Source organism: Cydia pomonella, chromosome 8 (genome assembly GCF_033807575.1).
Source record: "Cydia pomonella isolate Wapato2018A chromosome 8, ilCydPomo1, whole genome shotgun sequence".
NCBI classification, from domain to species: domain Eukaryota; kingdom Metazoa; phylum Arthropoda; class Insecta; order Lepidoptera; family Tortricidae; genus Cydia; species Cydia pomonella.
The window spans coordinates 8,911,555-9,199,912 of NC_084710.1; the positions used below are offsets into that span (position 1 = coordinate 8,911,555).

General features: G+C 36.2%; 7 protein-coding genes, 2 long non-coding RNA genes and 1 other non-coding gene across 13 annotated transcripts in view; 2 read left to right on the forward strand and 8 right to left on the reverse strand.

Moving 5' to 3' along the window:
- Positions 1-5,038, reverse strand: part of LOC133520491 (keratin-associated protein 6-2-like) — a 6,062-nt gene extending 1,024 nt beyond the window's left edge. Inside the window, exon 1 of the mRNA XM_061854931.1 lies at positions 3,426-5,038. Coding sequence (XP_061710915.1) covers positions 3,426-3,437 — 12 coding nt within the window. The 5' untranslated portion in view covers positions 3,438-5,038. The remainder of the gene's footprint in view (positions 1-3,425) is intronic.
- Positions 5,039-59,890: 54,852 nt separating this feature from the next.
- On the forward strand, positions 59,891-80,926 carry LOC133520495 (uncharacterized). 3 transcript variants are annotated; one of them, XM_061854938.1, is made up of 5 exons: positions 59,891-60,171; positions 64,940-65,801; positions 65,982-66,140; positions 71,431-71,497; positions 71,773-71,831. In XM_061854938.1, exons 1-4 carry the CDS (start codon positions 60,083-60,085, stop codon positions 71,446-71,448), a joined length of 1,128 nt encoding a protein of 375 aa, XP_061710922.1. In that variant the 5' UTR covers positions 59,891-60,082; the 3' UTR covers positions 71,449-71,497; positions 71,773-71,831. The 3 variants fall into 3 exon arrangements, with proteins under 3 accessions (XP_061710922.1, XP_061710920.1, XP_061710921.1); XM_061854936.1 differs by lacking the exon at positions 71,431-71,497 and adding an exon at positions 80,304-80,926 and having other exon boundaries at positions 59,897-60,171; positions 71,773-71,928; XM_061854937.1 differs by lacking the exon at positions 71,431-71,497 and adding an exon at positions 80,304-80,926 and having other exon boundaries at positions 60,017-60,152; positions 71,773-71,928.
- LOC133520498 (uncharacterized) lies at positions 80,916-82,617 on the reverse strand. The gene is made up of 2 exons (XR_009799764.1): positions 82,585-82,617; positions 80,916-82,521 (listed from the first exon to the last, which is right to left on the reverse strand). It is a non-coding gene; the product is annotated as an uncharacterized LOC133520498 (long non-coding RNA).
- Positions 82,618-82,717: 100 nt separating this feature from the next.
- LOC133520497 (peptidoglycan recognition protein-like) lies at positions 82,718-108,554 on the reverse strand. The gene is made up of 4 exons (XM_061854941.1): positions 108,411-108,554; positions 102,896-103,094; positions 96,188-96,306; positions 82,718-85,213 (listed from the first exon to the last, which is right to left on the reverse strand). Exons 1-4 carry the CDS (start codon positions 108,469-108,471, stop codon positions 85,011-85,013), a joined length of 582 nt encoding a protein of 193 aa, XP_061710925.1. The 5' UTR covers positions 108,472-108,554; the 3' UTR covers positions 82,718-85,010.
- Positions 108,555-113,836: 5,282 nt separating this feature from the next.
- On the reverse strand, positions 113,837-124,698 carry LOC133520496 (uncharacterized). Of its 2 annotated transcripts, XM_061854939.1 has the most exons (7): positions 123,684-124,698; positions 123,164-123,205; positions 119,786-119,896; positions 117,449-117,538; positions 116,760-117,008; positions 115,356-115,625; positions 113,837-114,932 (listed from the first exon to the last, which is right to left on the reverse strand). In XM_061854939.1, exons 1-7 carry the CDS (start codon positions 123,760-123,762, stop codon positions 114,853-114,855), a joined length of 921 nt encoding a protein of 306 aa, XP_061710923.1. In that variant the 5' UTR covers positions 123,763-124,698; the 3' UTR covers positions 113,837-114,852. The 2 variants fall into 2 exon arrangements, with proteins under 2 accessions (XP_061710923.1, XP_061710924.1); XM_061854940.1 differs by lacking the exon at positions 119,786-119,896 and having other exon boundaries at positions 123,684-124,695.
- Positions 124,699-126,100: 1,402 nt separating this feature from the next.
- LOC133520494 (uncharacterized) lies at positions 126,101-150,802 on the reverse strand. The gene is made up of 17 exons (XM_061854935.1): positions 149,815-150,802; positions 146,572-146,711; positions 144,354-144,621; positions 144,189-144,227; positions 143,406-143,542; positions 141,339-141,606; positions 140,854-140,883; positions 139,946-140,082; positions 139,375-139,642; positions 139,022-139,060; positions 138,217-138,383; positions 137,592-137,728; positions 136,713-136,879; positions 135,280-135,404; positions 134,626-134,743; positions 126,888-127,021; positions 126,101-126,505 (listed from the first exon to the last, which is right to left on the reverse strand). Exons 1-17 carry the CDS (start codon positions 149,873-149,875, stop codon positions 126,305-126,307), a joined length of 2,436 nt encoding a protein of 811 aa, XP_061710919.1. The 5' UTR covers positions 149,876-150,802; the 3' UTR covers positions 126,101-126,304.
- Positions 150,803-153,038: 2,236 nt separating this feature from the next.
- On the reverse strand, positions 153,039-176,276 carry LOC133520493 (uncharacterized). Its single transcript, XM_061854934.1, has 22 exons — positions 175,668-176,276; positions 170,912-171,048; positions 170,239-170,506; positions 169,936-169,992; positions 169,257-169,390; positions 168,627-168,894; positions 168,266-168,298; positions 167,889-168,025; positions 167,185-167,449; positions 164,155-164,184; positions 163,885-164,024; positions 162,960-163,230; positions 162,722-162,748; positions 162,003-162,139; positions 160,947-161,244; positions 160,479-160,660; positions 159,959-160,095; positions 159,510-159,676; positions 157,701-157,825; positions 156,717-156,834; positions 155,486-155,616; positions 153,039-153,486 (listed from the first exon to the last, which is right to left on the reverse strand). The coding sequence occupies exons 1-22, from the start codon at positions 175,729-175,731 to the stop codon at positions 153,289-153,291; spliced, it is 3,324 nt and encodes a 1,107-aa protein (XP_061710918.1). The 5' UTR covers positions 175,732-176,276; the 3' UTR covers positions 153,039-153,288.
- Trnas-cga (transfer RNA serine (anticodon CGA)) lies at positions 161,681-161,753 on the reverse strand. Its single transcript has one exon. It is a non-coding gene; the product is annotated as a tRNA-Ser (tRNA).
- Positions 176,277-219,722: 43,446 nt separating the features above from the next.
- Positions 219,723-227,697, reverse strand: LOC133520492 (peptidoglycan recognition protein-like). The gene is made up of 4 exons (XM_061854932.1): positions 227,321-227,697; positions 222,775-222,973; positions 222,340-222,458; positions 219,723-219,943 (listed from the first exon to the last, which is right to left on the reverse strand). The coding sequence occupies exons 1-4, from the start codon at positions 227,538-227,540 to the stop codon at positions 219,759-219,761; spliced, it is 723 nt and encodes a 240-aa protein (XP_061710916.1). The 5' UTR covers positions 227,541-227,697; the 3' UTR covers positions 219,723-219,758.
- A 27,649-nt stretch (positions 227,698-255,346) lies between these two features.
- LOC133520499 (uncharacterized) lies at positions 255,347-259,037 on the forward strand. The gene is made up of 2 exons (XR_009799765.1): positions 255,347-258,513; positions 258,926-259,037. It is a non-coding gene; the product is annotated as an uncharacterized LOC133520499 (long non-coding RNA).
- The last annotated feature ends 29,321 nt before the right edge of the window (positions 259,038-288,358 follow it).

The following is a 288,358-nucleotide window of genomic DNA, read 5'->3' on the forward strand; positions in this document are numbered from 1 at the left end:
ATGAGAAACTAAAAATAAATTGTTAGTGCTTTATGCAAGAGAAGGAGGTATTTTCAGCAAAACAATTTAGACCAAACAGATGGAATTGCATTCGGAGAGACGGCTTACCGGCTAAGGCCTTAAAGGAAGTTAGGTACGTCATAAATCCCATATCATCTCATCGATTCCGATCGCGTCGATCGCCTCGGGCGTACCAGCTGACATACTTTGCAATCTGGGGGCACGGTAGTGCCCCCGCCAACACGAGCAAAGCGAAGCGCAAGGGCACTACCTACCCTTTCTCGAAGCACTTTGTAAATTTTTTGTCATCCTCATAACTTGCGTTTGGATTATACCAGATAAACAAAATTCTCTGGATATAATGTCAATAATAGACTTACTTATTAATCATAAACTATTTCAATTGCATTGCTCTTATACTTTAGAATTTATTCATATCTAAAAAAACCCCGACTTCGTCACTGACTCACTCACTACTGATGATCATCAAAACCCTGAAGTCGTAGGAAGCTGAAATTTGGTATGTATTTGTTAATTGAAAATACCCCCCAAGGAATCCTTTAAAATTAAAGTAATTAGAGTATTAGTACACAAATAACAAAAATCTTGTTTTTTCTTGCCCCTATGGGGGTGAAAGGGGGGTGGAATTTTGTATGGGGAATAAATAACTGCTGAACCGATTTAGTTGAAATTTGGTACATTGATAGTTTTTGTTATAGGGAATGATATATAATAGTTTTTAACCCTAAAATCACCCCATAAGGGTGAAAATGGGGGGGGGGGGGGAACGTTACTTACTACAAGAAGTATTGTATAATAAAAAATAATTAATAGTGAATAAATTTTTCACCTTACGCCCATGTAACGGTAGCGAACGGCCAAGCTATATATTTTTACTAAGGTGTAGAGTTTTTAAAGTTAGGGCTTGAAGAGTTAGAAGCTTGGCTCTACAAGAGATCTGATAACTTCATGACAGTGCGACCCTTATTGTTTTGTATGTGCAACCTTTTACATGAAAATGTTTTTGATGGGACTAATATATTAGTTTGATGAGTATGGACGGATATTAATATCAAATAAATATAATATTTTATCTACTTCCATATCAAAAGTTCCCTACAATATGTTCAGAAGCGATAAGGTAATGGCCTATATTACTAACCTTCATCTGGTGGTGAAATCGTAATGTTTACTTTATCGATAGCCGATATTTTAATTACATTCAAATTTAAAACATCTCTGAGAAACAAAGGAATTTCATTTGCCCCTTATTCTAATATCAGTCGAGATGACGTTTTATTCGAAATGAAATGTCAGTTGCAAACAGTTTAGACGAATCTTGCATGTTACTTGATATCGTAAAAAAAGTTTCATTTACCGCCATTTGACGTTTTGTTTATCTTTGAATTAGTTTGTAAGTATAAAATTAGTTTGTTTGGGTGAAGCTTATGATATCGATTTAGATAAAGCAGTGTATGTTACGTACTGTATATAATTAGGCATTGAAATACGAGTGTGGGTTTATGAATCGAATGAAATGAGTTTCATAAAAGGATCACACGAGATTTCATTATGTAGCAGTCACATAAACTACTATTTCGAATGTGAGTACGTCTACGTTTAACTTTACGAAATCGAAGTTCAAGATACGAGTAACCTGAAGCAATGCGCATATTTAAGTTTGAAATTATGGTTCTCTAAGTCAACATTTTCTCGATTTGTAGTTCAAACAAACCTGAAGGTCTGGACGCACGCTGGCCTGAGTCCGTGATGATATTTTATTTCTGCTAATTCTATTTACAAAGCTAATTTATGATAAAACAAAGGATTTTATATTGTAGGTCATTTGTCTGTTTTCTTCTTTAGTGTAGACATTCTATACAAAGGCAAATTTCTTGGTTTTATGCCAAGTATTTTGTTGTTTACCAGCTATTTAAGATATTGGGCGTGGTCTGGGAAATCGGAATCGGGACCATCGGATATAACCAGTTTATCATAAAACATTAATACGTAAGTCGAGGTCCCGAACATACTTGTAAACATAAAATGATTGATAGATATATGAATAACATTTTTTTATAAATCACACAATATAAATATATGTAGAATGATGCCCTATGGCCTCTGTCTTATTTCTTCTTTTTTTTAAAGTTTAAATCATATACAACATTCTACATTAATATATTACAGTGAGACACCTCATTCGGTTCTCGTATGTTTCTTTTGTCTAAGTTATATAGGATTTTGACTTTTGGAGTCATCTCTAAGGATAATTTTATAATAGATATAATCTTTTAGTTCTGACACTCAGAGACATTTACACCTCTAAATAATTTTAGATTATTATTTTTGTATCAGATTTTTTTAAATATTACTATTTAAGTTTCTTTTGTAAATCGACATTAAGAGACTTTATACATCTCTAAGTAATAATAATTCTTTATAATTGTTGATGTACCCTTCTTTGCTTGTACAAATCCCATATTGACGTACAAAAGTGCCCTTGTGGCCTATTTGCTGAATAAATGTTTAAAGTTAAATGGACGCATGTATAACTATATGCAATAAAAAAAATTTTAATCAAAGAATATAATTAATACAAATAATTTAAAAAAAACTTAGAACTTCGTAGGTCAGTGAGCTTTAAATGCAAAGTCACTAGAAACGTGCCATTAAATGTGTATTCACAAATCGGTGAACTTTTAGGAGCTCCCAAAGTAATTAGTATAATGGTACAAAATGTGGTATACCATTGTATTTTAACACCTAAATTGTAAAATGACAAAACTAAAAAAAAATTACATAAATATTTTTAGCATAATAATTATTTAGACTTTCACGATTTTCACACATAATTATTACACTTATACATATCAACCCGATTTATTTTTAGCACCAACTTAACACTGGGCTTTATGTGCTAAAAACAATAACAATGTTATTTGTATATCTTTCCCATCACGGAAATATGGTGTTCCAGGCCTTTGGGGGGTGTGCGCGAAGCCGAAGCAAAGACATATAAACACTTTAGTGAAATGTAAGGGGTACACCGAGCGGGTGTTGCCCTTGCCCGTATTATGGAACGCACACGGAGGCAGCAGCCGCTAGCCAGGGTGTAAGGACTATTGAGAGTTGATGGAATCTAAAATGAATTAACAGAATACCCCAGGAGCACTCGGGTACGTACCCTGGTCACTCAGCTCGCCACAAGCTGCCCTAAGTTTAATATTATTGTAATTAGCACATAAAGTTCAGTAGTAAGTTGGTGCTAAAAATAAATCGGGTTGATAAGGCCGTCGTACCCGACATACATATTAAGAAGGAATATAAAATTGAACTGAAAGATTTGTTTTTAAGCTCGCTTTATACTTTTTACATACCTAATTATATATTAAATATATTATATATTAAAATTAAAACAATACCTTAGCGAACATTTTGATGTTGTTATTCCTTCAAATGAGGTGATTTGAATGATATCAAACCTGACTAACCAACTCTTATATACCTTGAAATAGGAATTATTCAACAAGGTTTCAAAGTTAACGGTCCGTGAAGTATTTTTCTAGGCTTGGAACTATTAGAATGTCGAATCATATCATTGCTTATGACTTTAGTTAATGTTTTAAATTATGTAACGTAACCTTGAATTCGCTAATTAAGTAAAAACATTTGCAGTAAACAGCGTGTTTGAAAATATATATTGCTGTAATGGACTAGCTCAAATTTTGACTAATCAGCGGAGAAAAAACGACTATTTTTGTACGTGAAACGAAGTTTTAGATGTTGATCCGGTGTGTGAAAAAGGACAAATACGAGTCTAATGGGAGGTTTCAGAAAAAAAGTGTACCCAGTTGACGTAAGTTGTTAAGAAAAGTTAACTGCTATCCGTTTTGTAACGACAATAAAGCATGAAATCTTAAAGGGAATTAACTATTTGCCTTTTTTTACCTTGGAATATCAATTTTCCAAGGCAAAAACACCAAAACCAATTTTTTATTGAAACATAATGCATAATTATCGTTACAAAACTGACAGTGATTAACCTTTCTTAACAACTCATGCTAATTGGGTACACTATGTTCTAGTTTTCAGAAAATAGTGTACTCAATTAGCATACCCTAACCTTGATAGGCATATCGAGGATTCCGTAGAAATATGTTAAACTAGTATGTTCGTGAACGTAGGCACTAATAAGTTTTTAGCAAAAAAAAACATTTTTGGTAGAAGTTTTATCGCTGACTGTACTTTTCTTACCTATCTCTTCCTCTTCCTCCTGGCCTTATCCCACGTTATGTGGGGTCGGCACGACATGTTCTTCTCTTCGATTCTCCTCTATCTTTCGTCACCTCAGCACTCACTCCTTTCTTTCTCATATCCTCTTTCACACAATCCATCCATCGTTTTTTGGATCTACCATCCGCTCTCCGTCCATCAACATTCATTCCTAATATTCTTTTGCTTATATGGCATTCATCCCTCCTCATTAAATGCCCATACCACGCTAACCTATCACTCCTTATCTTCTCCGCTACCGGTGCTACTTTCAAACTTACCCTTATATACTCATTCTTAATCCGATCCTTTCTGGTCACTCCATACATCCATCCCAACATTCTCATTTCCGCTGCGTGCACTCTTCTTTCATCCGTCACTTTCGTCGCCCAGCATTCTGATCCATACATTACAACGGGTCTCACGATCGTCCTGTAGATTTTCCCCTTAAGTTTAAGGGGAATTCGTGGATCGCGAGTTGTTCCAGAGACCTGTCGCCATTTCATCCACTACTTACCACACTTTTCTTATCACAGGCAACATATACTCATCGAGACAATGGTATAATCCCAAACACCATTAGGTTGCGCTGTTTCATCACAGAGTTCCTATGGCCACCTCCTGTCTCCATCAATGGATCAGCTCGATGGTACCATAACATTACATTGCCACCCGACTTACATATGTATGCAAAATTTCAGTTCAATAGGAAATGGGGAAGTGGGTCAAATTTTGACTTCCAAGATTTGACCCACCCTAACATGTCAACATACATACTAAGGTTGTAAATTAAATAAACATACTAAACTGTTATCAGATATTTCCTTTAATTCCATATATACTTACTTCTTGCCTAATTTGCTTTTTCTAGGTAGTAAGCTAAGAGATTATTTTCTTTTAATTTCTGTTGGGATAACCAGCTTGATAAATTACCTGCTATTTATTTATATTCAGTCACTATCAGATTTATCGGAGCGGAAAGCTAAGGCCTTCTGCTCAAAAATATCTGATCACGCACTCGCACGCACGCTTTTACAATAGTTTACGTTTTCATAAATTTGTAAGCACTTTGGCCGCTTCAATATATCTGATGGTGACTGTTCAAGAATAACTTCTAATGCTTGGCCAGGACTATACTTGCAAATAAATTCCCAGAAAGGAATGTTAAAAGGAAGAAGGATATGTGCGAGTACATAAGAAAACTTAAAGGTTTACTCAAAGGAAACATTGCTCCTTTGAATTTTGCAATCAAGTCGTTTTAGTTCGCCGTTTTTCTTTGATGGATCGTTTACCAAGTTATTTCAGAAATAATGAATCAAACTATGCTCATTCCTCAGATAAACAAAAAGAAAAGGTAAAGGTACCTACCCATAACCTACCTACTCATAGCGTGATTTATATGAATTTACCCATGTAATTACAATAAACGTAAACCCGCGCCAATACACTTTAATGGTTTATTTAGTGTAGTTTATCTCTACTACCTTACACCGTGCACCGCTTGCCTGCTCAGAATTACAAAATATTAGATCTCATAACCGTTTACATGACACTTAAAACAATGGCCCCAGCGGGAGTCGTTAGAGATAACTGACTAGTCTCATTTGCGGAAATAACTAAGTAGGTACGATTATTACAAGGATCAAAGTAAACCAAAAATTAAAAATCACATTTACTTGTAGGTGCTAAGTAAAATAACTGAATAAGCAAACTACAGCTCTCTAGATTAACAGTTTACTTGTCAACTTACTTACTGCCTTATTTTACACCTATGGCAACAAGCCGAATTCATTCTTGTCTTTTTATTATTTGGATTTCAAAATAAAAACAATCATGATTGCCCAGAGCAGGGAGCCGATTTTTGTATTTCGATCACTCACTTTCGTGTTCTTCCTTTAATACTATAACTATTTTACTAATAGGATTGAAATGAAAACGAGTAGTCAATATCACTAGATTCCCTATTTCTATCGCTCGTGCACTCACAAATTTTCGTCTGAAAATCGAGCGCTTGCAATTAAAAAATCGGCCCCTGCTACGGAAGCTATAGAAGAAGCTTAGATATAGTTTCTTATTTAAACATCATTTATTACAAACTAAGCTACCCGAGTAATTTAATATTAAATTGCTCATAAAAAACTTAGGTAGAGTTTTCTAGTGTCTCAATTTTTCATGTATTCCAAATGTCGCATTTTCGAGATAAAATCACACGTTACGTGTACTAAAAACTTATTACATTTTCATGCACTTAAAAAGATTTCGGAAGCTTTTAGATTATCCAGTGTAGCATAAAATATTTTTATAGACCTAACTTTAACGACATTTTCCAGTATAAAGGTGACACTCAATTTTAATTTTTACGGATCGTAAAGAAGTTCATTACAGACGTTCCATAAAGTGATATTGCGCCTATTTCAAAGACAGGTGATTCAATTGTGTTATTGAATTGTTCAGGAAATTTTAAAACCTTGTAATGTTGATTTACAAAATAATTAGAATGAATAATATAAAATATTATTATTATATTTGCATTTAGTTCACATAACAATAGTAAGCCGATTTCCAATTCTGAACATAATTGGTGAATGAATAAACACAACCTTCTTCTTTAGAAGCTGAAATAGAAACAATCTAGATTACGGCGGCTAAGTCGATTTAAACCTCACACGTGAGTTATACACGAATATATAAATGGAAACAAAAGCCGAGACGATACCGAAAAAGGGAATTTCTTTAGGTATACCGGATTTTAAGGATACGCCTCTAGCGTGTTTTGGACTAGGGCCCGGATTCAAAATAAAATCAGTGGATTCGTACAAATGCTTTAAGGGTCGGGTATCTGTAGTCATTCATATACTTTTTTTTTACTTCTAAACTAACGACCCGATACGTCAAACGATCGAACTTTAAGATACGTCAAATATTAGTTCTAGGTACAATATGGATCGGATATATCAGTGTCAAACGTGACGTTTCTTCAAACAAAAACGTCACTTTACGGCTGTAAGTTGCGGTTCATAAAATATACCTATTACTCGTAATTAAAATTTCATTAAAATACATAGCTTACAGTTTTCGAGTAATACTGCTGTGACACACGAACAGACAGACGGAAGTACGGACGAACCGACACACGGACATGTAGGCCTAGCACATGATTGGTGCGACAGTATCTCGCGGCGAGAAAGACTACCCGCCTTTTTCTAACTATGTTAATTAATGAGGGACGGGTAGTCTATCTCGCCGCGAGATACTGTCGCGCCAATCATGTGCTAGCCCGGCTGACGTAGTTATAAGGGCCATTTTGGCTACGGAACCCTAAAAATGCTTTTCTTCTTCTTCCTCGCGTTGTCCCGGCATTTTACCACGGCTCATGGGAGCCTGGGGTCCGTTTGACAACTAATCCCAAGATTTGGCGTAGGCACTAGTATTTACGAAAGCGACTGCCAACTGACTTTCCAACCCAGAGGGTAAACTAGGCCTGTTGGGATTAATCCGGTTTCCTCACGATGTTTTTCTTCACCGAAAAGCGACTGGTAAATATCAAATCATATTTCGTACATAAGTTCCGAAAAACTCGTTGGTACGAGCTGGGGTTCGAACCTGCGACCTCTAGTTTGCAAGTCGCACGCTCTTACCGCTAGGCCACCAGCGCTCTTACCCCTAACCCTAAAAATACTGTTTATCTGAAAAAGTTTTCTCCTTTCTAAACAAAGTCGTAAGTTCAAGGGTAATTGTAAATCCATCAAGCTGAATTACACCGAAAGCGTAAACAAAATACAAACTATGAGACAATAACAATAACATTCTACTATAAACAATCGCAATACGGCGACAACATTATTTTGCATCCACGCCAAAATTGAAAAAAAAAAAAAAACATTTTCAAAACCGTATCTTCTAGAAAGTTTATTTTTTATAAGTTTTCATGCCTCAAGCGCGGTTTAAGAGCTTAATTTAGACTGAAAGCACAGAATAACTAATAGTACTGAAAGTTTATATCTGGATATTTTTATTTCATTGGTTTATAGAGATAATATTCCCAGCAACTAAGTATACTTTGAAAGTCTTACCCATTGAAAATAAGCCTGTAGACCAACCGAATAACAGCGCCTAAAAGTTCGCCTAGACCTAGCAAATGTGAGACTCTTAAAAGGTCACGTTTGGAATAATATATATTTTGCTGCTGTCTTATTTTAAATATAAAAATCACTTTCTAAGACGGAAACAGTACAGAGTAGAATACTCGCCTCATTCGACTGCAACCGCTAAGTAATGTGCATTCAGTTTATCTATGCTGTAGGTATAATTAGATTGTCGTTTGGGTAATTAATAGGTATTGGGATAGTTAATGGGATATTTTTTTTTTTATAGGTACGTAATTTATGACAATACCAAGTGACACATGCTAAATTCATTCTTTGAACGATAATGAAGAACAGATGTTGTAGGTTATCCCGTAATATTATAAAAGATGAGTCATTAAAATTAATCTCCGTGACGTCACTGTAATGAAAATCTCCATTTGTTCGCGGAAAATTGCGCATACCTTTCATCTAATATGAAAGCTGTGCGGGTCTTCATATTACTGCCACTGTATAAGATACGAGTACAAAGTGGCTTGGAATTGAAATTATCTTACTGTACCTACATTAATTACCGAACATAAAGAACATGAAATGATAAAAAAATTTACGATAAAATGTTTATCATTGATCTGCACCGAAGTTTAAAAAGTTTAAGCGCCCATTGTAACACAAGTTTACCATAAATTTGTTTAAAGTCGTAAATCATTATCATAATTAATTACGGTTTGTTGTAAACACACACGAGAACATTAATTAGGATTTCCGCTGTATAAACAATGACAACACTTATTTTACATTTATGCTACAGTCAGCAGGAGTTCCTAAGCGAGCGAGCTGTTCATAATAAACTGAGCTCAACTTTATTTTTAGAAGAAAAATACCGTGTGCAGGTCAGTCTGAACTGAACGCTACCCAGTTTAGCCATATATAATAAATACTACTGACTCTGCCTGTCCTGTAAATGAGTATGATGAACATACATGCCGGGGGCTTTACCTATTAAGCCCATTGATTTTTTATTTCGCGTAATACAAAATCGAAAGAACTTCTTCATACTATGTGACAGCTTTCAACTGTCAAATAACGAATGTGTTCCAATAGAGAATATTACGAGAAACTGCTTAACTTAGGGGGCGCCACTACCAAAATCCATCACAATCTGAGGGTCTACCGCGAAACAAGAAAATCGAAATTTCGTTATCTATTCCCTCTTTCGCCTTTACAGGTAGGCCCTTTGTAAACAAACCGTCTTAATGCATCAATGGCATATTTTATTATCTGTGAAAACTTGTCAAAAACAGTATAAGGTACAGTATGAGATCGCTTTTTAGCGAAAAGTCCGCCTGTTGTAACCTACTCACTTATGTCCTTTTTTTGTTTGTAACTTGTATTTTTCTTTGTAGTGCACAATAAAGTATTTTTATTATTATTATTATGTCTGTCTTTTACAAATTCTCGGGACCATGGGGTCCCGGACATTTGGAAGGCGTGCGTGGAGCCGAAGCCAACACGTAGAGGCCCCTTGTAATAAGACAATTTACTCTAAATGTAACGTGACACCAACCGACGATTATCCCTGTTCACACTATAGCAGTGCACCCAAGGACAAGCCCCGGTTAGTGTAGGACTATTGTAAAAAAAAAAAGGGTACCAAAATAAACCGGGCTATTTAATTGGGTTGAGTTGCAAGTGGACTGGTAACCGCGACTATGGAGAATACTATGGCACCTGCCCTGATCATATGTTTTTAAAAACATGACAAAATGGGCAGGTGGTGACTTGCCAACTCACAATATGGGTCCCCGAAAACGGCCGCTCGCACGGAGCGACAAGGGGACAACATTGCGTGAGCGGCTCAGGGTGTGGAGAGGTGTTACGCCGCTTTCTACCCAGTGGTTGTAAGCAGCCACTGTGCCAACTCGCGTCTTATGCAAATTTCACTTCCACCCTGCGAGCATATAGCTCTGACACCCCACTCCGGACGGCCGGTAAAGGCAAGCCAGAGGTAAGAGTCCTACGGCCCCTGCTCAGTGTTCACTCCAGCCGGCTAATCAAGGCAAGCCGGAGAGAGTGGCCTGACCGACTCTCGGGGGTATGGGACCCAAGGGACGTCACTTCCCATTCAGCTCGCCACAAGCTGCCCTGGGGGCTATTATTATTATTTGTATGTCTTTCCCATCACGGAACAATGGTGATCCGGACCTCTGGGAGGCGTGCGCGGAGCCGAAGCCAACACGTAGAGGCCCTTTTGACACTTTAATGAAATGTAAGGGGTACACCTTATTATTATTATTATTATGTAAAAGTTACTTTGTGGTTTACGAAAAGTGCTAGTGCTGCTCTCTAGCGGCAGAACATTGCAGTAATACTCCCTATTAGAGTTTGCAATCTGGATCCCTAATATATAAAAGTTACTATCCGGATCTGGATCCGAATCCCCGGATCTTCCCATACTTTTCAGAGACGTCGAGCAAACCCTAGTCACAATCTCAAAGCAGCCAGGGCGGTGCCAGACCCAAAGGCGATCACCTTACATACCAAGATAACTATACCCCTCGCGTCAATAATGGTCCCTATGATAGCTCATTAATATTTCATTATATAATGTAATTGTATTTAGCACATTAAGTTATATAGAATTTAACATTTACTATGTAATAAAAAACTGTAATAACATAATTCAATTAAGCCCAACTCAAAGACATTTTGAAGAAACCTGTCATAGTGATCATCATTCAACGAGTAAATTAGTTAGTCATTCAGCGATGAAAGCTTTCAAGCAATGAAACGGTTACACGAGTTAACGTAATTAAACTAGGTTTTCATTCTTAAAAGCAAAAATCAATGGAGTTTGAAAATATGGTTGGTTACTTGTTTATATTTAATCTTTATTATACAAACACACAAATCTTAAGGCGGATTTAATGCCTTATAGCACTATCTACCAGTCAACCATTGGGACACACACATGTAATGGCTCCTCTACACGATGGACCATCATAGTGGCCCACTAAGCTGGGCCAGCGTGTAGAGAGGGTAGTGGTGTCGGATGGCTTATGGCGCGCGGGATGGCGATGGGATGGCCGCGGTGTCGGTTTTTCGTCCGCACATCAAAGGCAGTGGACCAGCGATGGCTGTCCGCATCTACACGTGGCCCATCCCTCAGTGCGTGCTCGAACGCGGTCGAATGAGGACGTTCGTGCTGTGTATTATTTTGATTCAAAATGACGAGTATGTGGCCGCATCACGAAAGAATAAAGTTTTTAGAGTTATATCGGGGAGAAAGCGTAACATGGAACCCCAAACATAAAGACCAAAACTATAGAAATAAGGTAGCAGGATATTTAAAAAAAAAGTTTTTATAACAAATAGTGTACGAATTAATTAGAGGATTAGGAAAATTACTTATACATTACGCAGACATCTGTATATACAGTACATTCACAATTTAAATAAATAAATATACCAATAATAAAAGAAATTAATATTAGATACCTACATATCTAAATATACATACATAAATTATACCTACATATCTAAATATACATAAATAATATATACCTACACAGTTGCACATTAAGGAAGAGACAAGTAATGATTTTTAGTAGGGTTTCAAAGCTTTGAAGAGTTTATTGCACAAATTTAAATTGACTTAGGTGACAACCTGTGTGGCCTAGTGGGTAGTGACTCTGCCTATGAAGCCGATGGTCCCGGGTTCAAATCCTGGTAAGGACATTTATTCGTGTGATGAGCACGGATATTCGTTCTGGAGTCATGGATGTCTTCTATGTATTTAAGTATTTATACATATGTATATAATATGTATATCGTTGTCTAAGTACCCACAACACAAGCCTTATTGAGCTTTCCGTGGGACTTAGTCAATTTGTGTAATACTGTCCCATAATAAGTAGTTTATTTATTTATTTATTGCGATGGATAGATATCATCCACCATAATCTTCTACGTCATTTCTTTTTAATTACTTTATTATTGTGCAGATTAGGAAAAGGTTGGTGCGTGGCGTATAAATAAATTGCTGCAGCGGCTAATGCTCCCACGTCCATCTTGGAAAACGAATAGATCGCAACTGAATGTCGCCATCGTGTAGTGGCGTGTCAGCCATCGCATGGCCATCTCGCTGGGCCAGCGCTGGGCCATCGTGAAGAGGAGCCATAAAAGTGCAAGAAGAAAAGTAAAAAGGTATTTTTTTTATGCTACGTCGGTGGCAAACAAGCATACGGCCCGCCTGATGGTAAGCAATCTCCGTAGCCTATGTACGCCTGCAACTCCAGAGGAGTTACATGCGCGTTGCCGACCCTAACTTGATAAATTACGTATATAATTAGTTTTCATTTATGTACAAATACGTCTTAAGGTATGCTTAAGACGTATTTGTTGTTTACAAAGCGAATAGTAAAACTTTGCAGTATCTTACCTATTTAAGCAGCTCACTTGAAAAACTGTTTATAGCTCAACCGTTTTACCGAAGGTGTTGGTAAGAAGTTATTATGGTAAGTTACGGACTGGAAAACTTGGTTGCTTAAAACTGATTTCTATTATGTTAGTAAAATGTAATATGCAAATATTTTTTTGGCAAATACATATAATAAATGAACTTATTTCGTAATCAGTAACATTAGTTTTTTATTTTTATTGATTTGGCAAATTGAAGTGGTTTTTTGTCGAAAATTAGATTTTTGGTACAAACTTTTATAGCTACCTTTCTTTCCACAGGCAACTAATACTCATCGAGACAATTCTAACAACCCAAAACACAATTACTTTGCGCGTTGTTTTATCATAGAGTTCCCATGACCACCTCCTGTCTCCATCATCAGATCAGCTCCATGTCATCATAATATTGCATTGTCGTCCGATATATGCAAAATTTCAGTTCTATCGCAAATCGGGATGTGGGTCATCATCAAATTTAGCTTCCAAGATTTTGACCCAGTGATTTGACCCACACTAACATACTACAAACATACTAGAGACATACAAGATGCGGAGGTTCTTTTGCTCATCTAACTTACTTGTAATTAACCTCTAGCTTTCTTTATGTTTGATCTATGTTTCAATAGTTATAGCATAAGAATAGTAGATTATTCACCAAGGGATGAAAGGCACACATTTCTGTCGAGGTAGTCGCCAATAGTCCAAAACTAAACCAGTCCTTTCAGACGAATTAACCCCTCGTATGTATAAGCACTGATCAGTGCGAACGAATTTAAATTTTATTTTATTAAACAATGATATGTAATATAAGACATACGAAGGGTTAAACACACTACTTTTCGAATACGAGGTAAGTAGAATACAAGTGTATCTAAAAACATGACTAAACTTACATAGTACTTCGTAACGTACTTTCAATTAACAATTTAGGTAAAATTATGGTTAATTATGGACGGGGAGTTGCAAGTTAATAACTGAATCGAAACTGTTCAACAAATCCATTTAAAACCAAATTTTAATTGCTTGTGGTAAAAAAACCATTATCATTTTTCTGCACACTTATTAGAACAACATAAGACTCACTTTCACAGCATGAGTAATAAAAATATTTTTTATGCATCAGCAGTCTAGTTATTACACAACAACGTACTTACCTCAAATGGAAAACTGAAATAGTGGCCAACCTATTTGTGTCCAAGGTTGTATACACATAATATAATGGACACGAGACTGTCCTTTACTGTTTAGAACAGGACTATCAAATAATAAGGACACATGTGGAAGTGTGTACCTATGTGAGAACAACCATTGAGTATTTAATCTTGCCAAGGCATTCCCTAGGAACAAACCAAAAGAGACACAAATTATATTCTTAGTTACGTACGCCTATCGGCCATGGACTATTTTGTCCACTAGAAATGTTGCGATAATTTGAGAATAGTGATATAAGCGAATGACAAAGAAAGGGTATGGGTCGAAATTCGTGTGGGAAAAAATGCGTATGGAAAATTTGCTACGCGAAATTAACGATTTTGGTGAAAAGATCTATACACTCCCATCCAAGCGGGTAACATAGTAAGTATAAATAAAACCGGCCAAGAGCATGTCGGGCCACGCTCAGTGTAGGGTTCCGTAGTTACTCTTCCGTCACAATAAGCTAAACTGGAGCTTAAAGTATAGTAAATTGTTAACCAAGGGATGAAACGGTACCTTTCACCTGTGTTAAACAAATAGGCAAATTTGCATAATCAGTACCTAATTAAAATAAGTCTTTTTACTATGAAGGGGAAACTTTTTTCGATAACTCAAAAACAGCTAAACGTCTTTCTTAAGCTCTACTTCCACGATATTTTTCATATTTTTTGGACCTATGGTTCAAAAGTTAGAGGGGGGGGACACATTTTTTTTTTCTTTCGGAGCGATTATCTCCGAATATATTCACTTTATCAAAAAATGTTTCTTGAAAACCCCTATTCGTTTTGAAAGACCTTTCCAACGATACCCCACACTAGGGTTGAAGCGAAAAAAAAATTTCACCCCCACTTTACGTGTAGGGGAGGTACCCTAAAAAAATATATTTTTTTAGATTTTATTGTACGACTTTGTCGGCTTTATTGATTTATATATCCATGCCAAATTTCAGCTTTCTAGCACTAACGACCACGGAGCAAAGCCTCGGACAGACAGACAGACGGACATGGCGAAACTATAAGGGTTCCGTTTTATGCCATTTGGCTACGGAACCCTAAAAAAGGTACATACCTCAACCTCTTGCATTTTCGTGAGATTCTTCATTGATCCCGCAAATTCTGTTCCTGCATCCACAGTCATGTTAAAACCCATTATTTCACACAAAACAATTCGATTGTTCACTGGTATTCACTATGGTTCTCATCGTGTCACAAAGTTCAGAAAATCAATGCTATTTTCGACGCAACACTGTGAGCAATGGCGTGAGAAACGGCATCTGCAAGAAAAAAAGTAGATTTTAACAGTTAGATCGAGAGAAGAATATAATTGGAATATGAATGCGTAGTCATCAATTTGAATCTTCTTCCTTGCTTTATCTCGGCATTTCGCCACAGCTCATTGGAACCTGGGGTCCGCTTGGCAACTAATCCCTAGAATTTACCATTTAATATTTAAACAGAATTACAGTTTAAAATTAATACACTGTGAAATGACAATTCCATACTATAAGTATGTACAACTCTTGAATCGAATTGGCGTAGGCACTAGTTTTTACGAAAGCGAATGCCATCTGACCTTCCAACCCAGAGGGTAAACTAGGCCTTATTGGGATTAGTCCGGTTTCCTCACGATGTTTTCCTTCACCGAAAAGCGACTGGTGAATATCAAATGATATTTTGTACGAGTACATAAAGCTTGAACACAGTAAAACATGGGCACATAAAGTAACAAAAATAAAAATGTTATAGAACATATTTTAAGGAAATTTTTATTGCATTTATTTACTAGACTAATAACCATTTTTACAAATATACACAATTATTAAATTTGCTTTCTATATGCCATACTAATTCTTGCCCCGGTATCTGCTTGAAGTCTGCCGTGATGTATGTTTCATCATCCAATACAACGCATCCAAATTTTGTCAAGGAATTGTCGTACAACTTTCGTGATCTCTGTTTTGGAGACAGATTTTGCTTAGCGTCGCGATTGGGTGCAGCTTGTGCTTTGAACGACTTTAATCCAGCTCTAGACTTAGTTTTCTATACATATGACTGCGACATTTTGACCTTTTTGCGACATCACGGGACGATAACTTCGGATTCGCTGTAAAAAGCCGCAAGACATGGGCTTCTTTTTAGGGTTCCGTAGCCAAATGGCAAAAAACGGAACCCTTATAGATTCGTCATGTCCGTCTGTCTGTCCGATTATGTCACCGCCACTTTTTTCCGAAACTATAAGGGCTATACTGTTCAAACTTGGTAAGTGATGTATTCTATGAACCGCATTAGGATTTTTACACAAAAATAGAAAAAAAGCAATAAATTTTGGGGGTTCCCCATACTTAGAACTGAAACTCAAAAAATCTTTTTTCATCAAACCCATACGTGTGGGGTATCTATGGATAGGTCTTTAAAAATGATATTGAGGTTTCTAATATCATTTTTTTCTAAACTGAATAGTTTGCGCGAGAGACACTTCCAATTTCATAAAATTAAAAAAAAAAAATTTCATCAAACCCATACGTGTGGGGTATCTATGGATAGGTCTTCAAAAATGATATTTAGGTTTCTAATATCATTTTTTTCTAAACTGAATAGTTTGCGCGAGAGACACTTCCAAAGTGAAAAAAATTGTGTCCCCCCCCCCTGTAACTTCTAAAATAACAGAATGAAAAATCTAAAAAAATATATGATATACATTAACATGCAAACTTCCACCGAAAATTGGTTTGAACGAGATCTAGTAAGTAGTTTTTTTAATAAGTCATAAAATAAAAAAAAATTTTTTTTTTCATCAAACCCATACGTGTGGGGTATCTACGGATAGGTCTTCAAAAATGATATTGAGGTTTCTTATATCATTTTTTTCTAAACTGAATAGTTTGCGCGAGAAACACTTCCAAAGTGGTAAAATGTATGTCCAAAGTGGTAAAATGTTGAACGAGATCTAGTAAGTAGATTTTTTTTTAATAGCTAACTTCCCGGCTTGCAATCTACTGTCAATCGTTCTCGGAACCTTTTTAAAACTAAACATACAGAAGATTGCGGTAATTTTAAAAGTTTTGCTAATGCCCTATAACTTAAATGGGGATTTTCAGTATGTTTGCGCAAAATAATTTCACGTTTCTTGTGTTTAGAGGTCGCCATCGTGAAAACAAATGATCAAAGTGGAACGCTGTCATAATAGTTTTTATTCATGATATCAAATAGTTTTTATTTATAATACTAAGAAGTTTCCATATTGTATAAATAAAAATATATAAGCATTTACTTGTGCCCACATTTTACTGTGTTCAAGCTTTAAGTCCCGAAAAACTCATTGGCACGAGCCGGGGTTTGAACCCGCGTCCTCCGGATTGCAAATCGTACGCTCTTACCGCTAGGCCACCAGCGCTGCTATAGTCACCAATGTGAATAATATTACAATAAAAAGTCTTTCACCACATCAGCTGGTAAAGGGTTTCTCGATTCTCCAAAAATTGACGAGAAAGTAATCCAATAAGTCCAAAAGTAATCAGATGCAAGTTTTGGATTGTTTTCTAATGTTAGCTGCTGGAATTAACTATTAAATGATGATTTTGAATGATACATTTTTAAATGACGTTCATTTGGATTTGATCTTGTTTGATATCTTACAGTAAATATGTAAATTAATCACAACCGTAGTAGATATTTAGTGAAATAAATCGGCAAGTTTTCAAGAGAAAGCGGATTTCATTACTTTTCGAGTTGACAAATGAACAATACGCTTATAATCGCTTATGATGGGACGTAAGCACTTACGGCGGTCCAAATAAATCATTTTAAGTAAATTTTGCGATCGTATGTCGTGCAGCTATTAATTTACAGGTAACGGCCTAAGAAAGTGACATCCTAAGATGTGACCTAACTCGAAAGTGACCTTCTAAGAAGGTGACCTATTCCACCTAAAGGAATCTTCCTTTACTAGGCATTTATTACGCAGTTGCAACCTTCACATTGTCGCTATCTGTAATAAAACACCAACATAATAATATCTGTATAATAGCCTATTGGAACTGAAATTACCTACTAGATCAACACAATACAATACAATATCCAAGCCATAATTTCTAATATTAAGTTAGCTTTTAATTGACAAGCTATGAAAAAATTTTTAACACAGCGCGTTTAACATTTCACGAGACTTTAAGGCAAAAATAAATATTTAATAAAATTTGTACTTATCACATTTTTCATTTGGTAACCTGGATGAAGATTATCGAGACTAGCAAAATAAGTAATAATATGCCAGTGAAGTTATTTATACGGTGAAAAAGCAATGTATCGCACTTTTGAGGAACAAAAATTATCTACTCAGTATTAATTTACATGTAACTACTACTTATTAATATTTTATACAATCTTGATATAGTAGAGAGCTTTTCAATCGAATTTAAGCAACGAAGCTTGCTGAGTTGCCTTAGTAATGTACGAGATTGAAAAGCTTGATCATATCACTAGTGTATACAAAACTTTTTCTACGAGTCACCTAAAATAATACTTTTTTATTTGACGACCGGTTTGGCCTAGTGGGTAGTGATTATGAATATTCACGAGTAAAGTGAAAATCTTTATGATAATCCTGCTCAGTTTAGTGTCCATAGCGACGGTATCATAGTCGCATTTTTATCACTTGTCTCGTCGTGCGTCACTTTCGCACTTACATACTTGTTAGAACGTGACAGGCATGATGACAAATGAAAAAAAATCGACCATCTTAGCCCTACTATCACATAATACTTGAACAGATATCGCACAGAATAATAAAACACTAAACATTCACTAAGTTTACACGACATAAGAAAATGTATGCAACAGAGGCAGATGGTATGATTTATGTCAATACGTTTTCGGGATTGAAAAAATAATGAGTCTTCTGTGCGTAAGGGAAGTATCATGTATGCTTTATTTATTTTTTATTTTTTTCCTTTATTGCAAACCGTGGTACATATATGTTGTTACAAAAGATTAAAGTATCACATGGACCCGGACAGGGTATAGCAAGTATATTCTTAAAAAATAATCTTAAAGCTAGTTCTTAAAACAAATGTAATGGGGTGATAACAATTCTTCCATTATAGGTACTTATCCTCCAGGAACTCTGCAACAGAATAGTAGGCTTTCTGAATTAATAGCCTTTTAAATTTTGTAGTAAATAAGTTATTAGTTGTGATATTTCGTACATTTATTGGTATTTGGTTATATGTTAATATTGAGCTGTAATATGGGCCTTTTTTGTAGATATTTAGTATCGGTTCTGGAGGGATGAGTTTATCATTCCGACGTACGCTATTATAAAATTTCAATAAATGAAGGTTGTTCCTGACAAAAGTGGCTATTTCCAGAATATATAAAGAAGGTAAAGTAAGAATTTTTAAGTTAATAAAGTGTGGCTTGCAGCTTACGAGTTGAGGAATATTTGCAAGTATGCGAATTCATTTTTTCTGCGTTAAAAATATGTCGTGTGCGTCGGTGCTATTTCCCCATAGCATGACACCGTAGCGTAAGCAAGCTTGAGCGTATGCATGATAAGCGGAGAGTGCACATTCTGTATGAGTGCTAGCCCTTAGTATACTTAATGCATAGAGGAAAGAGGATAGTTTTGCTTTGACCTTGGCTGCATGTTTTTTCCAGTCGAGGTGTGAATCGATTGTCAATCCAAGTAGGGTGGCGTCCATCGTTCCGATGATTTTAAGTGCCTCTAACAGTGGTTTTAAGTCGATAGAATTTTTCTGGTATGGCCTAAATTTTATTATGTGTGTTTTATTTGTATTTAGTACTAGGTTATGATCTTGCAGCCATTCGGAAATTTTACTAAAGGTTTCTTTAATGATGGTGAAATCGCTAGAGTTATTGGGATGGCAAAACAGCAGCGAGATGTCATCAGCGAATAAAACACACTTTTGGTTGGTAATCTTAGGGGGGTCATTAATGTACACTAAAAATAGCACGCATCCCAAGACGCTTCCCTGTGGGATGGAGCTGTTGACTGTCACCATTCTTGATTGCGACGTTTTCAGTAGTTGCCCGGAGTCTTCCTGTAGGTATTTAATTTCCACGCACTGTTTCCTATCTTTCAGGTAATGTAATTCTGTGGCAAAGAGATTCCCGATGGATTTGCCGGAAACTTAGAATTCTGAGGTAAACGTTTCTGCCAATCACAAGTTTGTTCAAATTCCCATTACAGCTTTTGTATCGAGTGCACTTATTTTTTCCCTTTACGAAGCTAAGTGAACCAATATAAGTACCTATGTATGAGATTCTTTTACTGTTTAAAAAATGTATTCAATATGAATGGATGATACAGTCATGAAGCGCTAGCCTGGTCTAGCGCTAAGAGCGTGCGACTTGCAATCCGGAGGACGCGGGTTCAAAATGAGTTTTTCGGAACTTAATATAGGTACGAAATATCATTTGATATTTACCACTCGAGGAAACCGGATTAATCCCAACAAGGCCTAGTTTACCCTCTGGGTTGGAAGGTCAGATGGCAGTCGCTTTCGTAAAAACGAGTGCCTAGGCCAAATCTTGGGATTAGTTGTCAAACGGACCCCAGGCTCTCATAACCCGTGGCAAAATGCTGGGACAACGCGAGGAAGAAGAAGAATGATACAGTCATAGCAAGAGACCATTCACCTACCATCAAGTTCGGTATTATTGATTTTATAGTTTATTAAAGTTTTGATAATTTGATACGACCTTGGCTACTAATACTAGTGCTTTTTGCACGCACCGGGTGTGGGTGAGCGATCAAATATCAATTTCAAAAGCCGAAAAGATTCTAAAGCCAGAATACTGCTCTAATTCGTAGTAAGTTAGCCATGAATCGAAGCTCATATTTTGAAAAATGAGATTTTAGAATTTGCTTGATTGGCTAACTTTCTTTCACTCCTTATGAACACTCAATTGTGCCATATGTAGTCAAATCTTGCAAACAATACCTAAAAGCCTATACAAGAAAATAGAACGAATATTAGGTACGTTCCGTCAGCTGAAGTTATTCCACTGCTAGTATTCAGATAGTTTCCCAACGCAATGTGATGGCGCTCAGCAAGAAGTAATTTAACTCGGAGAGTTTTGTTTTTACTGAGTATTTCTGTGATTACAGGAGTGACTGCCAGAAGTTAAGGCTAGGAAAGTTGACATTTTATTAGATATGATTTAAATACCAAAAAATTACGTCTTAGCAGCTGGCTCATTTGACAAATTTACGACATAATATTCCGAAAATAACCGGATATAATAAAATTCAAAAATGTCAGGACTTTATTATGCTACAGTACATTTATCCTCCATAAACACGGACGCAAAATTACAAAAGAGTTTTTTAATCATTAACATAGCAAGCCTCTTCGTCCAAAAGGATGATTATTCTGAAAAAGGCTCAACAAAAAATGCTTAAATTTTATTCCAGAGATTCTTATAATATTATTAACCTTCTTCACATTTGATGTACCATCAGGTTCAATTAAGGAATGATTTCATTCATAACTTGTCCATGCACTTTTGAACCTACTGTACAATTAAGACGATAGTGAACGACCGCCTCTCCATACAAAAATAGTCCCCATTTTTCACCCCGGATATTGACATTATAGTAAATATTTTGACACATTGTAATGTATATGGACCATAGCTATGCCCCTTCGTTTGATTTTTCTCATTGTTGTAATTATTATAAGTTAGGGGCTTTTCAATATTTGCTTGGAATTTGTTTTACGCTCGTAACTCTTAGGCAGTGTCTTACCTGAGCGAATAACTCGCAAACGCGAAGCGACGCGGCGGCGCGGCGCGGGTGAATTCAATCCTTTGATACCTATGGAAGTGTCCTACAGGGGCGATCTCCGAATGCCGTTGCACCGCTGATCCCTAAACTGATCTTTACGGATAAATACATACTCGGGCAAGCAAATCAGCTTCGATAAAGAGAGCAACGATGAGGGAATAGAAAGGCGTATTCAACATACTTGGAACAAATATTGGAGTCTGAAGGAGATTTTCAAAAGCAATATGCCGATTAAAATTGCAGCGCAAGTAATGTCGTCCTGTCTTTTACCATGCTTAACATATGCTTGCCAGACCTGGAAGTACACAGCAAAAATAAAGAAAAAGATTGTCACGTGTCAACGAGGCCTTGAGAGAAGCATGCTAAATATTTAAAAAATCCAAAAAATACAGCACTCTGAAATAAGAAACATATGAAAAGCTATTGATGCTCTAAAATATGCCCAAAAGCTAAAATGGAAATGGGCCGGGCATGTAGCACGACTGACAGACGGCCGATGGACCCTAAGAGTGACATCGTGGAAAGGCCCAAGTAGGAAACGCGGTAACGGAAGACCGCGAAGAAGATGGGCGGACGAAATAAATATAATAGCTGGTCCAAACTGGATCCAAATAGCCCAGATCAGAACAAACTGGGCATCTTTGGAGGAGGCCTTCACCTGTGGAGGGGTTCTTGCACTTTAAGTACTATTAAAGTCTCAAAAAAGAAGTGTTAATCATAATTTAGATTTAGTGTTTTAGCTATGTGAAAATGTAGTCTTAGTTTGCAGGAAATAAAACTCTTATGATACTTAATCAAAAAACAGGACAAGTGCGAGTCGGACTCGCCCGCTGAAGGGTTTCGTACAACTTATTTTTTAATTTTTTTTTGACATGTATATAGTTTTTAGATTTTTCCCTATACTTGTACTGTAGTGTTCCCTATACATGCCAAATTTCATTGTTCTAGGTCGACGGGAAGTATCCTATAAATTTTGATTTGCCCTTGAAAGTGTCGAAATATACGTGTTTTGCGGCATAAACGGACGGATGGATGGAAAAACAAAGTGATCTTATAAGGGTTCCGTTTTTTCCTTTTGAGGTACGGAACCCTATAAATTCAAAGAATCTAATTATTGATTACAATAAATATTTTACATAATGGTAATATCCACAGAGGAAAATGAGGACTGCGTTTGTATGGAGAACCGGTCGTACCCTTTCCTCTTGAATGCCATATATGTTGTTACTCATTAACACTTGTCAAATCTAACAAGCCCTTAATAATCGCGTGTCCTTATTCTCCATTTTGATATGTTTGATAGATAGGGACAAAATTTGACAGAGGTTTGCTGTGTTGTATAAATAATATTTTTTATGTCTAATTATTTTCCAGATACAGGTTATAAATAACTGTCAGAGAATATAAAGTATAATATTAACTGGAGACCGAAGAGCTGGCGGCTTCCTCGCACAACGTATCAGTATTGCGATACAACGAGGAAATGCCGCCAGCATCCTTGGTACAATGCCTCAAGGGCCTATTTTAGATATAAGCTAGTTATAGTATTCATCTGTATATGTGACGATCCACGGTAAAAGGTACCTTATGGCGGTTGGCGCTTACGCTGTTATTTACGACGCTCCAATACTAATGCCATGCTATGCAACGTAAGCGCCAACCGCCATAAGGTACCTTTTACCGTAGATCGTCACATATATCCATTATGTATATTGTTATTGTCAATAAATAGAATTAACACAATAATAAATAAAAAAAGTATAATAAATAACCAATAATAAATCCATTGTTTTTTATAATAAATGAAAATAAAAATAAATAATACCTATACACGGTGTTTTTATCGAGTTCCGTTAACTTCGGGGTATGCATAAGTACTTATTCATAGTACGTTGAAGGGAACTAAATGGCATAGTTAATTTAAATGAAATGTTTTTTTTTTATATAAAACCTCCTCAGATGTTGCATATAGCGTTGTTGTTACACCGTTATTACATTGAAATACAACCAAACAATTGAAAACTGTGACATATCAATGTCATTTCGAATTCGAACATCGATCGTCCGAGATAGTACCTACGTTTAGTAGCAAATGTATTAACTCGTACTTAACACTTATAAATACGTAAACAGGCCCTAAGGCAAGTGTTAACGCTCGTAGGGGCCTTATCAGATAAAAATAAAATATTGATTATCTCCGAAATGGAGCTAATTAGAATATCGGTGTCTTTTGGAAAGTTGCTTAATTTAAGGTCAGGAATGCACTCTTAAAATTACCGAAAAAAAAACACGGTGTATATTAAATCAAAGTAGCCAACAAGCAACTATTCTTACAGGTTCCTACCTAATACTATGACGGACCTGTCGTAAACTTTTTTGTTGAGCAACTTAAACCGGGATAGTTGTAAAAAGGGTTTACGTATCAGTGATTGATGAGGTTGTCATCTCGAACTATGATTCATGCAGGGACCTTGAGTCGGAATCAAACTTACAAATTGTTGTCAATTTGATCCCATTTTGACATCATTCGCCCGTTTATATTGGTGTGAGCGAGATAATTATCGAGTAACATTTCAATAAGTAACAGTTTTTTAAAGTTTCAATGCCGGTCCAGAGGCCCTATTGCTAACATCGAAGAATTGAAAATCGTTATGTACGTTATATTTATGTAATATATAAAGTACCATTTGGCGTTGAAACTCTAGGGCCATGGGGTCCCAGCGCGCACAAGTTTTTTGGAGAAATCGCGAAACGTCTGGTTGACGTAACTGGTGACCGAAGAGCTGGCGGCTTCCTCGCACAACGTATCAGTATTGCGATACAACGAGGAAATGCCGCCAGCATCCTTGGTACAATGCCTCAATCGCCTCGGGCCTATTTTAGATATAAGCTAGTTATAGTAATCATCTGTATATATCCATTAAGTATATTGTTATTGTAAATAAATATAGCGTTAACCTCTTGTATATAAGAGCGAGTTTTAAAATATTTAGCTGGAGAAGATTCACTGTCGGAACAAAGTTTTGACAGGAAAAATCCAACTACGAGCGTAAAACTCTGGATATGTAAATAGGTATTTACTAAAATTTGGGGAAACGAACGCGAAAACGGAAAATTAAAAAGTTACACATAGTTAGTACATTAAAAAGTTGTGTTATTTGCGTATTTTTATCTTATCTAGATTACAAGTTATGGTATTACAAAAAGTTATATACCGTCACATAACATGATTACAATATATAACTTTTGTGACAATTTTTTTTTAATAAAAAATATTTATTTACAATAACAATATACATAATGGATATATACAGATGATTACTTTAACTAGCTTATATCTAAAATAGGCCCTTGAGGCATTGTTACAAATTGTGATAAAATTTTATGAAACAAATGTAGTTCAGACAAAGCTAAGTTAGATTTTGATAGCTCAGCCTGTGCAAATGTTAAGTAAACGTCATAATTTCATTGAAATTTCACGTTTAAAACAACACCTGCATTGTCTGGGCTGTCAAAATCGCTGCAAACTTATCTTGGTTTGACTCTATGCTTGATTTGATTCTATCATTTTATGATGATACAAAATTGCCGATATAATGAATAACAAATTTGCAAATGCAGCTGAAAAAAAGTCAAGGCAATTTTCCTTACAAGCGGTAAAGTATCCTATTTCTTTGGATATTATATTTATGATTTATGCGCACATCGGGCCTCGGGCAAGCATAGTATGAAATAAAGTAGTACATCTTATGCAGTTTAGGAGTTAGATTAGTTATAATTATACTATTAGGGTAGAGTCGGTTATATTGTACCTGTTTTTACTTAAGCATGGATATTTTGTTTTCGGAGGTATGTAGTTACAAATGTCTTTGTTGTAAAAGTTCAGCATCTTGGCTGCATTCATTATGAAGGTGAGCATACTGGGAATTAACTTAATCAAAGTAGCAGTATGCTATAGTACGATTTAAACGACTAGCAAATAACCAATAAAAAAGCGGCCAAGTGCGAGTCGGACTCGCGCATGAAGGGTTCCGTACCATTTATGACGTGTTAAAAGAATCTACTTACTAGATCTTGTTCAACATTTTACCACTTTGGACACACATTTTAGCACCTTGGAAGTGTCTCTCGCGCAAACTATTCAGTTTAGAAAAAAAAGATATTAGAAACCTCAATATCATTTTTGAAGACCTATCCATAGATACCCCACACGTATGGGTTTGATGATAAAAGATTTTTTGTTTTCAGTTCTAAGTATGGAGAACCCCCAAAATTTATTGTTTTTTTTTTCTATTTTTGTGTCAACATCTTAATGCGGTTCATAGAATACATCCACTTACTAAGTTTAAACAGTATAGCTCTTATAGTTTCGGAAAAAAGTGGCTGTGACATAATCGGACAGACAGACGGACATGACGAATCTATAAGGGTTCCGTTTTTTGCCATATGGCTACGGAACCCTAAAAACAAGAGCATTCAAAATTGACAAATTTTAATACCTACGCTATAAACCCATTTATATTTTAGTCGTTTTCCAGCAAAAGGTATCACATTGTCGCTTTGCCATAAGGACGCTCTGACAGGTTGTTTGTATAAAGATACACACAAATTTCGTCCTTATGGTAAGCGACACCACTTATACCTTTTGCGCTTGAAAACGTCACATTTGTAGTTAAATACTGTTAGTTGCGCATTTTTAACGTATCTAGATCACAAGTTATGGTATTACAAACACACATTAAAAGGTAGATCAAGTCAGACGAAAAAAATATTTTCTCACGTCAGCAGCTCGAACAACGGAAATTTTCTGCTTAAAAACAGTGAGCAAAATCGCATTTTTCTCACTGAATGAGACAAAATAACATTCAAGTGACCTTTATATTCGAATGTCATTTCAATGCGGGGCCTAATACAAGTTCGAAGTATTTGGATTCTATTGTGTTTGTCCCTTTCACGTCATTAGCAAAAAGAAAGAGACAAAAAAGTGCATAGGTAATTCAACGGTATATTGACGGTTTATAATAGACCCCCGAAATTTGTTCTACCCCGACCCCGTCAGAACGCATCGTGCCAAAACACCCTACGAGTCTTCATTCGTAATAATTAATTAATTAAATAAAAGTTTCAAATTTAATAAAAACTCCATAATTTACGTATTTTATTATACAATCAAAACAATGAACTTATAAAAATTTACGCAATTGTTACGCAGTAAATAACTCTACTTAACTACTTTTAACGATCTCTAATATAGTTGACAAATAGTAGTATCCGTAATTCGGACCGTATCTTACAAATTTTTTTTTTACACAAAAAAGGTTGTCGATTGAACTGTCAATTGATGTTCGTTATTTTCGTATTATTTTATTGAAATTTCTTTCGTTTTGTTTTATTGCGGTAATTAAAGTTAATTGTTAGAATACCTTCAGAAAACATGAGTGAAATAGTGATGAAGACGGATTACAATTTTTTCAGGTTGTATTTTTTGATGGCTGACGACTGACGTGAAAAATTTTGTGTACTACACGAGATCAAAGTTATTTACATCTCGTGCGCTTTTGAGTCCCTTACTACGCTCACGATTCTAAATTAGATTCACTCGCCACGCTCGTGAATCTTTCGCTTGCACGGGACTCAAAACAAGCACTAGAAGAAATATCAAATTTTGCTCTCTTGTTGTACAAATAACTATTGTCTCTTTCATTCGTTTGTAGTCGCATGTCATGTCTGATTAGATTATTGAGGTTATTTCCATTAGAACACTGGTTGTTGCTTCTCGTGTAAATAAACAAGGTTGTTATAATAAACGTAAGGGTGTGGGGAGGGCGCTGTTCCGCCGAGTCACCCTTACTAGAATATGGAGTTTTGAACTGCGAGATACCCCCTTTCCGTAAGCCTTTTTCTATATAATCTGCGCAAAACTACCTAAAACCGGGTTAAGGTTTTGAATGGTATGTTGTGATATTTTTCATTTTCTTGAGTGTTCTAAGCTACTGGATGCCTTTTTTTAGTTATTGAACGGTTCAAGCATTTTTTATAACAGTGTAGAAAATTGGGGATCCTGCTATATAATTTTTTCGATGAGGTTTAAATTTTAATAGAACAATTATTTGAAAACCTGTCTCCTTCCTTTTAAACAAATTGGTTTAAGATATAGATAGATTATTATTCAAATAGGCATATTACAATGCGCTTATGAGCATCAAATAAAGCTACACCTGCCCTAACCCTACACCTCTGATCCGAAAAGATTTAAATCCCCCCTCAATTGGACGAGGGTATCCCAATATGGACCGGCAAGAAACTCGGCGGGACACATCTTTTCAAAACCTTACATCTTATAATTGTGCATGTGCATTAAATAAGAAAAAATACAATATAGATTAGTAGGTATAGAAATCATGCAATTACATACAGTAGCTACTTTTCAAATCAAATCATACAAATACCCACTCACATGATTCCGATTTTAACGAAAGGTGCTGAATTGCTCTGCCATTTCGCAGATACGACGGCACAGTGTCGTTATATCTTCAAAAATCGATAACTTTGCTTCTGCTTAAGCATTTGGAATGATTCTTTCGGTTTTATAATGGTGAAGAAACAAATTTTTTTCTTACTTTAGCTATTTGCTGTTATAATAAAAATAATTATTAAAAATTCACGAAGTTTACCCAAAGGAATAATTTCCGAGTTATAGTAGAAAACTATTTTTAATAAAAAATCCGAATCGATAACATATCTTTTTTTTTTATTCAATTTAAAGAAGGCTTAATAAGCTTTTAATTGATACTAAACACCTTGATAGCTCACCTATAAAATTGCAGAGTAAAACCGATTCTAATTCTGATAAGGAACTTTCGAATTGCTCCACCTGGCGTGTATCTATGTGCCATGTTCGTGATTTTTTTGTAGCTAATTTAGACACTGAAGTACAAAAAACAAAAATATAGTAAAAAACCGTTTAAGATACTAATTACCTTGAAATAAAATACATAATTTATGTAATTATCACAATGATAGTGGCTTTATAACTTAAAATAACAAAAGAGTATTTACATACCTAACTTTAGTGTTTTTAAAACGGCCGATCACCAACAACCGAACAAACTTATAACTACACTAACACGTATAATATATGCACCATAACATACACTTCACAACAAATTAAGCACAATAAGCAAATAGTAACTATTAACACATGAAATTATACTGATTACAAACGTAAATAAACAACACGTGATAACAGCGGCGGCCGGCAAACTGACCTGCGCCATGTCAAAAACAAAGATGGCTACCTATTTAGGGCGGAGACACAACAGTCGCGCGGTGCAGATGTTCAACAGAAATAGGAACTTTTAACACATTCACTGCCAGACGAAAAACGGCAAGCTACCCCAGGATCCGGGCAATATATATAAGAAATATTAGTAAATAGAAATTATAAGTATGTAGTAACAAACACCCCAAAACGCGTATGCAACGTCTAGTGTACCACATGCCTTACGATGTGCAGAAATGCTTTAAGCAACCACAGTTGCTGTGTTTGTACTTACAATTTTCCGTCACATAGTTTGTTCGCTAATCCTGGATAATACACAGTGATTTAATGCATTTTATTGTTTATTAATGTCATTTAATAATCGAACTATTTAATGACTTAATGACTATAGGTTGCTCAAGATATATTTGGTAGTCATAGAAATCTAGGGCATTAAAATAGGAAACACGCCAAAAATCTACAGAGTTATTGGTTTGAAGTGAGATTTTATGGTCATCAATAATAAGTATATATATAAATATAGTTTTAATCTAATAGACCGATAAACGCGGAGTAATTTAATATATAATACTAACAGAAATATGTAAATTTGAATACTTATGGCATTTTAAAACACGCAGCAACTTTTAACACACGCACTTTCCCGAACAACTTGCAAAGTAACATAGACAAAAAATACTGTGGTTATGTATATGTGGTTGAAACATTTTTTAAATATTGTCACGTTGGTATTCTGTGTTTTAATAAATGTTTACACCATATCTGTGCAGCCCTTCACAGATAAGAAATAAAAAACCGCATACACTCCGTTCGCAACTCGAGTTGCGACGATCATTTTAGAGGTGCGAAATGTTGAAACCTTAGTTGCTGGAATCATGTGAGTGGTTATGTAGCTCTTCCAGAAAACATCGAATTCTTACAAAAGGAAAGGAAAATAAAATTAATAAGGAAATGAGAATATACATTACATAAATCTGACTGATTGCTAGGATATACCTTCATAAAATATTTGACGTGCTTTCCTGAGCTGTGTCACCTATAACTCTACACATAATATACAATGATTTTAATTGCTACTTATTTGCACCATGTTTGTTTGTCTGTCAAGTAGTCCTCGACTCTGTTTGATGTTTATAAAGGCTAAGCTACTTCAATCCCTTTTTACTGTGGACACAAGCGTGGGAGTATGTGGGAACACGTTATTGAATAAATTCAATGAACTAATTCAATTTACCTAAAGCTACCCGAAAAACCACCACAGAAGAAGTCTCCAACAAATTTAATTTAATACCGACAGTTCTATTTCAGAAAGGGTGCAGAACTGTCTCCGGAAATATTTATCTTTCTGGGGTTTCTTTGAAACAGAATAATATTAAAGAGAAAGGGATTGACCTTTTTGGTGAACTTTGCGAACTTTTAGTTTACATTGGGTACGTAATTACCTGCGTCATGGTGAAATGCAAACGTCTGTACCTATACCATGGTTGCAATACTTGCAATTGAGAATTTCAAAAAATAATATAAATTTATTGAACTACTTCAGAATGTCGGCTAATTCCTAAAATCGCCCATAAATTCATTATAATTTTGCGTCGACATTGTGAACTTTTCAGCATTACCCGAATACACCTTTTTTTAAATTCTTTATGAAGTTTTATCTTAAGTTTACTTATTTTTATTCTAAAAAAGTGTGTTAGTAGAAAAAAACGGCAAATTAAAAAAAATAGCATGAAGGGTAATCGTCCCATAGAAAATTTGAAATTCGCGCCTTTTTCTACTGACAAACTTGGTTAACCGACTATATTTATAATGTACTGTTATCAAAAATAGTAGCGAATGAAACAACGCGCCAAAAGTATCTGCCACCCTGGAATACTTTCCCAAATAGAGAGAAATCTTTACAGTAAAGTGGCCCACTGATTAACAGTCTGCCAGACGGTTTCGGTCGGTCAGCTAATCTGTACCCCTAGTATAAATTTATTCGATAGCGTGACGTGACGTACGCGTTTGCGTTCGTTTGCGGGGTTCGTTTGCGTCAAATCCGGTAGTTCTGATTTTTTGCAGACTTATTTATGATGTTGGCTTAAGAGGAAAGGGGACGGCCGTTTCTTCATACAAACGTAGTCCCCATTTTCCTCTCTAGATATTGACATTATGGAAATTATTTTTACAAAATTTGATGACCTTAGATACCCCTACGTTTGATTTTTTTATACTACGTCGGTGGCAAACAAGCATACGGCCTGCCTGATGTTAAGCAGTCTCCATAGCCTATATACACGCCTGCAACTCCAGAGCAACATTACTCACCGGCAGGAACACAACACTATGAGTAGGGAAAAACAGATTTCATTCAAAAATGATAAATGCTCCTAACTAGGTATTAAATATAAATTAAAAAATCTAAATAAAATCAAACGTAGCCGTAGTGCAGATTGTGTCAATATTATTTCAATAATGTTAATATCCAGAGAGGAAAATGACAACTACGATTGTATGAAAAGGCTATTTCTCCACTTTTGTCTTAAGAGGGAAGTATACCACGTACTCCTCCATACAAAAAGAGAAATAGTTTTTCTACTACTTAATATTTTCCATTCTCCATAATTTTTCTGTATGTTATTGACACATTGAAAAACTGAGGTATACGTATATAGGCATATATCGTATAGGCATAAAATATTGCAAATTATGGAAAGTGACTCCTACAAACTTTATTATTAGGTATAATGGAAAATTAATATAATTTAAATTTCTAGTTTTAGTTTAGTCTCAATTGTTAGCTTAAAAATGTTTCGTTGTTAAAGTCTTAATTTAATTTTTCTTTAATTGTGTATTTAGTAATTATTATAATATCGTCCTGTAATCTAGTATTAAGTTTCTTATGTTTTTTTGTGTAATTTGGATAAATAAAGTGGTTCAATTTAAATATTATATAGTTTATTGTTATTGTATATTATAATGTATATAGTTTAATTTAAATCAATATTTGCATGCTGTCATTGGCTAAACATGTGATACTTACTGCTTATAATGATTATGTCAACTTCAATTTAGCATGTTTAAGCAAATAAATCATTATCATATCTTATCTTATCTTATCTTAAATATATTATGTATCGACATCGAAAATAACGTTATTTGTTAAGAGTAAGTAAGTTGGTAAGTAAATATTATTTATTGCACCAACAATACTACAAATAAATATGTAGTTTTTGCAAACCGTTTTCTTTCGAATTGGAAATTTCATAGAAAAAATACCGTTATTTCATTAGGATCGCAAAGCTATTCTCTCTTAATGGATCATCCAATTTTGTGCCCTCGAGCGCGAACACCGAATGCAACTTTGTCAAAAATCGAAAAAGCCGCGGAAACTTCTGTTTTTATTAGATTCGAACAATTATAACCCCAAAGGACTAGTTTCTCATAGTACCTTCTCAGGCCCTGTTTAAAATAGACAAAAAAAAATACAGCACGAGACTAGAATTCTCTCTGTAGACCTAATAGTTTCGATATTACATTAGATTAGGTAAAACCTTCAAAGTTTATAATTTTTTCGAACTTGACAAAGTTGCGGTCGGCGCTCGAGGTCACAAACTTGGATTATTTATTGGGCCAACATCATAAACAAGTCTGCAAAAAATCAGAAGTACCTGATTTGACGCACACGCTGTTGCTGTATTATTTGTGCCAAATAAAAAAAAGCGAAGCCCAATAGATCACAGTTGGCTATATAAGCTCATGTCATTTACAACATATCATTCATGTCAACACTTATTTAGAAATCTAACAACAAATATTCGCACGTACGTGGGAATGTCATTGTACTGAAATCGCGTAAGGGAAAAGGATTTTTTATTACTTACGAATAACTTGTCAATTCTAATATTACAAAGTACTTTTACCAATACAGTTTGGCATAAAAATACCTTGATATTTTTGTTTAATGTGCATTTTATTGATAATTTTAAAAAAGCGTTGTGTTTATGTATCAAAGCCAAATGAGAATATTCTGAAGATAATATTATGTTCTGTATCAGTTATATAATTGCAGTGTAAACATTTTGTAAAAGACGTGTTAGTCAGAAAATAATTTAAATTAATTATTAGCTAACGTATTTTTCGCCCACCCTGTAAAACTTATTAAAGATGCAGGTCGCAGACCAAAGCGAAAAGTAACGTCAGGTAAATAAACGAGCTTTCACTATTCAAACCGTTATTCATTTTTTAGTCTGACGTTATTTGAGTGAAAATAATTCGAATGCAAAAGCGTGTAGAAAACGCGTCCTTTTTCTCCTTCCTTCGATTCCATTTCAGAATTTTATAGCAGATTCCCTTAATCAATATGGTATTATACTATCAGCAGATCGTACGTTTTACACACTAGTTTATTTTCTGTGATAGGTATTATTTGTGATTTTAAATATGCAGTATGTCTAACAAGGAACAAAAATAGCCGTCCTTCAATTAATAAAAACTTTGTTTAATCGAGGTACTAGTTATCCGTGTTAGAATCAGTTATAAGACTTTTATTAGCATTTTGAAGTTGCTGGGCGTCTAAAACTTATTTACTTATTAATAAGTTTTTCTACTCGTCGACTGTAATGGTTAATGGTTACTGGTAGATTTCATATCCCAAACTATATTTATCTCCCACTCAACTATAAGATTCATTTCAATACGCTGTAGTCAACTATAAAAAAAATTACCAATGACGTGTCACCTCACTCCCATAGAAAAGACTAACAACCACAAACACAAACAGGTTGCATAGTTTTATCATATGTAGAGTTCCAATGGCCACATCCTATCTCCATCATCAGATCAGGTCGATGGTACCACAATATAGCATTGTCATCTACTTCATAGCTTCATTGAAAACCGGGAAGTGGGTCAAATTTAACTTGCAATATTTGATTACAGACAGGTGACAATAACATAATAATTAATAATTAATTGTAAAATGTCAAAGACTGACAGACAAACTGACAGCAATAATTATAGAAATTATATTATCTTAGAGCAAAGTGCAGTCTCTCACGTCTCCCCGTTATGAGTTTTGAGTGAAGGAACAAGCATGTTATTTTGTTTTCCTACTCCTCTACTGTTATCTGTCATTTATGCATTCATTAACACGAATATAAGAACATACATAAAAGATTTCAAGAAAAGTCTATATTGTCTATTCCTCATAACAGCTCTTGTGCTTTTATAAGCTATAATGTTACTGCGATTAATGGCTACCAACCTAACAAAACCAAAACGAATACAGTTTTAAACTAAGTGCATTGCTGCCAACTTACAAAATATTCATTTGGTTGCATAGTAAAAATAATTACTTCATAAGTCAGAAACACGCATGTGACACCCGTAATATAGCAACACCCATAGACTACGAAGACCGCTTAGCGTTGCTTGTTAGTCTCCGTAGGCTACGGTGGCCAAAATTGAGAAAAAACTGTCCAAAAAATTAATTTAGCAAGTAGCAAGTACCAGGGCCTCATGAGTTACGAGGAGGTGTCGCCGACCGGCCGGCCGCGGCCCGGGGCGGGCCGGGCGCGTAACAAGGTATGCTCGCGCATCTTGGCTATATACTTTTGCTGTAATTTGTTTACCTAAATTAAGATTTATTTTTGTTGACTCGTAGGAAAAATATTGTATGCAACGTTGTATAAGTAGGTCAAAAAATTCTCGTGGCGTATTCCTTTACAATGTTCGCCTACGCCTTCGGCTCCGGCTCACATTGTAACTCACGCCACTCGCCTTTTTTGACCCTTCTTATACAACTGATGCATAAAATACTATTTTAGTGCTACCAGTAAGTGCTTTCTTGGGGGCGTCACTTAGTTTTTTTTTAATGATTAAAGCCGCTTTAGCCACCAGGTAATTTTGAAATTGATTTTTCCTTGGAAACGAATTTGTTTAATGGCATGGTCGCATGCTGTAACTGCTAATGTGGAATAATTTGTTCTGTAAGTAAACAAACATTTGGGCAAGTTGGAATCTAACTCGCGCACGATGGTTTCCTTGTATCACTTTTTTTGTAATGTTTAATTTTTTTTTATTGTACTCAGTACTCAGCACTTTTTAGTTCTGCGGATGCTTATTAATCAAACCGTTTGACATTTACGTTTTACCGTTCCAGAAATTTACTAGCAATAGCTCAAAATACACACATTTTGGTTGTTATTTATTATTTAACAAGGCTTTTGTCAGAACGATGCATACTCGTATTATATCGTCAATGTTGTAAGCTGACCATACATACCGGGACCAGGGTATGCCTGCGCAGTTTTGCCTGTACAGTTCAACTGCACGAGACAGGTAAAGCTGTATAAGAAACTGCACAGTTGAATGTCACACAGCCTCCATTTTACCTGTGCAGTTGACAAAAATTGCTTATTGCGAATATAGGCATATTAATTATGTGCGGAATCCTAAACGGCAACCTTTACAGCTAAGTCAATATTAATAAAATCGCTTTTCAGAAAATTCCTTTGTATGTAAGTTCTTAAAACTTATCTCATCGCGTATTTGGACTTTGAAAGCTTTTGATGTTACTGAGTTGCGGAGTTTCACAAATTTTTGTGGTGCCCAATTGTTCATTTAGTTTACCTTTCAATTTATGTTTCTAAATCGAACTTTTATCTTGTTTTTATATCCTTCAATTAAGTGCCACATAACCTTCATATCATGTCCGTTGAAAGCGAGGCTAGTTAAATGTATATAACGGCGGCTGATTGTAAGATCAGGCAAATCGTGAAATTCCTACGAATATCGTGAAACGTAGAAGTCTTTGTCTCGTTCAGGCATCTGAAGCAATCTATGTTCGTGTTAGGTAGGATAGGTACTTTATCCTACTACATACACATACCTATTGGTTTAACGTGACTACCGTCAAAACATAACGATCTCCATCTAACGATAAGCGACCGAAATATACAGCATAGGCCATATAACACTCGCATGAATTAAAAGGTAAGTTTTAACAAAATTAGTGGTTTATGTGACTGCTACATAATGAAAGGCATTCAATACGAGTGTGGGTACCTAAAATCATGGACTATTTAGTTTGTTTTATGGTAATAAAAAAATCGAAAATTTTGCCGGAAGTGTTTGGCAGACGCTCTCAAAGGTGGTCATGGGGACCCCAAAATATGCCCATTTAATACCAACGTGAAACCATGGAATTCAAGTCGGTAGGTTCGAACCCTCATTTCAGGAATATACTCGTATATCTCGCCTGCCAAGGCTTTTCCTGCCGAAACACCTTGACAGACGAGATTACAATTCTGAATTGCGGGTCCCACGGATGTTGCTTATATAATCTCGTCTGTCAAGGAGTTTTGAGTTGTCAAGGTGTTCGTCGAATATATCAGTTTGACACTGATAAGGCAGTCGTGGTAAAGCTACTGGAAAGAGGGTGGTGTCATTTTAACGACTTAAAAAAATAATTATAAATGTAATATAATACTTGAAATGAAAGACGCAAATATTCCTAAATCCCTTGACATTCAGAAGGTTCGTTTGATGTTTTCTTTTTTAAATTTGTCTGGGTAGACCTAACCTTGTCTAAACTTTCCTGATTAAGCGGAGCTTTAGTAAGCAGTTTTTATTGGTTTCGATGTAGTACCTAATCCTAACGTATTCTAGTACCTTAAGAGGGAAGTATACCACGTGAACCATACAAAAAGAGAAAACGTTTTTCTACTTCCAAATGTTTCCCATTCTCCATGATTTTTTATTATGTTATCGACACAATGAAAAACTAGGTTTATAGGTAATCCGAATTTTTTTTAATTAGCAAAACAAAAAAAAATATAGGGGAATCTAGAATATACTATGCTGGAGGGATCGACATCAAAATCAAAGTGATTTGTTATGATTCAGTGAGTGGAAAACGTTTTCTCCCGAAGTGAAATTTTATAGAAAAAATACCGTTTTCACGTCAGCAGTTCGAACAAGGGTAATTTGTTGCTTAAAAACACAAAACAACATTCAAGTGACCTTTTTATTCGAATGACATTTCAACGTGCGGGGCCTGACATGTACAAGTTCGAAATATTTGGATTATATTGTCTTTGTCCCTTTCACTTGATTAGCAAAAAGAAAGAGACAAAAAAAGTGCATACGTAATTCAGCTGTATATTGAAGGTTTATAAAAGACCCCGAAATAAGTCAAACCGCATCGTTCTAAAACAGCCTTCGAGTCATGATTCGTAATAATAAAAACACCATATTTTACGTAATTTATTATACCTACACAATCAAAACAATGAACTTAAAAAACATTACGCAAAGTAACAAATTCTACTTTTAACGATCTCTACTTTAGTTGACAAATAGTTGTATCCGCAATTCGGACCGTATCTTACAATGTTTTGTTTTTTACAAAAAAAGTTGTTGAGAGTTCAATGTCAATTGATGCTCGTTATTTCATTATTTCCGTATTATTTTATTGAAATTTCTTTCGTTTTGTTTATTACGGTAATTAAACTTAATTGTTAGAATACCTTAAAAACATGAGTGAAATAGTACTGAAGACGGAGTACATTTTTTCAGGTTCTATTTTTAGCTTTTAAATATGTTCTCATTGCTGTCGTGAAAAGTTTTGTGTAACTACACAAGATCAAAGTTATTTACATTACATCTCGTGCGCTTTTGAATCCCTTACTATGCTCAAGATTCTTAATGAGATTCACGAGCGTAGCGAGTATACTACGCTGGAAGAGGAGTATATAATAGTAATATTATAAAATCATTCGCTTGTACGGAACTCAAAATAAGCACTCGAAGAAATATCAAACTTTGCTCTCTTGTTGTATAAATAACTATATTTCGCTAGGATCGCATAGCTATTCTTCCCTCTTAACGCTGCTTGGATAAAAAACTATCCAAATACCCGATAACATTCGTGTCAACTAATTCACGAAACATCAAAAAGAAGATAGGGTTATGATTAATGATATCATTATTCACCCTCATGTAATATTTATCGTAAAGTACCATCGCCCACACTCTTAACTGCCCATAAGTGGACCTTATTACAAAAGGCGTAAGGTCCAATTGACAGTAAGCGAGTTGCTGTTTGTACAGAAAATTCCTAAACTAACTACATACCGAGTATTCCACTAATTACCTAAATAAATGTAAAGTTTTTGTTTTTTTTGGATACTTTGATGTTCCAATTCAAAAGTTTTGCAGAAGTACCTACCTAAAAGTAGATTTTAGTGTAAATACAGGTGTAGTTTTTAGACTTTACAAGATGTACGCGGGGAGCACTACGCTTTTCATAATTAGTTTTCATATATTATAGTTTGACATATCGTTATTTGTAATAACGTAATAAAGAGCATACTACTATATTATCTAACGACATACCTGTTATTCTTGGTATAATGGTTAGAGGGTATAAGTATTTACACTTCGTCTAATATACAGTTGCATAATTATTATATACTTCAAAACATGTTTGTTATATAATATTATGTAAGTCTCGATTGAAATAAAACATATGTTGGGTCTTGGGTGTGTTAGATTAGGTTAAGACTGACCGAAAACTAACAAATATCTAGCAAAAAGCAGGTTCGGTTAAGTTAGAATGCGACATCGTTTAAAAAATAATGTTTTTGATTGTATAAAGTATACTGTTATATTAAAATATATAACATATAATATAACAAAAGCCATTATACAATATGTATTTATACTAGTTAAAATTAATATACAAAAACAAAATAGACATTATATCAATTAAGTTTAGATTAAATCATAACATTCATTTCATAATTAAGAAAATCAACGTATAAAAATAATTACATTATTACAAGTAATAATAATTATATGAAATGGCATTATGGCCAGTGTATGATAGTTTTATTTTTATAATAATATTAAATATTACGCACCCATGTACGCGACTGTACTCATTACTGTTACCAACTATTGTTGAAAAATTTACTTACCCTGAAATCGAAAAATAAACTGGCGATCCATACATTATGACGACCGGTTTGGCTTAGTGGGTAGTGACCCTGCCTACGAAGCTGATGGTCCCGGGGTCAAATCCTGGTAAGGGCATTTATTCGTGTGATGAGCATGGATATTTGTTCCTGAGTCATGGGTGTTTTCTATGTATTTAAGTATTTATAATTATTTATATATTATATATATCGTTGTCTAAGTACCCTCAACACAAGCCTTATTGAGCTTACTGTGGGACTTAGTCAATTTGTGTAATAATGTCCTATAATATTTATTTATTTATTTATACAAAAGTTTAATGAGACAATTTTATGGACACCAGGCCCCTGTTTCACGACGGTGACAAATTGTCATCTGATATTGTCAATTTGCTGTACATTCCTGTAGGGCTAAGATGGTTCCATTTTTATCGCTTGTCGCTATGCCCGTCACTTTCGCACTTACATACTTGTTAGAACGTGACAGGCATGGTGACAAATGATAAAGAGCCGACCATCTTAGCCCTACTGGTCTAACAAGTTAAAATTGACGCAAGCACGTACCGTGGATTGGGTTACTTTGATCAATTTCAAAATTAATATGTAATTATCTCCCCGAATATGGAATCAAAAAAAAATTAAAAAATGACAATATCGGTTTTTGCTCCTCTGTCGATTTCACTAATAATATTATTTTTATTTTTTATGTATCGCTTGAAATAAAATAAAAAAGTGGTGATCAACTTTAAACGGAACTTGGGGCTATTTTGATACCCCCCTTTTTTTCGACGGAATTCGATAGTAACCCCTATAGAGAGTAAAACTACAAAAAAATCCGTTCGCAGGTTTAGGATTTATAAAGATTTTTGTGCATTTGGGGTTACTTTGACAAAGAAAAACAAGGATAATTTAAGAAAAATCAACTTTATTTCAAAACAGTATTTTACTTATTTATGTTTAGAAGCATAATTATTGAACAATAAAAAGTTATCAAACTTTACCAACAATATGTAATCGACAACATGTTTGGATGCTTGGCGTATCGACAGCCTGGCTTCAACCTCTTCTGTCACAGCTTTAAAACTTTTTCATAGTAGTTCCGATATGCTCGGGAAACTAACCGTTTTTTAAATGATCGAGGCGTTATTCTAAAACAGTGAAACAAAAATCAGTTAAGAAACCATTCATTAAAAAAAAACTATATTTCGCGGGGTGTCGTTGATCAGTGATCAAAGTAAACCCTTATAAGCGATCAATGACACCCCATGCCACAAAATCCGAAAAAATATAAATAACCGCCATGATTATGATTTGCAACAAACATCGATGTTATAGGCCGATACATGCCTGATTCAATGATTTACATTAATTTTTTTGTATTTACTATATACAAAATAGTAAATTAAAAGTTTTACAGGCTATTAAAAGTACACAAAACTAATACTTAAATATTTTAATTTTTTTCTCATCGATCGACGTGGTTTATCCCTCGAACATAAATCACAAACTGGCAGTGACGTTCAATCTTGCCAACCGTAAAAAAAAATATCCAAAGGATGCGTTCAGAAAGCGTAATATTTGAGTTTGAACCCGAGGTAAACATTTTATCAAAGTAAACCCAGGAATCAAAGTAACCCCAATCCACGGTACCGTCGTTACTTATCGACTCAGAAATGGACTGACATGTCAGCGTCATTATTACCTACACAGGAATAAGGTGCAGCACAGAGCCCCTGGTGTACATTTATTCGTTTGAAACGTGACGTATGCGTTTGCGTTAAGTCTCATTTAGTATGGGATTTAGACACAGCGCGCCAAGCGGAACGTTTTGGAAACTCAAAATCCCATACAAAATGAGTTAACGCAAACGCGTACGTTACGTTACGCCATCGAATAAGTTTACACTAGGGGTACAGATATCTTTTTACCGCAACTGTGGGGAGTATGATGTTCAGTATGGATCAAACGAAGGCAAGTTTATTGATAGAGGATCTTATAAGCTACCGATATGACCCTCATGTATGTTTAGCGCAAGTAAATATAGATCGTGTCATTTGCAAGACACGTGCTTTGAATCGTAATGTCATGTTATTAAAGGTTAGATGTCACAAATCTGCGCGTCATCGTGGATGACACGAACTAAAGTATCGGATATTCTTATTCATCTTTTCATCTCCTTCGTATCTTAGTTTTTCTTATTAAAATATGTTACTGTAATGATATGTTATTTCGTCACTTTTCTGTCGCAAAGTGCAAATTAATTAATTCAGTGAACATAATTTTCTGCTATGTATTTTAATATTTGTTAAATTTTATTTATTAATAGCTTAATTCTAAATGTCCTACTGTACCTATATTGTTTGTTCTAATATACTGGAATAAGGCTGTGGTTACCTATAATTGGACAAACATCTACCCTTCATGTTATTTAAGCTACAGATTATTTTTTCATGATGTATTTTGTCTGTTGGTGATGCTGAATAAATTAAAAAAAAATCTTCCACAGAACGCTTTTTAGCCCAGACGTCGTTTTCTCAGGGGATGGAGCGTGAATTAGAACTAAGGCGGGAATACGCTTAATGCATGTTTAATTAAGTACTTTTACGATTGTTGATCACGTACTTATCTAGTTAGTGTTTTAATTTTAAGTAGTTAATAATCTTACGTTTAGTTACACGGAATAACAGTTGGTTTAGAACCACGTTCTATGTAAACAAGGTTGATACATCAAAATATTTACGTCATGCTCTCTTGTAACTCCATCTTGTTTTGGCATTTTTTTATACCGGGTGTTTCCTGTAACAGGAGCAATAAACTAAACTGTAGGCTGTACCTACTCCTCCAACTTACCAACAATTGTTCAGCACCTTTTAAAAATAACTTACGTTTTAATTTTTATTACACAAATTATTAAATAATATTAAATTTGTATGAAATGGATAAAATCTAAAGATTTCATATTTTTTTTAAAGTTGTTAATCAAAAGCTATATCGTTTTAGAAGTACAATATATGGTTCAATTATTTGCTCGTATTACAGGAAACACTCGTATATCGATACCCTAGTTAAAACTCGTACTAATTACGTGGAAAATTATATATTACAAAAAAAAAATCTCCGTAATTAGTATGAGCGTGAAAGGGTATACATGAGGATTTAGTACACAATTGGTACTTAATTTATTTTATTAACTAGAAAAAGTTCTTTAGTTTGGAAGTACAAGCTAAATGAAGTTGGGGTTGCTCTAGAGCATCCCTCTACCAACCCCTACCGAATTCCAGCATGGGTATTAACTTTTTCTGCAAATTAAAGGCTGGAAAAATTTGTACTCACAATATCATTTTAATGTTTAATGCCTATTGGTTGCCAGGAAAATCGTAAATTACGCCAACTCTTAGCTCTGAATTAAGTAGATTGGTTGTATCGTGGACCAAGCCGTTAAATAATAATAATAGTAAATCGAGAGCAGAGTAAAAAACAACCGGTCAAGTGCGAGTTCGTTTTACTCGCGTAGCGAGGGTTCCGCACAAACTTTGAATTATCTCGTGTAACTATAAAGGCGAAAGACTTTTGAACAGAAGTACCTATACTAAGTATATTTGTATACAACGCCATCTATCGGCAAATTGTCTAATTTGCGCAATGTTGGTTTTTCAAGGATTTCAAAAATTGAACTTATATTTGAAAAAAGGTGTATTATTGAAATCTCATAGAAATATCAAGTGTAATAAACACACGTAAAGTCGGTCAAATTGCAAACTGAATTCGGAAAGGCTTTTGTTAATTCAAGAAAAAGTTAGTTGAAAATTGTTTCATTGATTTAGGCTATCCACCTATATACTACTTCGGTGGCAAACAAGCATACGGCGGCTGTTGGTGGCTAGTTACTGTGGCATATCAACGCGTGTAAAAATAAGAGTGTCACATGCGCGTTGCTGGCCCTACAACGACCTGAACAATTTTAATCATACCAACTTCCAGTTAAAATGGATTACTTGTTTATTCTGGTCATCCGAATATTCGGCATTATTTGGGCTCACCTGTGTATAAATGAAATAATTTATACACAATTTTCATCAAATTTACATTTATACAGACAAGGGTCGGCTGTTCCAATCCAATAATTGTACTTTCCGAATATTGTGGATAACAGACAGAATTATTTATCATAAATTAATATTGTTTCCTGTTTTCCTAACAAAATCTTTGAAGACTCATTTACCTTTCGCTGCCTTAACTTGCCTTTATTTATGATTGTATAATATAAAATCCATGTATGTATATATGTATTTATTTTATTAGTATGTAGATATGTATTACATTGTTTGCGTCTTCATTTTATTGAATTATATGTATATGATGTTATGTTTTTTCATTTCCTGTCTAATTTTAACTGTATGGTGCACAATAAAGAATATTTACTCACTTACTTACTTACATTCATTAATACTCATTAACGAGAATTTGTGACGTCGTATCATCGCTTGGATGCTCCGCGAGATGATTATGTAGGACATACTACTATCTACTATCCTCCATAAAAAAACATACGGCCCGATTCGAACTTTAAGATACGTCAAACATTTGCTAAAGATACGATATGGATTAGATATGTCAGTGTCAAAAGTGACGTTTCTACAAACAAAAATTTCATTAAACTACAGCCTACGCCAATTCTAGGGATTATTAGTGGCCAAGCGGACCTCAGGCTCCCATGAGCTGTAGCAAAAATGCTGGGACAACGCGGGGAAGAAGAATAAGATCGTGTGTTTAGGAAAATGTTTGACGTATCTTAAAGTTGGAATCGGGCCGGTATTTTAAAGTAGGTTTTAGAACAATCCTGACATCGTTGAAAATAAATATAAAATAATTGTTCCGTGATGGGTAAAGATTAATTAATTTGTACCTATTTTAATGTAATTGTGAAAAATTACATATAATATGATTTTTTTAATGACGGTGGCAAACAAGCATACGGTCCGCCTGATGGTAAGCAGTCACTGCAGCCTATGGACGCCTGCAACTATAATGACACACGTTGGGTAACATTATCACTCCACCTTATAAAACAAATTCCCCCGCCGCGTCTGTCTGTATGTATGTATGTTTGTGATAAACTCAAAAACTACTGAACGGATTTTCATGCGATTTTCACCTATCAATAGAGTTAAGTACTTATTAAAACATGATGTTGCATCGTCTACGTTACCTGCTTTGTCCGAAGGTTGACTGTTAGAGAATACCTTGTAGCGTTAAGTCCGCCTTTTATACGTTTGTGCTTTCTTTTGTGCAATAACGATTAAATAAATAATTAAGTTTGCTATATACAAACTTATTTCAGTTTGATTAACAATTTAAAGCATTAAGCAATTCTGGAAATCTTCATAAAAATATTTTTCATTCATTTTCCCGGCAACCATTTTTTACATGAATATTAAGCTATAACTAAGGTACGTTTTATTTTATTAAATATTTAATTTGTATTTATTAAGTAGTCAAACTACTACAAGTCCCTATATAACTATAAGAGTTGTTCAAGACAAATTAGGCATTAACCTAGCTTTATAATTAATTCAATAATAAGTAACTAGTTTAATTGCAATAAAAATCAAGAATTCTCGTATAAGTTTGTATGAATAATAGCCTACGAAGGTATATACGATGATGAAAATTATTTTACAGTACATATGGGGCTACTTTATAGCACTAGTGCGAGAAGTAGCATATTACGTTACTGTGTCGAACATTTAAAGGGCCATATGTACTGTAAAACGTTGTACGATACATGTGCGAATAGGTAATTCGCAACTCGTGTCGATTTAAAACACTCCCTTCGGTCGTGTTTTAATTTATCGCCACTCGTTTCGAATTTCCTATTTTTCGCACTTGTATCGTAATGTACTATTGACGCTAAGTTGTATCAACGAAAACTTATTATAAACTTTTCATACCTGGCTAATACAAAAAAAAATAAAAACTGAGGAGTCAACTTACTAAGTATGATATTATATTATTATCATATAATTAAGTAACAATAAAACTTACCTTCAAAATTAAAAAGTCACATTTTAACACTCAAATTCGAAGTCAAAAACTTTCTTAACTTTTTGGAGTCATTCAAAGCACATAAAGTTTCTTCACAACTGATAATCTTAGTACAATTTATAATTTAAATTCCACCACCCATAAATATTTCGCTATAATTAAACTGTTAATAAGAATAATCGTGAAACAAATGAAAAACGCTCGCTGTCAAACTTTCAGTTTCGGGAGCGTCGAATGCCCACGTCTGTCGAGCTTGGGCGATATCAACGAACTAGTCTTCTGGAGGGTTCACTGCAGAGATACGACCTTTCCGTGGTACTTGCCGACGAGGGGAGCATCGAGAATTTGGAAGACGAGCAGTACAATTGAATTCCGGAGAGTATTTGCGGAAAAACCACTTCGACGACGATGTTCAATTTTTATCGCTAAGCTTTTGTGTCGAAGTCGATCTTTGTTGTTTTTGAAAGATATTATCATGTTATATGTACTGTTACTTGATTTTGATAGCGGGCATCTTATAGTACTTTATATGACAAGTCATTAGAATATGAGTGTATGATTTTATAACGACCCGTATTGGGGCATCGTTGCCGTCTCGCGGAACTTGCGTATATGAGGTAGAACTTTACCGCTCATTTCACACGAAAGTTTTACTATAGTTCGTATATAAACAACAAAAACTAATTTTATATTTACAAACTAATTGATCTTTTGAACGCTTTATGTTATAAACAAAAACGTCACGCCAAGGTCCCGGGCGCAAAAGAGCTAATGTAAACCTTACTTTTTTTCCCTTAAATGGCTTTTACTTCTCGCTAATTTTAGCAAGGTGGATTCTGCCAATGTCGAGGTGTGGACTTTTGACTTATGTGAGCAGAGAATGTTCAAACCTTACTTGAAAATGTGAAAGTTACTTTGACAGCGTACGTCATAACACTTAGATTTGTCCATGGCGCGGTGGGCATTACTAGTAACGATGACTTTAGGTATTCTTGGCGTTCAAAAGGTTAAAAAATAATCTGAACGTCAAATATCCCTTGTGAAGTTCAGTCGTCGCATGAAGTCAGGTAGACCGCAAGGACTAGATATAAATAGTAAACTAGCCGGAATAAATTTACAATTAACTTTAAGTCGTCTTTTCAACTGAGCTGACACACCCAAAACGTTCTCTTCCCCGTCTGTACTTGATCTGTACTGACGGTAGCACGCTGCATTGGGTGGGTGTCCGGCTTCGATGTTCCGGATCCAGGCCGGGCCCACACATGGAAACATCCGGAATGCGCGAGAGCGTGCGCCAAGGGATTGCTGAGTCCCAATTCTAACCCTATACTTAGCCTCTGAGAGATTGGCATTTTAAAGAAATGCCAACCAAAATCATTTAGTGACTCCAACATTAGGCCATTCGGGTTAAATGATTTTTAAGTTTGATTTTAATATTCACTGAACTAACAGTCACAGAGAATAAGTTTTTGGCAAAAATGTAATGTAGGTGCGCCGTAAGCATTCAGTAAGGCAGTGTTTTACGTGAGCGAATAACTAAGCGCGGGTGAATTCAATTTATTCAATCCTCTGATACCTATGGATGTGACTTACGTGGGCGATCTCCGAATGCCGTTGGGCCGCCGCGCCGCGCCGCGTCGCATTCGCGAGTCATCGTTCATGTAAGCCGCTGCGTAAGAAAAAAAATCGATCAATGCCGCCGTGACCCTCGTGGGCGAGTGGCTCAGGCACCTGCCGCGATAGCAGAGGACGCTGGTTCGATTCCAGCCTGGGGCACTGGAGGCCTTGGTCACTTTTTCTTAGTAGGTATATGACATTTATTTCAGCTTAAAGTTGTAATTTTTGGGTACAAGCTTTTATCGCTGACTGTAACTTTCTTTCTACGGGCAACTTATACTCATCGAGACAATTCTAACAACCCCAAACACAATTAGTTTGCTTTGTTTTATCACAGAGTTCCCATGGTCACCTCCAGTCTCCGTCATCAGATCAGCTCCATGTCATCATAATATTGCATTCTCATCCGATTTACATAAACTGCATACTGTATGCAAAATTTCAGCTCAATCGGAAAGCGGGACGTGGGTAAAATTTTCTAGGGTGGGTTAAAGCTTCTAAAATTTGACCCACCCTAACAAATTAACAAACAGACATAATAAGTTAATAACGGGGCAAGTTAAATAAAAGCTAATAAAGATACTAGTTTAGATACATAACAGACATTTAAGTAAAATAGTGGTAAAATCATTCTTATGTAATAACTTGAACATTCACACTTACCCGATCCGGGGAAACGCATACAGCACTTTATTAGAGTCTATGTAGGTAATCATATTGAATAAAGGATATTTCATATAAAATTAGCAAAAAATATGTGGCAGATATTAACCATTTTTTCACAGCTTACTGAACAAAATCAGTGATTAATTTTGACAGCTGGCCAGCACACAGCGCCCAACTCAAACGAGTTTTCTACGCCCGGCTCGGGATAAACCCGGAGAAAAACCGCAGCCAATTAAAGTAGTCAAAATAACTAAAAGTTTCACAGCACAGATTCAAAATTGCAAAATCATCAATGACATCAAAATTAACTTAACAATGAGGTGCTTCCAGTTATTTCCATCAATTTCAGGACAATGTTTGTGACACAATTTATTCCTGAGCTGAAGGCAAATTTCCCGAAGGCCAATTATTCTAGTCCTAAGCACCTTATTGTAAATTGTCTCAGCCTATAGAGCTGCGAAGGCAGCACGGTTCCATTTTTATCACTTCTCACTATGCCCGTCACTTTCGCACTTACATACTTGTTAGAGCGTGTCAGGCATGGTGATAAATGATAAAGAGCCTACCATTTTAGCTCTACAGGGTCGTGGAAAAATGGTTCTATAATGACTTTATATACAGGCCTACTCAAAGTTGTTCGTTTCCTAGACGATGCCTCTATATCTTATACCTTTAAACGAGCAATTCTTGTATATATATATATGTATATATATTTCTGTGATCTCGGAAACGGCTCTAACGATTTCGCTGAAATTTGGTATATGGGGGTTTTTGGGGGTATACAATCTATCTAGATTAGTCTTATGTTTGGGAAAACGCGTGTTTTCGAGTTTTCATGCGTTTTTCTTTCGACGCAGAATATGGTCGCTAATTTCGTATTGCCGGCCACTGTCCGTCTGGTCCAGCGGGTTAAGACGCGGACTGCTAAACGAGTGTTCCGAGTTCGAATTTCGCCCGGTGACTAACTTTTGTTTTTTTGTTATATATTCAAGTTTATATATAATTTTTTAATTTTTATTGTTTTAGACAAGTTTAATTTAGTAAAAAGATGTAGTTAAGATTATCACCTATACACCACCATATTACAATAAATAGTTATAACCGAGCAAAGCTCGGTCGCCCAGGTACTTTGATTTAATACAAAATTTACTATTCTGCCTCCAAGCATGAGTTACCGCCAGTTTAAACCAGTTGAGCCATCCTACGCTATGCTGGAGGCACGACGTGCCGCTGGCGATGGATCCACAGCGCGGCGCACTAACTACAGTAGGATCATGGCATCAGATGGCAGGAAGCATCTCCTCCTCCCATGAAACCTCCATCTAGCAGAAGATTGAATGTTTGTTCAGAATTGATGGGTTATGGGATTTTTTTCCCAGTAGTTACCAGTGGTAAAAGGTGGAAAAAAAAATCCCAGTAGTTACCACTGGTAACAACTTGTTGGTAACTAGTGGGAATAACCCGAATTGATGCTGCATTCTATTTACTAGATACGATTTCTATTTGAGAGGAAAGGGGACTGCTGCTTCTCCATACAAACGTAGTCCCCATTTTCCTCTCTGGATATTGACATTATAGAACATATTCTTAAAAATTAGGAGCGAAAAGCAGTTTGCTTACAAATATTTAGATGCTCCTAACTTTTATAATAATTCAAAAAATTAAAAAAAAAAACCAAACATGGCCGTATACAATAAATTGTGTCAAAATAATTTCCACAACATTAGTATCCAGAAAGGAAAATGAGGATTACGTCGCTATTTTGGCCAATCTGTCCGGGTGCATCCTACAGATGTGCCCCGCCCAATCCCATTTGAGCTTGGCGGCCTTCACACCCACATCTGCGATACCTGTTTTGGAGCGCAGCTCTGTGTTCCTTATCCGATCGATTCTACGAACTCCGAGTATGCTCCGCTCCATTGCTCGCTGGCAAATCTTGAGTCGGGACTTTTGAGCTTCTGTTTTTTTTTAAATTAAATAAATATTATAGGACATTATTACACAAATTGACTAAGTCCCACAGTAAGTTCAATAAGGCTTGTATTGAGGGTACTTAGACAACGATATATATAATATATAAATATTTAAAAATACTTAAATACATAGAAAACACCCATGACTCAGGAACAAATATCCATGCTCATCACACGAATAAATGCCCTTACCAGGATTTGAACCCGGGACCATCAGCTTCGTAGGCAGGGTCACTACCCACTAGGCCAAACCGGTCGTCGTTCTGTTAATGACCAAGTTTGGGCGCCGTAGGTTAAGATAGACAGGATACACATGTCGAAAAGTTTGCGTTTTAGTGTTAGTGGAAGGTTGCCCTTCATTAACGCCTTCATGGACCAGAAGCTCTTCCAGGCGTTTTCGATGCGTCGATCGACTTCCTTGGACTGCCTGTTATCGAAGGATGCTATCTGGCCCAGATAGGTGTATTCATCAACATATTGTATATCCTGCCCATCTACCGTGACCCCACGTTTCGCGCCATTGATCATTAACTGGGTTTTTGTCCTGTTCATTTCGAGTCCGACTTCAAGACTTGCCGTGCTAAGGTCTTGTAGCATTTCCTTTAGATGGGGTGCAGTGTGGGAGAATAAGACAATGTCGTCGGTGAAACGCAGGTTTGTCAACCTTTTTTCGCCGACGTCAATGCCCATTGTTTCCCATTTGGTCGCCAGCTTCTGGAAGATTTCCTGTAGGCAAGAGGTAAACAACTTTGGAGACAGCGGGTCACCCTGTTTGACTCCTTTTTGGATGCAGAATTTAGGACCGGGAACATGCAGTTTCATACTTTCATGCTTTTTCATAATCGCTTTATAAGTGAAATTTAATTAGGCAAAATCATGTAGTCACTGGACTCGCTGGCGTCAGATGTCATCGGCAGATGTATCTACAATCTTCCTTTCTCGTCAGATGAAGATTTTTCTATTGTTTGATATATGTATATGTATGAAATTTTGTTTTTTACGCGTGTATTCCGCTACGCCTGTCGTAATGATGACAGAAATCTCATACGCTATGCGACGACGCTTCGTGTGCGGACATGTTTGAAGTTGTACGTGCTCGCAGTGCTCTCGTTCTACAAGCGTATTACGATACGCGTCTCTTACGCTTACACGCTGTGTGGTGAGGGCCTTATATGATTCGAAAAATAGGCCTCTTTGTTCCGCGCACGTCCTTGCTTTCGCTTTTTTGAAACCGCCACGAGTGGCGCTGATCGTCGTTAAACGTCCGATCATCTTGAACTACTTAAATATTAAATGTTGCAAATAAATTAACAATTATAAAATTAAATTAAAAGTTGTGTTTTAAAAAATAATTAAAATAAATTCACTATTTCAATTGATAGTTCACACTTATTGTTTAGAATTCAAATTAAAAGTAAACAGATACAGTCAGTCTGAGCTATCTTTGCACAAAATTGATCAAAGTGAGTGAGTGTCATTATAAACGTCATATTTTCATATCATATGAGTTTTATTGACGATACTATTGTTACACTCTTTCATTACAACATCCATGCAGAGTTAGATTGGTCCGACTCTACTTATTTATTTACGTGTTGGATCGACATGAGTATTCGTAAAAGTACCATTTTAATAAAATACGCTTTTAAGCCACGCCAATTTCAATCGGAACGAGGGTTTGGAGATCTCATCTACATGGAATCCAGTCATTAGTAGTGTTGGCCGAACGTTAATTAGAATTGACCTTAACCGTTACAAATTGAACCGTAAACTGTAACCGTCCGTTACGGTTTACGGTTCAATTTGATAAATAGATAGATAAATTAATTTATTTTTCATTGAAAATTACATGATACTCGTATTAAACAATGTAACAATGTTTCTAAATAACATGAACTCACGAAGAGATCATCCGATTTTATAAGATAATAATAATTCATTAAAAATAATTAAATATTAAGGAAATATAAATAAAATAAGCGGCCAAGTGCGAGTCGGGCTCGCGTTCCAAGGGTTCCGTCGTACATCACACGATGTTTAAATAGTGGCTCTGCAAACTGTAAACCTCACTATTATAGACTTAATATATAACTAAAAACCGAGTACAATAAAAAAACCGCGCCACATATCTATATTAGGCGTCAGCCCTATAGTCATATTAGGTACCTACTACGAGGGCATCGGATCACGCGCAGTGCCCCCTGTAAGTAGCCCCGTTTATATGAGGACGCCTTTGGTGCCCAAGAATGTACGTCGGCCTTCGCCCGCCTCGTCCTCATTCTGTAACAGAAGTGTAGTCTTTAATATAGAACAACTAATACTGTAAAAGATATATTTTTGACGCGAATTTTAGAAAATTATCTACTTTTGCAAAACCACCACCGCCACCTCTGGAGTTGCAGGCGTCCATAGGCTACGGAGACTGCTTACCATCAGGCCGTATGCTTGTTTGCCACCGATGCAGTATTAAATAAAGGTGATATAAGGCGGTCGATATTAAAATCGTAAAGTCACAACATAAAACCCCTTTGCTTTTTGGCCATCGGGTTTATAAGTATAATGATTTTCGTTATCTAATACAGCCATTCCCTCTAATTCAATCGCACCATAGTAAATGCCCTCGTACAAGACAATAAGGCTTGTGATAAACATGGTGTCTAGACAAATAATTTTATTTTTCTGGCTGCAACTTCGTTCGTCCTACAAAAACAACAAATACTCGTGCAAAACTACCATAGAGTCGTGTTCAGAATTTTAAAACACGATTGAATAGAGATTGTGTAACGCAATGAAATAAAATCAGTATCGTTTATTGAAATTCTGAATACGACTTCTGTAAACTACGCCTTACTCGAATAGTGAGGTTTCATCTAATGAGAATCATTCGTATAACATTACAGTTTGTCTTATTTTTATTTCGGTTTCTCTTGCTCGTAGGAAATATGTGTATGTTAGTGAATATACGTCACAATTATGTTTTATAACGAAAATGTAGTGAGGAAATGGGACTAACCACAATAAAGAGCACAGTTTTCTTTCTGGGCTAAAAGGGTAACTAACAGTTGCATTCATAAAATATGGTAACTGCGACAGTTCTTGACATTATTTATTTCACAAAGCAAACTCAAAGCGAAATATAAATAAGTGAGATATACGGTGGCCTATTCTGGTTTACAATTTGTTGAAGTTTTGATCTTGTTATCATCCGACCTTGACGTTCGCCTATGATGAGAGGTGCGCGCGAAATAAACTCTTGTAATGACAATATGCATCACGCTCTCCTTCTTCTTCCTCGCGTTGTCCCGGCATTTTGCCACACATCACGCTCGAATCACAAAATAAATAATAGTACCTATAACGTACAGAAGGTTCACTCCATAACAAATAACTGTATTAGCTAATTAGCTATACACCGTGCCGACCGTGTCCAAACTTTGCCGATTGGACATATTATGTATAGTTATGTGTTGTCAGCATTTTGTATTTTTTTCTGCAACCATCTGCGATGAAGTCTTTACTTGCTTTAGACATATTTCTATGCGTCACCAGATCTGGTGCAGACCGCGCGGCGCGGAGTGACATACTATATACGCCTGCTCAAACTTAGCGATGCGTGTGACTAGTAACAAGGTCGTATCATAACAAGATTAAAACCGTTACAAAGGGTAAAATCAGAGTCAGCCTCCTGAGCGAGGTGAGTAGTGGCGGTTATAAGAAGAAAGGGACGACCGCTTATCCATACAAACTTAGTCCCCATTTTCCTCTCTTAATTTGATGAATATTAACCAAAGCTAAGCCCTTCACTTGCCTGATTTACGGAGGAAGAGGCACCAGGAAGGAGGAAGGAAAGGAAGGAGGTAGTCCTTACGTTTGTATGGAAAGGCGATTTCGTGCGATTGTCGCTACACCGCATTTAATGAACAGTTGTGCCAAAAATAAAGGGCAATAAAGTCGTGTATACAATTTTTTGGCACTTTCTTCGTATCGATATTTTCAGACGTGACCGTACACATACAAACAGGCCCGGCAGGAAACACTGAAGTTGAAACTTTAATAATCTCTTATTGATACATTATTTAGGTATACTTATTATCTGTTATTTTTGTTTTTGTTTGTCATTCATGGTTACTTTCGCTCTACTCATTTCCTCAATAAGTTTGTCTTTGTTGTATTTAATTTACTCTGTAACTGTGTCTCTCGCATTTCTGTTACTATGTAAAGCATATAAATAGATATTGTTTCTCGCAGGGCATTACGCTCACTTTAATAAAATAAGCTTCGTGTTTTTGAACTTAAATTGTTTGTGTGTTTTAATAATTAAAAAAAAAGTAATCTCTCAGTTCCCGCAAGCATAATATAATATTGCTAATTTTTAGAAATCATTTTCATATTTTTAGTTTATGTGCAAAATCTATTATAATTTTATAAAATGCATTTTAGACCTACATTCGTGATTTTGTTTCTATCGAACGATACTCAAAAACTCAGGATTCGAATCACTGAAGTCCCTAGAGAAAGGCCTCAAGTATACAAATTAAGTTTTTGGTAAACGTATGTATAATTGCTATCTAAAAAAATGCTACGACTTTTCAAAAACTCCATTTCTCTGAGCTTACTGCACCTTAAAGGCACGCTTTTGTTAGAATTACTCATACATCTCTTTCTTTGGGCTCATAATGGGTACTTAATGCGTCCAGCCAGATAAAATTCACCAAGCAAGACAAATTATGCCGCTAAATATCAGTAATAAATCTTTGGTGATAACCATAAAAGCTCTGTTTTTATGTAGGTACAATCAGCATCAAAAGTAGGTGCAAAAAGTATCAACATGACACACGATTATATTGTCATGAAAATAAGGATAAGAAGGGGGGGCGGGGGGGGGGGGGGGGGGGGGGGGTTCACGAAAAAAGTAGCCGAAAAAACCTCGCGTGATTTGTGCACAAGCCCGTCAACCTAAAGTAAACTTTTCAAGCGAACTCATTCTGTGACTCACTGTATTTAATTTACTTGTTGTATTTAATTTACTCTGTAACTGTGTCTCTCGCGTTTCTGTTATTATGTAAAGCATATAAATAGATATTGTTTCTCGCAGGGCATGACGCTCACTTTAATAAAATAAGCTTCGTGTTTTTGAACTTAAATTGTTTGTGTGTTTTAGTAATTTAAAAAAAAGTAATCTCACGAAAAAAGTAGCCGAAAAATCCTCGCGTGATTTGTGCACAAGCCCGTCAACCTAAAGTAAACTTTTCAAGCGAACTCATTCTGTGACTCACTGCATTTTAAATAGTGTCGTAATATCGAAAATTCAATACAGCACATTTAGATGTTAAATATCCCACGATTTACGGTGGTTACATTTTTATCACTTGTCACTATGCCTGTCACTTTTGCACTTACATACTTGTTAGAACGTGACAGGGATAAAAATACGACCGTGAGTGAAGTGACTTATAAGAATAAAGATTGTTATGATTAAGGTAATACTGACCCTGTTTTTCCGCAATTTTATCTGCTGACCGTATGATGCGAAAAAGTCGCGAGTCGGAACTTTTCTAATACTTCTTTTAACGGATGTCGATAAAATGTTGATGATTATACAAAGAAAAACTTTTATGTTTGATCATTTAGGAGGGTAATACTTTTGAACTTCTTGTTTCAGGCGATAATTATTGTTTTTCATTTCTCATGCTCTGAAAGTTGGTCGTTGTTGTTCTGAAAAGTGTGCAGAAAATGATTCGTTTCTGCTCTAGAACACTGTTCTTTCGAATAAATGGATTTTTTGTACAATTTCCATTCTGATTAACTCCCCATCATCATATTTTTAAGGGTAAGACTCTTGTCGGTGGAGCAATTTCCATATTTGGCGGTCCTCTGAGCCTGACACGACACGAACGTTCATGTTTTCCTTTATTTGATTCATGTACGCTTTCATTGGTTTTCCCTTCTTCTTTTTTGCTTCAACTCTCCTTTCTTTGATGTTTTTTTATAAATTCGTCGTGTCGTAACAGGTGCCCCAGCATCTTTTCTTTTCTATTATCTATGGTGCTTATTAAACTCCTCCTCGCTCCTACTATACGTAGAACTTCTTCGTTGGCTTTCTTTTCAGTCCAACAGATTTTTGCCATTCGACCCAAGCATCACATTTTAAAAGCCTCTTCCTATCACGTTGCCTCAATGTCCAGGTTTCGCTCCCATACAGTGCTATACTCCAGATGTACACATTTATGAGCATTTGCGTATATTTCCTGATATCCGGGCTTTTGATAGGCACTTTTTTACGTTAAAAGCTTTTTTAGCCATCGCTATTCTAGAAGTAAGTAATATATTGTGTACATCTGGAGTCATGAGTAATTATGCTGCCTAAATATATAATGATTTTACCTGTTCTATTGTAATATTATTTAAGTCGATTGGTCTTTGTTTTTGCAGTGTTTTGGAGGTATGTTTTAAGCTCCAAATATCTTAGTTTTCTTAATGTTTACTTTCAGTCCGAACTCATCAAAAACTGTATTCATTTCAGATATAACGATTTTTTAACTAAATATTTAATTGAAAGTACCCTCGAGAAATACTACTGAAGTTTATACTTACCGAGTTTTTTTTAATGCACATGTATTGTACTTTCCTCTTATTCGAAATGAGAAGAAGAGTGTTTAACTCGGGTGAAAGGCACCATTTCAATCTCGGACTATTGGCGCTTGAACGCAGTGAGACGCTACCTCGACAGAAATGGGTGCCCTTCGTCCCTTGGTTAATAATATACTACCTACATAAACCGTTGTGTTGGTAAAAAGTTTTTACTTCTAAATTTATGTTTCATTTCCTTAGTTTATTTTTATAATATTCCTACTTTTTGTATGATAGTGGCGTCGAATGATATGGACCATGATAGTTCCTTCAAGTTTCTTGTAGTCGGGCTTAATTGAAGAATATATTAACGTGCAAAACTTGTCTACAAACATTTTAAGTGACAGTAGTACATATACATTGGACGTAGTTTGCAAACGGAAATCAACCCCACAAACAAAAAAAACTGTGTGTGTGTCTTCGAACACTCGATTGGAACATATTATTGATTAACGTAGTGTGTTATTGATTAACAAATATAAAATAATAACTATTATTATTATTATCGAAACTGCTCACAAAATTTCACAAATCAGTTCAGAAATGCGACTTACAGGCAGAGAGAACCAATACCTAAACATAAGAAAACATTGTATTACAAGCTTAAATTAATACACTTTGCACGAGCTTCACACTCGCTTAGTCAATCAAAAACATGAATTCAAGTGTGTAAAGTAATATTCCGCATACACGTCCGAGGATCGACCCCGGATCGTCGCTGTTACCACGTTTCTAAGCGGTTGTTTGCCAACTGCGTCAATAAAGGATATAAACGTAAGTCGGTGAAATTAGGCTATTTATTCTCGAGAAAGAATTTAAACAAAAGAGAGCCGTGTTGGAAAAATATTACACTTTTATCGCCTAGCTCCCATCCGCCAACTGTCCGATAAGGAACTTCGTTTCAAAAATTGAATGGTGATTTCGTGTGGGTTGGTTCCTGTTCGCAGAATTACGCCCGTTGTATCATAGCTCTTTCACTCGACTATAGATTATATTAGATCGAAAGAAATGTTGAGAGCCATGACTTGGCTTCGCTTTTAAACAGATCTTATCAATAATAATTAATTACTTATGTTACTTTATCGAAGATAGCTCTACAAGTGTTACAAGTCAAATTAACTAAGTCCCACATTAAGCTCAGTAAGGCTTGTGCTGTGGGTACTTAGACAACGATATATATAATATATAAATATTTATAAATACTTAAGTACATAGAAACCCCCATGACTCACGAAAAAATATCCGTGCTCATCACAAGAATCAATGCTCTTACCAGGATTTGAACCCGAGACCTTCGGCTTCACTTACCTCACTACCCACTAGACCAGACAGGTCGTCATTACTATTCTCTATCCTTCGCCGACACACATACTACCTCCGTAACTTGTTACTTGTCATGATTAAAAAAACATGTATTTTTCTTTCCGCGTATTCGAAATGAAAAGTAGAGTGATTAACTCGGGTGAAAGGCATCATTTAATCCCTTGGTTAACAATCTGCTAATGCGTGTCAAACCTAGATTAAAGGAAGCATTGGTGGACAAGTAGCCTTACTACGAGTGCCTTAGCAGAGACAAAGTGACATATTCGCTAACGTCTGCGTAACTTACTTTCTGTACATCTCGCTCGCACTAAAAAACACTACCACACTGCATAGATGCATTGAAAATTAGTTATATCAGTGTCAAACTGGTAGCAGGTATCTGTACAGTACCCCTAGTGTAAATAAATTCGATTTCGAAACGTGACGTACGCGTTTGCGTTAAGTCTTATTTTGTATGGGTTTTTGAACAGCGCGCCAAGCGGGACGTTTTGGAAAGTCAAAAATCTCATACAAAATGACACTTAACGCAAACGCGTACGTCACGTTTCGCTGTCGAAAATATTTACACTAGGGGTACAGATCTGAAATGTCAAATTTGTGAAACTGTGTCAAGGTGAAAAGACATTTTTTTTATCGGTATTAAAAGTAAATAATTAAATATTATTTTTATTCCTAGTAGATTTTTTTCCCACTATATGAAGATATTTATTTACACAATTAAAACTTAAAGATATTAAAAACTAGATCAAATAATAATACCTATTGAAAACTAATGCATAATAAAATAACTTAAAAACTTACGTAACAAGACTTTCTACATTTTGCTCCCCGTATCCATTTAAAAGCAAAGTCTCCATCACGCAGACGGCATTCCCACGCTGGATTGCGATGACCAATCTTTGCGCGAGAAAGCCGCCCGTGTGAGGGTTACTTGTGGCCTCCCTTAGAATTATTTTTGAAAAACACTGTTTACCAACCATTTCAAATTTTATTGAGTAATTGATTTCAGTAAACTGACGCATAGATTAGTATATATTATTACGTACAAACAGCAACACTCTTAATTGTCCATCGGTGGACCTTATGCCTTTTGTAATAAGGTCCACCGACGGACAAATAACAATGTGGTTAATAAATCTGTCATTGCAATTATCATTGTACGAGTATGTTGTTGAAATGAAAAAAGTGTATCTATCTATATATCTATTCCAGTTTATAACAAATTTACAAGCTTAGTTAGCGTAGTCATATAATAGTACATTACTATAGAGGCCGGGAAACGAAGGGTTGCAGGCCAAGTAGATATAGACGGCCGAGCGCAGCGAGGTCGATAGGGATACGCGGCCGCAACCCCGTTTCTCGCCGAGATTTGTATAGTGTTTTTCTCAAACTAGCAATGAAAGAATAATAAAAATAGGATGATGATGATGATTGTTTCATGTCCTAATGTGAAAGGTATTTGTTTATTATTACTTTAAGGTTACCAAAAGGGAACGAAAATTTGATTATTTTTGCGCTACGACGCACGGTTTAGAAGATACCAGTGCAAAAATAATCAAATTTTCGTTCCCCTTTTGATAACCCTGAAATAATAACAATAATAAAACAAAAAAGAAAAAAAAAAACACAAAAAAGAAAAAAACACAAAATGAAAAAAAAGCACAATGGCGGAATTTTGCTTAAGTATAGGTTTTTTATGGTTGAATGCCATGACGTGTCACAATTTGACTTTTAAAAACAAACCGGGTTGCCTTACAGGCCTAGGTGTGTAAGGCTATATGAAATCCCTTTACATATCATCTTCACTCATCGCGCACCGGATATGTCGTATTTCTGGACCTAATTTGAAGTAGGTCATGTCAACTTCAACATTTCATTGCAAGTTTGAGCAAAAGATTTTCCTTGTTTCCACCTGCCTTGCTACTTAGTATTCTGCGTGAAGTTTCGTCGCCGCGAACTAATGGAAAATTGACTACTACAAAGACTACTTTCCATTTCAGTTGTGAACAGGGTACGTAAACTAACGTGTATATTTTATGAGGATGGATTAAAGAAACAAATTGACGAAAACTCGAACTTTTCTGTCCTGTCACGAATGTTATGTTATGTGGATAAGTAAATTTAGTAAGCTAAAGAAATGTACCACAATGTTAGCAGGAACAAGTTTATGAAAAAATAAACACATTGGAATAAATAATAGAATATTATTTAATAGCGCATTTTTACTTCCCGCTTGTCTTAAAAATCATCTTTACCATTACTTATTTAATTGTCATAGAAGTAGTGGGAACAAGAATTGGTAAAGATTGCTGAATATTGTTATGTGTTACATTTTGGATGATTTTGCGCAAACAAGTTACATTTCAATATGTCCAAATGTACATAATATGTTGTAGCACTCTTGCGTGAATAACGTTTATTAATGTTGTTCGCACCCACGTGCCCATTTCTAGAACTTTCATTTAGTTTCGGCGTAATATTCCGTCCAAGGCAATTCGTTTGTCCTATTTTAGTCCTATGTCCATTTTGCCCTACAACAAGTATTTGTATATTTAGAGGCTCTCCGTAAAAAGGTCGTCCCAGAAATTACATTAATTAACAAACTAATTGCAAGCGACCTACACGCATTGTTGAATGAATAGTAATAGGTAATAAAAGTCTTATACGATCTAATAGAAAAAATATAAGTGTCAAAATTACTCAATAATCAAAACATGTCCGTCAAAAGATTTTCAAAAAAAATCCGAAAATATTTTTAGTAAAATGCCAAATTCAAGACGAAGAAAATTCTCAGTTCAGAATGAAGTGGCACGAAAAAACCTATCTAAAGGAGGTACAATCACAACTAATAGGTACGCTGCAGGGATTTAATAGTTTTCGTAAGAAGGCTTTGCTTGATCAAAGCCGTTTCTTCCTAAAACCCATTAATGAGTCTTTTATAGCTGTTTTAGTAAGGGTAAGCATATCCCAGTCTGTTTAGACGGGCTGAGTGATTCAATACACTGTTTGTAATAATATATATATAAAGGTATGTTTGTACTTCGTACAGCAATGTCAAATGAAAAGGTTATGCATTTTAGAGATAAGTTATTTGAAATAATTCGTTCATTGAATAGCCAAAATAACTTATTTGGGTTTAAATGATCGAGTTTTTCTGCGTTATACATTTGTCTTAATCTTATTCTTATGCAAACTGATTGTAAATAAACAACGCTTAAAATTAGTTTCAAGTTAGCATCAGAGGATGCACGCGTACTAATAGATTAATAACTGCGAGTACAAATAAATATGATTATGAGAATACAGATGATTAACGTCTGTTTTTCCTGTAAATTGTAACTAACCTTTAGTATGCTAAAGAGCAGATATGCTCTATATATATTCAACATAAACCTGAAGTTGTCATGATTGTTATATAAATGGCAAATTTGACAGGAGCATACGAAAGGTCAAGGCTGCATAGCAGTTTGCAAACATCACGTTCTCTAGCAACCCCACACTGCGTTTTGTGCTAGTGGAGTGCAATTTATATTTAATAGGGAATATTACGCAAAACTCTGCGTAGGGGACGCCACTAGCACAAACAGAGGACCTACCGAGAAACACGAACATCGAAATTTCTTTATCTGACTATCACTCTTGCATTGCGGTAAAGAAGCAGATAACGAAATATCAATTTTCACGTTTCGCAGTTGGTCATCTGTAAACAAACCTTCTTGATATATAAATGTCAAATTTCTTCATAACAAATTATTTGTGAAAACTTGTCAAAAAAGCATGAGTTACTCTATGGTTTACAATATGTGCTAGTGCTGCAATCTAGCAGCAGAACATTGCAGTGGTAATACTCGCTGTAGCACGAGTGTGTGAATATTTGATATACTTATGTAGAACGACAGAATACGAGTGCAAACTAATTACATAATATAAAGACTACTTTTGTTTATTGCACACGTATTAATCATAATGATGCTGATCTATATCCGTAACAGTGAAATTGGTGTTGATTCATGTATATGTATGTATGTATGTAAACACTTTATTGTAGATAATGGACAGGTAAAGATACAATAAGCAATGTTGGCAATGTACAAAGGCGAACTTATCCCTATAAGGGATCTCTTCCAGTCAACCTTTGAGCAATTGAGAGTCAAAAGTAAAACATGAAAGACAAATGATTAATAATTTTAGTAATAACTTATGCTTTTTTTTAGTAAGAATGTTCTATAATATTAATACCAGTCACGTGAATGGTTACTTGACTGATATAAATATTATAGGACATTATTACACAAATTGACTAAGTCCCACAGTAAACTCAATAAGGCTTGTGTTGTGGGTACTTAGACAACGATATGTATGTATAATATATACATATTTATAAATCCGCAGCGTTAAACGCTTGCGGGCAACGGAATGCGTTTGCCACGTCTGCGTCCCGAAAACACGTCATTGTTTTTTGCGGCTAACGCGTGCGGTAAACGCAGCGGCAAGCGGATTGTCATTTTTCCTGCGTTTAAACAACATGGGGCAACTTTGTTTCATGCTAACAACGCTGTGTCTGTAATGCAATTTAGGGTCTCTTCACACTTTGCATTTTACATTTTGGATTATTAATATTATTTCCACTCAAAACCACGAGCTTTCGATCATAATACGAGAAAAAAGTGCCCCCAAAATTTGATACATTTTTATTTTGTCCGTTTTATTACGGTCATAGAAAGTTGTATCGAAAATGGACCAACAATACATGTATTCGGGACATTTTTATCTAAGTAAATTGTTTAAACTTATAAATTCTAAGTAGCAACAATAAAGAAATTCCCAATCCTAACACAAAAGTGGGAGGTACTTTAAGTAGACATGCCCATCGACGCGGAATCTGAAAAACCGAAAATGATGTCACGTCGGAAAGCGACGGCTGAGACGACTTATAAAGCTTTTTCCTATCGGCTTTTGCCGATTGCTTCTCGATATGTGTGGAAAGGGGAGATCCTAACCGCTTGCGTCGAATGGACGCGTTTCACGCAATAAACAAGGAGGATATTCCTCACACATCCTATGAAGATAAAATGTTTTTGTGCAACGCTGCGGTTACCGCTAGCTGCGTTCACCGTGTAAAACAATGTTCTATAATAAGATACTCTGATGCAAAATAGTGCGCGTCAAACGCATCCCATTTAACGCATTTGCCACGATGTGACCCGAAAACACGTCATTGTTTTTTGCGGCAAACGCGTGCAGTAAACGCAGCGGCAAGAGCTTTGTCACTTTTTCAATATTGAAACAACACAGGGCAACTTTGGTTTATGAGTACAACGCTGTGTCTACAACGCGACTTAAAACGGTCTTCCCACACCTTGCATTTTAAATTTTAGATTCTTTTTAATTGCCACTAAGAATTACGAGCCCTTTCGATCATACTACGAGAAAAAAAGTGTCCCCAACATTTCATACATTTTTTGTTTCTCCGATTTGTTACGGTCATAGAAATTTGTATTGAAAACGTAACCAAATGGACGCGTTTCACGCAATAAACAAGGATACACCTTACACATACTTACTATGAAGATAAAATATTTTTTTAATACAGTTGCTCAAAAAGTGCTACTTTACGCAGCTGTTTAGCGTGCGGAAAGTTGGATTTCGCGAACTAGTGCTTTTTACTTTTCCACTTGTTTCAATTCATGACTACTTATTGATGAATGTTAATGTTAGTTTCCTTTAAAACACGTAATCAACATAAAAACCTGCTGTTAATGTAAAAATAATAAATATAAGCATATTTCATATTTTATTACTTACCTCTTCATCATTATAACACTTTTATTTTTTAATATTGAAAAACCGTTCTTAATAAGTTGTCTGAATGGAACGGAATAGCTGCCGAAACGCCTGTCAAAGCAGAGGCGTTTTTTGCTTACTGCAAGAATGTTTTAAGTTTCCAAAGGCAACATTGGATGTTGTTTTCATACAATTTAAATATACGATACACAAACAATCGTAAATAACGATACTTAGGTAATAATAGTCTAATATTTTATATTTACAATTGTTTCTGTCTTATAGAACATGCATAAAAAATACTTGTTGTTTTTCTTATTTTTTCGCAACTGTATTAAAAAACGTCGTTCGATACACGTGCGGAAATGTCATTCTTCCGCACTAGCATCGAAATTTACTATAGTGTGCGTTTGACGCATTATGACTCGCGCTTCGGTTACTGCTGCTCTTACCGCGTAACAACTTTAAATATAAATGCCCCGACAGTTGTGGTGGGAAGATCCTAAATCGCGTTACACACGCAGCGTTACAGTACGCATAAATAAAGTAGTCCTATGTTGTTTTAACGAAGTAAAAACGACAATGCGATTGTCGCGGGGTTTCACGCACGCGTTCGCCGCAAAAAACAATGACGGGTTTTCGGGAAGCAGGTGCGGCAAACGCATTCCGTTGATACTGAGTGCTTTATTATAAAAAAAGTTAAGGTGAAAACTGGTAGCAACAGCTACGAAAATCATATCAGTGCTCTTCTGATTTTGTGTTTACAGTTCTTGAGTCTAGTTGTTCCTTAGCATTTTCGACACGCCATCACATTTTAACAGCAAAATTTTGATTACCTTAATTTTCTGAGGATTTGAGGGACAAATTGGAAACTTGATAATATTTTTTTTTTTTTTTTTTTAATTTATTTAGGCAACAAACAGTCTTGTACAAAAAATAATGTAAACATAAGTAATGTGTTAATAGACCTTGAGTGCCCTACCTTAATAATAATAAGTAGCTAGTCTAGGAGCAGTAAGCGGAAAACAAAGTTATCAGTTAGTAACAATAAAATATTCCAATAATTATATGTAGCAACAGCGATTTTTGGTATTGTCTGACTTAAATTTTCGGCAACATTATTTTGGTCCTGCTCAATTTTCGCTAGAAATTATTTATTTACCTGCCTGATATGATGCACGTCACTTTTTAATATGTCTAATTTTATTATAATGGGAAGTCGACGGCTCGTAAAATAGTCATGTTAATACCTAGTGATAAATTGGTATAACAAGCTATTATTGGTGACATCTTTTTACTTGAATGTCATTGTAGGTATGAAAAATACGGATAGTTTCCTAGTCGTAATATACTACAACAATGTAACTAGTGGTTATATTACGTTTTTTACTGTTTTTTTATTTTATTTTTGTTAAACAAAATACTTACATATGTCACTTTTGAATTGTAATATAAATAAATATTGGATATTCTTACACAAAGTGACTAAGCCCCACAGTATGCAAATTGACGACCGGTCTGACTTAGTGGGTAGTGCCCTACCTATGAAGCCGATGGTCTTGTGTTCAAATACCGGTAAGGGCATTTATTTGTGTGATAAGCACAGGTATATGTTTCTGAGTGGATGTTTTCTATGTATTTAAGTATTTATATATTATATTTATTTTTCGTTGCCCGAGTACCCTCAACACAAGCTTTAGTATAACCACCAGCCACCACCATCCATCAGGCGCGCCGTATGCTTGTTTGCCACCGTCGTAGTATAAAAAAATAATATAAATAACACTTTAAAACACCAATGTGAGAGCAATATGATCTTTATGTATTTTGTTTCAGCAATTCATCTTCAAATTTGTCACTGAAAAATAATAAATCCATAAACAAAAGTCTTCAAAACCGCTCAGTAGCATTAGAACCGATGGCGGTCGTGTTAGAATGTGATAACTGTTCGACCACGTCACCAGTAAGAAAAGAGATCAAACTCGACCCTGTTGACTCAAGTGCCGTCAAACTCCATAGCCTGAGCACATCTACACACAACGCATCAGTAGAATCCAACCAACCTACACCACAGTTGACGCCACCGCCGTCTAAACGGGAGACAATAAATAGAAGCCGACGGGAGCCAACTCGTCAACCACGAGCAAGAGTCCGCAGTCCCAAACATAGCTTGGTTGTCTTTGATACACTAAGTACAGAAATATATACCTCAGTTGACTTAAGTCCTACCAAACCCCATAATTTAAAGACTGCCATAGACTCTGCATCCTTAGAATTGTCACACCCTACACCGCAAACGTCTCCACACTCATATAAACGAGAAACAACGGAGAGAGCCCTTCGGGAGCAACGGCATCAACATCGAGCAAGAGTTCGCAGTCCAAAGCATAGCTTATGTGTCTTTAACACCCCTAGTATAGAAATTCACAAAGTAATTGATAATGGGACAAGTGTAGATGTTGCTATAGACTCTTGTATGGAGACAGTAGGGACAAACGTGATTGACTGGGCTCAAGAAACGCGAGATTGGGCCCAAGAAATCCATGTTTATACGGTGAACACGGCAGAACTAGAGATGTTAGAGTTGGAACAGCAGAGCGATAATTCGTTGGATGATATGTGTAGAATCTGTCACAGTGGGGATTGCTTATCTCCGGAGCTCGGGAGGTTGGTGTCAGCATGCAATTGCCGTGGCACGGTTAGTACAGACAATCGTTTTAATAATATTATATATTAAAAAATATTAGGCATAAGTGGCATTATGACGATAGAGGACGAACTTGGCTACTCATCATAGGTATCTTGTCATTATAATAAAAAATATTATTTGTATTTAATATTATTATTTTTTTACATAATAACCATTTATCCGTACTAGGTGGGACGCGTCCACGTGCGGTGTCTAGAGCGATGGCTAACTGAATCCGGCAAGTCGCGCTGCGAGCTTTGTGGTACACGGTACCATACGCGCCGTGTGCATCGCTATGGAGTGCTCAAAGCGCTGGTCATGTGGTTCTTGAGTCAGAACGCTAAACAGGTAAGAGCTAGTGCGATGGTTTCATGTCGGGCACGACCTCTGTGAACGAGGAAACATACCCGCTGTGTGCACCGTTGGGGTGATGCGTAAACACTGCTCATAAGCACGTGCTGATGTGTGGTGTGGTGTTGTGGCTCATCAGGACACATCGGGGTTTTAACTACGGGAATGCTTTGCACTAGCCAAAAAAATAGGTAAAAACTTTGAAAACAGAAACTATTATATTATTTCTAAGCACATTTGGAGCATACTACCTATTTCGTAGTTTGGCAACTATTTTACAATAAACAAAGTTACCTACTCGTATATAAACACATGAGATCATTCCCGCACCCAAAACCCCAATCAATATATATGCTCATGTGCCAAAAAGTTAACCAGAACTCTTCCGGTAGGTAACAAGTTTCATTATTATTCAATGCGGGGCTTTATATTATGAATTTGAAATTCAAATTCAGTTAAGTGGCTAACGAAGTAAATCAATGAATAAAGCCAAATATAAACCCCTTTTACTTCCGCTTATTACAACATCGTAATTGTAAAGAAGACAGACTGATATTATGAAACTTTACGTTAAATATTTTATATACACACATATCATAAACCCTCTATGATGCCTTCAAAATCCGTAAATAATGGCCAACATTACGATAAACTGTTTTGTTACAACAAATTTCTTATCTGTGATGATGTTGTAATTGCTTCATAACTACATCAAAATCGATTTTATTATATTCGTTATACATTCAAATTCGGACCATATCTGAAACAATTCGATTTGCCCTCTATTTTAATATCAATCGAGATGCCTATTTGTTCGAAATAAAATGTCAATTGCATACAATTTTGACATATCTCGCATGTTAGTTTGTATTGAATGATACGGAAAAAGGCCCCCGACTCTAGTTTGTCTCTGAATTAAAAAAAAATACGAATGCGTGACATGCGTGAAAAAAGTTTTAATTTACCGCCATTTGACGTACAGTTTATCTTTTAATTAGTTTTAAGTATAAAATGAATATGTTATGTGGTTTTTAAAGTACCTATAGCAAAAGTTTCGTGTAAAATGAGCGATAAAGACATTTCGGTGACGCCACCACATACCCGCGAGGTCCGCAAAGATAGCAACGATGCTCCGACGTTGGCTGTAGTTCGGGTTTGTGAATATATTATAGAAAGTTTATAATATGTGTGTAGATAAAATAGTGTATGTAACTGTACATAATTAGGCATTAAAACACTCGTGTGATCCTATTAAAAAACAAACTCACTCACTCACTCGTTTCTTAAACCCACACTCGGGTATTTTAATGCCTTTTATTATGTAGCAGTCTCATAAACTATTATATCTGCAACATTATTATATAGATGCGATAAAGATGGCCGTATTCTCGTGCAAATACATGGTTATTGACCTCAGACGTCTTAAAATAATTAGACGTGGTAAGTCGAAGTGACAGTTGAGAGATTGAAACTCATTAGTAAGAAGCCCGATATTGCTATTAGGAACGATCAAGTCACGCAATTAAGGGTCTTATATGAAATTATTTCGTTTTTTTTTGCAATGCGTAGTCCTTTGGAAGTCAACCTATGTATATAATAACAATAATAATTTAGCCTATATACATCCCACTGCTGGGCACAGGCCTCCTCTCGTGCGCGAGAGATGTATGTATGTGTAAAATTTATTTGTTGTTGTTTATTCTGTCTATGTGAAAAATAGCATACTAGGTCAATATTGCTACTTATTTTTATACAGTTTCCATTATTGCACAAGTTTATTTCGATATTTCTTAAAAAACAGCTTTACATTGTCAATCCCAGAACTATATCGAGATAGAAGGAAAGAGTTCGTTGATTTGTAGGGGAACTGAGCGTGTAACAGTTTGCGAAAATACTTTGACGTCACGAGTGTAATTTAGTAATGGGAAACATAAGTCTTTTTTTTTTATACTACGTCGGTGGCAAACAAGCATACGGCCCGCCTGATGGTAAGCAGTATCCGTAGCCTATGTACGCCTGCAACTCCAGAGGAGTTGCCGACCCTAACCCCCTCCCACCCCTCGTTGAGCTCTGGCAACCTTACTCACCGGCAGGAACACAACACTATGAGTAGAGTCTAGTGTAATTTGGCTGCGATTTTCTGTAAGGTGGAGGTACTTCCCCAGTTGGGCTCTGCTCTAGATCTGGAATGACATCCGCTGTGCTGTGGCCTACCACACAAAGCGAGATGACATTCACAATGCCCATACCTCTCTTGTGGACGTAGTTTAAGGACGTACCCGGGTCCCCAAGTCACGCAAAAACGATTAAAAAAACATATTATTCCTATCGAGTTAATCTTGATAGAAACATTATGGAATAATACCGCTGACTTAAATGTCCAGGGGTGGCAGAGTACCGGGCACAACACCTCGGTTCGCCGGGGTCTCGCCCAAAAGTCGTCGGCAACATGAAGGGACTGTTAGGCTTCTTGGACACGCCAACCCACCGTGAAAAAATTGGCGCAATCTTATGACGTTGAGTTGCGGAAACCAAGCCCGCTAAACCTATATAACTCTTCTGTAATGTAATGACTGTTTGTGCCAAAATAAAGAGAAAAAAACCTAACGCCGACTGCCGAGAATCGGCCGGTTTGTATGACGATAAAATGAGGGGCCAAGATTATCCTGAATCTTCTGAACCTTCGCTTTCCGTAATTTCGTGCGGCAGTTAGAAAAATGTAATGTGACTTTTTCGTGATTTTCTACCAGTTCGGCAAAATTTGCAGATGCATTTTCTTTTTTATTTCTAAAAGCGGAAATAAAAGGGATTGACAAGAACTAAATTGAATTTTCCGTGGTAATATTTCGGTTGTTCGGTTCGGTCGATGTACCTCGGTAATTTACTTGTTTCAAATGCAATGCAAATGTTTCAATGCAAACAGTTTTATATAAATAGAAATGTAAATAATACAATGTAAATGTATTCCAACTCAATTTTATTAACCATTCACATTTGTGTATTTTAAAATTATAATTTTAACTCTACACCTAAGGTAGGTGTGTGTGTCGTTTTTACATTACAAGTCCAGTCAAAATCATTTTTAATTACTACTTTTAATTTCAACTAGCGCCCCGCCCCGGCTTCGCATGGGTTACACAAAACCTTAACAAATTATAAACTTAAACCTTCCTCGATAATCACTCGATTGATAGCTCAAAACCGCATGAAAATCCGTTCATAATTTTTGAGTCTATCGCGAACATACATTTGTTTTACAAAGTGTAGTGATAATCACCTAGCTCATCTACGACCAACACAAAAGGTCACTAATATTAGAAACTTAGTGAGTCAGTTTTTTCAGATACTATCAAATGTAAACACGACGGTGTTATTTACTGTACAGAGGGTACTTAGCCAAGATGCCAATCGTTTGCGCTACGACAAGTAAACGCTATCTGTCTTTTATCGCACTTATATGTAAGAGTGATAGAGACAAAAAAAGCGTTTCGTTGTCGTAGAGCAAACAATTGGCATCTAGGCTAGGCATCCTGCACACATAATTAAAGTTTACCCCTATCGATGACCATTTACCGGACGTTTGGCACTCTGCCAAGTCCCAGCCAGTCGGGTTCATTTAGGGAATGAACCAATCCAAAGTGTGCTTGTGATCTATTCGAAAAGTAAACTGCTTTATTTACGAGTAGGTGGAGTTTTCAAATTCAAAGCGTCTATTTTCATTTGGTAGTAAGAGTAAGCACAACATAATGGTAGACAAAGTATACACGGAGTAGGTAGTTTACATACATTCAAAATACAGTCAATGAACATCAAAACCCTTACAAAACCCTTACGTCTTTCAGTTTCATCGTACATGTATGTATATGATCGTATATTATCATCTTTATATGCTATCTTATTTTCATACTGTAGCTATTCAAGATTAAGTCTCTTTTTTAGGGTTCCGTACCCAAAGGGTCAAACGGGACCCTATTACTGAGACTCCGCTGTCCGTCCGTCCACCCGTCCGTCTGTCACCAGGCTGTATCTCATGAACTGTGATAGTTTGCCAGGTGAAATTTCTACAGATTATGTATTTCTGTTGCCGCTATAATAACAAATACTAAAAACAGACTAAAATAAATATTTCTTTCCAATCTCGAGGTTCTCATCCAATCAATGAAGTTAAGCAACGTCCGGCGGGGTCAGTACTTGGATGGGTGACCGTTTTTTATAGATAATGGTACGGAACCTTTCCTGTGCTAGTCCGGCTCGCATTTGGCCGATTTTTTTTTAACCGACTTCAAGATTTCAAAAGGAGTAGGTTCTCAATTCGGTTGTATGTTTTTTTATATGTTTGTTAATTCACAACTCCGTCATTTCTGAACCGATTTTATATATGTAATTGATTAGATATATGTACAATGGGAACCATGAGGAATCGAGGGAACTCTTCAAATGAGAAAGGCATACATATAGTGATTTATGTATTTTCATCAACAAATCAAGCATTTACATTTAAAAAAGTGACATTTGATGAAGTGGAACTGCTGATGATGATCAGAATGGAACTTTTCAACGACGCATAGTTCATATTTGGCAGTTTGTCCTCTTCGCTGTGTTTGTTAAGCAAATTAGATTTTCAAGAAAGTTTTTTTGTCAAGTTCGAGTTCTGACGATGGGGTCCATTAAGAATCGAGAGAACTCCTCAAATGTGTAATATATAGTGATCTTAGTATTTCCATCAATAAATCAAGCATTTACCTTTTTAGAAGTGACATTTGATGATGTCAAACTGCTGATGATAAACAGAACGGAATTCTTCAACGACGCATAGTTCACGTTTGGTAGTTTGTTCTCTTCGCATATTTGTCAAGCAGTTAGGTTTTCAAGGCACATTTTTGTCAAGCTTGAGTTCTGATGATGGATCCCATGAGGAATTGAGGGTACTTCACATCTCTTTTAAGCAAACTTATTGCCTTTTTGTTATTATTATATTTTTAAATTCAGTCGAATACCCTGTCTTTCCAGTCAACCATAGGTCAAATTTGGAATGTGTCAAGGTGGGTGCAGCGAAAAAAATTACCCCCTTTTCTACATAATTAGGCCGTAGGCGTAGGACGCTTTTTTGTAATTTCATTGTATGAAATACAAAATCAACAATAATCTTTCTTTCACCGGTCTCTCTAATAGAAGTCGGTTTTTTTTCTTAAAAATATAGAATAACAGGCAGGCCATTTCAAACTTTTACTTCTTTACGACTTCTTTCTTCTTTTTACTTTCATCTGTCTTCTTTTTACTTCTTTAGACGACCGGTCTGGCCTAGTGGGTAGTGACCCTGCCTATGAAGCCGATGGTCCCGGATTCTAATCCTGGTAAGGGTATTTATTCGTGTGATGAGCACGGATATTTGTTCCTGAGTCATGGGTGTTTTCTATGTATTAAAGTATTTGTAAATATTCATATATTATATATATTGTTGTCTTAGTACCTACAACACAAGCCTTATTGAGCTTACTGTGGGACTTTATTCAATTTGTGTAATAATGTCCTATAATATTTATTTATTTATTACGTTAGTCTGAATATTATTCCTGTATTTGACCTGATGTGGCCAACCAAATGATCACCTCATGACTATTTGTTTCAGCTGATGGTGGACAGTCTCGGCATAATGCTGATGTCCCCGCTAGCGGTGCTAGCCGCGTGGCTGTCCGGGCGCACCCTAGCTGGTCTGATGACGCAGGAGAGCCAAGTCACGCCCTGGCCGCTGGCTTCCACGTTCGTGCTCGCCTGCATGACTCTGGTGAGTAATCAACTCCAGTATCTGCTGATATCCCGGTGGCGCTGCTGACCGGACTGTGTCGCAGGAGAGTCAAGTCACGCTCTGGCCACTGGCTTCTATGATTGTGCCTACATGAAGCTGGTAAAAAATCAGCTTATAATTACCTAGAAAATAGTTATTTAATTGTAGGTAAAGAAAAGAGGCTTAGGGCCTGTTTCACGATGTCCAAGTAAAGTTCTGAATAAGCTACTTGCCACTAGTTGCGAATTATCTGACGAATAAAGTCATCGTTGGCGTTTCACAATCTTTAAACATTGAGGTATAGTACTAGAGTCGGTATCTCTAACAAAATGTTTCCGCACCTCAATGAAGTGTTGGCACTTCATTGCGTTTAGTTCGTCTCCTGCTACTGGCGAAATGCCATGCATGTGCCAAAAATTTTAAAAAATATATAAAAATTAAAAATGTCAGTGTGTGTTATGAAAATGTATTCTAATTATGTCAAGAAACGTAATAAAAGCAATATATTAACAATCCACTGCGAAAAACTCTTGTTTTACGCTCATTTAGATTATTTTGTAACGTCATTTTAATTAAGCACTCGCGGTGGTACGCCATTTTCTTTGGCGCATAGGATACGTTATTACGCAGATACATCTTAATAGTCACGTAGGTACTAATGATAACCTACCTTATTGTTTGCAGAATATTATACACAATAATAATATATTACCCTTTATCTCGTCATTTTTTTATGGTGTTTTTCTCATATTTATAGAGTATATTATGCTATAAATGCAATTTCATCAAAATTGCTAGGAGTACGAGAGTCAAATAGAGTTGTGTGACTATCTTGTTTTAATAGTGGACTTCAAAGGGTTCTTCTAACGGGGTTGACAGGGATTACATCGAGAGCATTTTTTTAGTTAGGATCTAGAAACTTCGTTGGTTGGGATGGGACGGACAAATCCCATTCGTTGTATAATTGGTAATAAATGATTTACCGTCCTTACTGCAATCTTTTGCTGCATAATGTTCTACGCTCATGAAGAATATATAACCACCAACATACAGATTCACGCGTACGAAGTCGCGGGCAACAGCGAGTAAGGAAATAAATACATTTTATCTAGATTCTTTACAGTGCTTATATAGGCAGAAAATGAACAGTTGTCATGACAGTTTCGCTTCTCGCTAGCTACACAGCTATGCTTATTCTTTAGCTTAGTGACAGAAGATGTCACACGCCGAAAATGGTAGACACAATTTGTTCTCGATAGCCTGTCTAATACATATATGTCAGTGTCTTTAAATAAGCTTAACTGATAGAGAAAGTGCTAAATTTTGTAGTAGGTTTTATCTGGCAGTTAATTAATTTGTTAATTAGCTATCCAATACTTTACTTGTACATTGTGAAACAGGCCCTTAAAGTCACAAAAAATCGTTGACAACCGAATTCGATGGCCTTATACGACGGGTCTTGAAGCCTTTTTAATTAGTAAATGAGGATTAAATTAGAGATCTTTCGACAGGCGAAGTTGGTTGAAAGTTGTATTCGACTATAGTAACACATGAAACTTCTATTGCAAGTTGTCAAACTACAAACACCGCACACTACCAGAGTAATCTATTGCTACATAGAATTTCAAAATAGACAACAAAGCGGACGCCTCGTGTTGAAACCGTATATTTTAATATTATGAATTAGGTGTCTTCGTGCTTATCTTCTTCCTTAGTGAGTGTTTGCTTAGGATCTGGCACAATAAGATCAGCCACAAGCTCCAAAGACTTCTTCAGAAGTTCGTTGTCAATGACATGAATGTGGTTAACTCTGATCTTGTTGTGTAATTCCGACTCACCTGAGTGAATCGGCCCGAATATGATCCAGCCTAAGGAAGTTTGCTGAGCGATGGGTCCTCCTTGTGGAGCTTTGAGAACACCGCCCATGAGTATTTGACTATAAACTTCTCCACCAAGTAGCAAGTCGATTTGTCCCGGTTCATTGAATGTTGTATCCGCTAAACTTAAACTAGACAGCTCGGACCAAGACTCAACATTGACTCGTTTCTCTGGAAGATTTAATGTGAGTTTGCTTAACACAAAAGCATTTACATTTACCTTAAAATCAGAGTCTACGCGAGATGTGATTGTTAACTTCACCGACGAGTTAGAGCTCACAGAACTCTCTCCTTCATCTTCACATAGTCTCGTGATTGTGCTTTTGTGCGGAATCCTGGGAAGTCCGAGCAGATGAACCGCAGACTCTCTAATGAACGACTCTTCTGATCCTTGGTCGATAAAGCACCTGAGTGTTATGAGTTGACCAGATTTCGACATGGCATTAACCAATGCTGTTGGTAATAAAACCAACCTACGAGCTGTCGAAAAATGGTTTTTAATGTTTGTAGTAGTGGGTTCATCATCAAGTGACGGGTGAGATGCAGTTGCAGGTGCAACCACATTTGTTACAACTGAGTGAGTTGTTTCTTGAGACTCCTGAGACTCAGTTGTTGGTGTGCTATTTTTGGAATGCAACAAGGAATGGTGTTTTCTTTGGCAAATTCGGCATCTAGATGATTGACGGCATGCATGGACTGAATGATGAGGTCTTAGACAGTTAAAACAAAGGTTATGTGACTGGACAAAACCACGGCGAGCATCAGTATCAAGTTTAGCAAATTCCTTACAATTACTTATCTTATGGGCTTCAGAACAGAATGCACAAGATGGGGTTGTTACAACTGACACGTGATGGACTTTATCAGAAGTATTAGAACCCTGGTGAGCATTGGTGCTGGGTCTAGAAAGCTTTGGCTCAATGAACTCCAATGCGCGAAACCGTGTCTCTAAAAATCTTTGAAATTGTTCATAAGTTGGTAGCTCATTGTTGTGTTCAATTGACTTGAGTTCCCATTGCTTTCGCGACTCAGCATCTAGCTTTAAACACATTAAATGCACAATAATAACATCCCAACTCTTAACATCTATGCCTAAGTTCTTCAGCGCTTGAAGACACTCGTTGGTTGTATCTAACAGCTCCTTTAGGGCACTCGCAGATTCAGTAGCCAAGTTACGCTGACTCAACAATCGATTAAGGACGCAAGTTGATAAATATTTCTTATTGTTGTATCGCTTTTCAAGTTGCTCCCAACTGGTACTGTAGTTATCTTTAGTGATTGGAATGTGTCTCAACAACTGTTCAACTTCGCCAGTTAAATGCCCCTTTAAATAATGTAGCTTCTGTACATCATCTAGATCCTTATTGCTGTGGATCAATGAAACAAACATGTCACGGAAACTCACCCATTCAGCCAAACCTGTCACTACACCTCGAGTGACTTACTTACCGGGCATCGGCTAAAGGACGAAATGATGCCGCCATACGTTTGGCCCTTCATCTATTAGATGACGCCTCTTTTTGATATTTAAGAAATTTAACACATATAAGTGAAATAATAAGGATCAAAGTCAAATGGCGTTAGATGGCAGTAAATTTACTGTGGCTACAAAGTTTTCTTTGCCAATCCACCTCTATTTCAAATTCTCTTTCATAGGTATTGGTGATTTCATTGTTTTCAGATAATATTATAAGAAGAATTGGACAAAACTTATTTTTTATTTTCATATCACAGATACTAAAATAACCTATTAAATCTATTCCCAGTCCTTTTAATTTGGATCTTTTTAAATAAAGAGTGAATAGACATCTATTAGGTAAGCGCATTTTCCATCCTAGACTGCATCGGCACTTACCATCAGGTAAGATTGTGGTCAAATGCTTACCTTTACCTAATAAAAAAAAAAACTTGCGCCTCACCATTCAAGGAAAATTGGCAATCGAATTAGAACAAATAGAAAATAGAGTTGAATTTGTTTTGTTTTTAAATCAATCCATACAAAACAAAAGCAACTATGTTTCATTTATTTAAGATTTAAATTATATTGGAGGTGATTTGTACTAGTATTAGGACACTGAACCCTAAGAGGATAATGGTATCCGGACGACCTCTCATTTTACTTATAAAAGCAAGATAATTGGATTCGTAAATTGGCCAATCAAACTGTCATTCTAGTGTCTGCGATAAAATCAGAGCTTAGGGTATTTTTAATGCCACGCGGAGTAAGTGCGTTTGCTTCATTGATATAATAATTTATTCAGTGTTCTATTCTGTATACAAGATGTAACAAAAATAATGGGAATCCGTTTAAGAGGCAACAGGAATAGTCATTTCTCCATACAAACGTACTCGACTGTTTCCTTTGACGCTAGAGCAATATTTTTTTTACAACACAGATTATTGTTATTAATTAATATCTGTGTCTGACTGATTTGCTTTTTTGATATTTTTTGTTTCTTAAGGCGCTAGGGCACTTTAAATCTTCGCAGAAACGGTCTAATTTACTAGGCCGCAAAGAAGCATGGTATTCAAAACTGGCATCAATTGGCCTAAAAAAAAACAGTCCGACACACATAATTTTATTACCATTTAAATCTCAAAAATTTGTTACTTTTGGTAAAGATTTGGAGAAAGAAACAGTCGAGAACGAAACATAGTTTTTTGAGATTTTTACTCAGGATTTTTCACCTAACCTGGCGTTTCTTTATTGCACCAGTTTTAGGAGGCGCTCCGTTAGCAAGACGGATATATTCACCTAAAATATTTAAATTTCAGCTCCCGTATCCTCTTCAGGGCATATTCGGGATCAAATTCCGGTGAGGAAAAAGTAGAAGAAAAAAATTGTAACGCGATAATTTTTTGGCCTTTGTATGAAGGGTTGGCCGAATTGGATGACCATAAAAAAAAAATCGCGTCAAATATATTTTTATTCTACTTTTTTCTAAATCAAAACTTAGCATTGTTGTTACTCATTTTGTGCGTCACATGGCAGTATGTCAAGATTAACTTAACGTTTTATTGCTAACAATAAAAATACATTCACTAACAATGAGAAACATCTACGAGTACATAGGCAACATTAAAAGGTATTGCATGCAGAAGTTGTATTGCAAATTATAATAATGAAGACAGAAATACATAGCATCGACTTCTAAAAATAAATTTACTATTAACATTCCTAAAACTTTAATCGCATTAACCAAATTAGATGACCACGCTTAAAGCTTTTTATACCTCATAAAAAATACATCAGGTTTAAAGTCTCCAGGGGCGGCGGATCCATACAACTCGATTCCCACCGGCTTGCCTAAAATTTATTGCTACATAAACCAAACTTATATATCATCATTAAAATTAAAAATATATCCATAATGAAAACACTACGTATTACATTACCTTGGAATTGATAACACGATTTACTAAAGCACTAATCATAGCAGGCGCGCGAAGTGAAGCTAAGCTTGACTATTCATTCATGCGCCACTACACACATACGAAAACTCACGCACACGCTCATAAAGTTTGCTATAGAGAGTCCACGCGAATGAGCTTCAAAGCAACTCGGTCTTGTATCGGGTTATTCATTTGAATAAAAACCTTAAACGTAATAACATAAGGTTTATATTGGAAAAATGCACGCACATATTCATAAAGTCCGCGAGCACTGAGGGGCCTACCGCGAACACCGTAGTACGCAAATTGCGGGCTACTTTCTCTTTTACTCCAATGGCGTAACTAGGGTGACAGAGAAAGATGCTCGCAATTTGCGAACTTCGGGGTACGCGGTAGGCCCTCGGTATACGGCCGCGATAACGTCAGTTATTATTAACATGCTGCTTCATTTGAATTTAAACCTTAAATACAAACAGGTAAGATTTATATTGGAGTGTAATGGTTCACAATTTTGAATCGAGTGGCGTTTGCCGCGCAAATGCCTAATATTGCCATACAAAAACATTGAATTGAATAAATGGGTAAAATTGTACAGTATTTTGCTATCATTGATAACAATTTTTGTAAAAACCTTTAAAAAAATGTGGAATTTTTATAGAAAAATCCAAGAATCTTATGTAGTCTCAAGTTTAATAATTTGATAAAGAACGTTTCTTCAAAGAAAGTACTGTTTGTAGGTTTGTAGTAATAGGTTTTAGAATTTGTGTGTTTGTGAACACTCCCGTCCCGGTTGTTACCAAGGCTTGTTGTTATTATTAGAGTTTTAAATGTTTTTATGTGATTTTACTTACTTGTGTGCACAAATTTATATATAAAGTTACTAAACCAGTGATATTTTGTATGTTGTGTGTATAATAGTATGGCAAAGGTGGTTATACACTACCTGCAAAAGGTCGCGCCCAAGGACACAACTAGCGCACGCCTCACTTTTATCATGAAAAAAAAGTACATAATGTTAATGTGTTTTTTTGTTCCGAGTTGCCTAGCCAGAATTTTCACGCGCCGCTACTGAAAGTCTCTTTATCGCTAAGTTATAATTTACGAGTATAACGTAGACCTGATGCGGAAATTTTTTCATTACTTTAACCTTCGAAAATCCCGCCACCCTTTTGTTAATATTTTATGCAGCATTTGACCTCAAGGTATTTGCGTATAAACTAATTTAGGCACATCTGAGTTTGTATATGTATATTCTATGTGATGTGGGTGCACAAAAAAGGGAGAATACAATTTAAAGATTTCTTTATATGTCACGTAAAGAGCATTACAAAGCTGGGACTCAATTTGAAATGAGTAAACTATCTATATACAGTTTAGCTATTGGGCACAGGCATACTAGAGGTCAAAACAAAATTTTTGACTCGCAGTTCCTAAAAAAAATCCCTTAGGACGGGAGTGCTAAATCATTATATTTTTTGAATGGGTTTTTTTTTTCTGAACCTATCGTGTGCAGTGATTGATAATACCACACACGATAGGTTTCTGAAAAAAAAATGTTTTTTCCTATACAAAAAAATAAACGACTCGGCGCTCCCCTCCTAGGGGATTTTTTTTATTAGGAACTGCGGTTCAAGAATTTTGTTTTGACCTCTAGTATGCGTGTGTCAAATGGCTAAACTGTTCATCGATTTGCGGTTTTTTATGCGTACACCTTACACTATTAACGCCCAAGGTGGAAATAAATGTGCTACCATGTTACACATACTGCTTTTCACATCACATACGAGTAAATCAGTTTCATGTTTTGTTTTTTACGCCTGTATTACCCTACGCCTGTCGTAATGACGAGAGAAATCTCATACGCTGCGCTACGATGATGCTTCGAGTGCGGACTTATTTGAAATTGTACGTCCTCGTAGTGCTCTCGTTCTACACGCGTATTACGATACGCTTACGCGTCTCTTACGCTTACGCGCCGTGTGCTGTGGCCTTAGTTTCCTCAAACGTACTAGTACCCACAACCTGTTACCCATACCCCGAATTTAATGGAATTCAATTAAAACACGGGTGTATTCTTTAAGCTTTTGTCGATATAAAGTTACAGTTATCATCATTATGATTAAATAGCTCGAGATATTCAATTCCATATCATGATTCATGATGTTTAGAGCATCTGTATTCGTTACGCCACATTGGCAAGGCGTAACATCCTGACATACAGGAAATTAGATTCACTCAAACGAGACTTGAGATATTCAAGACGCATCTGTTTTATTCAATTTGCTAGGCTAATGATATTGAAGGTTTCCGTTTTATTTAAATTGTAATATCAAATGTCCTCCAAACTTCTGTTTCAGGTGAATAAACTTTTATAATTTTCCGTATAGCTGAAATTTACAAATTCAATAATAATAATTGGTCCAATTTCACTGGGTCCAGTTCATAGAACTGGACAGATAATTAACTTTCCTCCTTTTGGTGGAACTTCCGAAGGGCCTACATTTCATTAATCTCGCTAAAATGGCGGAGAAAACAAAAGAGCCCCCGAAATAAGAGGAAATTTGCTTTGCTTTAAATAAATTCATAAAACATATAAAATAAATGTGTATATAATAATATAATACATTATATATACTTGGACATCCTTACACACATATTATCAGACAAAGGAATGCGTGGGGCAAAACTGTTTGGCAAGTAGGGAGTTCCTGTATCGATAAACTCAACTATCGATGCTAGTGATCACTCAAGGGTTTGCTTGTAAAAATATGTTTTTATTAAGTGTAAAAAAAAATTCTTAAATAAGAACTCAATGTACTCTTCTGCGTTTTTAAGACAAGACAAGACAATTTTATAATTCACCAGGCGTCACCGGCAGAAGCTAGTTGTTTTATACAGTATGTATTTTTGATAAAACCACAAACTTAAACTAGATGTAGGTTTTAGTGCTATAAAACAATTCTGAAAGGTTTTTTTAAATTTGGTCATAACTACCAGAGCATAATTAATTTTGATTTGAATTGATTGTGGGAGTTTTGGAAGTTACGAAGAAAAATTAGATAATATTTCCTAATTTTCTCTAATCGATAAAATGTTTGATCCCAGGTATGTTATTACTGCTGGATCGTATCGGCTGCGACACGGCATGCCCTCGGCTGGTGGATCTGGTATCGTTCACAGTACGAAGTTCGTCTAGAGTTGCAAGATGATCAATGATATAGGCGTATCCTTGATGTGGCGTACGTATTTTAAAAAAAGTAACTACTTATTTAAGATATATTGTGGATTAGGTCTCGGTCCAGCCCTAAAGCCAAGTATACCTTAAAACTACAGAAGCTTTACCCCGACCCTGATGGAAAATAGTTAACGCTTATTGTGAGTAAAATGTACACTATCGTTTTGCACCATACAAATCCATTTCAATACAGCTATTTTCGTGCTTGTTTTTTTTTACTTCAGCTTCAGGGATGGAACATTTCCAGGCCCTCATTGTAAAATTAAAATGTTTAACGTGATTTGATGATGATTCCACATTAAGTACTCACAGTGTACACCAGTATGCAAGTACAGGCAACATGCACTGCAGTATCAAAATATCACTTATATCAAATCATGTAAAGATTTTTAATGTCAATAGCATATTTTTTAAACACGTGCGAGTCCGTGTTTAGTCTAGGATTGTGTAATATGTATGCAACCTAAACTAGTAATAAACGGTTTGGCTTCTACTCAAGCATTTTATTGAAACTTTATATACCAGATGAATATGTATCCAACCCTATTTATTTACGTACACGGTGACAGTGACAGCCAAGTGAACATGCCTGATATAATTTATGGAAATTAGTAAGAAATTATACATTATTGGATATTAAAATTACCTATACAAGAAATTTGACATGACGATGTGAAGGGAAGATGTGTGCCTTTGTCCTTACAGTGGACAGCTAAATAATGGAATGCGCTCTCCCCATCTGTGTTCCCTGATAAATATTACCTCGGTCTCTTTAAAGCCAGAGTGAATAGGCTACTACTGAACCGGTGAGCTCCGTCTTAAACCCTGTCTTCACTTTCCATCAGGTGTGATTAGGGCCAATCGCCGATCAGATTACAATTGGCTACTTGACTGTTTTTTGTAAATAATGTCAAACGATCTTGATTTTCCTGAGGATCAAATGTCTATATAGGACTCATGGCAATTAAGCAACACAAAGGTCAGAAATGAGAGTAAAAGTCTGACGCTCGCAGTCGACGATTGAAACGCCTCTCACAAAATGATAAGGTGATGTGACGTCACATCATACATATAAGTCTGTCCTAAATGTATGGAAGATCAAGGAAATTGCCATTTTGACCCTGAAATATTGCGTTTATGTGTATAGTTGTAATACAATTTATTTTTCAATAAAATGTAAGGATTCGAATGGTACCATTTACTTTTCTATTTTTGAAAGACAAAGAAAAAAAATTTTTTGAGACTTCGGAGCCTTGTATTTTTTTATAATCTCAATATATTTTTTTAAATTCCACTTTTTTATAATGGATGGCTCATTTTCTATCCATTTAACTAAATTTTGTTATAATATTCAAAATGTGTCAAGTACCCAATTTAAATAAAGCTGAAGCCGTGCTTTTTGCCGCATAGTTTTTCTTGTTGTTCAAAGCAAATTGTTTTTTGTTACAACATAAACACTTTCGAGGTAAACCTATCAAGGTAAGCTAATATTTTCATGCTTAACTCTACGGTCATATTAAGTAATGTGCTTAATAGCATTATTAGTGGCGGAGACTTTCCTATACAAGTGAATCAGTAGATTTGTCTGACATATGGGAGTCATGGATTGATGGACAAAGGAAAAGTACGTTTGGTAATTAAGACTAGGGAACAGGTGTGCTAAATTGCAGAGACTCAAAAACATGAAAACTCTTGGAATTTTTCAGAGGCTTAATGCCTATGAAGTCGACAATCGTTGATGAAAAAAGCCGAGCGAAACTTAAATAATGTATAGAAACAGTCACGTCACTTTTCGTAGCATCTGTCATTTCGATACATTTTTACTATTCATTTGGCATTTATGGATTTATGATTATCATCTTGGGATTTGTTAGACCTGTACCCCAAAAGCATAAAATTGTTGTAGTAAATCACCGAATCGCATTTCACCTCGATCTCATATTTAATTTTCGCATTGTGTCTCAATAGTTTTTTTTTTCTAGTGGCTGTAAGTTTTAGTCGCATTTCACCTTGATCGTGCATTTAAATATCGCGTTGTGACTCAATCGTTTATTATTTTAGTCGTTATTAGTTTTAGTCGCATTTCACCTCGATCGTGCATTTAACTTTCGCGTTATGACTCAATCGTTAATTACTTTAGTCGCATTTCACCTCGATCGTGTATTGTATTGGCGACGTGATTCAACGCAACAGTATGAAAATTGAGTAGATTGATGATTCTGTAGACTAGGGTGTAATTCTTAATTTCGGATACTTGGCGTTAAAGAAAGCAAAACAAATGATCTAAGACACAAAGCTGCTTTATTACTCCTTAAAAGAAACCTAATTATCTTCTTAAACTAATACAAATCTGCTTTGTTACTACTTAAACTACGCACTTACACAACAGAAAACGAGGTTCAACTTACAAAAAACAGAAAAAAAGAATAAGAAATAATAAGGAGTAAAGACATACATGCTTAATTTAGTATTTCAACATGGCAAGTTTACTTATGCACTGTTCAAGAGGTAGTTCATTCTGCATATAAGATTTTACTATATTGTCTATTTTGGAATCCATAATGGTGAATTTTTTCGCCCGTTGACGAAATATCGGTTTATCTAATTCATTTCGCAACAAGTTGAAATCGACTGTCATAGATTCGTCTTTCAAAACCGATATTAAGTATAGTACGTTCGCATTCGATTTAAATAGTTTGTTGATTTTGCTGTGCCACCCTTCTAGCACATTATTAGTCCTGTGCCGCTGTTGATAGCACGACAACAGGCTGAGTTTTGCAGTGCAAAACCAAGTGTCACCCATGTAAATGTTAAATAAGTCCATGTTTGGTAACGCCGGTGCTTGTTCAATAATGCTAAACCAGGCTTCGTTCATCTTTGAATGCGGAAGGTGAACTACAGCTTGGCACATCTTTACATAACGGCTGCCTTCCCTGCTAAGTGATATGCCTAATTTTTCGGCACGTAACCAAACGTTTTTAGCGAAATGAAAATAGCAGCCTTATCTTGACCTGTGGAAATATGGTTCGTAGTGCGTTAATTGGAGCTAATTCAAAGTCTGCTTTTACAACTTTTGGGTTAAAATCTGGTAGGATTTCTTTTATTTTATTAAACAATATTTCATATGTCACTTGCTGCTTATTTGTTAAAAGAGCATATACAAAAGGAACAACTTTTGTAAAATCCTTATCTGTACCGATGTCTCCGCACAATGTGTACAGCTGTGCGTATGGGTGTGGTACTATCTTAAACGTTCCATCCGCAAAAAAAGTCTCCACGTTTTTTATGTAATTTTTGCATGGAGGACTAATGAATATAAGGCATTCATCAGTCTGAAGACATAGAAAGTCACGAGCTAAATGCTCCGGGATGATCACATCCGATACATTTTCAAATGTGCAGAAAACGGAATTTCTTTTTTTATTTCTGTATAGTCCATCACGCTTGCTAAAAAATGATGGTACTTTGTCAGCATATTCAGGTGTACGAAATTTAGACATCGCTTTTTGAAATAATTGTGGCACCGGCCTGTAATCGGTGATTACTTTTGTTTTTAATTTAACGATGGATTTCTCTACCTCGATGCTTTCAAAGTCCGGCGTACAAGTATGCAGAGATTCTCGCACTATTTCCGTTTTAGTGGGATTAAGGACGATATTGCCGTTACAAAATTTCGTTGCACACGTGTAAACTGATGTCCCACAGCGATTCGTCCTATTGATGCGGTGTCTGTACCCTGACCTAATTAAAATTTTCCCCCCATGTGAACTATCGATAAATTCGAAACTACCCCGTCTACCACCAGCAGATCCAGGTTCATTCTCCATATTTTCTCTAAATATATATTTCTTCCTCTAAATATTATATCGGAATTCAATGTCACCGCACTTCAACGTCGCAATGACAGAGTATTGTCTATTATTCATTAGTCACATAGATAATATTTCAAGGAGTTTGATAGCACTTAAGGCTTAATCATACAAGTACAAAACGTGTTTTAAAAAAAATATTTCATTTAGTGCAAGCATCAAATTAACGTATCAATTTAATTAGAGTCCCAAACAAACATCGATCGCGGCGAAATGCGTCTACGGTAACATACTACACAATAAATTTAATTCTACAATTTAATTATACTAATGTCAAAAGCTACGCGAAAAAGTCGATCACGGCGAAATGCGTCTACGGTAACATACTATACAAAAAATGTAATACTACAATTTAATTCTACTAATGTCAAAAGCTACACGAAAAAGTGCGTCAAGTAAAAAAATCTAGTGATATCTTTTTCATTCAAGGTGAAATGCGATTCGGTGAATTACTACAACAATTTTATGCTTTTGGGGTACAGGTCTAACAAATCCATCTTGGCTATCGGCTGGGTGGCAGGCGGGATATTGTTAGAAATTTGTAATACCCTGGCGACTTTAAGTAGGTAGGGAGTCGCGCGGGAAAATGCAAGTCTTGCTAAGCGTTCTGATAATAATTTCCACTTTTGCTATTTTGGACACACACCGTCAGCTTAGTAGGTTTACATGAACATTGTATTAAAAATACAGTTTATTCGTCGATTTTTCTCAGTTATTTTTAATTCCGTCCAAATTATCGGTCCAATCAGACCAGCCGCGTATTTCCTGGTACAGCTTGCGGCCCGGGCTCTCCGTGGCGATGAGTTGCCGGGCGCCCACTAGTTTGTAATCGCTCTTCAGGTGTCCCTTGGTCACTCCGCACTTGATTAACGCCTTGGCGGCCGCCAGCGCTTGAGGGGTTGGCTTGTCATCTAGAAGTTAAAAGTACAACGGTTCATATCGGTCGATTAATTATCAAGTGTACAAATACAAGTAAATGCATCAAAAATTAATTAATGGGTAAATTAAAAAGAAATACGTTTTTACTTAGTACTTATAATTACTAATGATGTTTAAAAATTACCTAATGACGTAATCATATTATTTGTTACGTAAGTTTAAGTTTCTTAAAGCACATTGTTTTTGCTTTTAATAAATAAAAAAATACGTAAATTTATTTCGCTATGCTATAACGGCCTCCGTAGTCTAGTGGGTAGTCATTCCTGCCTACTTAACTGGAGGTCCCGGGTTCGAATCCCGGAATTTTTGTTCCTTACTTATGGATGAGAAACGATGAATGTGGGCTGAGAATGAGTGGGTTACTCGTCAAATGTCTTCTTTATGCTGATGACGATGGTACTGCTGGCGTCATCGGGTGAATAATTGCAGGAGATGGTAACTAAAATGCATAAGTCTTTTGAAAAGAAAGGAATGAAAATAAATGTGAGCAAGGCGAAATTAATAGTATTTGAAAAGGGAGAAAGTATTACAAACTGTGAAGTTTTGATTGGTCAAGAAAGAGTGGAACAAGTAAAAGAGTTATTGTATCTGGGAACCTTGTTCACTAGGGACGGTAAACATGACGAAGACATTGAAAGGAGAGCGAATGCTGGAAATCGTGTGAATGGGGCACTCAACGTTTTTATGAGCAGCCAGTAGGTGTCGCAAAAAGCACGGTTGGCTGTGCATAGAGGGGTATTGGTGCCTACACTTATGTATGGTAGCGGAAGTTGGATATGGCAGAAAAGGCATCAGAGTCAAGTGAATGCAGTGGAAATGAGAGCGTTGAGAAGTGTGTGTGGTCTAAAATTACCAGATAGAATTAGGAACAGTGTGATAAGGGAAAAGTGTGACAAAAATTGAGAAAGGTATGTTGAGATGGTTTGGCCACGTGGAAAGAATGAGTGACAGAAGGTTAACAAAGAGAGTGTATAAGGGAGAAGTAGAAGAGGAAGCTGGAAGGGGTCGACCTCGGCGGACTTTCTCTGATCAAATCGGGGAAAAAAGAAAGGCCAGGTCAAGAGGCCCTAAACCGACGAGCGTATATGAGGAATGTCATGAAAGTGAAGGAAGCGAAAGAGGTATATCAGGATCGTAGCAAGTGGAAATCCGTGGTCTCTGCCTACCCCTGCGGGAAATAGGCGTGATAGGGGGTATGTATGTATGTAACGGCCTTGTCTTTGGGTCATTCTCCAGATTTGTGCCTGCGTCTAAGCTCCGTCAAACCATACTAAATGTATGACAAGTTTGACGGAGTTAAGTCGGACTGCAGTCATATAATTTGAGAATGACCCCTTTACCTTACATTAACTTGAAGTTTGATACCTATTTGCACTTTTCCAAAGGGTACCAGGAGTATTTGGTATTAATTTTAGCCTGATACCCTCCACGCATTCCAGAGAAAAGGGGTCTTGATAGATGAACAAAAAAGTAATCTTATAAGGGTTCCATTTTTGCTGACGGAAAAGGAATTTTGAAGGCACGGAACCCTAAAAACGGAGCAAAGGAAATGCAACTTTACTCCTACTCGTTTTATGAATAACTAAAATTTCATTTAAGCGGAGTGTACATATGCATATTAGACCTTAGGAGGAAACTCATTAATTATGTACATAATTTAATATATTAACTATTAGAGCAATTATTTTGAGAGGAAACCACATTAGACTAATATTTTATACGGTCTCTTCATGACATCGCTAGCAAAAACATAACACACATACATAATTCATGTTAAACATACATAATTCATACTCAAAATTATACATTTATTAGCAGTTGTTACTATGCTACAACCCAAACATATGAGATCAACGTACGCATCTCTATCAATAATTATGTGCGCCTCGACACGTCTTTATCTAATTAATTCAGTTAGTATTTAGATACTGTCGCTGGCAAACAAGCATATGGCTTGTCTGATGATCAGCAGTCTCTGTAGCCATAGCGTATTATGGAAGCCTACAACTCCAGAGGTTTTATATATGATGTTGTTGTTATTGTTAGTCCTAGGACACCCCGGAGCAGCATAAGGCCTCCATAAGATCCTTCCACGCCTTTCTACCTTGAGCAACCTACTTGGCTTCGTTCCAGCTCAGTCCTACGGCTCGCAGCTCGTTATATATGATGCCAGCCAGAAATATTAGAATGCGACTTTCAGCGGTCACAACAGACACATCGCTATAATAACTTATCCTAAACAAACTTAATAGGTACGCAATATTAAATTTACGTTTCATCCATGGTCTACAGTAATTATGGGGTTCTTTAAAAAAGGTGTATACAGGTTTTAAAGGGTCGGCAACGCGCACATAACACCTCTGGAGTTGCAGGCGTCCATAGGCTGCGGTGACTGCTTACCATCAGGTGGATCATGAGGTATGCTTCTTTGCCACCGTCAGTATTAAAAAAATGGAAATTTATCTATCTAGAAAATAAGCGCACATATAAAGAAAATTATTTTAGAAAACAATCAACAATGAAACTATATAAGAATTTTAAAACAAGCCATATCTCAATTGTATAGTAGTGAAATATTTATTTTGTTCACCTCAAATAATAGAAAATCTGTAAACGTTAAATTAAGACGAAAAGACCACTATGATATTATTACCTTCGCCTTTGTCGTATTTAATTTAATCTGTAACTGTGTAACTCGTGTTTCTGTTTCTATGCGTACGTGAGTTATCCTTATTCATAAACACGCTAGGTACCTCAATTATTTTTATTGTAGAATGCTTTCCCTCTGCCTATCAGACAAGCTCAGAGCAAGCTTACATTCAAAAACAAGTTGCATAAGCACCTATTTGAAAACATTCGCGACTAAATGTCTGCGTGATATCTCACACTAGGTACATAATTATATATATATGTATGTTTATAAATATATATATATATATATATATATTATATATATATGTATATTTGCGTAAGTATAGTATCATAGTAGTCTCGACTTGTCTCTATTTCTATATCAACTCTTTACAATCCTGCACCAAACTGTTTCTGTTTAGCCCAATGGTTGACTGGTAGAGAATGCCTCAAGGCGTTAAGTCCGCCATTTGCCGTAAATTTGTGCAATAAAGATTAAATAAATAAATACATATATAAGTCAAAAGATTAAGAAATGATTATGAGCTAATTGAGGCTTGTGGCGTGTTTACAAATAAATGGATAAGGATAATTATAAAACAAATGAGTAAATGGGTCTTTTGTTAACCGCTTTATTATTCAAAGGTTCTCCCAAAACAAGGGCGTGTAAACAATTGCATGGAAATGAAATGAAAGGAGACTCATAAGCTATGCTAACCCAGTTGGTTAGAACAGTGGGACCGGTATCCCAGAAAGTTGCAAGTTCTAATCTGCTTGTTTGTTTAAAATTGAATTTTATTGGTAATGCTCTGCTTTGTTCAAAATTAATCGGTACAATTTTGTATGTAGTTTAGTACTTGAGAAAAGGTTTCAATATATATGATAAATCCATATAAACATAAAATTAGGTCTGTAATATGTATGTACAATACCAGCCAATAATATAACACCGCCATGTTTTTACGATATAATAATAATAATGCAGCCTAAATACACAGGCCTCCTCTCATACGCGAGAGGGCTTGGGCTATAGTCCCCATGCTAGCCCATGCGGATTGAGGACTTCACATACACCTTAGAATTTCTTCGCAGATGTATGCAGGTGTCCTCACGATGTTTTCCTTCACCGATATTTTTTGTACGATATAACTTTTTTATGTTTATGAGTAATTTCCACCTCACTACTTTAGATATTCTAAAAGCGTTCCTTTGTACGAGCGATGAGAAAAAAGGTCTCATGTAATGTTTTTTATAGAGGTTTTTTTTTAATGTGTGGTTTTATTAGTAATATTCTGATTTTCCTATTGTAATTCACAGTATTCCATTGCACTATTCATCATGTATATAAAATGACTAGCAACAATGACATGTAGCAATGTACAAACTAACTCATTTTGTTTACTCTATACAAGTTCATACAAAAACACACAAAGGTAATATATAATTATGTATATACACCGTGTTTTTATTGAATTCCGTTAACTTCGGGGTATCGGTAAGTACGTTTAAGGAAACTAAATGGCATAGTTAATTTTTAAAAAAAGGTTTTTTATTTATTTTTATTATTATTTTAATTTTTGTAAAAAGTAATTAAATTTTGCATATAGCGTTGTTGTAACACGAGCATTACGTTGAACCAAACAATTGAAAACTGTGACATATCAATGTCATTTCGAACATCAATTGTACGTTTTGTAGCAAATGTATTAACTCATACTAAACACTAATCAATATATAAAGAGCCCCTAAGCTAAGTGTACACGCTCGTAAAGGCCTTATAAGAAAAAAAAATATTATCTCCGAAATGGAATTAATTAGAATACCGGTGTCTTTGAGAAAGTTACTTAATTTAAGCTCAGGGATGCACCCTTGAGATTAACGGGAATAAAAAAAACACGGTGTATAATTATATAATTAAATGTATATAGTAGTAGTAAAACTTTTTATTGTGCAAAACTGAAAACAAATCAGGAAATAAAACACTCATCATTAGTACAAAGGCGAACGTATCCCTTTAAGGGATCTTTTCCAGTTAACTTTTGAGCAATTGAGGGACAATTGGAGACGGTAGACATCCGTAAAGATAAAGATAAAATAAAATAAAAAAGCGGCCAAGTGCGAGTCGGACTCGCGCATGAAGGGTTCCGTACCATTTAAGACGTATTAAAAAAAAACTACTTGCTAGATCTCGTACAAACCAATTTTCGGTGGAAGTTTGCATGGTAATGTATATCATATATTTTTTTTAGATTTTTCATTCTGTTATTTTAGAAGTTACAGGGGAGGGACACACATTTTTTCACTTTGGAAGTGTCTCTCGCGCAAACTATTCAGTTTAGAAAAAAATGATATTAGAAACCTAAATATCATTTTTGAAGACCTATCCATAGATACCCCACACGTCCCATACGTGATGAAAAAAGATTTTTTGAGTTTCAGTACTAAGTATGGGGAACCCCCAAAATTTATAGTTTTTTTTCTATTTTTGTGTGAACATCTTAATGCGGTTCATAGAATACATCCACTTACTAAGTTTGAACAGTATAGCTCTTATAGTTTCGGAAAAAAGTGGCTGTGACATAATCGGACAGGCAGACGGATATGACGAATCTATAAGGGTTCCGTTTTTTGCCATTTGGCTACGGAACCCTAAAAAGGTATTTATTTTACTATTATTTACATTTTTTATTTTATTTAATCATTACATATTATAAAACAAAGTCCCCGGCCGCATCTGTGTATATGTATGTTCGCGATAAGCCCAAAAACTACTAAACGGATTTTCATTCAATTATGACCTATCAATAGAGTGATTATTGAGAAACGTGTAGGTATATCCTCCCTCGGACCCTCCGGCTGTGGAATAGCTCCCTGCCGAGGTTTTTCAGAGGGTATACAATATAGGGTTCAAGTGTACAGGTTTTTAAAGGGTCGGCAACGCGCATGTAACACCTTTGGAGTTGCAGGCGTCCATAGGCTACGGTGACTGCTTACCATCAACGGGCCGTATGCTTGTTTGCCACCGACGTGGTATAATTTTTTTTTATTAAGGTTTTGTGTAACCCGTGCGAAGCCGGGGCGAGTCGCTAGTAGGTATAATATAATTTAAAAGTGAATCAGGCGTCGATATTATCTGATGTTAATGCTTCTCGAAACATTGTACCCAGATGATATTAATTTCATTGTTCAGATTAATTTCTACGTTTTCATGCTATTGTGAAGGAAATAACGATCAATACGCGTTCCAATACATTGTTATTCTCATCATAGGCGAGCGTTCGCCTCAACCCCTTCAAAACCAGGAGCCTGAATCAGATATAAAAGTCATGTTATGAAACGGTAATAGATATGATAGCTATCAACAATGACAACTGGTCCAGAAATTCATTACATACATACATATAATCACGCCTATTTCCTGGAGGGGTAGGCAGAGACCAGGGATTTTCACTTGCTACGATCCTGACATTCCTCATACACGCTCGCCGGTTTTGGGTGCTCTTGACCTGGCGTTTATTCAAGATTTCCCCAATTTGATCAGAAAAAGTCCGCCGAGGGCTACCCCTTCCAGTTCCCTCTTCTACTTCTCCCTTATACACTCTCTTTGTTAGCCTTCTTTAACTTACTCTGGTCCAAAAATGGGATCCAGTGTGATCTCAACACCAGTGTGAAGTTTAATGTAATAATGCGCATACGCAGGTAACTTACGAAGTACGCATAGTATATATGTAGTAACTATCCGACAGTTACCTATAGTTACTTGAGCAAATGCTCGCGATACGATCAGAATAACCCTGCAGTAATTAATTCTTTGTATTAACCTATTCAAATATCCTAATCGGCTTAGCACTTCAATGGGCTATAGTTTTAGTCTGAAATGTTGAATTTATTTATTGAAACCATTCAGTTTAAAAGAATCTATATTCATGGACGCCAGAATTTTAATTTTTTGATGAACGAGTTATGGCAAGAGGAGAGGCCTTTGGACAATACTAGCAGTGTGTTGGTAAGATCTTAAAAAGTTCAGTTAGTGTTTGTTTAAGTATATTTATTCGCGGTGTTTTTCTGTTTAGTGTAGTACTGGTACACTGTACTACAGTCTACAGGAACTTGCTGACGAAAAGCCAAATTCTCTCCAGTTTCTAATGCAGTCATTACTACGAGTATATTAGGGTTGTCCAAAAAATAGTTACGAATATTCCTTTTCCACAAGGTTCTTTTTTATCCCACATACATATAAATCATCTATGCCAAAATTTTCAGCAATCAATCATCATTTAGACCATGAAATGAAACAATTCTGCCATTTATAATGTATGAAAATAACCAATCATTCTGCTTTAGAGATATTTTAAGGGCCTACGCTAGCTGACGCGGGTGCACGGAGCGGACGAGCGGGTTAGCGAAAAATAGTATGAGCAACGCTAACTAAAGCGGACGCGTGCGGCGGATTTCACCTACAAATAGCACCCGCGTGCGTGCGCACGCGGCGGGCGTTCGCGTCAGCTAGCGTAGGCCCTAATGGCTCTTTTTACGTTTTATCTATTAGTTATAAGTATGGAAAAATATGCCCGTCAAATTGTTTACTTTCGGGTTAGTTTGTATTTTTTTGTTTGTATGAGATTTTTGCAAATCATTAACTAAATCATTAACAAATTAAATCACTAACTAAATCATTAACAAATGAGTTCAAATTTGGCACACAGATTACTATTTCATTATATAATAAAGGAACCCTTGTGAAGATAAAATTTATTCAACTTTTTTTCTCCATAGAAACTTGGGCCACTGTAGAGTATATATTTTATATGCTTTAAAAACACACTTTCTATCATACATCAACTTCACACATGTCCGAATGAGAGATAAAGTAATCAGTCAGTGTGACCTACGAGAACTCCATTAACTTGAAACATTTTGCATACGTTGTGTCAGGCCTACGCAAAACGTTTGAAACTATATCGCCATAGATAACCAATATATATCTAATGTATTAATTACGCACAGCTGTATTAAGCTAAGGGTCAATGTTTAATGGAACTAGCTCACATTCGGGTTCAAAATTTATCGTTAATCTAAAAGCTGGATAGAGTTGCAATGACTCGTATGATGTTGATGTATGGGAGTGGAATGTGAAATACCTCTTAGCTAAATAACAACAATGGAAATGCATCATTATGTAGAAATCTATTTTGAAAATGGGTCTATACTGTGTGTTCATCGCGTACAGGATTGCTATTTAAATTCGCAAGGCGCCTCTTATTCCTTCATGTGTCAAGTTAAAGATCGATCGCCGTATTTTATTTGCTATATTTGGTGCCATCCACAATGACGCGCCGATTTGTGAAATCTAACCTTTAATAACATGACAATACGAGTTAAGGCACGTGTCTTCGTGAATAACACAATCTATACTTTTGTAATACTGCGTAACACCATATAAGTGATAATAGGTAAGGTCCGACCGACATCTCGGTCTCGGTCTCGGCATTCTCGGCCAAAAATCAAGCCGAGATCTCGGTGTCGGCTCTCGGCCAAAATGGGCCGAGATTGTTGCCGAGACCAAGAATAGGCAATGAGTTATCATTGGTGAATTTGAATTTTCCCCGCACGAGCGCCCGTTTCTTAGCCTACGCGTTGGTTGCATCGCCCGGTTGGTGTGCCGTTTTTTGTGATTTTGATTGGTATCGTACCCACATTTTAAGCCAATTACTTATCAAATACTAAGTGGGGATCGGATAGGTGCGGTTGCAAGTAATGACTAGTTCATTTGGGTCTTTTCGTTTTGTGGTTATTGTTATTGATGAATAAATAAGTGTATATTGTTATCGGGATCTAACTTAGATTACCTTGTTGTGAGTAGGAGATGACACTGGATATTTTGATACTAAGTATATTTGTGTAAACGGCAAAACGCAAAGCAGTAGGTATGTACAAAACGACACCTGTGGCGGATATTTTGGTTTACAATATAGAACTCTTTATTTTGATTATTGTTATTGTACCTCTCTTTGTCCACATCCGTACTAAAAACCGGCCAAGTGTGTGTCGGACCACGCATAATGGAAGGTTCCGTACCTTCATACAATACAACAAAGCCGGCAACTTTAAGTGGCACTTTCGTCGTTTTAATAAGAAAATCAGTTTTTTTTATAACTCTTAAATGTCTTAACCTACCATATTCAAAATAATTTTCCTGAAAAATTATTTGTTTATTAAGCTTTATTATTTAGATATTTTTAAATGGTTTTGCTCTCCCAGTTCAAAAGATAAAGGGGATCACACAATTTTTTTTGGAGCGATTATTTCTAAAAGTATTTACTTAATCAAAAAAACGTTTTTAGCAACCTTTATGTATTTTTAAATACCTATCTAATGATAAGCCACATGATTTTTTTAAACTTTTAGTTACATTTATATGGAGTATATATTTGAAAATATATTTTACAAATTTTTTTCGAAACTAAGAAGCGACTTACATCATACATGTATGTACGCCTACGTTCCAAAGGTTATAAAATATATCGTATAGTTTTTGAGTAAAATGGCTGTGACGTAAGCACAGACCGACAGACATATGGACATGACGAAACTATAAGAGTTACATTTTTGCCATTTTGGCTACGGAACCCTAAAAATACTATTTAATAGCGCTACGGATTGATTATGATAACTTTTTTCTGATAAATCGTTGAATTTGAATTATAAAACATTTTTAGTGCAAAATTCGTCTTTTTTTTTCTATTTTATAAATTCTCGGTCTCGGTCTCGGTCTCGGCCGAGAATTCAATTGAATCTCGGTCTCGGTCTCGGTCTCGGTCTCGGCCGAGACAAAAAAACCGTTCTCGGTCGGACCTTATAATAGGTCATAAGAGAGGTATGGGGATTGTGAATGTCATCTCGCTTTGTGTGGTAGGGCACAGCACAGAGGATGTCATTCCAGATCTAGAGCAGAGCCCAACTGGGGAAAGTGAAGTCAACGATTGGCCGTATGACATTAAAAATAAATCGATTTCTCGAAAATATTGTACCTATTTTTTTATACTATGTCGGTGGCAAACAAGCATACGGCCTGCCTGATGGTAAGCAGTCTCCGTAGCCTATGTACACCTGCAACTCCAGAGGAGTTACATGCGCGTTGCCGACCCTAACCCCACCCCCCTCGTTGAGCTCTGGCAACCTTACTCACCGGCAGGAACACAACACTATGAGTAGGGTTTAGTGTTATTTGGCTACGGTTTTCTGTAAGGTGGAGGTTCCCCAGTTGGGCTCTGCTCTAGATCTGGAATGACATGTGCTGTGCCCTACCACACAAGGCGAGATGACATTTACATTGCCCATACCTCTCTTAAAAAATATAAACTTTACTCATCTGATCATCAGTTTGGTTGTATCCAACAGAAACCCGGGGTAAGCTTGGCATTCGTCGTTGAAAATCCAGTATGTGCGCGATTTTAATCAAATTAAATAATACCTTCTGTAGTTTGTTATTAGGTAACTATTTGTTAATCAAAAATCGAGCACATAACGGATTTGGCATTCTCAACGACGCAATGTGATCCTCAGCATTGATGATGGTATTAGTTTTTACAATAACCAACTGACTTGTTAAAATCTTTCCTGCCTCCTCACGGGACCGAATTAGAAAGCTACCGAAAAATATCAAATGATACTTCGTACCAGAGACGGGAATTCTCGTGGCATTTTTGAATTCTCATCTATCGACTTCCGATATACATATATCGATAAAATGTAGAATACAACATATTAAAGAAGATTAAAAGTAGAGATAATCCAGCAGGCGGTCTTATCGCTAAAGAGTGATGTCTTCCAGATACCTTTTGAATAGTTTAAAAAGGTGAAATAGAAATATGCAATAAAATAATGAAAATATATAGTTCATAATTTCACATTTATTTACTTCAGATCTTTTTTTTTCAATTTCTTGTTCAAAATCTGTTTCAGTGATAAGTATACCATTAGTTTCTTGATAAAATAAATAGATAGATAAATTAAATAGTCATATTTTTCCATATTATCTGGTTAAATTACATCTGTTACAGTTGAATTTACTATTAACCGTTATATTATATGTATTAGTTTTTAAATATGGTCTGTTCCACATTCTATCGATATACGTACCTATATCGGAAGTCGATGAACGAGAATTCCCTATGACAGTTCAAAAATGCCACGATAATTCCGAGCTCAGCTTCAAACATAATTACATATATTTCGAAAAACAAATCTATCGGTTCACACCGGTTGGCATCCATCAGCTATTTGAAGATGTAATATTGACGAACGTTACTCACTGTTAAAGTTGCCTATAAAAGCTATTCCGACGGACTTCCTGTTGTAGCCGTAGGTGTGGGCACCGACGTGGAGCCAGCCGGGACCTTCGTACACTTTGCCGTTTCCACCAATCAGGAATCTGAAATATTTCACCTTTGAGACCCAGTTGTTATCGTAAAATGATTGATGAAGATATCAGAATTCCCTTATACTTAAATTATAAATGCGAAACTAACTACAAAACTGATGGCGCTGTACTGTGCCATATGTTTTGCGGTCACTAAATTGTCAAACGTTAATTTTTGACATTCAGAGTTACCGCAAAATGTATGGATCTGTACAGCGCCATCTCGTTTACCTGTCAAATTCAAAGCACGAAACGTCTTGGATTTTACACATCTTACTCCATGTATCTTTGGAACGAGTTTAGTACATTTAGTAAGTATTATCTCGGTCAGTCGATGTTTGAAATGACATTGGTAATATCACAGTTTGTTTGGTTGAGTTAAAGGCATTATGCCCATGTTACAATTACAAGCACGCTACATTTAATTAATTCTATTTAAAAAATATTTTTTTTTAAATATCAACTATGCCATTTATCTTCCTTAAACCTACTTAACCCCGAAGCTAACGAAATTCAATAAAAACACGGTGTATTACTATTTTGTGATTAAGAAATTGCTCTTTCACTCATTCATAGTTTTCTCTGCCTTATTGGCTTTATGATGGACAGCAATCAATGGCCGTTAGTTATCGGATGGTTTCAGTGGGCAGTATAAAATAGAAGAGTTTTCAAATCAATATTTATTCAACATCGAACTATCAGTTCCTCCATCTCGCAATTTGCACAACCCAATTTACTGTGCTTTTCCAACCTTCTATCAGTCCTTGTACCTATTGTTTCTGATAGATATAGGTGGCCAACGAGCAGACAAATCGCCTTATGGTAAGCATGTAACATGGCTAACCTGCATAGTGTAGCCACCGTGCGCACTGACAGGTGGTAAAAAAAGTAAGCCTTTCCGCGCGTCTTTTGTTTTTTCTCATCATTTTTCAAATCAAATCTGAACATAAACTTTGATTGTATTTATTTAATGTTATTCGATGCTCATGACTTCATGAGTTATTTGTGATGAAAGTTAATAATTTATATGTGAGCTGCCCCTAACGCAGGTAAAATTTGTAAACCTAATTCAAATCTTATTTGTACGTCACTGGATTTTCTTACAAAATGAGGCTTCGAATAGGCTTCGAACGGAAATTTTAAGCACGCACGATTGTTGCAGCCCTTACTTCTTTCTCCAGACGTACGACGGCCGCTACTTATTTACCCGATTTTTGCTGCTAAAGTTTTTATCTGACGGTGCCTTGGTGAGCGCACTTTGTCGGACGGAAGAAAGACATCCGAAACCGCATTCGTTTGGCTCCGAGTTACCTCAGAAATCTACTGATCTATGGACGTTAAGGTTAGTGACTATCTTTTATTTATATACGGCTCACGTACTGACGGATAATAGTTTATTTTATTGTACCTACATACTTTAATTATTATATTGTTTTACTATAAGAACCTAGTTTTCATTTAGGTACCGCTATAGTTAGCTGGCTACAAACGATCTTACCATCGCCCACTCACAACACCAGAGCGTTGTAATTTTGTAAAGCGCATAATATCTGTTATGCAAAGAATCTTCATACCAAACGTATTACTTTTATCACTCCATAGCGACAACTTACTTGCCTAAAACAAAAGCGCATATCTACAATAAGAATTATGGTTCGAATTCGCATATCTTCAGTCGGTGAAACAAATTTGTCAGTAGAAAAAGGCGTGAATTTAAAATTTTCTATAGGACGATAACCCTACACGCATATATTTCTTTAAATTTGCGGCTTTTTAGGGTTCCGTAGTCAACTAGGAACTCTTATAGTTTCGCCATGTCCGTCTGTCTGTCTGTCTGTTTGTCTGTCTGTCTGTCTGTCTGTCTGACCGAGGCTTTGCTCCGTGGTCGTTAGTGCTAGAAAGCTGAAATTTGGCATGGATATATAAATCATTAAAGCCGACAAAGTCGTACAATAAAATCTAAAAATTTAATTCTTTTAGGGTACCTCTCCTACACGTAAAGCGGGCGTGAATTTTTTTTTTTCGCTTCAACCCTACAGTGTGGGCTATCGTTATCGTTGATAAAGTGAATATATTCGGAGATAATCGCTCCGAAAAAAAAAATGTGTCCCCCCCCTCTAACTTTTGAACCATAGGTCCAAAAAATATGAAAATAATCGTGGAAGTAGAGCTTAAGAAAGACATTAAATGAAAACTATAGCGGACATGATCAGTTTAGCTGTTTTTGAGTTATCGCAAAAAGTTTTCCCTTCATAGTAAAAAGACTTTAATTAGGTACTGATTATGCAAATTTGCCTATTTGTTTAACTTGGGTGAAAGGTTTACTTTAAGCTCCAGTTTAGCTTATTGTGACGGAAGAGTAACAACGGAACCCTACACTGAGCGTGGCCCGACATGCTCTTGGCCGATTTTTTACTGATGGAAATGGCGTAATAGACTATATAAAGAAATGTCAAGTGTTTAAGGGTTAATGTTCACTCCAGCGAGCAGTCTTCGTTGAATTGTCACTTTTATGAAATAAAATTGTAATAGTGTTAGCTACGGAGCCTGACAATGCGACGTTAGCACCCATGGGACCCGAAGGAGCGAGGACCGAATTCCAGCCTATTTCATCGTATACATTCGCTCGAGTAACGTCATAGATCCCATGACACGTGCTGTCAGGTTTTATTCGTATATTTCATGTGCCATTTTACTTAAGTCCTTTTCATTTCAGAACATTGTTTTAGATTTTGGTTGGTTGGTAGGTTGGTTTAAGTCTTCGAGCAACACCGGGAATGGAGACGGCATTCATACTGCATATTTCCCCTCTGCCGAAGCATAGGTACAACCGTACCTATGGCGGTGCATGTTGTGACTCGTCCGTACACAAAAGAAGATGTCATTTTCTATGTATTTGTGTCGTCTTTACAGATTGGATTGTGTATGTATGTAGGGACTGAGAAGTGCGACTGTGTGCACGTCCCCCCCCCCCCCCCCCCCGCAAAAAATGGCAAAATGATTTGTTCGGTAAGATATCGCTTGGGCTCCTCCCTTCCGACGTGTCGAGAGCCGGTGTTGCTCGAAGGTTTAGATAGATACTTCCTTAAGAACTAAAAAAAGCAATTGTTATAAAATTGAATACAATACGTTTTGACATTAACTGATCAATGTTTATTTGTACAATATTACAGTCAAAAATCCAATTAATAAATAGTAGAGTAACTGCTATAGTTATTGGCCACTACTAGGGTTTGCACGACGGATCTAAAATGTATGGGAAGATGTGAATCTGGATCCAGATCTGGATAATTTCATACATTTCGGATCCGGATTGCAAACCTTAGCCACTACATTGTCCCAGTACAATTGGCCACTCTTAGCAATAAGACTTCTATTGGCTTGTTTATTTCTGATTCGTTAGGAGTGGCCAATTACTTTATAGTGGCCAATAACTAAAACGCACTGATCAATTATTTTAATTATTCTTGCAACAAAATTTATGGCAGGATATTTCTCGCATCTCGAGAGCCTAATCATCAGGGGTCGGACAAAAAGTGCGGATGACGTAAAAATTACGTAATCTTACACACAGGATGATGTTTGAGTTTGTATTTAAACTTCCGTGTGACATGTAGTAACAAAGTAGTATTAATGAAGTAACAAAATAATCGTAAATAAATCCATGGAATTAATAATACAGGTGGTAGGGTGATGTAGTGAATAAAATAAATTTCACGAAACTTAAATTGTTACCGTAAGGTATAATTATTTGAAATTAGTTAGAACAAGTCTGTGGGATCCTCAGATAAATAGGTTTAATAGTCAAAAGTGGGAACAGTAGGTAAGATTAGTAAAAATAAAAAAAGATAATTTGATGTTATTATACTTATTATTTAATGAAATTATGCATAGATGACTATTTTTGTCCGACAAAAAGTATGGTAACTGTTTTTGCATATTCACCATCCATGCATTTTTTATGAAATTACGGAAGTTTTCATTTTGTAGTTGCACCCAGGGTATGTTTGCTGCTATCATAAAATTTGTAAGGTTCATATTAAATTCACTTTGGCCTTTTTTTTCTACGTTTCCGACATGTTTGGTTGTAGATTGCTTACCTTCGTTGGTATATCTTGATTACAGCAAGAGCAGTATACGTGTTTGTCACGTACCTTCAAAAACGGAAAATTGCCACAATATTCGAGTAAAGATGACATTTTAGAGCGTTTTCTTATACATTAGTAAATATAAATTTTAGCTAAATATAATCGTGAAGATACAATAGCTAAACAATAACGAAGTCAATTTATTGTTCATCTGATTGACAATGTGTCAGTCAAAAACGTACTTACTCATTTCAAGTGGCGATATCGTTTAATAAAGAGGTTGATAAATGATAAGTGATAATTGTTTATGAAAATCAAAAATACTATTTGAAATCACCTATAAGTGGTTTGACGTCATCCGCACTTTTTGTACGACCCCTGCTAATCATAAAATAAGAAAGAAGAAAATGTGTCTTTCTTAGATGGGAAGACCATTGCCTTAGTTAACGCGCACAATTAAAACTTTCATGATGAATAAAGTTCTATATTTCACAACTATAAATACAGAAATAATTATAAAGTTTGCTAAGGTAAGTAAATAGGCGTTTGAAAGGGAAAAGTTATAGTAGAATCGACCCCTTTGTTGGCAATTTGTAGGAACTTATAAAACTCAAACCTACAATTTCAGTTTGAATAATAACAAATTGTTTTGAACATAGTACGTAATTATATGAAAGGTAAACAACCTGTTTCTAGGCTGATGTTCCATATCTATTACAATAATTACAATAATGTTTGTGATATTTTGTTGAACTTGTCAACCTATAATAATACTAGCGTATTAACAGTGGCAAACAAGAATTAATGAACGAGTGCGAATTGAAGCCCGAAACCGAAGGTGAGGGCCTAATTATTATGATGAGTTCGTAATTTCTGTCCCGCCTGTGATTAAAACTTTGTGTGCCACGTAGTTTTAATCACAGTTATAAGGAATAGTTATTTGTGCAATAAGAGAGGAAAGTTAGTTTTTCTTGAGAGTGTTGATTTTGAGTCCCGAGCACAGATCATATAATACTAGTAGTCCCGAGTAAGCGAAAGATGCTATAATTGAATCACGAGTGAAGCGATTGATTCTAAGTTAGAATCTTGAGCGTAGCGAGGGACTCAAAAACACGAGATATAAAACAACTTTGCTCTCGCGTCACACATAGGTACAACTTTTCACCTCGGTAGTGAGAACATATTAAAGGTTAATAAAATTCAACATAAAGTAAAGTTTTTATTCCTGTATTCATGGCCTTCACTAAATTGAAAAGCTACATTGTCTCATTCCCTGGAGTGACGAAAGTAGGCTTGTTCGAGCTGCTGAGGTGAAAAAATAGGAATAAATAAAACGTCTGCAAACGTACGCAATTACGTTAATTACAGGCCTAACAGAAAAAATTACCATACTTGCCGCAAAACTGAGACCGAAATGCTCTCCTTTACCCTTGTTAAGATCAACAGAGAGTAAAAGAGATGGCATTATGACCTGACTCGCCACTTAGTTTTGCGGCAAGTATAAGCCCCACAGTAAACTTAAGCTTGTGTTATGGTTACTAAGTCAACGATATATATACAAATACTTAAATATATAGAAAACACCAATCACCCAGGAACAAATATCTGTGCTCATTACACAAATAAATGCCTTAACCGAAATTTGAACCTCCTCTTTCCTAGGCAGGGTCACTATCAACTAGATTAGAAGGTCGTTGACCACTAGCGGCTCGCCCTAAAGAGCGCTTGTGCAGTGCACTCCCATAAATAATCATAATGAAATTATAGTACCCAATTAATATAATACTACTTATTCATAATTAATTTATCTATCGTCAACAAGTCAATAGTAGTTAAATAAGTAATTATTATTCATTATAAGTTCATAGCCAGCCTATGACTACTCACCTACAGCTATAATTTCATACGTAACGCGTGAAGCGGAGCGCCTAATTAGGCTCCTATGAAAAAGATTTAGTACATTGAATCAATAGGGTATTCCATAAGAGCGAAAGAGAAGTTTCGCCGCAGTTCCGCACGTGAAACAGAAGATTTTCTATGAAGAAAGACGTAAAATTGGAGCGGCGCGCCTAGAGCCCGTTTGACCTTGCGCCCTCGACGAATGCGCGCGCACTCCGCGCGCCATGTTGTCATTTGTTTGAAAACATACGTAAAAGGTATGTTTTAAAGTACGCTTAGTATTTTTTTAAATACGCGCGGGACTGCAATTTTGGCTTTATTCATTCTAAATAATTGGACAAGAATTCAGAAAGTGAGTGCACATAATTTATTTGTAGTAATGTGTTTAAAAATGAATTAATATAACGTGACATTCATAAAATAATGCGAAAAAACTTGGCCGGATTGGACGAAAACCGATATCTATAGGTATTTTGCGAGGGTTAATAGATTGTGTAATTTTAGTTTTTTCTTTAATGTAAGTGAACACCCGCAATATATGTATAGTCACCGGCCGCCGCTGCCGTTGACTGTGTAGGTATCACAGTACAGCAAGATTCTTCAAATTTACTTACGAAGGCCCCAAGTCCCAGTAGCTGAGCTGGTCCAAGAAGTACGTCTGCAGGTTTCGAACCTGCTCCGCGCAGCCCTGGTCCGTGCTGCACGTGGGGCTGACCGTGTGCATGATGATGACCAGACCGACAGGCCGCGGCAAGTACTCCACTCGGGTCGGGCTTAGACCGTCCCATTGCTCTCTCGTTACTACTCCGCAATCTAGAAAATACACTCATTTTTCATTTAAATCGAGGATGTGAAAAAACTGTCACTTCAGTTGATTGGATTTTTGATTAGAAATGGCGGGACTTTTAACTTTTAAACCGATTCAAGGTAAACTGACGTTTTCAATTTGTCGACCGTTTTATACTTACTTTTTAATGCAGTTTTTTAAACAATCGTTTACAAATTTCCGCAATAATAATTTTGGTAACGCTTTTAATCCGTTTTCTTATAAGTATTTAATATCGGCATTATAGGTTTTATACGAATAATGTATATATAATAGAAGGCCTACCGCGAACACCGAAGTTCATAATTCGCGGGCGTCTTTCTCGTTTCAGAATCAAAATCAGAACTTTTATTGGTAAAATTAATATTATTTTACATGTCAGGAATTGGGTAAGTAAGGTAAGGTAAGTATTGGGTAAGTACTTACTAATGTTTACAAGATATGTCACAACAATATTAAAATGTTAATTACGCCGTAATTAGAGTGATAGAGAAAGATGCTCGCAATTTGCGAACTTCGGCGTTCGCGGTAGGCCCTCAGATGACTAAAATAAAGCTAACTAAGCGCCATAGTTCATGGCATACAACGACTATATCGTATTTGGGCATTTATAGAAGTGTTGGCATCTACCATTTGCTTTTTTCGACAAACCATAAATCCCTATATTTGGGTTATTTTAATTCAGACTCTCAAATACTACTAACTGATTTAACCTCATAAGGTCCACCATACAAAATTTTCCTATTTTTAATTTGAATCTTGTAGTACCTATAGTAAATAAGGGTTAATTTCGTTTGTTTAAGAAGGCCATGAAACAAAAGAAATGCTCTTTTATTTGGTTTATGAAATATTCTAATTAGATTGAAACGGAGTGTACAGTCAACCAATTTGATTCCTAGGCCACTATAGAACCATGCCATATTGCCATAATGACTTCTACGACAGTGCTTATTGAGTGATGCGTGTCAAGTATCTAGTAGTTAAAGGGACAAGGTTCTATAGTGGCCTAGGATTCTAATTGGTTGACTGTACATTGTAAGGCATATCGGGCCTGACGAGGTAAAAAAAAAGTTTAGTGTTGCCTTTTCACATACATTTCGTATGGACCGTAACAAAACTGACCTCAAAATTTGTATGGTGTAAATAATACTTTTTTAATTATTTTAAAGATAAGGATAGTTTATTTTCCAAGTAGGCATATTACATTACAACGCGTTTAATCAATAGTTCTCGTGATTCTGAGTCGAAATAACCCAAGAGTTGTTAGTTCTACGTAAAAAGTAAAGGGTTTATACACTTTTTCTGATAACCCCCATTTTCCCAAAACTTTTTAAACATAGCTTCTAAAATTAAATTTCAAATTAGTTCTGTACGTAACTATGGTATAATCTAGACTAGTGTGTTTTTAGGGTTCCGTAGCCAAATGGCAAAAAACGGAACCCTTATAGATTCGTCATGTCCGTCTGTCTGTCCGATTCTGTCACAAAATTCAAAATTCAAAATTCAAAAATTTATTCTGCAAGTAGGCCTCAAGGGCTCTTTTACAAGTCAATACAACATTTATAGTAACATCATATAGTGACATGAAAAATACATAGGTAACAACATTTATAAATACAACAGCCAATACCTGGGTAAACATTACATTATAATAATCTTAAAATAAATAATTAATACAATACAATAGAGATGTATAGTCTCTATGGTTAAAAACACATTAAATCTGGAGATTTAAAAGGTCCCCAATGTCAGAGTACTAATACTAATAAAATTTGGAGGTGTAAAGTCTCTCCAAGTGTCAAAATAAAATTTATACTAAATAAATAAACCGCGTCTGGACTGTTAAACTAGCAGTCTCATAAACTAATGCTACATTCTGTACATAACTAGTATGTACCAAGTCAAGTATATTATACAATATGACAGAGACGTATAGTCTCCACGGTTAATACATTAAGTTTGGAGATGTATAAGGTCCCCACGGTCTGAGAAAAATAATAATACACAATAATAAGATTTGGAGGTGTAAAGGTTCTCCAAATGTCAAAGAATAAAAAAATAAAAAATTGTATGAAATACATATTTCACGTCAAGAGACTGTTAAGCTAACAATCTTAAAACTAGTTCTACAGAATACATAACTACTATGTATTTAATATGTCAATGTCATCATCAAAATAACTAAAACATAACAAACATTAATACATAAGGTTGAACAGCTAGAAACAACAGCGCCATATGCCTCTCCGGGACACTGCACGCAAAACTATTACAGCTTTTGAGAATGGATACTTGGCCATGATTCCGTGTCTCCCAAGTAGTCATCTATTTTATAGTATCCCTTTTTGAGAAGTGCATTTTTGACGTATTGCTTGAATGAAGTATAGGGCAGGTTCCATGCCTCTAAGGGTACTTTGTTATAAAATGTTACACAGTTTCCCATGAACGATTTTTTAACTTTCTGTAGACGAAACTTGGAGACTACTAACTTATGTTTATTTCGCGTATTATAACTATGGATATCGGACAGTTTCTTAAAGGACTTTATATTCTTATGCGTATACATTATCACATCTAGTATGTATTGTGAAGCTACTGTGAGAATATCTATTTCCTTGAATCGTTCTCTCAGTGAGTCACGAGAAGCCATGTTATAAATAGATCTGATTGCCCTCTTCTGAAGAACGAAGATGGTTTCTATGTCAGCTGCTTTGCCCCACGCCATTATGCCATAAGACATAATACTGTGAAAGTAACTGAAGTAAACTAGGCGAGCTGTCTCCACGTCAGTAAACTGCCTGATTCTTCTTACTGCATACGCGGCAGAGCTCAACCTTTTCGCCAGGGCAGATATGTGAGGGGCCCATTGCAGTTTACTATCTAAAGTAAGGCCCAGAAAACCGTATTCTCGACAAGGTCCAGCGTTTCGCCATTTAATGTGATGATAGTTTCAGATTTTCTTACATTCGGCAGCGAAAATTTGACACATTTCGTCTTTTTCGCATTAAGAAGTAAGTTATTTGCTGTGAACCATTCTAGTACCTTTTCCAAAGTTTCATTGACTTGGCTATAATCGCTCAGTTTCCTGTCAACTTTGAAAATTAGTGAGGTGTCATCAGCAAATAAGACTATCTCACATTTATGTTTTACAAGGTTCGGCAGATCATTTATATATACAAGGAAGAGAAAAGGACCCAAAATTGAACCCTGTGGAACTCCGAGCTTTACAGTCATTCCAGTAGACTCCGTTCCATTTACAACCACTTTCTGGGTTCTTTGGTTTAAGTAAGACTTAACAAGGCTTAGAGCTTCCGTTGACAGACCGTAGTGCTTCAGCTTGTGTAGAAGTGTGTCATGCTCCACGCAATCAAATGCTTTGGACAGATCGCAGAAGACACCTATAGCATCTAGCGAGTGTTCCCAGGCGTCGTATATGTGCTTGATTAGTACAGAGGCGGCATCAGTCATCGAACGACCTCTTGTAAAACCAAATTGCTGATCTTGAAGTAGTTCATTCGAGTTGAAATGTCGAAGCAATTGGTTTAATACAATTTTTTCAAACACTTTACTGAGAACAGGAAGTATTGAAATAGGTCTAAAATTTCCAAGGTCATCTTTGCTGCCCGCTTTAAATAGAGGAATGACCTTACTGTACTTCATCAGATCGGGAAATACACATTCTCTAACACAAGCATTAAATATATTGGCCAAATACGGTGCCACTACGTCGATTACAGATTGCATGACTTTCACAGAGATCCCCCAAAGGTCCTCAGTATTCTTTAATTTCAAGGACTTGAACGTTTTAATGATTTCATGGGGGTCAGTATATTGGAAGTATAATTCCATGCTGCATTTCTTGACATTGTTTGTATCTAAGTAAACACCAGCCTTTGCTACAGAGGAGTTCAAGTTCCGTGTAGCATCTGTGGCTATTTGCACAGCCACTGTGCCACTGTGGCACAGCCACTTTTTTCCGAAACTATAAGAGCTATACTGTTCAAACTTAGTAAGTGGATGTATTCTATGAACCGCATTAAGATGTTCACACAAAAATAGAAAAAAAACAATAAATTTTGGGGGTTCCCCATACTTAGAACTGAAACTCAAAAAATCTTTTTTCATCAAACCCATACGTGTGGGGTATCTATGGATAGGTCTTCAAAAATGATATTGAGGTTTCTAATATAATTTTTTTCTAAAATGAATAGTTTGCGCGAGAGACACTTCCAAAGTGGTAAAATGTGCCCCCCCCCCCGTAACTTCTAAAATAACACAATGAAAAATCTAAAAAAAATATATGATATACATTGCCATGTAAACTTCCACCGAAAATTGGTTTGAACGAGATCTAGTAAGTAGTTTTTTTTTTAATACGTCATGAAATTAAAAAAAAAAAATTTTTTTCATCATACCCATACATGTGGGTTATCTATGGATAGGTCTTCAAAAATGATATTAAGGTTGCTAATATCATTTTTTTCTAAACTGAATAGTTTGCGCGAGAGACACTTCCAAAGTGAAAAAAATGTGTGTCCAAAGTGGTAAAATGTTGAACAAGATCTAGCAAGTAGTTTTTTTTAATACGTCTCAAATGGTACAGAACCCTTCATGCGCGAGTCGGATTCGCACTTGGCCGCTTTTTTTAATTCGTTCATTTCAAAGGTGCATTCCTGAGCTTAAATTAAGTAAATTTTTCAAAGAAACTGGTACTCTAATTAACCCCACTTTGGTGATAATTCATGATTTATTTTTATCTGTTAAGGCCCCTACGAGCATATACATTTACCTTAGGGCCTGTTTACATAATTATTAGTGTTTAGTATGAGTTTTTATAGTAAGTATATACATTTGCTTGGTACTAAACGCAAGTACTATCTCGGACGATCGGTATTCGAAATATCATTGATTTTAATTGTTTGTTGGATTTAAATATAATGTCCGTGTTACAGCCACGTTATTAATTACTTTTTACCAAAAAAAATTAACAATGCCATTCAGTTTCCATTAATTTACTTAGCCATACCCCGAAGTTACCGGAGTTTAAAAAAATACAGTGAAAAAATTATATAGCCTTAAGGGCCTGTTTCACAATGTCCAAGTAAAGTATTGGACAGCAAATTAACAAATAAACTAACTGCCAGATAAAACTTCCAGCAAAACTTAGCACTTTATATACCAGTTAAGCTTATTGAAGATTGTGAAACGCCAACGATGACTTTATTCATCAGATATGTGGCAAATAGCTTATTTAGGACTTTACTTGAACATAGTGAAACAGGCCCTAAAAATAACTAATATACCTGCCAGTACAAAGTCTCTTTGTAATATCACAACCACAAACACACTCAGTATTCGAATCATGTTAAATATTTGCAACGACCGGCTTAGTCGAGCGGCGCAGGAGCACTAATAAACTAAAACAACAATGTTCAGTCTCAGTCGTCTCAGAGCGATAAACTTTAACATAGGATCTATGCATCCTTATCTTGCACATGTGTTGTATGAGGCGTGATAAATATAAAATACTAACTACTGTCAGTGAATTCGGTTGCGTGGCATGCCGATGATTGGTAAAAACTATCCTATTAGACCGCGAGCCAGGAACAGATTTCCATAACCAATTGCCGCCGCGAAAACTCGTATAGTGGTTATGTGTGATGAACTCTCGTGGACGTCAGCTGCTGCTCCGTTGGTGGATTGAGGAATGGCAGCAAAAAAATTAGTTTTCGCTTCCCGTTTGATACTTTGACAGATGATAGTTTGGATGCTATTGTTATTTTAAAAAATCATCAGCCGGTTGTATCGCGGCAGTAAGAACGTCAGCTGGTCGCATGGACATGTAAAAAATAAGCGCTTTACCTTTTTATGATAGTGATAAAAAAATATGAAACTTTGCATGTAGCATTCCATCAGGCGTTCCAAATAAACGGTTACGCAATTTACACATCACGCATACTTTGCGGACATAAAGTGATAAGGCATGTATTTTTCACATGTTCATTTCATCTACTGGTGGTCTTTCCACCTCGATACAACCGGCTGACTGTTTTTTTTTAATTCATGATAGCATCTAAACTATCATATAACAAAGTATCAGCCGGGAGGCGACGACTGACGATGTCCTGGCCCGCGGTCTATATGTCCTATCTGAGACCTCAAACTATCTTCATGGCAAATTTCATCTCAATTGGTTCGGTTTAAGCGTGAAGAGGTAACAGACAGACAGACAGATAGTTACTTTCGCATTTAGAAGCGCCTGGCGTCCGTTGGCTCGTTGGTTGGATGACATTCGTAGAATCACGGGACACTTCTGGATGAGACTAGAGGATATATAGGTATATAATATATAGCGGCGATTGAAATACAAGTGATAGTTGATTTGTCTATTATTACATTTAAGCCATATAAAGAGGGAAGAATAGCTTTGCGATCCTAACGAAATAACAGTACTTTTTCTATGAAATTCCATTTTGGGAGAAAACGGTCTCCACTAACTAAATATTTACAAATTAATTTGAATTTGATGTCAATCGCTTCAGCATACTATATTCTAGTTTTATAGTATTTGCTTTTTTGAAAAAATAAAAAATTTTTGTTTTGCATATTTTGAAAAAAACGAAAACCTATAAACCTCAATTTTCATTGCGTCAATAAGATACTAAAAAATCATGGAGAATGGAAAATATTTAAAAGTGGAATAACATTTTCTCTTTTTTTACGGACGATCACGTGTTCTTACTTGACATAATAAAATTATATGTTAACGTATGTACATGGTTATGGAAAGTAGAGGCAAGGAACAGAAACTCCTAAGGCAGAATTGTTGTAAAAGTGTCCAGCTGTCAGCTATAAATAATAGTTCCAAATCTCCAGAGTAGCGCTGGAGTAGCTAAGAACCTAGGCGTTATTGACGGATTGAAGTGCGCTGTCTATGATTAGATTTTTTTCTCAAGTATTCTAGGTATTGTAGCGCCACCTATTTATGGTTTTTTTGCCGGACACTTTTTGGTATATGGAGATTTTGTTCCTTGCTTCTACCTTCCATATACATGGTACAGTCAGCGTCAAATACTTTGTGCGCTGGTGGCCTAGCGGTAAGAGCGTGCGACTTGCAATCCGGAGGTCGCGGGTTCAAACCCCGGCTCGTACCAATGAGTTTTTCGGAACTTAAGTACGAAATATCATTTGATATTTACCAGTCGCTTTTCGGTGAAGGAAAACATCGTGAGGAAACCGGACTAATCCTAACAAGGCCTAGTTTACCCTCTGGGTTGGAAGGTCAGATGGCAGTCGCTTTCGTAAAAATTAGTGCCTACGCCAAATCTTGGGATTAGTTGTCAAGCGGACCCCAGGCTCCCATGAGCCGTGCCGGGACAACGCGAGGAAGAAGAGAGAGTACCGAACTATTTGGCGACTTTGACTGCTACGAAGTATTTGACGCTGACTGTACTCAAGTATCAAAATATGCACAATGTTATGGTTGACGATTTTACGGAAAATGCCCAGCGTAACTAAAGGCGAGTATTTTAGTAAAAGCTAATTGAGGGTAATATTGGTCGATTAATATATAAATAAGGTTAAGAGCAATTTCCTAACTTTTGGAAACAGAACAAATTTTGTTATAAATTTGTGTCTGCATGACCATTATATTTACCGTTGTAATTCGTTTTAGTAGGCGTGTACATTATTTTTAATTGTCTGTCTAAATTGGCTCTCTGTGTAATGGTCGGTAGAAAATTGCTTATTTTTAAGAACGCAACGCGAGATGAAATAATGAGCAAAAACAACAACATAAATTGTAGTGGTAATACATTTATTTATTACTGATCGGTTACTACGATAACAATAATTTGAGATCGGCGGTAATATTGCTCTATCGTCATTTCTAGTTTTACAAAAAATGAAGACTTATTATTTATATTTGCAATTTTTTTTTCTTCATAACATTTGTTACTTATGTTATTATTACTCTTCCAACAAAAATACATTGAAACAGCAAAACTATTTATAGCAGACTGTCTAAACTAATTGCCTTCACCTACGTTTATAAATAAATACTCTAACAAAAGTACAGTCAAAAGTCAGGTCTTACCATACCTTCAGTGCTTACCATCAGGCGGGCCGTATGATTGTTTGCCACCGACGTAGTATAAAAAAAAATCAGTACATGCACTTGCAATAATATGTTACACAGCGAAGGCCGCAAAACTCGCAAAACCCTGGCTGTATGCCATAAGAGCGTGTCACATATTTTTGCGGCCTTCGAAGAGTAATATATGATTGCAGGTGACTGTACAATGTACGGTGTACATGCAAGCACGTGTTTTAGGAATAATTTACATTGGAAACGGTCATTACCGTCATTCAACTTGTTTACATTAGTTACTACATATATTAACATTTTTTTCGGGTTATTACGTCATGGGTCAGCATTGGCCGGGAAGTACCTATGCGGGTTATCTCTAAGATACACACTTAAATTGATAATGGTCGGCGGAGTGCTAATTGGGTAATTTAATTTCAATAATATTTTTTATTATTCTTTAACTTACTAAAACATGTTCGTAAAGCATACGATTTTAGTCATACCTATAAAAATAAAAACCAGCCCTGAGCATTGACCGTCCGTCACAATAGATATAATTGTTCAAATAAAAAGTACAGCACTGCACAGTCACCAATTCCGGCTTTCAAATATATCGACTAGTATTATTATATTTAAAATTACGATAAATATAATTTGTCGTTTTAAATAAAGCTAGAATACTGTATGTATAATTGTACAGGAAGGAAAATAGAAACGCTAATCCATTACATACTCTAGTCCGGTGTTTACTGATAAGTAATAATTACATTTAGATTAACAACGTCAATGACTCAACGCGTTTTTATCGGGGAGTCCCCAAACCAAACAATAATTAAGATGCGGCCTTCAGGCGCGCTAAGTTCTATTTTTGGATATTATGTATCTAGTGCCAGTATTTTAACGCATTCACTGCCAGGGGGCGTGGCCTAGGGACAAACTTATATGACGGTGAACGCATATATGCGTCGGTGGCAGCGAATGCGTTAATAAGCTTGGTACCATAACTACAAGTAGGTATATATATTGGGAGCGTGCACGACTGTCACGCAACCTAGTGTCCGCAATTCTAGGGGAAAACGTCAATTCACTACATCTTATAAAACTACTCCAAAACTAAAAAGTACTGAACGGATTTTCATACGACTTTCATCTATCAATAGAGTGATTCTTGAGGAAGGCTTAGGTATATAACTTGTTAAGGTTTTGTGTAAATTGTTTGAAATATAACGATGTTGTCGGAAAACCTCACGCTGGCTAGGAGCTTTAATCGAAAACGCTGCCTAATGCGTTTGAGCTATAACAACACAATGTATGGTGGGGTTGTTTCTCATTCATAGGTCTACAAAAAAGTCCGCGATGTGAAATGTCTATCTTTTAAGGATAACTTACTATATCCATTCTTAACTTCTAGAAAAAGATCACGTAATATGTGGCATTTGCAAAGCTATTTACATGGATACATTATTAACAATTATCAAAATAAATACGTTAGTTATATTAAGCATTTCATAATACAGATTACAATGGTCCCTTACACCATATAATTTAAATGAATATTTCAGGAGTAATCGTAAATCAAAGTTTCATTTCGAGCCATATAATTGTACGAAATGTTAAAGACGATAGCGATAGCAGTTAGTTCAAATTTTTACCACCTTATGCGCTGGGATCGCTTTACTTACCCCCACCACGCACTTCGCACGGTCCCAATGAGGTGCTAACAAATTAGTTACCAATGTTTTTACAGCCTAATAGTACTCTGGAGCATATTTGAGTATGAATATGAAACATCATAGGTTTTACGATGTTTTTTAGAGAAAATGGGAAAAGAAATTTGTTACGTAAAAACGTGTGTTTCGATGAGACCTCATTCAAAAGATTCTAGAACCTCTTTTAGTTATCATTTAACTGGCCACTTCACGTTGACAAATTAAATGACACGTTGATTACGAGTATGACATTTAACTCTAACGGACAAAATTTCGATTTTATATGGCAAAAATGACCACCCCATAACACTATTATTTTAAAATTCATTTCCAAATAACAGGGTTCAATTTTCCGTAATTACTGATACTCGTCTGACCGACAAACAATTTACTACAAAAAAAGCGGCTAAGTGCGAGTCGGACTCGCCCATGAAGGGTTCCGTACCATTTATGGCGTATTAAAAAAAAAACTACTTAAGGACTAGATCTTGTTCAAAACAATTTTTGGTGGAAGTTTGCATGGTAATATACATCGAATATATTTTTTAGTTTTATCATTCTCTTATTTTAGAAGTTACAGGGGGGGGGCACACATTTTACCACTTTAGAAGTGTCTCTCGCGCAAACTATTCAGCTTAGAAAAAAAATGATATTCGAAATCTCAATATCATTTTTGAAGACCTATCCATAGATACCCCGCACGTATTGGTTTGATGGAAAAAAAAATTGAGTTTCAGTTCTAAGTATGGTGAACCCTCAAAATTTATTGGTTTTTTTATTTTATTTTTGTGTGAAAATCTTAATGCGGTTCACATCTACTTACCAAGTTTCAACAGTATAGTTCTTATAGTTTGGGAATAAAGTGGCTGTGACATAAGGACGGACAGACAGACAGACATGACGAATCCATAAGGGTTCCGTTTTTTGCCATTTGGCTACGGAACCCTAAAAAGTGTTTACTCTCGTCAGTTAATGCACATGATGATTTTTTTATATATTATTATAATTTATATTTTTGTTTGGTAAATGAAAACAAAAAAAAATATGAACAGTTTTCTTAATTTATATTTAAAGCCCGACCAGAAATATATGATCATTGTCAAGAGGGCGCTGTTATTCTCTTGTATATATATGGTCTATATATGGTGACAGTTCAGTTTGGTATGAAAAAATTAGTTCCAATGAAATTCCGCAACATGGCGCGTGATCATATATTACTGATCAGGCTTTAAATTTATTTGTTTTTGCATTGATCAAAGCATTGATGAGTGTTGTCTCTTACTTCCCCAGTTCAAATGTCTATTTCAGTTGCAGTTTATGCCTCCGTATTTTAGTATTTTACCAAAGACAAAAGAAAAAATACTTCTCAATGCAAAATAGAATCTGAAGAAGTCATTCTTTATTCTAATTAAAATAGCACATAAAAACTTTATAGCTCTCTTGGGCTGTTCATTTATTCAGAAGCACCATACCCAGTCTTTGTAAGTTAAAATTGCTTGCCCTTTACTCTTAATTATGAAAAAAATAATAATTTATTGCGAAGGAAAATTATGACTTCCTGTTTCTCATCTCATAATTGTGACGTTCCATGGGAAAAGGTACTTTATGGCGGTTGGCGCTCACGTCGCGTAGCACTGCAATAGTATTGGAGCGTCGGTAATAACAGCGTAAGTGCCGACCGCGGGACGTCACAATTAATGTTAACCGAAATAATATTAAAGCTATAATATTGATATATAAATGTTTGACGGATAGTTTTATTTTTACATATCACAAAAGATACTTATACACTGCGAAATACCTATGTATACTTAATTTTCAGAAACACGTAAGTTTCTTATTTCGTTACAATTTGTAAAAATGTAGCTTGCTTTTGTTTAAAAAAGTACACCGCTCCATTCAACTTATTATACGTAACTAATCTTGGATATATTATCTTGTATCAAATTATTCAAGTTGTTCATATACTTCTTCTAAGGGTTCATACGTCCAGTCTTCACTATACACTGAATAAGAGCTTTGCCGATCTGCAAATAAACAGAAATTTAAAGCTTAACTTACTTATAAAATTTCATCCCGTCTACATTATTTATATACAATACAATGCAATACTCTTCATTGAACACCTCACATAGTTGACAATAAATGTACAGAAACAAACAAAGACAATTTGATAGAGGTAACAACAGGCGGTCTTATCGCTTAAGAGCGATCTCGGTTATCGGAGACAATAAATTACATACATATTATTGTTTTTAGGGATATCTATCTATAAATATCTTTATTAATTAAACAGCCGCTTCTGTATGTGACCTAGGTAGGTAGCCATTTATACTTAGTAGTATGTTTCGTAATACAATGGAATCAATTAAGACTAAATACAAGTACGTATTTTTTTTAACTAGCCCGAATTAGCACATGGTTCTCTCAAGGTACTACTAAGGACTTACTATTCAAATTTGAAGCTAGGGGCACACCATGTAACGGAGGCATTTTTGAATGTGCTATTTGGTTCCCAAGATGGATTGGTCGTTTTGTCTCATTGTGAACTGTTGATGTTGATGGAGATCCGGTGTGGTAGGCGTTGTGTTGACGTACAAATGTTGATGCTGGAGTGGTCGCCGTTATTTTTCTATCTAATTTCCCGTTCGGTTTACTAACAGATTTCGATAGTTCCTCCATTTCCATTAGGTTTCCGTAGATAGGACCAGATTCAGGGTCTAAAAAGTACAAATTAATTTAAAAAAACGCTTAGTAACCAACATGACCATCCGGCAGAAAGCACGAAACATGGCATGCGTATAGCTTTTAGGTTTATAAGAATAAATAGAAGTAAAAACATGATGAGAAGTTATTGTTTCTCTCCCCCCCCCCCCCCCCCTACTTTTATACTAAACTAAAACTGTGAAAGCTACAATAAAATGTCTAGAAGAAGTAGGTATATTCTCCATAAAATTCCCTACAATCTTGTTTTTGGAAGTAAGTGCATATTTTTAAATTATGCTTAATTTCTCGGTATAATATTTGCGATTTTGAAAGCTTGCATGAAAAAAAAAGGCTAGTTCAGTGTTCATTTAGTGTTCAGTGTTTTGTGTTGTAGGGCAAGTTGTATATCATTTTCGTATAATTTAGGGACGAAAATTCATTCTTAACATAATTCTCAAAGTCAATTGTCAGACACTTTTTTTTTCATACAAAAAAATGCAATATACACAAAATAAATTGTTTTACAATTTAGCCCATTTATTTACTAGTCTTAAAAGTATCACTTCAAAGTAGGTACTCATACATTATTTTTGTGAAAAAATAATAATTTGTAGCGCGTGGCGGTGGCGATTTTCATATAATGGCCGAAGTCAAATATTAAAAATGTTTAAAGAAACACTGAATTTGGCATTTTAAAAGTATGAATACAATATTTTAATGCTTGTTTCATGCGCTTTTGGCCTTTTTGGTACAAATTTGTCGTTTTATTTTCATGCAAACTTTCAAAATCGCAAAAAGGTATTATAAGGAGAAATTAAGCACAATTAAAAAAAAAAACTTACGAAGACAATATTGTAGAGAATTTTATGGAGAATGCACTTCTCCTATAGACATTTTATATTAGCTTTCACAGTTTTTATGAAAATTTATAAATACTAAAAATGGGGATATAAAAGTGGGGGAAAGGAGAGAAACAACTTCTCGGCATGTTTCTACTTCTATTTTCAAATAGATATTTAATTTATCTATCGAACGATATATCAAACTTCAAAACAATGTTTAACTAAAAAATAGTATACATTCTTTGGGATATTGCAATGGATTTGTCGATGACAAATATCTATGAGATGTTTCAGTTGGAGTCTTACATTCTTTAGCTGAAGTAGCAGACACATCGTGGGGCTTGGCTGATTTAAATAAAAATAATCCTAAGTTATTCGAAAGTCGTTTCATTTGCTTCATTGGTGTTTCAACTGTTGACTTCGTGTCTTTGGCCTTATGTTGGCGCGGAAGTTTTGAGGCTGTAGTGGTCTTATTCTTCACATTTGATCTTGTTGGAGAACTCGATGATTCTTGAAGTTCATTATGATTTTGGTAGGTTAAGTTGGGGGCCTGTTCTGTGATCAAATATAATTAAATGATGGTGGAAACGATTTAAAAACTAAAATGTATAGAAAGTCGATTTTTTCCTTGGTAGATTAATTTAACCGTACGCGCAATAACTATTAGCAATCACATTTTATTGGTTATCCTGATTATTTCAGTGGTCATGATGGTTTAATGTCTTGAAAAGTACTTGTTCAAACTATGTGTTTTCAAAACTAATAGGAATCTGGAATATGAGTCAAGCTTTCTGATTAAATGTATTTTTCTTTCTAATAATATAACATTAATCTATGTAACATTTGAAGTCACTGACTAAAATTGTTTTGAAAATACAGCGCAGTAATATACTGCCATCCCGACAACTTTTGTAAAAATAAAACCGGTAGGTAACCAGAGGTCATTCTAAAATATATATTTTATTACAACGGTTTAAATTAATTAACTATGTTACCAATGTCTTGATTTTCTTCGATTTCTTCATGATTTCCACTTTCCGTAACGACAGAGCCTGCGTCAGGTCTATTTTCATTTTTACGGGTACCTACAAAAGATAATGAATTTTCACCAACATGTTTTTTCAGGAAGAGAGAAATCTTGTACAGTCGAGTTCATATACGTATTTTCACCTTATTGGAATGAATTAAGGTGAAGAAATCTATACATATTTACGAACTCGACTGTACATGAATTACTCTCTCAAAATTACCTAGTACAACCGTAGTATGTCATACTTCCATACGTTACTCAAAGGTTTAACTCTCAGTGAATAAGTAGGTTCCTATTTATAGATAGAGAGCATGTGTGAAACTGTTTTTTGTTTATAAAGTGCAAACGAGATGCATAGAAAGTAAGTTACGCTCACGCTAGCGAATATGTCAGTGTCAAACTGGTGGTTGGTGGTGGTTATAACAAAGAAAGAGATCGCAATATCTTACTAATAAAAAATACTTCCGTCCAGTATCATAAAATAAATAAATTTTCATCAATTTCCTTAATATATCCAGGAATGTTACAAATTGAGACGTTACATTTTTTAATATTTAGCCTGATTCTGATTTTCATTTATTGTTCCGAAACTGTTACGGATTCATTCAGTCTGCTGTCAAAAGTCACATTTCTGGACCAGAACAAAAATCAAAATCAAATTTGGGCTCTTTTTTATTGTCAGTGATGTGGCCTTTGGCTATTGTCTTTTCAGGAAAATATTTTCCTCTTCTTCTTCTTCCTCGCGTTGTCCCGGCATTTTGCCACGGCTCAAGGGAGCCTGGGGTCCGCTTGACAACTAATCCCAAGATTTGGCGTAGGCACTAGTTTTTACGAAAGCGACTGCCATCTGACCTCCCAACCCAGAGGGTAAACTAGGCCTTGTTGGGATTAGTCCGGTTTCCTCACGATGTTTTCCTTCACCGAAAAGCGACTGGTAAATATCAAATAATATTTCGTACATAAGTTCCGAAAAACTCATTGGTACGAGCCGGGTTTGAACTCGCGACCTCCGGATTGCAAGTCGCACGCTCTTACCGCTAGGCCACCAGCGCTTCTCAGGAAAATATTTTCCATGGGTTAATTACCGGAAAGATTATAATTTACTCAACGAGCAAAATCGAAAAACTAATCGGAATGCACCTTCAGTCGACTGAGCGGCACGATGAACTCTCTACGGTTACAGCACTATTTTGGTATTTACGCCCACCACGCTAAGCTGATGAAACGATATAGCAACTAGATCGAGCAATGTATGCATGTCAGCGGCCGATCGTAAAATCCGCCTGATCATGAAATTCCTAGGCATGTCGTGAAGCTCCCTGTTTTTCATTCCTTGGGTCGACGGAGCCCCGCATAGTATCTAGTAGCTATTTCTAATTTGCCCTTCGGGATCTGAATCAGCCTAACGAACCTATCCTACCTATCTATTGGTTTAATGAATGTGACTAAAGTTAAATCATTACACAAGAGCATTACGTTCATCGCCAACATGCATTATAGGTGTATACCTATAATGCATGTTGGCATGTTGCATTACGAGTGTGTAAGTATTTACACACTCGTAATATATACCACATGCACAGTGATTTCAGTATAGTTGTCTAAATAATGAGGTGGGTAAGTTTTATCCTACCCAGTATTTCCTAATTAACGATATCGGCTTACTATATCGATAGTTGTATTCTATTGTCATTGTTTTAGTTTATTTTTAAAATTGAATTTATATCAAATGACTGCAATTATTCAAATGATTTGTTACGGGTAATGTGAGAAGCTTAGTTAAACTCAAGTTTACCCTAGTATAAGTTATAATTAGTATTACTCAAGCCTTTTGGGTAAAGTCCGAAAACTTAAGGAACTTTAATCTGTATTCGGCGTTTACCCGTATACATCTAAGCCTACCTAATACTGGCTGGGTAATAAGTATTAGGTGTTGCATCATCACTTCTGACATTAGCTTTAGGTACCCTCCCAGTGTTGGGTAGACCTAGATGTATACGGGTAAAGGCCGAATACAAATTAAACTTGATTTAATTTTCGGGCTTTAACCAAAAGGCTTACTACTAGGTAGGTACTCGTGTACCCAGGTTTTTTTCAACTTAAGTTTTCTTAAATTAAGTATACCTGTTATGGGTAATGCTATAATATAAAGCAAAACTAGGTTTACCCGGGGCTACTTAGGATTACCCAAGTTTTACCCATAAGGCTTGGGTAAAACTAGTTATACCAGGGTAAACTTGAGTTTAATTAACCTACCTAACATTACCCGTAACATTATAAATAACGGAGTATAAGTACATACCTTTCGATTTGCATGTGCAGTTTATTATGCATAAAGTTATGCTTTGTATTATGATTATCAACAATAATACACCCGATACACCAAATCCTATTATCATTAGTTGTTTGTAGTCTGAAATTAAAACCGATTTATTATTAGGTGATCAATGATATTATTTATAGATAGGTTATACTCATACATAAGGAGCACAACAGATAATTCCATATTTATTTATATACCTACGAACAAACCTGTTTTTTTTTTTTAAATTCCGTTTCGCATTCCATTCAATTTCGTCATACTCGTTGTTAAACATAAGTGTGACATAAGCTTGTATCGGGTGTTCTAGAAAGTATAAGCACAACTTTGCACTGCTGCGTTTTTGGTCCATAATATGAACAAGAAAAAAGTTACCTATATTAATTTGTCAGTTTCTTAGTTACCTATAATTATTTACATTCGTCGCAAAGTTTGTGTGTAAAATACGTGAAATGCGGGAAATTTCTTCAGAAAAATGAAAAAAAGATTATGCACAAATGGTGTGCCATTCCTAACATTGCGCTCAAAGAGTTGGCGAAGTCTGTAGGAGTTAGCATCGGAGCCGTGCATACGGCTATTCGAATGTATGGTGAGGATTTCATCTTTTACGATGCACCAAAAAGTGGTCGGAAAATGGGGCCTGTGGATCGAAAATTGAACCGTAATAGGTATTACTCAAGTGTCCAGCAAAAAAAATTACTTGTCTGTTAGGAATGTGGCCGTAAGACTACGAACATCGGCTAACAATGTACAACTTTCCAAGGCAAAAATTGATTTAAAGACCTGTAAAAAGCAGAAGAAACCAAATTAACGGAGCACTAAACAGGCCACATGCGTGAAACTAAGGGTGAGAAAATTTAATGATAGCATATTGTGCCGAAAATAGGCGTGCGTTATTATGGACGACGAAACCTACATAAAATTTGAATATGAAATGCTCCTAGGTAACCAATTTTACACTGTACGAAAAAACTAGGATGTTGTTGTTGTTGCCGACAAATTCATTTTCGTCGAAACTTTTATCAAAAAATGGTTTGGCAGGCCATTTGTGAGTGCGGGAAGTCGTCCAAGCAATTCGTCACCACACAATCAACGAAGGCCGATATCTACTAGAGTGCTTGAATCCCGCTTGTTTCCCATGATCCGTAAGTATGATGGTCCTGTTTTGTTCTGGCCAGATTCCTGGTATAGACACAACGGAGTTAAATACTTATATGTCTAAAGAAATGAATCCACCGAACTGCCCGGAAGCCAGGCCAATCGAAACTTTGTGGGCTCTTACTAAGGCATGTCTCCGAAAAAACATTAAGCCTGCAGATTCTATTGAGGCCTTCAAAAGAAACTGATCGAAAGCCTCCAGTCATTGGAAATAAATCTGTGCTGAATCTTATGTCGAACGATCTCTGGCTTACAACAGACGGATTTAAAAAGCGGCCAAGTGCGAGTCGGTCTCGCCCAAGAAGGGTTCCTTTATGACGTATTAAAAAAAACTACTTAAACTACTAGATCTCGTTCAACATTTTACCACTTTGGACACACATTTTACCACTTTGGTAGTGTCTCTCGCGCAAACTATTCACTTTAGAAAAAAATTGTATTAGGAACCTAAATATCATTTTTGAAGACCTATCCATAGATACCCCACACGAGTGGATTTGACGAAAAAAATTTTTTTTTTAATTTTATGACGTATTAAAAAAAACTACTCACTAGATCTCGTTCAAACCAATTTTCGTTAGAAGTTTGCATCGTAATGTATATCATATATTTTTTTTAGATTTTTCATTCTGTTATTTTAGAAGTTACAGGGGGGGGACACACTTTTTTTCACTTTGGGAGGTTCTCTCGCGCAAACTATTCAGTTTAGAAAAAAATGATATTAGAAACCTTAATATCATTTTTGAAGACCTATCCATAGATACCCCACATGTATGGGTATGTTGAAAAAAAATTTTTTTTTTTAATTTCATGACGTATAAAAAAAAGACTACTTACTACATCTCGTTCAAACCAATTTTCGGTGGAAGTTTACATGGCAATGTATATAGTATATTTTTTTTAGATTTTTCATTCTGTTATTTTAGAAGTTACGGGGGGGGGGGACACACATTTTACCACTTTGGAAGTGTCTCTCGCGCAAACTATTCATTTTAGAAAAAAATGATATTAGAAACCTCAATATCATTTTTGAAGACCTATCCATAGATACCCCACACGTATGGGTTTGATGAAAAAAGATTTTTTGAGTTTCAGTTCTAAGTATGGGGAACCCCCAAAATTTATTGTTTTTTTACTATTTTTGTGTGAAAATCTTAATGCGGTTCATAGAATACATCCACTTACTAAGTTTGAACAGTACAGCTCTTATAGTTTCGGAAAAAAGTGGCTGTGACAGAATCGGACAGACAGACGGACATGACGAATCTATAAGGGTTCCGTTTTTTGCCATTTGGCTACGGAACCCTAAAAATATAGTACCTGAATTTTTTACATAATAAGTAGAAAATATAATATTGACTAATAAATAATTGTAACATTCAAGAAAACTAATGTTTTTATATCATTTGGAGCTTGTGATTATACTTTCTGGAACACCCGGTAATCTTTCTTTTTCGGTGTGCGGGAGCTCGTTAGCACGTACAAATTTTTAGCTTGCCTACGCGCGACTAAAGGCAATTTGTACAACGTAAGCGCTACAATTTTAGCACGCCTTAACCTATCTTGTGTTATAATACCATTGTTGGTGATCAGATCCGCAAAAAAAAACCACAATCATTCAGATATTCAGCAAACACACATTGTATTTAAAATTATGCCTAACAATAAAACGACAGATGTATATAGTGCCTATATAGTGCCTATAAGTAAACTTATTATCTACAATAAAGGAAATGCTAAAATTATAAGTTTTCTAATAATCAAATGGTTACCGAGTGGGACCCACGGAACATCGTAAATGGTACAGGCCGGGGTGCAAGCAGACCGAAAAGAAGATGGCACGACTTCGACGCATCTTATCCGGAATGGCGGGAAAGCACAAACGACTGGGTAAGTGAAGGAAACGAGGGAAGGCCTTTGCCCAGCAGGGGGACACGAAATTAGGCTGTATTTATTGTGTATTATTTTATACACATTTACATAAAATATGCAATAGAAACAGACTAACCATATTTTTTAATTTTTGGTAGTTTTAACGATTTTTGTCCTATTACAGTTATTATTTCCTCAAAATATACTTTATGATTAACAAACATACTTATGATTTCTTAAATTGCCAATAACGTGTGATAATATTATTATATTATTATAATATTATTATCACACGTTATTTAACTAGCCTTTGTTTTATTATTTACATACCGACTACTGAAGTAGAAATCTCTTCAAATTTGTGTGTAGTATCTGAAAATAAGTATTAACATAATTGATTTAATAACGCAGGCAGAGAGAGGACAGTAACTCTCCCCTGATTAGTGTTCAGTTGTACTTGCGATCTTAGCATTAGTTGTTGATATATTTATTTATTTATATATTCTCGAATAAGTACTTTCTTATCGAATACATTTACGTTACGTTTATAGTACGAGTACAGTCAAGATCATAAATATATATAGGTACACATGTCATCATATTGATCTATTTAAAAAGTGGAAACCAATTTGTTCCTATTGTGTCTAAAAATAGTATTAACAACTCTTAGCGCCACTTGCCCCCTCCTAACCCGGGATTAACCGGTTAAACCCGGAATTACCATGGTTACCAGTACAATTCGAGACTGGGTTAACGGTTTAAACGAGTCACCCTGGGTAAGTGGTAAGGCGCAAGTGGCGCTTAATGTTTAAGAGGAAACATAATGTATTAGAATAAAATAAATATTTACTATCGTTTACAGGAGTATACGAATATATTTCCACACTTTTGAAAATCACAATAAACACAAAACAGTTTATTAAAATCATTGTTACAACTTCAACTACACCAGTGGGGACTGAAAATGATATTAAATTAAATTATGAGGATAACATAGCTTAACCCATACTCATCGACGTCACCATCGCTGACGCAAGGCAAAACTATGGTAGATATTACTAAGTAGCGGCTATATTTAATAATATAAATTTCGCGAAAAATACTGGGCGAAATAATCATCACGTCTTTTCACCAAAAAAAGTTAAGATTATACTTTATGTATTTTGTAACTGCCTACATAAAATTTGTCAGACTATTTATGTATGTAATAGGTTACTTATAGTTATTAGTGCTTGCGCGGTATCTTTTCTAAAACCGACGATACCTTTTTATAACTATTAAAGGGGAAGCCCGCTTGTACAATGGGCTGTGCTCTGAGGAGTTGTTTGACATGATACCAACGGTCACTTTCTATCACCGCAGCGCTCGCCGTCGGCAGGGTGTTCACCCTCACACCTTAGAACCGGTCGCGTAATGTGCGGTTCAAGAGGAATTTCCTCCCGCGGACGCTCCGGCTGTGGAATGAGCCCCCTTACGAGGTTTTCCCGAGAATCTACAGTATGGGGTTCTTCAAAAAAGGAGTGTACAGGTTTTTAAAGGGTCGACAACGCGGATGTAACACCTCTGGAGTTGCAGGCGTCCATAGGCTGGGTGACTGCTTACCGTCAGGCAGGCCGTATGCTTGTTTGCCACAGTCGTGGTACCACAGTTCCAGTGAAAAAAAGTATGAGTTTTAATAATATTCAAATACTTTTTGACAGTCTAAATAAGGAAGAACTAGATTTTTTTTAGCGCGTTCACGCTGCTTAACTAATCTTTGAGTCACTTATAAAAACCAACGATAATTCCTAAGTTTTTTCGTTGATTTATTTGTGTAATATTTGTTTGTAATACGTGTTCAAGATAACTTTGCCGGCGACTCCAAGTTGGAGAAAAAATCATGGCTAATTTTTTTGAAAAAGAAAATCATAATCATAAATCATTTATTTTGTGGCCTCAGCATAATGGTGACCTGAAGGGCAGCGCTGATCTTCCAGCGAGACCATTTGGCTTTGTAACTGTACGGCACAGCCTCTTATAAACTGAACGCATCCACGTTTCGACGTTTTTATTCCACCGATTTTTGGGGCTCATAATCCTAGATACACGTTTTCATAATATTTCACGCTTTTTCATTATATTATCCGACCGAGTTAAGAAAGTAACTGATTGCTAATATAATAATATAGTGAATTTTCCATCATCTTTACCACCCAATGCGTCAGTACATGTATCTTTTTTTGTCGTTTCTTTTCATTCAGTTGTCTTGCATCACAATTGCGCGTGTAATTATTTTCTATGTAATACTTATTGATCTTAATTTCCTGCACCTCACTTGGCAAAGTAAACTGTAACTGTGTAAACGTTAACCACTTATTTAGTCTTATTAATTTATGTTGTATGTATCTTTCAAAATATTTGTATTGTTTTCACGGTAATTTCATTGTTCCATTGTTATTTATTAATACTTTGTACGGCATGTGGCGTTTTAGGTTATCTAACATTGTCATTTCTGTCATACAGGTAGATGGTGCTAGTAGCTGTCGCAAGTGGATGCGCTCAGTTTTTACGAGGCTGTGCCGTACAGTTACAAAGCCAAATGGTCTCGCCGGAAGATCAGCGCTGCCCTTCAGGTGACCATTATGCTGAGGCCACAAAATAAATGATTTATGATTATGTTTTTTTTTTTTCAAAAAAATTAGCCATGATTTTGATTTTTCTCCAACTTGGAGTCGCCGGCAAAGTTATCTTGAACACGTGTTACAAACAAATATTACACAAATAAATCAACGAAAAAACTTAGGAATTATCGTTGGTTTTTATAAGTGACTCAAAGATTAGTTAAGCAGCGTGAAAGCGCTAAAAAAAACTAGTTCTTCCTTATTTAGACTGTCAAAAATATTTGAATATTATTAAAACTAATACTTTTTTTCACTGGAACTATTTCCAAACAAGGAAGATGAAATCCATGGAATATTATTAAAGAAGAACATGCCCCTAAATTCTACATTGCCTGCTCTTATACATGTAGGTTTATAGAAGAATAGATAGAGATAAAAAGTGATCTAAGCATCCAGTGCCCGGAGCAAGAATCGAAGAGCAGTATAATTGTAGTGTTTGCTATTAAACATAGATTCTATTTCATTAGCAGATTTTGCGCACTTACGTCATATAATGGCAATAAATAACGCACGTACCTAGCTTTCAAATTTAGTTTGAAATTATGGGGTTGGCGTGACTTTTTTATGACCCGGCGGTGACGACGGCGCGCTGGTTCAAGTCGGCGGCGGCGCGCCGGCGTGACGCGGATCTCTAGGCTGTATGTTTAAGTAACGTAATTATTTACGTCACATTTATCTCATATGTGCTCATACTTCACAGCCGGCCACGTGACTCTGATTTTACTTAAAAGTATTACCTATGTTTATATGATTGGTAAATACATTGTTTGCCAATCAATAAAATCTGCATGATATTTATTTTAAAATATGTTTACAATGCAACTACTTTAACATAATCAATCAACATCTCTGGACGTTCCCACGTATCTTGCCACTCGTCGATGTCGTTCCAGAACTTCAGGGTTGCCTTCGACGCCTGGTTCTTCCACGGTTTTGAGTGATTACCCTTCGTAACGCCCGCGTCGGGAAATTCCGAGTGACCACCTGCTGCTAACCCTAGAGTTATGTAGAACTGAAAGAAATAGGTATGTGTTATTTTTGTACACTGCAGATTTTTTCATAGCAGCATTAATGCTATAAATTTGACGTGTTACATTAAATCTTCCGCACATGCGTACTCAAACTGGGAACATAAACCCGGAGATCGCGGGTTCAACCCCGGCGTAGGTACTGACTTTTTTTAACTTTAGTTTCATATATCATTTGAAATTTACCAGTCGCTTTTCGATGAAGGAAAACATCCAATAAGGCCCAGTTATCCCTCTGGGATGGAAGGTCGCTTTTGCAAAAACTTACCAATTCTTGAAATTAGTTGCCAAGCACACCCCAGACTCCCATGAGCCATGCAGTTTGTTAAAGTCAAACGTCCAATTTAGGTAGATAGATCCACTCACATGGTCATCAAAAGGGGCCATGCCTGATTCGTGAGGTCCAATGCAGGCCTTAGGAAGACGTGCGCGCAAACCCTCGCTGCCATGAGGCTCCACTCGTGCATACTCTTCGCCATCCACCGATAAAATCAAGCTATCTGCAAAACAGTAAAGATGAATGTGCTATGTCAAATCCAAAAAAGCTTTTGACTGAGTAAATCTCCTTGGAAAAGTTGTGAAGGCAGGGAAGGAAGGGTGGTCATTGTATATGGGTGGGCGATGTTATATCCAGATAATCAAGTTATAGGTGATTTTTGGACAATCAACAATTGGAAATATTATTATATTTAATAACGGCAGCTTTCGCAGCATAGATTCGTTTAAGAAAATGAGCAGTTCCAGACACAAGCATAAAATTGGAATGCACAAGTTTCGTGTGCGTAAAATATATACATCTTTTTTGGGCCAATGTATATTATTTTATAACAAATTGTCCAAAGAGGTGTTTCATTTGCCAATGTTAACTATAAAAAAATATTTGAAAACCTGCTTGATGAAAAAAGGATAACTACAGTATCAAAGAGTACCTTAACGATAAAACTGCTTGGCCTAAATTGAATCAAAATAAGAACGACTCCGTGAAGCTTAATAATGATTTGCTATAATTTATTGTTTATACATATAATAATTTATTGTTTATACATATTAAAAGATACAACGCCATTGAGGTCAGAAGCAAAACTCTTTTATTTCCAAACTACCTTCAGCTGTCATTACAATTCAATCCTGCAAGTACCCATCTAAATACATAACATACCTTTCCACCATAATCAACAAGTCTAAATCAACACTATTAATTACAAAATCATTATACAATTAATAATCATTAGGTATTCCTATGATGTCGGGCCATAACTCTGGCGGTGGTATTTCAATAGGAGGATCTTCTTCTGTTGTCGACTGAGATCCAAATTCAAGCGGTTGTTGGTCCCCAGTAGGAGCTTCCATCGGCTGTCTCAATGCTCGAGCTATGATTTGATCAGCATGACGACGATGCAGCTCTCCATCTTCCGTTCTTACCACATAAGTACTGGGTCCCTCTATTGCCTCAATCTCGCCTTTTGCCCACTTAGTTCCTGGCGTGTACATTCGCACGAGCACAGGTTGATGCAGATGGAATGCACGCACGCACGGCCGCTGCGCTGCCTGTTCTAGCTGTTGTTCGGCACGGCTCGGTGTGCTCTCCGGGTGCAAACTTGATATGGCTGTTCTATATTTGCGTCCATTAAGCATTTCCGCTGGTGTTTTATTGGTAGAGCTGTTAGGGACGGTACGCAAAGCGTATAAAGCTTTCGCCAGTTTTTCACTCCAAGGCATGTTTGTGGCAGCCATTTTTGTTCAATTTATTTTAAATGTCTGCACAGCCCTTTCTATTTGGCCATTGGTCGCTGGGTGGTAGGGCGGAGTAAATATGTGCCTGATATGGTTCCTCCTCAAAAATGAATTGAAATCTTCGGACGTAAATGTCCTGCCGTTGTCGGACACCAAGACATCCGGCAAACCTTGTGAGGCAAAGATGCGTCTCAAAATTGTAATTATAGTATCCGAGCTCATAGATGCAACAATTTCTGCCTCTATCCACTTGCTGTAAGAATCGATTAATAGCAAGAAGGTTTTTCCCTGGAAGGGACCAGCAAAATCGATATGGACTCGACTCCAAGGTTTGTCCGGCATTATCCATATTTGCGGATCTTTAGGTGGGTTGTTTCTCACAGACTGGCAGTCCTCGCACTCAGCCACCACCTTCTCGATATCCTTGTCCATGCCAGCCCACCAAAGGTACCCTCTAGCGTATGCTTTGGTCTGTACAATCCCGGCATGTGGAGCATGTAGCAATTTAAGTACCTTTTTGTGGAGCGAAGTAGGTATGACGACTCTGTTACACCACAATAAACAATCTTTATTGTGTGAAAGAGCATCTCTGCGGATCCAATATGGTTGCATTTCAGGATCTGTATTGGAGCGCGGCCACCCATGGAGTACGTTAAATAGCACCTTCTGTAGCATCTGATCTTTCTTGGTTTCTTCAGCAATTGCTTTTACATCCAGGTTCCATCCCAGTGGTTGCTCTTCTAGCAAAAGTACCTCGCCTAGACAGTCTACATTTGGGTTTACAGAAGACGTCTCCGGTTCTGTCCACCTGCTGAAAGCGTCCGCATTGCCAATCAACTTGCCTGGCCGATATTTGATAGAATAACTGTACCCGTTAAGTTTTAGCGACCACCGTAACATTCTAGGCGATATTTGGTCAGGAATTGGTTTCTCCGGGTTGAACAGACCAACTAAGGGTTTGTGGTCAGTGATGATGCAAAATTTCCGTCCGGCCAGGAATTGATGATACTTAGTTAGGCCGAACATTATCGCGAGGGCTTCTTTGTCAATTTGCCCGTAGCGTCTCTCATGTGGTTGTAATGTCCGAGACGCCATCATCACTGGACGTTCGGATCCATCTTCCATGATGTGGACCAACGCGGCTCCCAAACCATAATCTGACGAGTCGCAAACCAGTAACAAATCTTTATTTAGGTCATATCCGACTAATGTACAATCCGACGACAAAAGATTCTTAGCTTTATTAAACGCAGCTTGTTCCTTCTCACCCCAAGTCCACGGTGATTTCCCTTCCAGCAACCGGTACAATGGTTCAAGCAATGTTGCTTTGTCAGGCAAGAATTTCTCGTAGTACGTGTATAGTCCTAAAAATGCTCTTAATGTCTCTTTATTTGTGGGCGCTGGTTTACCCTGAATCTCTTCTACTTTGTCCGGTGTCGGATGAAGCCCCTCGGCGTCCAGCATATGGCCCAAAAAGGTGATACTCCGTGAAGCAAAGACGCATTTATTAACGTTTAGTCGAAAACCCAGATCTTGCAGCTTTTTCAGTACTGCGTTCAATCTCTGGTTATGCTCTTCCATATTTCTCCCTGTGACGGCCACATCGTCTAGAAGACACGCGACTCCTTCCATGTCTGCCAGGGTGGTAGACATAAGCCTCTGGAAGATGCCCGGCGCAGCGCTCACCCCGTAAGCTAAACGATTCACCTTCATTAGTCCAATGGGTGTATTTAGTGTTAGCAGCGTCGCGGTATCATCGTCCACCTTGAGCTGGGTGTACGCCTGCTTCAAGTCCAATTTGCTAAATATGCTTCCCCCGCTAAGCTTCACGAATGCCTCTGTCGATGTAGGGAGCGGGTCTCCACAGATACGCAAAGATCCATTATCTTTCTTAACAATTCTTAAGGGAGTTGCCCACTTTGAATATTTGATTGGTGTTAATACACCGTCCTTAATCATCTGACGCAGCTCATCCTCCACTTGCTGTTTTAGTGGGAATGGTACAGGTCTCGCTTTCATGAATCGTGGCGCGGTCCCGGGTCGCACATGCAGTGACACTGGTGGCCCGGTGTACTCTCCCAAACCCTCCATAAACAAATCTGGGTATTTATTCTTCCATTCAGCTACTTCCTCTTCTGACCAGCCCACGCCATCCACTTGCAGCCCCAGCTTCTTAAACCAGTTCCTACCGAGCAAGCTCGGTCCGCAGCCCGCGACCACCAACAGTTCACATTGAGCCTCCTTGTCGCCTAAAACTACTCGTACGTGTAACAACCCTAAAACTCTTAAAGGGGCACGGCTCCACGTAACTAGTTTCACATTTGTGGTATTTAATGGGGGCGGGTTGAACCACAACTTTTTAAATGTCTCCTCGGATATTATAGATCTCGAGGCTCCGGAATCTATTTCCATTAATAATTTGGTTCCATTAATATCCACATTTGCTCTAATCGGTTCACAGTAATCCTCCGCGCAGACATAAATTCCATTCATCATGTCTTCCTGGTCAGAGTTGGAGTCGCATGAACACTTGTCATCAGTCAGATGGACCTTACCTAGTTTCTTATTGCAAGCCGAAGCAATATGCCCATGTCGCTTACAATAATAACACTGAGCCTTACTGAAAGGGCACCGCTCATTCGGTTTGTGAACCCGGGCACAATGTTTGCAATTCACTATTGACTGTATTTTATCAATTTCCATCTGTACAAGTCTGGGAACGTCGCCTGGTAGTTAAGACAATACTGAACGGCCCCCGTATACGTGAGGTCCTTGGTCTTCAACAATTCGCGGCGCAGGCGCTCGTCGCGCACCCCCAGTACTAGTCTATCTCTCAACTGTCGCTTAAGATCGGCAAAGTTACATTTAGCACCGAGTAAACTTATCGCGCCGATGAACTCTTGCACGCTCTCTTGTTGTAATTGTATGCGTTTATGAAACTTTCCCGCTTGTAAAATTTCATTTACTTCCGGCTCAAAAAACTGATCCAAAACACGGATAATGTCCTCAAATGAAGCACTTGTTGGCCTCTGCGGGACCAGAAGTGATGCAATGAGCGAATAAGTGTCCTTGCCACACTGGGACAGAAACAACGAGCGCGCCCGAGCCGGGTCCTGCGCTACGCCCGCCACGTCCAATGCACATAATAATTGTTCCTTATAATCACACCACTTGTCAGTTTTTGGGTTGAATTGTCCGAGAAGCACCACATTTGAAAGATTACTGTTTATTTTGCACACAAATTACATTAATTTACCATAGTCGCCAATAAAAGATACAACGCCATTGAGGTCAGAAGCAAAACTCTTTTATTTCCAAACTACCTTCAGCTGTCATTACAATTCAATCCTGCAAGTACCCATCTAAATACATAACACATATTAAATCTTTAAATAATTTATTCATTTCTAATACATGGTTAGTAACATGATAGCTCATTATCTTATTATCTACGTTAGTATTCTTATATCTAAGGTTTTTACATTGCTATGACTATGTACACAAATAAATACTCCATTGCAACAGTGCGCACGTCACCCCACTACTTGAGCATTGTTAGAGATGTGCACACTGCAGCAATGTCGTATATAAGGACAATCAATCCTATCCGCTATCATGGCAAGGATGCTGTTGCGGCTATCCCGCACCCGCCGCACCAGGGACGCGCATTTCTTTCTAATTGTTGCATAAAAGCAGTCAACTCTCGCTTCCGCAAACATCCCTGATGCGCTGCAGAAGCGGGGCAGCCGCATCAACACCCTGAACGTATTATTATATTGTAAGCGTAGGGCGGTATAAGTTTTTCGAGTGTAGTTTACCCACAGGCTGCTAGTGTAAAAAGATGTGCAATAAGCTTTAAAAAGCGTTTTTTTAACTTCGTTGGAACAACGAGCAAACCTGCGGGCCAACATATTGGCTCTCACCGACAAGGCCCTACTAGGGATTGCAATCCGGTCCAGCGGATCCGGTAATCCGGCCGGATCCGGCATTTTTCAAGAGCTACCGGATCCGGTAAAAATCACCGGATCCGGACCGGATCCGGCAAAATAAAAAAAACGCCTAAATACAGCAGGCACTGCGTTTTAGATGAGGACAAGGCGACGGATGAGAGGTAAGAAGTTGAACAGAGCATAAAACGAATGAAAAAGTTTAAATTTAGTTAAATAAAAATATATTTATTATGACGATGACTGGGAACAGAAGATGCCTTTCATGTTGGTGGCACGATATGACGATTACATAAATACTGTAATAGAAGGAAAAATTAAAGAATGGAGATGCCATGGAAGGCATTTGTAATTTATGCTAAAGAGAAGGTTAATGTTTGTGTCATAATGATGTGATAGGAGATTGTAAAAAATGAGCAGGATTAAGTTGGCGGTACTCAACCGACTAGAGTTGGCTAATCAATATGTGTTACATGTGTGAATGAATATATGATAACATTGATGATCTTTAGTTTACTCCGGATATATATATGATAAAATATTGTTTATTTTCTATTCAAATTTAAGAGAGAATCTTTTGTATTTACAATTTCAACCAATCTTATGCAATTTCCTTCATCTCCTGGTACATGCAACTCTACGTCTAGCCAATTCTTTATTTGATCCATGTAACTTTTCTTAGGGAGTCCCTTTCCGCGATGGATTTCAATCCTACATTCTATTATTTTTTGCATGAGATCATCGTGTCGTGTTCCATTCCCTATAATTTGACCAATATAATTTTCTGTAAATTAAGAAAAAGTTCAATTATTTAAATCATACAGTCAACTACTTTCTCGGGGAAAAAAATGAGGGCAAATTTAATATCATTTTGGCTTATTTTCTTACTAGAATGGATGTCAACGTTACAAAGAATTCAATCAAAGAACAGTTACGAAAACTTGTCCTTTCAAGGAGCGCCAATTCCCACCCCACATCCCATTACAGGGCTTTGGAAACTGATCAAATTTATAATTGTAAACGAAAATTTGAGCACTTGTGAACGGTTAAATATAATAAATGACCGTTTTCATATTTTGTTTTTAAAGTAATATCTATTTTATTGTTAAGAAGTTATTTATTAACTTCAAATTATAAATTAAGGAATACGTATTACGCAAAAAACTAGAAAAATATGTCATTTAATTAACTTTAATATCCCTATACCAAACCGGATCCGGTCCGGCCGGATCCGGCCGGGTTATGGCCAAAATCCGGCCGGATTGAAAATCAATCCGGTTTGCAATCCCTAGGCCCTACGCTCCCTTTCTAGATCACTATCGTCTTTAAGACTTGGAGTAAGTATATGCCCCAAATACTAAAATTGCTGCACTCTGTTTAGTGGAGAACCATACAATTTAATCTCCGGTACACTACTAGGCGCTTTATTTCCCCCGCTAAAAACCATGTATTCGGATTTATTTACATTATAAAACAACCCATGATTATGGGCATACTTTTCACAGGTACTCAGCAATTTCCTTAACCCACACACCGAGGGGCTCAGCAGGACCATGTCGTCCGCGTAGCTTATATTGTTGACGGCTAGGTCGTCCACATGACAGCCAACATGTTGACTGCTAAGCTCCTCGATGAGTGAGTTAATATACACATTAAAAAACGAGGGTGACGTCAGCCGTCCCTGCCTTTCGAATATAATTATATAATTTATATTAAAAACTTCTTTGTTTGTTGTGGAAATTATTGTTGCACACTCTTTGCAGTATCAGGCTTATTTGTCTATTATAAATTCAAATTCAAAATTGACTTAAAAATAAATTGTCATTCTGATTTGACTTCAGGTTACATATTTATACTGATTGGTTGTGTCGTTGATGTGATTTTATGTTTATTGTAAATATTTTTTTAAATAATATCGAAGGCATATTCCTCCCTTTTATTAATTAAGTACAGTCCACCATTTCATACCATCTTTTTTAATTATTATAAATTAATTATATACTATTGTTGGATTATTATTTTGATTGTTGTACTTATAATTTTGTTTTTGACGATTAAAATGCTCATTCAGCCTTTTTACAAGTATGTAAGTATAATTTGAATGTATGTTATGTTGCATGAAACTTAATTATTGTAATGACGTAACTACCGTTAGGTAATCGCACTTTATGCGCATGTTTATTTCTAGTCTAGTATTAAGTACTTTAATTTCGAAATGGAAATGTATTTTTATTTTACAAGGAAATGTCTAAAAATCACACATTCACTTGTATTTTATGGACTCCTTTTAATCAATTTTTGTTATAATTGGGCATGTTTAAGATAATATATTAGATGTTGACAATGCAAAAGAGATCCAACATATCCTACTTGAATAAATTGATTTTTATCTTTATCTTTAATATTCCTAACCTGGACCTTACCTGGTGTCCACTTAAGAGAGTACACATGGAAATCATCACCCCAAAACTTGTCCGAGTTTTTGATGACCAGCAGTGAGTCGTGACACTTTGTGTCAATAACAGGGCCGCTGTACAGCACCTTAAACATTATTGATCGCCAATTACTTTAAAATTAGAGGGATGTAAGTGATTAGAGCATAAGAGATCAGTTCTTTACATTGTTAAGTCAAAAATGTTTCTTATTTTATATGTGCTTGTATTTTTCTTCGAAAGCGGTTATGAGACCGATGTACGACCGGTATGGTTTCCGGCTTCCTGTCTCGCTCGCACGCCGGCGGGACACGGCATCAGTATGATAACCCTCTCGTCTATTGCTCATCAAAAAAATTCTAACATAACGTAACGCAATGCTTTTTTTATTACAAAGTTCCTATGCTACCTTATTAGCTTTCCATAATCAGATCGTAGTCAGAAACCGAGATTGCTGCATTTGGAATATCATTAGCTGCCGAATAAGCAATTAATTTCATCAGATCTTAAACCAGCCAACCAATTCACTTCAGCGGTGTGCTGTTTTTTTTTATTATTTACAATACTTTTAATTTAATAACATCATTTATTTTAATAATCATAAAATATATTTACTTAAGCACCAAAACACGACTATAAATTTACCTTATTCCCGTACTGAGTGGATCCTTTCTTTAGCTCTTTATTGCCTCGGGCGCACGCTATCTTCAACACTCCAGAATTCTTTGTTCCATAGACAAACTTCTTTGAGAATGATTCCAGTAATATTTCTTTAACAAATACAAATGTTTATACATATATCAGGCAAACAGGTTTTGTTTAAATTTCTGATTCTATTTGTATAATCGATGCTGAACAAACATCGATCTTCGAATCATACATAAATTTAATTATGACAATAATGCAGAAAAGGCTTGTACCGTAAAGTTTTTTTACAGTTACAAGATATAACAAAAGTAAAAGTTGCAAAAATAATTATTCTTTTCTGCTTATGTGGCTAAATTTTTTACATTTTGAGCTCTAAATTGATATAGCTAATATTCTGTACGATAAAAACAATAAAATTCCGGACCATAAAATAATGCGGAGAGAAACTGCTTTGCATCAAAGTCATATTTGTATTAACAAACAATGATCATAGTTGCTCCTTAAATCAAATGAAAATGAAATTATTTTTATTTCTTTCGTTTAGAATCGATCTCTTGATAATGTTGAAAAATATTTTATGACGTATGTTTCATCTCGATAAAAAAGGAAATTCAGCTCGCATTGCAGTTTGTAAAGGTTCCTAACTATTTGTGGGTAACTTATAATTTATTTACATGTAATCGTATGTGTTAAAGTATTAACTCTCTTTACTCTTTGGCCCATAGACTTATCAGTTATTAGTTTTTTGTAGCACTTCTTACTTCCACTACAAGCTTTCTTTTTAATTCTACACGTCTCAAACTACATGTTCACCATATATTTAACTATTATAGGTTTAATTTAAATTCACAATTTTTTCCAATCAACGCAATAAGCGAATGATGATTTTCACGGAAAGTTCGCAAAACAGTTTTTGCCAGTTTTTTTTCTTCGTCTTGGATTTTCATTAATTCTGTAATTTCGCAAGCATTTAGTATGTCACATAATAGACTGAAACTTCACGAACTGAACAGTATAAGTAAAAATAATAATTGACTCACTAGGGCGCTTTATACTTATGCAGAATTTATAATAAATCTTTTCAGTACAGGTCTTTTCCACAAACTGCCTATTACCTACTGAATAAAACTTCCAAGTTATGTAAAGACAGGTCTGGTAAAGAATATCTGTGCAGGCTAAACTAACGAGTATATGTATATGTACGAACATTATTATAAAAGTAAGGGAAGTTAAAGAAGTGTAGAAATTTGAGAAAGCAGGTATATTTTGGTGCATTTTATACACTTAGTATTAAATACACCTAGTATTTAAGTGTTGTAGATAGGTAGGTGTGTAGGTTGTATTATTTTAGCCATAGATTTCACATTACCGGCTGACATAAAATTGTATAATACAACTTCCTATTTAACACATAACCTTCTTAAACTGACCTGGGTAAATCCAGTCTCCGATAGGCAATTTGGCGCGAACACTGACAGTGCCATAAGTGAAGGCAAAGCTTGATCTACTAATAATGCGGCCGCCAATCACGGGAGGGATAACTGAAGAGTGATCACCGGCTTCTACGTAGCATGAACTGGATTGCGCCGACGTGCATCTAAAACAATGAAGTAGAAGGACTAAGAGATCCGACTCCAAAAATATGAAATTTGGATTTTGGAGAAATTTACGTACAATGCAGTCATATAAATTTTGATTTGATTATCATACAAACATTTCGATCTGATGATAGTAATGATGATAGCATTAGAAAAGCTTTGAATGCCTCTAAAAATATAAAGCAAAGTCCTTAATATAAAACCACAGTAAGACCTGTCGTGATCTATGGCACAGAATGCTGACCGAATACTAAGCTACAGCTGAACGAGTGCATCTGGCTGAAATGCCAATGCTCAGGTGGAACGCCGGAGCGACAATGTTCGACAAAGTGCCTAATGCCTACATCCGCGGAAGCTATAAGATAAAGTCACAGAATCGCACTTGCGCTAGTCTAGTACGGGCATGTCATGAGAATTACTAGATGTGCCCATGACAAAAAGTGCGTTAATCCTCATATCGGGACCAAATCCCCGTGGCATACTCCTAAGCTACATGTGCCAGTTATTAAAAAAGACCTCTGCAAGAACAATGAAGCGAAAAACGATATCTCTGGAGAAGGAGGATTAAAAGAGCCGACCCCAATTAGAAATGGGAAAGACCGGAAGAAGAAGAAGAAGCTGGTAACAGCCGGATGAGAGAAGAAGATCGGTAATCTTTTTTATTCTACATTTCCTCAATAGCAGTTTATTAATTATTAATAAATAATTTACCCTTTATATAAATCCAACGCGTCAAACATGCTGGAGTGGGTAAAACCCGGCTGGTTTTCCTGAAGCTTTGGAGCAATACGGAGATATCCATTCTTAATGGACACTGTGGAACGCTGATATGTCACAAATGGCAGCTCCTGTGAAGTCAAGAAAAAGATAAGAACGATACTGGCAAGTGGTGGATTACAACTCCCATTTGACAACCAGTCTGGCCTAGTCGGTAGTGACCCTGCCTATGAAGCTGATGGTCCTGGTTCCGAATCCCGGTATGGGCATTTATTTGTGTGATAATCATGTATTTAAGTTTTTATTTATTATGCAATATACTTACTACTTAGTAACAAGCTTTCTTAAGCTTACTGTTTGGCTTAGTCAATTTGTGTAAAAATGTCCTATAATATTTATTTGATCTCGCGGCTGATCATCGTTACAAAATTGATCCAACGTAAAGCAAGAGTATTTTACCAATTAGAAGCGTCAGAGATTTTTAACTCTTAGGGAGGTTTTTCTTTTAGTCTGCTCTGTAGGAAAACGTAAAAAAGTCGTGAGATGGTCTGTAAGTTTTCCATTTACATAGATGTACAGAAGCAGTGGGTTCTAGACACATACAGGGCCCAGTACTTACAGGGTGATCTACTGGCACGTATTGTTGCACTTCCCAGATGTCTTCTTGCAGAGTGTCGAAGTTCTCTTCAAAGACAGTCTGCCCTGCGCAAGCTGTGCCCTGACGAAGGCGTGTTAGCGTCGGTGCACACACCATTGGCATGTATATATGTGTGATTGGTATGTGTTCTGAAAGTTTAGAGACACCTAATATTATTGCGCAGTGGACAGTTTGGTGCTCTTAACTTTTTCTAGACCGCTATCCTATATTTCTTTCTCCATGGACCATGGATTTTTTAAGCCAATTATTTCGACAAAAGATCAGCTAGATACCAACTGTAACCACGTCACATTTTGGCTGTCTAAAAATGTTTTATAAATGCTCCTCATCTAAATTTTATTATTCTATGCAAAAGTGATACACTTGACTTTTTTTGTGAGAGTCAATTAGATTTAGATAAATTTAAATTATTTTTTACTCAAAATCACGAGCTCAATTCGATCGAATCGAACCTACTAGGAGAAAAAAAGCATCCAATGTTTTATTTTCCATTCTCTTACCATTTTTCAAACACTTTGTGCGGCGGTAACGGAATGGAGAGAACGTAAAATGTATGAAAATTTTGGGACATATTTTTCTACTAGAAGGATCGAATCGGCTAATGATTCTGAGTAGAAATAATATCAAAATTACCTATCTTAAAAAAAAAGTCAAGTGTATAAGTGTATCAAAAAAAATTAACAATTTTATAAATATGGTTTTAAATTTATGCTAAGAATAGTGGTGTGGGAATTACATAAGGACAATTTTGTAATCATTTACTTACCATTACTATTTGAAACTATGATGTCTTTTGCAGAAGTATCTGAAAAAATCCCCATGTGGACGTTTAGACTATTCCTTGTTACAAATGAATACAAAACAGGAAGCGTATTCTGGTTGTGAATTTGACCTGGCTTTGTTATGTGTATGATCTGTTAGTGACATTTCTGCCAGGTTATGTCTCCAGTTCGGTAAAAAGCACTACTGAAAGATTATTTTACTCAACCGTATGTTAACTATTGTTTATATTATACTCATTTTACTCAATATCGAATCGTTATATTAAATTATTATGTTTTCTCCCATAAGGCAGGAAAAAATAGTGTTGTGGACGATTAACTTGAAATATTGCTTTACTTTCAATCTCCCAGACACCACTAGAACCATATCCAGCGTGCACGCCCATGAAAGCCACAGGGAACGGGTCAGGGTCCCGCCACGATATGAAGGGGTTGGTCTCGCCTTCCCGCCCAGCCATGAAGTTCCCGCCGTCCCAGCGCACCCAGAACCCTCGCGATTCTCCGCTCTTTAATATCTCGTTCGTGTCTGCTTTGGCTTTAATAGGGTTCGCACAGCAAAATCTTCTGAGTACGCTTTTAGTGTTTCTCCAGCCTCCGAGGACGACCTGGAGATATTTTAATTGATTAAATAGGTAACTAAATCACTACACGTACATGCGCAAAATCACCCCCAAAACCCCTAAAACCCCTTGTGCGTAGGGTCTGCACTCTTGTGACCTAAATCGAAAACATTTTACTTGATACACTTCGAGTATAATGTTCCTGCTGCGCTAGTTCATTCACGCTCCCTATATCTTCTACTGCGTTTAAAATATTGTCAAATATATTAGGAGTAGTTACCAAGAAAGCTCTTACAGTCTAGTTAGCACTTTATTTTATCATAGGGCTACCTAAAATGAGATAGATACCTCGTACATCGGATCGGTTGCCCAGGGGTGAGTGGCGAGTCCGATCGTCGCATCGTTACTTGCGCGGACTCTGATCCGCAGCGAATCGCCCTGTATGGGGAAGAACTGCCACTTCACGTCGTTGTCCGTTGCTACATCTGAAAGCAAATGCGTGGGTGCCGCTAAAACCCTCGTAGTAAATGCACAGTTGTTATCTTATGATAGTTATGATATTAATAACCTTTCTTACAAACAAGCTAGAGCGGCTCCGTGTTGTGTGAGCTAAAGCTAAGTGACACGAATGTTTTACTTTGCTACTTTTATTTTTATCCGATTACATAATTAAACGGTTGTAGTTATATAGTTACACATATTATATGCATGAAGATATGTACTGTAAGAATATATATGTTTCGTGTGAGTAAAATAGTAATCTATTCGTTTTTATGACGTGAGTGACATACCTAAGCTACATTCTATCCGACTTAAAAAAAGGAGGAGTTCACAAAAAAGCACAGCCAAGTTCAAGTTTTTTGAAACGTTTTGCTTGTTGTAAGTAATAGGTAGGTAGGTTTTACGTAGTTACTTGTATATAGGTAATACTCAAATTTGGTTTGAATCAGGTCCATTTCCATGAAATTCTATACAGTTACGTAATATTCATTACTTCCCCAAGGCTCTTACTTTGCAATTGAGTAGTTCATCTTGTTGCCTAATGAAATAAACCTAGCTCTCCCGAACTTTCAAATTTATCCTAAATTATTACTCGTGTTACTAAAATTATCCTGTTGAAATTTCCATGTTGTGTGACCCGTTGCCATGGCTCTTAGGTGTATTTGGAAAAGCTGGTAAACTTTTGAAACAGTTTTCTTCAAGCATCCTTGGGCTTGGCTCTTCTTACATGCATACTTTGTGCTCTTTACACTTACCTATGCTATCCCTGCCCTTGTTAGAACCACCTGGAAATATATAAACAAGATATAATTTTTGAAACAAAACTACTTCTTAGAAGGCCAATTCTGATTTTATAATAGGTTGCCAAAAGCAAAAATTAGATACTTGGTACAAGCTTTTATCCCTGACTGTAGTTTTCTTTCCACAGACAACTAATACTCATCTAGAAAATTCTAACTACCCTAAACACAGTTTGCTTTGTTTTTTCACAGAGTTCCCATGGCCACCTCTTGTCTCCGTCATCAGATCAGCGCCATGTCATCACAATTTTGCGTTGTCATCCGATTTAGGTACATGATTTATGACAAATTTCAGCTCAATCGGAAATCGAAAAGTGGAATTTGAACCACACTAACTAACATACATACATACTAACAGGACAAGTTAAATAAAAGCGTGTAAAAACAGTACGGTGTTGATATTGTTATGATATGATTTTGTTCTACTTTTGTATACTTACTTGCTATTTTCCAATTGCCAGTAGAGCCCCATGTTGTTCGCACACCTACATAAGCTACGCGCACCGGATCAGGATCTTGCCACGATAGGAAAGGTTGGGCCTCGCTCCCTCGACCAACCAAGATGTTTCCATGGTCCCATCGCAACCAGAACTCGCGGAACTCTTCGTTGTTCAGAATTTCGGGCGTTTGGCGGGTATCTTTCTCTACTATGTGACAAACGTACTTTCTGATCACGCTTTTTGAATTAGTCCAACCTCCAATAACGATCTAAAAATAATATATTTTTCACGTCAGCAGCTGGAAAAAGGGTAATTTGCTGCTTAAAAACAGTGAGCAAAATCGCATTTTGCTCACTGAGTGAGAAAAAATAACATTCAAGTGACCTTCATATTCGATTGTCATTTCAACGTGCGGGGCCTAATACAAGTTCGAAGTATTTGGATTCTATTATCTTTGTCCCTTTCACGTCATTAGCCAAAAAGAAAGAGACAAAAAAGTCCATACGTAATTCAACGATATATTGACGGTTTATAATAGACCCCCGAAATAAGTCAGACCGCATCGTTCCAAAACACCCTACGAGTCTTCATTCGTAATAATTAATTAATGAAATAAAAGCTTAAAATTTAATAAAAATACCATATTTTACGTATTTTATTATACAATCAAAACAATGTACTTATTCAAATTTACGCAATTGTTATGCAGCAAATAATTCTACTTAACGACTTTTAACGATCTCTACTATAGTTGACAAATAGTAGTATCCGCAATTCGGACCGTATCTTATATAAAGTTTTTTTTACTAAAAAAAGTTGACGATTGAACTGTCACTTGATGTTCGTTAATTCATTATTTTCGTATCATTTTATTGAAATTTCTTTCGTTTTGTTTTATTGCGGTAAATAAAGTTAATTGTTAGAATACCTTCAGAAAACATGAGTGAAATAGTGATGAAGACGGATTACATTTTTTCAGGTTGTATTTTTTGATGGCTGACTGACGTGAAAAATTTTGTGTACTACACGAGATCAAAGTTATTTACATCTCGTGCGCTTTTGAGTCCCTTACTACGCTCAAGATTCTAAATTAGATTCACGAGCGTAGCGAGTTATAGAATCTTTCGCTTGCACGGGACTCAAAACAAGCACTCGAAGAAATATCAAACTTTGCTCTCTTGTTGTACAAATAACTATAGTTAAGCGGCAATAGCGCCCAGGAACAACACCAACGATGGCTGTTTATAATAATATCCAGAACCCGCATAAATACCTACCTAAATATTTAAATTAACATCTCTCAAAATTATTTTGGAGTATTTTCTGCCACTCTCCAATTATTATTTTTTCATCACACTTGCTCGAAAAAGATCTTATTTCATGCAGGTGTACTGGAGGACAAAGGCCTATATTGTTCCCGCGGAAGTTATGGATTGTGGATTTTTTTAGTATGTTACTTATTCATACAAACCAAGTAGCATAAATGGGTTTTACTTTTAAAAAACTGACGTTTATAATTTAATATTTTTTTATGTTTATAATGATTTAATTTGATTAATTTAAAAGCCGTTTAAAATATTTTTACATAATTTTCAATCGTGGCTGAATGTCGAATAGGTCTGTGCCTTCGATTTCAAACCTGTCAAGAAATTACCAAATGGCGGACGAATGTTTGACATGTCACCGTATGTAAGAATAATTTCGCTTAAAATTTAGTTTTTTATTTGCAAGTATGCTGAAAAACATTGTGTGTAACTCCGGGGGTAAGAAATATTGCAAACTCGGGTCTTTAATTTCCTTCAGCCTGCGGCTGTCGGGATCGGGAATTACCACCGTCGTGTCCAAAGTTTCACTTACCCCCTTCGTTGCACAATGTACTATTTTAACTTGGTTCAGTTATCAATAAATTATAGGGCTTGTTAGAATTCCCGTTCTTACAAATGTATCTCCTTACAGATATCTCCATTAATAATTCATATTTGTAAATAATTCAATGCCGAATACAACTTATGAGGGTGTTTTTGTTTTATAATAATTCCTGAACCCCAAAAATGGTCACATACTTACCTCATACATGGGATCAGTTTGGCGAGGCTGGCTGGTCAATTCAATCGTGACGTCATTCCGCGCGCGCACTTTAAAATGCATTGCGCTGCCTGATACTGGAAAGTACTGAGCTTGAGCGTTGACTTTCGTTGCCACATCTTAAAAAATACATAGAACAACATTCAGATCATAGACGAAGTATTCGTGCATAAGTTTAGTCCAATCAAACAATGAGAGGTTGAAGTCAAGAGGCAAGAATATATTTCGTTGAATCACCAGGTAAACTTAGTATGCCGGTTCACATCGAATAAAATAATAAGTTTTTGGCAAAAATTTCATTTTTGGTACAAGCTTTTATCGCTGACTGCACTTTTTTTTCCACAGGGAACTAATACTCATCGAGACAATTCTAAAAACCCCAAACACAATTAGGTTGCGTTGGTTTATCACAGAGTTCCTATGGCTACCTCCTGTCTCCATCATCAGATCAGCTTTATGGTACCATAATATTGCATTGTCATCCGACTTACATAATATATGTAGCTTCATCGGAAACCGGGAAGTGGATCAAATTTAACTTCCAAGATTTGTCGCATACATACTAAGGGCAAGTAAAATAAAAGCTTGTAAAAATATGAGCATTGTAACCGTGCAAATACACGTGACGTATAGCATTTGTGGAATACAATCAGTCTGCTCACAAAATTATGTTTTAACTTTTTAGACAAGCAGTTTTTTGGTTGAGATATTTTATCATTGCAGGTACGTATGATAATTATAGGTATGAGTTTTTGAACAACTTACCAATACTTTGTTCGTTTCCGCCGTTGTAGCGTGAGCCGTCTGTAAACCAATACTAATATTACTTTTGTTCTGAAACAAGTTAGTACTAGATACACTATTTGAAATGTGAATTTATATAAAATTCATGTATCTAAAGAGCATGTTTGTGCTGAATAAAAGACATACTTGCTATTTTCCAGTTCCCATCTGAGCCCCAAGTAGTTCTCACGCCCGCATGCGTCACTGGAGAAGGCTTCGGGTCTTGCCATGACATAAAAGGCTTGTCGTATCCCTCGCGTCCGACCAAAATGTCGCCATTATCCCATCGTATCCAAAATCCTCGATATTCCCGGTCGTTTAGGATCCCAGGTGTCTGTGCTTCATCTTTTTCACGTGGCAAGCAGGTTATTCTTCTAAACACGCTCTTTGTGTTTCCCCATCCTCCAATAACAAACTGAAATATACGTATATAAGTTCAAAATTTGAAATGTTTATTGCATATCACATTATACATTATTAGGTAGAGCTTATAAGTAAGTGGGTTTACATGGGATACCCTGCAAGGGCACAGCAATATACTTAAAGGAAAAAGGAAGTATAAAATAACATTATTAATCAAATTTATCATTAAAAAATCATGTACATTATAATAATATTTGTTGACTAAAAATTTTATTAAATGTTTATTAAACATTACATACAGTTGTAAAAGATTATGAAAAATTTGTCAGCATCATTCTCGATGTGAATTTTGGGGACACGGGGAGACACTTGCTAAATACTGCTGAATTATCAGTACGCATATTGTACTATCAAACGAGCTAGTTAACCCAAACCAAAACACCCTTAGCTGAAATGTAAGATGGTGATTATAGTTATCAATAACAGTAGGAGGTAAATAGACTAAATATTTAGTAGTGACAGGCCTATGGAACTCTCCGCGCGAGCTCGGATTTATACCTACGAATTTCGTCCCGTTCACGGTACAAAAGCAAGCCAGTTGGTTGTCACACGCGCTCACGTACGCAAGCAGTGTCGCCACGCGCACGAATATGCCAAAATGTAAGCGAAAGAAATGTTTTCGTCACGAAAAAATAACACAGCTTGTAGTGTGAATGGATGCAAAAACAACAAAATTAATAAACAATATCATTTTTGCTCTTCCGATCCGATAGATACGAGTAGGAAATGTAAGTAGACATTCTCAATATAAGTACACCTATTGTTATTATTTTTAATTACGATACTTGCAAGCTATGTAGGTGGTATTGAATTTCTTTAAAGATGTAATATTTATTTACGACAAAATTGTTATATATCTATATAATTATATGAAATAGGTAGCCTAACTTTTACGGTCATTTGGTACATGTTTATTTTAACAGTTACATAGTTTTAAACGTATAGTAACGTAGTTTTAAAATACCTACACGAAGATTTACAATTATTTTTGCTGGGTTCATTGCGCGGTTTATATAACAGCGTAAACACTGCGGTTACTGCAAGGAGATATGACCTTTTAAAATGTTTCGCAGTCGCTTGTCGGAATGAAATGCATAAACGGAATATTATAATTATTTATGGCAACTTATATCTTGTCCTGGTTGTCCGAAAAAGATCGCTTTTTAGCGATAATACCGCCGGTTTTTAGGTAAGACTAGGCATTTCGCTTTCTGTAGTTTTGTTTACCGAATGATGCAAAATAAAGTATATTTATTATTTTGATATACACACCTAAAGGCAATTTATAATGCTAGTTTGTCAATTAACTTATATTTGTACCTACTTAAGTAGGTAGGTATTTAGGTATTTTCTATAGAATCTATAGTTTAAGTCGGTACTTATTTGTAAAATCATTTCTAAGTGTCGGCAACCCTAGCGTTGTGCCGGTGCACGCGGTGCGGGGAGCGGTGCGTTGACGGTCACTCCATTGTATTTTTGTGTAGGTATTAAAACGGTAGGTATTTGCGTTTTCTTTGAGAGATAAGTATCTGTTCGTAAGAACTATTAAATAATCTGTTGTAGAGAGACATAATTTCTTTATTTCTCGATGTAATGAAACCTTTAGACTTTTTCTCGGTTTCAAATGCACACATCATGTTATCTCCATAAAATAGTCAAATTATACAGTCGGTAAGGAAATCCTACCAATAATATATCTTTTGAAAATACCACTTTAAAAAAAGAGTCTACTACATCACACCCATATGTCATAGATACAAAATATTGTATCTCACTGGCCGAATGACCAAATCAAGTGGTTTCCATAATGTCTTTATCTTGAGAAAAAAAACGGTAAAAAACTCCCATAAAGGGAGTTGAGAGCATATCTTTTACTTAGGTTAGTAATAGTTTCCATTTACAGAGACCATATGTAGGTTAGGTATACCTAATACATACTTACCTCATACATGGGAACGGAGAACTGAGGATGTTTGCTGAGAGCTACGTGGGCATCGTTATGAGCATCTACTTTAAACGACACCGACGTACGATCCTTCACAGGAAAGAACCGGTAGTTGACGTTGTCCTCTGTAATTATTTCTGAAAATAAGTTTGTATAGAGCATGATATCGGTATACCTTTAAAAAGTAAACTAGCCTACGTCATAGAGAAATAAGAAGTACATAGAGTGCTCATTCCATACAGTTTTGGTACCAAAATGCTTAGGTATTATTTTCGCAGTCGACATCTAGCATCGAGTAGCGGAACTCTCAGTACTGCTACTCGACAATAGATGTCGCGGCAGATAAAAAGTCTAAGTGTAGGAGTTGAAAATAGAGTTCCGGTTACTCTGATTATAATATTAGCGGAAAATCGTTGAGCATTAGACTTTTTGTTTGCCACGACATCTATTGTCGAGTAGCAGTACTGAGAGTTCCGCCACTTGACGCTAGATGTAGATTATTAAAAGAATACAATTTTTGGTAATAAAACCGTTGTATGGAGTGAGCACTCTTGGTCTTATTAATTATCTTTGCCTACGAATGCAACATTACACTTACAGCACCTTTAACCTCCTTTTCAGTTGTTAAGTTTCAAAAATCACTAGTTAACTCTACAACATTAAGTAAATTAGAAGGTTCTAAATAACTAAGTAAGATAACTGTTTTTTATACCTATAAATAAGATAAGCCATCGCTCGCCACGTTGCACACGCAAAAATCGTTAAAAACATTCAACATTTAATTTTTAGTGGATCCCTACACTGTTTAAAAATATGACGTGTTCCTAATGTTCCTAATTTCAAGATCGAAACTCCGTCAGTTTAAGCTTTGCTTTGTATTGTCAGTCCGTATCTAATTAACGGAACTGTTTCATGTGTACATACAGATGGTGGAAATGTCAATACATCGACCAATATTAACATCCACTGACGCCCGCATTATTGACATCTAGGCATCGCGTCACGCGTGCCTTTAGTTTGGCCGTCTACGGAATGGCTGTAAAAGCTATTTAATTACAGTATTACAAGCATTTAACATATTGGAACTTAATAATAACATGTACAGATGTGTGAGTGTGATGTATACTCAATAAAATAATTAAAATTAATTAAATTAAAAATTTAAAATTCATTTATTTCAGACAATTGACAATCCATAATTTATAAAGTTAATTAATTAGAACTAAAATTAAATAACATTAACATACAATTATATAAATTAAATACTATTAGACTTGAATAAATAAAAATAAATAAATTAAATATTAATAAATAATAACTAACATTACATTAAATTAAATTTCCTGTTAAAACTGACATGCAGGGAGGACCAGTGCCTCAAAAGGCCACTGTCCCATCTATTTGCCACTGTGGCCAGGAGGCTGTGGCGGCTGTCACGCACCCTGCTTAAGCATCGCGGCGCAACGCTTGCGGAGCGTGGCGTGGAAACCGTCCACGCTCGCATCCGCAAACATCCCGGACGCGCTACAGTATCGCGGCAGCCGCAACAGCACCCTGAAGGCATCGTTGTATTGGATAATATACGTAATTAAAAGTGTAATAGATAAAGAAACATTAGCTCTTAACATGAAAGGTCGAAAGAAGTTATTTGCCAATAATGTCGTAATTTTGTTAATTCAATGATACTTATAGCCAGGTTTGCCTTTAATTACTAATATTAGGTAAACCTATCTAACAGACAAATCGTACAAAACGGTTTGTATTTTTAGTAATACATTATATACGACAAATGGGCTAAAAATTCAAAATATAATGTATTATTATTATATATTATTGGATATTGACTTAATATACATAGCCTCCATATTGGAAGATATCAATCGATTCTACTCGTACTTCCCGTGAGATAAAATATTTCAAAATTGCGAAAATAAATGTGGCGCATGCACCGCGAGTAAAACAACCGCATACAAAAAGCGCGCGTCCTGTGACGTCACAGCACACGGTGGCGCCGAAATTCATACAAAGAAATAAGTAATGGAATTTTTCTTTTTTGGAAAAATATTGTAAAATATTTTTTATCAATGTAGCCCATTTGTTTCATGCCATTCCTATTGAAATAGGGTGTTTATTTAGTCACCTGCAAAATTTTACGGGGTGATATATAGGGCATACTGAGCAACTTTTATGATGGGACCAACCCTGAAATCGCGAAAAAAATTTGTCTGTTACATTTTGTCTGCCTGACCTTGACATTTTGTATGGGAGAGTAAATTTTTTTTTCGCTGTTTGCTTGTTTCGTTTAGCTGTTTTTGAGTTATCACAAAAAGTTTCCCCTTCATAGTAAAAAGACGTACTATCCACAGTTCATTCCTTGGTTAATAATCTATTATACTTTAAGCTCCAGTTTAGCTTATTTTGACGGAACCCTACTCTGAGCATGGCCCGATATGCTCTTGGCCGATTTTTTTATTATGGTCTAAGGAAAGTGTTAATTTAAATGCGTAATGTCTGTCAGAACACGATTAGTACTTTCGGCCCAAATCGAAGAATGAGATACGATAACGTTAAGTTCTGGTTTAGATAAGATTCGGGCAACCAATGTTACTTTGACGTTAGAAATATCGTAGATAGATCTTATTGGGATCACAGCGGAATCGAAATAAACGTCAATTTTGACATGTCGTTTAGTTATCGATCTTTTAAAGATTTTTCCAAGATATTAAACGTGTCTTAATCATTCTTCGAATCGAGCCGTTTGTATGTTACGATCGTCCACAACTCGACCCGGCAGGACTGGCCTCTAAGATAATCGCACGAACTTGCATTTCTGAACTGTGACTTGCAAGGCATATCTTCCGCGCATAAAAAAGAAATGTACTTACTCACATATTAAATTATTATCTTCATTCGTGTTAGCGTAAGTTCAGTGATTTCAAAAATTAAAAGAAAAGCATTATCACTGCAAGAAAAAGTAACTGAACAAATGGCATGAGATAATACTAGTTTTTTTTAACGTTTAATACGAATTCCCGTTTAAGACGCTTTTTTCGCTAGGTCCCGTCATCTTAAGCGGGTTCTCATGTAACTACTTTACAATAATCAAAATTATAGATATATTAAAAGTGAAAATTTTATTCTTAACTGCAATTAACAATGTTTCTAACAATTAAGGATCATCAGGAGTATATATTAAAAACTCAGAGCTTGAATTATAAATGATAAAAATCCATATCTCACCTTTTTGAGCGCTCACAAACTGTATTATCGCAATAAAAACGGCACATTTTGTCAAAAACATTTTTGTTTTAGGTACGTGAAGCTAAAACTTAACTGCACCAAAGAACTTCAGACAGGTCTTTTATTCAAGGTCTCACAGATTACATTAATAGATTTCCCGAAAACGTAACCATATCTCATATGAGTCATATGTTATTAAAGACAAGGTCCCGTCCGTATAAACTCAATGGATGTAAACAACTACAGTAAACAATTTGACGCCAATTTGATCTCCTTTTGCAATCACTTATGCACCTCCGTCGTTCTTATTTATAGGTGTGAGTGAGATGCTCTCAACCCTCACAACAGATAAATACAAATATATAAAGTTGGTTTGCCGCTCGAGTTCAATTTAGCTTAATAACAAGCTATACCTGTTTCGGAAGGGGACGGAAGGGGAGGAGGGAGGGCTTGTGTGATGAGTCTTACAGGCTAATTCGACACTCTGCACTGATATCAGACTGACATCTGATCTCATTCAAATATCTTGCATTTAGGTTGTATTTGTTCGTACATGTATTGGCGCGGTCGAGACGTTAGATAACTAAATAATATGATTCAAATATAATTCCATATCAGTGTACGTTCGAATTGGCCTGTTAGTTCGATGAACAAAACTAAGTAGTACTTTCTGTCACTGTCTGGCACATCCAGTTATACGTAAGTGGGAGCTAGATGATCGAATTTTATTACCATTTGGGCGCCGCGTGCTGTATCGTAATCGCAGTAATATAATACATTTATTGGGTTTTGCGAGACGGCATAACAGGAAAAACATCCTAAAAAATAATATTTTTGTTATGTAGTAAAACCACAATGCTAGAGCTAATTTATATACCTACAAATCGCAAATACAGTCATAAATAAAAGTAACAAAACGCTTTTTTTACGGCAAGTGTTTAACTGATCACCACATATAGTAAAATATAACGTCAAAAAAATATATTTTTACTGCCGAAAATAGTTAATGGTCACCAAAACTCAATTTTAATGTGAAATTATAACCAAAATGTTTAATATCTTGCTATCCTATTAAAGCAAATGACTCCAAACTAATCTTTGTTTACCCAAAATATGATACGGATAGATCATGTTTAGGAAAAAACGGAACCCTTATAGGATCACTTTATGGTCCGGCTGTCTATCTATCAAGAAACTTTATTTCCGGAACGCGTGGAGGTATAGAGTTCAAATTAAAACCATATATTACTCAGGTCTACAGTCCCTTGAAACTGTAAACAATTCAAACTTTTAAGTTGACGTAAAAAAAGATACGGCCCTTTATGCTGCAAAAAATTTATATTTTGACACTCTCAAGGAAATAAATGTATCGGGTACTTTCTATTGACCTAGAACTATGAAATTTGGCAAATAATATCGTCTTATATTACAAAGTACAGTAAAAATTGTGAAACTATACATTTGTAATTAAATTATTTAAAAAATAGATGTACAGTGAGCGTCAAATACTCTGTAGCAGTCAAAGTGGCCAAATAGTTCGGTACACCATACTAAATATATGGTGTACCGAACTATTTGACTACTTTGGTTGCTACAAAGTATTTGACGCTGACTGTACATACCTACAGTTTTGTACAGATCCCTCGGTGGCCGAGTCCGACTCGCACTTGTCCAGTTTTTTTACACCTTGTCCGCTACTAAAGCTTACACTCTTGCGGCTGCTTATAACATAGGACTTACCAAAATTACCTTAATTTCATATCCAAATATATCAGTATCCTGTTACAACTCACCGTTCGTTCTTTAAAAGATCTACAACATTTTGCAAGCGAGGCTAATGCAAAATTGTAGTTTTTATAATGAATATTTGCACGTTTTAACCCAGGGAAAACAGCATGAAAAAATTCAAACGGGAACTAGACTGAATTTTCAAGTGTAGACTATAACTAGGCATCGGAGTTTTTATCGCTAGTAAGACTAATAGCGAGCTATGGAGTCGACATTAGCAATAAAATTCAATTCATATAGTGAAGGGGTCATGGCACGAAAGGGGTCATGGCAGATGCTGTCAAAGCAATATTTGACAAATAAGGTTTAAATTCATTTCTCACTAGTTGAGATGTTGGAGTGTGCCACATTTTGATGCGAGACAGAAAGCGTTCAAAATGTTAAACAGAAGTACTTATATTTTCAGAGTAATTGAGACAAAAGATAAACCCGGGCGATGGCTATTCCTTCCATCGCAACATCGCAAGTTTCGTGCGGTGCGCCATATCCCTTGTCCCCTTTATTTTCTGGCTTGAAGTTAAAAATACCAGCATCTGGCTGTAGTGCGCGTTTGGTACATATATATACCTGGGTTATTTTACTTACAGTTGTATAATGTACAGTCAAGGTATTAAATATCGACTCGGACAAAGTGCCAAAAATATGTACACACTACTTTAATATATAGGCAATAAGGTCGTGTATACATATTTTTGGAACTTTGTCCGTGTCGATATTTAATACCTTGACTGTACACACGACTTTTTATTTAACTTTTTATATGATATTACCACTAAGAATTTTATAAAATAAAGATATGCTACTAATCATAGATGCATATCTGTATTTTAAAAAACTTTCAGAGAATTGTAGATACTATTGACGTGTGATCCATTATTATAGATTCTGATTGTAATACTTCAAATAAAATGGTCCACCTACATAAAACTCGTACTTATACTCATTTTCTAGTTACCAACCGGGCGGCCACTCTTTATTTACTTACCCCAGTTCGAAAAACAGGAAATTACTTTATTCATCGTTCATCGTAAATTAAAACTTAAACAAGCAAGAAAGACCTTGACCTGTCCCGACAGAGCTTGGAGGATTCTTTATGACGTCATTCAAAACAGAAATTCAAAGACTCCTGAACACTGAACACAAGGGATACTTCGATCACGATACGACATATAATATAAGTACCTATTGATGTAGAAGTGCGATATACACATATTTGGCGGTATTTTGGGTGGGATATTTGTATGATACAAATGAATAATAATCTCGGCTATTTATTCCATCCCCTCATGTAACGTGCAATCTTATTTGTTCCACTTGCTGGGTTATCGCTATATGTAATATATATAATATCACAAAAAAGTAGTCATATGTAGTCTGTGATATCACGATTTTAAATTAATTGAGATTTACTTAATGTAGAATTAAATACAATGAAGTAATTTGATAAGTCAATATATTTGTAAAATTACTTAATAATTACGAGCATTAAATAAAGGCGTAAACCCACTATGGCGATCGTTGTGCACTACTAGTAACATGACTGGCGATAATTGTATCGTAGGCAGTATATCGTCATGTTGAACATAGAACATATTGAAGTTGATTAACATTATATTACGAATTTAAAATTTAACATATCTTCAAAGTACCTTCTTCTAGGCCAACTCTTTCTAAAGTTCTTATGAATCACAACGCGACAACTTTCACGTAGTCGACCAGCAGCTTTGGCAGTTCCCATGTATCGTGCCAGGTGTCAATGTCGTTCCAGAAGTTCAGGGTTGCCTTCGACGCGCGGTCCTTCCACGGTTTCTTGTGGTCCTTTGAAACGCACGCGTCGGGGAACTCTGTGTGGCCTCCGACTGCCAATCCTAGGGTTATATAAAACTGAAACCAAAAAAGAATATTATTAAGTAACATTTGTTCGCATCAGATTTGATTTCTGAGAAAGAAAATCAGTTCTCCGTGATTTCCATTTAGCCCCAAATAATTGATAAATTAATTTATTTATTTATTTATTTCATAAGACAACAATGGTCCATAATGGTTAGTAACATTTAAGGTTTAAAACTAAGTGTTAGTACAACAAATACAAAAAGACAAAAAGAAAAGTGGAAAGTACAGCAACAATTAATAACAAACAATAATAAACAATCACCTGGTAGCGGTCATGATACCCTCAAAATGTCGCACAACAGGTGAGTCGTATCGGCCCGCTACCGTAGCCAGGATGGGGTTGGAGCTGGCCCGCACTCTGCAGAGCAACGAGGCAATCCTCTTTCTTATTATGGCATAGTAATCATCTGTGCGAGCTTGTGCAAACATGCCCGATGCGCTGCAGAAGCGGGGCAGCCCCAACAACATCCTGAAACCATTATTATATTGGACGCGCAGGGAACTGATGGTCTTCTGCGTAAAACTAGTCCAGAGGCTGCACGTGTAGAAAACTTGACAATAGGCTTTAAATAAAGTTATTTTTACCTGTTGGCTACACCGTGCAAACCTCCTTATTAGCATGTTGCATCGGACCGCCAGTGCCCTGCGCTCCCGTTCTATATCTAATTGGTCTTTAAGGTCGTCGGTGACATAGTGTCCAAGATACTTAAATGTATACACGCGCTTGAGCTCATTATTATTAAGTTTTATGGCAGGTACATTTTCCGGTAGCTTGCCCCCGACGGCCTTAAATACCATATATTCACTTTTCTTAGCGTTATATAGTAAGCCATATTTACTTACGTATTCTTCACATATGCTGAGTAGTTTTCTCAATGCCCTGACTGTTGGACTGAGCAGCACCATATCATCTGCATAGCTGATGTTGTTGATACTAACATCATCAACTCTGCATCCTACTGGAGCGCTGCTCAACCCCCCGATCAGGTCATTAACGTACAGGTTGAATAGCTTGGGGGAGGTTATACCCCCCTGCCTCACCCCACACTCCAACCTGTACGACTGAGAAAACCTACCAGCCCATCTGACGCTATTGCTCTGGTTAAGGTACCAATACTGAAATATTCGGAGTAGCTCCGCCGGTATTTTTTGCTCCCTTAACTTATTCCAAAGGACATCGTACGACACGAGGTCAAATGCCCTTGATAAATCCAGGAAACAGGCGTATATAGGTGTTTGACGCTCAGTGTAGTACTGCACCGTGTGTTTTAGACTTAAGATTGCACTTTCCGTGGATAATCCCGGGCGAAACCCGAACTGCGCATAGTGCAAGTCTAAATGCCTTCCAAGTTGTGCGTCCAGTAGGCTATCCAGTACCTTAGCCAGCACAGCAGCAAGTGAGATTGGCCGATAGTTAGACTTACTAGAAACATCGCCAGTTTTATCTTTGAGGATTGGCACAACAATGGTCTTCATTAGTTGATAAAGTCTAACTGTGAACCACTAATATGATGGCAATAACGTACAGTCAAAGAATTTAATTTCCTACCCATTTCGTACCTTGTCACAGTGACAATAGTATGAGGTCTCTAGCGAGTTTCATGTTGTTTGTCACTGTGACAAGGTACGAAATGGGTAGGAAATTAAATTCCTTGACCGTACAATACAGCCCAATTTCTAATAAGAGTAACTCCCGGTGCTGACCATTGGTGATGTGATAATAATTGTTCCGTGAAAGTACCGTCGTTTATTTGGAAACTAAGGCTGGATTTGATATAACAGTACCTATAGGCATGTATATCATCGTATTTTTTGATAAAAATATTATTTAGCGATATTTCTTTATATTTGCTCCAATGATCACAATGAATGAAATACGGAAGTACTGGATCTAAGTAGATTCGACGGTATGTAAGGTAAAGCTACTTCCCAAAAACAAAGACAATATTTTGAAGCCATAATTTTTCTCTAATCGGGCTTGTTGACTTACGTGGTCGTCAAATGGCGCCATGCCCGATTGTTGCGGACCAGCGCAGATCTTAGGCAGACTCGCGCGGAGGCCATCTCTCCCTGGCTCGATGCGACCGTACTCCTCACCATCCACCGACATGATTAAACTCTCTGTAAACATAATATATTCTTGTATTCAGGGTATTAAGCAAGCAATTTAGAATGATATTGGAATCATTTCAGGCTGCTGACATTCGCGCATTCATTTCGCACAGACTTGTTCGCACTATGTTTCTAATATCATTGTTATATCGGTTTGATGTCAGTGCACATTCGAATTGGCCTGAAGGTTACGTTCATATGAAACATCATTCAATGAATATTTAACTAAAACTAAGACAAAATGAAAAGAACGGATTTAATTGTAGATGCCGTAGATATTCAAACTCTAGTGACTAGGTCAAATGAGATCATTTGAAAGAGCGCGAATTGTATATTTCAAAACATTTTTTCTTTTAATAGAGCAAAAAAAAGATTTACTTATGAAGAAAAATGTGAAAAAAATACCGGTCCCCTCACCCCTCATCTCTCCGAAGTTTACTGACGAAAAATTATGAAATTTTTACATAATATTAACATTACTATAAATCTTACAGGAAACATATAATCAGACCTCTATCTTGGTAACTTTTTTTTAATTAACAAAAAAACCTATCCGAATTCAGTTGCAATTTAACCAACTTTACATGTGTTTATTACACCTGAAATTTCTATGAGATTACAATAAACACCTTTTTTCAAATAAAAGATCAATTTTTGAAATCGGTTCATATGATAGAGAAGTATCCTCGAAAAAACAACATACGTGCATTACATTCCGCAAATTAGTTAGACAATTTGCCGACAGATGGTGCTGTACACAATTATACTTAGTATAGGTACTTCTGTTCAAAATTCTTCCGCGCCTTTATAGTTACACGAGATCATTCAAAGTTTGTACGGAACCCTCGGAGCGTGAGTAAAACGAACTCACACTTGACTTTTTTTTTACTATAACGGCTTAGATCTACATGTACTGGATAATAAACCTAAATAACCAAAACATAAAATTTAAATGTAAAATAATAATACGAGTAGGTAAATATCTAATATTTTGGGACCGGGAAGTTCTTTTCATTTTATTTTAATTGTGTTTTCAAAGAACAGGTCCACCCCTTTCAATTATTTTCAACAACCAATTGTTGGTTGAAATAATGTATTTCTCGACTCACCCGGGGTCCATTTCACGGAGTACACGTGGAAATCGTCACCCCAATACTTATTAGATGCTTTGTTGATAAACAACGCATTGTGACATTTTGTGTCTATAACAGGTCCGCTATATAGTACCTGAAATTACGATAACATTATTTATATTTGTCCGCTACTCAAAATAAGTATTCCTAGTTCTACTAACACACCACATATGACAGGCTTACGTTTGTGCATTATAGATCTGTGTGACGACCAGACCAGAACCCCTAGATTAAATTTATTCGATAGCGAAACGTGACGTAGGCGTTTGCGTTAAGTCTCATTTTGTATGCGATATACAAACAGCGCGCCAAGCGGGACGGTTTGGTAACTCAAAATTCCATACAAAATGAGACTTAACTCAAACGCGTACGTCACGTTTCGCTATCGAATAAATTTACACTGGGAGTACAGAAACAAAACAAACAAGTTTTAGATCCAAAATAAACAATTAATGAAATCTACTCACTACATGATAGGAAGTAAACAATAAATAAAATTTACTCACTACTAATCCGCTCAAACATTTAAAAATTGCATTATGAGCTTCGAGGTGACTGATGTTAATCTTACAATAAAATCGCTTTTAAATATTAGAAATATTGTGTTTAGAATTAGATAGATCTAAACTTTAGATCTGGATACAAACTTTCTAAATGCCTCAAAATGGTGTTACATGCCTATATAAGTAACTCCCAATAGTTTATTTTCGGTTAGTACCGGTTGTAGCACATCACTATTTATAAGACGTAAAAAACCAGCAACACATGAAATGTCATTTTAGTCTACGGGATAAAAAATAGACTATAAATTTTTCTCAAGAATTACTTTATTGACAGATGGAAACCGCATGAAAATCCGTTCCATACTTTTTAAGTTTAACGCGAACATTATATAGGTATTAAAATAAAACTTATTTAATATACATGTTATTGTTCTTGTCCCACTTTTCTACTGCATACCTTATTTCCAAACTGAGTAGAGCCTTTTGTGAGATCTAGATTTCCCCGTGCACACGCTATCTTCAGCATCCCCGAGTTCTTAGTTCCATAGACAAATTTCTTTAACAGCGGCTCTAGCAATATTTCTGGAACAAAGGAAATATTCAAAACGATTTCCCATTATTCCCATGTTACCGATTGTGCTGTCACTGAAGCATTGGTAGACAAATTACTATCTTTATCATAGTTTTTAGGGCTCCGTACCCAAAGGATAAAACGGGACCCTATTACTAAGACTCCGCTGTCCGTTTGTCTGTCTGTCGGTCCATCTGTCACCAGGCTGTATATCATGAACCGTGATAGTTAAATAGTTGAAATTTTCACAGATGATGTTTTTCTGTTGCCGCTATAACAACAAATACTAATATGTACGGAACCCTTGGTTGGCGAATCGGACTTGCACTTGTCCGGTTTTTATTGTATTCTGTACTGGCACAAGCAAAATTTTTCGCTAGACTATTACAGCACGTTTCATTTGAATGTGGATAAGTATGTGCTGACGTCTTATAAATAGAACCTTTTTTTTTTTGTAATTGATTATTACAATTATTTTACTCATAACATTATTATTCAATTTAATGTAATAGCATAAAGATAGATGGATAGAATACTCTTTATTGGTACACCTCAGTAAAAAGATACAATCGAAAAGAAAATAAACAATTTATTACCATACCATACGGTACAATCCCATAGCATACCTACCTTTATTTATATACCACCATTACATACCTTTATTTTGACGACCAGTCTGACCTAGTCGGTATATATACATATAGTGACCCTGCCTATGAAGCCAATGGTCCTGGTTTCCCCTGGGAACCCCAGTAAGGGCATTCATGCATTCATTTGTGTGATGACCACAAATATTTGTTCCTGAGTCATGGATGTTTTCTATGTATGACATTATATATATATATATATATATATATATATATATATATATATATATATATATATAATGTCGTTGTCTAAGTACCCATAACCAAAGAGCCCACAACACAAGCTTTCTTGAGCTTACTGTGGGGCTAAGTAAGTCAATTTGTGTAAGAATGTCAAATAATATTTATTATTATTTATGTCTTTCCCATCACGGAACAATGGTGTTCGGGACCTTTGGGAGGCGTGCTCGGAGCCGAACCCAACACGTAGAGGCCCTTTTGACACTTTAATGAAGTGTAAGGGGTACACCGAGTGGATGCTGCCCTTGCCCGTGTCATGGAATGCACGCAGAAGCAGCAACCGCCAGTGCGTATGGACTATTGAGAGTTGATGGAATCAAAAATAAACTAGATTATTGGGTGAAAGCGATGGACTAAGTACTGACTTGAGGTATAGGATAAAAAACCCGAGCCTACCTTATAAAACGGTATGCAATTTTATGGCCCCTACAAAAAGTGACATCTAGGATGGATCAGGGGCAACACCGATGTAAGCGGCTCAAGGGTGTCGAGAGGTATGCGCCGCTTTCAACCCAATACCTGTTAACAGCCGCTGTGCTTACTCGCGTGTTATGCACCTTTCACTTCCACCCCTACTCGGCCGTCCAAGGCAAGTCAGAGGCAGAGAATCATGTCACCCAGAGGAGGGTTTCGGGTGACAGAACTACCCAGGAACACTCGGGTCTCGGGTACGTGAGGTCGCTACTCCCCAACAGTTCACGAGCTGCCCTGCGCTATTTGATTGCACTGGTAAAACCAGTGGGCGATGGGGTCGTCACATCCTTACGCCTATTTACTATTATTCTTTATAGGAATGGTTGAAGCCTACCTGGGTAAATCCAATCGCCTTGAGGTAATTTTGCTCGAACACTGATGATACCATATGTAAAAGCGAAGCTGGATTTGCTAGTAACACGACCTCCCACCACCGGTGGTAAAATGGACGAGTCATCGCTAGCTTCTATGTGGCACGAAGAAGACTGTCCCGATGTACATCTTAAAACATAAGTGTTGTTAAAGAGTGTAAGGCAAAAATACGTTAGAGATAACTGATTACTCGAGCGTTCGACCGCCTCAATTCTGAGGCCACAAATTTGGCCAATTTCCTTTGAATTTGGGTGGTATTTCTAGATAGTCTCACCGGAAGCACTGTCATATTATTTTTCATTCGGTGCCGCTTTTACAAAAATGTGTCCAAGAATGTGATTTGTTTGGAACAGACGTTCAAGATTCGTGATTCGTTTCTTCAACTTGTTTTAAGATCATAGATGTTCTTACCCATTATATAGATCCAAAGAGCCATATAAACTGTAGTAAGTGAAACCAGGCTGGACCTGCTGCAATGCAGGTGTAATGCGGAGGTACCCATTTTTCACGGAAACAGTGAAGCGTTGGTATGATACGAAAGGAAGCTCCTAAAAACAAAGGATTTGTAACTTTGTGTACAGGTGGACCTCAATAACATGGCAAAAGTTTCTAGGTTTTTACTACCTGATTTAACAATTGAAATAAATAATTTTGGCAGTAATACTAAAGAGCAAGGAGATTAAGGCTGCGTTTCCACCAGAGATGTGCGAGGATGCGTTTATTTAGAACTAATAGAATCACTTCATTTGTTTTCTCCGCTCAGCGTGTAGTGATTCTATTGGTTCTTAACAAACACATCCCTCAAGACTTTTGGCCAAGTTTTGATATGGATATTCGGAACGTTAAGATACCATATACAATGGAGCAATGGGAGTTAAAAGTTTCATGGCCAAGACTGTATTAGGGCTCTCAACGATGTCAGTTAACTCACAGGGTGATCAATGGGCACGTACTGCTGGACCTGCCACACTTCTTCTCGCAGAGCGTCGAAGTTCTCTTCGAAGACGACCTGCCCTGCGCAGGCCGTGCCCGTGAATAAGCGCGTTTGCGTCGGCGCGCACACAACCGGCGCTGGAGTTTCCGCTGGCAGCACAAGGGGGATTACTACCGGTTCTGCAAGAAGAATTTAGGCAGACTTTATTAGATATACCAACTGTGCATTCGTCTCATTTTGAGAAGGCAGGTTCTTGGTGTTAGATATTGCAATACCCAATTCTAAAATATACCAAGCTGGATGGCGGTTAGTCGAAAATATTACTACTTAAATAACGTGATTAAACAATTTTTTTTTCAATGTTTATTATGATTAGAAGCCTGATTTCAATGTAAATAATTCCAATATTTAGAAACCAGTAGTTTTAATGACTCCTGATTTCATAACAGTGGTATTAAGACTTACTGTGGCTAACTCGATCATCAATTGTCGAAGATCCAAGTTTCCAAGTTCCACTAGAACCAAAACCAGTGTGCACGCCCAAATAGCTCACAGGGAATGGATTAGGGTCTTGCCACTTCAAAAAGGGGCTCGTTTCTCCCTCCCGCCCAGCCATAACGTTTCCCTTGTCCCAACTCATCCAGAAAGTACGGAATCCGGCGTCGTCTAAAATTTCTGGTGTCTGAACTTCATCTCTCTCTGGCGGTAGGCAGCATCTTTTTCTAATCACGCTCTTTGAGTTAGCCCACCCTCCAATGACGATCTGCAATGTGACCAAGAAAAAAACCACCTAATTGAACTTATGGAACCCATGCAAAGTGCAACGTGCGACTGTCTTTAGTCGTTTAGTCATTTATTCAATATTGCGTTGTCATGTACTTAATAAGGTGTTAGTGTTACATTTCATATACTTAGACAGTTCATGACACCCTGTAAAAGTGCCCTTTTCGCAACCGTATCTTCAACCTAGGTAAGTCATTATCTATGAATTTTGATGCCGACCAAGACTTTCCATCATTCAATGCGAGTATCATGTTATATTTATTTGTAAAGAACTACTATTAGGACAACTTTGGGGACAAATCAAATTATTTAATTAAATGTTTTGATTTGTGGTTTTTAAGTCGTCACACTACTATTTATAAATTATAAATGAAATATACGTCACATATTAAAGAAAAATTGACGAAGCCCTCCAGTGGTGAAGGCCGGATTCGAACCAGCGTCTTTAGCAATCGGGGCTAACGCCTTGAACCTCTAGGCCACTCCGCCACCCGCCGTCACACCACGGCGGGTGGCGGAGTGGCCCTTCACCGCTAGAAGCCTCCGTCACTTTTTCTTGAATATATGACATCTATTTCAGTGTATAACTACTATTAATTCATTAATTTAATTGTTGTAAAAAAATTATTGATGACAGTTCTTAGTAACTAAGCTTTTTTTGGAGATATTCAGATGTTGAAAATTGCTTGTCACCTAAATAACCAGAACCCGTAACAAAATCTCTGAATAAGTACTTACCTCATACATAGGGTCAGAGTCCTGCGGCCCCGATGTAAGACCAACATGGACGTCATTGCGAGCCCGCACTTTGAAATGCAGCGATGTACTTGATATCGGGTAGTACTGATACTGAATGTTGTCACCAGTCACAATATCTAGAATTTGACATTAAACGCCTGGTAAGTGAAGACTAGGGATTAGGAATTAATTTGTCTACTTAAAGTATACCCGGATAAGACCGGATTATTTTTCGTCTAGTTGGAAGGAAGTCACAAAAAAAATTACTTAGTTCTTATTAATTTTGACCTCCGAATGTTTAATGCAAATGATAAAGAAGAATACAAGTTTTTATTATTAATTCATTTGATGCCCCTTAATAAAATTGTTTAGGAGTAATCTACACTCAAAGTTGAATTACATTAAGTTCAAGACCTCGAGTATTTTTATGGCAATTGCGATCATTCGATCTTACCCTCCAAGCCTCCATCCGATCTTATCCGGGTATACCTTAATTAACAGATTGTTAAATTCAAGTCAATTCAATGCATTTATTTGTCGAAAAGCAGGTAGTGTTACAAACAGGTGTTACATACAGATAAATAAGTGCTCCACTTTTGGCCATGGCTTTTTTTATATGTATGTTTAAGAATCGGTTATATAACGTCAAAATACGTCACTAGAAATAAGCATCGAATATCATTATACTCGTAATAATCGAATAAGTATTCAGTACTCACGTTCTTCAGCGTTGTTACGAGATTCATCTGAAAAAAAAAACGTTGCTCTAATCCTTTTAGATGTATAATTTTTTCCATTGCTTAACAAATACGTTTTGTGAAAATAAGACTTCCAAGTAGCAGGAGTGGTCAAAAAAGCATTTAAAATTATTCTCAACAAAATTGCTTATCTTCCTGTGATTTTATGGATCTAATGTTAAGGGTAGGTACAGAAATATACTTGCAAGTGGAAACTTACTTGTGACCTTCCAAATGCCAGTAGACCCAAATCCAGTATGTAACCCCATATGGGTCACGCGAAGAGGGTTTAAATCGTCCCATGACATAAACGGCCTACTCGAGCCTTCCTGTCCGACAGAGATTTTTCCATTCTTCCAGCGCACCCAGAAACCTCGATACTGATATTCATTTAAGTAATTTGGTGTTGAAACTTCGTCCTTTTCAACTTTTTGATGGCAATATTTCTTTCTTATTACGCTCTTTGTATTTCCCCAACCTCCAATGACAATCTAAAAATATTTTTTTACAAACACCTCTCGATGGGCAGCCTGTTACATAATTGTATGGACACATAAATTGGTTAATAAAGTGCCCAAGCAAACATGCAGCTGGGTGCCATGTTGATGTACTTTCCCACACTTCGTTTTTATTATACTTCTAAAATAAGTAACTTGTATTTTTGAATTCAACTAATGTCAGCATTTTTAACTAACATATATTATTTACAGTACATATAAATAGTAGTGCGTAAATTAGCACATTATATAACTATGTCAAAAATTTAAAGGGTCATATGTACTGTAAAACTTTGTACGATACATGTGCGAATAGGTAATTTGCAACTCGTGTCAATATAAAACACTCCCTTCGGTCGTGTTTTAATTTATCGCCACTCGTTACGAATTCGTTCCTTTTTTTTGCACTTGTATCGTAAATAACTAATTATGTTTATGTCTCACATCAGAATTTTATAAAACAAAAGTTTTAACTAAAATCAAAAGTAAATTTAATGCTCGAGGGAACTTTATAAATATAGAACTAAGGTAAAATTATCTATACAACATAAACCTAAATGTGAGGTAAAGTTAATTAAAGGTCATATCGCAAACACGCCTGATTTGACGCTTGATTTTGACGCACGTCCCGAAAACTTTCGTACCTACCTCATACATGGGGTCCGTTTCTCGGGGTTCTGAGAAAAGACCGACGTGGACATCGTTGTTTGCCCGCACCTTGAAGGTCACTGACCGACCCGTAATTTGGAAAAACTGATACTCTGTATTATCACCCGTAGATAAGAGAGCTGAAATTATATAACATACACATTGAATATGATAAAAAAATGTATTTATGTGTAGATATGATGTAAGAATGTTTCTCGAAAGTGAGTAACGATTTCGGTTTAAATTCTAATATAGGGCTTCCAGACTCACATTTTCTTCCATCGCCGCTTTGTAAATTATCTGTAAATTAAAAACATAGTATAATTTTTTTATAAATAAATATCGGGTGTACTATATTTTTTATAATTACTATTCATATATTGTAGTATGATATATCGTTATTTAGAAAAACGTAATAAATGGCATACTACAATGTTATTATTGGTAAAGGTATATTTATTTATACTTCGTCTAATATACTTTGCCATAATTATTACATACTCTAATACACATATTATTTGTTCTAACAAGTGACATCACATAATAAAATTATTTGTGTGGCATAATGATTGCATGACATAAATGGGTTAGGTTAGGTTGGAACTACGACTCCGCACAAACGAATAACTGGGTCAAAATTATTTTTGTTGTCTTGTTTTTTGTCCCCAAAAAAGGTGACGGAGTGCAGCTTTTTGCATGAGATGAAATGTAGTTTTTATAATTATTCATGTAAAATATCTATAGCTAGAAAGACTTACAATAGGACTCGACTTTTTTATTTATTTGATAGAACACATAGATATAAACGTGACACAGTATTCAGAAACAAGACAACGAAATGAATTTGGACTACCTAGCAAAAGCTAACCTAACCTAACAGGTTAGAACTTCAACCCCTAGTAGAATAAACTACCTCGCAAATTGTAGTTTTGGTTAGGTTTGAACTGCGGCCCCCGCATAATTAAAAAACTTGAAAAAATAGGTTAGGTTGGGTTAGGTGGGATGATAATCTGTACTTAGTTATACGGCCTGCGTACCACTTGTTATACTTGTAGAAATTATGTAAAACTTTACGTTATCATTAAATTAAATATAACAAAATATGTTATTGAGGGAGGCAACGGGAGACCCTCGCGCAAGCAACTTTCTCGCGCAAAGGCTTGCCATAGCAAAACAGCGCGGGAATGCTGCCTGCATGATGGGCACCCTGTCTAGAGGCCAGGGTTTGTTTTATGTATTTTTATTTTTTTCTAGGTAGGTTTAGTTTTAGTACTTTTATTGTATAAGTCATCATGATTTAATATTATTCTATTAATGTATCCTCTTTTGTTATACAATACCTATATGTATTTATACTTGATAAAATTATATAAAATATAACGTTATACAAAAATATTATATAACAAAAGTCATTATAAAAGATGTCAATATACTACTGACTGACATTTTAGATAAAATCAAAATATAACAAAAGAAACGTGTAATAAAAATTACATTATAACATTTAATATTATATCAAATGGCATTATAACAAATGTATGATAGTTTTTAGGGTTCCGTAGCCAAATGGCAAAAAACGGAACCCTATTCGTCAGGTCCGTCTGTCTGTCCGATTATGTCACAGCCACTTTTTTCCGAAACTATAAGAGCTATACTGTTGAAACTTGGTAAGTAGATGTATTCTATGAACCGCATTAACATGTTTACACAAAAATAGAAAAAAAAACAATAAATTTTGGGGGTTCCCCATACTTAGAACTGAAACTCAAAAAATCTTTTTTCATCAAACCCATACGAGTGGGGTATCTATGGACAGGTCTTTAAAAATGATATTGAGGTTTGTACTATCATTTTTTTCTAAATGGAATAATTTGCGCGAGAGACACTTCCAAAGTGGAAAAATGTGTGCCCCCCCCCCCCCCCCCGTAACTTCTAAAGTAACAGAATGAAAAATCTACAAAAAATATATGATATACATTGCCATGCAAACTTCCACCGAAAATTGGTTTGAACGAGATCTAGTAAGTAGTTTTTTTAATACGTCATAAAATTAAAAAATTAAAAAAAAATCATCAAACCCTGTGGGGTATTGGATAGGTCTTCAAAAATGATATTTAGGTTTCTAATATGATTTTTTTCTAAACTGAATAGTTTGCGCGAGAGACACTTCCAAAGTGAAAAAATGTGTGTCTCCCCCCCTCCTGTAACTTCTAAAATAACAGAATGAAAAATCTAAAAAAAAAATATGATATACATTTGCATGCAAACTTCCACCGAAAATTGGTTTGAGCGAGATCTAGTAAGTAGTTTTTTTTTAATACGTCATAAAATTAAAAAAAATATTTTTTCATCAAACCCATACGTGTTGGGTATCTAGAGATAGGTCTTCAAAAATGATATTTAGGTTTCTAATATCATTTTTTTCTAAACTGAATAGTTTGCGCAAGAGACACTTCCAAAGTGAAAAAATGTGTCCCCCCCCCCCCCCCTGTAACTTCTAAAATTTTAATTGTTTTTTTTAATTTAAAATTTGGTTTGAACCAGATCTAGTAAGTAGTTTTTTTTAATACGTCATAAATGGTACGGAACCCTTCATGGGCGAGTCCGACTGGCACTTGGCCGCTTTTTTTAATGATTATATTAAGCATTACACACCCATCAATATCATTATCTATATATGTATAGGTAAGACATACAGTCTCAATCTAGCTTTATATTCTAAGGATGATCGAAAATTCAAGACATGGCATAGTGTCTTTTATACATCGAGTCGAGTTGCTAGTCGAAATGCATTATTTGCGGTATTAGAAATAAAGGCGACTTTATACCTATAACGACCACTTTTCAATATTAGCGATTCTTGATCTGTTTTACGAAATGAGTTTTATAAAATAAACTGCAATTTTATCAGAGTTGGGGCAGGACTAAATGGCGGGTTGCGGAAGAGTACTTCGGCGTTCCTGGGACCACGCCCTATAGCACAGAGGCGGCAACAGAGGGGTTTTCGTGGGTACACCATGGGTCTCATCAGTCTATATGGGAGTCCCACATAACCATCCCAGGCCCGTCCCCGCGCCTGGGTGGTATGAGGAACGCATTTCCCCTCTTGAAAAAAAAGGACCAAATGGCGGAAGAGTAGGGAGGCCTTTGCCCAGCAGTGGAACATTCTAATAGGCAAAAAAAACTGCGATTTTGAATATAGGAACTTATATTTCCCATATTACATACATTAGATAGTAAATATATCAGAAGGTGCTGGTTAAATTTTGTAATCTCTTATGACAGATATTAGAAGCTTACCAATCTCCCACAAGCCAGCAGCTCCAAAGCCTGTATGCACTCCGAAATATGATACCGGCAAAGGTTCCAGGTCAAGCCAAGTCATAAAGGGCTTGGCCTCGCCCTGTCGCCCCACCAGGATCGTGGCACTTTCCCACCTAACCCAGAAGCCGCGATATTCGCTCCCGCCCAAAATATTCGGGGTTTGGACTTCTTCTCTCTCCCATGGAAAGCAGGTTCTTCTTCTTATTACGCTTTTTGTGTTCGACCATCCTCCGATAACGATCTAAAAATAGAATAAGTAAAAGTTGACAACGTTAATTAGTACATCTCTTCTTCTTCCTTCTTCCCTCCTGGATCGCGATATGCAGTTTGCATTGACTGTTGCAAATGCAAACCAACGTCGTCGTATCGTACATAATTTAATAGTATGTATAGGTAGGTAAGTAACATTAAGTAACATTGCTTAGGAAATTGGTGCCGTTTTGAAGCCCAATATACTCAACTGCACAATATACTCCTATCTGATTTAATCACGTACATAATAACTAGGTAAGTAAGTAATGTTTTATATTAAATCGACGAATTCAACTTGTTTGGAGTATTATTAGATGCTAACTGACAGTGATGGCTGATAGTGAACCGCCTTTATGACCCAGTGAATGTGTGCTAAGGGTGCAGGAATTATTAACACTTGTAATAATACATAATGATAGAACAGGTACCTCATACATGGGTCCAGATTCCCGGGGTATGGAAGCGAGAGCGATGTGGGCGTCGTTTCGCGCGTGTACTTTAAACTTTGTCGAGGTGCCGTACACGGGGAAGAATTGGTATTGCACGTTATCTTCCGTAAACACATCTGAAATCAAATTCAATGTATAAGCTAAAGAGATTGTTTATTTATTTCATAATTCAAGTTGCTACAGTACTTTAGTCTAAGGACTTATGAGTACCTATCAGTCAATACATGCATGCATGTTTGTTAAAGAAAATATTAAGACGCTTTATAATCAAAGCAATATTAGAAAGTAAGTAAAAACAGGAAAATTTATTGCATCTGGCGTGACTCGAACTCACGGCATCGGGATACCAGACTTACCATTATCAATATTACTGGGGTCAGAGGGGACATCTGAAAAATAATTTTAGAAAGATTTTAGCTTTACAAGAAGAAAACCATGCAATTAAAATAACTACATAAACATTAATATAAGTTTTAATGTTTCACTAAATTTATTTAAACGTAGCAACAGGTAATAGTAATGGAAAATACAGCTATCAGCTAGCAACTGTTCCCAACTGTAACTACCTCTAGCCGCTGGTAAATGTTATTATGCCAAAAGGCGATTTTATCGACATCTGTGCAATTCTATGGCACTGGCACCTCTTTTAGATTAAATCAAAGAAAGAAATACTAGAACACGGAAATAACAAAGACTATTAGAAAATAATATATTTACTATCGATTTTCCAAGTGCCAGTTGACCCGAAACCAGTGTGAACTCCCACGTAAGCGACCTTGAAAGGATCAGGGTCATGCCACGACAAGAACGGACTGGCATCCCCGGTTTTCCCGACCTGAACGATGCCATTGTCCCATTTCATCCAGAACCCACGGTATTCATCTTTGTTCAAGACCTGAGGCGTCGGGAGACCGTCCTTCTCTTGCTGCTCGCAATATCTTCGTCGGATTGCGCTTTTAGAGTTTGCCCAACCGCCAATAATGATCTGAAAATTATATGGTACAGTTACCGCATCCACTGCCAACGTTTTCGTAACGCTACACGCTTTGTAGAGGAAAGCGACTATGAGCAGACGGTTTCCAGCACTCAATCTGTTCAAAGTTAATGGTGACAACTATAAATTAGAACAGGGATTACCAAATTATGGCCCGCGGGTCGGACTTAACCCGCGAGCCAGTCAATCCGGACCACGAAAAAATCCAAATTCCATATAATGTAGGTAGACAGCGAAAATATTAGTAGAAAATTTTCCACATTATTATCATCATCAGACAGCCAACACTTATGCCCACATTTTGGACCACAAAATGAATTTACACGACTAACCAGTAAGGTTTTGTAACTAACCTCATACATTGGTCCGGACTCCCACGGGTGGCTCGAGAGCGCAATATGAGCATCGCTGCCCGCGCGCACCTTGAAGCGCAGCATATTGTCCGACACCGGAAAGAACTGGTACTTAGTACTATCTTCAGTTTTCACTGGAATCAAATTAAATCCTAATTACTTTGCAGCATTTCTTTCACATCTTGAAGATATTTATGGAAATACAGAATAGTACTATTGCTCAAGAAATAGTACTAATTTGCAACCTGTATGCAAATATAGGTAGTATCTGAGTTAGGAGCTCAAGCTCCTAATATGAAATAGGCATTTACGCTAAGCCTTTATAATTTCAACTGTGTGATAAAGGGGTAATAAACTATTAAATTAAACTGCAAATCGACAATATCCCTCCAGTTCCCCGAAGGTTACAATAAACGTAACCGAGTGGCTCCTATCGTAGGTAGTTTTACTAGTACTAATATGATGTTGATGTATCTTGCTCCCATAAACTGAAATAGATGGCTTTCCTATACAAAAGAAAAAGTGACCAAGGCTTCCAGTGCGCAGCTGGAATCCAACCAGACGCCATAACCACTACCACTACCACCACTACCCGCACCCGATGACGGCGGTAATTTCTCGAGTAAATGTAATCTACTTTATCTTACTCCTAGCCGTACTCGAAAATCATAATACGTACCTTCTAATTGATCATGTCCATCTTCATTTCTTACGTTAATATCTTCAGAAGACGCATCTGTGGGTTTAGAAAATAATTATTTTAATGTACACAATCAAACATAAACATTGAATGTGCTACTTTATTAACTAAATAGAAAAGGACACAAAATTCAACTAATGTATTACATAGGTACACTGATTTCAACGCAATTTAAGTAGGTACTCGAAAGACAACTTTAATCTAAATAAAATACCTGTTAAATACTACTTATTATTTGTGCAAAGCAAAAACTACATTTTATTGGTATAAACAAACACATACTTTGTAACTTCCAGACCCCCTTTGACCCAAATCCAGTATGCACTCCTGCAGCGGCAATAGAGAACGGCTCATTGTCACGCCATGAAAGGAACGCGTTTGTCTCGCCCTCGCGCCCAACTGACACTATCCCACTGTCCCAATGCACCCAGAAACCGCGGAACATATCCTCGCTGAGGTATTGAGGTGTCGGCTTTGCATCTTTTTCGTGAAATGAGCAAACTCTCTTCCTGATCACGCTTTTTTTGTTGGCCCAGCCTCCGATGACAACCTGAAAATTGAGATTGATTGTACAAAAGTCGAATCCATTAAATACCAAATTTCATCTAAGACAGGTCGGTATATAGCTCAAAATGTTTAAAAATACTTCAGCCCCTTGAACCTAGCCTACCAAATAGCCTTTATAATCACTATTAATCACTATTTCTATTCTATTATTATTTCACATTTTTTTATTATAATCACTATACCTTACAAAACAAAGTTCCCCGCCTGGTCTGTCTGTATTTACGTTAGCATGTTCGCGATAAATTAAATAACTACTGAGCGGATTTTCATACCGTTTTCACCTATCAATAGGGTGGTTTGTGAAAAAGGTTTAGGTGTATAAATTGTTAACGTGCGAAGCCCGAGCGGGGCGGAAGTAATTATTAAATACTTATTTATCGTTGTGTACCTCATACAGAGGATCCGTCTCCGTTGGATGCAATGACAGCGCGATGTGGGCATCGTTGTGCGCGCGCACTTTGAACTGCAGTGAGCTCCCCACCACCGGGAAGAACTGGTACTGCAGGTTGTCTCCTGTTTCTACATCTGGAATTCAAAAATACACTTTAATATGACTTTAGTAAAGTGAATGACGCAGTACCAGTGTTATTTTAAACGTCAAAACGTCAAAAAGAAATTATGACGTACAAATCCTTCCTTAACACAAGCCTTCTTGGCTTACCGTGCGACTCAATTTATATAAGAAGGTCCCTATCATATTTATTTTATTTTATAAATAACACTTGCACTGCGTGTGCTATGTAAATCGTTCCAGAATTGTCTTGGTCTGACTCTAGTATTATCATACACACTATAGAAATAGTGAGGAATGCCTGACCTTTTTTGTAAGAAACTCATGATCGATAACAGCTGCTCCTTTCAACGTCAGCGTCACATAAACTAGAAAAATGAATAATTTTCATTCTTCCTTCGCGGTTTGGATATTGGAATTTCACCCTTTCCCAAAAACTACTTCTTTGATGTGTGCCCTTAGATATTATTCGTTCAACATTTAAATCTCCACGCGTTAGTGCGTCAGGAGTATCTTACTACAGGACAACCGAATATACCAGGGGTAAACAATTTCTAGTCGTCTTGATTAGAAATTTGATATCATTATATAACCTAATCATATTTATATAAACCCACATATGGGATTGATATTTCCTTAAAATTTAACAAAGTAAATCGCAGTTACTGTCCGTTCTCTGAACCCTGGATTGATACACCTTTGATAACCTTTGTTATCGACGTTATAATGGCATTTGAGAAACCACTAATAAAATTTGTCGACAACTTAAGATATCGTATTTTCGAGGAAAAAAAATACATCAATATGCAAAGACTTGCTACTACGGATACGGCAAAAAATTATCCGGTAACTCTTATTGCCAATGTAGTCGGCTAAAACGTGGCGCCTCAGAGTTTCATCTATTTCAGCTATCAAAATTGAGTCGTTCATGAACTTTTACAATCAAAAAGTCTGTGGTCAATCAATATGTATAAGTATTCCTCTGAAATACTGCCAACAAGTTACGTATAGTAATCAATCGTCTCTTAAATACCATCAGAACGGCGGCTACAAAAATAACATCAAAGATTTACAATACGAATAACTTTAATGTACTTTACATTGTTCGCATTTAAGGAAGTGGGAATCCCATGCATAGTTTTATGCAAATGCATTTGGACAGAGCATGTCCGAGGCGATGACCTGATATGATAAGTCCTTGCATATGTCCTCTTATTATACACGTGAAATAGTTATCAAACCATTAAACTAATTTTACGGTTTACACTCATGTATTTTTAGTCACTCGCGCGACATACTTCGGAGAGCCTAGGTCTCCTTTCTCAAGCACTAAGAGTGCGAGCAGCGTTCACGACGGCCGGAGTTATCAAACCACGGATTTTATTAAGTAGTACCTATCCTAGAAACTGTCCTCTTTATTCGTTAATTTTCCTCCTAATTTCCCAATATATATAACTACCCTCGAGGGCCATTATAATTTAGAAATGCTTTTCATTATAATAAAAAGCGGCCAAGTGCGAGTCGGACTCGCGCATGAAGGGTTCCGTACCATTTAAGACGTATTAAAAAAAAATCTACTTGCTAGATCTTGTTCAACATTTTACCACTTTGGACACACATTTTACCACTTTGGAACTGTCTCTCGCGCAAACTATTCAGTTTAGAAAAAAATGATGTTAGGAACCTAAATATCATTTTTGAAGACCTATCCATAGATACCCCACACGTATGGGTTTGATGAAAAAAATTTTTTTTTAATTTATTGACGTATTAAAAAAAAACTATTCACTAGATCTCGTTCAAACCAATTTTCGGTGGAAGTTTGCATGGTAATGTATATCATATATTTTTTTTAGATTTTTCATTCTGTTATTTTAGAAGTTACAGGGGGGGGGACACACATTTTTTCACTTTGGAAGTGTCTCTCGCGCAAACTATTCAGTTTAGAAAAAAATTATATTAGAAACCTAAATATCATTTTTGAAGACCTATACATAGATACCCCACACGTATGGGTTTGATGAAAAAAATTTTTTTTTTAAATTTTTATGACGTATTAAAAAAAAACTACTTACTAGATCTCGTTCGAACCAATTTTCGGTGGAAGTTTGCATGGCAATGTATATCATATATTTTTTTTAGATTTTTCATTCTGTTATTTTAGAAGTTACAGGGGGGGGGGGACACACATTTTTTCACTTTGGAAGTGTCTCTCGCGCAAACTATTCAGTTTAGAAAAAAATGACATTAGAAACCTAAATATCATTTTTGAAGACCTATCCATAGATACCCCACACGTATGGGTTTGATGAAAAAAATTTTTTTTTTAATTTTTATGACGTATTAAAAAAAAACTACTTACTGGATCTCGTTCGAACCAATTTTCGGTGGAAGTTTGCATAGCAATGTATATCATATATTTTTTTTAGATTTTTCATTCTGTTATTTTAGAAGTTACGGGGGGGGGGACACACTTTTTACCACTTTGGAAGTGTCTCTCGCGCAAACTTTTCAGTTTAGAAAAAAATGATATTAGAAACCTCAATATCATTTTTAAAGACCTATCCATAGATACCCCACACGTATGAGTTTGATGAAAAAAGATTTTTTGAGTTTCAGTTCTAAGTATGGGGAACCCCCAAAATTTATTGTTTTTTTTCTATTTTTGTGTGAACATCATAATGCGGTTCATAGAATACATCTACTTACCAAGTTTGAACAGTATAGCTTTTATAGTTTCGGAAAAAAGTGGCTGTGACAGAATCGGACAGACAGACGGACATGACGAATCTATAAGGGTTCCGTTTTTTGCCATTTGGCTACGGAACCCTAAAAAGGAACTGTCTTATCATGATTCCTTATTTGAAAAAATATAAAAAATTGCATGTTAAGATAAATTTCAACGATAGATGGCTATCGTGCAATCGCAAAACATGCACGGTTAAACAGAGGTAAAAATTCATTATATGTAATACCTATAATCGGCGACGATATTATCTTTGTTGAGCCAGAGACCGGTTGCTTCATTTGTGGTGAATGTATCATTTGAGGAAAATAATAAAATATCCGTGCCCGTCGTGCCCTTTATTACGTCGGTATTTGAGTTTAGTTTCCTTATTTGTATTTGTCAAGTAGTTGGTTAATAAATACTTATTACTTTTCAGTTTTGTGGATTTTTACTTGCACACCAGCCATAAGCACTATTAAACCACCAAGCATAAGCATTATTATACCACCGCTGGTGTGATCCTTAATTTTCTGTCTATAATATATGTAGGGGCATGGTCAAGGAATATCACATACAAAGCTTTATTTTGGTAGTTCTAATATTCAACTCTATTGACAGTTGTTAAAGTTCAAATTTAGACAAATAATTTTATATAACATGAAGTAAAGGGTTAAGATTTCTAAGCCACTTCGCCTTGTTACAATGACAGTAATATGAGATTCCCGGCTTTCATATTAGCTGCCACTGTGCAAGGTACCAAGTGGCACAGAAATCAAATTCTTTGACTGTATATTCCCCGAATTTTCGAAGACGGCAAAATTAATTGAGGAAATTCTTCTCTTATATATTATATAACATATCAGGTTTGTTCCTTTTGTTAGGAATCTGTTGATGGGATCGTGGACAATTCGAAAGAACTCTTCAATGCATAAAACTAGTGATTTAGGTATACCTATTTTATGGTTAATCGTGCATTTGCTTTCGAAAAACCCATTTGGTAAAGTGAAACGGCTGATGGAGACCATCAATATTGTACTGTAAAACTTGTGAAATCGGTTGTCGATTTATTACAGGTTCCTATTGTGGTGCAGATGCAGCTCCTTTTTGGTGGTTTTGTTCAAGTAAGTTGCAAATAGGCCTGAACAGCAGATGTAAGTACTATTATGTATTAAATTTTGCACAGGATGTAGGTCATTGCACCCAACTAAGGTTTGCATCCGTCCTTTTCTTGCAGCATTACTTGTTTAGCAAGAATCCGATGCCGTTCATTTTAAATTTTGAAAAACCAGATTTATTTTAGTCATCACGGGAATTTTGAGGCAACTTAACCATAGTTAAATAAATCATATTAATACGTCAATTACGTTATTTGAGTTGAATTATTATAACAAAAAGTATATTCAAATATCGACCTTATCTAGTAGACTTGAAGGTTGAAATTGTAATGATAGTTTATTTCTAATAATATGAAGTGGATTGTTGATCGGTAATTGTGGTAAAATAATAAAATAAGTTTCCTAAACTTTCTGTAAACACAATTAAAATTCATTCGGATATAAATCCGTTTCTTCTAAAGTTGTTTAGCAACATTTATTAAACTGGTTATTGATATGTTGATATTTATATGTTTCTTTCTTATTAGTAAGTTTTGAGACTTCTCAAGAAGATTATTATCACAATTTAATTTCAGTTAAAGTACTGAATGTAGATTTGGTAAATAAAATACCATTTTTAACCTGAATAACTCCAATACTCTCAATAATTAAGCTATAAGTAATACTTATATTAGTCAGATTTCGTTTTATAAACTCTCAACTACCTTCACTCGTATAAACCCATGAATCACTACAAATGTTATTAAGTTTTTATGAAAGCGAAATATTAAAAAAACACCAAATCAGTTACCTTCTTGTCCACAAACAAAGTTAAAAACCACAACAAGAAGCACGACACACACGACCACACGCATCTTCACTTATCACTTTAGACGACTCTGTACACGGTAACATTGACGACTAGAGTGACCATTAAAGTTTAAGACTAAACAGAGCTAAAGCAAAGTTTAAGACTAAACGGTTAGTTAAACGTTAAGTCAAAATATACACGAGGAAATAGGAAGATTCAACTTTGTGGTCATCGTGCCTTAGCGTTAAAACCATTAATAAGACCTGTTTGCGAGCGGCTGCGGGGAAGGGATCTCAGATCACGTTATACCGGAATATAAATATTATAGTATACAAATTCGTGATAAGTGCTGTCCAAATCATACCTGTGAAAACCTGGTTTAAAACTGCTTGTGTCTGAGACTTCGTATATTAGTCTGTTGCTTAACTGCTTTACATACCTATTATGGGATTAATTTTTAATTTGCCGAATAATGCCGAATTTTCTCTCTGAATTTAAAAATGGTGATCCACAGTTCGCTTTATTCGGCAATATTATTTACTATTCGTTTCGTATCGCTTTTCTTTAATCTAAGTGAAAAATACATTAAAATGCATTAAAATTACAGGCCACCAAAACTTTATACTTAATTTGCATAAAAGTCAGGAAAAATATATTAATATAAATATTTTTCTTACTGCTGCGGCACAATAGAAAAAAACCGTGCGAGTATGTTTTATTCGCGCACCGAGGGTTCCGTACAAACGGAATAATCTCGTGTAACTAAAAAGGCGAAAGACTTTTGATCAGAAGTACCTATACTAAATTTAATTGTCTACAGCGCCATCTATCGGCAAATTGTCTAACTAATTTGCGCGATGTAATGCACGTAAGTTGGTTTTATCAGGATAATTGGATTGGAGAAGTGGAATTCACTTCCTGCTAATCTATTCCCAGTCCACTATAAGTTGGATCTTTGTAAATCGAGAGAGAATAGACATCTTTTAGGTAAGCATGTTCCATCCTAGACTGCATCGGCACTTACCATCAGGTGAGATTGTGGTCAAATGCTTACCTGGTGTTGCATGCGTCCACAGACTACGGTGACTGCTTACCATCAGGCGGACTGTATGCTTGTTTGCCACCGACGTGGTATTAAAAAAATGTTCTTTTAATTGAATAAAAGGTATCCTTAATTTAATCACATAGAAATTTCAAGTGTAACAATCACAGGTAAAGTTGAATTATTACGGAATTCGGCAATCTTTTTTGTTAATTAAAAAAAGTTATTAAGATATATATTTTTCCTGTAAAATTTATAGTAATGTTAATATTATGTAAAAGTTTCATAATTTTTCGTCAGTAATTTTCAGAGATAAGGGGGGTAGGGTGGTATTTTTTTTTCATATTTCATTTCAAATCGATAGCTTAAGTGGTTCTAGAGATATTTAGCGTTCTGACAGACAGACAGACGGACGGACGGACACAGTCGCACCACAGGGGTTCCTTTTGTACCTTTTTGGTACAGAACCCTAAAAAGCTAAATACCTAAATTTTTAGGGTTCCGTACCCAAAGGGTAAAACGGGACCCTATTACTAAGACTCCGCTGTCCCTCCGACCGTCCGTCTGTCACCAGGCTGTATCTCATGAACCGTGATAGATAGTTGAAATTTTCACAGATGATGTAACAACAAATACTAAAAAACAGAATAAAATAAATATTTAAGAGGCCTCCCATACAACTAACGATTTTTTTACGTTTATAGATAATGGTACGGAACCCTTTGTGCGCGAGTCCCATTCGCACTTGGCCGGTTTTTTTTTAAATTTTATCTATCTAATTTGATTCAATCCCGTAGTTATAAATTTAGAAGTGGTCATCATACTCGTATTGTTTGTGTACATGAGTAAAACAGATAACATTTAATTAAATTTTTCCTGTTATGTTAAGGCCCACACAGGCTCGCAGTGCGTTGCCGATGTGCGAATATTGATTACAATTACAATTAAAATAAAAAAAATACATTTAACTTTATGACGCTTCAATTAAGATTAAAAACAAAGTTTCAATGTTCTATATATTTTGCCGCCAAGATATATTATTTTTCCTGTATTATTGACAACACTAATAATTGTTAACGACTCACTGTGATTGGTGCTGACGAAATGCAATCAGTACCCATAGTGTAAATTTATTCGAGCGCGTAACGTAACGTACACATTTGCGTTAAGTCTCATTTTGTATGGGATTTTGAGTTTCCAAAACGTTCCGCTTGGCGCGCTGTTTCTAAATCCTATACTAAATGAGACTTAACGCAAACGCGTACGTCACTTTTCGCTATCAAATACATTTACACTAAGGGCACTGGATTCCTCCCATACCTTACACCTTATATTATGTAGGTACGGTCACGTCTGAAAATATGGATACGGACAAAGTGCCAAAAATATGTACCTATACACTACCCTAATACATGGGCCATAAGGTCGTGTATACATATTTTTGGCACTTCGATCGTGTCGATGTTTTCAGACGTGACTGTACATATACATACACTAAAATTATATGTATAACATGACCTAAGGTCGTATGAAAATGAGATGAAAAGCATGTACTTACAATTGTAAAATCGAAATCAGCCTCAAGACCGACCGCAGTATTCTCATGACATACTCGTATGTACACACTGGCTAACCGCCACCTAACATCCGTTTTAGGTACTCCTTATAATTTTAGAAATCGAGGAGAACAACATTTTGCAATACAGTAAAACATTTTGACATTAGAATTAGAAGTATTATTACAAGATTATTTGCTATGTAGTATGTGTAACTACTTGAAGTAAATTATGGAATTAAGGTGCCGTAGGTTCAGAGAGCCCAGTAGATACCTAACAATATTGTTGTCAAAAATAAAATCAGCAAATGTGGAGATTTTTTTCTATGGACTTCAGTGATTCGAATCCTGTTTTTATGACTTTCGCTAGATAGAAAAAAATCACTAACATTATACCTAGTCTTTATTATTACCTCTTTATTTATTTTTCTTCTTATATTAACAGGTTTTTTACAGAATGGATATAAAAGTAAAATATATAAACACATTGTAAAAACCTAACCTAGGGTGCCGCCAGCAGCTTGGCAGGGTCAAAGCGGCATTCATTGTTATGCTGATGATAGTACGGGTGATGCGTCTTACACCGGCCGCACCAATATCTCTCGGGAAAACGTCATAGAGAGTCGGAACAAACTTGTGTCTGAAATTGAGATTTCCCTAAAAGAAGTCTCTGAATGGGGTCGACTTAACTTAGTCCGTTTCATTCAACCCTACCAAGACACAAGTTTGCGCGTTTACCGCAAAAAAGTTAGAGTTTGTCGTATCACCTCGTTTTGAGAGCACTCCCCTGACTGCCACACCCGGTATCGGAATCCTTGGCGTCGACATCTCGAGTGAAGTCCAGTTCCGCGGCCATCTAGAGGGTAAGGCTAAATTAGCCTCAAAAAAGCTCGGTGTGCTCAACAGATCGAGACAGTATTTCACACCGGCCCAACGCCTACAGCTTTATAAGGCGCAGGTGCGCCCGCACATGGAATACTGTTCTCATCTATGGGCAGGGGCACCCCAGTACCAGCTTCTCCCTCTGGACCGCATCCAACGAAGAGCGACTCGAATTGTCGACTGCCAGTGCATTTCGGATCGGCTTGACTCCTTGGCGCTGAGTAGAGATGTGGCCTCGCTCTGCATTTTCTATCGCATGTACAACGGGGAGTGCTCCGAGGAATTGTTCGGATTAATCCCTGCCGCTTCTTTTCGCCATCGCCCTATGCGACAACATTTCCATCCTCACCGCTTAGATGGTTGGCAGTCCTCAACTGTGCGTTTTTCCAGGAACTTTCTGCCTCGCACAGCTAAACTGTGGAATGAACTGTCGCCTGCGGTATTTCCGGACCGATACGACCTTCAAACCTTCAAGAAAAGAGCGTACTCCCATCTTAAAGGCCGGCAACGCACTTACAACCCCTCTGGTGTTGCAGGTGTCCATGGGCGGCGGTAATCGCTTACCATCAGGTGATCCATCTGCTCGTTTGCCTCCTCTACCATAAAAAAAAAAAGCTGCCGGTGGTCAGGGCTGCGGAGAGAGAAACCGCCGGACTATCCGCGCTGTATCCAAGATCAACGCCTTCTGCATCTGACCCTTCATCCAGCCACCTAGCGAGAGTCTTTCAAGGTGTTGGTCGAACTCGAGACTCTTCGCTATGAGACCGTTCGCTGAAACGACTATCGGGAGAATGATCGTCGAATCAACATCCCACATGGCGGTTATCTCGTGAGCCAAGTCTGCCAAGACTAGGTTAATGGACTTGTCCTTCTCGGATTTCACGAGATTCTCATAATGGAGGATGGTGATAACGACGAGCACGAGCCGGCGCTGCGATCGATCTATTATCACGATGTTAGGCTTATTGGCTACAATAGTCCTGTCAGTGATAATAAATCGATCCCAATAGAAAGTCACACGATCATTTTCGGAAACTGGCGCAGGTGAGTACTTGTAGTACGGTACTTCGCGATCCACAAGGCCGTATAGAAGAGCAAGTCGCTGGTGAATAATCCTGGCTACGAGATTATGCCCCTCGTTAGTACTCGCCGTTAGCAAGATGAGAACAACCGGAAATGATGCCTGAGACATGATGATGATGTCGGAGACGGCGGCATATATTTCCGGTAATTGTTCGTCATCATACCTTCGTCCGCAATTGCAGAGGCGAAACCCTCGGTTTCCTCTAATCGTAACCAGTTCATCGACGGGAGCAGGTACACGTCGGGTCCCGTGAGGGCCTCGTAGAACCGCCCGTGTAGCACCTTACTCTCCCATGCCACCTCGCGATCCGTAGTACTTACAATTAGTACCACAGGTTTGCGCCAGTTTTCGTTTGCCAAGGAGAGCGGCGTGAGGTTCCTGTCTACTGTCACCACATCACGATGAATCCCACACTCGTTGTTAAGAAAATAATTCCTGAGATTACACACCTCGCGGTTGTGGAAATATTTGGCGTTTAGGTAGGAGGTTGAGGCTCCACACTTCCGTGGAATGTACAATCTCATAAAACTGAGACGTAGTTAACCCTCTGGGTCGCAAGGTCAGATGGCAGTCGCTTTCATAAAAACTAGTGCCTATGCGCCAATTCTTGGGATAAGTTGCCAAGCGGACCCCAGGCTTCCATGAGCAGTGGCAAAATGCAGGGACAACGCGAGGAAGATGATATAAAGATGATGATATCGACAGTTGTTTTGGACACCTGTCAATTAACACCATTTTTTTTTCATAGAGTAGAAATTATGGTGAGAAATTATATTCCCTTTGTCTTATTAAGGGTTATTCCTCCTCCTGCTATGTCAAGTTTAATTTTAACATACACGCATATTATACTCTTACATTCAGATATTCATGCCAGCCTTTGGTTAATCGACATGTTCTAAAGAGCCTATATATTATATGTAATGTACCGTTTTCTGTGCACACATTTGCCGCTACAGAACATTTAGGCGCAACGACACTCTCTGTGTCATGATCCGTATAATACCTTAATTCAGCAGTATTATTTGAATTTTCAGATAACAAAAATAATGTTATGATTTCCATATCGTGATTTAAGTTACGTGTTCATCGTAACTTTCTACGTTTTCCTTACTAAGGTTCCATCACACCAGTATTTATTAAAATTTCATTCTCATTTCTTCTACTACAAAAACACTTCACAGTTTCCATTTGGTCATGTCTAAAACGATGAGTTAAAGCGAGATAAGTCTAACTCGATTCTACAAATGAGAAATGCATTAGGTAGGTACTGTAACTATTTATAAATATTGAAGCTCCGGAATAGTGAAAATACATGAACTAAATAAATATTAAATAAATAAACATTAGAGGACAATCTTACGTAAACCGAGCTAGTCCCAAAGTAAGCTCAGTAAGGCTTGTGTTGTGGGTACTCGACGATAATCATAGAGAAATAAGTAAGCATAGATTCCTCCATACATAAGTTTCCATACTTAATAAAATTAAATTGTATGGGTGGTAAAATAAAACATATTGCTAATAAGTTTAAAACTTGTATAAAACATAATACTTATTAAGCTTAAAGAAGTACGAGTAATAATTCTAAAAAAAAAAATTCGCATAATTCGGTTAAAAATTCGTATAAATCTCGGTTAAATCTTCGTTTTTATATTTGTGTGGAGTGAGTACTAGGCTTAGTTATTTCTCTATGATATAATATATAAATTGTACTTATTTGATAAACATAGAAAACGTCCATAATTCGGGAAATGTTACTTGTAAAACGAGAGAGCAAACTTTGATATTTCTTCGAGTGCTTATTTTGAGTCCTGTCCTGTGCAAGCGAAAGATTATATAATACTCGCTACGCTCGTCAGTCTAATTTAGAATCTTGAGCGTAGTCAGGAACACAAAAGCGCACGAGATGTAAATAACTTATTTAATCTCGTGAAATACACACGACTTTTCACCACAGCAATGAGAACATATTAGAAGGAAAAATACAACCTGAAAAAATGCTTCATCATCATCACTCAACGAGGAGCTCAACGAGGGGGGCGGGCTTAGGGTCGGCAACGCGCATGTTACTCCTCTGGAGTTGCAGGCGTACATAGGCTACGGAGACTGCTTACCATCAGGCGGGCCGTATGCTTGTTTGCCACCGACGTAGTAAAAAAAAAAACTTTTTCACCCATGTTTTCTTAAAGTATTCTAACACTCAATTTAAATTATCCGATAACGAACATCAAATTGACTACTTCGGCCTTGGAGGAGTAAACAACTGGAGACACCTTCAAGAGCTTACCCCTCTGTCGAACACCTCGTACGTTACATACAAATATACATACATTTGACGTGCCCCTTCGCAAAAATCGGCAGACTGTTTTGTACCGAAAATTACAGACAAGGCTTCTCCAGTTGTTAAATCCTCCAAGACTTCGGCGTAGACGGATAAATGTAACACACAATAAATTTAATATTAGAACATCCTAATTTTAATAGTAAAAGTCATTAATGCTTTGACTACTGAATTGATTACTCAATTTACATTTTTTTTATAATTCTTTGAAGAGTCTGTATTTTTAAATTATATTGCTTTTATTTTACAATAAAATAGTTACGTAAAGTATACTATGTTGTTCAAAAAATTAACTTTATATATAAATAATTTTCTTCTTCTTCTTTTCATAAAACACAAAAAGTATTATAGGTATTTTAGTGTGATAATATGGAGAAAACGAAAATCAAATGGACTGCTTGATTGATTTTTTTTTAAGTCTTTGTAGAGTATTTGTGTTTTAAATTATACTGCTTTTATTTTACAATAAAATAGGTACGTAAAGTATACTATGTTTATCAAAGATTTAACTTTAAATATTTTTAATTTTATGAGTAAGTTATTGATAATTCACACTCGTAGGCATTTTTGAACGATGCGTTCTGACTTTTTTCTGGGGTCTATTATAGACCATCAATGTACGTTTGAATGACGTTTGAACGTTTTTCGGCCTCTTTCTTTTTGCTAAGGACAGGAAAGGGACAGAGCGACTACGAGTAGAATCCAAGTATCACGTCGAAATGACATTCGAATGTAAAGGTCGCTCGAATGTCATTTTTGTCTCACTCAGCGAGAAAAATCGCATTTTGCTCACTGTTTTTAAGCAGCAAAGTACCCTAATATGAACTGCTGAGGTGTTATTTCTTATTATGATAAATAAATTAATAAATGCCCTTACCTCGATTCGAACCTAGGGACCTCCCGCTTCGTAGGCTCCGGTTCAGAGTGACTGTCTCGAAACTTACAATTTTATGAGATTTTAAAATTCCTATACTTTTATTCTTTTATTAGTAAAAGTATAATTAAAATCCGTCCATTTACAACACAGTAGAATATAAATCTGGAATTAATTATTAACATCTTTAACCTCCAGAAACCTTCGGGATGAAAGTCATCAGACAAATACTATATTAATTTCAATAGAATACAACAAGGTTAATAAATAACTAAAATCTTATTTAAAAATAAAAAAACATAACTTCGGTGATATCATGTTATATATGGTATCATCAAGCCGGACTGATGATGGAGAAATATGCTAGCTATAGATGGCACTGCATCGATTACTCATTGGGTTTCGTGTTACTGCTACTGACGTGCTACTTGTGTTACCGACTCTCCCGTAAATACATTCTCTGTATTTTTTTAATATCAGAAAATGCATAAATATGTGGCTATTATTTGTAAATCAGACAAATTAGTTTTATTGAAAACTGTTGTAATTAATATATTTATTAAATTTTGATCAATTCAACTAATTTTTTTTTTTAAATGTAATCCTTTAACATAAACAAATCTCTTAAGGATATAAATATTTTTACAAGTTATTATCTGTTTAAAAATGGGCAAACAATATTTTAGTACTGTATTTATAATACCGGCCAAGAATCATTATATTTACGTTTTGTTTGAAAAATCAAGAAACATTTCAATCTTTGCTTATAAGCTAAAGGTAATTTTCCGGTGGAAAATTTATCATGCCCGCTATTAATATTACAAAAAAAAGAAAGCTTCTAATATTAGCACCACCTATAAAAAATATTATTAATTAAATTCTGCGATCATAATCGGTAACTTCCGCTAATTAGCTTCGAGCTTCGTTAAAATAAGGGAGAGCAGATGTAATAATAAAAATGCGTTGATATCTCATGCTCTGAAAGTGGCTCATTATTTATGTGGGTTGAAAATGATAAGTGTGTTGTGAATTTGCAAAATACCGTACAACTGAGTTAATCTGAATCATTTTTTTATATTAAATATGACACTTTCTGATCAGAAAAAAAACAATCCACAAGATATGATATTTATTATTTAATAAACTTAATTATGATTAAAACATGTTTTTACACAATTTTCAATCGTGGCAGTATGGCGGATGAATATCGTCCGTCTTTACGTCAAACAAGAAACAAAATGGAGGACAATATTCGTTTATTTTTTCTCTCTAATGTGATGAAAACTATTGTACCTATATAACAAGGGCGGTTTAAAGCTTGTATAGGTACTCAGTCATAAAAACCCGGCAAGGGCAGACCCTTCGGGCATCGAGTTTATATTCATTGACTTCCGTTAACAATTTTGGTCATACCTCCCTTATTGCTCAATATAGTGCCCCTCTATGAAATTTTGTTGATCTAGAAAGGGTACAGCCGGGTAAGCATGGTAAAATACTCTCTTTAGAGAGAAAATTTTCCTTTTACCGAATTATTTGCCTGAATGTAAAATGTAAATCAATAAACGAACCTTAACTATCAAATTATATAGAAATCGTAACTACTGATACTTTGGCTTCAGAAAATAAAAATGATTTTCCTTTTCATGCGATTTTCTCAAGAACTACAAGCATTTAAAGAATTAAAATTTGGTGAAAACATAAGGCAAAAAATCCGGTAAAAGGATAATCATTTTTTCGCTACGGGCAATTTTACCATGCTTAGGTATCCGGCTTATACCGTTTAAGCACAAAAAGTTATGTTTGGCGCTAGTTTATGCTTACCATACTTACATTCCGATATTCAGAAGCTGAAAACCCTGAGTAAATTAATATAACTTCCGATCCGAGTAAGGATTGAATGTATAATTGTGTATATTATGCCGATGTTATTCCATTAGTCCGAGGCTGAAATTATGCCTTTCACCCGAGTTAAGCACTCTAGTTTTCATTTCTAATACGATAAAAGTAAAATACATGCGTTATAGTGTTTCTTGAGTTTTATTTTATGTACTTATACGACTTTTAACGATAGCTATACCCATTCCAGCCTGACACATGTGTTAATGATTGCAAATTGGAAGCCATTACAATATTGTTGACCTTCAAAGTTGAACTTCACCTACGTCACTGCGTGTTGCTTCTAGCAATAAATAATAAAGTTATAAAAAACCTACATCCTTTTTACATGACATTCATATAAATGCAGGTAACCGTATCTTAGCTCTTAAATATAGTAATTTTACCAATATCGTAGTGTAAAATGGTTTAGGAGTACCTATCAGAATAAAACCGAGCTGCTTGCCGGTCCCACATTGGGATACCTTCCTATAATTTAAGAGGAATTTAAGTAAATATTCTCGGATCAGAAGTGCAGGGTTAGAGCCGGCGTAGCTTTATTTGACGTTATAAGCGCATTGTAATATGCCTACTTGGAAAATAAACAATCTTTATCTTTAAAACTGAAACTCTGAATATGTTGTAAGATAAACTACCCTGGTACGCCCAATGCCCATACTATGTGCGTATGCACACCCCACCTTCAACTATTATATGTATATTTTAAGGCAGCTATGGTGACTTTTCTACAAGAATTGTTGCGAATGACTTTCAGTCTCACTCGTTGTGTGTATTTTATCATCGCTAGTAGTTAAATAAAACGGATGAAACAAAGGTGTAAGGTGCGCCAAAGAAGGCCCATCGTTATATTTATTTTTGTTATGTTAAATATGAACTTCCATTTTGTCTATGGTACAAATAGCAACACTCTTAACTGTCCATCGGTGGACCTTATTCCTTTTGTAATAAGGTCTACCGATGGACAGTTAACAGTGTGGGCGATGGTGCTAGCGAATTTTTTTTTTTATAATTATAAAAGTATGAAATTTTAAAAGTATTGGCAAGCGGGTCGGGCCTTCTTTGGCGCAGGTACCTTATATTTAGTTACAGTCGTCTTATTGGAGATATAACGGAGGACGGACGGAAGGACATTACCACGCTGTCACGTAGGTATTTATCTACGTGACAGCGTGGTAATGACTGTGTCCGTCTCTTTCCATTGCGTGTGGATGAAGCTATCCATAACTTATACGCCTGCGGCACTGAAATCTGAAAAAAATATCAGCACTTGAATCTTAATTTTAATCGTAATTCCTATATGGGCAACCAGTTTCCGCGCATACCGCAATAAATATTCATTGGACTTATGGAATCAGAATCATAGTGTACAAGTGCTAAACAGTAGGTCAACATTTTCTATCGATATAAGCAGAGATTTTCTTCTTGATCTTAATTGACATGTTTGAGATACGTAGTTTCTGAGGATGACTCCTTTGAGTCCATGCCACGTTGGTCCAGTATTTTATTACTTTGGGTATAAATGTTGGGTATTAGCCTAACGGAGCCTCTGGAGTTGGTAGGTACCATGAATCTTCTTCCTCGCGTTGTCCCGGCATGGTACATTAACAGGTACCATGAATACATTGATTAAACATATGCATGTAGTAATTCGCCAATATATCGGACCGATTCGAACTTTAAAATATGTACGTTAAATATTTGCTAAAGATACGATATGGACTAGATATGTCATTATCAAAAGTGACGTTTCTTCAAACGAAAAACGTCACTTTTGGCACTGGCATATCCAATCGAATCCGGCCATATATTATTCTTATTTAACATTTTATTTTGTGTAATACTTTTTAAATCGCATTGATTTTTGTTATTCAAAAAGCCTGTTGCTATATATTTCTCAGAATACGAGTCCACATATATATTTCTCAACTGATTTGATCTCTAGCGACCCACCATATAAGAAAAATTGGCAGTCAAATTTGAATCAATGCTATTAGAGAATAGAATAGAATTTGTCACGTTTTATAAAAGAAACGAAACAAAAGCAAGTCTGTTCCATTTAATAATCATTTTTTAAATTTAAAGGAGGTAATTTGTTTTTACTAGTATTAGGACCGTGACAGGCTAGTGGTTAAGGTTATTGTTTTAGCATAATACACTGTTATGGCTCTCCGGTTCAGTCCAATATGCCAATATTGGGGATGAGTGATCGTGTGGAATAAACCTGTATAATAGACCTATCCGTTTTGCTAGTCACATTCTCACGCGCTACGAGTATACATCTCCTATTTGACATTTTATGAGCGATGGCGTGCTTAATATTGTTACAAAGTTCTTCTTAATTTACCATATTCGAAATGCTCGTTTGTATTATGATCTTATTGTTGCTTGGTGCAAGTTACATTTATAACATTAAGGCGAAGGGTAGGGCAAGCTGTTTCCATACAAACTTTGTGCGAGTTTTTCTTTTGTGTTTGCGCTACAGTTATCATTTTTGGTAAATATGCTTATTTTTCTGTTAGCTAGGGCTTGATGTATTATTATTTTTTTGTATATTTTTTTTTTTTTATTTTTTTTATAAAGAAAAATTTCTACATCAAGTTCTGCGTATATCCAATATATACAAGCAAAAAATTAAATTAAATGCTATAGTGCCAAAAGTAACGAATAAAACTTGCACAAGTTTTGTATGCAGAATGCGTTGCCCTACCCTGCGCCTTCAGACGAAATTATCTACTTAGAGCACCTATTTTTATGTAATTTTAAAACCGTCATCCAATTTAGTTTCATAATCTGGCACTCCTAAGTCCTATTATTAATTGAGTTTAGACTCATTACAGTGTTGATGAGACCTTGTTTTAGTTGTTATCTGTGAAAGCCATCAACATCATCATCACCATACAAGCACACTGATGTCACAGTATCTGCTAAGTCCCTTTCCGCCCGTACCCAAAAGTCAAATTTTCCTAGTAGGTGCCTTTTATCAATGACATTTTTTGCTGATTCAATTATCTCACAGTTACGTAGGTAGGTTAGGTACGAGTAGGTACCTATTTTCAAGAGTTTTTTAAGAATCTACGTAAGATAATATTGTTTGTTGTTTTGTCAGAAAGTCAAATAAGCCGATATATTTTGAAATATTTTAAAACGTTGACATATTATTTTGTGAATCTCACGCAAGTGAGTTTTTTGTAAGTGATGTGTTTATGATTAAAAAAACAAAGAACATACCTACTTTAAGGTGACAGGGTCGCCAGTACTTCTATGCGCGGGGATGACGCTGTAGATTCTGTATGTTTTCCTATGAACCACGGATACAGGAACGGTGTTACTTGTCTCTGACCCCTAAAATCTGGCTGATTCGTACTACATATGTGTAGATGGTTGACTTGGTGAGTCTTTCGCAAATAGGTATCTAAAATACCTACCGCGAACATCGTAAATCGAAATGCACCGCGTTCATCTAATCTAGACTTTTAGCTGTAACTGTCCAACACGTGGTACAGGAGTGCCCCCTCAGAGCCTATCCTGGAAGCCCCGATGACCTGTTCTCACTTACTCCTGACGTAGCTCAATGGCTGAAAACCTTGGATACAAACTTGTGACATACCTGATATATTTTCGATTTACTTGTGATTTTTGTTATGCCATTCGATTAAATAAGCTGTAAGTTTAAAAAATGTGCTCATACTTACGTTTCATCACTCAAAATCACTTCAAGAGGAAGTATAGTAGAGGAAGTACGGAACCCTTATGGATTCATGTCTGTCTGTCCGTCCGTCCGTATGTCACAGCTACTTTTTTCCCTGAAAAGTGATAGCAAAAAGTTTTATGCGCTTTTAGCACTCTCGTCACCGAATGCGACGTCGCATCATAATAATATTGGCATATATATTCAACCCTTACTCGGATCGGAAGGTGTTATATCAATTTACTCAGGGTTTTCTGCATCTAAATGTACCCAAGTGCGTTAAGCATACACAGACTAGCGGCAAAAATAACTTTGTGCTAAAAGGGTATAGGTACCTACCTGAGTAAGCATAGTAAAATTTCCCTGAGCGATAAAATGGTTATGGATTTTTTGCCTTAATATATGACGTGCTTTTTCCAAATTTTAACCCCTCAAATGCTTGTTGTTCTTGAGAAAATCGCTTAAAATGGAAAATAATTTTTATTAGGGTTCCTTGCCCAAAGGGTAGAACGGGACCCTATTACTGAGACTGCGCTATCCGTCCGTCGGTCCGTCAGGCTGTATCTCATGAACCGTGATAGTTAGACAGTTGAAATTTTAAAAAAGTACGGAACCCTCGGTGCGCGAGACCGACTCGCACTTGTCCTGATTTTTTTAATTAGCCAATCTACTGTTCCCATTCTATGTAATTGGGATATGTTGTGCCTATATATTGTTAAGTTTCGTTTTTTTATTAAAATTTGGTGAAAGCACATCTTATATTGAGGCAAATAATCCGGTAAAAGGAAAATAGTGACTTGTTTTACAAGGGGGCCAAGTTATTGTTTAACTGCTCGTGCTGATATTGACACCTGAGCAAGCGAAAGATCCCAAAATTGAACCACGAGCGTAGCGAGTGATTCGAGAAGTGGAGTCTTGAGCGTTGCGAGGGTTTCAAGCCACGAGGGTTAAACAAAATTTGCCTCCGAGTGAAACACAAAATTTTTCACCACACCAACGCTAGGAAGATACTAACTATCAGTGGCGGCGGCTCCATACAACCCGATTCCCACCGGCTTGCCTAAATATTATTGCTACATAAACCAACGTATAAATCATCATTAAAATTAAAAAGCGGCCAAGTGCGAGTCGGACTCGCCCATGAAGGGTTCCGTACCATTTATGACGTATTAAAAAAACTACTTACTAGATCTGGTTCAAACCAATTTTCGTTGGAAGTTTGCATGGTAATGTATATCATATATTTTTTTTTGATTTTTCATTCCGTTATTTTAGAAGTTACAGGGGGGGGGACACACTTTTTTTCACTTTGGAAGTGTCTCTCGCGCAAACTATTCAGTTTAGAAAAAAATGATATTAGAAACCTAAATATCATTTTTGAAGACCTATCCTTAGATACCCCACACGTATGGGTTTGATGTAAAAAAATTTTTTTTTTAATTTTTATGGCGTATTAAAAAAAACTACTTACTAGATCTGGTTCAAACCAATTTTCGTTGGAAGTTTGCATGGTAATGTATATCATATATTTTTTTTAGATTTTTCATTCCGTTATTTTAGAAGTTACAGGGGGGGGGACACACTTTTTTTCACTTTGGAAGTGTCTTTCGCGCAAACTATTCAGTTTAGAAAAAAATGATATTAGAAACCTAAATATCATTTTTGAATACCTATCCTTAGATACCCCACACGTATGGGTTTGATGTAAAAAAATTTTTTTTTTAATTTTTATGGCGTATTAAAAAAAACTACTTACTAGATCTGGTTCAAACCAATTTTCGTTGGAAGTTTGCATGGTAATGTATATCATATATTTTTTTTAGATTTTTCATTCCGTTATTTTAGAAGTTACAGGGGGGGGGACACTTTTTTTCACTTTGGAAGTGTCTTTCGCGCAAACTATTCAGTTTAGAAAAAAATGATATTAGAAACCTAAATATCATTTTTGAAGACCTATCCTTAGATACCCCACACGTATGGGTTTGATGTAAAAAAATTTTTTTTTTTAATTTTTATGGCGTATTAAAAAAAAACTACTTACTAGATCTCGTTCGAACCAATTTTTGGTGGAAGTTTGCATGGCAATGTATATCATATATTTTTTTTAGATTTTTCATTCTGTTATTTTCGAAGTTACGGGGGGGGGACACACTTTTTACCACTTTGGAAGTGTCTCTCGCGCAAACTATTCACTTTAGAAAAAAATGATATTAGAAACCTCAATATCATTTTTAAAGACCTATCCATAGATACCCCACACGTATGGGTTTGATGAAAAAAGATTTTTTGAGTTTCAGTTCTAAGTATGGGGAACCCCCAAAATTTATTGTTTTTTTTCTATTTTTGTGTAATCATCATAATGCGGTTCATAGAATACATCTACTTACCAAGTTTGAACAGTATAGCTTTTATAGTTTCGGAAAAAAGTGGCTGTGACAGAATCGGACAGACAGACGGACATGACGAATCTATAAGGGTTCCGTTTTTTGCCATTTGGCTACGGAACCCTAAAAATATACCCACAATGAAAACAATACGTATTACATTACCTTGGAATTGATAACATAAAGGAAAAGATACTAAAGCTTCACTAATGATTATAAAATAACACCCGTCTAGATATAATACATGTATAAAGTATATAGAGACAAATGGAAGGTAACTGGTACTTATAGCACAGGTTCATACCTATTTTAAGTATCAGCGAAAAACTCTTGGACAATGAATCCTATGTAATATATTATAAGAAATTATGTATTAGGTGTAAACTTTTGAGGTTAAGAGTCCTTATTCCTACAGACGAGCGTATTTTGTAAAATGCTTCCTTTTTCATTCAAGATTACGACGTAACTATTAGTATTTATTCAAAAACTGGTAACGTACTTAAATAATCGTTTCCTAAACTAGCGGCTCCAACAGTTCAAATTTTCATTATCTCTTTTAAACCTCTTTTTTTATGAGTTTTTTTGGGAGTCTTTTCCAAATTTTGCAGTGAGATGTGGCGTTTCGGTTCTTAATTTTGCTGTAAACAAGAATCATTTGGTACATGAATGACTACAATTTCATTCAACATATCTCGTACGAGGGGCTGGAATGATTAACAATCGAAGATTCATTTGAAAAAACTGATAAAATACCTTCCGAGTTTTCTTCATTTTTTTGGCGAAAACAGGGTTTTATTATATTTTTTTTCCGCAAATTGTACGCATATTTTGCTTTAAAAATAATATTATAGCAAACTGTAACTTTATGTTAACCTATAAAAAAAACATAACTATGGGACCTACATTGCCGTGAATTTATATTTTTTTTAAACACGTATAAATCACGCAGCAGCGACGCCCCGCTCTCAGTCCGCGCGGAGCGCGCTTAGAGGACGGACCTGTGCTCGATTGTCAGGCATTCGTTGCTATCGTAATCAGCTACGGAGTTCCGAGAAGTGCTATATACTGCGATTAGAAAATCTTAATAAAAGTTCATTTTTTACACTATGCTTAACAGACTCGCTTATTGATGGATTTTCAGTGGTCCTTTTTTTATACTACGTCGGTGGCAAACAAGCTTACGGCCCGCCTGATGGTAAGCAGTATCCGTAGCCTATGTACGCCTGCAACTCCAGAGGAGTTACATGCGCGTTGCCGACTCTAACCCCCTCCCGCCCCTCGTTGAGCTCTGGCAACCTTACTCACCGGCAGGAACATAACACTATGAGTAGGGTCTAGTGTTATTTGGCTGCGATTTTCTGAAAAACGCATTTTTACTTGAAATTACGTTAGGGTTTGCATTTGCATTATTATTTTTGACCCGGATGAAGTCCAAGTTCTCATGATGGAGTCAGGAGTTGGTCACCAGAACTCCTAATCTACTCATTATAATCCCATCGTGTTTGGGCTCAAAAGATTTGCCCTGACGAACACCATCGATCTAGATGAGGTCCAGGGTCTCATGATGGAGTCAGGAGTTGGTCACCAGGACTCTTAATCTACTTATCATAACGCCATCGTGTTTGGGCTCAATAGATTTGCCCTGACGAGCACCATCAATCTAGATAAAGTCCAGGGTCTCATGATGGAGTCAGGAGTTGGTCACTAGAACTCCTAATCTACTCATTATAATTCCATCGTGTTTGGGCTCAAAAGATTTGCCCTGACGAGCACCATAGATCTAGATGAGGCCCAGGGTCTCATGATGGAGTCAGGAGTTGGTCACCAGAACTCCTAATCTACTCATCATAACCTCATCGTGTTTGGGCTCAATAGAGTTGCCCTGACGAGCACCATCATTCTAGATGAGGTCCAGGGTCTCATGATTGAGTCAGGAGTTGGTCATTAGAACTCCTAATCTACTCATCATAACTCCATCGTGTTTGGGCTCAATAGATTTGCCCTGACGAACACCATCGATCTAGATGAGGTCCAGGGTCTTATGATGGAGTCAGGAGTTAGTCACCAGAACTCCTAATCTACTCATCATAACTCCATCGTGTTTGGGCTCAATAGATTTGCCCTGACGAACACCATCGACCTAGATGAGGTCCAGGGTCTCATGATGGAGTCAGGAGTTGGTCACCAGAACTCCTAATCTACTCATCATAACTCCATCGTGTTTGGGCTCAATAGATTTGCCCTGATGAACACCATCGATCTAGATGAGGTCCAGGGTCTCATGATGGAGTCAGGAGTTGGTCACCAGAACTCCTAAACTACTCATCATAACCTCATCGTGTTTGGGCTCAATAGATTTGCCCTGACGAGCATCATCAATCTAGATAAAGTCCAGGGTCTCATGATGGAGTCAGGAGTTGGTCACTAGAACTCCTAATCTACTCATTATAATTCCAACGTGTTTGGGCTCAAGAGATTTGCCATGACGAACACCATCGACCTAGATGAGGTCCAGGGTCTCATGATGGAGTCAGGAGTTGGTCACCAGAACTCCTAATCTACTCATCATAATTCCATCGTGTTTGGGCTCAATAGAGTTGCCCTGACGAGCACCATCAATCTAGATCAGGTCCAGGGTCTCATGATGGACTCAGGAGTTGGTCACCAGAACTCCTAGTCTATTCATCATAACTCCATCGTGTTTGGGCTCAAAAGATTTGCCCTGACGAGTACCATCGATCTAGATTAAGTCGAGGGTCTCATGATGGACTCAGGAGTTGGTCACCAGAACTCCTAATCTATTCATCATAATGGTAATTTGATGGTGCTTGTCGGGGTAAATCTATTGAGCCCAAACACGATGGAGTTATGATAAATAGATTACGAGTTCTGGTGACCAACTCCTGACTCCATCATGAGACCCTGGACTTCATCTAGATCGATGGTGCTCGTCAGGGCAAATCTTTTGAGCCCAAACACGATGGAATTATAAAGAGTAGATTAGGAGTTCTAGTGACCATCTCCTGACTCCATCATGAGACCCTGAACATCATCTAAATTGATGGTGCTCGTGAGGGCAAATCTATTGAGCCCAAACACGATGGAGTTATGATGAGTAGATTAGGAATTATGGTGACCAACTCCTGACTCCATCATGAGACCCTGGACTTCATCTAGATCGATGGTACTCGTCAGGGCAAATCTTTTGAGCCCAAACACGATGGAATTATAATGAGTAGATTAGGAGTTCTGGTGACCAACTCCTGACTCCATCATGAGACCCTGGACTTCATTTAGATCGACGGTACTCGTCAGGGCAAATCTATTGAGCCCAAATACGATGGAATTATAATGAGTAGATTAGGAGTTCTAGTGACCTACTCCTGACTCCATCATGAGACCCTGGACTTCATCTAGATTGATGGTGCTCATCAGGGTAAATCTATTGAGCCCAAACTCGATGGAGTTATGATGAGTAGATTAGGAGTTCTGGGGAGTTCTGGTGACCAACTCCTGACTCCGTCATGAGACCCTGGACCTCATCTAGATCGATGGTGTTCGTCAGGGCAAATCTTTTGAGCCCAAGCACGATGGAATTATAATGAGTAGATTAGGAGTTCTGGTGACCAACTCCTGACTCCATCATAAGAACCTGGATGGACTTCATTCGGGTCATAAATAATAATACAAACCCTAACGTGATTTCAAATAACACTGAAACTCTGTAGCACTAATGTGCGCAAACGATTGGCATCTTGACTAGGCAGCATGGGTGCGTAGCCACCATGCCAATCGATACGACAACGAAACACTATCTGTCTCTCTCTCGTACTAATATGCACAAACGATTGGCATCTTGGCTGGGCAGCATGGGTGCGTAGCCAACATGCCAAAAGTTTACGATACGACAAGGAAACACTATCTGTCTCTCTATCGCACTAATATGCGCAATCGATTGGCTTCTTGGCTAGGTATCATGGGTGCGTAGCCAACATGCCAATCGTTTACGATACGACAACGAAACACTACTGTCTCTCTATCGCACTAATATACGCAATCGATTGGTATTTTGGCTAGGCACCAAGCAAGTGTGTGGCCAACATGCCAATCGTTTACGATACGACAACGAAACACTATCTGTCTCTCTATCGCACTAATATACTTTATTTATACCTGCAGTCATTTACTAACTTTTTAATTTTCCATTGGTGTGAAAGAGACAGAATAAAGAGCAAGGGTTATAGTACACTCTGTAGTCTGTACACTTAGTAGTAGTGTACATAAAAAAAAACGACTGTGCATATAAAATAAAATAAAGAGTGCCCATATGATATCATATAACACTAAAATTAATGTTGCTTGAAATTATATTGAAAACTATCAAGATTATTCTAGTCTGCATTGAAACGCGCGTCGCGTTGCCGGCGCTCGCGTACCGAGCGCCAACGCCATCTATCGAGCGTTATTTCGTGAAATCGGAGAACGCTCCAAGGATTAAGGGCTCTTAATAAACTTATCTAAACTAATGATTAAATTTCAACTTGGTAGGTAATCGTAGCGAGCGCGCGAAGTGAAACTCAGCTTGACTATTCATTCATGAAACACTAGACAGATACGTCAACTCACGCACACGCTCATAAAGTTTGCTATAGAGAGTCCGTGCGAATTAGCTTCAAAGCAACTCGGTCTTGCATCGAGTTATTCATTCAAATAAAAACCTTAAGTATAACCATATAAGGTGTATATTGGAAAAATGTACGCACATATTCATAAAGTACGCAAATTGAGGGCAACTTTCTCTTTTACTCCAATTATGGCGTAATTAGGGTGACAGAGAAAGATGCTCGTAATTTGCGAACTTCGGCGTTCGTGGTATAGAGGCACACGGCAACATGCTGCTTCATTTGAATTTAAACCTTAAATACAAACAGGTAAGATTTATATTGGAGTGTAACGTTTCACAATTTTGAATCGAGTGGCGTTTGCCGCGTGTATGGTTAATATTGCTATACAAAAACATTGAATTGAATAAATGGGTAAAAATATATTGTATTTTGCTATTGTTAGTACTAAATTTAGTATTTAAAAAAAAAAGATAAATTTTATTACAAAATCCAAGATTATTATGTAGTTTCAAGCTTAATAATTTGATAACGTGCGGTTATTCAAAAAAGTACTGTTTGTTGTTTTGTAGTAATAGGTTCTACTTAGAATTCGTGGGTGAAAATTGAATAATGTTATGATAACACTCCCGTCCCGGTCGTTGCTAAGGCGTTAATGTTGTTATTATTAGAGTTTTCAATGTTTTTATATGATTTTACTTAGTTTTATGTATACATTTCTATATATAAAGTTACTAAAACAGTGAAATTTTGTGTATATTATACACTATATAATTATAAAGTGGCTAACTGCAAAAGGTTGCGCCCAAGGACACCACTAGCGCACGCTTCACTTTTATCATGAAAAAAGTAGGTACATAAAGTTAAGTTAGGTGTTTTTTGTTGTTCCGAGTTGCCTAGCCAAAATTTCCACGCGCCGCGACTGCTAACTATGAAATACCAAAATAATCAAACTAAATCAAATCCAAATGAACGTAATAATAAAAAAATATCATTCCAAATCATAATTTAATAGTCAATTCTACCACCTAAAATAAGAAAACAACTCAAAATTTGCATTTGATTACTTTGCCCCACATGTGAATAAAATGCAACTTTCTCATTAGTTTCTGAACAATCAAGAGGACCTTTACTAGTTGGTGTAGTGAAAAATTATTTTCGCTAAGGACAGTTTAACCATGCTGACCCGGCTATACCCTTTCTTTAACATTGTGTAAGTAATTGGTTTTTGGCCCTAAAGCCGTTACTAGCAATACATACATAGGTGACAGAGCCCTTACTATGTAACAAACCAAGCAAACAAACTGTTAGCCAAGTGAAAGTTTGAAGTACATATTTACCTACTGATGATATTCTACTTCTGTCGGGTGCATTTAGCACAAACTAAAGAATGGCAATTAGGAAATTCTAAGTACGTTAACAGTGCCGTGACGCAAATGACTCCTAGGTTAAAAATGGTGAGACAGTGTCATGTTCACGGCATGTGTCAAATACATCATTTAAACAGATTATTTGCGTTGACAAATAAATGCTTTTGACTTTGACTTTAACGCTTTTTGATTCAAGGACGTCGGGAATACCCACATCCTGACTTAAATTTTACTCTAAGTGAAGGAACTTACCGTGCTGACCTACCCTGGCTTTTCCTTTTTTTATTTACTTATTTTCTTTCGAGACGTTGTCTCCTCATGTGAGAGGCAGCGCTCGTCAACGAACTTTGACGTAAGCATTGACATATATATCTAAGGACGGGCCTTACGGGCACTAAAAATGGCGCTAGTTCAGTGGTGTCACTCTCGAATTCGAGCCAATCGTGCAGTCTAAGGGCTGATTTAGAACTCGCATGCGATTTTGGTTACATTGCGCACTATTGAGGTTAGAACTTTGGTTAGAACCAATTCGGCCGACCGAGCAAATACCGCAATGTAATTAAACTCGCGTGCGAGTTCTCGCACCGTCTAAATGGACCCTAACGCAACTAGATGCGCGTGATGCGAACTCATCTACCAATCGCGTTGCGGCGTTAGACTGCACGATTGGCTCGAATTCGTGTGCGTGACACCGCCGTACTGGCCCCATTCTTATTGTCCGTAAGGACCGTCCGTAAGATTTATCAGAAAATTTATGTTTGATTGGTGATACATACATATGCACATACGCACAGGATTTCTCTCATTGTACAAGAAGATTGGGTTATAGTCCCAACGCTAGTCTAGTGCGGATTGAGGACTTCACACAAATCTTATAATTTATTTACAGATTATGCAGGTTTTCTCACGATGTTTGCCTTCGCTAAAAAGCAACTGGTAAATATGCAATGATACATTTTCTATTTCTTACATACCACTGACATACTAATGCAACGCATGAAATAGGTACAGTCAGCGTCAAATACTTTGTAGCAGTCAAAGTGGCCAAATGTGGTTCGGTACACCATACTAAATATATGGTTGCTACAAAGTATTTGACACTGACTGTACCTATAGTAAATAAAAACGATAGGCCCCGAGAAACTCATTGCCTGGTATGTATTTATGATCCGGAGTTTGAACCCACGACCACCGGTTTGGATGCCACATTCCTTGCCGCTCATTCAAACTTCCTCCCTTATTTAAAGGTAGCTCGTTTCAAATCAAGACCTTAATTACTTTCTGTGGCTTAAAGGGTAGCTAAACATACCTACCTCTTGACAGTTAAGTTTTACCGATTGCCAATATCCATGAAACGATTCGCATTTATTTGTTGAGAACTTTGAGAATTTGTCAAAGCGATGAATCAAATTTCAAATGCGAATAATCTCGTAAACCACTTAAGTGTAGAAAACGCAGTTCAATATAATGTAAAATCTTGAAAACTTTTAACAAACCTCAGTCAGACACTCATTATAAATTAAAAATATGCACTCGTACTTATTAATGCAAACGTCAAAAAGCAATTCATACTAGTTTTTTTTTTTGCATAAATAAATATAATGTTCAGGTAATAGCTATTATCATGATATTATTCAAATGAATGTCACACAAAAACCTAGTTCTGAGCCAAAGCCTGTTCTGCGTGCGTCACTATCTTGCCACTAAGCAACATACCACGAGACGATAATCAAAAATGCTAATTTCCATACAAAATGACGTCCATACGTATGACCTTTTGGCAACGCCATGACACGTGTTAAGGGAGTGCCACGGTAACACCAACGAACATCCGGTAACGGTTCAATGCCCAGGCGAGACACGCGAATTAAAAAAAACTTTGATTCGTATAAATAAAATGAGCTAATTTAAGGTTTAAAGGCACTTTCCCTCCAGGGCTCATAATTTCTTTTACAAACTGTATAACTTTACTGTTTAGAAAGCTTCTTCGTACAGTAAGTACTTAAACCTAGTTTTCAACTGTAATGCGACCAAACCAAACGCAGCACGTGTATGTAAGGTGCAGTAGGTACGAAAACTGAGTTTTTAAAAAGTCGTAGGGGTTTTTTGGATCAGAATACGGCTGCCATAAATTTAATTCGCAATCTTGGGTTGGACTAAAGCAAAGCGGGTGCAGGAATTGGAAAAAAATCATCCATGTGATGTTATTATGGCGCATATTTTTGATGACTTTATCGTAGATAATACGCTAAAATAAGCATGTTTTGTAGGAAAAAAAATATCTAAAATCAAGAATGGCGGAGATATTTAAAAAAAATAAAAAAATAAAGTTATTATAAAGACCTCAAAGTTGGGATGATTCTATAGGACTTCTAAAATTTGCGATGGATCGAGTGTGATTGTGATTGTTTTATCGTAGAAAATACGTTAAAATAAGCATGTTTTAGAGAAACAAAACTTTTCTCTAAAATCAAAAATGGCTGAGATTTAATAAATATTTGTCGTAAAATAAGGCAGGTTACGTTTGTTAGGTATCTTCAGATGCCTGAAGGCCAAACTGTACAGAAATTCCGACCCTCTGTGTGATTTTTCGTAGTTTTTGGCTCGAATAATATTAGAATCTTGCCAACTTTGAAGGCGTCTATCTCGGAAATTTTTGATTTTAGAGAAAAGTTTTTTGTACAAAACATGCTTATTTTAGCGTTCTTGATTAAATTTTTTTAAGAATTTTATGATTCCTATATTTTTTGCAGGTAGGTAAAAAAAAATCTAAGTCTTTTTGTGCACCCCCTTTGCTTTAGGCGGACCCGAATATGATCATTAGGACAGACACTCAATCTTACATGCCAATCTTCTTAATTCCAATCAGTAGGTATTTAAAAATTAAATTAATACGTTTCTATAGGCAATTTTGCTAAAAATGTTAGGAATATAAAATGATGATACAGTTTTATAAAGTTACGATACAGAGCAATCACTCAGGTTAGCTATCTATAAAAATAAACAACAAAATACCTACTACAATCCGCACGCCGCGCGCCGCTCATGGCGCCACGGCCGGAAGCCCGTCCGCGAGAGCGGTTGCGCCGCGTTTTCGTTTGTATTTTTTTGACACCTTTTTACTTTAAAGATGTTTTTCAAGTTATATTTTTTATATTTCAGAATAAGTGGGCTATATTATCATATTTATTATTTTGTGAATTTCGCAATTGTATAATTCTTTTTTAAATAATTTTGTGTTTTTTCAATTTACTCCGTTTTTTTCTATGGACGGGTAAATAGTTTGTCCCAGAAATCAATTGCTCATCCTCAAGTTATACGAAAACGATACCAAACTCGATCTGATAGCTATATGGGGGCAGATATGGAGCTCAGAATGCAGTACGGGAAATGTACCTTTCCCCCCCTCCCTAAATCAGCTCAGAATGACCTAAGGAACAACTGTGCCAAGTGGCGTCTGTTAAGAAATAATTGCAGGGTCACTGCCACTATTTCTTCTACTATCATGAGTTAATAATAGGTATATAAATCATACAATAACGCGTATCCTTTCCTGTTATGTAGATAAAATTTATACAATTGTTGTATGGAGTCTTTATTCGTAGGCTCGAATCCTTTTGAGTTCCACTTAAAAAGACAATAAAGGACTCGTCTCGGCACTCCTCTTTTTCAAGCGTTAATTCTAGTAAAACCGAGCCAAGTTATTTAAGTTTAGTCTCAAAAGACTTGAGTTCTACCAACACCAGTACGAACGTGAGTTGCGTCGAAGTTGTTCACACCAAACACAACCAGTTTATGTTGCGTTGCCTTTACCGGGTGAAAAGGGTCTAACCCGTTAACTTCCAGTACTGCATTAACAAACAAACACACGTGTTCAGTCAATCGCTAAATAAAACAAATTCAATTTTAGGGAGAATTAATTACTCGTAATTCCCGCCTTTTGTTTTCACATAATTAAAACAATTCCCCCACAAAGGCGTTAATTTGGAACTTCAGTTCTCGTTACTTGTAATTTCAGTCACAAATGCTTATGAGGTACGTCAAGACACTTTCAGAATGTGTGCGTAATTATCAAATTAGGCTTAAAGGGTTTTATGAGGATAATGGTTTTTAACACTCAATTAACGTCTCCAGTACGGCTACCACCAGTTTGACACTGATATATTCGCTAACGTAAATAAATAAATATTTGGTAACAATATTACACAAATCGACCTAGCCCCAAATCCAGAAAAGCTTGTACTATGGGTACTAGGTGACGATATACATACTTATTAGATAAATACAAACTTATATACAGAAAACAACCATGACTCAGGAACAAATATCTGTGTTCATCACACAAATAACTGCCCTTACCGGGATCGAACCTGGGACCACATCGCCTTCATAGGCAGAATCACTACCGACTAGGCCAGACCGATCGTCATAAGCAACGTCTTCGTAACTTACTTTCTATATCTACATTTCGCTCGCACTAATATGCCAGTACGAGCGAGATGCATAGAAAGTAAGTTACGGAGACTTTAGCGAATATGTCAGTATCAGGTCAGTGTCAAGCTCGTGGTAAGTTCAAGAAGACATTTAAAAAGCCGGTAGGTATGGATATTTTTGATTTCGCTAAAATTTATGTTGTTATTTCACAACAACTTACAGAATTATAATATATCAAATGTCATTATAACGAATGTATGATAGTTTTTTATAATTATTATAAAATTAATAGAACAATTAACTGCTAAGGTGTGTGTTATTCAACTCGTTAAAACAAGCACTTTAGTAGCGGATGGAAGTTGTTACCAAAGTTGACCCACAAATAAAAGTAACCCCACCTACATATCTAACCTAACCCCACCCCGGTTTACGGTATTTATTTAAAATTGTATGAATTATTTATTTGTAGAAAATACATTAATTTATGACTATTTTTCAGCGTAACAAAGATAGAACACGTGGCATGCCTACCTACTAGCTATTTTAATTATATAAATTAAGTAAACAACGGTAAATTTGAGTAGGTACTCAAATTATTTTTGGTGGAATGTGCCTTTGAAATTTGAATCACAAACGTGCGATGAAACGGCAAAGAACGATCGTACGACAGATCGCTATTGCGATAAATTGTTGTTAGACAAGATGACAATTGTTCATAGAAAATGCCAATATATACTTAAATAATTTACGGAAACAGTCACGTGACTTTTCGTAGCAAATGTCATTCCGAAAGTTTTTTTTTTATTCGTTTGGAATTTGTCGATGTCCGATTTTCATCTTCGCTAGGCCTCCTGTCTAGCTCCTCAAAAAAGGTTTGTTCAAAAGATCGAAATCACGATAAACGGTTGCTCCACAGAACGCTTGTCCAATGCCGCACTCAAGTTGTGTTGTACAACTTGAGTGCGGCAAATTTCATATAGAATATTATTATCAGTGGTATACGGATTACGGAGTGTATTATTGGTACGACTGCATAAACAAAGGATAGTTAGTTTAGGCTTCAATGGACACACTATCATAGGTTTTGTAAAAAAAGGACGACTTATTTTTCCATATAAATATAGCAAGCAATGTATGATCACTACTTAGTTTTAACTCAAAACTTCGCATAGAATGACTCGACGTTACAACTGTAACAAAGTGACCATAATGTACGAAATACTTTGCCGGTAGAAAAAATTTCAAAAAATAATTGTGTCCTTGATAGTTATGGCTAAATTAAAAAAAAACTGTATTCTTTTATAGCACTAAAACATACTTGTAGTTCCAGTTTGCAGTTATATCAAAAATACACACTATATAGGTTCGAGACGAACAGTAGGACAACGCAACTTTAGTGCGACAAATTATGGACCGACTGATTGATTATGCGATAAACGCTTGAACTAAATTAAAAAAATAGTTCAAGGGACATACAGTCTACAGTCCTACAAGATCTTGTAGACATTAAAAAAAATAAGTAAAGGCGAAACATTTTTATTTATTTAGGTATATATTTTATTGATTCCAAAAATTTATACAGCATTACAGCGAAGTAATACACTGTGAAATTAATAATAGACAGTATTTATAAAACCCAGGTATATGATACAGTCTAAAAAAGGACAAACAGAACAAATGTAAGAAAGAAAAACTAATACAAGATAGAAGATTCACAGATCAATCCAACTACAACTACATCCAACATAATGGCAACACCAGTTGAATTGTCACAACAACCACATTTTTATAATATTTTTGTAGACTTTGTTTTTATTTTAAAATAATATATTTCTGAGTTAAACCAGTTTTCTTTTTCGGGAAAAAAAAAATAGTCAGCTTTAAAATCAATAAAACAAAACGTACTTAAGCTCGTTATAAACCTCCGAAGTTTAATATTTTTAAGGGTTATTTTTCAAATAAGCATTCTTTGCTGTCCCAAGGCAATAATTCCATTAAAAAAACAGTATTGCTATGGGTATATTTTTATTATGTATGATATAAACTAATAAAAAATATACTAATACTAACAGTGAAACACACTATGTATGTCTTGAGTAATTGATTTATTTCTGAGTTAAGTACATGACAATGTTCAGGCCGACGGTCCCGTTAGCGCGGGAAACTCCTCACCGACATCGACAGCGCCGATGACAGCTGGGCTGCCAGCTAGGGTACGTTCACGAACCCGGCTAACACTAATGTTCACTAAGTACTCGTATGTATCTTTTGTGATAAATTCGAATTACAAACCCTAAAAATCGGCGAAATCTACCGCTGTATCGCGTGTCCCACGTGCGGTATGTAGGAAACGTCTTGTCAAATACCTTTATGTAGAAAAATATTTAGAGAATCGATCTACTTACTTATAAAAAATAATTCGTTATTTATTAAAATCAGAAAAGCTTTTTTGTGGCTGTCCCGCGCGGCACTGTTTTTGTTATGACTTAAGGATACCTCCCTAAATCTGGTTTGTCTAGGGATCTACCAATACATTTTAATTAACGATACATTACTTGGGCTTCGACCTCCAGCGTTAATGAACGCAATGACGATGTTTTTGATCGAAGAACAGTTAATATTCTTAAACGACGTATTTTGGTACGTTCACAACGACATTTGTATGGGCTCTTATTTATTGATATACAATTGACATAAAAATGTGTTTCCTTATAATAAAAGTTGGCAATATCATGTAAGAATATTGTGATTAATAAATACGTGAATCGGGTACATAATGTACGAAAGATGGCCAAAAACCATTTTGTGGACATTTGTACGGCTACTTTGACCATACAAATGTCGAATGTGGCATTCAAATGTCGACACAGTGTCATACAAATGTCGGAAAGGTGCCATGCAAATGTCGTCAGGGCAAGTGCCTTAAAAATAATAAATAGTGCCATAAGTCATAACAATTTTGATAGTGCCATAGCGTCAGGTGACGACCAAAACTCGCTAATTATATAAAATAATTAAACAAAAATCAACCTTATCTTTGTAGTAATATGGTTCATTATGGCTTTGAATTTGTGGTGGTAATTAGTGAGTTTTGCTTGTCACCTGACGATTAGAATGTCGAATATATACCACGCCTTACGGCTGAACAGTGCCATACACGAAAAACACCCTCTTCAAAAATTTACCTTCTATGTATGTATATTTTTGTTCTTAATTGAGATTTACTGCGAAACATTTGCGCAACTGTGATTACTTTACACTTGCACCGGCGGCGCTGCATGTAGCGCATAATGTTTTCAAACAACCTTTATCGAAATTTATTAACCTATGTTCGGACGCTTGCTAAAATAATGAAGTACTCTTAAACACGATCCCCTTAATTTCAACCATATTCGCATTAACTTACAGTTGGATTTCGAATTCAGGTTCTTGATAGCTGGGTCATTATACTGTGAAGTATGTGAAAGTTTGTGAACTACGTAGTCTGGCTCCGCCATCTTTCCTGAGTGTGGACTGTTTTCAATAGAAGTTTAATTTGTTTGAAATGTTTACAGACAGCGTCAGCAATAGCTACGCAAATAGGGATCGCACTACACCCAACAGATTGAAATCAACACGTGATGCTGCTTCATTACATCGTATAATATAACCCATCAAAAACATTTTCATGTAAAATTTTGTCAAATGCCAAGATACCATAAGGCTTGCACTGTCAAAAACTTAAAGATCTCTTCTAGAGCCAAGCTTCTTTAACTCTACAAACCCTAACTTCACATACTCTAAACCTTAGTCAAAATATATGTCTTGGCCGTTTCGCTACCTTCACATGGTCGTAAGGTGAAAAATGTATTCACTATTCATTATTTTTTATTATACAATTAATACTTCTTGTAGTAACAAATCGGCCAAGCCTCATATTTTGACTAAGGTGTAGAGTTTGTAGAGTTAGGGCTTGTAGAATTAGGAGCTTGGCTCTACAAGAGATATGATAACTTTTTGACAGTGCGAGCCTTATGGTTTAGTGTTGGCAACATTTTCCATGAAAATGTTTTTGATGGGATTTCACCTCTTTTAAATCGGTAATGACAATCTTCCATCTCTTAATTTAAAGGGTTGGGGGTGATTTACTATTAAAAATCCTGAAATACGTATCTGGGGGCATCTTTTATACAATTGGTTTTCCTGATTCCCCATACAAACTTCAACCTCTTTTCCTCCCTAACGCCCTTTTCCTCCCCCATTTCACCGTAATGGGGTGATTTTGGGGTTTTAAAAATTTCCCATAACAAAAACTTTATACGTACCAAATTTCAACTAAATCGGTTCAGCGCTTATTGATTCCCCATACAAAATTCCACCCCCTTATCACCCCCTCAGGGCAAGAAAATTCCAAGTTTTTTTTTTTTTGTTGTTTGTGTACTAATACTATCCTACGAGGGGCGTCTGGAAAGTTCTAAGCCTAAGATAGAAAAAAAAAATACAAAAAAGAACTTATGTTTATTTTTCAATATAATCATCTTCTAACTCAATGCATTTTTTATAAGTACAGTGCTTTTAGGTCATTAAAAAAATACTCTTTATCTTGCCCTTCAAAATGCTCCTGTACAACCGCCTTCATCTCTTCGTCACTTCTAAATCGCTTTCTCCTCAACTCTTTTTTTAAATTATTGAATAGAAAATAATCGCTTGCGGCTACATGTGGGCTCTAGGGTGGATGTTCAATTTCGTCAAAACTAACTTCCTTCGGAGCACGCCTCGCAACATTAGCGGTGTGAACGGGTGCGTTGTCTTGCCTTTCCTTAGTTTACCCCGCCTTTTCTCAACTATGGCTTGTCACACCTGCCTTATTAGATTCGCATAATAAGTTCTATTTATCGTAGAGCCTTTGTTCTAAATAATCGATTAAAAGAATGCCATCACAGTCCCAAAACACCGTAGCCATTAAATTAGAGGCCGACTTTTGCACTTTAAATTTCTTCGGCGGCCATTCACCCTTTTCAATCCACTGCATCGATTCAGACTTACGCTCCGGATCACACTGTCTGATACATGTTTCACCAACAGTTACTATTCGGGAACAAACTTCATCTAAATCATCTTCGCACAATTCTAAAAACGCCCTTGAAGTTTCAACACGACGTTCTTTATCGAAGGCCGTCAGCATTTTCGGTACCCAACGAGCACTGACTTTACTCATATACAAATGTTTATGTAAAATTTCTCCGACTCTTTCTTTACTAATTCCTAAGACCTCAGCTATTTGCCAAACCTTAATTCTTCTATCTTCTAATACCAGCTTTTTGACTTTTGCTACATTTTCTCTGGTAACTACAAATATTGGCCGTCCTGAGCGGGGGTCGTTTAAATAAGCGACTCCACTTTTTGACCGTGGCATAAGAAGGCCCAGAAGCACCGTAAATAATAGCCATTTCCTCAAAAATACACTGCGGTGATTTGTCACTTTTTGTTAGAAACTTAATTACAGCACGATGCTCAGTGTTCGTAATATTCGTCGGTAATTCACACAAGTACCCGTCCCGTACCATGAGTCACTGAGAGTGTCAAAACTGACAAATACGCTTTCGAGAACGTAATTTACTTTCTATACATCTCGCTCGCACTTATATGCGAGTACGAGCGAGATGCATAGACAGTAAGTTACGTTCTCGATAGCGTTTATGTTAGTGCCGAACTGGTGGTAGCCACAATGATGTACTTTTCTGTTGCATATCACGAAAAAGAATAATAAAAATGTGACATGTCTTTTTAAAATAATTTGTTTTTAAATGGCCTTTCTAGTGGCCAGTATCATAAACGCATATATAACCTCGAAATACCTTGGGCTTAGAACTTTTCAGACGCCCCTCGTACATACCAAACTTCAGCTTCCTAGGACTTCAAGAAGTACCCTAAGGTTTTGATGATCATCAGTGAGTGAGTGAGTCCGTGACGAAATCGGATTTTTTTAGATATGAATAAGTATAAGAGCTATGCGATTTAAATTTTTTATGCTTAATAAATCCACTATAGACATTATATCCCGAGAATTTTGTTTATCTGGTACAATCCAAAACCAAGTTAAGAGGGTTAAATAAAAAAAAGCGGCCAAGTGCGAGTCGGACTCGCGCATGAAGGGTTCCGTACAATTTAAGACGTATTAAAAAAAAATCTTCTTACTAGATCTTGTTCAACATTTTACCACTTTGGACACACATTTTACCACTTTGGAAGTGTCTCTCGCGCAAACTATTTAGTTTAGAAAAAAATGATATTAGGAACCTAAATATCATTTTTAAAGACCTATCCATAGATACCCCACACGTATATGTTTGATGAAAATTTTTTTTTTAAATTTTATGACGTATTCAAAAAAAACTACTCACTAGATCTCGTTCAAACTAATTTTCGGTGGAAGTTTGCATGGTAATGTATATCATATATTTTTTTAGATTTTTCATTCTGTTATTTTAGAAGTTACAGGGGGGGGGGACACACTTTTTTTCACTTTGGAAGGTTCTCTCGCGCAAACTATTCAGTTTAGAAAAAAATAATATTAGAAACCTTAATATCATTTTTGAATACCTATCCATAGATACCCCACACGTATGGGTATGATGAAAAAAAAAAATTTAATTTCATGACGTATTAAAAAAAAAACTACTTACTAGATCTCGTTCAAACCAATTTTTGGTGGAAGTTTACATGGCAATGTATATCGTATATTTTTTTTAGATTTTTCATTCTGTTATTTTAGAAGTTACGTGGGGGGGGGGACACACATTTTACCACTTTGGAAGTGTCTCTCGCGCAAACTATTCATTTTAGAAAAAAATTATATTAGAAACCTCAATATCATTTTTGATGACCTATCCATAGATACCCCACACGTATGGGTTTGATGTTTTTATTTGACGCAAAATTTATTGTTTTTTTCTATTTTTGTAAGAAAATCTTAATGCGGTTCATAGAATACATCTACTTACCAAGTTTGAACAGTATAGCTCTTATAGTTTCGGAAAAAAGTGGCTGTGACAGAATCGGACAGACAGACGGACATGACGAATCTATAAGGGTTCCGTTTTTTGCCATTTGGCTACGGAACCCTAAAAACGACGAAGCGCTTCAAGGAAAGGTAGGTAGTGCCCTTGCGCTTCACTTTGCTCATCTAGCAGATAGACACGGATACCATTGCAGTCAATTGAAATGAAAATAAATTGTTAATTTGCAGTACCTACACAACCATACGTTTCCAAGAAAAACAGCCGGAAATTGTTACCCTTTGGCATAAACTCTTCTTTGGTGAAGTTTAGTTCAATTGGAATTCTCTCGCAAGAATTTAAATTCGAAATTTGTCGAGACTCTTAAGTTCACAACCCTACGATTTACAATATAATTGCAAAAAATATGAGCTATGATTTTTAACTCCACGTGTATTGATTTTAATCGCTTTTAGTCGGCTAAATGTAATTTTACATAACCAATAGTGGTCATTCCTATAAGTACAAATAATTTATAACAAAAAGTAATTTGCAGACAGTACTTCTATTTGTACAATAACCAACTAAATTTTATCGAAACCACCCGAACTACCAGAAGGTGGCAGAGTTCCTGTGGCAGAATCACAGATTAACTTGTCCTCCAACTTTGTACTTAGACTTCACAGATAGTTTAGAGCACATCATTGGCACAGCTGATTCTGATAATTATTGTAACCACAAGGCCCGACCTCTGACCAAGTTGTTCATACAAGTTACTTCGATAAACGCCCCGCCTGTTGACATTTCCTGCAGTAAACCCGGGGTTAATTACCATAAAGTAGTGTTACTTTCATTAACTTAATCAACGCGACCTCTTTGAATATCACTATCAAGGTGAAGTCGTTAATGGAGATATTAACACAACTGAATACGTTCAATGATCTGATACTGGGTCAGTGCTGTACGACTTGCAGTTTCGTTATAAAAAGGATATTAAAACAAATCATAACAGTTTAACACTGAACGATATGTTATCCTCTATGTATTCAAATATAGCATAAGTAACTTCAATATTGAAATAAATTGAACTAGAACGCCAGTAACTTCAATATGTACATACATAAATTGAACCAGTACGCTACTACCAAATTTAAAGTTTATATTAACCCATATGGATGAATAATCCGGAGTTGGAACTAAATTAAACTGAGAGCATTAAGAGCATTTTAAAATCCACATAATAAAACACTGTTCAATATTTAACACTCACACACTATAATTCTGTAACGATAAATATTTAAATCAAACACCTTGTTAAATTATAAACAGAAGTATGTTTAATCTAGCTGAACCGAGTAGTTCATATTAACCACACAAATCGTCTCTCTGTACAAAAATAAATTGAAAGTCCTATGAAATCCACGATAGACAAACGTTTGCTAGCTGTAGAAATAAAAAACGACATCTACCGGGAAATTGAGTAAACATATCTAATTAGGCTTTTCATACAATAAATTCGTTTTCAATGACTTTACACAGGAAAATACCTAAGTTAAATTAAAAAAAATACGGCTGTACTTACAAAACTTAAATCAAAAACTAACTAACACAAAAACTATTACCAAAATTCGCCCCGCGTCCCTCTAGATGCAAAGGAGCCCAACACGCTCGCCGCGTTGCCACGTTGAACCGCGATGGACAACTTTTGCATAAAGAACGACCCGGAGCGAGGATCATGACCAATCGCTCTCAAACGTCTGCTCACTTCCCCAATAAACGTCTTGGCCTCAGCACACCAGCAGCCAGCGGTTTCCACGGCAAGAGGGACAAATAGGTAGTTCGTCATCCCCGCATACTTTTCCTGCTTTCGATCCGCCGCTAGTTCAGCCGCTGCCCCCGCCGAACGCACAGTACGGCTGACATGCGAAGCAGCAAAAGTGCTGACGCACGTGGCGTCCCACAACAGACATATGCCTCCCTCCCACGGGACCAAGGTCAACCCGTCGGGTCTCTTCCCATCAGATTTATTAAGACCCGGTGGCTCCAGCACACAAGACACATTCGCCGAGACCAACGCCCTTCGTACATCATTCAAGGCGTGGTGGCGTGGTAACCTTCCTGCACAACGACAACAACTCAACGCGTGACTGCGATGGCCGTCCCTCCCCACCATAGAGCCGCAGATGCATACATTATTATTAACGTTCTGGATTACGATAACGTTATGTATTTAACATAATTCAAAATTTAAGACAATAAATTACGATATTGACAATGTTACCATTATTAATAATGTCACCAATTAAAGTTCGAAACTAAAGAGATTGCTATGCTACATGGTTATACGATTATACCAGTGGCTCTGCGAGCTGTAGATCTCGCGAGGATACGAGTAGCTTTAAACTGAGTAAATATGATACTTCTGAATTATCTTACTCAATCTGACGAATTAGTTAATTTAATGTCCTACGTGATTAACACAATCTACGTGTCAGGCGACTATCCTAAAGAACTAAAAAAAACACGTGTGTATCCACTGTTTAAAGGTAAAGGTGACAAATCATCGGTAACAAACTATAGACCAATCACAATTGTCCCCACAATATCAAAAGTGGTAGAATCATTAATATCTCACACTATAATGAACCACATGGAGACAAATAACCTTTTGAGTGACTCTCAGTATGCATATAGAAAAGGAAGATCAACTACCTCAGCAGCATTGCAGCTTACAAATGAAATCATACAAACACTAGACAAGAGACAAAAAGTAGCCGCAATATTTTTAGATCTATCAAAGGCCTTCGACAGTATTGATCATCAATTGTTATTACTAAAAATAAAAATGTATGGCATTAATGGATCTGAGTTGCAAGTTTTAGAGTCATTCTTAAATAACAGAGAACAGACAGTGGAAATTGAAATAGAGGGAAAGAAAATAAAATCAAAACCAAGAACGGTTCCAAATGTAGGAGTACCTCAAGGGTCAGCGCTAGGCAACACTCTATTTTTGCTGTTCATGAATGATCTTGCAGAACTAGACATAGATGGTAAATTTATAATATATGCAGATGACACTACTATAGTCGTGAAAGGCAATACCAATCAAATAATTATAGAAAAAATAAAATTAATAATGGAAACTGTGCATACGTGGTTTAACGATAATGGCCTTACTTTAAACTCAGACAAGACCCATGTTATGTTCTTTAACGCAAAGACTGCTATCAGTGATGAAGTAAAAATAGATTTATCAAATGGTTCCTGCTTAAAAAGTTCTAATATGGTTAAAATGTTAGGCTTTACCATTGATCCCGCTCTGACATGGAAAACTCATATAGACCATGTATGTGCTAAAATGGCAACTGGCGTTTACGCCCTTAAACAACTACGTACAATTATTTCACGTGAGTGTCTAATTCAATCATATTATGCTTATGTACACTCCATTATGTCATATGGTATAATACTGTGGGGAAACTCATCAGACCATGAGAGAGTACTGAAAATGCAAAAGCAGGCTATAAGAGTGATCATGAATGCCGGATACAAAGACACATGCCGAGAATTTTTCAAAACCCTGAAAATCATGACGTCAGTGGCTCAATACATATTTGAAACTATTATGTTTGTTCGGGAGAATATACACATGTTTCGAAAGAAAGGAGCATCTGAGCGCCCGAATCGTTACCCAAACGACCTCTGTTTAAGCCCCCACAAACTCGCTATGTCAAAAAAAATGCCAGGAGTTATTGGTCGTAAACTGTATAACAAATTACCCCAACATCTCAAAAAGGAACCAAGACTGACAGTGTTTCGTGCTAAAGTGAAAAACCTATTATTAAACAAGACTTTGTATAACATTAATGAATTTAATGAAGTGTAAATGTTACAAATTATGACATGCATGCACTTTAGTTTAAAAATGCCTGACTAGTCGCACTTGTTAGTAGTATAGATATTATGTACATGATGTATATTTTAAATGTACCTATTACCATGTGTGATGAATAAACTATTATCTATCTATCTATCTATCTATGCTCCGCCAATTTAAAATAAATCCAAAAACTGAATCGACAAAAAATCAAATCTGCTCACAAAATTTTATGAGAATCGGTTGAAAATTATGACATGTAGAGGAGAACATCCCAACATACCAAAGCATTGCTTACAGTGGCGTCGTTGATCGGGTCGCCACTTTCCCGAATTAAGACCCCTCAACCTACATTCAAATACAAATAACTACAAATATTCGTCTGAATATTTGTACTTATTTGTATTTGTACACGGGCTATATGTATCGTTTCCAAGCAAAAAGTCCGACTTTGTCGCTTGCCAAAAGGACGGTTTGACAGGTTATTCGTATAATTATACAAGCAAATCTCGTCCTTATGGTCAGCGACAAAGTGAACCTTTGACTAGACTTCGATACATATTATGTTATAAGTATGTAGGTACTCGTAACTTTACTTTTAAGTGGCATTAACCTGAGACACTTCATTTGGTTCGTGTCTGTTTGTTTCATTTGGTTTCTTGTCTTTTAATTATTTATATAATAATTCAAGTCTTGGAGTCCCTTTACATCTCTAAAGATAATTTAAAGATCGTTTTTTAAAATTATATTTTATCTCTGACACTTAGAGACTTTTAAGAATTTTAGTATTTGTTGTTTGTAATTTTCTATCATAGTTTATTTTTTGTATAATTAGACATTTAGAGACTGTATACAACTCTAATATTTCATTGATTCCATGTTTGTAATTGTACCTATTTTGTAATTTTTGGCTATTTTTATTGTTTATAAAAATTTGACATGTAAAAGTGCCCCTGTGGCCTATTTGCTGAATAAATGTTTGATGTTTGATTTTTGTCCAAAATGAAACGTGGTCTACGTAAACGTAAAACGTAAAATTTTCGCTGACGCTCGGTCAGTAAAATTTGCTCGATAAAACAAAGAAAATTGAATTGAAAGGCTACAAATCGCTCTTAGCATATTTTATTATAATATCAACAGAAAGCGAAATCTCTTAAATCCCTTAAAGCAGTTTTAAGCTTGAAACCTTGAAGTTTCTGCCGGATCCATTGTGAAATGAGGAATTTAATGTACACATTTGTTCAAGCAAAATATACACAGCTGGAGGACGAAACTCGTGTCGAGAGGACAATTCTCGAATGAAAATTTGACGTATTGTTGTTATATTGGAATTGTATTGACTTAGACCGTGCACCAGACGGCACACAAAAATCGAAAATTCGTTATCTGTCTCTTTAAAGCTCTTGCATATTTGAGCAATAGAGATGCATATACTCGTATAATAGTACAGTACCTGGGCGACCGAGCTTTGCTCGGTTATAACTATTTATTGTAATATGGTGGTGTATAGGTAATAATCTTAACTACATTTTTTTTCTAAATTAAACTTGTCTAAAAGAATAAGAATTAAAATATTATATATAAGCTTGAACATATAAAAAAAAAAAACAGAAGTTAGTAGTTCACCGGGCGGGATTCGAACCCGTAACACTGGTTGTGTCTTGCCGCCCGCGTCTTAACCCGCTGGTCCAGACGGAAAGTGGCCTACAATACGAAATTAGCGACTACATTCGGCGTCGAAAGAAAAACGCATGAAAACTCGAAAACACGCGTTTTCCCAAACATAAGACTAATCTAGATCGATCGTTTACCCCCAAAAACCCCCATATACCAAATTTCAGCGAAATCGTTAGAGCCGTTTCCGAGATCCCTGAAATATATATACAAGAATTGCTCGTTTAAAGGTATAAGATTGTGCACCGAGGGGGCGAATCAAATGAAAGACCCGAGATTGCAATATTTTTACCCCCGGAGTTACACATAATGTTTATCATAACACTTGCGAAGAAAACACTAAATTTTAAGCGAAATACATCTTAAATACGGTGACATATCAAACATTCGTCCTATGGAGTGTGGAATTAAGAGGAGTGGCATCTCTTATGGTAGAACTGTTGCAAGTGTCCAGCTGTCAGCTATAAATAATAGTTCCAAATCTCTCCAGAGTGGCGCTAGTGTAGCTAAGAACCTAGGCATTATTGACGGAGTAAATTGCGCTGTCTATGATTTGATTTCTTTGTTCAAGTACTCTAGGTATTGTAGCGTCACCTATTTAAAGTTTTTTGATGACACTTTTTGGTACATGGAGATTTCGTTCCTTATCTCCACCTTCCGTAATTCGTCCGCCACGTTGTCATTTCTTGACAGGTTAGGCATCGAAGGCACAGACTTATTCGGCATTCAGCCACGATTTAAAATTGTGTAGAAATATTTTAAACGGCTATTACAATAATCAAATTAAATCTTTTACATATATAAAAAATATTAAATTTTAAACGTCAGTATTTTAATAGTAAAACTCATTTACGCTACTTGATTTGTATTAATTAGTGACATAATTAAAAAAAAAAAAATCATTTTTTAGGGTTCCGTAGTCAACTAGGAACCCTTATAGTTTCGCCATGTCCGTCTGAATTTTTTTTTTCACTTCAACCCTAGAGTGTGGGGTATTTTTGGAAAGGTCTTTCAAAACTAATAAGGGTTTTCAAGAAACATTTTTTGATAAAGTGAATATATTCGGAGAAAATCGCTCCGAAAGAAAAAAAAATGTGTCCCCCCCCCTCTAACTTTTGAACCATAGGTCCAAAAAATATGCAAAAAATCGTGGAAGTAGAGCTTAAGAAAAACATTAAATGAAAACTATAGCGGACATGATCAGTTTAGCTGTTTTTGAGTTTTTACAAAAAGTTTTCCCTTCATAAAAAAGACTTACTTTAATTAGGTACTGATTATGCAAATTTGCCTATTTGTTTAACTCGGGTGAAAGGTTCATCCCTTGGTTAACAATTTACTAAACTTTAAGCTCCAGTTTAGCTTATTGTGACGGAAGAGTAACTACGGAACCCTACACTGAGCGTGGCCCGACATGCTCTTGGCCGGTTTTTCAGAAGCCATAACTCCCGCGGGAACAATATAGGTCTTTGTCCTTCAGTACACCTGCATTAAATAACATCTTTTTCGAGCAAGTGTGATAAAGAAATTTTCATTTTGCGCGGTATTGCCTCTGGTTCCTTCTAAAATAATTCTCTCAACACAGACTGCAGTGACGGAGTGTGGCTCCCATTTTAAACGTTATATTTTCAAAGGATTTTGTGATGGTACTGCAACACTATGTCGTTTGTCGATTTGGTGCAGAGTTAGCTTAGTCTGACTACTCTGACTCTACCCGCTGTTGCTAAAGTGCGTACGCGACGCACTGTAAACTTTATTGACCGAAGCGTTAGTTCTACGTTTTGATTCGGGCAATTTACTTTCGTATGTCCGGATGTTCTCCTCTATAATACTCCTCTTTATACATGTAGCAATTCTCAACTGAATCTCGTGAAATTTTGTTAGCAATTCCAGTAACTGCATATAATTTTTTGTCGTTTAGTTTTTTTGATTAATGTTCAAAATGGTGGAAATTTGGAAATTGGCATAAAGGACTTACGTGCCATTAAGTCTATGGCACTTACGACCATTGTGAGTACGCTGTGAAAATGGCTCAACGAAGTATTTTTTTGTTTTTATGGCTCCTCTTCACGATGGCCCAGCGCTGGCCCAGCGAGATGGCCATGCGATGGCTGACACGCCACTACACGATGGCGACATTCAGTTGCGATCTATTCGTTTTCCAAGATGGACGTGGGAGCATTAGCCGCTGCAGCAATTTATTTATACGCCACATACCAACCTTTTCTTAATCTGCACAATAATAAAGTAATTAAAAAGAAATGACGTAGAAGATTATGGTGGATGTTATCTATCCATCGCAATAAATAAATAAATAAACTACTTATTATGGGACAGTATTAGTATTACACAAATTGACTGTCCCACAGAAAGCTCAATAAGGCTTGTGTTGTGGGTACTTAGACAACGATATACATATTATATACATATGTATAAATACTTAAATACATAGAAGACATCCATGTCTCCGGAACGAATATCCATGCTCATCACACGAATAAATGTCCTTACCAGGATTTGAACCCGGGACCATCGGCTTCATAGGCAGGGTCACTACCCACTAGGCCACACAGGTTGTCACCTAAGTCAATTTAAATTTGTGCAATAAACTCTTCAAAGCTTTGAAACCCTACTAAAAATCATTACTTGTCTCTTCCTTAATGTGCCGCTGTGTAGGTATATATTATTTATGTATATTTAGATATGTAGGTATAATTTATGTATGTATATTTAGATATGTAGGTATCTAATATTAATTTCTTTTATTATTGGTATATTTATTTATTTAAATTGTGAATGTACTGTATATACATAAACAGACAGATGTCTGCGTAATGTATAAGTAATTTTCCTAATCCTCTAATTAATTCGTGCACTATTTATTATAAAAACTTTTTTTTTTTTAAATATCCTTCCACCTTATTTCTATAGTTTTGGTCTTTATGTTTGGGGTTCCATGTTACGCTTTCTCCCCGATATAACTCTAAAAACTTTATTCTTTCGTGATGCGGCCACATACTCGTCATTTTTAATCAAAATAATACACAGCACGAACGTCCTCACTCGACCGCGTTCGAGCACGCACTGAGGGATGGGCCACGTGTAGATGCGGACAGCCATCGCTGGTCCACTGCCTTTGATGTGCGGACGAAAAACCGACACCGCGGCCATCCCATCGCCATCCCGCGCGCCATAAGCCATCCGACACCACTACCCTCTCTACACGCTGGCCCAGCTTAGTGGGCCACTATGATGGTCCATCGTGTAGAGGAGCCATTATATGTTTTAAGCTTAACGATTTTATCGCGAGGTCTGCAGCTCACAGAACCACTACTTTATTTTTGATTAGATTTATATTAGAATTATACAAACAGAACCCTGGCCCGTATCGAAATACCAAGAAGTCAAAAGATAATATAAAACTTGCTTAAATTTGCACTGCATGGAAAATTGTGAGTAAATTAAGACACTCTAGGATTCGGATTTAAACTGACACACACTTCGATGGAAACAAAGAGTATGCGAGCCGCTATAAAAATAATTTAATTAATATGTAACACTTGTACCTACACAGTTCTTATTATTAATTTTTGAGCACGTTTTATCACTGAAGTTTAGGTGTTATTATCCCACTGATAAACAAGTTGATACTTATCTACAGCTTAGCCAGAACCGGGAAGAAGAAGGCAGCATTTTTTAAATAATGCAAGGGGGTTTTTGGTACCTTATCATCTGTCAGTCTTGTCAAAATTTTCGTACGTAGGTATATAGTCCGTGGTGTACCTGTACACCTAATTATACGGCAAATTATGATAACGGAATGTCCTTTTTCTCAAACTTGCAATGAAATGTTGACATGACTTACTTCAAATTAGGTCCGGAAATACTACATATCAGGTGCGATGAGTGAAGATGATATGTAAAGGAATTTCATGGGCCAAAATTCTGCCCTTATGCTTTTTTCTTTTTTTTTGTATATTTTTTCTTTTTTGTGTTTGATTATTATTATTTCGGGGTTTCCTAAATTCTGCGAAATATCTCGTAAACCGTGCGTCGTAGCGTAAAAATTATATGAATAAATAATAATAATAACTCTCGATCGCACCAATACATCAGTGCGAGAAGTCGCTCGAAACTGCGATTAAAGAAACTATTCGCCTAACCAGTTTAAGAAATCATTAATGATTAGTTAACTAAATGGCGATTAAATAAATGTTATTACTCCGTAAGTGACTTTCTGAACAATGACAAATACGAGTATGATGCATTTTAATTTTAAAGGTCTTAGAATAATTTATTCAGCTTCATTGACTTCATGATTTGTAATTTATTTTATTGTGTTTTAAATTATTGTTATTTTGATTATTTGATTTGATTGCATGACATGATATATTATAATTTTCGCATGCTCAATTGTGAGTAGAGTACACTGTACTGCTAATATTATGTCACCATCTACATACCCACTGGCAAATAAATAATTTGTATTTTGTATTTGTATTTAGACTCGATAGCGTAAACGACAAGTGTCAACTCATAGCAGCCGTATAGCTGATATAAATATCCACTGACCGAAACGTCAATGTGTTTTCTTTATTCGTGACATTTTCTTAGTTTGTTTATCCGAAAATTCATTCCGCAAAATAAAAATTTCTCCGCTTTTTTCGACAGTGTTACAGCAAAAATTGCAAATACGAAGATGTTCCATTTTATTTCAGTGTAACTTTTAAAACGATGCCTTTAAACTAATAGCTCAACTTATTTAATATAACTGGAATATCAATGAAATTGTAAAATAACAGTTTAGGTATTTTAGATAATATCGACTAGTAGGAAATTCGGTTATTCCCTTCGGGGACCGCAAAATTGCCATATCGAACTTTCCAGACGTCTGTCACTGTGGGAAGGAAACTCCAAATAGACTAAGTTCTTCTTTCATTGAAGCATTTGAAACAGTTCACATCCGAACATACACTTCCAGAGAGTTAGATTGAAAGTCATTACAACTTTAAATCGAATTAGTGTATTACAAGTACGAGTTTGTCAGTCTGAAACATTTTTCTGCCGCGGTAAAAAATACAATTTAAAAGAAAGTGTTCAAGTGTGAAATGTTGTATTCCTGCCGGTAAGTAAGGCTGCCAGAGCTCAACGAGGTTGCGGAGTGTTAGGGTCGGCAACGCGGCATACATAGGATATGGAGACAGCCTCCCATCAGGCTAGCCGTATGCTTGTTTGCCACTGACGTAGTATAAAAGATTACATACCTTTTTGATTGTGTAACTATTACATAACTCAAAGAAATATTAATAGTGACTAATGTCCAGTTTCATGTGGGAAGAAGTTTCAAGGATAAACATAAAATCTTTGAAATATTGTATGATGTATTTTGTTTCTTCACTATACATTGTCAACCCAGTGAGACCAAGTCTCTATCTCTCTCTGTAGCTCCGTGCCCGGGCTCTCAGTTTGTACGACTTGCTTATGGCCTATAAGACGATAAGTTTGCGCTAGAAAATTGTGCGATACGCCGCAGGAGATGAGGTCCTTTGTTGCTTGCAGGGCTTCTGAAGTCGGTAAGGTCTCTAAAAAAAGAAAAGTTGAGGATTTTAATAGGATCCACTGTACTTTAAAAAAACGAGTCTGTATGTCACCTTTTCAAGTTTAAATTAAGTAAAGGACACCTTTTTTAATTAAACATGATGGACGTAGAAATAGAGCACGTCAATGTAAATAGTTCTGCCCGGGTCAAACTAAAATAAGTGTAAAACAATGATGTTAGTTTCACAACGTTCTTACAATAAATATTCTTGATTTGACAAATCTCCTCCTAGCAAATATTCTAGTCTAAAATATTTCAATATTTTATCTTAGACAGAAATATCGCAAGTGTCACAAATATATTTTAAACTCAATACCACGCTGTTACGACTGGGACTGTGATCTCTACAGTAAGGTGAACATTGAGATGGCTGGACAAAAAGACATGTTTGTAAACTTGAGTATAAAACTAAATATGAATCACATCTTTTTATGTCCATTTGGCTGAACGACAGATCTATTCGTTCTAGACAGATTGATAATTATTGATTAAATCAAGCTTTTAAGATGTAAATTAGTAGATACTATACAGCCACAAAAATCGGAAAAAAAGATACCTACTTAACATTGGTAGAGTCAAACATATTCAATCAATTGCCTATTGATACTTAAAATTGACCATACAAAATCCAAATATGACCTAAACGAGTCCATAATTGATGGTATAAACACGGACGAGTGTTGGAGTGATTATAAACTCGAACTGTGATGGACGCTTTCCACCGCACAGTGGGTCGAAAAGGCTCTCGGTGGACTTAATCACTTCGACCAAAAAGGGTGCAACCCCTTGTTACTTTAAATGGCTTAGACCTATAATTAGGCGAACACGAAAGAAACTTAGTTAAACAGAATTCCTTATCATTTTTTAATTAGGTACAGTCACGAATTTTAATTTTATAGCCGTTTAGGGTTTATTTTATATTGAACATTTCATACCGTTAGTATTGACAACCCAATTAGCTTGAACCCTAAATAGCTCATGAATTAAAGTCCGTGACTGTACATTCAGTATTCTTGTAACTTCCAGTAGTACATAAGTAAAGTTTTATTTTTTCAGTCTTCTCAAATATAAAAAGCAAGCGGCTATTTATTACGAATATCTGCATCTCACACTTAGTTTTCTAAAGTGCCACTTGTAATGTTAATTAGGTATAACAGTTTTATTCAACTCAATTACTTCATTAATTCAGCGAAAATGAAGGGCTCTGTAATGGACTGTCGACCAGATTTAAAAAGCTATTTTCGTCGTCTTCACTTTAGGTAAAGATCACAAGATGAGTAGGTAGGTAGATATTAACAAATCATGAAGTAAAAAAGGTGCAAAGCTATTATTAGATTTTTATAAATTGGAGTAGTAGTAATCAGTTTAATGTGCACAACACAACATGAAAGTAAAATTTTCTGGGCACCCCTTAATTTATTTTAATTACATACGATACTGTATTTCTGTCCTAAAAATATAACTGTCTAGCTCAGGTATCACTAATTAGTTTCTTCAGGGGTCCGGTTTTTAAAATAAAGTTACCATCGCGGTACGTTTCTATTTAAGTTTATTAAATACGCACAAAATTAAAATAGGTCATCGGCGGCGGTCCGGATCCGGACCGCGGTCCGTCATTTGCTGACCCCTGCCTGCTATCGAATGGGGTGCTCAATGGAGGTGAATGTGAACAAAATGTTAAAATTTCGAAACTATTAAAAATATGCATCTTCATGTACATTTTAAGACACCAATAAAGTTAAAAAGTAGTTTCTAATTGATAAAACTAATAGGAAGTTCATAAATCGAGAATAAACTTGACTAATAGTATTTTTATGTTTATATAGTGATTTGTGTGTATTGTGTGAAAACTACATATAACTTGCCCTTAACGTCTATTCTCCACAAAACGTATATTGCATACAATGTTTAAGAGTATTTCCCACTATCTGATAAAGTTTTATGTTCTATTGATCACAAATTTAAAAATAATACATTGGATATTTGCACATTGCACATAATTTTGCAATTCGACTTGTCATCTTTATAGTCTGTTACCCTACATGTTTCAATTGAATAGCTCCTGTGCCATGTGGCGGCGACGGCACCTACTGTCTCTCGAGTCAATTTCAGTCCATGTTCTTGTAACTTTATAAATAATAATTCCTACAAGCGTCTAATAGACTACATCCTTGTATTTTGCATTTTACTTACTCTTGAAGTCGCCAAGGAATGACATTCCAATAGAAGGGTTGTTGTATTCTGTGGTGTGCGCGCCGAATAGCAACCAACCTGTGCCCTCGTACACCAGCGGCGACTAACCTGCGCTAACATACACCTTGCCGGTGGCACCGACAAGGAACCTCCATTCAATGACTTCCTTCTGCTCTGGCTACTTACTCCTGAAGTCGCCAAGGAAGGATATTCCAATAGAAAGGTTGTTATAATGTCTGGTGTGGGCGCCGATCAGCGACCAACCTGCGCCCTCGTACACCTTGCCGTTGCCGCCGACAAGAAACCTGTGTCCAAAAATTTATCTATTGGCTGCACTATCCTAAAGAGCGTTAATATAATCTAAGCAGCTCTAAGTAGAATCAAGTGCTTAAGTTTTCTCTTTTATACCCTAGTCTTGAAAAGTTAAGTTAATCTTATCTCGAAGACTGAAAAAGTGAATGTTGAATTTTTGTTTTAGTAACTTTATGGTCTTTCAATAGAAGTTTAGTCAAAAATACGTTAAAGCCTAATTCCAGAACTTTTATTTGGCTATTCTGTTGAACGTATTCTTAAGAGAATAATATACCTATCGCTTAAAATGGGTAATGCATAAAAACTCACGATGTTCCTATATCAGTGAACCCTTTTTTGGTAATATGATATTCGCGGGTTCCTCTCACGGCCTTCTCGCAGTCCTCGTCGGTGGTGCATGCGCCGTAAACGCTGTGCTGGATGATCACCAGGTCTACGGGGTTGTGCAGTAGGTCCGTGCGCAAGCTAGCCTGGCCCACCCACTGGGTCATTGGCACAACACCGCACTCTAGAGAAAAGTAGATAATGGTAAAGGCTCATTAACACACGACATACGAAGCACGTGGCATGAAATATGGGCTTGCATACGTGTTCAAGACTAGATTCCGTCTAAGACTAAGCTAACTTCGCACCGATTCGCATAGAACAAAAGGAGAGAACGTCATATTTCATAGAAATTTGACATTAATGATGATATTATCATACTTCAGAATTGACAACATTTCATTTTTATAAAACCTGATATTTTACATATGATCTGAAAGTATTTTGCTTCCTGAACACTGCAATATATTAATATAAATTTAATATGGCTTATTACAAAAAATACAACAGAATTTAAAAAAATGTTGAGTTTTTACCAATTTTACGACACAATAGGTGAAATGCCATTGCCATTCATCATGAAAAAAAAATTGCTGTCATAATATTGGATTATTTAATTAATTGTTTAGTACGTATTAACGACGTACGTTTATTGCGTATTTACGACGTATTTCAAAACAAAGAGAAATTTATTTATATAATTAAGTTACTATCTACTAATCGTTTTTAAAATGGACAAAGCCATATGGATCGATGAGGTATATACTCCTCCAAAGTATACCAAATACTGTTTCATCCCTTACCTACTGTAAAAATAGCTGAAATGATTCGTCGAAGATATCGGTACAAACAATTAATTACTTTACATTCGTTACTGTTTATCCGTCGATCCGTCGTATCCTTATGAAAACCTGGTATCATATTCGTGTATCAGTATCCGTTATAATATCCAAATCGTCGTAGAAATCAGATATTTTATCAAAATTGTTTTAAAACAACAACGTCCCAGTTTAAAACATTGACAATGACAGACAACGTCAGATTAATTAAGTCATGTTTTTTTTTTCTATCGAGATAAGACCTAGCTTCTAGCGTAGAACTGGAGTTATGCCATTTTAGAATAAGTACACATTAAAAAATATATAATAAATTAAATAGAAATCCTACTGGACAAAATAAACTATAAGCGTATTCCTCGTTTCAATTAAAATATAGAGAACCAATAAAATTATAGGGTCAGAAAATTTAAATGTTGTCTATTGTAAATGCCACACAGAGTTAGCTTGGTCTGACTCTAGTTGCAGGAAACCATTTTTAGGGTTCCGTAGCCAAATGGCAAAAAACGGAACCCTTATAGATTCGTCATGTCCGTCTGTCTGTCCGATTATGTCACAGCCACTTTTTTCCGAAACTATAAGAGCTTTACTGTTCAAACTTAGTAAGTGGATGTATTCTATGAACCGCATTAAGATGTTCACACAAAAATAGAAAAAAAAACAATAAATTTTGGGGGTTCCCCATACTTAGAACTGATACTCAAAAAATCTTTTTTCATCAAACCCATACGTGTGGGATATCTATGGATAGGTCTTCAAAAATGATATTGAGGTTTCTAATATTATTTTTTTCTAAAATGAATAGTTTGCGCGAGAGACACTTCGAAAGTGGTAAAATGTGTGTCGTCGTCCCCCCCCCGTAACTTCTAAAATAACAGAATAAAAAAACTAAAAAAAATATATGATATACATTGTCATGCAAACTTCCACCGAAAATTATTTTGAACGAGATCTAGTAAGTAGTTTTTTTTAATACGTCATAAAATTTAAAAAAAAAATATTATCAAACCCATACGTGTGGGGTATCTATGGATAGGTCTTTAAAAATGATATTTAGGTTTCTAATATCATTTTTTCTAAACTGAATAGTTTGCGCGAGAGACACTTCCAAAGTGAAAAAATGTGTCCCCCCCCCCCTGTAACTTCCAAAATAACAGAAACAAATCTAAAAAAAATATATGATATACATTACCATGCAAACTTCCACCGAAAATTGGTTTGAACGAGATCTAGTGAGTAGTTTTTTTTTAATACGTCATAAATTAAAAAAAATTTTTTTTTTCATCAAACCCATATGTGTGGGGTATCTAATCTATGGATAGGTTAACAAAAATGATATTTAGGTTCATAATATCATTTTTTTCTAAACTGAATAGTTTGCGCGAGAGACACTTCCAAAATGAAAAAATGTGTGTGTCCCCCCCCCCCCCCCTCTAACTTCTAAAATAACAGACTGAAAAATCTAAAAAAAATATATGATATACATTACCATGCAAACTTCCACCGAAAATTGGTTTGAACGAGATCTAGTAAGTAGTTTTTTTAATAAGTCATAAAATAAAAATATTTTTTTTTCATCAAACCCATACATGTAGGATATCTACGGATAGGTCTTCAAAAATGATATTGAGGTTTCTAATATCATTTTTTTTTAAACTGAATAGTTTGCGCGAGAGACACTTCCAAAGTGGTAAAATGTGTGTCCAAAGGGGTAAAATGTTGAACAAGATCTAGTAAGTAGATTTTTTTTTTAATACGTCATAAATGGTACGGAACCCTTCATGCGCGAGTCCGACTCGCACTTGGCCGCTTTTTGGTGGAGTAGGTTGATTAGGCTAGGTATATTTAGACAAACAGCCAACAACAGAAACAAACGTCATTCCTGTTGCACAAACAGCCGTCGGCATAATAATAAGGCAGAATGATGGGGTGTAGCAAGATTTATCTTGCCTCTTCCAATAATACTGGTCAATTATTTAATTTACTCAATTACAGTGAGCAGCTAAATTGCATGGATAAATTTTATTATTAATGAATTCATTGAAAAAGTCGCCATGCACTTTTACGGCTGATCGTACTCCTGGCACTCAGGCAAAAAAATACAAAACTGTTATAATATTTTATATATTGCAGTAAAACAAGAACTTTTGCAGATTACGTATAATTTTTAAAACATTTTTTCAAAAAAATCAAAGTTTGTTTTCACCCTGTATAAAAAATTAAAATTTACAAAATTTATAAAATCACTTTAAAATAGTAGAACTAAAAGTCTGCCTTCCGCATAAGGGGAAAGGAGGGGTAAAACTGCAAGGAAAATAAAAAAATACGGCTGAAAATTTAGAGAAAAAAATGAATTAATGTGATGAATAATTATGGACTATGAGGGTTGATACGATGGCGCATGATACCTAAATTTTTAACCGGTTAATTAAACAGCCCGACAAAAGAGGCTTTTAGAATTTTTAGGAAAATTTAGTATGGCGGATCACAGAACTTTAGCAAATGGATAAATTAAAAATATAACACAAAAATACACAGGAAATAATTAGAATTAGATAATACTGACGTTAAAATTTAAAAACAAAAATATTTCAGTGGAAACAGGGTAAAGGGGATGAATGTGGCACACGCCAAGGTACCGGCAGCTGGATTCAGGTTTACTTGTGTAGAATGGATGGCGCACAAGTTGGCGACTTTAAACAAGCCGACGAGGTAAGCCTTACTCGCTTTCTGGCGAGCACGTATGGCAGCAGACCGGGCGATAACGATGAGACTTCTTCACTTCACCACTGCTTAGCGCCGACCTGCGCACGGCTTTGGAGACCTGTCGCTTCCTGGCTAGCGCGTATGGCAACAGACCGGGCGATAACGATGAGGTTTCTTCACTTCACCACTGCTTAGCGCCGACCTGCGCACGGCTTTGGAGACCAACTGTTTATGAGAGGCCTCTCCTCTTCGAACGCCGATTTACGCGCGCCTTTGGTAGTCAACTGTTACCAGGAACTTCTCCACCCGTGGATTTATGCGCACTTAAAAAGACTTCGTGTTAACTATTAAACTGGCTATAAATTGCAAAACTGGTTTAAAACGACCCGGGAACACAAACGACTTCTCCACTCCAAATTCACCAAACCATCTGCCGAAAAGACAACTTCAATCTTCTCTTTTTCGAATATTCCATAAAAATTTAAATTCAAAATAAGCGCAAATAAGCACTTAATTTATTAGAAACGGCCAGGAATTATACGAAAAAAGGTCGGCGCTTTCTTCTTCTTTTTTTTTTGCTAAAAGCGCCATCTAACCATCAACGCCTGAATTATGAAACCGCATAGAGAGACAACAGAAAGAGAACTGAGCCAGCTGACAACTAGAAGAAGTTTAAAAATAAACCGACAGATGTTGATTATGTAGCAATTTTGCTACAATATGTATTCCTTGACTGACATGCAGTAAAATAGAGCCGTTTCAGCAGAAATGGTTTTGTCCAGGTATTGAACTCTAACAAAGGTTGAATAATTAATTTGTTATAAAGCAGAAAGGTCTGCGAACGATGCTATTATTATTTTTCCACTTTTAATTTGTTTCTAAGGTTAAAGGTTGAATGGTAAAACATGACATTGGCATTAAATCAACCATCTGTGTACTTTTTGTTTTGTATTGTTGAAATAAATTAATACATCACGAAATAAACATACCATCATCTTGAGCAACACACAACTTGATAAGAACCAATAATACTGCAGTGACGCGCATTTTCAACGCTTCTTTTATCACAGGAACAATACTGTATGATCCTATAGCCTGTGTATAACTAGAGGTATTCATCTTCAAGCATCCTATTTGTAGGATGTGTGGACAATGGTGTCCTGTGATATATTTAAAAAATAACGTAACAGTCGTACAAGTTCTATTCATATCCGTCCTTTTAAGTTAGCCCGTGGTTGCCATTGATAACGTTGGTGAGTCCCCTAATCCGTTTCATAGTATTACGCTACATGAATCAGGAAAATTACCTCATAAAATACCTAAACCAAGATGATGAAGAACGCTTCTTCGCATCAAATTATACCAACTGCCGGGAACCCCATATAGGAAGACCATCAGTAAAGTGGACTGATAATAATAATCATGTGAGTAATTGATTCATACGACTGGGTGAAAAGTATATTATATATAGGTAACTTGTAATCAATGATAAGGTTGCTGCTGTTTGGTGTGTGGCATGTTTGGAATTATCTATACCTCACATCATCACCAGCCTATGATTATGTACGTCCCATTGCTGGGCACATGATTCCTTTCACAAGAATGTTTGGACTAAAGTCAAGCTAGCGTACCTAAGCCTAATCCGGTTTGGATTATACCTTAGTATTTCTCACATTTTTTTTCCTTTGACAAAGAGCCCAACATCAAATAATATTTCTAACATAAAATTTGAGAAACATCTACTTTTTACGTGCTTGAACTCGTCGTATCGTCAATGTTACACTCAAGATCATTATTGATCAGGACCAAACATTTTTTTTGTGTTGTTAAAAAATAAAAATTGTATATTATAGGACAATATTCATTATTATTGTTAGGTTGACACACATTTTTCCCTTATCACTTATAAGTAATACATTCCCTTATCGGGGCTAAATAACACCGACCCAGCTTTCATAATGGGGTCAGATAGTAAAATGGACGAAATGCCTCTGTTTATATAAATATTGCAAAAATCAGGTTAGATCGAATCGCCAACTTCATTTTTCCAAATGAACGGCGATGGACGAAGCAATAATATTATAATACTTAAAGTCGTTTCATATTAAATCGATAAAATAATCTTGCATCAACTTTACTGTATCCATATATACCTATTCCACGTTAAAAAAACTTGAGCAATTTTGTACTTCGGACGGCCACCAAACAGATTTAAGGTCAGTATGGGTAAGTGTAGCTACAGGGCAAGTGTAACTGACCTTCATATTACGTAAACTAATTGAGATATTGATACTGCTATGATCTGTTGTCATGAGTAAATAAACGATAAATTGACATTTATTACTAAAGGTAACGATGTCAAGCAATTTTGAGACTATAATCAATTTCAAATCTCACAATTTTTTAACACGAATACGAGCTCATGCGTTGTATTTGGTTCTATAAAATTCGAAGCAAAATCGTCAAATCAGTTATTGTGAATAGGTAAATACTAAATATTATTATTTAATCTTCAAGTAACTTTTAAATAAGGGATCATGAGAAATTAATATGCATTTCAAAACGTAGCCTATAAAATGAGTGACTGGGAAAGTGTGTCTATATGTTACACTTGCTCCCTGTCAGAGATCGTAAACAATTATTTCTTGTATTATCAATGAATAGCTTTTACCCATTACTTCGTCTGCGTGGACTTGTTAATTTACGTACCTACCTTATTTTTTATCTCACCGAAAACACAAAATAATACATAACGTTATTATGTTTTATCTAATAACCGTACTTCGCCGGCTGAGACAACGAACCCCACAGCGCTATAGACATGTGTTTGTTCCTATAGTCCGAAAGTACCACGACCTAAACCTACCTAAAATAAATTGGTACCTACGTACCTATTTATTTTATTAAATAGAGAAGGTAGTTTTTGTTTAATTCACATATTTTTTTCTTAGCTTTAGAGCTTTTTTCTTTCTTTTGTTTTTTTTTTAAAGTGTATTTTCATTAAAAAAAAGTTTTCCACCCCAGCTTGGAACATATATGCCACAGTTACCCCGGATTATATTTTATCATAAATGATGATAGCTAACTAAGTATATAGTATAGATCAAAATCAATAAATTATCATCGTTTCGTAACATGGTTACACAAGGTAGTTACACTTACCTCATTTTGTTGGGGAAGTGTGACTCTGACTCTGACTCTACTTTCATTAAAGATCTTAAATACCATCTATAAATCAAACTAACATAAAACACATTGTTTTCAGCTAAAGTTGAACCTTATAATATTGTAACTTAGGGCACAGTTCGAAATCTAACTTTATGATCTTGATTTATGTGTTCAAAGTTAACTTTTACAAAAGTTTGACACACTTACCCATATTGACCTTATTACAATAAAAAACAAATTAAAGCAGCCAAGTGCGAGTCGGACTCGCGCATGAAGGGTTCCGTACCATTTAAGACGTATTAAAAAAAATCTACTTACTAGATCTTGTTCAACATTTTACCACTTTGGACACACATTTTACCACTTTGGAAGTGTCTCTCGCGCAAACTATTCATTTTAGAAAAAAATGATATTAGAAACCTCAATACCATTTTTGAAGACCTATCCATAGATACCCCACACGTATGGGTTTGATGAAAAAAAAAATTTTTTTTTAATTTTATGACGTATTAAAAAAAAAACTAATCACTAGATCTCGTTCAAACCAATTTTCGGTGGAAGTTTGCATAGTAATGTATATCATATATTTTTTTTAGATTTTTCATTCTGTTATTTTAGAAGTTACAGAGGGGGGGACACACATTTTTTCACTTTGGAAGTGTCTCTCGCGCAAACTATTCAGTTTAGAAAAAAATGATATTAGAAACCTAAATATCATTTTTGAAGACCTATCCATAGATACCCCACACGTATGGGTTTGATAATTTTTTTTTTTTTTTTTTTTTAATTTTATGACGTATTAAAAAAAACTACTTACTAGATCTCGTTCAAACCAATTTTCGGTGGAAGTTTGCATGACAATGTATATCATATATTTTTTTTAGTTTTTTTAATTCTGTTATTTTAGAAGTTACGGGGGGAGGACACACATTTTACCACTTTGGAAGTGTCTCTCGCGCAAACTATTCATTTTAGAAAAAAAATGATATTAGAAACCTCAATATCATTTTTGAAGACGTGTGGGTTTAATGAAAAAAGATTTTTTGAGTTTCAGTTCTAAGTATGGGGAACCCCCAAAATTTATTGTTTTTTTTCTATTTTTGTGTGAACATCTTAATGCGGTTCATAGAATACATCCACTTCCTAAGTTTGAACAGTATAGCTCTTATAGTTTCGGAAAAAAGTGGCTGTGACATAATCGGACAGACAGACGGATATGACGAATCTATAAGGGTTCCGTTTTTTGCCATTTGGCTACGGAACCCTAAAAAGCGATGCTAATTTTGTATTTCTAGGACCCTTTAAATATTTCAATAAAAAAATTATTTGTGGCAAAGGTTTGATCCTATAATTTTCAATTTTAACGTTTAGGAATTTATGGGCCATCGGTTCTGAGGAATCCTGATAAGTGATAACCAATATCAAAATTAAAATAATCCTCAAGGCAAAGAAAAACAAATATAATTATAATTTTCCTACCTTTTATAACCAATTTATATATACAATTTACATATACAGTAAGCTTATAAATCTTATAATTTCACATTGAGATGACAGTAGTTCTTACACCAAATGTCAATGAATAATTCTAAGGGGGAAAAATTTATTAAATTACTTAATAAAATTGGCATTATGTTGGCTTCCGAAAGATAAAGAGGCGATCATCCAATATCTTACTGGCAATGATACTGTTCAATCATAGCTAATGTAGGTACTCATAATTAAAATTGGTATAAGATCTAAACTGGCTGTGTTCTGGCTGGCTGGTTCTGGTATACGCCTGGCGCAGAATGACGAGGAGAGCCGACCCCAAATGACATGGGAAAAGGCTAGGCAAAGAAGAAGAAGAAGACTGGAAACTTCTGACAGGTACCCGTTGTCTTGAAGAGACTTCAATTCGGACAATCAAACTTTATTTTATAACCAATTTATATAATAATTCAAAATTAATTAATCCATGTAGGCGATAAAATGCTACAGAGAGACACACGACAAACTTATAAAACCCCTTACTTTGCGACTGAGACAATATATTACTTGCGCAAAAGTTGGGCCGTTTTATTGCGAGCTACATATAAGAGCTTTGTACTGAACTGTCATAGGCATCAGCCAACATTATAATAGAAGTTTGGCGCCAACTCTGCTTAATAAATTAAGCGTTTTATGTGACGACGGGTCGATAAGGCGAAGCGGCACCGGGCAAAGTGGTCATGTGTGAGATAACCTTTGTTTGTCGTCGCATTGCCCGTCCCCCTTACTGTGTTTGACATCTTTCCTACAAAAAGTCACCATCAGCATAATACTGAATTAATCTACTACTATCTACTTAAATGTAAGGTTTATGGTGGAGCATAAACCCGTTTGTTTGTAGGTACTTGTATTTTATTGCGCGGGAGTCTGATTAACAATTGAATGAGCTTGAAGGAAAACTGTGCAGTATTTTAGCATGTACAGATTATACGTTCAGCAACAACCATTAGATTGTAATGGAGGCTTGTGGGCGCAAACTGTAAAGATTTATCTCAATTTGGGTTCTAATCCGGTAAAGAAATATATTTGTGTGATGAGCAAAGGTTCCTGAGTCATGGATGTTTTCTATGTATGTAAGTATTTGTAATTTATATATTTATGTATATCGTTTTCTGAGTACCCACAACACAAGACTTCTTGGCTTACCGTGGGACTTAGAAATATATTTTGAAATTGTAATATATTATTCTTAGTCAATTTGTGTAAGAGTCTCCCTATAATATTTATTTATTTGGAAAATTAATTATTCCGGAATAGTTCATACTTTTTGCACGTTGTTTAATCCGCTACTGTTGTTGCTGACTGTGAAGGGGTCTAGGATTGTAGTAGTGACCATTTTGGGAAACCTCTCGTATAGCATCGGCAGTCTTATAGCTGATGCTTATGATGATTGTGATTTGTCTTCTGACCCACCCGCATGCCATTCGTTTGGCAAGCCTGTTCGAACTTTTGTTTTATTGCACAAAAATACGGTACTTAAACAAATTAGGGGGCATCCATAAAGTACGTGAGTGGTTTTTGTGGATTTTTGACCCCCCTTCCCCAGGTCAGACGTCTCCCCCGCGTGAGATTTAGTAAAATTCTGCTCCCCTCCTAACTCCCTCACAAAGTTAATGAGCTCCCGAATTTCGCATACGCGTTATGGAGTAGTACTGTAATTAAGTTACTCAGGTTGTAATTGTAACTGCTTATTGGCGCATACGTTAAATAATAATTAGGTACATGAGATAATAGTGTGTATATTACTCAATTATCATTACTTCCTTGTCATTACATTGTTTACAGAATCTGACGAATCAGTCGCATGTTATGTAAATTAAGGATTTATCACCAGCAGTTCTTATTTCTTCAGATAAGATTTATAAATAGAGCATTATCATATTTTAAACGTAGCGTCTTTGTTGGCGCGTGGATTGCCTACGCATTATAATTTTAAATAGGTATGGATTATATTAAATACCTGCCTACCTATATACAATTTACTAACTTGTGTTGCGTTCTGTTAGTGGAAGGTGTACGCAAATCGATGTACAGTTCAGCCGTTTGGTACACGCACACGCATACTAACGGTCAGGTTAATACAAAAGTTTTGACCCGCAGTTCTTAAAAATAAAAGTTCATTAAAAAGGAGGCGAGTGCTGAGTCATTTTTAGGGTTCTGTAGCCAAATGGCAACAAACGGAACCCTTATGGATTCGTCATATCCGTCTGTCTGTCCGTTTATGTCACAGCTACTTTTTTCAGAAACTATAAGAACTATACTGTTCAAACTTGTTAAGTAGATGTATTCTATGAAACGCATTAAGATTTTCACACAAAACGAGATCTACGTAGTCTTTTTTTTAATACGTCATAAAAATAAAAATAAATCGTTTTCATCAAACCCAAAACGTGTGAGGTATTTATGGATAGGTCTTCAAAATGGTTTCTAATATCATTTTTTTCTAAACTGAATAGTTTACGCGAAAGACACTTCCAAAGTGGTAAACCGTGTCCCCCCCCCCCCCCCCGTAACTTCTAAAATAAGTAAAATAACAGAATTGAACAGAAAATAAGAAAATTGGTTTGAATGAGATCTAGTATTTTTTAAATGTTTTTTTTTTTCAGAAACCTACTACATTACATTTCACCCATTCTTCTTTAAATATATAGTACCTGGGCGACCGAGCTTTGCTCGGTTATAACTATTTATTGTAATATGGTAGTCTATAAGTGATAATCTTAACTACATTTTTTTTCTAAATTAAACTTGTCTAAAACAATAAAAATTAAAAAATTATTATATTAACTTGAACATATAAAAAAAAACAAAAGTTAGTCACCGGGCGAGATTCGAACCCGTAACACTCGTTTAGCAGTCCGCGTCTTAACCCGTTGGACCAGACGGACAGTGGCCGGCATCACGAAATTAGCGACAATATTCTGCGTCGAAAGAAAAACGCATGAAAACTCGAAAACACGCGTTTTCCCAAACATAAGACTAATCTAGATAGATTGTATACCCCCAAAAACCCCCATATACCAAATTTCAGCGAAATCGTTAGAGCCGTTTCCGAGATCACAGAAATATATATACAAGATTTGCTCGTTTAAAGGTATAAGATATATATTCAGTGGCGGATCGTTCAAACAACTCGATTCCCACCGGCTTGTCTAATTTCAGCCCGTTGAGTACTTTCACGATCGGTTCATGGAGAAAAGTAAAGCAAAATTAGCTCCTGGTTCTCCACAAATATTTGTGACGTGCCGCCATTGGTATATATAGGTTTCTGTTTTTTTTATACAAAAAACAATGACTCGGCACTCCCTTCCTAACTTTCCTAGGGGTTTTTTTTTATAACTGCGGGTCAAAAATTGTTAAACTTGTATATCGATTCGATTACGAATACGAGTACGAATCGTACATCGATTTACGGTTTTTCTTTGGAATTGGGCTGTGTCGTTCAGCCAATTTGATTCCACGGCGTGACAAGCAGCGCTGAATTGTGGCGTTCCATGACTAAAGTGTCCTTATGCTCCACGTGTATTTTGACTCTTCTCTGGTGGAAAGCCACAATTGGTATGACAAGTACCATACTTATCTCTCTCTCTCTCTCGTACAAGCAATTTACCATTTTGGTTTATCATCAAACCAATTGATGGATACCGTAGGGAATCCTAACTTCGCCGTTAGTGCCCAACTTGGCCAAGTAAAATATTCAAATAATTATTTTAGATATTCAATGATTTCACAATAAAAATAGCTGCGTGAAAATAGTTTAATGGTAAAAAAAAATCTGAAATACTAACTTATCTTCGCCATCCGCCCCAACTTTTCTTTATCATTTTTTGTTAACTACGCCTATGAAAGTAACAGTATTTTAATTTTAATTTGATCCAAAGCTGGTTGAAATAAATGTTTTATTTTATTTAATAGCCAGTCCAGCTTTGTTAATAGTTTGTACTCGGCCAAGGGTAAGCAAAATCCTTCGCAAAGATAGGTATGTAACCTGAGATCCACAATGGCTCTATCTCGTGCCTTGTAACTTGTGCACAGCGCCGGTCATCAAAATAGTAAGGGCCACATAAGCCACATTCTTCGTTCAAGTTTCAAAGGACGTAAAATCGACAGTATCACTTTCCTGGTTGTGGAAATCTGTTGACAGCTGACCGATTATATCCATAACAATTTCATAACAAGATTATCAAGGTAAACTTGTATGTTAACATACCTTTTAGTTAAGTCCGTTTATTTTATGTTGTTTTAGTGAGAGCGTTTAAGGAAGTAAGTGTTCATCTCTATATTGTTTGTACCTAACAATGTAACCTATTATCCTGTCGCATACTTCTGTTGTTTCTCCAATAAAAAGAAAAAAAAAAAAAACAAAAAAAAGTTCGAATGGCATTTTAAGGCTCACACTGGCATTTTAAGTGACACTTTTATTAAATTACTTTTAAAAATTATGAAGTCTTCAGTATTCCTATTTTTCATACAAATTAAATAAATAGTATCTTCAATACTAAGTACGCCATCATCATTGTAATTGACGTTGATTATCACGCCTTAAACATAACAATGTTTGCAACAGATTGCGTCTTAGAATAAACTTTAAAGTGTACTAAAAATCAAAACACAAGTTATTTTTAAAAGTAGCTAATCAAATGTTGGTCAGTTTGAGGAGTTTAGTCTACCTTCAGTTAGTTTTTTTGCTCCTGTCATAGGCCCCGTCCTGTATTAATATATAATTTATTCCACGACAAGTTCTCACGCATCCTGACTTTTATTAGGTACCTATTATGATACAACAGTCAAATTTCCATAAAGCTACGCGTTCTTAAATTAGAGCTTTTGTATTTCCTTGGCAGTATTTCATGACAAATGTATGAGTATAAAAGATATGTAAGAAGCAATTACAAAACGTAACACATTGTCATTTAAGTAGGTACATTGTAATCTCGTGGCGAAGTAGAATACGCAACAGTCCTAGAGCAAGGAAAAGTTTTGGACTTTAGAAATATGTAAAAGTCAAAATTCGTTGTAAATATTTAAACATCAATGCAAGATCACCGATTGTTAACGCTTTTGTTGTGTATAATAAAACGTTGGAACATATAAAATACACTACTTATCTTTAAAAATAACACTGTCACTGCACTGTAATTGTACACTACACGACTGCCAAACAAACAAAAATCATTTAATTACAAGTTTCTTGATAAAATTATCCATATTTTATTATATATTATATTATTATATTTTTGACGACCGGTTTGGCCTAGTGGGTAGTGACCCTGCCTACGAAGCTGATGGTCCCGGGTTCAAATCCTGGTAAGGGCATTTATTCGTGTGATGAGCATGGATATTTGTTCCTGAGTCATGGGTGTTCTCTATGTATTCAAGTATTTATAAATATTTATATATTATATATATCATTGTTTAAGTACCCTCAACACAAGCCTTATTGAGCTTACTGTGGGACTTAGTCAATTTGTGTAATAATGTCCTATAATATTTATTTATTTATTTATATCCATTGGGACAAGACTACTTGCGTGTTGTGTGTTTATCAAGAAACTTGTAATTACATGACTTGTTTGTTTGGCAGTCATGTTGTGGGTACCTCCCATTTATCTTGAAGTTATTGGGAGGAACTGTTAATCTAACTTTAATAGCCCAATGGATATGGATAATTTTATCAAGAAACTTGTAATTAAATGATTTTTGTTTGTTTGGCAGTGGTGTTGTGTACAATTACAGTGACAGTGTTTATAAAGATAGTGTATTATATATGTTCCAACGTTTTATTAATAGACAACAAAAGCGTTAACACTCGGTGATCTTGCATAGATGTTTAAATATTTACAACGACTTTTGACTTTTACATATTTCTGAAGTACAAACCTTTTCCTTGCTCTAGCACTGTTGCGTATCCATTGGGATATAGATAATTTTATCAAATGACTTTTGTTTGTTTGGCAGTCGTGTTATGGGTACCTCCCATTTATCTTGAAGTTATTAGGAGGAACTGTTAATCTAACTTTGATAGCGGTAAGACTCTAACCCAAGGCCTAAAATGTGGCCAGTGGTTGGGTGTATAGGCCGGTGAGGAGTTTGACAGTGTGCACTGAGAGGAAAAAACCCTCAAAAACTATTTTTAATTAAACATTTTTTAGTATTTCATGCTTTTTTTAGCAACGTAGTTGGCGATATTATATGCGGAAATACTATATTAAAATGTGAAGCTACCTCTTTACCTATAACAAGCAGGGTTCGCATTTTATGCTCGTAAATTTCTGTTTTGAACTACGCCAGGTGGCGCTCGTGACATTATCCGATTCAAAATTACTCGTTCAGGCTATATACTCGTACGTTTTCACTAAAGTATTTCGCTTATGCCCGACCGGGGAAATACCTATAAGGAATTTGCGGTCACGGTACTTATTTATTTTTATAACATCTTGGCTTGGTTATAAGAATAAACTTCACAGGAATATAATAATGTTATGCATAAATTTGCTACATAGACTTTTATCCCTCAATTCCCGGCACTTCAATAATTGTAAATCCTCTCCCAAATATTTTCTAAAATGTCAATGGGGAAGAAAATGGGGACTACGTTTGTATGGAGAATCGGCCGTCCTGTTTCCGTGACGAGTACTCAGGTGTCTACCTTACTTAAAATAATACCTTTTAAGGGCTTTTAATGTTGGGGCATTCCATAGCTGTCCCATACAAACGAATTTTATTTCGTATATTTTGTGACAGAAAAAAAATCTTATACCTGCGAATGTTCAGAAAATTCGCGTTGATACGAGACAACGTACTCAATGTTGTAGAATGCTCCTTTTACTTATATACTTAATCAAAAATAATTGTTTCCAAATTAAATATCTTATACCTTTAAACGAGCAATTCTTGTATATATATATATATATATATTTCTGTGATCTCGGAAACGGCTCTAACGATTTCGCTGAAATTTGGTATATGGAGGTTTTTGGGGGTATACAATCTATCTAGATTAGTCTTATGTTTGGGAAAACGCGTGTTTTCGAGTTTTCATGCGTTTTTCTTTCGACGCAGAATATGGTCGCTAATTTCGTGTTGCCCCGGACTGCTAAACGAGTGTTACGGGTTCGAATCTCGCGCGGTGACTAACTATTGTTTTTTTTTTTATATGTTCAAGTTTATATATCATTTTTTAATTTTACAGAGAATAAGTATTGCGATACAACGAGGAAATGCTGCCAGCATCTACGGCACCATGCCGCAGGGGGATAGTTTTTAATTATTTATTTTAAGATTAGTTTTATTTATTTTTAGATTTAGATTTTAAGTTTTATATGTATTATGTTGTGTTTATAAATACTTAGATTACATCATTTTTATTGTTTTAGACAAGTGTAATTTAGTAAAAAAATGTAGTTAAGATTATCACCTATACACCACCATATTACAATAAATAGTTATAACCGAGCAAAGCTCGGTCGCCCAGGTACTGAGTAACTAATGCACTAAATAATAGTGTCATTTATATACTTAGTATTGTACCGCAATATTAGATATAAGTCAATATATGCTAGCATATCGGAAGAAAAAGTGAATAACCACTACTTTTGAGGTTAGAAAAATTATAATCTGAAAAAAAAACGGGGTTTAGGTGGAAACAAACGGACAGACAAAAATATTGTCTTATTTCATTTCCCCGCCTCGAATAAGTAAGTAGTTAATTTTTCTGTCTTTACTGATCCCGAATTGATTTTTTGGAAGACGGTATTCATACTATTTCCCCTCTGCCGAAGCATAGGTACAACTGTATTGTCTTTGATATGTGTCATTTTCTATGTATTTGCCCTCGGACGCCATGGACTATACTGCAAGTCGAGTGCGGGCCGAAATTTCAGGCACGCGGCGCTCAATGATTTGATCCGCAGAGCTCTCGGCACAGTCAACATACCGGCAACCCTCGAACCAGTTGGCTTGTCAGCGGCGGACGGGAAAAGACCCGATGGATGCTCGCTTGTACCTTGGTTTTTGGGGCGACCCTTGGCGTGGGATGTGACCTGCGTGGATACATTGGCTCCGTCCCACGTCCAGGGCTCGTCCCGAAAACCGGGGACGGCTGCAGAAGACGCCCAACGTAACAAGTGCCGCAAATATGCACTTTTAAAAAACAATTACATATTTGCAAAGAAATTTCTCAGAAACTTGTGTGGGTGTCCGGCGACCTTCGTGCGGGGGAATATTTCGCTCAGCGGCTAAGTCTGGCAATCCAACGAGGAAATGCAGCAAGCGTTCTGGGGACGATGCCCCAGGCAACTCTAATGTAATCCAATTTAATGTACCTAATCTTGACGTGTAATTAATTACCTTTATCAATAAAAATAGTTTACAAATACACATCACACCCAAATACCTTTATGTGTATTTGTATCGTCATTACAGATTGGATTTTGTATGTAGTGTGTGAGAAGTGCGACTGTGTGCACGTTTCCCCCCGCAAAAAATGACAGAATGATTTGTTTGGTAAGATATCGCTTAGGCTCCTCCCTTCCGACGTGTCGGAAGCCGGTGTTGCTCGAAGATCAAAAGTGATGTAAATTGTTAAACTAAATAATTTTTGATTTCTTTTGAATTGAATTGTACTTACATCGATTTTATAAGGCTCCCGAACCAAAAGATATACCTACACGTCCTACACCAAAAACATTTTTTTAAAGCTTAAACTTGCGTAAGTGAACAAAGGCATAATAGTATACATGCAGCCACACTTAAACGTTTTAACTGAGAGATCTATCAGTTAATATAACGGTTGTATTGTAAATCAAATTTTGAAGTTGGTTAAGGCAATAAATAGTTGACGACCGCTTCTTCATATATACGTAGTCCCCATTTTTCTCTCTGGATATTGACTTTGTGTAAAATATTCTTACTTTGACTCTTTTCGAATATTTGATTATTTACTATAAAAATTATGAGAGAATAACAAATTCCATACACATTTTTAAAAGCTCCTAACTCTTATAATAAGTAAAAAAATCAAACTAAGCGAAAGGGGCATATGTAGCTGTGGTTCATATACATCAAAATGCGTGAAAATATTTTCTCTAATGTTAATATGCAGGGAGGAAAATGGGGACTCCATGGGAAAGCAGTCACGTGACATCGTCCCCTTTCCTCTGAGAAGCAAATTAATCGAAGGCAAATGTTTATGTTCTGTTTTGACTTAATGATAATGACCTACTGTTGTTTTCGAAAAATTGTCAGCGCATAACAGGAACTCAGTATTACCACATAAGGATGGATCTACACGACGGCCCAGCGTAGGCCAGTCTAAGGGACGCAGCTATGCGGTGGAATGAGATAGCAATATCACTTGCTCCCTCTAACGCATAAATGCGTCCCTAGGACTGGCCTACGCTAGGCCATCGTGTAGAGGAGCCATAAAAATAAGACGTTTAGGTCGTTTAGTAACTGGCTCTTTACTAAACTACTTGAAATGCTGACTCTTTACCCCTAAACATTTGTGAACCCGAAGAATTTATTTATGGGCTGAAACAGGATTTATTCCTTTGAACTCGAATGTTTGAGAATTTCCTTACCCTAAAGTATATCCAACGTCTTAGAAAACTACCCCAGTATGCTTTTAGCGGTTTCATTATTAGCATTACAATGGCTCAAGGAGGCAATTTAGCTACCTTGAAGATCAAAAGAGCGTAGTTCCTGGTGAAGGAGCTTCACTTCCTTTTATCCGGGTCTGCCTAAAACGTAGTCTGACTAATTCGCGTTATGCCTAGATCAGCCGAGAAATAGTCGCACTAAGATTTAGGCCTAATGAGTTTTTGTCCAAATGCGAATCTGGCAGAGTGAGACTTCCATTTATGTATTACGTTTTTATCCAAAAGCGAATCTAACGTTACTTCTCCTATAATAGTTTTTTTCTAATCGTTTCTTTTCCAAAAACATTTCTTCTTAAACGTAACTAGACGGAGCCCCGCTTTGCGGGGTTCTTATTTCTGGGTAGTTTGCCGATATCGGCCATATGAAGCTATCTAACGAACCTAACCTACATATTGACTAATTGTGACTACCCTGAAAACATTACTGTTTCGGGGAAAAAACGCGGAAGTAATTCGTTTAGGGCATAGATCGAGCTACTCACTAGTAATTAGGCGTATTGCGAAATGAACAAACAGCTACTTAGGCTTACTGCGTTTGGGACATATTGCGAAATAGGTAATATAAGTAATAGGTCAATAGCGATTTAGACGAATAGCGAATTTCAAATGAAGTTTTGTCATAACGCGAATTAGCCAGACTACGTTTTAGGCAGACCCGGACAAAAGATCTGCTTTTTGATAGATCTACTACTCTCTCCTACATTCACTAGACCAAAATCAACTCTCCAAAGTAATAAACTACAAACGCCAAAATAATTTTTAATAGCCTATAAAGCCCGACCAGAAATATATGATCATTGTCAAGAGGGCGCTGTTATTCTCATGTAATAGGGTGACAGTTCAGTTTAGTATGAAAAATTTAGTTCCAAAAAAATCCGCAATTTATTTTATTTATTTTTAATTAAAATATGTTTACACGACATTACAGAAAATAGCGCAGTATGGCACGTGGTCATTTATATATACTGGTCAGGCTTTTTTTCATCGGATGTCACCTTTTTAAATATAAATGCTTGATTTGTTGATGAAAATATTGAAATCACTATATGTATGCACGTCTATAATTTATTACGATTTGAGGAGTTCCCGCATCCTCATGGATCTTATCATCACAACTATATTTTGGTAAAACCAATTTTTAAGTATATAGGTATGTACCTACCTACTTTCAATCAAAAAATGTTTTTCCAAATCGGTTGAGAAATGGCGGACTTCAGTGAGACAAACTTTAAAAAAATAATGAATAAACATATAACCTATTTAAGAGAATCTCCTTCTTTTGGAACTTTGGAAGCTTACATTTAAATTAGTTTAAATTATGAATGAAACTAATACTATAACTATCAATTAAATATCTAGAATTTTATTACCGGGGTCAACATATAATTATTACATTAAAACTAACTTTTTTTATTTGATAATTTGCTATTTGATACAAGAAGGTAGTTCTAGGCTCTAGATTTATGTTAAAACATTTTATTTCTTGGGCGAAGACATGTTCGAGTTTCCTTATATCGAAGTTATTAAAGAAGATCCGCGCACGACTCCCAAAGGTCCGTACGTAACCCCCTTGTTTCGTGAACGGGAAAGACATACAATGATAATTTAGCCTATATACGTCCCAATTCTGGGCTTACGCCTCCTTTAATGTACGAGAGGGACCAGGCTTTAGTACCTACATAACAAGAAATAAAAAAGTGAAGAATTTAAAAGTGCTTGTTGCTAGGCCAATTTAATAAAGAATATAGTGACTTTGAAAGGAATATGCAGTTTTACGAGTACGCACTAGCCATGGTCTTACAATAAAATCTCGTTTTTCCTGTCTGTATCTAAGCTTCTATGAACTATTGACTCGGACTATGCAAATGAAATAGATGTTTTTTTTTCTTTGAACTGGCTTTACTCGTGCTGATCAGCGATCATAATACATTTTTTATAGTTTTTTTTGCACTTAAATACGTAGAAGACATACATAACTCAGGAACAAATATTTGTGCTGATTATACAAATACCACAATGGCCTTAATTTTCTTTGTAAAACCTACACACTTTTCATTCATTGCTCTCCATTTAACATTACCGGGTTCTTAGGTTACCAAGGCGATATTAAAATAGACCCGAATATAATAATTGTACAAGCGATAATGGCACATATTTCTTAAAGCTGATGATTGTAAATTCTATAATCCCACATATACGTTTAGAGCTGCCTCACTTCGTATGTCAGGTACGAAAATAAGGTAATGTTCGTACGACTTTTCACTCATCGGATTATGATTGCTACATCCACAGACCATAGATTGAACTAGATATAGCAAACACCTTCAATTGTATGAAAACATTGTATAGCTTGGCACGCTTAAGATTTTTTGCCTAATATATCTACAATCATCATCATCAAAAGTCTGTTCTGTATCGTCTATGTCAGACGATAAATTGCAACTGGCAAGCGCTGGGCGCGTTCTGTACAAGAATATGTTATGACTGATAAGCTAATCAGCTAATATACTGTACCAGACTCCGCCGTCGAGTTTCTGGCCTTCCTTAAAGGAGTTCCGGCACTCCAGTCCCCGTCCTCCGCAAGCTCCTCTCGGTAAGCACATTGCAGAGGTCAGGCAACATTCGTGGCTTTATTTTTCGGAAGAAGTGAACTAAGTAAGTGACGTGGGTCCGAAAAATGAGGTGATTTTACGAATTGCTGTTCTCGCCGAGGCATGCACACACCGAATTTTTTAAATTTTATGTTAACTGTGGTTGAGTTAGTACAATTAAATGTGACACGATGAGCCGATTTTCTATAGCAGCAGTAAAGATCTGACAGGACACATGGAAGGGGGCACACCATAATAACAACTTTTTACAAAAAAAGTAAAGCAACTTCAAAAAGGGTAAAATAAAATATTATGATAATATTATATATAATAATAATATATATAATTTAGCTCCAGGGGTGGAAGTGAAAAATTGCATAAGACGCGAGTTGGCACAGTGGCTGCTTGCAGCCACTGGGTAGGAAGCGGCGTACACCTCTCGACACCCCTGAGCCGCTCACACCGGTGTTGCCCTTGAGCCATCCTAGATGTCGCTTTTTGTGGGGGCCCATCTTGTGGGGGCGAGTCACCGTCTGCTGGAAATAAAATTGAATACCGTTTTATTAGGCAGGCGTCCGGTTTTTTATCCCATAGCCCAGTATTTAGTCCATCGCTTTCACCCAATAGCCCAGTTCATTTTAGATTCCATCAACTCTCAAATAGTCCTTACACCCTGGCGGGTGCTGCCTCTGCGTGCGTCCCATGACACGGGCAAGGGCAACATCCACTAGGTGTACCCCTTACATTTCATTAAAGTGTCAAAAGGGCCTCTACGTGTTGGCTTCGGCTCCGCGCACGCCTCCCAAAGGTCCGGAACACCATTGTTCCGTAATGGGAAAGACATACAAATAATATTATATAATAATTCAGCCTATATACGTCCCACTGCTGGGCACATGCCTCCTCTCATATGTAAGAGGGCTCGGGCTATAGTCCCCACGCTAGCCCAATGCGGATTGGGGACTTCACATACACCTTTGAATTTCTTCGCAGATGTGTGCAGGTTTCCTCACGATGTTTTCCTTTACCGAAAAGCTAATCACATCAAAAACAATACTTGTCAAAAAAACCAAGTCTCGCAACTCAGTTGTTCTGCGGTAAAAAGTTGTGAGATCCATGTAATACCAAGTCGGTTATTAATTTATTCAGTCTCTACTTAAGCGACTTTCTGTCTTAATACGTCCAGTCTCTAAGACCACGATCGTGGTCCATAACAATTGAAAATCAATTGTGTCTGGAATCTCCGTACTCGAAGCATTAAGTTGTTACGTAATAATTAACAGCATCTTATAGTGACGCATATCAATATTAAAATTCTTTAATGTTTTATATAAATATATTGAGACTTGGCCATCGCCTGAAAACACGTGTAAATTCAATCGCCTGAAAACACATGTAAATTCAATTATTTAGTGCGATGGACTGGACGTATTAAGACAGAAAGTCGCTTAAGTAGAGACTGAATAAATTAATAACCGACTTGGTATTACATGGATCTCACAACTTTTTACCGCAGAACAACTGAGTTGCGAGACTTGGTTTTTTTGACAAGTATTGTTTTTGATGGGATCTCATTTCTTTTTGTATTTTGTAGACAGTTCTACTTTTTTCCTTTTCGGTACCTTCTACTTATTGTATATATGTATAAATAAAACATAAAACATCGTTACGAATAAAGCCAATATTGAAAAATTTTACTGAAGACTTGGCTGTATGGGCTTAATTTTCTTTGCGGTCTTTTCTAGATTTTTTAGTTTTTCCTTGATTCATACACCAAACACTACTTATATTCCAAATTTGAAGCTTCTAGGTCTGCTAGAAGTGCCTTAGAATTTTGATGATCGGTGAGTCAGTGAGTGACAAAATTAAGAAATTTGACCCGTTATAATTCTTAAAATACTGGTTCAAATTGAATGAAATTTGAAATATACCGTGTCTTTACAATGCCTGCATGGTTACTGAAAATTCAGTCTTCTAGTTTTATCCACAACGAAGTTACAGGGGGTCGAAAATGGTCTGAATTGCTTCGAGAAAAGGATGGTACGGCCGTGCTTTTTTGCTCGACTTGGTGGGGGCACTGCCGTGCCCCCAGATGGTAAATATCAAATGACATTTCGTACATAAGTTCCGAAAAACTCATTGGTACGAGCCAGGATTTGAACCCACGACCTCCGGATTGAAAGTCGGACGTCATATCCACTCGGCCACCACCGCTTATTATGATAATATTATGATATGTTTGAAGTCGGTGTAAAAAAAAATAGTAACAATACAGCTCAAAAATAATCAGCTTCATGTCTATAAATCACATTACTACCGTAGTATTAAATTAACGTGGAATTAATTCTGTCTCTTTCTTACCTTTTCATGGCTAAATATAGTTGATGTAGTGCAATCAAATTGGTAGTTTCGAGAGGAAATGTTTTAGTTGCTTAAGAATACAACACCTTTAAAAATCGAGCAGTTCCTTCAATTCCTCGTGGATTCAATCGTCAGATCAGAAACAAAAATATTATGGAACCACCTTGGAGGTAACTTTTTTCAAACAAATAAAACTCGATTCGAACCACAGCTGTCAGAGTAATCGGTGAACATATTACATTTAACAAATCATCATCATCAGATCCGCTTCATCAAATTAATGGTTTATGAGAGAAAATTCTCGAGTTACTTAAGAAAACACCCAAATCACCATAAACGTGCCTTTAAAAAATGAGGAGTTTCCTTAATTCCCCATGGATCCCGTCGTCAGGTCAGAACCAAAAATAATATGGGACCACCTTGAAAGTAACTCCTTTCCAACAAAAAAAGAATTATTCAAATACGGATCATGCATGGGTGTCGGAGTAATCAGTACATAAAAAATAATTGCCACGACCGAATACAGAACCTGCTCCTCCTTTGAAATTGAACTCGGTTAAAAAAAATAGTCGCTAAGTCTAACTCCATATAATATATTTTGGTCTGTGGTTACATCCCAAGTGAGGAAGCGAGATTAAAAACACGCGTATTTCGCGTGAATTAGGACATTATGCTTCTTTATTTCGGGTCCTTTAAATTACTTACACATACGAGGGGATGCTACCCTTATTTTTATGTAATTTCTATTTTCGATGTTTAATGTCGTATGGCTCAATATTGTAAATCTGATTTCGTGTTGCTTAAGATGCAATAAATTGTACCATCAGTTCGCTAATCTGATATTACTTATCCCTAATTAGACAATCTCTAGGGATCTTGTTAGGTAGGCGGGATCGGATTTGCTTTGAATTAGGTTTGGTATTTCTCCAATTTTGCATAACTTCGGGTAGTGTATACCTTTACCAATACCTATTTCACCGTATTTTTCATTTCTTTCTTTTATTCGTTTTGAATGGGTACTTTCAATTTAGGTAAAAAATATCGTTATTTATGGAATAGGGAGTTAACAATCAGAATGGAAATTGTACAACAAATCCATTTAATACCAAAATTTTAATTTCTTATCGTAAAAAAGAAAAAAAATGTACCTAGAAAGTACAATGCTCTAGAACAGAAACGTGTTGACGGCAGCGCGCCGTCGTGGCACGGACCTCTAATACATAGTTTAGGGTAGGTACATACGTATTAAGCGTAATCACATTTATTGGCTAAATTTTTAGTGCTTCAATTCTATACGAAAACGAAATTTAAAATAGCACTTTCTGATTCTGATGCCTAGGTAACTTAAGTGTACTTTTAAAGACGCCTGAGAAATGTGTTTAGAAAGTTAGAAATAAATCTGTATCTCTACAAGTCGATAATTTACTCGTTAAGTCCTTCGAAATGTTTAAACATAGTTTATGTTGGTCGTTTTTAGAATTCCGTAGCCAAATGGCAAAAAAACGGAACCCTTATGGATTTGTTATGTCCGTCTGTCACAGCCACTTTATTCCGAAACTATAAGAACTATACTGTTCAAATTTGGTAAGTAGATGACTAGATGTATTCTATGAACCGCATTAAGATTTTCACACAAAAATAAAAATAGGTTTTTAAATCTACCAAAAATAACCAGAGATAGCCGTATTTTCGTTTTAGTTTTGTTTTGACATGTTTTAATTTTAGTTTTAAGTTTCTTTGTAAATTTGTAAATATTTTGTAAATATGTTCTATATGCTATGATTTGCATGCCTTCTGGCTGAATGCGCTGATACCAACATTGATTATGTCTGACAATAACATCTATTATGTACGTGCATTTTTAGCAAATAAATTTTTTAAGTTGAAGTTGAAGTTGAAGGTCTTCAAAAATGATATCTTTTTTTATAAACTGAATAGTTTGCGCGAGAGACACTTCCAAAGTGGTAAAATGTGTCCCCCTCCCCCCTGTAACCTGTAACTTCTAAAATAACAGAATGATAAAACTAAAAAAAATATATGATATACATTACCATGCAAACTTCCACCGAAAATTGGTTTGAACGAGATCTAATAAGTAGTTTTATTTTTAAAACGTCATAAATGGTACGGAACCCGTCATGGGCGAGTCCGACTCGCACTTGGCCGCTTTTTTATTTTGATTGCAAAGAAGGTATCTCACGATTGACATATGTCAAACAGCATCAAGATGTCATAATTCATATTTTTCTACGTCGACTTATGGTTGAATTAAGATTTCGTATACCAAACTATAATTGCGTACTTATCATGTATGGGTTCTCACTCAGGTATGTATAAGATTCATTTCGATCCGCTGTAGTCAACTATAAAAAATGACCAATCATATGCCGCCGCGCTCCCTTAGTAAAGACTAAACGGGCGCGGGTGCGGGGCGCGGGCGGGAGTCGCGCGTTTATGTCTACATTTTTGTCTACTGGGATACTTACCAATTTTCATTAATTATTTAAATTTTATAGCAAAAAAATATTATTTTAGATGACTCGTAGAAAAAGTATTGCATAGAATAGTGAATTTCGTACCTTACTTACGCAACTCAGCAAGCTTCGTTGCCTAAACACGGTACTCGACTGAAAAGTAGAGAGCTTTATATCACGACTGTATAAAATACTATTTATCCACACTATGCGTTGTCGAGGCTTGTATTTTCACCACCACGCACTTCGAACTTCGCCAATTATAATTTGCCTGAGACATCATAACTTTCAGTACCCCTAGTGTAAATATTTTCGACAGAGAAACGTTAAGTGTCATTTTGTATGAGATTTTTGACTTTCCAAAACGTCCCGCTTGGCGCGCTGTTCAAAACCCCATACAAAATGAGACTTAACGCAAACGTGTACGTCACGTTTCGCTATCGACTAAATTTACACTAGGGGTACAGATCACTAAACTGATATTAGTCTAGTTTGCATCAGATGACCAATTGATGAATTAATTATCATACTTCTGATCTATTTGAAATTGATATCCTGCTAGACTAATGAAATAGCAAGAACATGTTTGAACTGATGCTGCACGTGAGAGCGTCAATAGTCCGAGACTGAAATGGTGCCCTTCACCCGAGTTAAACACTCTCCTTTTCATTTCCGATACGAGGAAATTAAAATTCTTATAAAGTAAAATACATGTGTTTAAAAAACACGACTAAGTATAAACTTCAGTAGTATTTCTTGAGGGTAGGCACTTTCAATTAACATTTTAAGTAAAAATATCGTTATTTATGGAATGGGGATTGAACTATCAGAATGGAAATTGTAGGTACAACAAATTCATTTATAACCAACATTTTAATTTCTTATCGTAAAAAAGAAAAAAAAACGTACGTAGAGAGTACAGTGCTCTAGAACAGAAACGTGTCATTTTTGAACACTTTTCAGAACAACAACGACCCACTTCCAGAGCATGAGAAATATAAATACGTTTTATTGGGCACCTCACATAGATTGTATTATATCTACAGTAACATAAAAAAATGATAATGGTCAGCTATAGTTTTTATATTCTGTAGCGCCTCTGGGATGTTTAAATTCTACACGAAAAAGTCTCAAATATCTTTACAAAAAAAAAAACATTTTGTTATAGAAAATACTTGCTGAATCTAGGTTTAGCGCTTATACACTTCCAGATGATATTCTTTTAATAGGAAACTCGGAAGGATATGATTTCCACTTTTGTGTATACATGATCTACCCTAATATCATCATTTTACTTGACTGCCACCTCACCAAAAACCAGGGTTATGGGTTTAAGTACTGATGATTCAGTACATAGTGTACCTTAGTATACTAGCCGGATTTTTAATAATGACATATCGATAAATTCCTCTTGCCCTCCACAACCTATTTACACTTGTTTTATTAAAGAAAAATCAGTAGAGCCGCCTTGAGAGGACACTGAATATTAAATCATATTTTTTCTTTTAACACCTAAATTATGAGGAAAAATGTTTAGGGCTAAATATTGTGATTGCAAAAACAGATTTTAGGTTTTAAATGGCGTTCAAACAATAGTGACAGTAATAAAATTTTACACATACAATCTCTGGGATCCATGATAACGTTCCTTAAATTTCGAGCTTTGGGAATCACGAGGATCAGGCGCCATCATGAGAAGTATACGTCTTTTTTGTTTTTTCTATTTTTCTCAGAATCTATGAGTTTTATGTGAATAATGTGTATGGCGAAAATCCCAAGATGGCTGCGATTCCTCGAGGTCCCCAAATGTCAAATGGTATGGACATGAATAAGGGGCCTTTAATTTACATACATACCAAAATTCAGGACTGTCCAAGAAATTTCGAGGTTTGTTCTATTCCGATTGTGCTATAATTGATGACCTGGACTCTAACCCTTTAAGCCAAGTTTCATAGACAAACTAGAGACGGGTAAAACCAATTTTGTTCCTTCGCCACCTAAAAATGGCTAAACGGGTTTCGATGAAATTTCGAATACATAGTTTATTATTATATAACCTGGAAGTGGACAAAGGATTTGTATTATTTTTCCGGGGTTCAATACAGTTGTTTTAGAATTTAGAACTCCCGTGCTGGCGACCCCCATTGCACTGACTTTGGAAGTGTAGTGTAGGGGAGAAGTAACGGATAGTTTAACTACTTCCATACGGACAAAGTCGTGAGCAAAGGCTAGTTATTAAATGATCCAACCGCTTCAACGGAACTACGTAAAAACGGTCTACATAATATAGCAATCTCGCTCTATCTATATTTTTGTCGTCTAAAGTAGAGAAAACCAGTTAAACCACTTAGTGTTTATTTGCAATACCTACTAAAGTCCAATTCTTGATACTTGTTCAATGTCGTCCACTTTATTAATAATGTTAATCTCTCTCAGAATTGTCTTCTGCTGAGGAGGAAGATATTGTAAGGGAATAGACTCTGAACAGAACTAAGCCAATTTTGCACGAGTTGGTTGGTTTTAAAATTATAAATTCGCTGTATATAAAAGCATAGTTATATGTCTGCGTGTTAACGCCCTCAAATAATACGCAATATCGTTCAAATGCGCGTGTGTGAATCTTATGTTAACTACAAATAGATACTTTCAATTAAAATATTATCATCCAAGTTCCTCATTTTAAAACCAATTCAAACTACTACAAGCGTACAAAGTAGGTGTAGTAGTGTTAAATTTTGGTGTCATCGTGTCATCAACGGCATGGGTTCTTTTCACCAAACTTTCATCATTAGCACCTAATACAAATACCGTCCTTGAATTCTTGTTTTTTTACCGCCCCCTGGTTCAACCTTTTACTTGGTATCATGTAAGATTTCTAAAAAACTAGCAAAGGGATTTAGGTCAACTCAGTACTTTTTTTCACGTATTGACTATCAAGTAACAATTAAGACAACATAATAAAACACTGACTCTTTTTAAAACCTCATTAGCAGACATAGGAATCCGTGGGGCAAAATTGTTTGACAAGTAGGGAGCTCCTGTATCGATAAACTCGACTATCCATACTAGTTCTATATAATAGTGATCAATCAAGGGTTTGCTTGTAAAAATACGTTTTTATTAAGAGTAAAAATAATAATTAAATAATAACTTAATGTACTCTTCTTCATTTTTAAGACAAGACAATATAATTTTATAATTTTACTCATCCCACTTTTTCTCTTTGTGAAGTCCCACATATTGTTAAAGTAAACGACCAGAATTTGTTCCATATTTTCGGGTCTTAAGCGTCTAAAATTAAGGGAGTAAAATTATAAAATTGTCTTGTCGTAAAAACGAAGAAGAGTACATTGAGTTATTATTTAATTATTTTTTTACTCTTAATCACAACATATTTTTACAAGTAAATCCTTGAGTGATCACTAGTATATAGAACTAGCATCGATAGTTGAGTTTATCGATACAGGAACTCCCTACTTGTCAAACAATTTTGCCCCACGGATTCCTATGTCTGCTCATTAGCTTAGTCGGTAGCACGTCGGGAGTGACCCTCTGACTACGAAGCTGAAGGGCTTGTGTCCGAATCCCGGTAAAGGCATTTATTTGTTAACATAGATATTTGTTCCTGAATTATGGACGACTATAAAACGATAACACTTACGACGAAACGATAAAACTTTAGTTTAAGAACTTTAAAGTTATAAAGTTTTTAGACTTCCTATTTTTCATACAAATTAATTATTATCTTCAATGTATGCTAACATCATAGTAAATGACATTGCTTATCACGCTTTAAACATAACAAAACTCGCAATACATTTTGCGTCTAAGGTGTCCTAAAAATCAAAACGCAAGTTATTTTTAAAAGTCGCTGAACAAATATTGGCCAGTTTGAGGAGTACAGCCTACATTTTCATTTCTTGCTCCTGTTACAGGGCCCACCCGGTATGTATTAACAAAGAGAATTTGAAATAGAGGTGGATTGTCATCAAAAAGTGGCGCCACAAAACAGATAGGTACAGAAGTCAATCACATGGATGTACTTCACTTTTCATACCTACTCTAGGGTTGTCAACTATGGCTTATACACAAAAAACTATCTTGGTAGTGGCACTCGTATCTAGTTGTTTAATTATTTTTGAGAATGAAACTGGAAGAATGGAAATATAAATTAATAACAAATAAAATATTAATTTTAATGTCATTATTGTATTACAAATTTGTCACAGAAAATATCTTGCGACGATTTCGACATTAGCAAAATGCACGATTATTATATTATGATTATTAAATTCGCATTATCATGTCATGTACAATTATCCTACAAAACAAAATAATAAACCTGACTTCTATTACAATTCAAAAAGTGTACAGAACAGAAACATACAAAATTTTACGTATACAACAGTTTACAAATACTCTTTGGTATTAGTTGTATTGCCTAGTACTCACGGGCCACAACATTATCCTTAAACTCGTATGATTCTTGTAGGACTAGGTCGATTTGTGTAGCCTATGAATTTAAAACCCATTTATATTAGAAAGCAAAATTACTTGGATATGTATGTAGATGTTATTTAAACAAACAACAGAATTTACGTCATGTATCAATCAAAAGAATCAACAATCGTCATTCACACATTTGACATACAATAAAATGATTTCTAAGAAAACGTCTGATGACGATTATGACGTTTGATGACAGTTAATAATTGTTATTATTCTTGAATGATGATTTGATTTGTAAACACAATTTACAAACGTAGTGCTTACAAATACAAATACATAGTATTTGTAAACACTATCTACATATAACTAAAAGAACTTTTCGTTTGGATTTTTTTAAAGTATATATTTGTTAACATTATGTTTTCAACTAAAGGGGCCCACTGCGTAACAGTCCGCCGGACGGTATCGGCCTGTCAGTTGTTCGGAACTGTCAACTTTTTGCAGAACCGTCCGGCAGACTGTTAATCAGTGGACTCCTTAAAGCCTTCTTTAATTAGCTAATTACTGTACCGAATCAATCAGCCTATTATATACATGACTAATGACGAACTACGATGTGTCACAGGGTAGCTTAATATTTATTTGCTATGGGTGATCCGAGACTTTGTATGAAAAAAAGTAATCGCCATATAAAAACAGTGATATATTAAACGTTATTATAGTTTCATAATAGTCGATACTAAGATCCTGTTTCACAGATTGTACATTTGTGTCAATTTAGATATTGAAATTAATTAAGATATTATATGGCGTTAGCTTAAAAAGACACTAAAAAGCATTGCAAGTGACCTTTAAATCATAAAACTGCAGTAAAATTTATATATATATAAATATTGAAATATTGTTTTATAATGTATTGCCTACCTCAATATTCAATTCAATAATTAATCAGAGTAAAAAAAAAAGGTTCTTTTTATATATTTGTTTAGCTAATTGTGTCTCAGTAAGTGCTCAATCATGTTCACTAATGTATACCTACTATTCTGTAACTACCTTCTTAACTATTTACTTATATCAAGATTTGACCTTGTGGATTACTGTAATTGGCTTTATACACTTACAATTTAAAATTGCACATGTAATTATTATAAGCTGTTGTAATCCTGAATAAATAAAAATAAAATAAAATAAAATATATATATATATATATATATATATATATATATATATATATATATATATATATATATTATATATATGTATATATAACCACAACTATTTTCTCGCAGTCGTTTAGGATTTCTTCTGTAATAAAGGTGTAGAATAGAATAAACCTTTTAAGTATTTATAAAGGTATTGTATTTCTTATAGCCTTCTATTCCTGATAGTTATACAAATCTGCCCATCATTCTTTCTAATAATAGAAATGAATAGCGTAACTTACAATTCATCATAATTTCCATCATGTCAGCTGAAATGGCGGCCATTGTACAAAGGACGAAGTGTTCCCTAAGGATTGGAGGAATTACCCATTACGATTAGTCGTGTCTATTATTACATGCGAATTCATATAGTTTGTATAAAAAGAAATGCGTTAAATATTTCCACTACAAATGAAATAAAATTCTAACCTCTATTTAGAATAAATTTAAAAGTGGAAAAATGTGAGAGACTGTCTTGGGTGAGACTTGAACTCACGGCCTCTGGAAAATTTAAGAATAGAGGTATCTGGCGTGCAAACGGTTCACTTATTATGTTAAAAAAATTGATATATTTAAATACTATATACAATACAAAATTTAAACGTGCCGACAAATAACGATTTTCTGTTTCGTTGTGTAGGCAAAGGCTCCTATTTACATATTACTTAACTTGCAAAATATCTGAAATGGTTACTTTTGTTTATGTATTTTGTGCAAAAACATAATACGTATTTTTTCAAGCAATCATTATGATGTCAACCGAGCCATTGTTAATGCTAATTATCATCATAATTGTGAAGTAAGAACAGTCGCCATCAAAACAGACGATTTATTTGATGACAACTGCAACTGTACTTCACCTACTCTACTTCACTTTTGAATTTGAATCTTCGTAATGTTATACAACATTACGTAGTTATTAGGTATAGGTAGGGTCGGTACCTTATAGTTTCAAACACAAGTAATTATTATGGGGCCAAGCAAAATGGGTACCTAAATAAAATACTACACGCCGTTTTTTCAAGTCCGTTAATTTGAAGGGTCGATTCCTGAGCTTAAATTAATTAAATTAAGTAACTTTCTCAAAGAAACCGTTATTCTAATTAACTCCATTTTGGAAATAATCGACGATTTATTTTTATCTGATAAGGCCCTTATGAGCGTGTACACTTGTCTTAGGGCCTGTTTTTTATATTGATTAGTGTTTAGTATGAGTTTATACATTTGCTACTTCTTCTTCTTCTTTTAAAATATGGCTTCCATCAAATCTATGATGATTTTGCCAATGTCAAGTTTCGTTGTAAGTTTTAAGTGTGCTCGTAGAGCATGACGTTGTTCGGTAGTTGCTTTTAGTAAAGAGATAGCTGGACTTTACTAAAAGCCACGATGGATTGCCGGATGTTGATTAAAACATGGTTAAACGCGTTTCAAGATTAGTTTTTCATTAACTGCACACTTCCACGATAGTTCACTGCATAATAAGCTATCAATACTACACTTTGAACAACATAAATGAGCAAAACACAAAAAAATATTCTCGAGACGTCTTCGCCATCTTGAATCTCAACAACAACCATCCATTTGCTACTTAACGCAAGTGCTATCTCCGGACTATCGATATTCGAAATGTCATTGACATGTCATAGTTTTCAATTGTTTGGTTGATTTAAATTATAATGTCCGTGTTACAACAACATTATTAGGTAATTAGTTTTAACGAAAAAAAGATTAACAATGCCATTTAGTTTCCTTAAATGTACTTAGCCATACCCCGAAGTTAAAGGAGTTTAAAGAACAGCGTGTAAGTATTATTGCACAAACATGTTAATGAAATTCAGTTTTAAGTCAATAGGTGCGTCAGAAGCAAAGATACATTGACTAAGTAAGATGCGTAAAATCTAAGACAATTTCGTGCTTCGAATTTGATAGGTATGTAAACAAGATGGCGCCGTACAGCTCGATACAGTTTGCGGTAACTCTGATTATACAAAGTTGACGTTTGACATTTCAGTGACCACAAGACATGGCGCAGTTCAGCGCCATCTCTTTTGAATGTCAAACTAAGGGGCACGTTTTTTCTTAGACTTTATCTCTCTATTACAATCAATTCTCTTTGGTCAGAAGTATTTGCGTACTTTCCACCAACAATAATTAAATAAGTACCTAATTGTTATTTATCGACCGCAGTGTTAAATCCCTGGCACAGCAATATATAGTTGGTGTGTATTATAACATTTATAACCTGCTTTGATGAAAAATCTCTGTACACCCGGATCAGAACTAAAATAACACACACAGTTGCGTGTACCGAACAAATGACAAAATAGATACAAAGGGTTATCACAAGTCAACTTACGAGAGACAAAACTTCTGTTTTGGGGCGGAGATACGATTATAATGAAGTAATAAAATATCAAGGAGTTTCATGACATTAGTGCTGGGATAAATGTCTAAATTAATTAATTAATATTTGGATACAATCTTACAAAGCTTGTACTATGGGTACTAGGCGACGATATACATTCGTATATACTCATAGGTAAATACGGTGTATACTTATATACATAAAAAACACCCATGACTCAGGAACACTGTGTTCATCACACAAATAAATGCCCTTACCGGGATTCGAACCGAACATCGGCTTGATAGGCAGGGTCACTCACTACCCACTACGCCAGACCAATCGTCAAAGTATATTGATTTTATTTAACGCCACGTCATGTTGCGATACTTTATTAAAGTACAAAAAATAAAATGTAAGATAAAACTTTAGTGCCATAATTTAGGTGCATTTCTACGAATAGTCTGAATAATGTTTATCAAGATTAAACAAAAATCGTAAAAACGCACCACTCACGTTTTTTACTTTCAGCTAAGTCTAAACAGAATGCTTCACAAGAGATCGGTAAAAATAAATATTTCAGGCTTTCTTTATTACAAGCGCGTGATAAATTTTTACATCTCCCCTTGCCGGGAAAAAATGTTTTTGCCGACAAAAGTTTTTGCCTCTTATCGACAAAAGTGCGTGATGGTGGTACGATTACGAGTATCTACGTGGCAGGTCCAGTCACGTAGCCAATCGTACCTACGTTACACTTACCGGGTTTTCTGACCACAGGTAGGGACTAACCTAAAAACCGTGTTGGCTAATCGTGACGCGCGCGACTGACGTAAATCCCTTTTGCTTCATTAGAGGTACTCTTAAATGTGACGACTATTTACACGTTCATTGTACTGCGATGTTACTGACCAATGACTCATCTAGAGAGCCTTGACATGCTGAAGGTTTTTCCCAGAAACTTTGCCAAGGGCTATGTACCTAACTCAATTTAACTCCCTATGAAAAAAAAACAACGTGTTTTGTAATAAAAGTAACGAAAAAATGTTACTATATTCATTGCCTAATCCGATAATGCTTTATAATTATATGAAAAATTATTCGATTTTCGCTTATTATCGCGCAGCGCATTATGTACCTAAGTATTTTATTATTATCCTTAAATAATAATGATAAACCTTGAGAGTGTATATATCTAGTATGTAAATACCCTGAATATTTAGATAGATACCTACTTATTAAACGAACTAGTCAGCTATGAGAAATAAAAAATAGCTGATATTTATTGACCAATTTAGGAACCTATCTGTTAGTGACGTAAGTACGATACACCTAGTTCTTAAAGATTATATATCCTTGGGAGTTGTCCATTCCAAATTGATCTACTTATCAACATTGTTGTAAATACAAGAACAAAAAGTGGAATCGTCCACTTATTCCGTATATCAATTGTTGTCGGTTGACTAACAATCATTAACTAGGCAATTTTATTATCGCCAACATGACTGATGATAATCTCACGGCATCTTTCAAGCCAAAAAATCATCGACGAGTATGTATCTAATCATGAACGAATGGATCACATTACAGAGTAGGTACAGTTAATACTTGCTCCGTCGCAGAATTATTAAATATTTATTTAGAAAATAACTAAACTATTTCATTTAAATTAACTATTTATTTTCTAATATTCAGAAAACAATAGAAATAAATTTTCCTTTGTTTAAAATATTGTTTGTAGTAGGGCCTACCTATGGTGCACTCTGGTAAATAAAAACATATATATTTGATTCCTTTTTACTGGTTGTATTCGATTTACCATTATATATTGCATACAATCTAGCTTATATGTGCGCGATGCTTAACCGCCATTAAAATATTTACGCATGAAAATCCGTATCCGTAAGAAACTGTTTATTTGAAAAAAACCCCCTTCGTCAGAAACAAAAGTATTTATTAATTATTGTTTTCATTTGTGATCGTTAGAATCGATCATAATATTATCGTACCTATTAGGTTATGACCCGCGCTCATACGCAAGTGGCCAGTTCTTATATAAAGGCACGCGCGACGCGCCCACTTCAGAACCGCATTGACACTCGTCGAACGCGCTACTGTGACTGTGAAGTGCTTTGGAAGTGCAGTGACCATGTTTACCAATCCATTTGAGAGGAAGCACTCGGCGCTGAGGCAAGTCTTAGACCGCTTCATCGGGAAGGAGGCCAGGCTCAGCTTTCGCAAGAAGAAGGACCTAACCAAGATCGGAGGGACTGTGTCTGGGAGCACGTCCTCGGTGGCGTCGTCCTCCAGCTCGGAGTTCATGCCCCGCTTCACCAGGCAGAGATGAAGGAGTCTGTGGCGAATTGATACCAGTGAATAATTTTGGAGATGCTGTTATTATGAACAGGTTGGTTTCAGTATTTCTTACATGCCCTTTAACGTCCGCTTTTTGCACCCTGTTATTTTCGATTTATTTTTATAAGAGTTCAAAACATTCATAAAAATTTTACCTTGGTCTTAAGGAATAACTCCCTAATTACAAATATCTCTAGATATATCCCCAGAAGTTTGTATTGTTTAATTTTAGATACTATAATTAACTCTTATAATTTCTTTCAAAGTAATAAGACTCTGATTTGTAACTATATACTTGATAGAAATTAACTTAATATGTCAGCCAGACTTTCAAATACATAAAAGTCATAACTTTTTTCTTCGACATTAATCGACCAACTAATGAAAATCAGACGTCATCTCATAAATAACAAAACGTGTGATAAAATTCTCGATGCTAATCTTTTTGTTTCTCTTGTCTGCAGAACGATGGGACCTGTCTGTTGACGTCAGAACAGGGAACCGGCTGCCGATGCTGACGAGTAACGGTCGCTACACTAGGATGTGTGTTTGTTGCAATAAAATTAATTAACTGACTTTTTTGTGTTTACTTTATTATCCTGCCACAGTTTTACTATCTTAATTCTGGTTGGTCAAGTAGTTTTTCGGTGGATTGTAGTAGAAGTTAACTTAGTTTTGGGACTATGAGTCGCTTAACTTCTCACTCGGATAAATTCATACTACCTTTATATTATATACTCTTTAATCATGGTGGATTTATCAGAGTTTAAAGTTAAGGGACTCATATCTAATTAAAGTGTATAACTAAAAAAAAAATTATATACCGATTTGTAGACAAAAAAATTATTTACTACCAGCGCGTTTTTAACCATAATGTGTAATGTGGTAAATCTAATCTAACTTCCGTCTCACCGGGTGCAGCGGCGGATGCGGCATCGGCCAAGAATATAGTTTTACCCCTTTTGGTGTGGAAACACTTGGCCTGTGGGGTCCCGGTGCCCTGAAATTTTTTGGGGCTTTGTCAAAGAGGCTTGTGGATGCGACTGGGGACCGTAGAGCTGGCAGCTTCCTCGCACAGCGCATTAGTATTGCAATCCAGCGGGGTAATGCTGCCAGCATCTACGGCACCTTGCCGAGGGGTGAATTTTTATTTTAGTTTAGGTTTTACTAAAAAAATGTATTATGTTGTATTGTATATTGTAATTACATAAATAAATATATTTTTTATTTTGAATTATAAGAAAAAAACATTGGAATTCCATTGATTATTGTGAAGTTAATTTAGTAATAAAATAAAGTTAATGGGGCTAAAAACTAATACTAAACCCTGAAAAGAAATAGTTTTGTTAATTGTCAGTTATTTATTAATACTCGTAAAATTCGAAAAACAAATGTCGATAACGGTATACAATTTTTCTAAGGGTGTACCGAAATATAACTGTAAACTTCAAATGAAAAAACTGATGCGATTTAGATCAAACTAAGGTTTATAGAATAACTACAATAAAAAGCGACTTTTAATTTAGATATTTGACAGTTTTATTTATCATATTTTTTTCTATAGGAGTGCTAGGCAGCTTCTTCCTTCAGTGGCAGCTATTTCCGGACCCGATTTTCATATATTCCTGCATCAGTCCATCGCCTGCTGGAATTGTTAATGTTTTTTGGCTGTTCCATTTTTCTCCTTTAATACACTTTTGATTTGAACGCAGGACACTGCATGACGTTTGGTGATTTTACACTGCTCTTCGACAATTCCCAAATGCGATTTTTTGACGAAGAAAATTGTATAAGATTCGACTAGGTCTAGAATTAAATAACGCAAATTTTCGATTACGAGTACTTTAGCTATCCTAACCTTCGTACGAAGTACTGAACTGACTTACGACGTAGTTCGTTCCACTTTAGCCGCATATATACCCCAGCTTTTACGAGAAATACGACGGGCATGCTTCGTTTTTCCAAATTCTGGTCAAAAAACAACATGCTAAATTAGTTATTTATTATGAAATGCGTTGAAACTTCGAGGTAATTTTAAGTGTTTCGAAATCAAGCATAAAGGATGTTACAAATTTTCTTGCTATTTGGAAAAGACCAATTTTCAGTAATCTTTTCTATTTACCGGTGTAACGTCGCACGGAATTCTTTATATCGGAATATATATTATAATAATAAGACTTCTGATCGCTGTAAGAAAGTCATAGTCATCTTGCTTGAAAATAAAATTACAGCCGCTTGGAATTAACAGTTTTTTTTTCGGTACAGGCCTTATTTTCTGGGAAATAACCCAGGACAAAATGGGGGTACCATACATATCTCTAATGATAACGTATACGTCTTGCTGTATAGTTAGAAACATTAACGTGTATACATTGTGCCTAGCTTTAGCTTCTCAGGGGAAACATTAATATCTACCGCCGCAAGCAGTTTGAACTTTGAACTCATGCATTTCTCGAATACGGGTCCACCTAACCTAACAATAATAGGGCACGGGGCATATACGAGTATTATGATAGAAAGGCTATACTTTATAGAATTAGCCCTGAAATGGGCCAAAGTTGAAGTTGAGGAATTTAGTCATTTGCGATAGATAAAAGAAATATTACTTAGTAATAATCAGCTTGTAAATTACAGTTCATTAGTATTAGTACTAAGATAAAAACGAAGATCTCTTAATGGCTTACTCGGAAACTGAAAATCACTCCAAACAACTATTCTCACCCATTGAACAGGAGAGCTAATTCGAAAAAAAAAGATTAACACGTTCACTGTCCCCATACAAAATTATATAAGAAAGTCACACGTCAAAGCGCGCTTCCACACTTTGAAGTTGTGAACCCATAGTGGAAGCATGGACTCCTGAAAAACAACTTCATGACTCCACATTGGGGGTACACGGACAGGGAACATGTAGTAGTACGTGATGTGATTTAATCATTGCAAACGGAAAACACGAGTCAAAATGGCCTGAACACTGATAGTTTTGAACATCTCGCCCACTTCGGTTACTTCAGACTGAATTTTTACTTTATCAGCATAATAATATCTTGGTCTAACGGGCGTAATTTTAGATTGGCGTAAAATAATTTGAAGGCAAATGAAAGTTGCTTTATAATAAGTTAATAATATCGATAAGCTTTGACATATTATATCAGTGATATAATATGTCAAAGCTTACATGGTGGTAGCTATTTACATGGTGATTACAATAATACAAACCGAATTAATATTTAATGTAATTTTAATCTTTTGTTTGAGTGACTCGAATGAGTTTCATATGTTTAATATTTGCCTATAGTTTCATTATGAATAAAAGAAAAAGTTTGCAAGATGGTAATGAAAGAGCTGCCGCTTTTAAAATAATAATGTTTAGTTCTAATAGAAGTCACGCACCCATTTTCACGGTTCAAGAACTTTTGTTTTATACCATGACGGTGGCAAACATGCATACGGTACGCCTGATTGTAAGCAGTCACCGCAGCCCATGGACGCCTGCAACTCCAGAGGTGTTACATGCGCGTTGCCGACTCTTTAAATACCTGTACACTCCTTTTTTGAAGAACCCCATACTGTAGACTACATGTAATATTAATACATTGCTAACTGCAGAGTACAATTTTGGTCGCCAAATGAAACATCAAGGAGCCCTCAAAGAATAATACTTCTATATGGATGTACAGGCCTATACTGTAGAACTGTGGGAAATTCAAGTAATACGAAGCTAACTTCGTTCAGCATATGATAATATGAGTAAAATATAACAATACTGCATTTTAATTTGAAATGTGTATTCTACACAGAGATAACAGAGACGAGACGAATGGACGCTGAATCTCACTAATAAATTATACTGACGGATCAACGTTTTTTTTTGAGCTGATAAACCGACTTTTTTTGACCAGTTAATATGGCCAGGTCAATTTTTATACTGCATATGTACATCGTAAAAGGCAATACGATTAAGTAATCAGTTTGTTGACTTGTGCAGTAACCATGTGTAAAGCCTAGTAAACAAAAGTGTACTTACTCAAATAACGTAATTTATTTGTTTACCTTTGTAACGACTACGGATGTATTCATCTAATTATAGGCTGCAAACATAATATTTTCCTGTGCACAGATAAAGAACAAAGACCGTATTTACCAACAAGTCGTTTCCCGCGGCTTCGTCCGCGTAAAAGTTATAGATCCTACCACCATTCCTGTTACAACGCCCCTACCAACTTCACCCCTTTCTCCCTCTATTAACCACCAAATAGTAACAAATATTTAAAAAAACTTTTTTAAATCTAATCTAAAGGTTGTCTGGAAGACGCTTTTTACCGATAAGACCGCCTGTTGTTTACCTTTACTTCTGTTGCTGTTTTCTTTTGTATTGTACAATAAAGAGTATTTATATTGTATCTATTTAAAAGTTGAAACAAAGTTAATATCCGATAATATTACGGAGACTAATACGGGGTTTTGCTTGACTATAAGAAAATTGGATAAATATTAAATTAACTAGATTATTTTGTCATTTACGTCTAGTAATTTGATTCATGCGTGCATTGCCGCCTATTTGTGTAACCTTGGCAATAACAATAAATCAAGAGAGTAGATAAACAAATAGACTAAAAGTAGCCTTGATAACTAGCCCCTTATCAAAACAATGTTTACAAGTATGTACACCGTTTTAAATCAATCGACTGGTGTCCCTTATTATTTTATTTGTGTAAGTTTATGTGCAGTTTATAATATTTTATTTTTATGTTGATTTGTGTGTGTATGTGTAATATATACCTACCTATTATGAGTATTAAAAAATATTTTTCCACAACTTGCCCCGTGAAAACACACACAAAACACCAAAACACGTCACCGTTTAGGGGCCCATTTCTCAAACGGTATTAGTCTAATAATAGTCCACGAACTGTCATATGGGTTGCCATGGCAACAGACTAATAATGTTAGACTAATACCGTTCGAGAAATGGGCCCTAGGTTGGAAGTGATGACTACCTACTTATAAGCGCATCATAAAAGACAGGTTTAGTATAAGTTATTTTGCACCATACTGACCTGTCTCTGTTTGGTCTGGTTTTAATGTGTAACTAATACCTACCGCTATCCACTATCTGTTGTTATATTCAACATAATAAATAAGTTAAAATATCCAATTCAAATATAGTTACAGCGCCCTGACTGCGCCGCAGTTCAACCAGACCGTCGCAGTGCAGACTTTGAACTCTGCACTTGACATTACATTGTGCAATAAACTTTTAACTTTAGTAGAGTACCTACACCACACCACTGTACCGTGAGCGTTATTTGTGCGGTTTTATGTACATATAAATAAGCTGTATATACAACTCAAGTTACCTAATAAGTTAAGCTAAGCTTTTGGTAGAATCTAATAAGTACCCACCGACACAAATATGTTTTAGTCCTTATCATTACGAACCCTGACTAACCCTACGATTACTTAACGAATACGTTAGCAAGTTATTAGTTATTATCGTATGGTGCCTGCAATACGGCCTCATCTAAAAATTTATGATTTTTGGAGATTAGACCTTAATAAAAAAAGTACCCTTTTGTGCCCAAGTGGCCGTATTCCAGGCACCGTACGTTATAGTCTATAAATATTGTCCCAAATCAAGGATTATAATTATCATCGCTCGACGGCCTTTCGGAATTAACCTGGATGTCATTTCTATGAATAGCCGAACATATCAATTTTATACAACCAGGGTAAATGTAACCTTCATGTTCAATACACGTGTGAGTAATCGGAGATCCCGTTTATACCGGTTTATGGAATGGAGCAATAGGTGAGCTTGGTAAGCGGCAGCAACAATATCGCTGAAATATCCAATATGGACGCGTCAGACCCCAATCAAACGATGAGGATGTTATGTCAGCCGTCGACACATCAAGATTGCTGAACGCAGTACCATATTTTTTGTCATATCGTAAAATTGCTTTTGTGTCCCGTTCATTGTGAAAATTGTTTTTTAGAATTAAAAAAATATATACAAAACGATATAAAGTAACACAACACGACGGCGGTACAATAAAGTTAAACAACAAAATGTAACTACTAAAAGTATACTGAAAAGTATGAAATATGTAACATAACATTACCTAGCTGATATAATGACTATATTTCACTTCTTACATAAACAGTTCGAGTAGCTAATAGTAGCATGTAATCAATCGATCATAAAAACTACGCTAGCATCATTCCCAATTAACAGATTGACATTGTTATTAATGTTATTAACCGAAAGTCTGATTAAGCAGTATATCAGACAACGGATACTGTGACATAACCATTTTGTACACGAGTGTAACTCGTTTACGAAGGTCAATCTTAACCGCCGGTACAGGGAAAACCCGGAGACAGGTTAACGAGAATACACTCGTTAACAACTACCTATCACTACGGACGTCATGTCATGAAGGGCATAAACTGGTTAAGAAGTACGTATCAATAACATTTCGGAAATTGTGTACAGAATTCTTTATTTATTACCTACTTGCTCTTACTAGCTTTTCCGTGAAAGAAAGAATAGTGAAGAAACTTAGAATATCTGCTAAGCAAAAAAGTTGTATCTAAACCATACCGGGCTTCCGTCAGGACTACAAGAAACAGTGTATGATGATAAATATTAATAAATAAAAGTTAAATAATCATGCATAAACAAAACTTTCACAAAACTGTTTATGACATGACACATATACAAGACTATATATCTAGTCAGTTAATGAATAGGCAAGAAAGGGTGTAGCAGGATAGCCTAGGAAAAATTGCCCCCAGCGATTTTGGGCCAAAACTGTAATCAAACGATGCCTTTTGGGGAGGTTATACTCTGCACAAAGTTTCATCCCTCTGTTACCCCCTGGGGGTGAAAAACACCCGATTAACCCCAAAACTGTTTTAATTATTTTTTCCTAAACTATGAAAGTGACGAATTTCAAATTTTGTACAAATATTAATAAGACTAAAAGCTATGTGCTAAAAAAATATTAACCCCCTCAGCATTTAAATTCTTGTAAAAAAAAAAAAGAATAAAAAAAGAATCACCCTGTATATCAAGTTACACTCATGGTACACACACCATTTTTTTTTCAAAAATGAACCAGTTTATATTCTGCATTATACAAAAGTTTCATGGGCCTACTCCAGAAGGAACATTGCGAAATTAATATGTATTGGCTCTTTGGTGCGTACTATTCATTGAACTCCCACTAAGAGCCTTGCATTATTAATAAACAATGGCTTGCAGGATAGCCGAGGAAAAATTGCCCCCAGCGATTTTGGGCCAAAACTGTAATCAAACGATGCCTTTTGGGGAGGTTATACTTTGCACAAAGTTTCACCCCCACTTTACGTGTAGTGGAGGTACCCTCAAAAAAATTAAATTTTTAGATTTTATTGTACGACTTTGTCGGCTTTATTGATTTATATATCCATGCCGAATTTCAGCTTTCTAGCACTAACGACCACGGAGCAAAGCCTCGGACAGACAGACAGATGGACATGGCGAAACTATAAGGGTTCCTAGTTGACTACGGAACCCTAAAAATGTTTTTATAAATACAAATGAGTTTGATTCATACTTCTTTATCCCCACCTTTTTCAAATCGGGCACGAGCAGCGGTCCGATCGCAAGCCATTGTTTATTAATAATGCAAGGCTCTTAGTGGGAGTTCAATGAATAGTACGCACCAAAGAGCCAATACATATTAATTTCGCAATGTTCCTTCTGGAGTAGATCCATGAAACTTTTGTATAATGTAGAATATAAACTGGTTCATTTTTGAAAAAAAAATGGTGTGTGTACCATGAGAGTAACTTGATATACAGGGTGATTCTTTTTTCATTTTTGTTTTTTTTACAAGAATTTAAATGGTTAGGAGGTTAATATTTTTTTAGCACATAGCTTTTAGTCTTATTAATATTTGTACAAAATTTGAAATTCGTTACTTTCATAGTTTAGGAAAAAATAATTAAAACAGTTTTGGGGTTAATCAGGTGTTTTTCACCCCCAGGGGGTAACAGAGGGATGAAACTTTGTGCAGAGTATAACCTCCCCAAAAGGCATCGTTTGATTACAGTTTCGGCCCAAAATCGCTGGGGGCAATTTTTCCTAGGCTATCCTGCTACACCCTTTGATCTCTGCATTGGTTAGATAACCAAGAAGGACCACTGAAATTTCGCTGGAGATGGGGAAAGTTGTATAGGCCCGCAAAAGTAGGTACCAAATAAGTAATAGTTAAATATTCTCTATTTTCCGTTCCGGTCACGAACGGTAAAAAATACGGTACCTACGCATATATGCAGTGACCTTAAGTTAGCAGTGTCGTCACATCACGTGGATATACTTAAGAGACTAAGCAATGGGAATAATAGCCCAGTTATTATAAGTTCACAAGTCAAATAAAAAAACCGAGGTCACACCTGAAATTACACGTTGCAAAATATCATAAAATGGACTTTATTCTTGCATCGCGTTGAAAAACAACTGTGAGCATGGAAATTTTTCACTATATATATTTTTATCTAACCTATCTCTTACATGCTTAAATTTCTAGGATATATATTATATTATTTCTTACTCCAGAGTCTATTTGACTACCATTCTCCATGATGCTTCCTTACGACTGAGGTCCGTATTAGTCCTACGCTGGACAGGTTTTCAATGACGGCAGGATTGTTGTCGCTCAGCCCTGAACCATTAAGTACTGCCACAACTTGTACAAATATTTACCACTGGCTGTTCAAACAAATAATAAAAACCGTATCAAGTCAATAGCAACATTAGATCCACCTGCTTGAAACCAGTTTCTAACAAACTGCTGCGTGAAATGATTCAATTGATACCGGTTTTCACATACGCAAGCTCGCATCTCAATTATATTAATCGCGCGTTGTAAACTAGACTGGTAAAGGTTTAAATTCAAAGCAAGTTCATTTATTTATTTAAGTTCCATCTAATGCAACTAAGTGGTGTTCCTCAATGTGTTTCTGTTGACTTGAGATTACTTAATATTTAGAGTACGGTCAGACATAACAAAATTACCTGTATAGCAAATTTTTATAATGTGTGCATACTATATACAATTTGACCGGAACTCCTCAAATAGTGGAAAGGCCCCTCTTTATGGACGCGTGTAAAATTCACTTACTTTACTTTTCCTATATTTAATATGGTAACAATATTACGTGGATCTTGGACAATTTTATCAATGATCTTAACGTCACCATTATTCCATTAAAATTCAAAATTCAAAAATTTATTCTGCAAGTAGGCCTCAAGGGCTCTTTTACAAGTCAATACAACATTTATAGTAACATCATACAGTGAGTATACATGAAAAAATACATAACAAAATTTATACATACAACAGCCAATACCTGGGTAAACATTACATTATAATAATCTTAAAATAAATAATTACTACAATACAATAGAGATGTATAGTCTCTATGGTTAAAAACATATTAAATCTGGAGATGTAAAAGGTCCCCAACGTCAGAGTACTAATACTAATAAAATTTGGAGGTGTAAAGTCTCACCAAGTGTCAAAATAAAATTTATACTAAATAAATAAACCGCGTCTGGACTGTTAAACTAGCAGTCTCATAAACTAATGCTACAGAATACATAACTAGTATGTACCAAGTCAAATATATTATACATTATTAACCTATTTGCAATGTACAAATAAGGACGCTTATTGTCTGTGCAACGTCCTTCGGGATTAGCTTTGTGTTCAGCGTATTGCCACGTCAGCTTGATAGATTCCGACCACGTTAACTTTTCATGCCAAGCGCTACGTCAAATATGGTGCTCCAATGAGATATGTTATGCAATAATCATTGCCAAATTCGTGCAATGTTAGGATGGACTGATTCTACTTTTACTTATTTTATTCATTGACCGAGCGTCAGCGAAGTCCGTCCGAGCTCCAGTAAAATAGCTTTCGTTGTTACGTCCGGATGTTTTCACCTGCAGGTTGCGTTTCTCAATCAATTCTCGAATTTCTCGAGCATGTTTGGTAAGTAGATAGAATTTTTCAGACGTTTCTTTTCTTGGAAAATGTTCAAAATGGTGTAAATTGGCATAAAGGACATACGTTCCAGTACGGTATATGACACTAAAGACCATTATGAGTTCGCTGTGAGATTATCGCGAGGTCTACATAAGTTTTGTCTTAATGTGACATATTATAAAATGCTTCAAATCAATCCCTGATCTGGCGATAAGAAAAAGAAAACATTCTCAAGCATTGTCTGTTCTAAATCCTTCTACAGGTCCTGTCCTTAAAACCATAGATAAAACAACGAAGAGCCGGTGATAACCCTCTTGATAAAGTTATCTTGACCTCAGTATGGATAATACCAATTAATAGTTTTATAGATATCCCGCAAAACGGTGGCTGTTCAGTCCATTGTACACATTTTAAGAGGACACATAGGTAAACATGTCCACGGTCAAAGATAAATAAAGTTTCTTGACTTATTTCTATTAATTCCCTTTAAATTTTCATTAAAAACGCCAATTTTACAAATAAATGTTAAAAACCTGCAGCTTTATTCCAGATACTAAATCTCAGTTCGATTGCCCAAATTTGAAGATCTGAGGGCCTGCCACAAACACCGAAGTTCGCAAAATGCGGATATCTTTCTCTTTTGCTCCAATTAAGGCGTAATTAGAGTGACAGAGAAAGAGCAAGTTTCGAACTTCGGTGTTCGCGGTTATAGCTCTGATATTTTAGTATGGTACGAAAGCGGGCTGATTGGCAACTAAATTGGTCGAACAAAGTGTATTTTTACTGTCAGGCATATAAAATTTAAGTATCATTACATTTGAAACACCGGCATAATAGCCGGTGTTTTCTTTATGGATGGTGGAATAATGTTTCTTAACTATTGACTTCCTTATCGTAATGAGTAGGAACTTTACACACGCACCTACTCGTACTTATTATTTATTATTCTTGTCATAATATATCATAAAACCACACTTAATTTTAAAACATTTATCAAATCGTTAGATCTTTTTATGATATAGGAGGAAAGCAAGCAGACGAATCGCCTCATAGTAAGCGATTACCATCGCCCATGGACACCCGCAACACCAGAGGGGTTGTAAGCGCGTTGCCGGAATTTAAGATGGGAGTAAGCTCTTCATACTTATTATGCTTTTTATAATATATAAATTAAATATTATAGGGACATTCTTACACAAATTGACTAAGTCCCACGGTAAGCCAAGAAGGCTTATTGTGTTGCGGGTACTCAGATAACGATATATAAGTATAATATACAAATACTTAATACATAGAAAACATCCTCGACTCAGGAACAAATATCTGTGCTCATCACACAAATAAATGCCCTTACCGGGATTCGAACCCAGGACCACCGGTTTCATTAGACAGGGTCACGCCCCACTAGACCAGACCGGGCGTCAAACTAGGATTTTATATCAACTCATAAACCTACTAGTACCTACTAACATTAGCAACAATTATTTAAATTGTGTGTTTCCATTGTACCTCAATCTCAGATAAAAATTGAAATGAAGATAATAGTACAAATAGTATATAATAGGCAGCCTATTTAATGACACGTTACCGCTATAAAATGTCATTATTTTACCTTAAAAATAAATTAAAGATTAAAGGTAAAATAATACATGTGTACAAAAAGCGAGAGTTTAAGGTGTAATAAGCAACCTTCAATGAGAAATTCCCGGCCATAAAAATAAAGGTCAATTACCTATAAAATCGTAATATTAGTAATGGATAAGACATTGGCGCCACAATAACCACAATCGCAGGTAAATCTTGAAGTTTTCCGTCGTCAGGTCAATAGCCGACACCATTAGTAAATGATTCTCAATATTGTCAATTTGTTGCCAAACAATTAAAAGCCAATTTGTGGCTTACGACTGGCCGACCTATTTATTTATCGAATATTTCCTGTCCCAAGTCTGGTTATCAATGTACGCGATCTACATTTCACAACCGAAATTTAACCAATGGAGTTACGAGTAGGTATAGATCGTGTCAGTCACGAAGACGCGTGCCTTGAATCGTATTGTCATTGTATTAAAGGTTAGATTTGACAAATCTGCGCGTCATCATGGATGACACGAAGTAAGGTGAGTTCGGCAAAATTTCGACCGTTTTTAGGTGGGTTAATTAAGATGATGTTGGTTTTTTTTTTCAGTTTGTGGATAGTGTACGGGCTTGATTCAAATACTTACAGAATAGATGATAATGAAATAATCTATATTTTTTTTATTTTCTTTCTAAACGTCATAATGAATGTGTAATGAGTGTTTAACTATAGGAAACAAAATAAATTGGCAGCATTCTTATAGCATTCTTATCGTAATTCTTTACAGTAAATAAATCAGTAAATGAGACACATTGATATTTAAATGAAATTGGTAACGCATTCTATAAATGAGAGGGCCTACCGCGAACACCGAAGTTCGCGAATTACGCGTTAATTGGAGTAAAAGGGAAAGATGCCCGCAATTTCCTAGCTTCGTTTTACGCGGTAGGCCCTCTGAATATAGGAACGTGCCTCCAGAGGCCCTAAGGTCAATTCAAACTTACATTGCGATCTAAATGATGTACTTATGTCGCCCGTGCGTTTCGCTCGCGCCAATTCTCGTACATGTGCAAACAAGTACGAGCGAAATGCACGCGCGACCGACTCTTAGATATCATTTTGATATCACAATGTAAGGTTCAGTAGACCTCGCTGCCGCAAACATCGAAAATCAGAATTTTCTTTATGTGCCCCTCTATAGCTCTGAGAACGAAAGAAGTGGTTCGTTGTTATAGCTCCAGATTTATTATCCATTAAACAAAATTGCGGATCTCGGTCCAGTTCCGGACCGCCGATCTATTTTGATTGCGATCAACTGTAGCGTAAGCCTAACGTGGTGCATAGTGCATACGTCATGTAGCATTAAGAAAATAGAAAATACATTAATTAATACTCATCCAAGGAAATTATAACTATATTTACTAGTGATAATGTCAACTAAATGCCCCACACGTAGTCAGCCACTATAAAACCCTTGTTTTTAGGGTTCCATACCAAAAAGGTACATAAGGAACCCTTATGGTGCGACTCTATCCGTCCGTCCACCTGTCTGTCTGTCACATCGCTAAATATCTCGAGAACCACTTAAGCTATCGATTTAAAATTTGGAATAGTTATATACAACGCTAATCCAAACACATTGAAAGTATTTTTTTTAATAACTATGGGAAATTCCCAATAATGAAGAGGGGGCAAAATTTAAAAGTCTAGTGACTAGGTTGAGTGGGGTATCATTTGAAAGAGCTGTCCATTCCAAAACATATTTTTTAAAATTTTTAGTAGTGGTTATTAATTGATTTATGAAGGAAAATGTGGAAAAAATATGATTTTTTACATAATATTAAAATTACTATAATACAGGAAAAATATAGTCAGACCTCTATACATATTGATAACTTTTTTTTAATTAACAAAAAACATTTCCGAATTTAGTTTGCAATTTAACCAACTTTACGTTTGTTTATTACACTTGAAATTTCTATGACATTAAAATAAAGACACCTTTTATCAAATAAAAGCACAATTTTTTAAATCGGTTTACATGCTAGAGAATTATCGACGAAAAACATACGAAAAAGCAACATACGTGCATTACGCGCAAATTAGTTAGACAATTTGCCGATAGACGGCGCTGTATACAACTATACTTAGTATAGGTACTTCTGATCAAAAGTCAAAAGTCAAACGTCACGTCAAAGTTTGTACGGAACGCTCGGTGCGCGAGTAAAATGAACTCGCGCTTGACCGGTCTCTTTTTCATAATAAATCGTTCAGTATCCATCCAACTTTCAGCGTATTGTTCTACCTCTGCCACCAACGCACCCAATTACATCAAGCAGAAATGGTCCGCGATGGTAATTTTGTTTTAAAAACCGGACCTCCTTATTCGCGTTTAACGACGGACTAGGAAGACTGTAGACTGTGTAATTTAATTTTGATCTACTTAATAGAATGAATCCCGTTCAAAGTTTATACAGTGATTTATTACAAGACTTTGAAGTTTACAGTAATTATTTCTTTTCGTTTTCAGTTAGGAGGGTTCGTAAAGCCAGGTAGTTAGAAGGAAAAGAAGATATGGTACGCAGCGCGAAAGTTGCGACGGAAGATATGGCCGTATGATGGGTTTTTACCTTTTCTCTAAATTACTCTGAAAATTTCCATACTTCTGTTTAAAAATTTCTCGTCAGCTACATGCTATACCTCGGCTATATCACTAGCTATTTTATACTTAAATTATACTGCTATGGTTTCTAGGGTAACGATATACAATTGAAAATGATTGAAATTTAGACATGGTTTTGTGGTTTTCCTATTGACCCTTGGCTTGGTTTGGCTTGCATATATAGTTTGGTTGCTGTGTGATTTTGATTAAAATGTGTAAAAATTCAATACTTGCGTAATCCCCCTCTTAGGGGTCCCCAGTAAGCTCGATCCCATACAAACATAGTCATGCTCTCATTTTAAAACGACTAGCTAGATTGCTCTGAAACTTTGTACTTACAATAAGGTACCTATATCTAGTCTTGTAATTACCTAGTTTATGTAGTTTCAGCGAATTTAAGTTTTTCATACTAAACTTGGTTAGGTCAAATTTTTTTTTAACTGGAGCTAAATAAACTAATGACAAGACTAGATATACCTCATGTCATTGTATATGTAAAGTTTCGTTATAATCCAACACGTATTTTTAAAATGTGAACGCAACTCCGTTTGTATGGGAAGGTGAAATTCGGCGGAGTTTTCCGGGGACTTAAAAACAAAATGTGTCGATTGTCAAAACTAACACAGTTAGTTTACGTATTCAACACAATATTTATTTATTTATAGGAAAATTTTGTATTAAATAATTCTAGTTTCAAGGTTAAATGGTACTTCGACCTAATCGAACTCACGTGGCAAACCAACGCTTATTTGTGTATTTAAAGAAACAATACCACGAGACAAAACACGTGAGTACCTTAATTACCTACTAATTGCCCAATATATCTATTATTAACGTCTTATTCACATTACTAAGCCATTATGCCATTATATTTATACTAAAATTCACTAGTATTATTCCTTTGATATTGAAGGTCCCTGACATAACCAAAATCTAGTCCTAAAATAGTCCTTAATACGTAACCAAATTATAGAATCTATAGGCTTTGCAAATTGCCTGAGAATTGTAAGATTTGAACTTAATGAAATGGGGGGAATGTAGACAAAGACAGCCTCATGGATGGGCACCCTCCGCTGGGGACAGACCTGGGGGACGTTTCATAGGTGGGTATTTATTCTTGATTTATTGACCGAGTGTTACCGAAGGTCTACGTTTTAGCTTGTGCGAAAATGCTTTCTGATGTTCTCCTCTATTCTCTACAGGTTGAAATTCTCAACCGATTCTCATGAAATTTAGTGAGCGGGTTCGATGATTAAATAGGTTTTTCACCACACCAACTGGTAAAGACCCTATTGGTTGTTCAAAAACCAATGAGAAAGTTGCATTGTATCCATATGTGGGGGAAAGTAATGAGATTTTGACAAATTTTGAGTTGTTTCCTTATATTAGCTGGTAGAATTGACCTTTGAATGATATTTTTTTTTATTACGTTCATTTGGTTTAATTTTTTTGGTACTTCTTAGTTTGTATTTTCCTCGCGTTGGTGCTGTGGTGACAAATTTATGCTTCACTCGGAGGCAAAGTTTGTGTAGCCATCGTGGCTTGAAACCCTCGCAAGCAGCGCTTAAAATTCCACTTATCGAACCACTCGCTATGCTCGAGGTTCAATTTTAGAATCTTTCGCTTACTCGGGTATCAATATTAGCACGAGCGGTTAAATAACAACTCTGCCCCTTTATAAAACAAATAACTATAATAAATTAAAAAAAAAAATGTCATAGGGAATATCATTCAACGTGAGAGTTATGGTTACATACTTAAAAACACCGTCGATAATTTTGGCCTCTTGTTTAAAAATTACTCAATTTACATTGAAGGTGACCAGAATAATTACAAACTTGTTTCTACATTATTAATTCATTACCTAAACAATATTTATAAAATTTCCGTAAACAAGCTTTCATCATTATTGACCTTATTAGATGTTTAAAAGGGCATAATTTACGTAATTATTGCCATCAAATCAGGATTACCGTTGAAATGATTCATCGTTCATGTTAGCTCATTATCAATTACTGTAGTTGGAACGTGTTAATGGGTCTACATTCCGGCAAGTTATGATTATTATGTTGTAGGTCAATACGACAATTTTGTTTGCATATCATAATTTAATTGGGTGCATTTAAAACGACTCGATGTTTTGTGAACATATCTGATATCTGGATTTGTACCCTCACCATGAGTTATACGCGGCCTTAAACGCTAGCGATGTGTCAACTCAAACGCAGTGCATTTTGTTTCCACCAATATCATAACGAGGTAGATGTATTGTGAGATTTGTGAGTTAGTTTACGAAGTCGCTATCGAATATGTCAGTGTCAAACTCGTGTTAAGGACACAGTCGGTTAAAAAAGACAGTCACACGATGTGACCCACACAGACCACGTATTTTTTTTACACAGTTTGTTGTATATCAAGGACAGCTATGCCCTATGTTTAATTTTTATCGAATCTTTAGTTATTATAAAAGTTAGAAGCATTTAAAAATTTGTATGAATACTGTTTTTCGCTCCTAATTTTTACACAAATAAAAAAATCTAAAAAGTCAAATTGAGCTAAGCATAGCTATGGTAAAAAAAAGAAATCTCCTTTTTCTCAAGTTGTATGTTTTATGTGGTTTTATTAAGCTAGGCAGCTTAATAGTACATTACTTCAGAGGCCGGGAAAGGGCAATTCGTGGACGAGGTTCGATTTTGTCGGACGACGCGAAGCGGAGCCCGGCAAAGAAGACGAATCCACGAATTGCTGGTACAGCCGAGGCAGATATAGTGCTTTTCTCCAAATATGCGAGGAAATCAGGTAAAATAATCATAATTTAAGCATCAACCAGCACTCAAATCGAACCATCACATTAAAAACAATTTCCTTCTTTAATTATTTTTTAAATGTTAAAGGCACTACTATTCTGCCATTCAGTATTCAGTATTCGCATATTCATTATAATTGTGCAACATAAGATGTTTTTGCACGCATGAGATCCTTTAAAAAAATATGAAAGTTTTTTTAAGCAGTATTCGCACGATCATACACGACGGTCTTAAACGACTCTATCTTGAAATGATAACTGACCGGGTCGTGTAGACGAGGCCTGCGGCTATATTAATTGGCTGTTTGCGTTTTTCTTAGTGGATACATATTTAAAAAAAGTAAAGAACAATACAGTAATAACTTCCCGTCCGCTAAAACACGACTATAATGGTTTGATTTTTTTTAATTTGAATTTGACTATAACGAAGAACTTCGCGAACTATTTTTGCTACAAGAATAAGATGAACATTTCCGAGCATATTGGAGAAAAAACATTTATTGTGACATTAATTAAGTTTTCTTGTATTCAACTGTAGTATATGTAACTATAAGTATGCACCTAAAAAGTCCGATTTGGTGTGAAGTAAGACCAATAGTAGATAATAAAAAAATTTACAGGAAAAATTAGTTTTATCAAATTTTTAAAATATTATCCATTCGCATTTATAAATATTTAACGTCATTAATTCGTCTGATTTCGCTAACTTGATATGTATTAACTAAAGATTTCAAGGGCAAAGAGGACTGGACGAGGACTTACTTACCTACTTAACCAAGCCGCTTAAATAATTAACAAAATGTCGAATATAAATTCATACTCCATTTGTTTCATCTATCATATAATTTAATCTCCAAATATTTATTAAATATTCGCGATTTGATGAGGAGCTACGCTCATATCTACTTTACTTATACATACAATACATTGGTATCTACATAGGTACATACGAGTAGGTAGGTACACTACTCGTACTTCAATATTTTCCATTAATTTTATACCAAGAATCTACCGCTTGGCGCACCTCTGATCTATAATGACGTACTATAATCATTAAATTAATTAACAGTCCTCGTTAACTGTTTCACAGAAATATTTTTATATTTACTAACGCCATTATAACTAGTTTTGCGGCATAAAATATATAATCGATCCAAATATATAGGGGGTTTAGTTTTTCGCTGGAATAGAGGCCTAATAAGACGGCAGCTACGATGGTGCGATCACGTCTCCTCACATGTCCCAAGACCGAATCGCCAAACACATCTTCTACTGCGAACTGCAAGATTAAAAGTGCAAGCAAGGCGGGCCAGTTCTTGCAGTTTAAAGATGTGTTGAAGCGGCATATGAAGAGAGCTCATATAGAGCCAACGAAATGGGAGAGTCTAGCCAGTGAACGTCCACGTTGGAGGCATATTCTGCAGACGCAGGTGCGTCAGTTTGAAGCTAGGCGGCGCACAGAACTCGACGCTAAGCGCGATGAGCTGAAGGCCAGACCACCAGCGGCCATACTTTACAATTATGTCGGTGGGGTGCTGACTTGCAGCGAGTGTGGTCACACATTTGCTGCAAAAATTAGCTATGTCAGTTACCTGAGAGCGCACCAGCGGTGCTCTTAACAGTAGAACGCAGAACGCGAAAACGGTTAGGAGATAATGATGGTGAGCTTACACTTTATGCGTTTTTTTTATCGAGGAGTTCCTTTGGCTACCTTGCAACTAACATCAATACGGCTACCACTAATTTGACACTGGCATATTCGCTACGGTGAGCGTAACTTACTTTCTATGCATCACGCTCGGTCTGGCATAATTAGTGCGAGCGAGATGTATAGAAAGTAAGTTACGCAGACGTTACGTGGTAAGGCTGCAGTAACCAGCAAATTTAGGCTCGTATTTAACACATGTATCAGTAGGTAAAATAGACATCAACGAAAATATCTTCCGAGAATCTTAATAAGTATGTACATATATTAGAGCAGCACGGGTAAAGAAGGCCGACTCCGTTTTAACAAATTGATGAGGTTTTCATATTAAATTGTCATTTATTTATTCAATAACAACGGAATAATAAACAAACATAATAAAAATTACTAAATACAAAAACCTAAAGGTAAAAAATTGGCATGGTGCCCAGAAGGCTCGCCGTATTTCCTCGCTAATTGGCGATACTTGCTCCCTGTGCGAAATAGTGGCCAGCCCTCTGGTTGCAAGGCTCTATTAGACGTGCCGATAAATCTTCATTCAGCCGACGCGCATTTGGCCCCGTGGCCCTAAAGTTACAACGCTAAACGCCGCAAACATGTAGGTCCTTCCTAGGGCGGCATATTTACGGCGTTTAAGGTTATCGATACAAGGATACGGCAGCGCCTAGAACACTAGTAGTTCGTCCCGAGCTGAGAACTCGCGGTTCGCCAAAAATACTATACCTACTTATACTTGTTTAACTTTCGACGCAATTGATTAAATAAGGGTTCCGTTTTATGCCATTTGGCTACGGAACCCTAAAAACCGGCCAAGTGCGAGTCGGACTCGCCCACCGAGGGTTCCGTACAAACCTGTACCTGTTATTATTATATGATTGTAACAAAAAATCTACGGTTTTCGCAATTTGTGACATTATCTATGAAAAGGGACCTATGGCGCTCACGCCGCACTGCGTAGCGCGGCGTTGTTTATAATATGGTAGCATCGTTGATAATGGCGTAAGCGCCACCGAGCGTCACATTTTTCCTTTATCTGTACTATAAGACGTTGCTTCGTACCAAATTTCAAGATTCTGAGTTCACGGGAAGTAACCTGTAGGTTTTGATTCCCTTGCGAGTGTCGAAAATTTGCGGACATTTCCGGCATAAACGACTGTATCTTTGGATTGCGTTGGCTTAGAAGTTTGATTTTTTCACAGCTTCAAGGGGCAGTAAACCTGAGTATTTGATATAAATTCCAGCTTGATATCTCCACGCGTTCCTGAGAAAAAGGATCTTGACAGACAGACGGACGGACAGACAACAAAGTGATCCTAAAAGGGTTCCGTGTTTTCCTTTCCAGGTACGTAACCCTAAAATGAAGAAATGGCCGTTTGTTCAAATTTTTACGACAAATTTATATATAAACGGCCTTTCAAATCATCAATTATCAATTTTGGTCATGATCAGACCAATGAATTCAAATCAGGAGAAAATCAATGTGGTCGAACGTTGTACATTATTGACCCCCGTTATGTATTAAAAGTCCTTTAAAAAGCCAAACCATATATTTTGACTAAGGTGTAGTGTTTGTGAAGTTTTTTTTTAAAAGGTTTTATAGTGTCAGTTGAAGACACAGGGCCCTCGCTAATGATACGGGCGACCCTGTGTCCGTGGTGACATTTGCGAAATGCTGTTTTGATTTATGCGATGCCGGGTCCGGCATCACCATCAGTCAAAAAGCAATGGTGATGCTCGAGTTGAAGACCCGGCGTTGTTGTTATGAGTTTAGATAGACCCATGGTCCCCGCGTTAAATACGGGCGGCCATGGTTTCTGGTTGAGATTAATGGAGATGGGAGTTTTTGATTTAAGATGGGGGGTTATTTTTATTTTAAGATGGGAGTTTGATTAGAGTAGAGTTATATTAGTTGTGGTTAGAGTTATATTAGTTGTGATTAGATTTATGTTGTTGCGAAATTATTTTAGTTGAATATACGAGTTGGGACCGCAGTGGTTGTTGATATCAATATTCGACGGACGCTGCTGCCCATACGTCGGTTTTCCCTTAATCGCCTTTTACGACACCCACGGGACGAGATGGGGTGGTGCTATTCTAAAACGCCGGCACCACACGACGGTGTTTGTGAAGTTAGAGCTTGTAGAGTAAGAAGCTTTGACGACCGGTCTGGCCTAGTGGGTAGTGACCCTGCCTATGAAGCCGATGGTCCCGGGTTCAAATTCGTGTGATGAGCATCGATATTTGTTCCTGAGTCATGGGTGTTTTCTATGTATTTAAGCATTTATGAATATTTATATTATATATATATATCGTTGTTTAAGCACCCTCAACACAAGCCTTATTGAGCTTACTGTGGGACTTAATCAATTTGTGTAATAATGTCTTGTAATATTTATATATTATATCTGATAACTTTTTGACAGTGTTAGCCTTATGGTTTCGTCTTGGCAACATTTTATATTAAAATGCTTTTGATGGGATACAGCTTACCTAATGTCATTTAAATTAGAACAAATTTACTTAAGTTATTGCGTAACAAAGTATCCTGTGATAGTTTCGTTTAAAAACATCGAAATGCCGGAACGTACCCCTAGCCAGTCGAAGAAGAAGAAGAGTCAGTAAGAACATCGCTTTGCTTCGCTCACTCGTTCAATTACTTTTCATATATTATTATATCTAGTCCCCCAGAAAAGTAGGTTATGTTAGGTTAAGACTGCGACCCCTGCAGAATCAAAGATGTAACATAAAGTAGGTTAGGTTAGGTCAATAGTGCGACCCCGCGGAATTAAATATCCAACAAAAAGTAGGTTACGTTAGGTTAGAACTGCAACACCCACAGAATCGAATATCTAACAAAAAGTAGGTTAGGTTAGATTATAGCTGCGACCCCCGTAGAATTAGTATGCAAACAACACGACAAAATGTGTTATACAATATATCTTTATACTTATTAAAATTGTTATATGTTATATAAAAATATAATATAACTAGGGTCATACAATGTCTCTATACTAGATGGAAATTAGTAGTATAGCAAGTGTATGATAGCTTTTTATGATTATACATAAGTATAAACGCAAGTAGCGTCCCAAAACTAGCGGCCGACCCATTCCAGTGTTATTCTGTCGGGCCTCTTGCCGTCATCCCTAGCCAGACCGCTAGGCTCAAGGACTACCGGCACTTTGACACTAACAAGGGCCCGATGGACATCATTCATCTTAATTTGACACGATCAAGCATCTCATGCACTACACCAATAAGTGCGAGCGAAATGCCTTATAAGATGACTCCTGAGGGTAGTGACCTGGAGGCCTACCGCGAACCACGTTCGACGTGTTGCCTCCCTGCCGCACTTATAAATTCGTACATAGGTGGAACAGGGTGTTGCCTCTCTCGTAGATAGCGGTAATGGCGGTAGGCCCTCTGATTGCATTTCGTATGTATTAATTAGCGTTAGCGGCTCACGCTGAGTGGTTTAGCAGCGCACCCTTTCTCAAGGTCGTATCAAAATAAGACAAAACCATAACAAAACGGGAACATATTGAAATGTTAAATCAGAATCGGCTTCGATGGCCTAAGACAAAAAACTAAGACAGCTATAGATCGGCATTTGAAGTAAAATGCTAAACAGCCACTGTGTATATACCTACGTAGGCACCTATTAGGCACCTAGGTATAAAACCCACTGTAGTGCATAGCCATTATCTATATATTTTTTTTAGAACCCGATTCATACACAAATCAAGGTTGACGTTTCACACCAACACACATTTCATACAGAGATTTAGTTGGGTCTGCTACTATGCTCTGTACGAGGGATGATCCAAAGATAAATGAATGGCAATAGGGTTGTTTCCAATTTTTTGAAACGCTTGTATTACGTTCTATATTAACTAAAAGTTGCCCTAAATTTCAAATTTTATACTAAAAACGGCTTTAAATATGTTAAATTAACAAAATATATTTTGACAGGTGCTTTCGCGCCCAAAACGCTCTTTGAAAATTGTGTGACGTCACAGTTTACGGTTTGACACATAACTACATACACACACGTAGAAGATACGAACTGTCAACTGACATTTGTCATTTTTGTTTATCGCCTAACTGTCAACAGTGTCAATCCGAGAGTTGTGACGTCATCAGAATCTTCAAAGACGTTTCGAGTTTAGTCACGTGCCGTGTGCCACCAGATATTTTAAATTCAATATTTACAAAAATATGGTCATTACAGGTCTCCTAAAAGTATTTTAACATGTTCATATAATCCAAAAGAATTTATTGGGATACAATTTTGCCCTAAGATTTGTAGATGGAAACAACCCTAGTGTGAAAGACACATCACATGTTTAAAAACATATTTTATTTTTCAATTTAGTCTTTTAGTAAGCGTACTCTCATATACCATCGTTTCTCTAAACCTTCTCTGTTCGTTAAAAAAAAATTGTGTCCCTTAAAAAATGCCTTCACAGCGACCATTCAAAAACGCTGTCATTCAAAAATTTGTTGCTTTTAAGATTTTCCTTCAGCCGCGGAAAGGGATAAAAGACGCTGGGGGCTAGATCTGCCGAACAATATGGGGGGTTTTCTGGCAAATTGAACCCTGCATGACGTATGGCTGCCACTGCAACATCAGCCATGTATGCCACAGGGGTCTTTTGTTCGGCCGGGAACAACAGTTAGGTACCCAACGAGCGGAGACATTTTTCGTGTGTAATTATTAAGTGTATAAATTAAAGATTTTTTGAATACTGCCTCACGAGGTGATGCATGATAGGTATCCCACTATCTGCTATCACGAGATCGTGATTTTTTATGCTTTCTTTAGTAAGGACGATAGATGGGCGGTTTTCGTGGTGTTCGTTTTGTTGTGTTGTTGTTACTGTTGATGTTCTACCCAGGTTAGACTGCTTGCACTAGCGTGCAACTGTGTAGAATACGGAGAAGTAGAGTCCCCCAATGTTCCCGCTAAATCAATGTGCATATTTAGTCCACATTTTTTTCAAACAGAAGTACTCAGTAACGTATCTAATTATTATTACTTTTGTATCACTCCTCGTACACGAGTTTCGAGTAATTTTAGGGAAGGCCTTGTTTGTTCTATAGACTCCATACACCCGCTCGCGGAGGACGGGGCGCTGAAGAAGCGGGACGGTGAGCCCGCTTCCTTAACATGAAACAATATTGAAATTAGCCAAAATACATAATGCTGTTTTTTTTCCAATTTAGTTTTAAAATACTACGTACACATATCATTACGTATACATTTCGCATAATTTTTGATCTCATCAAAACGATAAATATGCATAATTGAGTCGATCATCGCAAGGTCAGTTAGCCAACTGGTTTCGGACCAGACCTCGGATAATGACTATTAATTTATTTGATAACGTAGACAAGCAAAACCATTTATCATCGACAAGATTCATATCGGTCATTGTCATGTGAGTAATCACTTTCTTTTATGCAGAAGCAACCGTATAATTTGAATACGGCATTCACAACGCCGCTGCTACAATGTCTCATTTCCAAACGCATTGCGCTACCACACATCTTATTATCAAGTCAACAAGCTTACTAAACATTTCTTAACAAACGCATCATCTTTCGATATAAAACGGGCTTCCAGACGGTCGCGGCTTGAACTTGACCCTTAGTATTTGGCAAGCACGCCCCACTCGCCGTTCGGCAATGGTTGCCACTCTCGCAACACCGGCCGCTCGGCGCGCACGACTCCACGATGTACCCGAACCCGTTCGACCGGAAGCATTCCACCATCAGACAAATCCTTGACCGCTTCCTCAAGGACCCCAGTACTAGCCGGACTAAGAATGCCTTGACCAGAAAAGGAAGCAGCAGCTCAGCTTGCAGCTCCAACTCGTCTTCTTCAACTTCCTCGAGCCGAATCTTCCGAAGCTTCAGTCTTCGTAGTTCTTGAGTTCAGTTCTTGTGTTATTAGTGTTGACTGTTACCAATCTGCTAGTCACCAATAGTGCATCACTACTTACAATTCGGTAAGATTATTTTAATTTATTACATGGTTAAGTACTTTAAACACGAGGGCTCGCGTTGCACCACGCGACTTAAGCAATGATTGTTAAATTTTTCAAATATAACTTAGTGTACACACGTCCACGTCTTTTGCAAGCTGAAAACCTGTTTCTATCTTGTAGTCTTTCATCACGGTAGTAGGCGCGAACATTTCCACTGGGCCAGTAATCGTCGGTTTCTAATGTAGGTCGGATTGTCACATTGGGTTGCTAATGTGATTGAATTTTCATCACATCATGGCAACAAGACAGCATATCAATCCAACCGGGCCGCCACGGACCGGCCACTGACCTTTTAAGATAATAAATCGCTGCGAGTTACGAAATATGGACTAATTTAGTTTGTTGTAGTTATCTTATCAATGTTTGCAGAAGGCGATTATTATGTATTTAGCTACTTACCTAATACAAAAGTATTTATGTACACTATTCGACCGAATAAAGTATGAGTATTTATTTGCTGTATTTCTAAATCAATATTTAGGTATCCCTCGATTTATTCCGTTTAACATTTTGATCAACATTTCCTTGGGGGATTTGACCTAATATCAGTTATTTTTTGTATATATCCGTACACTTGTATAGATAAATGACTACTGAAATGCTCTTAAGCCTGTAGATCTATTGATTATTCCAGAATCCATTACTATGTAATTACATTTGTAACGTCGTGTGCATTTAATTTGAATGTAAATCTAGTAAAAACAGCCGTTTGTGAAACAGCACCTTAGCATCGATTCCGGTCGGTCCAACGGCCGCATTGCAGGGTTTCATAAAGGTGGTCTAGAAACGTCCGCGCGTTGCGAAAGGACCTTCCTGTAATTACCGATAGCCGGAAGATCATGCCCTTGGTCTGTAAATAGCGATAACTAATGCATATGTGAAATGCAATTTTTTCAATGTTTCACAAGTACAATTCTTGTAGCTATAGTTTTAAGAAATTCAAAAGAGAAAATGACACCCTTAGGGGAAATTTCAATGGTATTAATTGATTTGATTTATTTAAAAAAATGCTTTTAACATAGAACTAAACAGCAAAAGTAATTTATGCTACTAAAATAAATTGTAACACAAATTATTATCAAATTTTGAGTATGAATCTGTTACCTATACAAATTATTCAAAGCATTTACAATGAGTCAACTAAAATGCTTTCCTGTAATTAATATTAATTATACGTGAATCATAATTTCATAATATTATTTATCGTAACTGCTGTCACCTGTCTTGTTTACAATTAATCAAATCTATAGGCTTTTTGTATAAAATACATTAATTTAATTATTTCATGCTTCGACCAGTTAAGTTATCGTACAGATTCAGGATTACTGCAGCAGAATTGTAGCGCGACATTACTGCCGCAAATGTCAATAATCTGAGCAGCAACATTTTGACATTTGCCGTGCTGCCTATTGCAGTTAATGTCTAATAATCGCGGGATAAATATGAATAAAAAGGCTACATTAGGATTAATACAGCGTTGCTGATGTATAAAACAGATATGCCCCTTTTTAGGGTTCAGCAGCAACTATAGTTTCCCTAACCCTTATAGTTTCGCCATGTCCGATTGTCCGTCTGTCCGTGCGTCCGTGCTTGCGGGCTTTACTCCGTGATCGTTAGTACTAGAAAGCTGCAATTTAGCATGGATACATAAATCATGCATGGGGATGGTTCGTCCGTTTTTTAATTTTTGCAAAAATCTTTTCTTACTAAAAAACTTACAAAGCGCTGCGATGGTCACCTACCCCCCCCCCCCCCCCCCTCCCTTATGCTTATAGGGATACTTACTAATAGTCCCCGTTTAGATTATTCCGACAGAATGGCAACTATGGAACCCTACACTGAGCATGGCCCGACATGCCTTGGCTGGTTTTTAGTTGATAAATTACTTTGCTGCCGTTGCCGCACTGTTACTGCGATTGGAACGTTTAACTCACTTTTTTTTTCAAGAAGATTCTGCAGCAGTAACGATGTTGCAGTCTCAATCTGAAGTTACCTTTACTAGAACCCATATGTCACTTTCAACAGACGTATTCGGCAGTCAACACGATGTATACATACCCTTAGTAGATTAATTACTGTACACTCGGCGTAAAACATATATTTACACTTTTGCACCGTAATCCTTTTTGATAAGGCGAAAACTGTATACATACCTTTGACGTCTACTGTACACACACAGGTCACGAACTGTGTACTTCAGTACCCCTAGTGTAAATATTTTCGACAGCGAAACGTGACGTACGCGTTTGCGTTAAGTGTCATTTAGTATGAGATTTTTTACTTTCCAAAACATCCCGCTTGGCGCGCTGTTCAAAAACCCATACAAAATGAGACTTAACGCAAACGCGTACGTCACGTTTCGCTATCTAAATTTACACTAGGGGTACAGATCTCAACATTTGCTTTGCCAAAATTAGTTTCCACTTTAACGTACCGTGCATATTTGATAAGGTACTGTTAATTGTGTCATGTGTTACCCACAAGAAGAGGTTATATTTAGAATCTCAAATTACCGACTGAGTTATGCTGATAAGCAAATGTTCAGAATGTGTGTCAACCACACCTGTGTATTTGCGGTTCCACCATGGGTACTGACGGCCATCACGCACTGAGTTGCCGGAACCGCGTCACCATGCCCTGAACGACATGGTTCAAAGGGCGCTCAGGTCATTCCATCCGTGCTTGAGCCTCCGGGTCTAAGTCGCACGGACGGTAAGCGACCTGATGGCCTAAGTGGCATGACTTTAGTGCGGTGGGAGAGACTACGGTGCTTGGTGTAGGACTCTACGTGCATTATCATCTTTGTCGCGTCTCATATCAGTCGCACATCGCACGGCAGGTGCCAAAAGTATGTTCCCCTGGGCTCGTGGTATATTTTCGTCCCTTTTGCGGTGGAAACGGTGGGCAGCTTCAGCAGCAAGTTGGGGCGCTGACGAGAAACAGTTGGTACATGACATAGGCCGTCGACTTAGGCAAAAGGGAGAAAACCCCGCGTCGTCTCTGATCTCTGATGCAGATAGCCATCCAGCGTGGTTATGCTGCGAGCATTATGGGCACTTATGCCGAACGGGTATGACTAGTTACGGTGTGTAATTATTTGTATTCTAAGAATTATATTTTATTCCTACTCAGAATATTTTTCGATCCTTTTAAGAGAAAACCTGTTCAGTATGATCATCTTTATACATTTTTGACATTCAAGATCATGACTCCAAAATCATCCAGTATGCCGATATTATATTTTAAACTCCGAAAGTACCAAAGATTCCAGTCTCCAGAACGACTAGCGTAACGTCGCGTCCTAAACGTCGGTTGTATTTTAATTTGAATTTATTTTACACGCGATCACGTCCCTGAATATATAATTAAATTTATTCGCGTTAATTTTATTTGGGTAGTATGTTTGTTATCAGTCTTTGCTGTAAAGTTGTTCATTGCGTGTGTAGCGCTTAATTACAACACTAATCATTTATTCATGATGAATTACAAGCACGTTTCAGTCATTCAAGGTTCGCCAAATTTTACATATCATTGTAAATCACAGATCATACATAATGTGCAAAGAGTCATTAATAGCAGGAATTTACGAAAAATTGTCAATTAAAGTAGATGTCACTGTACGTCCCCAAACATTATGCGTAATTTTTTTACGGAAAGTTGACGTTTGACAATTCGATTACCACAAAAATATGACGATGTATAGCGCCATCTACTTCAGCTATTAAACCCCTGCCCGCGTAGCCAATATGCCAATCTTTAACGCTCCGTAGCGAACGAAACGCAACTGTCACTGTCGCACTAATATGGAAGAGTGATAGAGAGAGATGACTGCGCTACGCTACGGAGCGTTAACGATTAACAATTTAACATGTAGCATAAGCGGGCTTGTATTTGCTGTTAATAATTGTATTCATTGACCATACAATTATAGTGTATTGTAAATATTGTAATACTGAGTAAATACGAGTATTGTGTCAGAGTTTACATCTCTTCTACATCTTAATAACTCTTGGATATGAGTACAAATGAGTGTGATGTCGCCTGGCGCCATACAAAATTTGGACCCATAATAGTCCGCCGCTTTGCCACGACTTGTAATGTATTTTCCCGGCAGCCGAATTTTTTACTTCCTATATTACAACAAATAAACAAATCTGCAAAACGTTCACTTAATTTAAAAAAATGTACACTCTGTAGGTAATACACGTTATGAGAAATCTTTTGATGGTGATTATTTGATCAGCCCTCACCGCGAGTCAGACTCTCACTTCGGTAAATTACATGTTTTAGTGTTTGTAGGACATTTACACCGTACAAGTGTGAATTGTCATTAGATTTATCTTGGCTGTATATTGATATATTTAATCAGCATTTGGATCGTTTTTTTCTTAACGTTTCATTGTGTGTACAATGCAATTGTACATACACAACTCAAAGAGAACAAAATTACATATGTACAATGTTTTTTTTTACTTGCTAGCTTGACAACAAATAAAAAAGGTGACATGATAAGGATTTATGTGTAGTCCTGTAAATAAGCTTTATTTTATCTATCTATTTTTTTTTTGACCGTACTGAGAAGGAAAACAAACTATCTTGCCTTTATTTATTTCATGTCATCTAATTCTCGTTGAAATAGAAAAGGTTTAACTTTGCTGTTCCATTTCCTTTGTTTGTAATGTTTGCTGACCGGCAACAGCTAGCAGTGGCACTAGTGTAACTTTGTACTGCATTTCTGTCGCGCGAATAATGTGTTCTTGACAACCGAAAGAGACATCAGTCAAATGATATTTAGAACTAGAAAGAGTAAAATAACAGCAATTTGAGAAAATGTACTTACAGAGACTACTAATTTCAAATTGTTATTCTGAAAATCAGTGTTGTTAAGTTTAATTCCCAAGAAAATTCGTGTTGTAAAGTTTAACTCACAAGAAATCTAAATCCTGAGTTTTACGAGGAATTGCAATAAAACTGTGCCGAAGAACCTTCCTAGTTCGTCGTAGCGCTTGTAAATTTTGCTATTTAATCTATCAAACTTTCAAGAAAGAAAACCTTATA

Bases quoted from the DNA above. Each gene is read 5' to 3' on its own strand.
- LOC133520492 (XM_061854932.1), bottom strand. From the start codon at position 227,540: ATGAATAGAACTTGTACGACTGTTACGTTATTTTTTAAATATATCACA. The intron at 222,974-227,320 runs GTATGTTTATTT...ACTTTTCTCTAG, and splicing joins GTGTGTTGCTCAAGATGATG to AGTGCGGTGTTGTGCCAATG. The intron at 222,459-222,774 runs GTGAGTTTTTAT...TTTTGGACACAG, and splicing joins TTCACTGATATAGGAACATC to GTTTCTTGTCGGCGGCAACG.
- LOC133520495 (XM_061854936.1), top strand. From the start codon at position 60,083: ATGCCAAATTCAAGACGAAGAAAATTCTCAGTTCAGAATGAAGTGGCA. The intron at 60,172-64,939 runs GTACGCTGCAGG...ATTTTGTTTCAG, and splicing joins GGTACAATCACAACTAATAG to CAATTCATCTTCAAATTTGT. The intron at 66,141-71,772 runs GTAAGAGCTAGT...TATTTGTTTCAG, and splicing joins TGAGTCAGAACGCTAAACAG to CTGATGGTGGACAGTCTCGG.
- LOC133520493 (XM_061854934.1), bottom strand. From the start codon at position 175,731: ATGCGTGTGGTCGTGTGTGTCGTGCTTCTTGTTGTGGTTTTTAACTTT. The intron at 171,049-175,667 runs GTAACTGATTTG...TTTGAATTCCAG, and splicing joins CTTTGTTTGTGGACAAGAAG to ATGTAGAAACAGGAGACAAC. The intron at 167,450-167,888 runs GTACCTGTTCTA...TTCTATTTTTAG, and splicing joins AATCTGGACCCATGTATGAG to ATCGTTATCGGAGGATGGTC.
- LOC133520497 (XM_061854941.1), bottom strand. From the start codon at position 108,471: ATGATTCGAATACTGAGTGTGTTTGTGGTTGTGATATTACAAAGAGAC. The intron at 96,307-102,895 runs GTAAGTAAATTT...GAAATATTTCAG, and splicing joins TACTGGGACTTGGGGCCTTC to ATTCCTGATTGGTGGAAACG. The intron at 85,214-96,187 runs GTGAGTAACGTT...TTTAACTTCTAG, and splicing joins TTTTATAGGCAACTTTAACA to ATGACAAGCCAACCCCTCAA.
- LOC133520494 (XM_061854935.1), bottom strand. From the start codon at position 149,875: ATGTTTTTGACAAAATGTGCCGTTTTTATTGCGATAATACAGTTTGTG. The intron at 144,228-144,353 runs GTATGTCTTTTA...ATTGGTTTACAG, and splicing joins TGGGAACTGGAAAATAGCAA to ACGGCTCACGCTACAACGGC. The intron at 140,884-141,338 runs GTAAGTATACAA...ATATATTTCCAG, and splicing joins TGGCAATTGGAAAATAGCAA to GTGGTTCTAACAAGGGCAGG.
- LOC133520496 (XM_061854939.1), bottom strand. From the start codon at position 123,762: ATGATTTTAATAAACTGTTTTGTGTTTATTGTGATTTTCAAAAGTGTG. The intron at 117,539-119,785 runs GTATGTACTTAT...TATCTTTTGTAG, and splicing joins CTGCACATGCAAATCGAAAG to GTACCCGTAAAAATGAAAAT. The intron at 114,933-115,355 runs GTAAGTCCTTAG...GTTTATTTGCAG, and splicing joins CCTAGCTTCAAATTTGAATA to ATCGGCAAAGCTCTTATTCA.